General features: G+C 39.5%; 4 protein-coding genes and 1 pseudogene across 13 annotated transcripts in view; 2 read left to right on the top strand and 3 right to left on the bottom strand.

Annotated features, from left to right (window-relative positions):
- The first annotated feature begins 33,487 nt into the window (after window positions 1-33,487).
- On the top strand, window positions 33,488-165,775 carry DENND4A (DENN domain containing 4A). 8 transcript variants are annotated; one of them, XM_032417413.1, is made up of 34 exons: window positions 33,488-33,763; window positions 66,491-66,569; window positions 73,604-73,936; window positions 80,779-81,028; window positions 89,283-89,352; window positions 89,921-90,090; window positions 91,355-91,596; window positions 94,002-94,068; window positions 95,710-95,768; window positions 97,719-97,863; window positions 98,149-98,324; window positions 102,374-102,474; window positions 105,069-105,287; window positions 106,600-106,745; window positions 125,012-125,145; window positions 127,590-127,725; window positions 128,076-128,282; window positions 128,374-128,502; window positions 128,981-129,122; window positions 129,524-129,652; window positions 131,987-132,103; window positions 133,164-133,295; window positions 138,443-139,542; window positions 144,397-144,586; window positions 150,537-150,631; window positions 151,911-152,086; window positions 152,181-152,327; window positions 153,635-153,833; window positions 154,068-154,322; window positions 155,488-155,605; window positions 155,729-155,755; window positions 156,226-156,388; window positions 156,552-156,616; window positions 163,018-165,772. In XM_032417413.1, the coding sequence occupies exons 3-34, from the start codon at window positions 73,626-73,628 to the stop codon at window positions 163,152-163,154; spliced, it is 5,754 nt and encodes a 1,917-aa protein (XP_032273304.1). In that variant the 5' UTR covers window positions 33,488-33,763; window positions 66,491-66,569; window positions 73,604-73,625; the 3' UTR covers window positions 163,155-165,772. The 8 variants fall into 8 exon arrangements, with proteins under 8 accessions (XP_032273304.1, XP_032273303.1, XP_032273307.1 ...); XM_032417412.1 differs by having other exon boundaries at window positions 129,521-129,652; XM_032417416.1 differs by lacking the exon at window positions 129,524-129,652.
- Window positions 165,776-166,914: 1,139 nt separating this feature from the next.
- SLC24A1 (solute carrier family 24 member 1) lies at window positions 166,915-196,839 on the bottom strand. Its single transcript, XM_032417996.1, has 11 exons — window positions 194,836-196,839; window positions 183,397-183,450; window positions 181,955-182,075; window positions 178,142-178,222; window positions 176,939-177,033; window positions 173,564-173,708; window positions 173,435-173,491; window positions 172,689-173,041; window positions 171,868-171,957; window positions 170,857-171,023; window positions 166,915-169,846 (listed from the first exon to the last, which is right to left on the bottom strand). The coding sequence occupies exons 1-11, from the start codon at window positions 196,738-196,740 to the stop codon at window positions 169,597-169,599; spliced, it is 3,318 nt and encodes a 1,105-aa protein (XP_032273887.1). The 5' UTR covers window positions 196,741-196,839; the 3' UTR covers window positions 166,915-169,596.
- An 11,117-nt stretch (window positions 196,840-207,956) lies between these two features.
- On the top strand, window positions 207,957-239,394 carry INTS14 (integrator complex subunit 14). Of its 3 annotated transcripts, none has more exons than XM_032418131.1 (12): window positions 207,957-208,043; window positions 212,673-212,956; window positions 214,501-214,608; window positions 218,238-218,393; window positions 219,183-219,301; window positions 219,749-219,891; window positions 222,042-222,134; window positions 222,634-222,778; window positions 224,100-224,233; window positions 233,899-234,017; window positions 236,032-236,097; window positions 237,806-239,394. In XM_032418131.1, exons 2-12 carry the CDS (start codon window positions 212,735-212,737, stop codon window positions 238,055-238,057), a joined length of 1,557 nt encoding a protein of 518 aa, XP_032274022.1. In that variant the 5' UTR covers window positions 207,957-208,043; window positions 212,673-212,734; the 3' UTR covers window positions 238,058-239,394. The 3 variants fall into 3 exon arrangements, with proteins under 3 accessions (XP_032274022.1, XP_032274024.1, XP_032274023.1); XM_032418133.1 differs by having other exon boundaries at window positions 207,965-208,043; window positions 212,690-212,956; window positions 237,806-238,137; XM_032418132.1 differs by lacking the exon at window positions 207,957-208,043 and adding an exon at window positions 208,087-208,333 and having other exon boundaries at window positions 237,806-238,137.
- LOC116640845 lies at window positions 228,680-229,081 on the bottom strand (annotated as a pseudogene).
- HACD3 (3-hydroxyacyl-CoA dehydratase 3) overlaps window positions 239,158-273,936 on the bottom strand; it is a 41,105-nt gene continuing 6,326 nt past the window's right edge. Inside the window, exons 2-11 of the mRNA XM_032418134.1 lie at window positions 262,215-262,257; window positions 259,804-259,877; window positions 258,389-258,553; window positions 256,451-256,502; window positions 253,128-253,238; window positions 247,995-248,122; window positions 246,293-246,405; window positions 244,588-244,694; window positions 243,868-243,999; window positions 239,158-240,785 (exon numbers count right to left, since the gene is read on the bottom strand). Of these exons, the coding sequence (XP_032274025.1) occupies window positions 240,709-240,785; window positions 243,868-243,999; window positions 244,588-244,694; window positions 246,293-246,405; window positions 247,995-248,122; window positions 253,128-253,238; window positions 256,451-256,502; window positions 258,389-258,553; window positions 259,804-259,877; window positions 262,215-262,257 (1,002 nt within the window). The 3' untranslated portion in view covers window positions 239,158-240,708. The remainder of the gene's footprint in view (window positions 240,786-243,867; window positions 244,000-244,587; window positions 244,695-246,292; window positions 246,406-247,994; window positions 248,123-253,127; window positions 253,239-256,450; window positions 256,503-258,388; window positions 258,554-259,803; window positions 259,878-262,214; window positions 262,258-273,936) is intronic.

The raw sequence follows: 273,936 nt of genomic DNA, 5'->3' as shown, positions 1-273,936 counted from the left end.
TTTTCTTTCTTTCTTTCTTTCTTTCTTTCTTTCTTTCTTTCTTTCTTTCTTTCCTTTTTTTCCTTTCTTTCTTTCTTTCTTTTTCTTCCTTCCTTCCTTCCTTCCTACCTTCCTTCCTTTTTCTTTCTTCCTTTCTTTCTTTTTCTCTCTCTCTGTTTTCTCATCTGCAAAACTGAATAGTCTTTGCCTTACCTGCTGTTCAGAATAAAAGTGTAAGATCCCAATGAAAACATCAAAAAAGTGAAAGGAGCTGTGAATGTGAGCTCTTAATGCCACTGCCACAATTTGGCAACACAGTTGGTAATCTAGGGGTCTCTGGTTTGTGAAAAGGTTACACAACCTCACCTCTCCCAGATACTTGTGGCCTGTTTTGTTGATTGAGTATACCAGTCAATGATTCCTTCCTTCTACCCAAGGCCCCATCCACCTTATCTATCATAACAACACCATAAGGTAGACATTACTGGCCTCATCTTACAGGTGTACAAAGAGGTACAGAGAGCTTAAATATTTTTCCTTGGGTTACAAACTAGTAACACAGAGGAGGTGGGATTAGAACCTAGCACTCAAACACCAATGCCTAATCTCCTACTTCTCTCTGCTATTTTTAAAAACGCTAGTGTCTCCCGTATAGCAGTCACTAGTCACATGTGGCTATTTAAATTTAAGTCAGTCAAAATGAAACGAAATAAAAATTTCAATTTCTCACTAGCCACCTTTCAACTGCTCGATAGCCATGTGTCGTTACCGTATTGGATGGCGCAGATGTAGAACATTTCCATCATCACAGAAAGTTCTAATGGGGAGTGCTGCTGACATCTTACTGTCATGCATCAGGAAGATACTGCTAGACAAATGAAATACTTTTACCTGATTCTGCTCCTCTTTCACCTTTATCGTCTAATTCTGAATATTCTCTCTAATCCCCCTTGAGCGTTCCACCTGAGTACCCGCAGGGTATGCCTAGAGCTGGCCCACTGGCCCTGAAGGGCACCCAGCCCACAGGGCAGACACCGGGATTGTGCTGACAAAGACTGATGCCGACACTCTGCCCGAGCCCAGGAGGTGGCAGCTCAGAAGCAACAGCACCAGGGTGCGAAGTGAACAGCCTGGTTCTCCAAGTCTGCTGTATTTTTGCCAGATCTGTCAGAAGTAGACAGAAGCAGAAAAGATAAAGGGACAAAGCAAGAAGTGAAGTGACGGGATGAGAGTAGTAAGGCTAAAGACGCTAAAAACTCGGTGATCGAATTGTCTTCTAGCTCTTCCGGGCCCAAGTTGATCCTGCAAATCCACGAAGGAGAGAGACTTCATGTGCCATTCCCACAGTGGGAGGAATTTCGGAGTCGCTCTCTTCAAACACCCACCAGGCATGAATTTATAATCCTGGATCGGATTATGTGTTAAAACGACATCCTCCTGATGACGAACATTCTAGAATAAGTGGTGGAATCAGGTGTTGCTTTAAAGAAGAAAAGGAGAAGAAAAAGAAATGAGAAAAAAAGAAAAAGGCCCTCTCCTCACCTAGTCCTATGAATACCTCCTCCTTTGTCCTCATGCTGGATATTTAGAAGCCCCCACTCTGGTACTTACCCTTCCCCAGGAGTCCTATATGCCCATAAGAATTCTGTGAGGACCCATACAACTTTTGGCATTCATTCTGACATCACACCCATCAAGGCCGCCAACTTTCCACACCATCTAAATGTCACAAGTTTGACCTGCACAGCTTTTCTGCCCATGTTTCTCCAGCTCTTCACATAATTTAGGAAGTAGAATCTTCAGAACATTATAAAACACTCCTTAAGTAATTTGGAGGTACTCTTTTGCAAGCCTGGCCTCACTCCTATGAGCATTATATGAAAATACTGCCTCTGAACTCTTGGTCTTTAATTTGAAACTTTTGTAGCTGCTTCAGCACTTCCTTCACAGAAAGAACCAGTGGCCTTGCTCCAAACAACACTACATGTCTTCTTCTAAGTACTTCTTCTAAGTATCCAGGGTTGTTTTGGTTTCCTACAACTGAGCTGTCACCCTGTGAACTGCTGTTGGCAAAGCGTGCTGTGAGGAAAACAGGATTCAGCCTCTGTGGTACCACACACAGGGCCAAGGAGCTTGGAAGCCACTCGGTGAAAAGTGGCAGGGCTCCCTGAGATTCCTGGTCCTCCCCTATTGGGACACAAATGACACTGGAAGCCTGTGCTTAGAGTTTCTCAGGGGCCTGGCACTTTGCTCTGTTGTCCCAGTGACTCACATGGTAATTTCCCAGGCCTTCAAACTGGGTCAACAAGCTTTGTTTGTCTAGAGAGCTCCCCTGGGAGGCCACACTAAGAAAAGCAGGCTGAATGGGGATGTTTGGCCAGGTGATTCTTTTTGCTGGCTTTTAGCCTGAGGAAATATTTCCAGTATTCAGTCCAGGAGTTGGGAGAATTAAAAGCTGCCCAGCATCTGGGTTGGATCAACATACACCAGTGTTATTAGTTAAGTGTTAACCACACTGCTAATGATGGCTCTTGCCGTGAGAGAACCTTAGGACGGCCCTCAACGAAGATGTCTACTTCTTACAGATAAAAAAGACAGCAAGCTTGCACTATGAAGCTAGTCACAGAAGCTTTCATTAACTCTGTGAATGTCACCTGATCAATTTCTTTCTTTAGTCAACAATGGAGTCAGCCTGGGTCAGTACTTCTCAAATTTGAGAGTCACAGACCCCAACAATGTATCTGAAGACTTAACAGACCTGAATTTTTGTAACTTAGAATTAAAAGTTTCTCATAGCAGCATTATTCATAATGGCTAGAAAGTGGGAACAAAACCAAATGTCCATCACCTGATGAATGGATAAGCAATGGGATACAATGAAAAAATGTTCTGCCCCGAAAAGGAATGAAGTGCTGATATATGCCACAACAGATGAATCTTGAAAACGTGCTAAATGAAAGAATGGAGATGCAAGAGGCTACATATTATATGATTCCATTTATATGCAATGTCCAGAAGAGACAAATCCAAAGAGATAGAAAGTAAATTAGTAATTGCCAGGGGCTGGGGGGAGAGGGAAATAGGTAATGACTGCTAATAGGGATGGGGATTTTTTGGGGGGGGGGGTAATGAAAATATTCTGGAATTATATAGTGATGGTCATTGTACAATCTGTGAATATACTAAAAGCCAGTGAATCGCACAGTTTAAAAGGATGAATTTTATGGTATGGCAATTATATCTCAATAAATTTATATATTTAGTTGACTACTGGGTACCAAGATAAATACTTTGTGTGAGACAGTGAATCCTTGTGTCCAGATTCACTTATGAGGTAGCTAGCCAGATGGTCCAGAGAGCACTTATGTTAACTTCGAATGGTCATAGAAGGACATCTAAAATTGAAAATATTCACAGATAACTTCTAGACCCTGATAATTCATCGGTGGAAACTCCAACGGTCCATGAACCCGGGTTTTAGAAACATTGACCTAGATAATCTCACAGGATTTGTTACCCTTTTACATGATGTGTGATGAGGACTTTTCAGTAAGGTGCTTTCCAAAGACAAAGCCCAACCAGGGAAACCTTGGGATTTGCTTGTGTCAAATTACTCCGTCTACACTCCAGGTAGTTGATCAAACATGGGATCTATGAGGATGGAAATGCATAAGCCCCAGGATGAGATGAAAATGGAGTTCAATACCAGGTAATCTAACATGGAAAATCCTCTGAGGAAGGCCTCCCGCTGGCTTCTCACTTGGGGTACAGATTGACCACCCCTGATTTACACACTATGACCTTCCATTAAGGGTCCCTAGCAATGAAATAAAGACAAATGCTGCTAACTCATACGAGAGGGGAAGGCCAGTGGGCATTTATGAGAGCAAGGGGGCTTTCCTACATACTATGGGCATGGGCAAAGTGAAGGATTATAGGATGTGGTTCGTGATTGGCTCTTCTACCTATTCAGCTAGAAGGCAATTATCTTGACTCATTGACCTTTTGTTTCCTCAGAAAAAAATCAAACTATCCCACCGCTTGCAGCAGTTGTTCAGATGAGTTCAGTTCATCAAACTTTTACCGAGCACCTCTTTTCTACATATTAGACAGTGAGCTGGTTCTGGAAAGAAACCCATATGACCCCTGCCCTCGGGGAGCCAATAACCTAGTAGGGGAGACCATTATGCTGAGCGTCATGGGAAGAAACTGTGTTTAAAGGACTTTGATAACTATTGAGTGCTAGACAAATATATGGTAATAATGCATCTTGATTATCCAATATGCATGAATAGTTGGTCTGATTCCTGGCTCTGGGTATTTCTCTAATAAGAACATTTTTGTAGATTTAAGCAGTAAGGCACTTATTGGATATCATTTACCTGGGTATTGACTGAACTCACCATCTCCCATAAGGACATTTTCATGTTGTGCCCACTAGGTGTCTCATTATTTTGCAAGAAAACGGAAAAGCACAATGTTTCCACCTGTGTCAGGAGTCAGCTATAGTATAAACATCCAGCTCACTTGGCTAAAATCTCAGCCCCATGCTAGCAAGCATTGTATAAAATACCCATAGTGTAGTTGCTTCTCATTTGAGAGGAAGTAATGGAAGAAGATGTCTTTGTAGATTCTCTTTCTCATAAGCCATGTACCTGCAAACTGCTCTCCTAAAAAGGCCAGAACTAGTTAGATGAAGTAGGAATTCTTCCACAAAGTGGATACTAAGACCTACAGGCTGCAGCACTGCATCCCCACTGGTTTCCTGGGCTAGAATTTAGCCGTCATCTGCAGGTGAGTTGACACCCCCAAACCACACCATACTGTGTGCCCAGGCAGGTGTGTTCTTCCCTATTCATTGGTGTCAAAGAAGTCGTTTTCACAATAAAATCCAGGGTCTCTTCTTTCACTGGGAATCTCAAGTTTGTAAATAATAGACAAGTGTTTATCCCCATATTTTCGCCTTTGCGTGCATGACTTTTCTTTCAGTGGCCTATGGCAGAATGCTTTGCCTCTGAGTGACATCAGAAAGAGAAAGGCACCAGATAACAAACAGGAGACTGAATGCCTTCAAAAATCTTCAAAACTGCAACTTAAAGAGCTCATCTCTTCAGGCTTTCATACTCTACTAATGGGAGCACAAATGGATATAATCTTTCTGCAATGCAATTTGGCAATATCTACCAAGAATGCATTTCAGAAGCTTATATTCTTTTACCCTGTGTCTGTCAGGATCCCAAAGGAAAGGGGTTTCTCCAGGATGGTTCAAATGAAGAGACTTTAATAAAAAGACTACTTACAGATGGGCAGGCCAGGTTAAAGGAGTAAACAAAGGATGTTGAGGGACCGAAAAAAGAGCAATAGTGGGAAGCTGTTACCATTCCTAGAGCTAAAGGACCGAGGGAGGAAATAATCTTGGACTAGAATCCAGTAATAAGAGCTAGAACAGTGGAGGGGGGACCACCAAGAAAGGGGGCTGGGCTGAAGGTGGGGAGGGGCATGCAGCCACTGCCCCAAAGCAGGGAGAGAGTGAGGAGGAGATATCCCTACTTTTCTCTCTTCTCGCCCTCTGGTCTCCTCTTGGTGCTACCCACTAACTGAATCCCAAGGAAGCCAAAGGCGAGGAATCCTGGAGATGCTATCTATAAAGACAGAGAGAAGAATAAAGAAAGGCAGAGAAGGGAGTGGGGGCTAGGAATGGAAAACAACCAGCACAATCCTATAATTCCATTTCCAGGCATGTATTCTAGGGACATAATCAAAGATGGGAGGAAAAAATTATATGCAAGGATGTTCTTCATAGAATTAAGTATAATACTGACAACAAGCTAAATTTCCTATAATGGAGAAGAGATATATAAATTATAGTGTACCCATAATTTGGAATATCACTGTGCCCTTGTAAACATGTTTGAAGAATCTGTGATGGGATGCAGAAATGCTTATCATAAAATGTTAATTGAAAAAAAAGGGGACACAAAACTGTATGCATAATTAGTATTAACTCAAATCCTTGAATACCTATATGCAAAGGGAAAGACGCTTTATTTATTTATTTTTTTGGTTGTCAAATCATCCTTTATTGAAATATTTTCCTTTGTAGTTAGCTAGCTGGGCATTCCACTCCACCACTATTGATGTCATCTATGATGTCATGAGGGTGGTGGCCATCAACACTGCAGCCCACAGACTGAGCAGTCCCCAGGATCTCTTTAATGGTCCCAGAGAGTTCTCTGGCTAAAGATTGTTGCCGCATCTGTCAGGCAATATTGACAATCTCATCAAAAGTGATATTTCCACTGTGCTTCATGTTTTTCTGCTTCTTTCTGTCTCTTGGTGGTTCCTTGAGGGCTTCAATAATCAGGGCAGAGGCAGAAAGTACCACTTCAATCTGGGCCTGTCTGTTCTGAATGGTCAGTTTCACTATAATCCTCAGACCCTCCTTCCAATCACAGGTTGCCCTGGCGATGTCATCACCAACCTTTTCTGGAGACGGACTCAGCGGGCCAATCTTTGATCTTCAGGGACGTGGCACCAACTTCGCCAACAGTGCACCTCAGGTACACGACTTGGATCTCATTGGGGTCAAACGGACGGCATGGTGGAGGTGGCTGGTGTTGGATGACCGAAGACAGTTAATATCTTTGCCTCCTTTAGCCAAAAGCCAAAAGCAGAAAAAACACTTTATTTAAAAAATTTTTTTAAAGATTTTACTTACTTATTTGACAGAGAGAGAATACAAGCAGGGGGAGCAGGAGAAGCAGGCTCCCGCTGAGCAGAGAGCCCGATGAGGGGCTGGGGCTCGATCCCAGGACTCCAGGATCATGACCCGAGCCAAAGGCAGACGCTCAACCGACTGAGCCACCCAGGCGCCCCGGAAAAAACACTTAAAAAAAAATTTCTTTTTGATGATGGGGTTACATTATCTTTTCTTCAAAACTTCCAACCTTTTTTTTCCTGTTCACAATAAGCATATGATACTTTTGCGATCAGAGAAAAAAAAATCAATGCCGAAAAGGAGAGTTGACCTCATTGAAATGGACTCTGCTCAATTTAAAATATTGATGATGGACACAGCAATTATTGAAGTAAATTAAAACTAATGGCATGAAGGGTGAACCTCAATCTGTATCTATTTGCTATCTGGACAAAAAGTGAAAAAAAAATCAGTCGATTTCTACATGATATCAAATATCCAGGTGGATGATTTTGATTTTTGACTACACTTTTTATTCTTGACCTGAATGGCAGATATCATATTAATTCAGCTTTAGTTTAGGACTCTTCTTACCTTACAACTCTGGAAAATCCAAGAAATACCTATAACCTAAAAGTTGTCCCTTATACTGAAATAATAATGTTATCTCTTAAATTTTATTGTTTAGTGTTCTGTATCATTTTAAAACTATATTTTTTATCAATTGGCCAATTAATACAAAAATACATTCTTGTTTTAAAGAATTAAACAATACAAAGAATATGGAAGTTTCCCTTGGCCACCTGCTCACTTGGTCTCCTTCCCCTAGGTAACCTGTTTTCAGTTTGTTACATAACTCTTAAGACATTTGCTTATCGTTTACATGCATATATATGCATATAGAAATACATGGTTTTATTTTCATTTTCTAAGTAAATGGTGTTTATATTGTACATCTTATTCTGCAACTTGCTTTTTTTCTCATGTTCTCTACTTCATTCATTTCCAATGGTTACACAGTGTTCCATGGTTTGGGTAGTCTATAGTTTATCTGACCACTTCACCTATTGATGGTTACTTAGGTTATTTTTAGTTATTTGTTATTTTATTTATTTATTTATTTATTTTTAAAGATTTTATTTATTTTTTTGAGAGAGAGAGAGTGAGAGAGAGCATGAGAGGGGAGAGGGTCAGAGGGAGAAGCAGACTCCCCACTGAGTGGGGAGCCCGATGTGGGATTCGATCCTGGGACTCCAGGATCATGACCTGAGCTGAAGGCAGTTGCTTAACCAACTGAGCCACCCAGGCGCCCCTATTTGTTATTTTAGACACTGCTGTGGTGAAACACTTTGTGCATGCCTCTATTTGCATACATCTGAGCATTATTTCTCTAAGGGAGCAATTGAAAAATGCTATTTCTGATTTGAAAGGAATATGCACTTAAATTTTTACTCGGTACTATCCAACCGCCTTCCATCAAGCTTTATCAATTTACACTTCCAATAAGATGAAAAGATGCCAAGCCTTGCTAATAATCAGGAAAATGAAAATTAAAATAACAATAGGACATCATTTTTACCATCTTAGGTTCACAAACTGAAAAAGGTAATACAAAGTATAAAGGAAGATAGAGACATGAATCCTCACAGAAGGGTTCTTTTTACAACCAGCATCTACACATTAGGGAAGGGTCCTTGGAGACCTACAAAAAGTGATTATGCTAGACTCTTGTGATAAATAAACAAAGGACATTTCCTGTTACAGGGCCATTGACTTTTATAAGAATGCTGTTAACAGTGCATCCGCCCAGGGCATTCTTATCAGTTACTATTGTTTTGTAATTACTAATTCCTTAATTTACTCAGTAGATAAGAACTTCTCCATTTTAATAACCACGTTGCACTTTCTCATAGGTTGCTTCAATTGTCCTCTGTCTCAGTGACAGGGTGAGGTGCTACTTTAGATGAGGAAGTTGAAGCTCGAAGAAGTTCAATGATTTCCCAAGCCAGCTAATAGGTAGAAGGGCTAGAGTCTTCTGACTCCCAGTTCTATCAGCTTCCCATTTACTCCGTGGAAGTCCTCCCTGCTTCTTCTTTAGAGTTCAAGTCATCCAAAAGGAACCACAGGGGGCAGCCTGGTGCAGCAGAAGATGATACAACAGGCCGGCTGTGCTCCTCCCTCTGCGTGACCTTCGGCAAGTCCATTAGCTTCCCTGGGCCTCTGTTGCCTCTTAAGAAAAACTCACTTACTAGTACTGTAAGCAGAGATGATGCCTTGCAGTTCCTCCTGGTTGTGAGATTTTATTTAAGCCAAACTTAGACAGTGCTCCTTCTCTGCTCATATATTTTATGGAATACCATTTTCTGCAATGGATTTTATTTTTCTCTGCAAATATGAACCCACAAAGGAAAAACTTACCATAGAACATTTTCTTTGATGGAAGTCTGAAAATGTTCTCTTGTCTCTCTCTCTTTCTCTTTCCTTCTCTCTTTCTCTTTTTCTTTCTTTCTTTTAGCATTATTATGTTAAACCCCTTGCCAAAGGCTACGGAAATCCCCAGGGAACAACAGCAAATGGTTTCAGGTAGCTGGCTGCATCTGAAAAGATGTTTTCTGCCTGGATCTCTTACTGCTTGGCAGGACTCCATTTCCACCTACATTTTTTGTTGCCTCTTATTACAGATTTTTAAAGAGACTTACTTTCCCATCCTATTTCTAATAGTGTGAAAGCTTTACTCAGAGTTGTTCTTTATAGTTCCAACTTCCATAAACCGAAGATTTTGAGAGGGGAACGAGTCTTAAGAGATCAATTGATCCTGTCCTCTGTCTTTGAATAGATAAAATATTTTTCCATTTAATAGAAGAAGCATCTGATTCCCAGAAAGCCTGTGACTTATTCAAGGTTTCACACAGCTAGCAAGTGTCCTCCTACAGTACTTACTCCATTCTTACTGAAGGACAATTTATTGGTGATCCTGGCTTTCCCAGAAAATCACAATGAAAGTCAAAATGAGTAAACCATATGATCATTGGTTGTTTTCATTTTATCACACATCACGAATTCTTATAGTTCTAACCATATTTTGATGCATTATTTATGAGAGCCATCTGGTCGCAGGTTTGTGGAGAAAACTCTGTAATTTTAAAAGTGTGCTTCATTCTTCCAGGAAACACACTGCATAGCTTGGATCTATCCTTCACCTGCCCATCAGTTATATGTGGTACAATCACAATTGTTAACTGCATCCTTTTTTTTTTTTTAATTGGGTTATAACTTACATACAATCAAGTACACACACACATCTTAAGTATAGAACTCAAAACACTTTTACCTGTGCATATAAAACATAACCATAACCCAGATCAAGATATAGAGCACCAGCAGTACATCTGAACATACCCTGTGCCCTGAACTAGTCACCACCCTCCAAGGTTAGCCACTGTTTTAACTTCTATCACCAGAAATCAGTTTTAAAGTTCAAAAACAAATGTTTTTGGACTTCATACTAATGGAATCATACAGTATAGACTGTCTTGTGTCTCCTTTCTTTCATTCAACATTATGTCTTTGAAATTGTTAACTACATTCTAAAACTGCAATTCACTTTCTGGCTCAAGTCCTCAGGGAATCTCTCAAAATTGGGCATATAATATGCCAGCTGTACACAGGTATGTGTAATCTTTAAAAAAAAAAAAAAAGGCAGTGGAGAAAAGAACTTTTTAAAAATGACTAGAATAATCTATACGGCTCTTGTCACTTTCTACTCTTGCACCATAATTTCTCTGTTCATCTCAGCTTTTAAATGGACTCTGATCCACCCAAGTATTCTCTTTTCTTCTCCTCATAATGGATAAATACTTATCTATATCCGGCCTTCCTCATCAGTGTTCCTTAATCATTGGTCTAAAAGCTGGAAATGGCCTGAAGCTACCATCTAACACAGACCTCTCTCATTGATAAGAAAAGCATTATTATTCCCTATTTTCAGATTCAGCAGATATTTATTGAGCACATATAATCTTCAGTATATTTTTCTAGATATTATGAGGGGAGTACAAAAATATAGCAGGCATGGGCCCTACCCTTATGAGCTTGCACCCTCGAAGAGAAGCAGAGTAGTACAGATATCTACATAAGAAATAATATAAGCTATAAAACATTAAATGACATCATTGAGTTTAAAGAAAAAAGTGCTGTGTGAGATCAGGGGAAAGGTAACTTCTAGCTGGGGTGGTGTCAAGGAAGCTTGGCAGGGGAATATTGGTCCTAGGAGGATTATTAAGAAGTAGGATGCCATGGCTAGGTAGACTTAGTCATGCAGTGATGGAGGAAAGCATTTTAGATAGATAACTATAAGAACAAAGACACTGAATTGGGAAATCACGTAGCATGTATAGGAGTGGTAATGCAGTTTGACCCAAGACTAGAGCAAGTGATGAAGAAACTTGGGGCCCAAGGTGGTTGAGGATTACCCAAAGCCATAGCACTAAGGAGAACCAGAATGGGTACTGAATCCCAGGGATCTTCCTTCTTTAATGTTCTTTCCGTACCTTGATCAAGTCAACATTTATCTACTGCACATTTTCCTTACAACAGCCCATTATAAATTGTCCATTAATTAATTGGTTCAACAAACACTGAATATCTACAACATGCCAGGCACAAACGGACATTGTCATCTCCAAGGCTGATTTGGTATGTGTTATAAAATAATGTTTTCCAACTGCGGAGCAGGGCTAATATTGGGCTAAGACAGATTTCCTTTCTCTTAATTTTTTTTAATTTATTTTTTTATTCTGTTCAGTTAGCTAACATATAGTACATCATTAGTTGTTTTTTGTTTTTTTTTTTTTTTAAAGATTTTTTTTTATTTATTTGACAGAGAGAGACACAGCGAGAGAGGGAACACAAGCAGGGGGAGTGGGAGAGGGAGAAGCAGGCTTCCCACAGAGCAGGGAGCCCGATGTGGGGCTCGATCCCAGGACCCTGGGATCATGACCGGAGCTGAAGGCAGACGCTTAACGACTGAGCCACCCAGGTGCCCCAGTACATCATTAGTTTTTGATGTAGTGTTTAACTTCCTTTCTCTATAATTGCTAGAATTTTTCGAGTTATACCTCAGAGAAAATACCATAAATAACAGAGAGAATTAAATAAACCACGGAAAATGATCTCTGTATCATGTTTTTACATGATATCCCTACACCAACTCTTAGCATTGACTCTACATGTGGTTTTTCCATAACTACTTTTACTTATTTTTGAGCAAGGGGTAATACAGGAGAATCTGAAACCTTCCATTCTTGAACTAAAGTTTAAAAACATTCCTAATATTGTAGTACAACAAGACTCACTTCCTTTTAGCTTATCAACCACCAAAAGACATTTCCCCTTTGTACTTGTTATGTTTAATGTAACTATGGAGATGCAATACTTTCTATGCACTGAACACACATGATTCTGGTTTAATGTACTCATTTTCTGAGAAACATTAAAAAAAAAATTGTGGTTACTATTAAACCTTTGTGCTACTTTGGTATTTCAATGTAAATCCAGTACATATGTGAGTAAAATTCATGGGGGAATATAGTTAAGAACAAGTGACTACGGATTCTCTCTGATTACATTGAACTGTTCCTAATGAAAGCATTGGTGCCAGAAAAAAAGAAAAGGGTAATTTTTATTTGTACAAATGAGGCTATCAGATATTTTTATGAATTATAGGGTATGTAAAGTTGAATTTTGAGAATTCTGTTTCTAGGCATATGACAGGCTAGACATTCAGACTGCCCTTCCCACTGAAAATGTTTAAATTTAAAAAAAATCCTAAACCTCTTCAAAGCACTGAAGCATAAACTAGAAAGCAAAAAATCATCAGCTCAAAGGAAAGTAAAGTAGGAACCCAGACAGGTAACTGACAATATGGTTCAGGTATATAACACCAGGAGGTACCATTTATATTCTATTCACCTTAATGATGTCACTGGAATTGCTCAATTCGATGGCCCTGAAGTTGTTTTTGCCCAAACTTGTATTTGCTTAAGCTGGTGAACTTCAGCTTTGGTTTGGGTAGGGGGAGCTAGGACAGAAGATAAAGCTTAAGACTTGGAGAATCCTATAAATAAGTCATCCTATAATAAAATAATCCTAGGGGAGCCTGGATGGCTCAGTCGGTTGAGCGTCTGACTCCATTTCAGCTCAGGTCTTGATCTCAGAGTTGTGAATTCAAGCCCCGCATTAGGCTCCACGCTGGGTGTGGAGCCTACTTAAAAAAATTTTTTAATAAAATAAAATAATCCTATAATAAAGCTTGGACCCTTTAGGTGGTGGTGAAAAACCTACATACCCATTCATCCTCTGATGACTGCAAGAAAAATTCCTGTGGTACTAAGAAGAACTGAGGACCGAAAAATTCTGTCGCTGAAAGACTGTCATCTCATGATAATCTACAACCAAGATAGATCTCAAAATCCTCAGTCCATTATTATAAGTTGAGTAGGCCCCACATGCATGGAACAACAAATGCAAACCGTTTCTGGAAGAATGTATCTCAGTAAACCACAAATTATTTTCTAAGGAAAATGAACAGCTCACAGTAACAACATTAAGAACCCAAATAAGTTATATGGGTGAGAACCAGCAGAAACAACATAAAACTCCCACAAAGACTTCAGATATTTGATTATCAGCCACAGAAAGTGAAATAACTATGTTTTATTTCTTTAAAAAAATAAAATACAAAATGGAAAACACCTATTCAAAACAAGAAACAACAAAAAATAGTCTAGCAGATTAAAAAAAATTCTAGAAATGAGAAACATAGTAACTGAAATCAATAACTCAGTGGACAGGTTTAACAGCAATTAGACACAAATGCAGAGAAAATTAAGAACAGAAAGACATGACAACAGAAATTATTCAGCATACACTAAAAAGAGACAAGAAGGGGTACCTGGGTGGCTCAGTTGGTTAAGCATGGGCCTTCAGCTCAGGTCATGATCTCAGGGTCCTAGGATCGAGCCTCATGTTGGGCTTCATGCGCAGGGGGGAGTCTCTCCCTCTTCCCACTTCTCTCCCTCTGCCCTTCCCCTTGCTCATGCTCGCTCTCTTGCGTGCTCTCTCTCAAATAATAAGTAAAATCTTTTAAAAAAGAGAGAGAGAGAAGAAAAAAGGAAACATGAGAACAGTTAATAGATATGGAAAATAAAGTAAGATATTCTTTAACATACATCAATCTGATTGGAGTTCTGGAAGGAGAGGAACAAGAAAATGGTACAGAGGCAATATTTGAAGAGGCAGCAGCAAAGAATTTTCTAGGACCAATCTGTTTCAAAACACAGATTTAAATGCAAATTTGTTGTTAAGAGAATGAAAAGACACTGTTGAGAGAATGAAAAGACTAGGCATACACAGGGAGAAAGTATTTGCAAATGATATTTGACAACTGACTTGTGTCCAGAATATATATATACATATATATTTATACATATAAAATTTTATATATATATATAAAATATACATATGTTATATATATATAAATATATATTAAAATATATATAATTTTATATATATATATATATATATATAAAATTCTCAAAATTCAACAATAAGAAAACAACCAACCTGATAAAATAATGGGCAAAGATTTAAATATATATCTCATCAAAGAAGAGGCATGGATGGCAAATAAGCAATGAAAAGTTCCTCAACATTAGTCATTACAGAAATATAAATTAAAACCACAATGAGATCCTACTACACCTGTTAGAATAGCTAAAATAAAACAACCTGAGAATACCAAGAGCTGGTAAGGACAGGAAGCGACTGCATTCTCTCAAACATTCTTGCATTGCTGGTGACCAATACCTAATGGTACAGACACTCTAGAAAACAGCTCGGCAGTTTTTTACCCAGTTAAACATAGAATTGCCATAGATGCAGCAATCTCAGTCTTACACATTAACCAGAGTGAAATTAAAACTTATGTTCATTCAAAAACCTGAGCATAAATATTAATAATAGCTTTATTTGTAATAACCCAAAATTGGAAACAGCCCAGATTTCTATTGACTGGGCAATGAATAAACTGCAGTATATCCATAAAATGGAATATTACCTAGCAATAAAAAGGAATAAACTCTTGATACACATAAGAACATGGATGAATCTCAAAAGCATTTTGCTAAGTGGAAGAAGCCAGACTCAAAAGACTACATACAAATGATTCCATTTACATGACATTCTAGAAAAGACAAACTATAGGAACAGATTAGTGGTTGCCTGAGTTTAAGTGTGGGGTGAGGGTCGGATCACAAGGAAGTAGCATAGAGGAATTTTGGGGGGTTGTGTTCCATATTTTGATTGTAGTGGTAGTTTTACCACTCTACACCTTTGCCAAAACTTATTCTTACTGTGTGTTATATAATTTTTTTTTAAGGCAAAGATGGCCTAACTGGGTAAAAATACAGTAGGGTCTCTGACGGTCTCTGTTGGCCAGTGGCAAATGATGCTCAAGAAAAAGTGAGTTCGATTCTCATTCTGAAATGAGATTATGAACCAAACCTCATTTAAAAGTGAACAGTATTTCTAATTTTGGATTGCTAACATATAGCAGGAAATAAAATCCAATACACATCAGACTTAAATAAATACAGTTTATTTTATTTATTTATTTATTTTTAAGATTTTATTTATTTATTTATTTGAGAGAGAGAGAGAGAAACAGCATGAGAGGGGATAGGGTCAGAGGGAGAAGCAGGCTCCCCGCCGAGCCGGGAGCCCGATGCGGGACTCGATCCCAGGACTCCGGGATCGCGACCTGAGCCGAAGGCAGTCGCTTAACCAACTGAGCCACCCAGGCGCCCTTAAATAAATACAGTTTAATGTACCATAGTTTTGTGTACCTTATAAAACTGCAAAACATATGGAGACTAAGAATTAAAGAGGTTGTTGAAATTGTATGTTTGAAGAAACAAGATGAGTCCTTGAATTTTTCACATTTCAGCCAGCTGTTTTGCCATTAGAAAGCTAATTTTAGAGGGAGTAATCTTCTTATAAAATACAGTGTAATTAAGATAAGTAGGGTTTTGGGTTTTTTTGTGGGGTTTTTTTTTTTTTTTTTTGAGACTTCTAATTCAGAGTTGTACAGAGTGCTTGGTTTTCTGAACTAAGCCAGCAACCTGAGAATATTCTGAACCATAAACTAAGGCTAAGCCAAGAAACTTTAGGCTAAAGAATCATAATTAGCTTCTATAAGAATTGAGTTCCAGCTCCTTTATACCAATGGGCTTGAAAATGAAAATAAAATTACAAATAATTTTTTCCTCAATCTGTGAAAAACAACACGGAAATCATTGTGTGTGACAGATTATCCTTCCCTGCAAGCCGAATGACTGTATTTGCTTTTAATGCATGTAAGAGAAACATGCTTGCCTACTCTTGCTGACGACAGTAATAGCTGCTTCCCTTGCTTTCTTTTTCTGAAAGGAATCATCAGCAACTTGGAGACATTGCCACATTTTTTGAACAATGGTATTAAAAAAAAAAAAAAAATGTAAGGCGTCGAATCCAAAGAGTCAAACCTAAACCAAATAACTTAGACCACAAAGTCCAAACTAGTTTTCCCCATTTCTCAAAATTACTGAAACTGGGTGCACACCAAATCTCCAGTTTTCATTGTACCATGTAGACACTGCTACAAATGCAGACATTCTTCACTTTTCAGGCCAAAATTAGGGCATCCTTTTCACTCTGTTACAAAGATGAACAATGACTTTTCACCGTTAACTATCAAAACAAACTAGATTAAGAGAAAACAATTTCATGAAACTCCTCAGAATTTCAAGGGCTATATGAGGAAGGATTTAAGTGTGTTGATAACAGCTTATTCAGTGCATGAGTTTCTGTTAGACTATGTAATAAAAATCTTAAGTTATAAATAATTCAACCAACTCCAGTCCCTAGATAAGTTATTCCAACCAGCCAAGAACCTAAGAAACTTCTACAGAAAGAAAAAAAAAGACCTAAGGAAACTGGCATCTTCTATTGCCCTGGAATCATGCTTTTTCTGAGGCTTTAGTGTCACCTAATTATCATAAAATAGTGCACCCGGTCACACGATTAAAGCCGCTAGATAGATCATGAGACTGCTGACCGGCTGAATATACTGTTGTGTGGTTAGGAAAACCATATTACTGAACTCTTGGCCGCTGGCTTGTGACATTTATAAGAACGCTGGCAATTTACCCACAACTACTACTGAAAAAAAAGTGTTTTAAACCTTTCTTTACATTTCCACATTAAAAATGATCATAGGTGTGTAGGAATGGAGAAAAACTGTGGACAAGTTTTTCCCATCAGGCTGGTTTTTGAGCGGATACATGTTTACAAAATGTTGTGAGATGGTCAGATAAGCAGTTCTAATGACAGCATAAGACACAGTTATCATGAGTCATGTGCTGCCTGAGAATTTTCAGTCTATCAGGGTGGCCCATATGTTGCTTTTTATCAATTCAATTTCATTTCAGAATCAAAACTGGAAAAAAAAAAAAAAAAGAAAGAAAACTTTGAAACCCAAGCAAGTCATCTGTGGCCAGAGTGGGGCCTCTTGCAAACAAACAAACAAACAAACAAACAAAAAAACCCCATACAGACTAACACATTTTTGAGAAATAGGCTTTGGTTTCAGAGCATTACTGCAGCGTTTGATTCATGGGCTGAAGCCCCTAAAGTACTTTTATAGTCCATTTTTAAAGAGTTTATGTGCCCTCAGCGATTTTGCCACTTTTTTTTTTTTAAGATTTTTAAAGTAATCTCCATAGCCAACATGGGGCTCGAACTCACAACCCCGCACGCTCCACCTACTGAGCCAGCCAGGCACCCCGTGATTTTAGCACTTTTAAGAGAAACACTATAGTTGTTTCCAAGCCGTAGCACTTAACATAGTTTCAGACACTGCATTTTAGTGACTAAAGCAGCACTTGTAGATAATAGGGGTATGTCTTAGTTGCATTGCTATGGCTGATACGGAGAGGGTATAGGGTCACCTAAAGAATAACATTCTCCTAAAAAGGTGATAGCTTTCCTTATAAGAAATGACATGTGAAGTCTAGCAGGCACGATTTCATTTATTCCATTTTGATTGCCTAAGTTTTCAGCTGGGCAGTATTCTATTTCAAGGCCATTCTGTTGCAAAACTTTGCTTTGTGGCTGTAACATAGCTGTGTCTGTTGTAAACCAGAGAAGATAGCAAAAAAAAAAAAAAAGGGAAGAAGAGATCAGGGTAAAGAGTACTCCATATAATTTTTCACATGAAGGTCTTGCAGTAGGCGACAGATTTTTAAAACCAAAATTTCTAAATTTTCTGAGCTTCTACCCTAAGTGAGCTCTGTTTTTATTAAAGATTATGGTGATTCCTGTGGAGATGCTAATGTTTAGGACAAAAATGAATTGAGGACAATTGTCTAAACAAATGATTGCCGTCTTTATAATATTAGAATTATGAAGACCAGTGCAGTAACAACAGTCACTCATCCTTTATTGAGGACCGATAAGGTATGTAGACTTTTGTGATTCCTTTTGAGGTTTCAGGGTTTGAGATGGGGTTTAGGGATAAAAATGGGAGACCAAAAATTTATCACTTAAAATAACTGTCTTGGGTTGAGTTTATTTTCGGCTGATGGAAAAAAAATAAAGGGAATATGTCTGTGGAATTTCTTTTGTAAATGCCTATTTGTGTGGGTATATAAAGGCACCTGAATGTTTTTTCTAATGGCGATAGTTAATGATCATTCTATCCAAATACAGAGGTTGTATTAAGAACTGGGACAACATATTTTCACAAAACGAATGATAGGCAATGTGATGAAAGATCTGAGAACTACCTCAAAAAATTGTAGCCTTGATCATAAAATACTCAAAAGTAGAGAGTGGTTGAGATGCAGTTGGGGTTGCACTTGCAGTGAAAGGGAGGTATCTAAGTGAAGATAAAAGGTCAGGGCTTTTCCCCCAGTATCTCCAAATCTGGACTGTGATTTGCGATTTTAATAGTTTCTCAGTTGTGAACGAGCCCAAACAAACAAAACTAACAACAACAACAACAACAACAACAAAAACACAACAGTCTTTCTGTGAGCTGCTTCATGTCTGGGCCTTTGACTCTAGTCTTGTTCTGTATAAAAATTCCCTTTCCTGTTCCCTCTAAAGTCATGGACTTTTTTTTAAAGGACCTTACAGGTTTCTCAGAGGTATCTGCACAGTTCTTGAAAATATTAGTGTCATAACTTCCCATTCCAAGGACTTTAAGTAGGCCAAAAAGGAAAAAAATTGAGTGAGGTTTCTTATGTCCTGAATATGAAGATTTCCCTGGAACTAGAAGCTAATAATCATGGTCCAAAGATACAGTTTTTTCACCAACAAAACATATGTCACAGACATCTTTCTTGTTCTAGTTCCAGAAATTGACAGATCTCACTCTTAACATCTGGAACAAAACCTTGTTTCACAGACAGTGCACTCACTTAAGCCATAAATCTTTTTCTGACAATTCAAAGCAGTGATAGTGACAAGAACAAATTATTTTGGAAGATATTTTCTGACCTACTCTAGTTAGCAGCATTGATGTGTCTAGTCCAGATGATATTCCTATTTATCCAAATCAGCTTCTGGTCCAGTTACTCAAATTCTCTGAATTTCTTAGTTCTGAGGACTGAGGTTAGCAAATTTCATTAGCAATTCTTCCCCAAACTTTCATCTGCCACGATTTCTAATAGACTCTAACCTCCAAATGTCCTTGTTTCATCTTTCCTGTTGCTTTGGAAACCCCTATGTATCATCATTTAGAGTCTATTTTGCATTATTATAGTTCTTTATAAATAGACTCACTGTGTTCTCATCTTTAGGTATGAAGATTTGTTTTATAGTGATTGCTTTTATACATAGGACTTACTAATATTCTAAAATTTTGCTTTTCCTTAAATATATGCATTAGTCAAAGTATTAATAAAGCTTCTATATTAGATCTTATAGATCATACTAAATCTATACAGGCAAAGTGTTTCGCTTTGCACATGTTCTGTAGCAAAATAAAACCAAACCTAAGTAAGTAAAATAGAGGGTCAAGTAAACAATCTAGCAGGGACTCTCCCAAAGCCACAACCACTTTTTACCCTAATTTATAGTTTCATTACTGGCCACACTTTTATTCTCCTTACTTTTTTTAGTTTCTTCCTTAGATCTATCCCTTACATATGCTTTTGGATAATAACACTAACCTCTACTGAATTCCTCCTTCCAACGCAGCTTGGCCAGTTTCACTTGAACTCTAAATGGCCCATATGATACAAAAGGCTATGTCGTGAAGACCCAGGAATGTAATAGTATGATATTTCTATTGCCTTTTCTCTCCTCTATTCTTTTACCTATCACCACTAATATGAAGCTACTATTAAACTAAAATGACCATATCTACATAGTCAGCTAAATACCTCTCTCTGCTTGTTTTGCTTTAATATGCCCCCCCCTTTTTTTTTTACTTCATAGAGTACAACTGTTTCAGAGCTGAGAAGTTGAGAGAATCTTTCCTCTATCATTTTCAGGGTAGGAAAAATGATTTAGTAATACTCTCATCTTCAACAAATTTTCCTGTTTAAAATGTTATGAAAGAGGGGAGTCTGTGTGGCTCAATCAGTTAAGCGTCTGCCTTCAGCTCAGGTCATGACCCCAGGATCCTGGGATAGAGTCAGGGTTGGGGGTCCCCGCTCAGCGGGGAGCCTGCTTCTCCCTCTCCCTCTGTGGCTCCCCCCGCTTGTGCTCTCTCTCTCTGTCAAATAAATAAATAAAATCTTTTTAAAAATGTTATGAAGGCTTACTTAACAGCATCAATCATTAGGGCAATGCAAACTAAATCTACAATTAGATACCATCATACCCTTTTATGCCGATTAGAATAGATTAAGAAAAAAACAAAACTGAACAACCAAATAAATCAAAACTTGACAATACCAAGCGGAGCAACTGGAACTCTCATACTGCATCACTGGTGGAAATGCAATGTGGTACGGCCACATTGAGAAACAGTGTGAGAGTTTCTGATAAACAAAGTCTAAGGCCCAGCAAGCCCCCTCTCCTAGGTATTTACCTAGGGAAAATGAAGACATAGGTCGACACAAAAATCTGTGTACAAACAGTTATAGAGGCTTTATTTGTAACCACCAAAAACCGGAAATATCCCAAATGTCCCTCAACTGAAGAATGGATAAACAAACTGTGGTTGGACTGCTACTCAGCAATGGAAAGAAACAAACCACTGATGTATGCAACATGGCAAATTTTAAATGCATTATGCTAAGTAAAAAAATCAAAAACAAAACAAAAGTTACATATTGTATGATTCTATTTATTTGCCATCCTGGAAAAGGCAATATTATGGGAATAAAAACCCAATCAGTGGTTGCCAAGGGCTATGATGGAGAAATTGATTGTGTCAGTAGAACTCAATGAACTCGTAGAAGATTCTAGTATCGTTCTCATTACATGAAACTTAGTAGTAATGAAAATGAAGAAAAAAAATAATGTGCAATAAATCAGCCAAACAGTTATAACTAGAATGTCTGTATTCCATGAGTCATGACATTTGGACCAAATTTAAGAGGAAGTGACCTTGTTAGCTGTCCTTTCACTATTTCTTGATAGTAAGATAAAGTTAAAAATGCCTTGCTTTTGCATGTAGATTTTCTGCCATAATAATTCATTAAACAAAATTTAATTTTAAAATGTTAAACACAGAATAGTTTAAAAAGCCTGTGCCCATATAAATTTAATAAATGCTATAATTTTGTCATATTTGTTTAGATACTTCTTAAAAAAGCAGTACAATGCTACAGTTGAGGTCCCAACTTTATCCCATTTCCCACATTCCTTCGCTAGAGGTAGCCACTATCCTGGAAACTGGTATATATCCTTATATTTCAGAGATTTATCCATGTTGATAGATGTCAGGATATTTCACTAATTTTATTTTCTTTTATTCCAAATTTTTATTTAAATTCGAGTTGGTTAACATAGAGTGCAATATTGGTTTCAGGAGTAGAATTTAGTGATTCATTACTTACATATAACACCCGGTGCTCATCCCAACAAGTGCCCTCCTTAAAATCAACCAATCACCCACTTAGCCCATCCCCCACCCACCTTCCTCTATCAACCTCAGTTTGTTCTTATGTTAAGAGTCTCTATGGTTTGCTTCTCTCTCTCTCTCTTTTTTCCCTCCTTCCCCTTATGTTTATCTGGTTTATTTCCTATATTCCACATATGAGTGAAATTATATGGTATGTCTTTCTCTGACTGACTTATTTCCTTAGCATAATACACTCTAGTTCCATCCACGTTGTTGCAAATGGCAAGAGTTCATTCTTTTTGATGGCTGAGTGATATTCCATTGTATACATATACCGCATCTTCTTTATCCATTTATCAGTCTGTGGATACTTGGGCTCTTTCCATAGTTTGGCTATGTTGATAATGCTGCTATAAACATCAGGGTGAATGTACCCCTTCAAATCTCTATTTTTGTATCCTTTGGGTAAATACCTAGTAGCACAATTGCTAGATCATAGGATAGTTCAATTTTAACTTTCTGAGGAACCTCCAACTGTTTTCCAGAGTGACTGCACCAGTTTGCATTCCCACCAACAGTTAGAGGGTTCCCCTTCCTCTGCATCCTCACCAACATCTGTTGTTTCCTGTGTTGTTAATTTTAACCATTCTGACAGGTGTGAGGTGGTATCTCATTGTGGTTTTGATTTGATTTCCCTGATGATGAGTGATGTTGAGCATCCATGTGTCTGTTAGTCATCTGGATGTCTTCTTTGGAAAAATGTCTATGCATGCCTTCTGCCCATTTCTTAGATTATTTGTTTTTTGGGTGTCGAATTTGATCAGTTCTTTATAGATTTTGGTTACTAACCCCTTATCAGATGTGTCACTTGCAAATATCTTCTCCCATTCTGTAGGCTGCCTTTTAGTTTTGTTGATTTTTCCTTCACTAACTTTAATTATTGTATAGTACTCCATTGCATGATTATAGACATTTATAATCACTACTAGTCATCATTACTGCAAACAATACCCCAGTGAACATCTTCATAGCATCTCCTAGGGCATATGTGTAAAAGTTTCTCTAGGTGCAGGATTTTCAAACTTTTATGGCCAATATGTATGGTGAAAAATAATTTTACATTCTATCCCATATACACCTATGTGCATAGTATATCATCACAGGCCAACTTGCCTAGAAGTAGATCTATGACAGAAATCTGCATGCAGGGCATTTATTGGGGAGTGTCCTTGGATCAGCACTTGTGGCAGAGTGAAAGAAGCAGGAATGAGCAGAGAAAGTTTTGGGGTCTAATGAAGTGGCATCAAAAACCTCGGCTGATCCCACATTGGCTGCAGTGATCTTTCATCAGAGTAATTTTCAAGTGGGACAATGGAATCAAGCCTTTATATGCCTGCATTGACCAGTTACTGGATACAGCTGTACCCAGGAAGAGGGCGTGACCTTGGGCAAGTAACTCTCTTTCTGGAAAGAGTCCTGGAGAGGGACTCAGCTAAAGCGGTTGACTGCCAACCCTCCCAGCAGCTGCGTGAACTAACGCTTCAGTCTTGGAGAGGGAGAATCAAGGCAGCACACAAAAATTCACAAAGCCATCCCTACTCTAATATTTTCTGATCTATTTCATTTATAAGAAATGTTTATTATAACCCTTAAATCAATTTCACAATCCACTAATGGATCATGAATCACAGTTTGAAAAAAAAACTGCTTTAGAGTATATACCCAGAAATGGAATTGCTGGATTGTAGGGCATATGCATTTTCGATCTTACTAAATATTGCCAAATGGCTTTCCAAAAGGATTGGGCCATTTAACATTCCCAGCAACAGAACATGAGAGTTCCAGTTTTCCTATAGCCTCAATAACCCTTCCTATCGTCAGATTTTTAAATGTTTGCCCATCTGATAGATGTATTACTGGGATAATACAGTAGAGAATCTGAAACCCATCCTTTGATGAAAGTGAAAACATTCCCAATATTGTAGGACACCGAAGATTGACTTCCTGCTGGCTTATCAACCACCAAAAGACATGTGCACTTCCCTGATAATTGGGTAACGTTCAATTTTTAGTCTTGCAAAATCAATCTTTTAGTCTTTTTTTAAAAAAAGATTTTATTTATTTATTATTTATTTATTTATTTATTTATCTCAGAGAGAGAGAGAAAGAGAGAGAGAGTGCACAAGCATGAGCAGGGGGAGGGGCAGACACCTGCTGAACAAGGAGCCTAATGCAGGGCTAGATCCCAGGACTCCGGGATCATGAACCTGAGCCAAAGGCAGGCGCGTAACCGACTGAGCCACCCAGTGCCCCAAATCTTTTAGTCTTATAATCTGTTCTATGGCACCTGGCAAAGAGCATAGCATATAACAGCACAAAGCAAAATACCTGTAGATCAAAGGAGAAAATTCTATGCCTTGAAACATGGCATTGAAGCTTTCACTTTTTTTTAATCCCCTAGGCAGTGTGGTTTGGTAGAAGCCTATTGGCTCAGGAATTGCGAGGCCTGGGCTCTGACCTAGTCCGGCCATGTGATTTGGTAAATTTACTCCACCTTTTTGATCCTCAGTTTCTTCATCTCCACAATAAGGATTTTCCTATGTATCCATGGAGAGTTTGGAATACTGAGTTCTCACAACTGATTGATATTATGTAACAGAGAAATCAAAGAATTGGGAATCTGGAGATCTGGATTCTAGTCCTAGCTCTCCTCCCAGGACTGGATGTGTATGACCTTGGACAAATCGCAACTTTGCAAATGGTCACTTTGGGGAAAATAAAATGGTTACAAGATGACCTCTAAGGTTCCTTCCTGCTCAAAAATCCTATGTTCTGGGTCAGAGAAACATGAAGTCAATTTATGAAAGCTGACATTCTCATAGAGCCATCATGATGTGGGTCAGTGATACATTTTAAATCCATCTCTAATAGCCTGTCCCACCTCAACTGCACTATAACCAATCCATTTAGCCCTACCCTCATCCAGTTGCCCTACACGTTACTGGACCTCTGCCCTTGAGATTTTCCCTTGCAAGCAACAACCATTTTTATTACCTTTAGTATTTCTTTTTTTTTTAAAAAGATTTTATTTATTTATTTGAAGAGAGAGACACAGCAAGAGAGGGAACACAAGCAGGGGGAGTGGCAGAGGGGAGAAGCAGGCTTCCCGCAGAGCAGGGAGCCCGATGCGGGGCTCAATCCCAGGACCCTGGGATCATGACCTGAGCCGAAGGCAGACGCTTAACGACTGAGCCACCCAGGCGCCCCTACCTTTAGTATTTCAATCCTTGCTTCTAACCTTGTGGCAAACAGAGCCTCATGCTATGTGATCATCAGAAGAATATGAAACGGAAAATAGTTTTCTTGTCTCTTCACAACTCCACTAACTCCCTATCCCTTTTTCACATAGAGTTTGCTAAAAATGAGCTGTATCATTATCTGCTCTCTTCAGCCTGAATCAAGGATTCTATGGCTCTCCTTCCTTCACTGTGCCATCCACAACCTTCCAGGCAGTACTGCACAGGCCGGCAGGGTTCACCAGCACCGCCCTATTGCGCCATCTCTAAAAGCATTTCTTCCATTTCAGTTCTAATACATCCAAATAAAAGCCTCATACCAACTTCTTTCTGTTTCCCTTTCGGTAGAATTTAAAACTCTGTAAGTTACTATTACAACATCTAAATTCTATTACATCAATAAGGTGATTTTATTAAATTCAAAATGCTGTTAAAATAATTACAACCAATTATGAAAACACACAGGGTTATAAGCAGAGAATGTAGAAGAAGGATATACATTTCTAGGAGATAGGGCAGCAATGGGGACTGTAGAGAGCCTAAAATAGCCTTAGGAGCAGCTTTGGAGATCTTTTTGTTTTTAACTAAAATCTTTATTATTAAAAGGCTATTTTTCTCCAAATTCCGAGTAAGGTAATTGTTAGAGTTCTTCCCTTCTGGATTAACTTTGCCCTTAATATAAGTAGTTTGATATAACTAACCAATCCATCTGTCTGTACACATTTGTAGGGGAACCCAATCCTTATGGACTGCAGAGGCTTAAGTTCTTTCTTTCAATTAAGAACCTCGTGCCCTGAATCTGAAAGTGATCTGAATGAGAGGCTATCTCCACCGTATTGGAGAGAGGCAAGGGAGAACAACACATAGGCCTTAATGCTCTGCTCCTCTTAGATAACATCAACACTGGACAGTAACTTTTCCACCAAGAATAGAAAGAAAGGAGAGGAGGAAGCTAGCAACCTCAAACTATGTCTGGAACAACTGATCATATTTCTTCTTTAGAAAGATTAGCCTGGCAACAAAGAGAAGGAAGGGTTGAAGAGGAAAAGACAGGATATAGGGAATCCAATGAGTTGATTCCTACAATATTTCAGGTAAAACAATAACAAACAAACAAAAAAACAGAAGTACAGTTTGAACCAGGTCAGTGGGAATGGAAATTGCAATGAGGAACAACAGGAACAATACAACTGGATGTTAAAAAGGTTATATGGATTGGCTTTAATGATTAAACGTTTAAGGAGAAGGGTGGGGAGAAGTGCCTGGGTGGCTCAGTCGGTTAAACATCTGCCTTCGGCTCAGGTCATGATCTCAGGGTCCTGGGATTGAGCCCCACATCGTTGGGCTCCCTGCTCAGTGGGGAGCCTGCTTCTCCCGCTCCCTCTGCTTGCCTCTCCCTCTGCTTGCCACTCCCCCTCTTGTGTGTGTGCGTGCGCAAGGGCTCTCTCTCTCAAATAAATAAATAAGATCTTAAAAAAAAAAGAATGAGGGTGGGGAAGAGGAGTTGATTACTCACAGGTTTTGACTTTTGTGATTGGTGCATGGTGGGTACTATTTAAGAAATTAAAGAATATAGGAGAAACAGGTTTGGGATAAAGATGAGTTTACCTTCAAAAACATTGCGTTTCAGGTGCGCTTGGGACTGAGCTGTCTGGAGGCAACTGAATATACATTCCTGAAGCACAGAAGAGAGGTATGTGTCTGTCTCCTAGTCTGAGGGATTATACGGGAAACAGAAGTATTTTATGTTTAAGATTACTTTTTTCAATTGCAGGTCTTTCCCCTCACCAATAAAAAGGGCATCCCTGTTGTCCACCCTTGCAGAATGCATGTCTGGGCCAATCAAGAAAAAGAAAAGACTTATGTTGTCTGATTTGTTGAGCTTCATGTTTCCCAAATATCCTAGCTATAACAACAGTGCTGAGTCCATGAGAAAAGCTGACTCATATTTCCTGCAAGTCAGCACAGATATCCATCCTTCCAAATTATTTGAACCTTTGGCCACTCCCAAAGAGAATCAAAGTGTTGGAACAATTTATGAGCATCTCTTTCATTTGTTGAGAACAATTCTAGTACATCTGTTATTTTTTTCAGAGTAAAAAAAAAAAAAAAAGCTTTTCCTCACTTGTGCCCACCCCTATCCCTACACTCCAAATAGGGATACCATCACCTTTCATAGAAAGTCTAGGCTTTCTCAGGATTCATTCAAGTGTTCTCTATTTGTCACCTTCCATTCCCACAATCAGAATTAATCACTCCCCTCCCCCAGTCTCCACAGCAATAGTCCTACCATTTAGTGCAGGACTTCTCATAGTGTGATTTTTATTAAAGTGACATGCCTGGGGATATACCTTGTGCCTTAGAGGCATAAGGTGCTTATCTATCTTTGTTTTCCTTCTGTGCCCAGCATAGCACTTTGTGTATAAAATCTGATTGACATGAATTTGTCAAAAGTTGTAAAAATACTGTCTTACCCTTTAAAGAAAGTCAGGAGGCATAACTGTCTATGGACAATGACGGTTAAAAAGACACACTACACAAACAATGAATCATGGAACACTATATCTAAAACTAATGATGTAATGTATGGGGATTAACATAACAATAAAAAATTTAAATAAAAAAAAGACACACTACATATAAATGACTTTCTTTTGCAGATCATTTATTTTTAAAGATTTTTTTTTTATTTATTTATCTGAGAGAGAGAATGGGAGACAGAGAGCATGAGAGGGGGAGGGTCAGAGGGAGAAGCAGACTCCCCGCTGAGCAGGGAGCCCAATGCGGGACTCGATCCCGGGACTCCAGGATCATGACCTGAGCTGAAGGCAGTCGCTTAACCAACTGAGCCACCCAGGCGCCCTTTTGCAGATCATTTAAAAACTAAAAATTGGAAATTAGAAGGACTTGTTGAGAAAGGTGAAAGCATTGAGGAGGGTGTTGAGGGTAAAAGCATTGAGGAGGGTGTTGAGAGGTGATAATTTTCAAATTTGTGAAAAAGTGCTAAGTCACAGATATGACTCCTCAGCTGGCCACCAACAGGCTAGAGACAGCAGTGGCGCGGACTGCTACAGCCCTCCTGTCCCTGGGCACTGCTCTCAAGTATTGCGTTTAAAATTTGTCATTGACAACATGACATTTCTCGCTATTATTCTTGTGAGTTGTTCAGATAATTTGTCTTTCAAAAGTATTTCATCCGATTTGTTTTTTTTTAAAGATTTTATTTATTTATTAGAGAGAGAGAGAGAGAGAGCATGAGAGCGGGGAGGGTCAGAGGGAGAAGCAGACTCCCCGCCGAGCAGGGAGCCCGATGTGGGACTTGATCCCGAGACTCCAGGATCATGACCTGAGCTAAAGGCAGTCGCTTAACCAACTGAGCCACCCAGACGCCTCCCGATTTGTGTTTTTAAGAAATAAATTGATAATTTGACCATATTTCTAATAAATTTCAGTTTATGGATTAAATACACTAGAGTGTCATTCTAACACCGTTGCACAATGAAGAGAATTTGGCAACATGTGCCGCTTTGGGACACATCCAAAGAGTTTCTTTTTTTTTTTTTTTTAAGACTTTATTTATTTATTTGACAGAGAGGGACACAGCGAGGGAGGGAACACAAGCAGGGGGAGTGGGAGAGGGAGAAGCAGGCTTCCCGCTGAGCAGGGAGCCCGATGTGGGTCTCGATCCCAGGACCCTGGGATCATGACCTGAGCCGAAGGCAGATGCTTAACGACTGAGCCACTCAGGCGCCCCATCCAAAGAGTTTCTAAAGAATGATAAACCCCTGGTGGTAGGCTTTCTCACCCATAAGGAAGCCCTGTGGCATAGATATCAACACCACTTTACAGAAGGCTCCAGGTTTTCATTTAAAGATGTGGGAAACTTCTGGTATAGCAATTAAAGGTGAATAGATTTAACAGGTGGAGAGAATTAGGCTGTGCAACAGCTTGAGCTTCCAGTGCTTTAAACTGTTACTGGTTTCAAAGTTTTCCTTCATGCACCATTCAAACCATAGTATTTAAAAATAACTTTTAAGAAATAACCAGATACAGTTCCAGGTGTAAAAAATGGCATAATTTCAGAAATGGCATGAGGTCCAAACGTCTGAGCCACATTTTTCTATGTGGCCCATGTCTGCATTGTTACTCCCTTGCCCAAATCACATTTAGGGTTTAAGTTTGTTTAACTGTGACTACAGTGACCTATGCGTGGGATGTTAAGAGAACTTCAGATAGGACTGTTAAGGGCTCTGAGGTATTTAAAGGCACTTCCTAAGAATACAGTCAAATATTACTTATTGTTTTTCTACTGCTTTTTTTTTTAAGATTTTATTTATTTATTTGACAGAGAGAGACACAGCCAGAGTGGGAACACAAGCAGGGAGAGTGGGAGAGGGAGAAGTAGGCTTCCTGCCGAGCAGGGAGCCCGATGCAGGGCTTGATCCCAGGACCCTGGGATCATGACCCGAGCCAAAGGCAGACGCTTAACGACTGAGCCACCCAGGTACCCCTTTACTGCTTTTTTTTTTTTAAAGATTTTATTTATTTGACAGAGAGAGACACAGTGAGAGAGGGAACACAAGCAAGGGGAGTGAGAGAGGGAGAAGCAGGCTTCCCGCCGAGCAGGGAGCCCGATGCGGGGCTCGATCCCAGGACTCCGGGATCATGACCTGAGCCGAAGGCAGACGCTTAACGACTGAGCCACCCAGGCACCCCCCCTTTACTGCTTTTTAATATGTTCTTTCAGAAACTGTGTTCTTTGAAAAAAAAAAAGTGTTCTTTGATTAAAAAAAACCCCAAAACTTCAAACTTTTTCAACTTTTGAAACTTTTTAGTATCCCAGTCTATAAACCATGCTTGTAACTATATGTCCATAATATTTTATTTTTTTAAAGATACATTTTTTTGAGAGAGAGTTTGCGCACAGGAGTGGGGCGGGAAGAGGGAGAGAATCTGGAGTTGACTCCCTGCTGAGCAGGGAGGGAGCCCTACCACATGGGGCTCAATCCTGCCATCCATGAGATCACGACCTGAGCTGAAACCAAGAGTCCAACGCTTAACCTACTGAGCCACCCAGGCGCCCCTATATGCCCATAATATTTTAATTGGCAAATGTAGATAAAATATTTGTATCTTTTTTTGCCAATTAAAAGAGTGCTTTTTGTTGTTCCTCAAAGAAGAATTGACTAGATAGGCCTCACGGGGATTAAACCCGATGAAAGGCTAAATCTGCATCCACTGGGGAAAGAATGGGAAGTGTGCAATTGGACTTTAATTTTTTTTACAGTTTTATTGAAATATAATTGACATACAGGGGACTACACATACTTAAAGTGTGCAACTTGGTAAGTATGACATAGGTATACACCTATGAAACCATCACCACAGTCTAGATAGTGGACATATCCATCATCCCCCCAAATTCTCTTGTGGCCCCATATACCATAATCTCTCCCTTGCAATCACTGACTGGCCTATAGCCAGGCCCTCATGTTGGGAATAAAAACACTGTGGATGACATGGGCAGCAGGAAGAAGGGTCCAGTCTGGCAAAGATATTTAGCTTTTGGCTTAATGGAGTTAAAACACTGCATGTAGGATGTGCTTAAAAATAAAGTTATTGACTCACAGTATTTTCAAGCCAAAAACGATCTTGATCTTTTGATCTTCGTAACTTTATCGAATATTTAATTATTTGAAGTGTGGCAAAAACTTGCTTCCTTCTTTCTTGCCCTTTTTCTAAACCATTCCTCACACCAGAGTGATTTTTAAAATTAAATTTATCCAGAGCTGTAATCACTTATTTTTTAATGAAAATTAATAGTATCAAGTAGACATGCTTTTAGAGTAGTTGTATGTAAATGGAGGGGCATGTTGTCTGGGCCATTTTGGAGTAAACATTTATAAGACCATAGAGCACATTTTATGGTCAAAGAACACAATTTTTCAGTGCTAAAAATTAATTGGTCCTATATTAGTACTTCTCATTATTATGTGTTAACCATCTGAGCTAAAAACTTATACTAATTCTTATTTCTTGGGTGGTAGTTTCTAAACTTACATGGAATGGTCCATTGAACCCTTCAATGGGAGCAAACAATCCTACTGATCACCAAACTCATTTACCATTTTGTGGGGGGAGGGGGAAACTCACCTGATACCTTTAAAAAAAATACATGTTTTATAAAGTAGAATAGGAGTTATTGTTTACTGGGTAGAGTTTCAGTTTGGGATGATGAAAAAGTCCTGGTGATGGTTGCATAGCAATGTGAATATACTTAATGCCACTGAACTATACACTTAAAAATAGTTAAAATAGTACATTTTATGTTATGTATATTTTATCCAAATAAAAAGATAAAAATTCATGTCTTCATAGCAAATTTCACTAGAAAATGCACAGCTAAGCACTTAAAAAAATATATTTGGAACTGAAAGATCAAGAAACTACACACTTATGGGGCACCTGGCTGGCTCAGCTGGTAGAGCATTCCACTCTTGATCTCAGGGTTGTAAGTTTGAGCCCCATGTTGGGGGTAGGGGTTACTTAAAAATAAAATTAAAAAAAACCTACATGCTTATAAGAGTACATATTATTTTTCTTAGTAGCACATTGTACAAAAATGGTTAAGAATGACTGATTTGGATTACCACTTGCAATAAAAAAAAACCCACACCACTAAATGTACTTATCAAATAGCACCGATTAGGCAACTATAAATGACACTAACATGACATTCAAAACACTTAGAAACAACTTATATTATTTAACAATTTTCAGTGAAAGTAGTATTTTTCTGTATACAGTCTTATGTGACTGATGCTCATACATTTTTAACAAGGAAACTGAAGATCAGAACATACAATTTGACCAACTTAGTGCTGAACAGGCTCAACCTCAGGTTCTTTTTGTTTTTACTTGAAATCCAGTTCTTTGGCCCATATGTTGCCCAAAATATAGACATAGATGTCATACTGAAAACATCACTGTTCCCAACTTCCTTGCTCTAATGCCTTTCAGTTGCTATTACCATAAAATCTGATCTTGTTTCTATATTTTCCTAGGCCCTGGGGGAATGGGCCCTCACTCACCTCTCCAGACTCATTCCAGGCTCCCCTTTATACCTTGGATTTCTCAGCACCAGACTCCACCCAGTTCTAATAGCCAAGGTCCTTATTACCACAGATCCTTTGCACAGCCATTCCCTCTGCCTTAAACAATTCCCCAGAGCATTTCTCACATTACTGACTCCTCATCCTTCAGATGAGCCTTTCCTAACCACTGTTTTTTTTTTTTTAACCTATCCTATTATCTGCTCTCCCAGAATTCTGTTCAGAACCTTTATACACGTTTTCCTCCAAAATGTGTGAAGTATTTATTGTCCCTCTTTTCCCAAGTCAGTTCCATGAAAGCAGACCTTTTTCTGTTTCCCTCAAGGCTGTGTCCCCTCAGCATTTGCGTTTCAATGAATGTTTGTTGACTGACTGAATGAATACAATGGAAGAAATGGAGATAGGAAATAGAGCTGTAAACTTGGTTAGTAAAAGGGATTAATGCCTATTCCGCACAATTGAGAAAGTGGATTTCAAACCACAGGGACTTTTAGGGTCCTATTTCTTCCTTCATCTGACCATGGAATAATATCCAACATTCACTGAGTACTTTCAGGAACTACGCTAAGCACTTCACATGTATTATACAATTTAACCTCAGAACAACCCTGTTGCTGTAATCAACGTTTATTACTCTCATTTCTCAGAGGCAATTTGCCAACAGCCACTAATGGTGGAGCCATAGCCAGGTTTAAGTAGGCCATATCCCATTAATCCAATGTAATCGACACCCCTTCAGTCAACAATAGGAGTTTAATCAACGTACTTTTCAGAGAACCCCCCTGAATTCCCCATTTTACCTGACCTTCAGTATCTTGGGACCGAAACCTACTAGCGGGTTGCTAACCCCTCAGGGGGTTTCCTGGGGGATTCTGAGCGCCCCTGGTGTAGGAGCTGCCGCTCAAACTGACGCGTGGTGCTCTGGCTTGGCAATGTCAGGACTGTCAGGGCTGCTGGGGAGGAAGGAGGAAGCAGGTCAGTTGGCCCAAGACGATCCTTGACCCTCGGGGTGGTGAAAGGGGAAGGGAAGGTGTTTCTCACCCACGCCCGCCTCAGGCTCGGGATCTCCCGACCGCAGGGGGAACCAGCGCGCGTTTCCCCAACTACTGCTTGCGTCACGGGCCTGGTCGGCTCAGCCCCGCCCACCTTCTCCGCCCAGCTCAGGTTCAGGCGCTAGGACCCCACAACCCTCAAGCCGGCACCGCCCCGCCCCCTGGGGCTGGGCCTGGCTCGCGATTGGCGCTTGTGGGCAGCGATCCCCGCCCCCGCCCCCTCCGTCACTGCCAAGATGGCACCAGTCGCAGTGGCGGCGGCCGCAGCGGCTGGAGCCAGAGAAGGAGGCGGAGGCAGCGCCTGCTGCGAGGGGAGGGGGAGTCCCGTCTGACTGAGACGGCAGGCCTGGGCGGGCGGGGGTGCCGCGCAGGGCGGAGCGCCGGGCTGGGGATGAGCTAAGCGGGTTCAGAGCGCCGCGGCATTCAGCCCCTCGTGTCCCGCCGCCGTCGGGAGGGGACTGGGCACCACTCTCCAAGCTCGACCCACTGCTCGCGCTGGAGCCAGCGGTGAGGTGAGTGCGGGGGTGGCGGCGCGGACAGCGGTGGCATGTGGAGCTGTCACGGCCCGGAGCGGTGACAGCCGTGGTCGCGGGAGCGGGGTCGGCAGGGCTCGGAGAGGTGGCGTGGATGGCCGCGACCTCCGCCCGGGGGCTTCTCAGAGCCGGGCGGTCCTCCGCGGGCTGGGTCCGCTCTGGGCTGGCGCGGCGGTGCTGAGAGTAGCGCCCGCACCTCTGTGTCGGACGCGTGGGGGGCTCCGGTGTTTTCTTTCCAGATTTTCTATTCCGGGCTGGTTTGGGGCTCTTGTTGTTGGGAGGTGGGGGTGGGGTGGGGGTGGGGGCGGGGGCGGTGAGAGGGGAGGTCCTGAGCTGGGATTTTGACAAGCCCGTTACGTAAGACGGAGGTGGCCTTCCGGAATCCCACCTGCTCGATATTTTAAACAGGCAGCAGCGGGAGCCTGGCGGGCCCCCAGAGGCCCGATTTTCCTCCCGGGGGTCTGCTTAGCCAACCCCGGCCAGCATGGGTCGGGTTAGCGTTCAAGTTGGTCAGTTGCATTTTGTGTGTGTGTGTGTGTGTCTCTATTTTTGCGGGGGGGGGGGGGGGGGACGTTCCTGGTCGCCACCATTCCCTTTGAAGTTTATCGCTTTGAGGGAGGGAGGAGAAAAAAGAAAAAAGCTTGTGACCCAAAACTGGGTCGCAGCGACAGCTTTTCATTATCGTGCTTTTAAATGACAGATGTGCTGGAAGATTTTTGTTATTGTTCCAGAGTGCTTTTAATTCAAACGTATGGTTACGCCTGGAGGCTTAGAGAAGGGTTTTTGTCTTACAGGACAGTTATTTGTTGTTTGCAACAGCAGGAGAGGCATCAGTCAACAGGCATGTATTTATTTGAGGAGAAAACGCGTGTCAGCCAGCTAGAGACTCGTGAGGACAGAAATTGTATTACTCCGTGAATATGTTATTCTTTCAAATGCATTGTACGTTAATTAAAATAATAGCCCAAGTGTGTAAGAAGCAATTTTACAAGATTGCAAGCTGTTGTTTGGTGTATATAGTCTCTGTTTTCTGCTTGCCCTAATCTACCTCTTCTCTCCTCTTGGGGGAAGGAGGTGGAGACACCTGTAAACAGCGTAGCCCAGGTTACACTAATCTATTGTAGTACATTTGAGATTATTGTAAAAAGTAGTCTCTGGGGGACCTAAGATTAGGTAATAAGTAAGGACTCTTGGGCAAGTTACTCAGTTTATGTTTAGAGTAGATAGTTCTGGGAATCCAGCTTTTGAAAACTTAAGTACGCAGAATTTCTGAGCTATTTGAACCCTGTTTGAATTTATAATGAAACGAAAGCTTGTATTTGGCTTCTTTTATTGGAACTTTGTTTTATTTTGGCCAGAATTAAACATTTTGGGCAACTTTTACTTCATTTTCACAATTTCCCTTTGAACTGCAGCTCTCAGTAGGAGTCCAGACTAGTATATACCATGCCATCATCATCATTATATATATTATATGTTATATAATTTTCTTTTTCTAAATGATCAAATATAGACTTCACTGTGGAATTTTTAAAGAATGTACTTTTTAGGAAAATTAATTGATCTTGACACCGGCCCAATAGAAATAAGAGTAAATTTTGGTCTGAGTTTTAAATTTATGTACACAAATTTACACTTTTGAAAATCGGTGAAGCGATGTAAATTTTTTGTTTGTGCAAGAGAGCCAGAAGCTGATGCTGATTTGTTCTGAACTTTTCCACATGAATTACCACTGGCTTAAATAGTTATTGATTCTTAAGCTCCTGGAGCTGTTGGCCTATTTATGGCAGCTTGAATAATATTTGGAATAATTGGAAAGCTATAAGAAGGAAAGAGTATATGACATTTATTAATTCATTCAAAAATAATAAAAATCATGGCAGAATTGTAAAAAAAAAAAAACGCTTATTTTTTCATTTGAGTGATATTATTTACACTACCTTTTTGTTTCCAGAATTCTTCTAAACAGTCTACCTACTATGGAAACCTAGATTTAAGCACTGATTCAGATAGAGATGTATATTACAAATCTTGTATCATTCCTATTTAAATTGATGGCTCATTATTCCAAGTGGAAAACAAAAGTGGCTCTAGCAGGAAAATTGACTTGTTATTCTTGTCCTCTCTGATGTCAGAGACTTATCTTGGGGCTTTCCTCTTTCTTACCAGATGTGGAAGATGAGACTGACTGAAGGAAAGTTGATTAAAAAAACTTCCTCTTTGTTTGTTTAATACCCCAGATTAATGATCATTGCTCAGTATAATTTGTGAGTTGGGGAAAAGTGAAGTGCTCCACGCTTTATTACTGTATATACTAGTTATCACTTTGAATTCTAAAACAGCAGTGTAGAACTTTATACATAAAAAGGATTAATTTATATAGTTTGTTACTATAGTAGGGAAAAATTTATAATAGTCAAAATGCCATATAATAGAGGAATAGTGAAACGAATGATAATCCAGTGGTAGATGCAGTTTTTAAGGGTCACATTTTCAGAAATATTTACTGAAATGAGAAAGTACAAAATAGTGTTGAGAGAAAAGTCAGAATATAAAGAATATACTTTGTCATTATTTATAACATATCACATATACATGGCAAAATGATTGGCAGGAAATAAATTTTTTTAAAGGTTTTATTTATTTATTTGAGAGAGAGTGAGAGAAAGCATGAGCCGGGGGAGAGGCAGATGGAGAGGAAGAGGCAGACTCCCTGCTGAGCAGGGAGCCCAACACGGGGCTCCATCCCAGGACCCTGAGATCATGACCTGAGCTGAAGACAGACGTTCAACCGACTGAGCCAGCCACCCAGGCACCTTGGAAATAAATATTTTAATAAGATATTAAAAGGTGTCTGTATGATGGGATTAGAGGTCATTTTTATTTTAGTATTTATACTTTGTTCTATCTTCTGAATAGTATTACTGTAATAATGACAAGAGTGACATTAAAATGTTTTCAAGGGTCATAGGAGAAAATCCTTAAAATCCCACAAAACCACTGCTCCAATAGGGAGACTATTTTATGATTATTAGAAAACTAACTCAAAGTATGGTACTTATGCAGTACACAGTAATGGAAGGAGCTAATAATTTAGGTGAAGGCACTCTTCTGGTTACCAGCACCAACCTGGTAGTGGTTTTACATATGTAGATGATTCTATTAATGCACATTGTTGGGGTGCCTGGGTGGCTCAGTTGGTTAAGCGACTGCCTTGGGCTCAGGTCATGATCTCAGGGTCCTGGGATCGAGCCCCACATCGGGCTCCCTGCTTGGCGGGAAGCCTGCTTCTCTCTCTCCAACTCCCCCTGCTTGTGTTCCCTCCCTCTCTCTCTGTCTTCTCTGTCAGATAAATAAATAAATAAATAAATAAATAAATAAATAAATAAATAATCTAATGCACACTGTTACTCTCAACCTCTTTTCTATTTGGATCTCACACCCAAACTGTTTTATATTGATAGTGCCACCTATTGATGGACTGCTTGACTCAGTCTTTTCCTCTTTACCCCATCAGTCAGTAGATAGCAGTTTTTGAATGTTTATGAGGTGCCAGGTATTTTGCTAGTCACTGAAGATACAGAGGTAAATGAAACATGATTTCTGTCCTCAAACTCTGGTTGAGAACCCTTTCTTTTTTTCTTGGGCCATCAGTGCATACTGTGTACTTTGCTTTTCCTGTTTCACTGCTCGGGGCCTGGCACCTCAGCCAGTATCTTTTTTGCTGGTGCTTATATCCTCGTTTAACTTTCTTTATGGGAAAATATGTTTTGAGGTCCAAACAACCAATTTACAAATAAAGTTTTAGAACATTACTTGATTGTATGTTGGAGAATCTTATATTCGGAAGAGCTGCTGTTATTGTTATTTTTCAAGTGTGTGATAATTTCTTGGTGCCTCCTTGTTTCCTTCTTTTAAAAGCACAAACAAGTAGAAACCAATAGGGAGAAGAGACAAACTATCAAGAAAAAAGGTGGAGAGATATCAAGGGAGTTTTCCTGCTGGTGCTGTACTTTATTTTCACCAAGAATAGTGAGTCATCAAAATGTATAGTAAGAGATACTGTTTCTACTATACTTTTAGTATCTCTTTGGACCCATGTAAAAATGCATTTTCCATGTACATACACACATAAACTCACAGTTTAGCTATTTTCATTTCCAAATAAAAGCTGAAATAGGGAGATTGGAAATTTCTTAAATTTATTTTTATTTTTACTTTTATATTTTATAGATGATACATTTTTTGAAAAGCTTTAAAAATACAGAAAATTACAAAAAAGTAGTAAGCACACGTATACTCATACAAATGTTAACATTTTTTCACTTTTGTTTCAGATACAATTTTAATTTAAAAAACTATGTATATCATGGTTATCACACTGAATGCTAAAAGAGCAGGTAGAACTTTATACTGTACTTGAACATTGCTGATCAAGTTAAAGTCCTTTTTGTTCTCCTCAGTTTCATCTTCCCTCCCAGGGGCAATTGTTATGATAAATGTGATGTGTATCCTTCCATTTTACCTTTTAATAAACTTTACATATGAACAGTACATGGCCTTGCTTTCGATGCTTTTGGAGAGCTGTGGGCTTTGGAGCCATATTCCCTTGGTTTAAATCTGGACTCTGCTACTTAATAGTTTTGTGACCTTAGGCAAATTTTTAAATCTTTCCATGCCTCTATGTCCTCATCTATCAGATAGGGATAATAGATCTGCCTACCTTATAAGGTTGTTGTAGAAAGCAAGTGAGTCTATATAAGGTGCTTAAAACTGTTCCTGCCCGCCCCCCCTTGTTTTTTAATGTGCTGGCTAATTTAAGCAGCTGTTAATATGATTTTATCATGGTATACATATTTTGACACTTTCTAAATTTTTGCCCTCCTCCCCCATCTTTGTTGGCCCTTGTAGGACTGGCTCATTTGTGTTGACTGGTGTGTAATGTTCCATTAAATAGATATACTGCAATTTAGCATTTACTCTATTAATGAATGTTGATTGTTTTTATTTTTTATGTATTATAACAGTGCCTTGTGAACATCCTTGTATTTCCTGAAGCACATACCAGTGTTTCTCCAGATCATAAACCTGATGGTCAAATTGCAGGGTCTTAGGATATATAAGCATCTTTCTATATACAGGATATTTATTGGATATTGACAAACATTTTCTGTTCCTCCATACCAACAGCTAATGTTGTCAGACTTTTGATTTTTTCCAATCTGATTGGTATGAAATGGCATTTCATTTCCCATTTTTATTTCCTTTCATCTTTTCTTATATATGAGCATTTTTGGTTGTCTCTTCAGTGATTTGCCTGTACCTGTCCTTTACTCATTTTCTATTGGGCTGTCTTTTTTTTTACTGCTCTTTAGGAGGTTTTTGGTTTGTTTGTTTTTAAATATATTCAAGATAGTTACAAATGTTAGTGAAGTTTATTTGTTTGTTGGTAAAGTTTGTTTTTATTTGTTTTTTGGTTTCCAAATTTCTTGAACAATGACCATTATGGACCTAAGTTATTGTGAATTTTACACTCTAGTATATTGTTATTAGTGAACTTTCCAATGTACTTTCTTAAAATATGTATCTACATTCTCCTTCTGAAACTATGAGGCGATGTAATGTACTGTAAATATATTTTACCTAAAACTATTTAAACTTTTTCGACTTCAAGAGGCAGGCGGAATTTTTGTTAATATAATTAGTACCACAGTTTTTCTTTAGTCCAAAATACGAGTCCTGCTTGAGGAGAGTTTTCTGCTTCTAAAGTGCTTACCAACTAAGGAGTAAAAATGTACACATATTAAATGACCATAGGCACTTACATGTACCATATTGTAAACTATTCATCAGTGTTGAGATTGTTTTGTACAGTACTAACTGTATTTCTATTTTTGTCCAACCTACTATACGTGACTTACAGGACTAAAAGTCTGATTGAGACAATAACTTTCCTATTATTATCATTTTAAATAAACTTAATTTAGAGTAGTTTTATATTTACAGAAAAATTGCGGGAAGTTACCGTGTACCCTGCACCCAATTTTCCCTGTTGTTAATATTTGACATTTCTTTGTTACAACCAAGGAACCAACATTGGAACATTACTATTAACTAAAGTCCATATTTTACTTGGAATCATTAGTTTTAACTAATGTCCTTTCTGGATTCTAGAATCCCATCCAGAATACCATAGTACGTTTAGTCATCATGTTTCCTTTGGCTCCTCTGGGCTGTACTGGCTTCTAGATTTTCCTTGTTTTAGATAGCCTTGACTGTTTTGAGGAGTTTGGGTCAGATATTTTGTAAAGTGTCCCCCAGTTTGGGTTTGTCTGATATTTTTCTCAGAGTTAGACTGGAGTTTAGGTTTGGGGCAGGACGACCACAGAGGTAAAATTCTATTCTAATTATATCATCTCAAGGGTGCATACTATCAATATGACTTATCAGTGATATTTTTAACCTCAGTCACCTGGTTGAAGCAATGTTTGCCAGGTTTCTCTACTGTAAAGTTTTCCCATATTCTACTTTTTGGAAACAAATCACTAAGTGGAGACTGTACTCAGTGGGTGGGGAATTAAGTTCCAACTCCTTGATGGGGAAGTGTCGGCAAAATTATTTGGAATTCTTTTGTAAGGGAGATTTTTCTCTTTCCCTCCATTTATTCATTCATTCAATCCATATGGACTCAGGGATATTCATTTTATAACTTTGGGTTATTATCCTATACTATTTTATTTTGTTCCTGAAATTGTTATATCTCTTTCAGGTTAGTTCCCGTGACCAATAGGACATACGCTATTGTTTTGTGTTTTTTAACACTTCTTTATTTCTGGTACTACAAGGTACTCCAAACTCATCTATGTATTCCCTGCCTCAGTCCTCCAATCAATCATTTCTCCAAGGATCCCTGGTTACTTCTATTAGAGAATGATATTAGAAACCAAGATCTGGGCACTAGGTGTGCTCATTGCTGCCGGGATATCATTGCTTCTAGGCCTTCTCAGTGTACAGACCTAGGAAATGTATGCATGCATATTAATCTACATATACAAACATACAACTATTTTTGTATCTATCTGTGTGTATCTATATGAAGCTAAACATGAGTTTATACTGTTAATCTTTGACTCTACTTCAGTACCATCTGGTTCATTCTAGCTATACCCCCTTGCTTATGTGTAACCTCCCTCTCCAAAAGTAAGAAACCTGACTCTTACCATCTGCCATCCATTTATTTGGTCAGTCCTGTCATAAATGTACAACAGAAACAACTGTACCAACTAGAGCATTTTTATATACAGTTCTTTTGTCTTTAGTCTTAGCATTTCCAGTCAAAGCACCGTTTTCCACAGTCACTTAGGTCAGAACTTTTTAGAACCTTTTTTCCCTTGTCCTCCATATTTAAATTTTACTTTTTATAAATTAGTCTAAGTTACATAGTAATTACATCTTATCAAAAATTTATCCAAATTTATCAAAAAGTTATCAAAACTTCCCTTGCTTAATTATGGAGCCTTAGTTCTATGTGGCCTTTTTTCCCCACTTTTGTGGCAAAAAAATAACAATTAAAAAATAAAATAAAATCCAGTCTGTGAAAGTAGTATTTCTTGAGGTTTAGCCAGAGCACTACTCCTTCATTTGGTTGTTAGTTTACATCTTTATGATTTGGACTGAGAGTTTTTATAGCTTCAAATATTTTTAATAGTACATGTTGAGATGTGCCATTTAGTGGAGCTTTAAAGATCATTGCAAGTAAACAAATATATACTTGAGTGCTCAGAATTACCTGTATTCTTACAATAATTTTATATGGATTAATTCATTTAATTCCCTCAAGAAACCTGGGGGGGGGGGTAAGTACTTTATTATTTTGCCTCTTTTAAAGTTGAGGAAATTAAGACACTGAGAGATGAAGCATCTTGTTCAAGGTCACATGGCTAGTCAGTGGCAGAGCTGGAATTTGAATGCAGCCAGTCTGACTGTGGAGCCTGCATTCTCAATCACTTTGCTATATTACCTCTAATTAAAGAAGAGAGGTTCAAAGAATGGTAGGAGTTATGAAGGAAGTAAAACAGGATGATATGAGAAAATGACTAGAAGAGGGTACTTCCTCGGGAAGTCTTTTCTCAAGAGATGATATTTGACAGATGAGAAAGAGTCAGTTATGTGAAGAGCTGAGGAAAGAGGGATCCTTGCGGGACAGCATCAGGTGCAAAGCCTTGCAGTCCAAAGGAGTTTAGGATGAGAACAAAAAGGCACCTGGCACAGAAGGCCAAGTGTAGTGAGCAAGGGCAAAAATAGTCCATGACAGGCTCTAGCGCTTATTATATGTGAGGTTCCATGCATTAAGTCATTCAGTAATCAAAATAACCCATTATCTCAATTTTATAGATGAAAATATTGATGGACTACTCTGCATTGGCTGAAATTAACTCTTTTTTCTCCCATTTTTTTCTTTATCCCACTGCAGTCTAATTTCTCCTTCCTGAAATAAACAATAACAATAATGCTTTGGGCCCCTTTCTCATGAAACTCTGCCCCTTGACTTCCACTTTGCTGCCCTCTTGTTTATCCTGCCTGTCCCAGTAGAAGTGTCGCTGGAGGCATTGGCTGATTGCGCTTCTCAGCCTTCACATTTTCCCTAGTAAGTCATAGTACCTTTGTGGTTTAGTTACCAATTACTCACCAAGCTGTTTTCCCAGCATTAGTATCTTTCCAAAGCATCAGATTATCTTAACCAACTGCTTACTTATCTTCTCCTCAAACTCCACTGTCCAAACTGAACTTATGTACCTGCCTGAAGTTTTGCTTTGATCTGTTGTCTTCTAAAGATATCATAATCTACTATGGACTTCATCATAGCAGGAATTTAGGAGTCATTCATGATTCCTCCCCCTCTTTCTCTCTCATTCCCATCCATTCATTTATTGAATTCTGCTGCCTTTACCTCCTAAATATATTCTGAATCATTTCCTCCCCTAGCATCCCTATTCGAACCACTGTCTTGTTAGGAACTACTTCCTTACTTTGTGGCTGGTTTTCCTATCTTCACTTTCATCTCCCTGAGAGTCACCTTCTCAGAATTGCCAGACGGGTGTGTCTAAAATGCAGTTTGAAGATTTTTCATTGACTCCCCATTATCAGCTGGATAAAGTTGAACTCCTTACCATGTCATTAAGACAACATGATTTGGCCTCTGACTGGTTCTCTAATCTTAACTCTTACAATTTCTGCTTTCCATTTTCCACTCTAGTCATATGGAACTACTTTTTGAAGATTCCCTGAATGTATAGCTATTTCTGAATTGTTGACCATTGCTTATGTAGTCCTTCTGCTTGGAATAACTTCATTTTTTCCTTCCCTTTTCCTTTTGCCTACCTAACTCTTTTCCATCTTTTTTAAGACTCAGCCTATGGGCACCTGGGTGGCTCAGTTGGCTAAGTGTCTGCCTTCAGCTCAGGTCATGATCTTGGTCCTGGGATCAAGCCCCATGTAGGTCTCCCTACTCAGTGGGGAATCTGCTTCTCCCTCTCCCTCTGTACAAGCTGTCTCTCTCGCTCTCTCAAATAAATAAATGAAATCTTAAAAAAAAAAAAAAGACAGCCTAAGCATTACTTCCTCCAGAAAGCATTCTCAGACTCAGATTCTTGGCTAGATTATCAAGTCCCTTGTGAAATAATCTATTAGTAACTATGTTATATCTCAGGCACCTAGAAACAGTGCCTGGCACAGCGAAGATACTCAGTAAGAATTTGTTGAGAGAATTATTATAGTGTTGGAAAGGCAGTATAAGGTGTTTGGCTCTGGATCCAGAATGTCTGGGAATGAAACCTGGCTTTGCTATTTAACTACCTGTGTTATCTCTCTGTACCTCCGTTTCTTCCCCTTTAAAATGGGAATAGTGAAGTCTTCATAAGATTGTTGTGAAACTTTGTTAATGCAAGTAAGCACTCAGAACAGGGTCTGGCACTTAGTAAATATTCCATAAATACCTGTTTTGCTCTTAGAATGTTTTAATTTATGTATCTGTGTCCCCTCACCAACCTGAAATTAGCAAATGAATGAACAAACCAACTAATCCTGGGTTTTAAAATGAAAGATATATTCCAGCCTTTGAGAATGTAATGGCAGGTTGACCATGAGTCTTTGTAGTAGCTCCAACATTTGGTGTTTTGTTACAAATTGAAATTGGCATTAATGATGGTTAGCATATCTTAATTCTATTTAATTATTTAAATTTCAGCACACTTAAAATTTTTTTTTGAGTTTAGTTGACACATAATGTTACAATAGTTTTGGGTGTACAACAGTGATTTGACTTAACTATATGTTATGCTATGCTCACCACAAGTGTGGCTACCATCTGTTACCATACAATGCTATTATAATATCATTGACTGTATTCCCTGTGCTGTGCCTTATTCCCGTGACTTGTTCATTCTATAACTGGAAGCCTGTGTCTCCCTCTCCCCTTCACCCATTTTGGCGATCCCCCCACCCTCTCCCCTCTGGCAACCGTAAGTTTGTTCTGTTTATAGGTCTGATTCTGCTTTTTGTTTATTCATTTATGTTTTTTTAGGCTCCACATATGAGTGAGATCATACGGTATTTGTTTTTCTCAGTCTGACTTATGTCACTTAGCAAAATACCCTGTAGGTCCATCCATGTTGTCCCAAATGGCACAATCTCATCCCTTTTTTTTTTTTTTTTAATTTTGATTCAATTCAGTTAACATATAGTGTATTATTAGTTTCAAGGGTAGAATTTAGTGTGATTTATCAGTTGCATGTCACACCCAGTGTTCATTATATCAAGTGCCCTCCTTAATGCCAATCACCCAGTTACCCCATCCCCCCCCATCTCCCCTCCAGCAACCCTCAGTTTGTTCTCTATAGTTAAGAGTCTCCAGGGTGCCTGGGTGGCTCAGTCGGTTCAGCGTCTGCCTTCAGCTCAGGTCATGATCCCAGGGTCCTGGGATCAAGTCCCGCATCGGGCTCCCTGCTCTGTGGGGAGCCTGCTTCTCCCTCTCCTCCCCACTTGTGCTCTATAGCTCACTATCTCTGTCTCTCTCTCTCAAATAAATAAAATCTAAATAAATAAATAAATAAATAAATAAATAAATAAATAAAAAGAGTCTCCTATGGTTTGCCTCCCTCTCTGTTTTTATCTTATTTTTCCTTCCCTTCCCCTATGTTATCTCTTTTGTTTCTTAAATTCCACATATGAGTGAAATCATATGATATTTGTCTTTCTCTGACTTATTTCACTTAGTATAATATCCTCTAGTTCCATCCACATCATTGCCAATCTCATCCTTTTTTATGGCTGCATGATACTCATATATATGTATACCTACACACATATGCCCCATATCTTTCCTTTTCCATTCTTCTATAGATGGACACTTAGGTTTAGCATACTTTTCTTATTAATCATACTGTTTAAACTCTAGCAATGCCCTTTAATGTCTCTTAATTTTCACATAGCCTACACTGTAGCATTTAACCAGCTTTTCCTATTATGAATTAAGGTGTGAGGGTGGTAGCTCTGCTAAGGTTGGGCTTTTTATTAATTTGGGAGAGAAACTGAAGCATGTTGGAGAGAAAGATTGAACAAGGGGGCACAATGGGAAAATTAGAAAGCTTCTCAACTATTTAGCCAAACCTGCACAGTGTCCCTTCTGTATTTGGTTTAAAATAAATTTATAGATGAAGTACTCATAATCAAATGTAATTTCAGTAAACATTCTAGAAGCAATAAAAGTCATTAAAAATTACGAATGCCTCTGCCTTCTTCCATTATTATAAACAATTGAGACTTGTTTACTTCAAATCTTTTTTATGGCAATCACTGTTCAGTTTTTCACAAACTTTCCCTTTTACCCTAAGTTTGTCTCTCATTTTTTTCTGAATGCCACAACTGTCTATATAATCTTGGCAAATTTGATAGAAGTACTGTTTGTTTTGTTTTGTTTGTTTTTATCTCTGAACTTGCTGTTACATTTGTAGATTTTCCCAGTCTTGCTCAATTTTGATTATGTGCAACTGGTCAGTTTTTCTTACAAAAGTATGTTTTGAACCTAGGAATAGTACAAGGTACTGATATTCATTGTTCTTCACTATCCATATGAAATTGTTACTAAAGAAACTAGTTGTGTGGTGGTGTTTTTTTTTTAAGTCTGAGTTGCCAAAGGAAACTTTATACTAACAAGCTAATGTCAAAGAAACAAGGAAAACCTAATATAACAGTCTTATTTTAAAAGCCAGTGTGCCATGTAATGGTGGTGCTATTGGGAAATGCTTCCTTTTTTTTTTAAAGGGCACTATCTTCTACCACTAAGTATTTTAGTTGAGGACTCTGAAGTGGTATGTTTTTAAAAGAAATAGGTATACATGGATGGGGAAAACCATATAATGATACTTAGGCTAATTAGGTAGGACTGGCTATTATTACCAGAAAAGATACAACTCTCATCCACTTTGTGGTCACAATTGTAGTAAGCAGTATTATTTTTTCTTTTAAAAACACGTTTTGGGGGCACCTGGGTGGCTCAGTCGTTAAGCGTCTGCCTTCGGCTCAGGTCATGATCCCAGAATCCTGGGATCGAGCCCCGCATCGGGCTCCCTGCTCGGCTGGAAGCCTGCTTCTCCCTCTCCCACTCCCCCTGCTTGTGTTCCCTCTCTTGCTATGTCTCTCTCTCTGTGTCAAATAAATAAAATCTTTAAAAAAAAAAATAAAAAAAAAAAAAAACAAACACGTTTTGGTCTAATAATCTCTAAAATACTCCCTATTCCTCAATCTCTGGGTTTTGTCCTATACTTTGAAATAGAATTTTATTCATACTGACCCACAACTATGCTGAAGTTGGATATATAGGCCGTTGTTTGAACCTCTTATGGTTGGTGAATAGTTTTCATTTTCTTAAGCTGAGGAATGCCTGAAGATACCAATGTAACAGCCAGCCATTTTTTAACAAGGCTTTTTTCCCCTCCTATGATTGACATTTTTATATTCCTACTTGACCTCTTCTTTTTTGAGGTTTTTAAAATCTTTAAAATCATTTCTTTTTTTGTAACAAATTTGTTTGTTTGTAGCAAATCAGATTCAAACTAATGTTAAAAAAAAAAAAAGAATTAATGTTAATGGCAAGGATCCTGGGGATTTCACAGTACCTGGAAATAGAAGTGCAGACAGGCTTCATGAGGGGAGGGAAACCGGGGGTTGGAAACTCATCAGTGACTCAGGTGGCTGGTTTCTCACCACCCTGGAACAGCATGATCTCTCTGCTTCTCTCTACTTGTCCACTTCATTTTTCTGTAGCTACATTTTGTTTTTTACCATTGTGCATAACTGAACGAGTCTTCCAACTCCTGAATTCATACATTCACTCATGGTTCTATGACCTTGGATTTTAGGCAGTTTGAGGCAAGTGTTTATGTATGGTCTAATCAGCTATGGCAGATGCAACCAAGGTTTCAGGCCCCATTTTTATGGTGGGGGAGATCCTGGGTATACAACTCTCAGAAGAGAAGTATGTAAGCTAAGTAGATATCTTAAAGGTGGTGATTACAAAGGAATACTAAATAATGTGAAATAAAATTAGCATTTTTTAAATAAAAAGAGCACTCACTCGTTGGCTTTATATAGTAGTTAATGTAACAAAATTATTTCATCCCCAGTCCATAGGTGATTATTTTGAAAGCTGTAAAAATATCTCCCTTTTTCAAATAAAAACCAGTGAGATCTGATTTTTTAGCTTCCGCATACAGAATTTGAAGTTTGAGTCATGCTATTTCATGAACACAAATAACCTTATATTAATATCATTATGAATACATCATGCCATTCTCTCTTCAGCAAGCACTTGCTGACTGCCTGTTCTCTGCTAGAGACTGCTAAAACAGATATTTACGGAGATAGAGATGTAACATTGCCTACTCTCAAAGAATTTCTAATCTAGTTGTGAAGAGTACATGTTCAAAGAAACGATTATAGTATTAATGTGATAATCATAATAGAGATATGTACAGGATTCTCCTGAGAATAACAGTCTCTCCTGGAGAAAGGGCTTGGGGAAGACTTCAAAAAGCAGGTCTCAAATATTATGCAGAGCCAGGCCATTTTAACAAGGGCATTCTGGCAGAAAGAAATGAATTTGCAAAGGTGGCGTGGAGTTTGATATGACTGAAGTGAATTGTTAGACCAATGAATTTATGAAACTGAAATGAAACTTATTTTTTCATATCTATCCTTCACATGGTAGTGAATACCAGTTTCTTCAAAGGAGGATTACAGATTTTAGAATATTCAAATCATTTTGTTCTATAACTTTGATGTCACTTTTGAGAATGACATGTCACTGATCATTGTTTTCAGCCTCCTTTATCAGATTTTTCTTATAGTGGTTTTGGTTAGTTTGTTAGTTTACTTTTATGGTGATTTTTTTTCCTATTCAAGCATAGGTGTCCATACAGTAGATGACTGAAAATACTAGAGCTTATAAAACTAATGAAGATCATAGTTCTTATAAGAAGTAAACAGTGAAAATAATATATATATGTATATGCCTAATATAATTTTAAAAGGTAAATCTCTAAAAATGACCTATATCAATACTGAAATTTTATAATTTCTGAAGGAGCATACACAACATGCATACACACACACACATATGTCCTGTTATGTAAAATATTTTACATCAGTTTTTTTCTCTTTAGAGTTGTACCTACCATTAAGCAAAACTAGTGTAAGCAGTTGGCAGAATGCCCCGTGTGCTTCACTACTCTCATCCGTTGGTTAACACCTTTACTTCTCTTTTCAATTCCTTTATCCACTCATTCATGATTCCTACACCTCCCCCCACCACAACCAACCAAAAACCCCCCCAAAACCCCAGAACTCCCTAGTTGACTGTTCTGAGAAGTGACTGAGGTAGGTGAGAAGGATAGAGCAAAGGAAGGTAGTTGTGGCCAGCTTTGCGGTGGAGACAGTAGCGATGCTGGTGGGTGGGTGTGTCTTTTAGGCATGAGGTTCATTTTCAGATTAGCAAGCTCAGTAGTGCCACCATCGTCACAATGACTGTTTCTGATCCCCTTCCACAAACCCTTCAGTCTGCTTTTGTCATTTTTGTCCTTCAAATACGCTTTTGATACTGTGTTAGAAGGAGGTGATGAGCAGAGAAAAGGTTATATGCCTTTTATTTGTTGCTCCTTCTCTTTGGAATGACCTTCCGTCTCTCCTTTATTACCCTGGTCATATTTCTGGATTTAAATGACATCCCTTACTTTTCTGACTCCTCAAGCCTAAACTGTGTGTCTTTCTTGTGCTTTCTGTGATTACTTCTGTTATAGACTTATCACTTATTGTAATTGCTTCTTTATTTGCCTGCTCTATTCACTCCTGGAAAGTGGGGCCATAGCATTTGTCTTTGTGTTCCCAGTGCCCTGCTACAGAGCCTGGCACGTGGTAACGTTACCATTCTTGGTTGCAAACAACAGAAATCAGCTCTGGTTTGCTGAAGCAAAAGAAGAGGTATTTATTGAAAGTAATATCCTTTAGCTTACAGAAATGACTTGGAAGACTGGAGAACCAGACTCTGAGAACAAATAGGAAACCAATCAACCAACCTCAGAATTAGACCAAAGTCATAGTCATGCTATAGAATTACCCTTTTCCTGTTTAAGACACCATCGACTACCCCGCAGGACACTGGATGCCATTGCTAACACATCACCACTGTGTGCTACATGTTACTGCCCTAAAAATGAATTTTAAACTGTCTTAGCAACTTTAGGTCTAGATTAAAATTCTGCATGAAAGCATCTAATTGACCAGTCTATGTGCCTTGTCCCTAAGTAGAAAGCAACTCTGTGACCTCTTTGGCTTATGTGGTTGATTTTAGGCCCCAGCTTCCTTTGAAGACATATATAGTGGCAGAGTCTGTAAGCATAGGAGGGGAGTTCAGATGCTAGACTATCAAAAGTAAAACAGACACATGTCTTTTTCAATAAGTATTCAATAAATATTTATTAGATGAATGAATGAGAGAATCGGAGTCATGATTTCCTGTCTCTAAACATTTACATCATCAAGCATTGAAGTGATTATGGTACCACTTACGTGATTCACAAGAAAATCAATTCCAAGCCATCAAATAAGGAAAAGATAAGCAAAATCAGCAAAGTTCTGTTTTTTAAAAAGATACCACATTGTTAAATTATTTAAATAAAATTATTTGAATTAAATTTAAAGTGTCTTGTGGTTTCCCCTTTTTGTAATACCTGAAGCACCTATTTGTTTGCTTATCTTATCATTTACCACTGGATACAGCTGGGGTTTGAACTTGGCCAAACTAATTCCAGAGCACTTAACTACTGTTTTTATAGTCTTCGTATAGTTATGTTCAGCAATGACTTAATTAAAGCAAAAACAACAGCAAACTGTTATTTTAGAGAGCTCAGTGAGAGGAATGTTTCTGCTTGTGAAAAAGAAGTCTTTATTTCTTTTTTTTTTTTAAGATTTTATTTATTTATTTAACAGCGAGAGAGGGAATACAAGCAGGAGGAGTGGGAGAGGGAGAAGCAGGCTTCCTGCGGAGCAGGGAGCCTGATGCGGGGCTCTATCCTAGGACCCACGCCCCAAGAAGTCTTTATTTCTAAACCATCTTACCCATCAAATATAAGGTCTTCTTACAGTCATTTTGGAACACTGTCTGGCATTATGTACCAAAGTTGAATATACTCATACGCTACATCCTAGCAATTTTTTTAATGCCTGCATTTGTGCCTCAGAAATGTAGAAAACTCTGTGTGGCTTTGTAATTATTTATAATAGCCTAACATTGGAAACAAGCCAAGTGTCTATTAATAATAGAGTGGATAAATAAAATTGTGATATATTCTTAAAATGAAAAACTCTACAGAAATGAAAACTAACAAATTACTGCTATGCGTATGAGTAAGACTGTCTCAAACACACATTGGAGAGTGAGAAAAGCTAGACCAAGAATACATTCTATATGAATCCTTCTGCCTTCCGTTTATGTAAAAGTGCAGAAACAGACAAAACTCATCTCGCATTAAAAGTCAAGATAGTAGTTCTTTTTTGGGAAGATTCAAGGGGGACGGAGGGCTTCCTGTTACTGGTAGTGTTCTATTTCTTGACCTGGGAGATATTTATAATAGGTAGTATGTTCACTCTGGAAATTCACGGAGTTGTACCGTTTCTATACATATGTGATACTTTAATTAAAAACTAAAAACAGGGGCGCCTGGGTGGCTCAGTCGTTAAGCGTCTGCCTTAGGCTCAGGTCATGATCCCGGGGTCCTGGGATCGAGCCCCGCATCAGGCTCTCTGCTCCGCGGGAAGCCTGCTTCTCTCTCTCCCACTCCCCTTGCTTGTGTTCCCTCTCTGGCTGTGTCTCTCTCTGTCAAATAAATAAATAAAATCTTAAAAAAAAAAAAAAGTAGAAACAAGGGGCGCCTGGATGGCTCAGTCGTTAAGCATCTGCCTTCGGCTCAGGTCATGATCCCAGGGTCCTGGGATCGAGCCTCTGCATCGGGCTCCCTGCTCCTCGGGAAGCCTACTTCTCCCTCTCCCACTCCCCCTGCTTGTGTTCCCTCTCTCGCTGTGTCTCTCTCTCTCAAATAAATAAATAAAATCTTTAAAAAAATAAAATTTAAAAAAGACAAAAAACAGACTTGTGTATGGACTACTTTGGGGAGCATGGCTCAGTGAACCCCCTGAAGTTGTATGTAAAGTTTTATCTGAATATGTACATGTTTGTGTATTTTAAGGGAGAGAAGATCCTTAGCACTAATCAGATTCTCAGGGAGGTTCATGACTTTAAAAAGGTTAAGAACCTACCTCACCAAAGCCTGAATATTCAGAAAAATTATCATTAAATACATTATGATGGAAAGCTTGTTTTTACAATGAGGTAAATCCTTGCCTCTGTAATCAGACCCTATGTTTTACATCCCATCTTCTCACACTTTCTTAAGGTTTTGCTTTTATAGTCATCATCTTTTTCTCCTTCATCCTCATTTTCTTTCTCTCTGGATGATTGCCATTGGCAAATCCCCATTAATTAATTTCATTCTTCTTTTTTTTTTTTTTCCTTAAGGCCTCTGTTGATTCCATGTCTTCTACCAGTTGCCACTCTGTTTCTCAACTCCCCTTCACATCAAAATGCCTACAAAGGGTTATGGATACTTCCTCACCTCCTGTGTTCTCCTCAGCTCGTTCCAGTTGGGCTTTCCTTCTTATAACACTCTACTGAAATCGGTCTTCTCAAGGTCATGATGATTTGAGTTTTGTAAAATATCTCTATTTGAGAGAAAGTGGGGTGAGAGCACCTTAGGTACAGGGAATTGATTTAATCGTTATTTCTCATTTCATGGTATGCTTTCGTCATTGGCCTATGCTAAGGCAGGGGCCCTGCTTTAATTTCATCTTTCTTTATGCTCCATTTTCACTCTCATTCTCTTTCCCCTGTAGATACCCACTTTAGATATTTAGCATATCATCCTGAATGTATCTTTGAAAACTATAGTGATGTTTTTTAATGTATATAAGTGAAAGCTTTCTTGTTATACATTCCTTTCTGTTTCTTCCTATTTTCATTCAGTAAATTTAAAAAATTTATCGGGGGACGCCTGGGTGGCTCAGTCGTTAAGCGTCTGCCTTCGGCTCGGGTCATGATCCCAGGGTCCTGGGATCGAGCCTTGCATCGGGCTCCCTGCTCCACGGGTGGCCTGCTTCTCCCTCTCCCACTCCCCCTGCTTGTGTTCCCTCTCTCGCTGTCTCTCTCGCTCTCTGTCAAATAAATAAATAAAATCTTTAAAAAAATAAAAATAAATAAAAAATTTATCAGTGTTGCTGTGTGCATCCATTTAATTGCTTCTAACTTCTACATGGCATTCAAATCATCGTATCTGCCACATTTTAAAATGATTCCTTTACTTTCGGATACCTCAACTTGTTCATTCATTCATTCAACAAATATTGACCACACACTATTCTCTAGGCACTGTACTAGTTATTGGTTATATAGCAGTGACTGAAACAGAAAAATTCCTACCCTCATTGAACTTATAATCTTGTGGATAGACAAAGAAAGAGATAATAAAATGAGTAAGTATAGTATGTACTATGTTAGGTGGTGAAAAGTAATAAGGTGAGAAAATCAGAACAAGGAAAGAGAATATGAAGTGTTGGATGTGGAAGGCTGTTGACCTTTTAAATAGGGTGGCCAGGGAAAGCTTCACTGAGATGGTGACCGAGAAGGGAGCGCCTGAGGATGGGCTGGCTTGGCTGGCATCCGGGAAGGCTAGTCCGGGTACTGAGAGCAGCAGGTAGAAAAGCCCCAGAGACTGGAACATGCCTGGTTTGTTCAAGGATCAGTCAGAACACTGACATGTTACCTCCAAGAAGCTCTCTAAGAGTTTTTTGGTTTTGTTTTTTTTTTTTAAGATTTTATTTGACAGAGAAACAGCGGGAGAGGGAACACAAGCAGGGGGAGTAGGAGAGGGAGAAGCAGGCTTCCCGCTGAGCAGGGAGCCCGATGTGGGGCTCGATCCCAGGACCCTGGGATCATGACCTGAGCCGAAGGCAGACGCTTAACGACTGAGCCACCCAGGTGCCCCTGAAAGTCCTATTATTTAGATGTTGACTCTAATTTTTCTAGCCTCTGTGTTTGGTGGGGGTTCAGAACTAATTCTTTAATTTTTCTCCTTTCAAATGCACTTTATTTTTTATAGCAGTTTTAGATTCACAGCAAAATTGAAGAGAAAGTACAGAGTTCCCATATACTCCTGTCCCCAGCACAGGCACAGCCTCCCCCATGATAAACATCCCACACCAGAGTAGGACGTTTGTTACAATCTGTGAACCTACGTTGACACATGATTATCACCCAAAGTCCATAGTTTGCATTACGGTTCCCTTTTGTGTTGTACATTCTGTGGGTTTTGACAAATGTATAATGACATATATATAATGACAGATACAGAATAGTTTCACTGCCCTAAAAATCCTCTGTGCTTAGCCTATTTATCCCTCCTCTCTAACCATTGGCAATCCCGATCTTTTTACTGTCTCCAAGTTTTGCCTTTTCCAGAATGTCCTATAGTTGGAATCATACAGTATGTAGTCTTTTCAGGTTGACTTTTTTCACTTAGTAATATGCATGTAAGGTTCTTCTGTGTCCTTTTGTGGCTTAATAGCTCATTTCTTTTTAGAACTGAGTAATATTCCATTGTCTGGATGTATCACAGTTTATCTGTTCACCTACTGAAGAACACCTTAGTTCTTTCCAAGGTGTGGCAATTATGAATAAAGCTGCTGTGAACATCCACATACAGTTTTTTTATGGACATGTTTTCAGCTCATATATGTAAATGCCTAGAAGTGTGATTGCTGGATTATATGGTAAGAGTATGCCTAGTTTTGTCAGAAACTACCAAACTGTCTTCCAGACTGACTGTATGTGCCATCTTGCATTCCTACCAGCAGTGAATGAGAGTTTCTGTTGCCCCACATCCTTGCCATCATTAGGTGTCAGGGTCCTGGATTTTGGCTCTTCTAATAGGGGTATGGTGGTATCTCATTGTTACTTTACTTTGCATTTCCCTAGTGATATATGATGTGGAACGTCTTTTCATATGCTTCCTCGTCTTCTGTTTATCTTCTTTGGTGAGCATCTGTTCAGGTCTTTTGCCCATTTTTTAATCAGGTGGTTTGTTTTATTGTTGAATTTCAGGTGTTCTTTATATACTTTGGATAACAGTCCTATATCAGATACATCTTTTGCAAGTATTTCTCCCAGTCAGTGGGTTGTCTTCTCATTCTGTTAAGCCTCCATATTTTCAAACTTTTATAATATATATCTTCCATTTATTTATACCTTCCTAACATCTCATCCTGATCATCTCCTTACTGATTTTATTTTTTACTGTATGCATTTTGTTATTTAACCTACTTTAAATTTTTCGGTTATTACATTTTTAACACCCAATATCTCTAGTTGGTTCTTTATTTTTCCTTATTATTTTCCTAATATCCTACTTTAGTTTCCTGAGGATGTTTGTTATGCTTATCTAAGAAATGTGTTTGGTCTGGACCATAAATTCTGTTTCCTCTGGGATAGGTTGTTCTGGTTTTGGCCTTTTTTCCCTACCCCTCCCTTGTACTCCTGCAATGTTTGTTTGTTTATTTATTTATTTATTTATTTATTTATTTATTTATTTATTTCCTGGAGCTCACATTCCCTTGAGAATATCAACTCCTTTGATAATATGAATAGGCAAAATCCCATGTTCAAATTTATCCCCTTCCTGGTGAATTTATAGAGTATAAGTATATGCACGTGTGAGAGAAGTGTGTTTAGGTTAAAGCTAGTGCAGCTTTACCAAAGAAATAGTTTGGTTTTGGCTATTAGATAAACAGGTAGAGTTGTCAAGTAGGCATTTTGGGTCTCGATGGCAAGTCATAGGTGGTGATATGATTTTGAAAGTGAGCAGCAGTTAGTGTAACTAATACGTTTTCATGAGAATAAGAAGAAAGGGAAAATCCTGGAGGTTGGTTTGATTGCTGAAAATTTGTTAAGGGATTTTAAAGAATAGAAGATATACTTTGTCTAGGACTGGTTCTGACCATCGGGTTGTTTAGAAAGAACAATACATCATCTAACCAAGCTGATTTGCTTACCCTTGTCAATTATGGGTCATTGTTTCAGGCTTCTGTGGAATAGTCTACATAGTATATCTACAGTTGACCCTTGAACAACACCAGTTGGAACTGAGTGGGTCTATTTATATGTAGATTTTTAAAGTACAGTAGTGTAAATGCATTTTCCCTTATGATTTTCTTAATAACATTTTCTTTTCTTCAGCTTCTCTTCTTCAGTATGCAATACATATAACATACAAAGTATGTGTTAATCGACTATGTTATTGGTAAAGCTTCTGGTCAGCAGTAGGCAAGTAATAGTTAAGTTTTGGGGGGTCAAAAGTTATATGCATATTTTCGACTGCACCGAGGGCTGATACCCCCACACTGTTCAAGGGTCAACTGTCGTAGCAAAAGATCTGGGATAAGGAGTTTCGGGCCCTGCTCTGTTACTGATGAGCTTTTGGGCAAATCAAATTTACCTTTCTACATTTTAATTTCCTCATCAACAAAATGTTGAGACTGAACCAAAAGACTTCTAAGGCCTTTTTTAAAAAATTCTATTAGTTTTGGGGCACCTGGGTGGCTCAGTCAGTTAAGCATCTGACTCTTGATTTCAGCTCAGGTCATGGTCTTGGGATCGTGAGATGGAGCCCTGCATTGGGCTCTGCACTTGGCGCAGAGTCTGCTTGAGATTTTTCTCTCTCCCTCTGCCCCTCCCCTCCTTGCTCTTTAAATAAATAAATAAATAAAATTTAAAAAAATGTTATGAGTCTCTAAAGACATACAGTTGTAAATCTAGACCAGAAGATTGATTTTTAAAAAATATTTTCTTGAGATGATTTCACCAGAATTGAATTAGTTGATAAGAGTACAATTAGTTTTGGGGCACCTGGGTGGCTCCGTCGGTTAAGCGTCTGCCTTCGGCTCAGGTCATGGTCCCAGGGTCCTGGGATTGAGCCCTGTATCGGGCTCCCTGCTCAGCGGGAAGCCTGCTTCTCCCTCTCCCACTCCCCCTGCTTGTGTTCCCTCTCTCGCTGTCTCTCTCTCTGTCAAATAAATAAAATCTTAAAACAAAACAAAAAAAGAGTACAATTAGTTTTAAGTACTTGCTGGATTACTTTTTAGAAAAATTATAATGTAGTACCTCAAAGTTTAATTTCTTTAATTATTTGCAAGGCCAGCAATTCTTCCAAGCATTTTAGTATTTGGGCATGAATTGTATGAATTGTTTGTTTATAGTCATTGATCATCTAGTAAATCCTAGTAAATCCTACAGATTAAAAAATTATATTAATCATTATTAACTGGAAGAATAACAGAATTCTCAAAGTTGTTTTCAGGTATTCTCAACAATCCTTTTCAGGTGCTTCTTAACAAATAAATGTATTACTTATTATAGTTCGTGGGGAAAAGTAAAAAAGGATTTTTAAAAAGGCTTTTAAAATATATTTAAATAGGTGGTAAGATGAAATAAGAAATCAAAATGCTTGGGGTACCTGGGTGGCTCAGTCAGTTGATCACAGGGTCCTGGAATGTAGCCCTGAGTTGGGCTCCATGCTCAGCAGGAAGTCTGCTTGAGGATTCTGTCTCTCCCTCTCCTTCTGCCACTCCCCCTGCTATGCATACGCACTCTCTCTCTCTCAAATAAATAAATCTTAAAAAAAATGAAAATGCTCAACATTAATCCAATGACAAAACTGTAAATCCTATCTGTCTACTTTTCAAAAACAGTGATATTTTAAATCAGTGGATCTTATTTTTTATTATATATTTATGTAGCTGAATTTGAGATTGCTTGTCTTATGTAATGTATTTTTAATCACCCCAATGAGTACTATTTCTTTTTTTTTAAGTTCTTATTTAATCAGTGAGTACTATTCCAAATAGCTTGTATATGGCTAAGACATAGAGAAGAAAAACCAGATATTATATACTTGAGAGAAACTTTTGGGAAGATTCCAATGGAAGCAACAATTCATTTCAGATACTAGCTAACAAATGCTTATGATAATTTAAAGAGGAAGTAAGAACTTTGAGATGTGGGAGTGGTATGCATATGGGAAATTAAGTAAAAAAAGATGGTGCAAGAGACAAAATTTAAAACAAGACTTCTCTTTCACTCTAGACTGGTATGTACCATATATTTGCATTTCATATGCAGTGCTGAATATGAACAGATTTTCATTACAGGATTGGTAGTTGATATTTGTTGTTACCATTAATTTATATGCAATCTAATTTCACTATAGGAGTGGTAAATTTCATAGGTTCCTTATGTTTAAAGAATATAAATAGCATTAAAAATTCTCCAGATACCAGGGTGCCTGGGTGGCTCAGTCAGTTAGGCGTCTGCCTTCTGCTCAGGTCATGATCCTGGAGTCCCAGGATTGAGCCCCATGTTGGGCTCCCTGCTCAGCGGGGAGTCTGCTTCTCCCTCTCCCTCTGCTGCTCCCCCTGCTCCTTCTCTCTCTCTCTCTCTCTCTCACTCACTCTCTCTCAAATAAATAAATAAAATCTTTAAAAAAAAATTCTCCAGATACTATTTCCTCATTCCCCCCACTTCTTTTTTAAGGTTTTATTTTTAAGTAATCTCTACACCCAGCATGGGGCTCGAACTTACAACCCCGAAACCAAAAGTCGTGCTCCACCGGCTGAACCAGCCAAGCTTCCCTCCTCATCTCTCTTAACCATTTCCTACTTTTCTCCCTCCATTTCTGCACTTTTTAACTTTTATTCCTTTTATGCCTTTCCCCCCTCATCTTTTTTATTCCTTTTCTTGCCATATCTCTTTGTTCATCTTTCTTCCTTTTCTGTTTTACTCTTTTCTCTTATTTTGGTCATCTGTTCTTTTTATTACCTGCTAATTGCCTCATACTCATCAACTAGTTTAACTTCTCCCACTTACCTATTAACTTTTTTGTTCATCAAAGCCTATGTTCACTAGCTAACACTTAGATCTCCCCAGGGAATTGCTTTCTTCTCTTCCATTCTTGAAGTATGGTGTAGTAGAACTCCAAGTTAAAAGCCATGAGAGGTGAGTCATAAACTGATGTATTTGGTCTTGGATAAGCTGTTTAACTTTTATGTCTCAACTTCTTCAATTATAAAAAGAAGAATTGAAACTAAATCTCCAAGGACCTTTCCTGGCTCCAAAATCCTGTGATTCTGTGGTGTCGTAACTTTCCCATTTTTTTCCTACTGTGCTGACCTCATTAATCTAAAAAATATTTACAAACCTATCATGTGTTTGTAACTGCTATAATTTATATGAGGGAATCAAAAGAAATAAAGGACAGGGTTCCTGACTTTGAATTGTTTTATAGTCTGTCTGGAGAGGAGGTATCTGTACGTTAACACTCAATAATTTCCAGTCTGTTCCTCTTCTTTCCAGACTAGATCCATATTCCCAAGGGAATACCAGCTACTTTAGTTCCAACCTAATTTCTGGATGAGGGGTGGGGTTGCCCCTGAACACAGTAGAAGACTCCTTTTTATGTTCTTATATATCTAGGAATTCCTGTTGTAGCTGTCTTGTAGCACTATTTTACATTGTCCACTTGATTCTAGTCTAGAATTTATCCATGATAGACAAATTTATCTTGGAAGTAAGGAGATTAGTCTTCGTTGTGCTTTAGTAGATGACCACTCTGTCCTTCTTATACTTTTTTGTGCATTCATATGTCTGTGCATTTATATGTTTGTATAATTATATTCAAATATAATGTTCCAGATGGCTAAGTAAATGTGACCAGCAAGTCTTTTCACACCATATATATTTACACTTTTTCCTTTGGTTTGTTTCTGCACCTACTTTGTATGGGGGTATTGCTTTTGGAGACATTATCTTTTCCTTTCTCAGGCTATATGCACTCTCTGGTAAAAACATACCACTCCATAGGGATTTAGGGACGGTGGTTGGGGGGAGCAGGAGGGAAGTGGGCATATTTATTAAAGGTCAGCTTAGGAACCCTTGTGATAGAATTATTCTGTATCTTGACCTTGGTGATGAATACATGAAGCTGCGTATGTGATAAAAATGCATAGAACTAAATATACCCACATGCACACAAACACACACACACACGAATACAAGTCAAACTGGGGAAATCAAAACAAGATAGGTAAATTCATCAATGCAGTATTCTGACTGTGATATTGTATTATAGTTTTGTAAGATGTTGTCATTGGGGGAAACTGGGTAAAAGGTGTGCCAGATCTTTATTATTTCTTTCAACTGAATGTGAATCTATAATTATCTGAAAATAAAAGGTTTGACTAAAAATAATAGCAATTTATAGGAGTCTGTGCTGAAAGATAATATATGTAGTTGCAGGAAGTACATTGACATACCACACTGGGCATGAATTCCGTAAAGTTGCAGGATGCAAAATCAGTATAACAAATCTGTTGTGTTTCCATACACTAATAATGAACTATCAGAGAAATTAAGAAAACAAATCCATTTACAATTACATTGAAAAGAATAAAATATCTAGGAATAAATTTAACCAAGGAGGTGAAAGACCTGTACCCTAAAAACTGTAAGACAATGATCAAAGAAATTGAAGAAGACACAAATAAATGGAAAGATATTCCATGGATTGAAAGAATTAATATTGTTAAAATGTCCATAGTGCCCAAATCTTATTCTTCAAATAAGATTTCTGCCTCTTTCTGTCTTCTTCTGAGAGTCCTATAGTGCAAATGGTAGTTCATTTGATGTCCCATAAGTCCCAGTGTCTCTTTGCTATCTTCTAGCAATAAGATTTTAGAAATATTTGAAAAATATATACGCCAAATATATATGCCCCTCCATATTTACTGACTGAAATTTTTCAGTGAGTCTGGAGTGATGTCTTAGTTTTGGAAACACATATACCCATCCTGACCATTTTTAGCAGTTCAAAACATAAAATGAGCCATCTACCGATTGCATGCAATTTCTATTAAAGTTCCAATGGCATTTTTCATAGAAATCCTAAATTTGTGTGGAACTGCAAAAGATTCTGAGTAGCCAAAGCAATCTTGAGAAAGAAGAACAAAGCTGGAGGAATCCCACTTCCTGATTTCAAACTATATTACAAAGGTAGAGTAATCAAAACAGTATGATATTGGCATAAAAACGGACCCATAGATCAATAGAACAGAATAGAGAGCCCAGAAATAAACCTATGCTTACATAGCTAATTAATCGATGGCAAAGGAGGTAAGACTATACAGTGGGGATGGACAGTCTCTTTAATAAATGGTGATGGGCAAGCTGGACAGCCACATGTAAAAGAATGAAGCTGGATCACTATCTTTCACCATACACAAAAATTAACCCAAAATAGATTAAAGACTCAAGCATAAGACCTGAAACCATAAAACTTCTTGAAGAAAACTTAGTAACCTCCTAGACATTGATCTTGGTGATGATTTTTTGGAATTTGACACCAGAAATGAAGGCAACAAGAGCAAAAATAAACAAGTTGGGACTACATCAAACTAAAAAGCTATGCAGAGCAAAGGAAACCATTAACAAAATGAAAGGGCAACCTACCAAATGGGAGGAAATATTTGTAAATTATATATCTGACAAGGGGTTAATATCCAAAATACATATAGGATTTGTATAACTCAATAACAAAAAAAAAAACAAGCAATCCAGTGAAAAAATGGGCAGAGGATCTGAATAGACATTTTTTTCCAAAGAAGACATACAAATGGCAAACAGGTACATGAAGAGATACTCAACATCGCTAAATCATCAGGGAAATGCAAATCAAAAACACAATGAGATCACCTCACACCTGTTAGAAGTGCTGTTATCAAATAACAATAAATAATATGTGTTGGCAATGATGTGGAGAAAAGGGAACCCTCCTTATGCACTATTGATGGGAATGTAAATTGGCACAGCTAATGTGGAAAACTGTGGAATTTCCCCCAAAAATTAAAAATAGAACTACCATACATTCTAGCAATTCCACTTCTGAGTGTTTATCCACAGAAAATAAAACCACCAGTTCAAAAAGATATATGCACCCACCCCTGTGTTCATTACAGCATTGTTTACAGTAGCCAAGATATGGAAGCAACCTAACTAATCCATCAATAGATGAATGGATAAAGAAGATGTGGTATGTGTGTGTACACATATATACAGTGGAATATTACTCACCCATAAAAAGAATGAAATCTTCCCATTTGTGACAACATGGATGGACCTTGAGGGCATCTAAGTTAAAGAAGTCAGAGAAAAATATCATATGATTTCACTTATATGTAGAATTAAAGTACAAAACAAAACAGAATTTTCTAGTTTTCCTAATTTCATTAATTTCTGGTTTCATACCATTGTGGTTGGAAAAGATGCTTGATATAATTTTAATCCTCTTAAATTTATTAATTTGTAGCTTAGCCTATGATCTATCTTGGAAAATGTCGGATGTGCACTTGAGAAGAATGTGTATTCTGGGGCACCTGGGTGGCTCAGTCGGCTAAGCATCTGACTCTTGATGTCGGCTCAGTCCTGTATCCCTATAATCCCCGCATCAGGCTCTGCACTCAGCAAGGAGTCTGCTTGTTCCTCTACTCTTCCCCCTACTCATGCTCGCTCTCTCTCTCTCAAATAAATAAATAAAATCTTTAAAATAATGTTATATCCTCTTGTTGGATTGACCCCTTTATCATTATGTAACACCCTTCTTTGTTCCCATTATAGTCTTTGTTTTGAAGTCTGTTTTGTCTAATATAGATGTAGCTATTCCAGCTTTCTTTGGTTTCCATTTTCATGGAATATCTTTTTCCCTCTCTTCACCTTTTTTTTCCATCCCTTCACTTTCTTTTTTTTTTTTTTTTAAGTTTTTATTTATTCCAGAGAGGGAGTGGGGGTGGGGGGAAGAGCAGAGGGAGAGGAACAGGCAGGCTCTGTGCTTGGGGCTTGATCTCAGGACCCTGAGATCATAACCTGAGCCTAAGCCAAGAGTCAGACTCTCAACTGACTGAGCCACCCAGGTGCCCCGATCCCTTCACTTTCAATTTGTGTGTGCCCTTACATCTAAAATGTGTCTCTTGTAGGCAGCATATAGATGGGTCTTTGTTTAATCCATTTAGCTACTCTGTGTTTTGATTGGAAAATTTAGTCCATTTACATTTAAAATAATTATTGATGGGTATGTGCTTACTGACATTTTGTTGTTTTCTGTTTTTGTAGTTTCTCTCTTTTCCTTCTTTGCTCTCTTTTGTGGTTTGATGACTTTTTTAAGAGATTTATTTATTTGAGAGAAAGAGAGACAGTGCCTGAGTGGGAGTTGGGGGTGGGGAGGAAGGGGCAGAGGGAGGAGAGAGAATCTCAAGCAGACTCCCCAATGAGTGAGGAGCCTGACACAGGACTGGATCTCACGATCCTGAGATCACGCCCTGAGCCAAAAGCAAGAGTCGGGTGCTTAACCGACTGAGCCACCTGAGTGCCTCTGATGCCCTTCTTTAGTGGATGGTTATATTCCTTTCTCCGTATCTTTTGTGTATTTACTATAGGTTTTTGCTTTGTGGTTACCATGAGGCTTACATATAACCGCCTGTATCTCTAGCAGTCTATTTTAAGTCGATAACAACTAAAGTTTGATCCCATTCTAAAGCTCAATATTTATACTCTCCTTCTCCACATTTTATGTTTTTGATGTCACATTTCACATCTTTTTATTTTGTGTATCCTTTAACTAATATCTTAATCATAATTATTTTTACCACTTTTGTCTTTTAACCTTCATATTAGCTTTATAAGTAATTAATCTACTACCTTTGCTATATATTTAATTTCCCAGTGAGACTTATTCTTTCATATGTGTTTTTGTTACTAATGAAAGAAGTTCCCTTAACTTTTCTTGTAAGGCCAGTTTAGTGGTGATAAACTCCTTTAGCTTTTTCTTGTCTGGAAAACTTTATCTGTCTTTCAATTCTGAATGATAATTTTTCTGGGTAGAGTATCCTTGGTTGTAAGTATTTTTCTTTCAGCACTTTGAATATCATGCCACTCCCTTCTGGCCTGCAAAGTTGGTGCTGAGAAATCCACTGATAGTCTAATGGGGGATTCCTTTGTACATAACAAGCTGTTTTCCTCTTGCTTTTAATATGTTGTCCTTGGATTTTTCACATTTTAATTATAATGTGTCTTGATGTGGGTTTCTTTGGCTTTCTCTTGTTTGGAGCTGGTTAGGTTTCCTGAATCTGAGTGTTTTTTCCTTCCCCAGATTAGGGAAGTTTTTTGCCATTATTTCTTCAAATAAGATTTCTGCCTCTTTCTCTCTTTCTTCTTCTGAGAGTCCTATAATGCGAATGGTAGTTCATTTGATGTCCCATAAGTCCCATTGTCTCTTTGCTATCTTCTAGCAATAAGATTTTAGAAATATTTGAAAAATATATATGCCAAATATATATGCCACTCCATATTTACTGACTGAAATTTTTCAGTGAGTCTGAAGTGGAATGGTATCTTAGTTTTAGAAACACATATATCCATCCTGACCATTTTTAGCAGTTCAAAGCGTAATAGGGTTGTTGTTCTTTCTTATTCACTTTCATCCTTCATTCCATTCTAAGACATTTTATCAAATTTTGACTCAAATAATTTTGGTCCTTTCCTCCTTTCTCTTCTACTTCCCACAAACACACCCATATCAAGTATCACCAGCTTAGGTAAATCTGATGTCTGTTGCTATTATTTCCCTCTTATCAGTAGATACTCCATGTTGGTTAGAGCTGTGGTTTCTTCCTCTTGATGTGCTTGTGATTACCGTGTTTCAGTTTGCTTTCCTGCAAAAGCTTTTGACCCTTACTGAAACTTGTGTGTGTGAGCGTGTGTTCAGTATTATAAAGATAACATAAAATAAGTTAATGTGATACAGTTGGATTCACTATACTCTAAGACTTCATCAGTGGCATCATCTTTTCATTTGGTGTTTAAAATTACTCGTAACTACAACTTACTAAACTACTCAATTTTAAGAAAATATGGTGATGGCATATTGAATTCCATAATACAAATTGCTTATCTTGGTCAGAAGACCTGGGTTCCTTAATGATATCCCAACCATGTCTTGTTAAGGAGTTGATATAACTGATGCTATTTAAATGGTATTTTAAAATCTGTAATAATCTAGAGGAGAACACAGGCAGAAACCTCTTTGACCTCAGCCATAACAACTTGTTACTAGACACATCACCACAGACAAGGTAAACAAAAGCAAAAAATGAACTATTGGGACTTCATCAAGATAAAAAGCTTCTGCACAGCAAAGGAAACAATTAACAAAAAAAAACTAAAAGGCAGCCTACGGAATGGGAGAAGTTATTTGCAAGTGACATATCTGATAAAGGGTTAGTATCTGAAATCTATAAAGAACTGATCAAACTCAACACCCAGAAAACAATCCAGTTAAGAAAGGGCAGAAGACATCAATAGACACTTTTCCAAAGAAGACATACAAATGGCTAACAGACACATGAAAAGGTGCTCAATATCACTCACCATCAGGGAAATACAAATCAAAACCACAACAGATACCATCTCACACCTGTCAGGATGGCTAAAATTAAGAACATAAGAAACAACAGGTGTTGGTGAGGATGCAGAGTAAGGGGAACCCCCCTTGCACTGTTGGTGAGAATGCAAACTGGTGCAGCCACTCTGGAAAACAGTATAGAGGTTCCTCTAAATGTTAAAGATAGAACTACCCTATGATCCAGCTATTGCACTACTAGATATTTACCCAAAGAATATAAAACTACAGATTCAAAGGGATACATGCACCCTGATGTTTATAGCAACATTATCAATAGAAGCCAAACTATGGAAAGAGCCCAAATGTTCATCAACTGAGAATGGATAAAGAAGATGTGGTATATGTATACAATGGAATATTACTCAGCCATCAAAAAGAATGAAATCTTGCCATTTGCAATGACATGGATGGAGCTAAAGTATATTATGCTAAATGAAATAAGTCAGAGAAAGACAAGTACCACATGATCTCACTCATATGTGGAATTTAAGAAAGAAAATAGATGAACATAGGCGAAAGGGGAAAAGAAAAAAAGAACAGAGAGAAACAAGCCATAAAAGACTCTTTTTTTTTTTTTTTTTAAAGATTTTATTTATTTATTTGAGATAGAAAGAATGAGAGATACAGAGCATGAGAGGGAGGAGGATCTCAGAGGGAGAAGCAGACTCCCCGCTGAGCAGGGAGCCTGATGCGGGACTCGATCCTGGGACTCCAGGATCATGACCTGAGCTGAAGGCAGTCGCTTAACCAACTGAGCCACTCAGGCGCCCCAAGCCATAAAAGACTCTTAACGATAGAGAACAAACTGAGGGTTGATGAAGGGACGTGGGTGGGGGATGGTCCAGATGGGTGATGGGTATTAAGGAAGGCACTTGTTATGATGAGCATTAGGGGGTTGTATGTAAGTGATGAATCACTAAATTCTACTACAGAATCCAAAATTGTACTGTATCTTAACTACCTAAAATTTAAATTAAAAAAATAATAAAATCTGTAATAAAGGGAAAATACTTTCAAGTATTGACTTCTTTGAAACTTGTTATGTAAATGGAAGTTGCTTGAGTCTGTATTTGAATTGTCTTAAATGTGTGTATTTTTCTGTAGGAATGAGATATATCATGCCCCAGAAATAGGCATTTTTTTTTTCATACTCCTTGCTCCTTTACACATTTGCTCTTTTGTTCCATTATTTATTATTTTATTTTCTCTCTGTCATTGTCCCCATTATCTGCTTTTGTGTGTGTGTGTGTGTGTGTGTGTGTGTGTGTGTGTGTGTGTGTATCGCTATTCTTAACTGAAGGGTGTTTAAGGAAGAGCTGATGTTTGAAAATGACTTATTGGGTCTTAAGCATATGAAAACAATATATGCAATCATTTTCTTTGAAAATTATCATTGTTAACAGAACTTAAGTATCCACAGGCATCTTAGGGGGAAATATTTCATTGGAATTAATTTTGAGTTCAATTTTTATTCTTTCCATTACAGTATTTCTCAAACTCTGAGGCTTGCAGAATTCACAAATTGAGATCTGGCATTATTTTCAGAGAAAGACCTTCAGTAATGCGTAAGTAGTTTTTTTCATTTTGACTTGTTTTTATTAGTTGTTTTCTGTATTAAACACTGAAAAGTTAATTTACCAATCTCTAAACAGAATTTGGCATATATTCACCACATAATGATTATGAATAACAAGTAACACAATATAGCTTATTGAAAGATGTCTTAAAATATGCCCGGGTCACTATTATTGACCATTAGTAGAGGCAACATCCTCAAGTGTAAAGAATACTGGATTAAAGGACTTGAGTCCTTGCCTTGTCTGCCACTAACTAGCTACATATCCTAAGTGAGCCACCTTCTGTGTTTTGGTTTCTTTGGCTATAAAATGAGGGATTAGACTAGGATTAGTAATAAAATCCTTTCCCCTGGAAATGTCTGTTAGTCCCAGCTTAACTTTTTTTCTTTTTACGATAAATCAAAGGTTAGTAATCATCCAAAAGGGAGCTCTCAAATTACATAGTTTCGTTTTGATTTTTTGTGTTGGTTTTTGCTTGGAAATAGATACTGAGAGAGGAGGTGGCTGTTCTATTAGTCTATTAGACTAGGAGACAAGTAAGCCCCCCCCCCCCCCCGCCCAAGAAATTTGCCCCACATAGTCCACTAATTTGGGTTAATCAAGCTTGTTTTTAAAAAGTCACATTTGCCTTGGGTGGGTTGAACCTTTTTAAAAGGAGGTCACCCTACTGTTAAGTATAATATACAAATAAGATTTCTTTCCTTTCAAAATTTCCATAGAATGCTGATCCTGAAGGAGTGCCAGTCTTCAAGGAGATGGGAGAAAGGGACAATAAAATAGGGGTCACATCTATGCACGGGGCTTTTGGAGGGAGAATGATAAGGAAACTAGGCAGGTTGAAGGCCAGCACTTGGTATCTGGAAGGGCTTGAGGTGGAATAAAGGTATAGACAGAGATGTGGAAAAGTAGAACTAGACAGGAAACTCCTTGAAGGCAGAAGCTATGGCTTTCATCAATATTGTCTATCACCAGCTCCTAGAATAGTGTCAGATCTTAGTAAGTATTTATGAAAAATGCATTGGATGAATGAATCACTCAATAAATTTCTAATTTTGCCTAAGACTGTGATGGTTTCGGTTATTGGTTACTAGACTCAAATCATCTAGGTTATTATCTCTGTCTCTTCTACATTCAACAACTCCAGATAGTATTAAGGTAATTGAGGTTCAGAAAATTGATTCTGAATTACAGAAAAAAAGTCCGTACGCTTGAGGGTTATAAAGTGAACTATTAATTCGTTTAACAAATATTATTTTAAGCACCCACCTACCATACTTTGGGTACTAGCTGGGAATGAAAAAAATGGGTTAGTGGTTATAGTGTATAGTTCTACTTCATGGAATATTATGTAGCCATTAGTATAATTATGAAGATTATAGCAGTTTAGGAAAATGCTTACTAAATAAATATACAAATATTTATATTCTATCTTGTAATTGTGCATGAGGATGAGAAGGATGTTTTCTGTTCTCAAAGAAGACTAGGAAACATTGTTAAATATAAACCAGATTTATTATTGGGAATGGAATTGAATTTGTCTTCCTTTTTATTATTTTGTACAATTCATAAAGTTTAAATGAAAATGCAAATAAACTTAAGTTTTAAAACAAATATGATGAATGTGTATTGACCAGAAAGAGAAAATAGTGTTTTGTCAAAGAGGAAGAGAACAAAAACTAAATTTGTAGGATAGTAGATAGGTTACCTTGGTTGGAAGAAAAATGAAAGATGAAGTTTAGAAAAGATGAGAAATGAGGATCTCTGGTTTAGTTTTAGTAATGTAAGAAAGGATGGCTAGATTACATTCTTAACTGTGGAATTACTTTTTAAAAAAAGAAAATTTCTTCTAGCCTATTTATTTAAGTGAACTGGAGTGAAGGATAGTTGAATTAGTCCATTGTGTTATTGACACATATCGACCATTTTATCGATTATAACATATTTTAACATATCGACCATTTTATCGATTATAAACTTAATATCTTGAGTTTGTGACTATTATCATTCTCTATTTGAAAGACTTTTTATCCTTTTACCATTTCAATAATAGTTTATAATTTTGCAAAACTTCTATGCTCAGATTTTTTGTTTTTCATATATCTTTAAAATGTTACCTTTCCACTCTTGTCTTTTCTTGTCCTTAGAGTTAGCCTAGGTAGAAAATGCTTAACTACTTTGACCTAATGGAGTGATAGAAGAAATACAAAAGAATCTGAATTGATTGGGTAGATATTGAAAGGGAGAAAAACAAACCAGCCTCCATTAGTTCGTGAATGGGCAAGAGCTTTCTTACAACGATTTCTTAATTTAGTTCTCATAAACCTTTTAGGACTACAGAGCATATCCTTCTTGTTTTCTATTCTCAAAGAAAATAGATGTAATTTGAAGTGAAATACTAGCTAAGGAGGTATCTGAAATTTTAAGAAGATGCCTAAAAACATTTTATAAGCTAACTCCTTAAGTTATCTAAATCATATTGAACAAAGAAGAATTAAAAAACAGTGGTTGGTTAATGATGCAGTATTATCGTTACACCAGCTTGAGTAAAGTTGTTTCAGGGTTTTATATTACTGTGATTATTTACAGAACTGTTGGATTGACTGCTTGTTTTGTACGGCCCCCAGTTTAAATGAAGTCAAAGAAATTTACGTCCAAAAAGAAAAAAAAAAGGAAATTTACCTATGTACCTCCTAATTGTTTAGGGGTTTTTGCTCTCATGTACTACACTAAAAGTCCAAGTTTTGTGTGTGACGAGGAATGCTTTCCTCAAATGCTCTTTCCAAGGAATCGTTGGTGGTTCTTGCCAACACAAGGCATTTTGTCTTAATATACATGTAGTATTTCTCACGAGGATTATAATTTTCACACTCCAGTATAAGTCTCTTGGCTAAATGGAATTGTTAGAAAATACTGTTGTTCTTTTCTATAGTAAAGATTTTCAGTATTTTCTTTGCCTTGTAATTTTTAACAATGTCTCCCCCCTAGCTTCTAAACCTCAAACTTATTTTAAAAACAGTTGAATTAAAATAAAAAGTAGAGGTGCATTTTCAGTATTTTCTGAGTGAATTAAAGGCCATTTAGATATTGCAAGAAGTCACCTGGAATGTTGCCAACTATGTTCTTGGCATTACATATTTGGTCAGCAGTGCCTTAAAACATTTTGTTTATCTTCCTAACCACTCTCCGCCCTGAAATGAGTAAATGGAAAACAACACCAAGGCAAGAGAACTGGAGTGATATGTAATTTATTTTTTTTGTCAGTAAATGTAAGAAGATTTTATCACCACTTTAAAATTGATTATTTTCTTCTATGTATTGATGAGGAATAATAATTTGTTCTCCTTTATTAGTTATTTACTGTAGTCAGTTGTGAATGAGATCAAATCATTAAAATCTGTGAATCAGGAAGATGTAACAAAATGAATTTTTCATACAAATTTCTCCCAAATATCTGCTTATGAGTATAATAGCTGTTTATTTCCAACTAGCTGGCTAAGGTAGTAACTTTCAAAAGAATTTATTAAATATATGTATGTTTTCATGATAGTACTGTTCTCATTCTCTTTCCCTTCTTTCTGCATAGCAATACGTAAAACTACATAGTATGTGATAGTGACTATATGCTGTAGTTTAAATAACATGAAGTTAGTGGGGCACTTGACTAGCTCAGTTGGAAGAGTATGCGACTCTTGATCTGGGAGTTGTGAGTTCAAGCCCCACATTGGCTGTAATTATTTAATAATTATTACTTAAAAAATAAATAAATAAACCTAAATAACATGAAGTTAGGGTCTAGGAAAAAGGAGAATATTTAAATGTCTTTATTGTAATGAAAGGAAAGTGTTTTACCAAGGTATTTTTAAGATTTGTATCTATCAAGAGCTTATAGCTTCAAATTCATGCACACATAAAAGCAAATAAACATGTGTAGAAGCTTGATTAACTTTTGACTTAGCAATTCTACTTTAATAAATTATTTCTGAAGAAATAATAGCCATAGGTTTATGTTCAAGATTATTCATCATGGCATTTAAAAATATTAGCAAAGTAGAAGTAAAAATGATCAACAATAAGGAAATAGATCAATAATGTTATGTCCATAAAATAAAATACTATGGAGCCATTAAGAAATATTTTCAAAGACTATGTAATGAAATGAAGAAAAAAAGTTAAATACAAAAGTGCTTTTAAAAAAGGTGCTTTAGGGGCGCCTGGGTGGCTCAGATGGTTGGGCGTCTGCCTTCAGCTCAGGTCATGATCCCAGGGTCCTGGGATCAAGTCCCACCTCCGGCTCCTGGCTCGGCGGGGAGCCTGCTTCTCCCTCTCCCTCTGCCTCTCCGCCTGCTCATGCTCTCGCTCTCTCTGTATCTCTGTGTCTCGAATGAATAAATAAAATCTTTAAAAAAAAAAAAAGGTGCTTTAAAAAATAATAAAAAATAAATAAAAAAGGTGCTTTTGTTCTCCTGCTTTTTAGAAATGGATAGGGTGAAACTACTTATTTTTTGTGGAGTACCTACCTGTTACATGTAGTCAGCTGAGAGAGACGACTATTTAACAGTCTTCTCAAGAGACAGCTTATTACTTTCTCTTTACTGTCAGGCTAGGGGCCATTTCTGAAAAGTTTAAGCCCTTTATTTTGTGCAGAAATCTTATGTGTAAGGCAGTTGCTAATTGGAGTCATATACATATAAAAGAAGTCATATACATATAAAAGAAGTAGGAACATTTGATCCTTCTTTAGGTTTGTTTTCTAAGCAAACAGTGGGAATATTTAGAGTATATTTAAGCAATGGATACAGATTGCACAAAATGTGGCTTGAATTCTGAAAACTTACTATGTTAGCAATAAAGAAAATTCGATAACTTTGGGATTATGATGAAAATGGTGATAATTGTATTATAAACAAGTATACTCCATAAAAATTTGTTTGCCCTCAGTTACTTTATAGTCTACAAAGTTTATTTACTTTATTTTTTTTTAAAGATTTTTTTATTTATTAGAGAGAGAGAAAGCACAAGCAGGGGGCGCTGCAGGCAGAGGGGGAAGCAGGCTCCCTGCTGAGCAAGGAGCCCGATGCGGGACTCCATCCCAGGACCCCAGGATCATGACCCGAGCCGAAGGCAGACGCATAACTGACTGAGCCACCTAGGCGTCCCAAAGGTTATTTACTTTATTTTTTTTTTTTTTTTTTTTTTTTAAAGATTTTATTTATTTATTTGAGAGAGAGAGAATGAGAGACAGAGAGCATGAGAGGGAGGAGGGTCAGAGGGAGAAGCAGACTCCCTGACGAGCAGGGAGCCCGATGTGGGACTCGATCCCGGGACTCCAGGATCATGACCTGAGCCGAAGGCAGTCGCTTAACCAACTGAGCCACCCAGGCGCCCCCAAAGGTTATTTACTTTAAACTGGCGTTTTCTAAAGCTCGTTTTGAGGTTTTTTTTTCTAGTTTTTAAGTGGGAAAATAGGGTTCATTGTTCAAATAGACTTCGGAAATCCTGGGCTAACAAGCAAAGTTAACAGGTACCTTTATCAAAGGACTGCTGAGGCTTTCATATTTTTATATATTTTATTATAAATATTCGAAAAAGGCATGTAGTATATATACCTAAGTTGTCCTTTTTTGCATTTATTGGAAATAAATTTAACGAGACATGTTGGAAAATACCTGTTTTAATATTAAACTTTTTTCCTATAACTGTTATATAAGCAATGACAGTACTGTGGAGGGTGTATTCTCCTCGTTAAACAAATAAGGTTGAAATGACACCTGAAGGAGGTTTTGCTATTAAAGTGTTTGCAGATACATAATGGGATTCTACTTTGTGTATTTTTTCTTTGAATTTGTTATAAGCATGCATTACTGTTCTAATCTCTGCCCTACTTTTGTTATTTGAAGTTCGTCTGTTTGTTGTATCTGCTGAGGCTCACTCAGGGTGGGTTTTTCTTTGTATGTTTTTATAGGAGGTCATCTTCAGCTGGGCTTTATCTGTGGAGAACCTGGGTTGAGGGTGTTCCCTTCTAGAACTGTTCTCTATTTGCTTCCCCCAGGATATCACTAGCCTGGGAACACAGTTATTGTTAATACCTGTTTGGAGCTTCTTGGGACTATGCAGATGGCTTAAGGTCAAACTTCATATCCAAGTGTGAGTAGGCCTGTTGTTATACATTCACAGGGGAGACTTTTTACCCCACCAAAGCTGGGCCCAGATTGAGGCAAACTATTATCTCCCTGTACCAGCGGATGGATTTTTAAAATCCGCTCTTTAACTGGGGCTATAGTCCTTTGCGGCTCTTGGTTCTATACAGATGTCTCAGTTCTAATTCCCTCTTATGTGGTCCCAAAGCCTTGTCTCCTGTCCCTGTAATGCCTTTTAAAACACAAACCCCAGAGCGCCTGGGTGGCTGAGTCTGTGAAACGTCTGCCTTCAGCTCAGGTCATGATCCAGGGTCCTGGGATCAAGTCCTGCATCGGCTCCCTGCTCAGCGCAGAGCCTGCTTCTCCCTCTGCCTTTGCCCCTCCCCCTGCTTGTGCTCTCTTGCTCTATTAAATAAATAAATAAAATCTTAAAAAAAAAACCCACACACAAACCCCTTGATTACTGAGGAAATCAGCAAACTTCCCCAACCCATTATCAGCTTATACACTGCACTCTGGTCTTTGGTTTCCTCGGTGTTTTGGGACCCTGGGAATTTCATTTTCACAGGTTAGTCTGTGCATTTACAAGGATGTGTTTTGTTGTTGTTTTTGTCATGTACTTAGGTAATCCAGGCTTCCCTGTTGTAAAAAATTGAAATTCATGCATTACTTTTATATTCAGAAAATGATGCTAAATATATTCCCATTTAAAAAAAAAGCCATACATTTTACATATTAAAATGAAATGTGTAATAGTACTGTTTATCAGAGAAGTAGTGTTCTTTCTATAGTTTTTCATTCTTATTTATGCACAAACCACTTCTATTTATTTGACTTATCTATTTATTTGACTTATTATACTACTAGTCTTTCACTTTCTTTTAGATGTAACCTTCTGTAATGGAAGATGATTGAAGATAAGGGGCCTCGTGTTGCTGACTACTTTGTTGTAGCAGGATTAACTGATGTTTCAAAGCCTCTTGAAGAAGAAATTCACTTCAATGATGCCTGTCATAAAGTAGCTAAACCAAAAGAACCTATAACAGATGTTTCAGTGATTATTAAATCTCTTGGGGAGGAAGTGCCACGGGATTATATATGTATTGATGTTACCCCAACTGGATTGTCGGCTGATCTCAATAATGGAAGTCTTGTGGGGCCGCAGATTTACCTTTGCTACAGAAGAGGAAGAGATAAGCCTCCACTTACAGATCTAGGGTAAGTTGTTTTTTTTTTTTTAATTGTCGCTATTGATCAAAATAATATGCCTTATAGATTTTGAAGTTCACTGTTCAATTTGTTCATTAATAAATACATGTCAGCTTTAGAAAAATAGACACATGTTTAGAATCCTGTGTTCTCTTTCTGTGTTCCTTATACCATTTGATTATCCCTTTGTCCTACAGGTGCCCAGCACTTTCTTCTTGTCAGAGTTTCTTTCTGTTAAGGGGAGAGACTTTGAAAACTTCTACAGGAAAGTACCAGAAAACTAGGGTATTGTCCTGACCACAAGAATTTTTATCATTTTAAAATTAAGTGCTAGAAAAGGATGACTTTTGAGCATCAGTCTTATATCATTGTAGATAGATGCTTAAGGCTGTATGCATCAAACAAGGATCTTGGGGTAAAATCCTTTACTTAGGATATTATAGTGAACTTAGGGCTCCTTTTTTCTATAACAGCTTTGTTGAGATAGAATTCACATACCATACAGTTCACCTATTTAAAGTGTACAATCTGGGGGCGCCTGGGTGGCTCAGATGGTTAAGCATCTGCCTTCAGCTCAGGTCATGATCCCAGCGTCCTGGGATAGAGCCCCGCATCGGGCTCCCTGCTCAGCGGGGAGCCTGCTTCTCCCTCTCCCTCTGCTTCTCTCCCTGCTCATGCTCTCTCTCTCTCTCTGTATCTCTGTGTCTCAAATGAATAAATAAAATCTTTAAATAAATAAATAAATAAATAAAGTGTACAATCTGGTGGTTTTTAGTGTCCTTATAGAGTTGTGCAACCATAACCACAATAAATTTTAGAACGTTTTTATTATGCCAGAAAGAAACCTCATACTCATTTTAGTTTCTTTCCAATTCTGCCTAACCCCCTTAGCTCTAGGCAGTGCTTATTCTATTTTCTGTCTCTATGGATTTGCCTATTCTGGACATTTTATATAAATAGAATCATACTCTAAGGCAAAAAAAGAATACTTTTTGTACCCGGCTTCTTTCACTTAGCATTATGTTTTCCAGGTTTATTCATGTTGTAGTATGTGTCAGTACTTTATTCCTTTACATGGCTGAATAATATTCCATTTTATGGATGTACCCCTATTTATTTATTTATTTTCACAATTTATTTATTGATTCATCAGTTTGATGGACATGTAGGTTGTTTCCACTTTTTGGCCACTATGAATAACACTGCTGGAAATAATGATATATAAATTTTTTTTATGGACATATGTTTTCAATTCTCTTGTATATATACTTAGGAGTACAATTGCTGGGTCATATGATAACTCTGTGTTTAATCTTTTGAGGAACTGCCAGACTGTCTTCCAAAGTAGCCACACTACTTTGCATTCCTGCCGGCAGTGTATGAAGGTTCCAATTTCTCCACATCCTAGCCAACATTTTGTATTGTCATTTTGATTATAGTTTTCCTAGTGGTAACTCATTGTGATCCTAATTTGCATTCACTTGATGGTTAATGATGTTGAACATCTTTTGATGTACTTGTGGGCCATCTGTAAATCTTTTGAGAAATGTCTATACAGAATCCTTTACCCATTTTTTAATTGGCTTGTCTTTTTATTGTTGAACTTTGATAGTTCTTTACATATTTTAGATGCAAGTCCCTTATCAGATATATGATTCACAAATGTTTTCTCCCATTCTGTGGGTTGTCTTTTCACTTTCTTTATGGTATCCTTCGAAGCTAAAAAGTTTTTAATTTTGATGAAGTCTGATCTATTTTTTTCTTTTGTTGCTTGTGTTTTGGCATCAGATCTAAGAAGGCTTTTACTAATCCAAGGTCATGGGGATTTACACCTAAGTTTTTGTGTAAGAGTTTTATAGATTCAGCCTTTGTATTTAGGTCTTTGATCTATTTTGAATTCATTTTTGTATATGGTTGAGGAAGGGGTCCAGCCTCACTGTTTTGCTTATGGATATCCAGTTGTCCTAGCACCATCTGTTGAGGAGAATATTCTTTCCCCATTTTCAAATATTAATAGGCCATAAATGTATGGGTTTATTTCTGGACTCTGAATTCTGTTTTATTTGTCTACATGTCTTATCTTTGTGCCAGTACTACACAGTTTTTTTTTTTAATTTTTTTTTTAAAGATTTTATTTATTTATTTGTCAGAGAGAGAGTGAGCACAAGCAGAGGGAGCAGCAGGCAGAGCCAGAGGGAGAAGCAGGCTTCCCACTGAGCAGGGAGCCCGATGTGGGACTCCATCCCAGGACCCTGGGATCATGACCTGAGCCTAAGGCAGATGCTTAACCAACTGAGCCACCCAGGTGTCCCCACAGTTTTGATTACTATAGTTTTGTAGTAAGTTTTTACACTGGAAGTGTCAGTCTTCCAGCTTTGATCATTTTGACGATCATTTTGACTAGTCTGTCTGGGTCCCTTGAATTTCTGTATAAATTTTAGGATCAGCTCGTCAATATTTTTTTTGATTGCCTATCAGATTTTTTTTGTAATTTAAATTCAATTAACATATAGTATATTATTAGTTTCAGAGGTAGAGTTTAGTGATTCATCAGTTGCATGTCACACCCAGTGCTCATTAGATCAAGTGTCTTCCTTAATGCCCATCACCCAGTTACCCCGTCCTCCCACCCACCTCTCCTCCAGCAACCCTCAGTTTGTTTCATAGCTATAGTTAAGAGTCTCTTATGGTTTGTCTCCCTCTCTGATTTTGTCTTATTTTATTTTTCCCTCCCTTCCCGTATGATCCTCTGTTTTGTTTCTTAAATTCCACATATGAGTGAAATCATATAATTGTCTTTCTCTGATTGACTTATTTCTCTTAGCATAATACCCTCTAGTTCTATCCACATCATTGCAAATGGTAAGATTTCAGTTTTTTGATGGCTGAATAATATTCCATTTTGTGTGTGTGTGTGTGTGTGTGTGTATCACATCTTCTTTATCTATTCATCTGTCAATAGACAACTGGCTCTTTCCATATTTTGGCTATTGTGGAAACTGCTGCTATAAACATTGGGGTGCAGGTGCCCCTTCGGATCACTATGTTTGTATCCTTTGGGTAAAACCTAGTAGTGCAATTGCTGGGTCATAGGGTAGTTCTATTTTTAACTTTCTGAGGAACCTCCATACCATTTTCCAGACTGGCTGTACCAGCTTGCATTCCCACCAGCAGTATAAGAGGGTTCCCCTTTCTCCATAAGCTTACCAACATCTGTTGTTTCCTGACTTGTTAATTCTAGCCATTCTGACTGGTGTGAGGTGGTATCTCATTGTGGTTTTGATTTGTATTTTTCTGATGCCGAGTGATGTTGAGCATCTTTTCATGTGTCTGTTGGCCATCTGGATGTCTTCTTTGGAAAAGTGTCTATTCATGTCTTCTGTCCATTTCTTGACTGGATTATTTGTTTTTTGGGTGTTGAGTTTGATAAGTTCTTTATAGATTTTGGATACTCAGCTTGTCAATTTTTGCAAAGATCGGGGTTCTTTTTAATATGGATATGTATATGTATATGTATTTATCTTTACATTTATATATTTCTCCTTTACATATATGTATCTTTACATTCATATATTTCTCTCTTACATATATATAAAATATATATTCATCTTTTAAAAAGAACCCCAATCTTTGCAGAAATTGACATTATATATACATTATATAATATATATTATATATGTAAAAGGAGAATATATAGATGTAAATATATATATATATATATGGAGCAAAAGAGGAACAATATTTTAAAGGTAGAAAAATAAGATTCCCACTGAAAAACAAAGAAGAAGGCCTAAGGAAAGCTACAAGTAGTTCTAATATTAATGTCTTCAAAATAGATAAAGAGTTTATAAGAAATAAAGATTAGTCTTCTTGTTTTCATTGCTCAGTTGCAAAAGAGCATGCACTTAACTTGGAATGTTTGAGTTAAAAATAAAGAAGATATCAATATCCCTACTGATGATACCAGAAGGGGCTTTAAATTTCCATCTCCTATTATATTAAGTCTGAAAGTGGACAGTCATGTTTACTAATGCCTAAGGGGAGATAGAATGAATTGGAAAAGTTCCTCAAATCTCTTCTACTTTAAAAATTCTATCATCTAATGTTTGGTATCAAAAATCAATTTTTATTCTCTTCATGAAGGAATTCTAGTAATTTTAAGTTGGTTTCGGAACAGCTACTATATTACTTCTTTTTTTTTTTTTTTTTAGATTTTTATTTATTTACTTGTCAGAGAGAGAGAGCACAAGCAGGGAGAGCGGCAGGCAGAAGGAGAAGTAGGCTCCCCACTGAGCAAGGACCCCAATGCGGGACTCGATCCCAGGATCCTGGGATCATGACCTGAGCCGAAGGCAGACACTTAATGACTGAGCCACCCAGGCGCCCTCTTATACTGCTTCTTATAAAGCTTAATGTATTTAGTAAATGGCTTGGGAAAATAAGCCAACTGTTAGGTCTTTTGTTTGTTTGTTTCAAGTTTTTATTTCTTTATTAAAGATTTATTTATTTATTTGAAAGAGAGAGACACAGAGAGAGAGAGCAGAGAGAGGAGACAAGCAGACTCCCCCCTGAATGGGGAGCCTGACATGGGGCTTGAACCCAGGACCCTGAGATCATGACCTGAGCCAAAGTCAAGAGTTGGATGCTTAACTGACTGAGCCCCCCAGGCAACCCTCAAGTTTTTATTTAAATTCTAGTTAGTTGACTGTAGTGTAATATTGGTTTCAGGAGTAGAATTTAATGATTCATCACTTATATATAACACCCAGTGCTCATCCCAACAAGTGCCCTCCTTAATACCCATCATCCGCCTTGCCCATCCCGTGCTCACCCACCCTCCAGCAATCCTTAGTTTGTCGTCTATAGTTAAGTGTCTCTTATAGATCTTCTTTTCAAAAGATTAGGTAATTTGCTCCTGTGACCACTGATCATCCTCAGAATTGTAGATTGTGGATGAAATGAAGGGAATGTTGCAGATTTTTGTTAGGATGTTGGAATTTCCTAATTTAGAGATGAGGAATTTTCCAAGTATAGGAAGGATTCTCCAATAGTTAAGGGCTTAAACTGGAATAAATAAATTCACCACTCTTATAAATATCCCCCTTTTCTGTCATTGTGGAGGATAGGGCAACATTTTTAAGAGCCTTTGAAAAGCTTAGTTTAGTTAGACAAGAAAAGTTCCTAACAATATAAAAATAAAAAATAATAACACAAGTAATATATGTAACAGCATAATACCTGATTAAAGAAAACAGGTATCTTATGTTTCAAATGTATTTATATTCCATATCTTTAAGAAATTCAAGGTAATAAATGGTGGTTTGTTGTTGTTTTGTGTTGTATTTTTGTTTTCTTGTTTTCAATTGAGTGTCTGTTTTCCAGGCACTATTTTGGAGGCCTTATTTATACTCTCATCTAATTCTCTCAAGATCCTGTGGGTTAGATTTTTAAATTTGTTTTTAAGATTTTATTTATTTATTTGACAGAGAGAGAGCACACGAGAGAGCACAAGCAGGAGAAGGGGTGGAGGGAGAGGGGGGAAGCAGACTCCCTGCTGAGTAGGGAGCCTGACATGGAGCTTGATCCCAGGACCCTGCAATCATGACCTGAGGACACTTAACCGGCTGAGCTACCCAGGCACCCCTAGATTTTTAAATGTTATAGCTGATTAGTACAAGGCTCAGAGAGATTAAATATTTGCCTAAGAGAATACAGCTAGTAACAGGTAGTAGAAATTTGAATTGAGATGTGTCTAACTTCTCTCTGTTACAATGCCTTTTTTTAAAGATTAAAAAAAAAAAAAACCGAAAGCAAGATCAAAAAGAGGAGGAGGAGTAAGCATTTAAGTTAACATTAGGATAAATATAGTTGCTATGATCAAGCATAAAATTTAGCCCTAAATTTTCAAAATAAAATGTTGAAAGAAAAATTTAAGTTTGCTGACAGCCATGACAAAAAGGGAAATTAAAAATTATATTAGAAAAAATAATTTGACCAATTTTTGGCACTTAATTTTATTTGAATAATGGGATTTTATAAAAGGAAATACTGATATTGAGGATATTGCCTGTTATAACAATTTTTATAGCAAATGCAGAAACACACTTAATATAGTAGAGCTTTAAAGTTTTTTTTTTTTCCTCATGCCAGGGAGTTAGCAGTAAAATACAAATCAGTGAATTCTCTGAGGGAATAGACTAATATTATTCCAGTATGATGTTTTCCTTGTATGTGAATGTACTTCTTAGAGGATTTAGTGAATGGATGGCTGGACTGACCATTAATAAAAGCCTACCATTTTACCACAATAAAGAAAAAGAAGAAGAAAAAAAAGCCTGTGTCTTTCACCCATCCTTTTGCTTACAGATGGATTTGAGGTTATTTTCTCTTTTGAAAACCTATAGCTGTCTCTTAAATTTGAGAGAGCATTGGAGGTAAAAGTGTGCAGGCAGGTTCTATAATATTTGGCAAGGAGGCTTTTGTAAAATTTTAACTTTGGCTAAATTATAAAATTGCTTTTTCTAAAGAAGATGCTTGGTTTTAGAGACAAAAATAAATAAATGAATCTATTAAATGGAATGCTAAAGCAAGTGCCTCTGCACTTACTCGTTGCCAGTATGTGGTTTATGCCAACAAACACAAAAGATAATCTGAATTTTCCTTACATTATTTTAGTTTTTGGTGGGGAAGCCACTCTCCTTTAGTTTTATATGGGACTGTGCAATTCAAACTTGCAGTAAGATTGGAATATCTGCTACATTTAAGGATCAATTTATGATACCTGACAGTATTACCTATCCTGTTTGAAGATGTTTTGCATTTGTGTAGTTATTTATGTATTTTTCTTTTAGGGTTTTGTATGACTGGAAAGAAAGATTGAAACAGGGATGTGAAATTATTCAGAGTACTCCCTACGGACGCCCTGCAAATATTAGTGGTAGTACCTCATCACAAAAAATTTATATCACTTTCCGAAGAGCCTCTGAAAACATGACTCAGAATACATTGGCTGTCACAGACATATGTATTATTGTACCCAGTAAAGGAGAAAGTCCACCACACACATTTTGCAAAGTCGACAAGAATCTCAATAACAGTATGGTAAGTGACTCTTTTATACTGATAAAATTAGCCACTGATGAGAAGAGCATAATTTAAAATCTCTGAAAAACAGTGTAACATAATAACTGAATTAAAAAATATGTTGTCGGGGTTTTTTTCATATTTTATTTATTTGAGAGAGAGCATGGGAGGGGGGGCGGGGCAGAGGGAGAGGGAGAAGGAGACTCCCCACTGAGCAAGGAGCCAGACGCAGGGCTTGATCCCAGGACCCTGAGATCATGACCTGAGCCGAAGGCAGATGCTTAACCGACTGCGCCAGCCAGGCGCCCCCTAAAAATATGTTTTTAAAGATGTTGGATATTTTATTTTTGGGAAAGTACTTTAGTTGTACTTTCAATTGTACTTTCAAAAGGAGCTGTACAAAAAGTTTGCTTGCTTGCTTGCTTTTTAAGTAAAAGCATATTTTTTTCCTTACTGGAAAAGTAACACACTAGCCAAGGGTAATCCCTTTTACTTGTGCACTAGATGCTGTATACTTACCTATTTGAGGACGTGGCTTCAGCAATTCTTCCTACTTTTTTGGGAACCATCAGTCTTTCTCTATCGGATTATTTCCTCCAGCATGCAAAGCATGTTGCAATATTGCCCATCTTTACAAAACTTCTTGACCCCTATGTCTACGTCCATTCTTTACCTCATTTCATTGCTCTCCTTTACAATAAAACATCTCAGAAGAGGGGACTATATTCTGTCCTCTTCCTCATTTTGACTCTCTAGTTAGGCTTTTGTCTCTATCATGCCACCAAGATTGTTCTTGTTGGATCCAGTGGTTTTAATTTGTAAATTGTCAGTAGGTTTTGACACAACTATCACTTCTTCCTTCTTGAAACCATGGCGGGAAGATAAGATGTATTCTCTTACTTTTTCCTCCTACGTTACCCCATTCCCCTTCTGCCTTTGCTAATCCCTAACCACTACACAATGCAGTGCCCCAGGGCTCGGTCCTCAGACCATTTATCTTTATCATCTAAACTCAATCCCTTGATGATTTAATCATTTAAATACAGGTTATCTGTGGTTGGCTTCTAAATTTGTGTGTCTAGCTTGGACCTCTGTAATTCATCGCTTCTTGGACATCTTATCGAATAAATCATCTCAAAATTTAACATGTCTAAAGCTCAACTCCTTGTGTGCCTCTCCCAACCTGTTTAGCCCATAGTCCTGCTCATCTAGCAAATGGAAATTCCACTCTTCTAGTTACTCAGACTAAAAACCTTGCAGTAATCCTTCACCTTTCTCTTCTCCTTTTCTTTTGTAAATTCTGTTGACTCTAATTTCAAAATATATCTTAAACTTGACCACTACTCACCCTCTCCATTGCCACAACCCTGGTCCTGTTTATTATTGTGGAGGTTGAGCATCTTCTAATATATAACAACAGTATCGAATGACTGAATACTACTGAATTAAATGGATGTTGCCACAATTTATTTATTCCAACTTTTATTGTAAGACATTTAGATATAATTTTTTATATTATAAGCGAAACTGTTATGAACATAGTCACAGTTAAATTTTCTATAGAATAATTTACATTTATTGAGCTCTTATGTGCTATACGCTATTCTGAGTATTTCATATCCATTAACCCAGTTAATACAACCACCCTGAATGGTGTTTCCCACCCTACCCCCCAACCCCCCACCTCCATTTTACAGAGAAGGAAATTTGAGAGTTAAAAAGGCTGTTACTTGCCCAAGGTCATACCTTCAATAAGCAGTTGAACCAAGATTCAAACCCAAACTAAGAACTCTAGAACCAAACTCCAAAACACTATACCGAATTGCTAGATTATTTCTTTATATCCTGGAATTTGTAGATCAAAGCTTTACTTTTAACATTTTTATCCCCAAAAGTTTAACCAATTTATATCCTACCAACAAAATATAAAGGTTTTAGTTTTTTTTTTTAAATAACTGTCAATAGTTGGATTTTTAATCACAAATTTTCAAACTTAATTTCTTAAAGATCCTAGAGCAGACATGTACGTTGTCCTGTTATAACTATATAAATGAATACTTTGCTAAGATTTAAAAGATTTTATACACATCTCATTTATTAAATTTTTATGGGAAGCTGATTTTTTAAATTATTATTTATTTTCTCTTCTGTTAAGCTAGCAACATGAGAAACACTGAAGGTTTAGATAAAGCAAGAAGAGGAAGAACTGAAGTGTATTGATATGTGACTGGATACAGTGCAGATTTTGAGACCATGAAAAAGTTTTGAACTCCCTCAGTAAGATAGTAAAATAGATTTGTGTTGTAGTGGTTAAGGTCAGTGTAGCCCAGTGGGTCAGAGTACAGACTCTGGAGCCAGAGTGTCTGGATATGAATCCTAATTCTGACACTTACTGGCTCTGTGACCTGTGACCTTGGGCAAGTGACTTAGTCTCTCTATGCATCAATTTTACGATTGTAAAATGAGGATGATAATAGCATCTAACTCATAAGGTATCATGATGATTAAATGAATTTAGAACTGTGTTCCAGTACACATATGAAAGTACTGTATGTGTGTTAGCTTGTTACCTGTAAGCATCTTCCAATCCCAGATTTTCTTTAAGAAAAATCTGCAACTTTAAGTAGTAGCAGTATTTGTTTAAAATCTTCAAATAGGGGGGCGCCTGGGTGGCTCAGTCGGTTAAGTGTCTGCCTTCTGCTCAGGTCATGATCCCAGAGTCCTGGGATTGAGCCCCACATTGGACTCCCTGCTCAGCAGGGAGTCTGCTTCTCTCTCTGCCCATCACCCCACTTGAGCACTCGCTCTCGCTCTCTCTCAAATAAATAAATAAAATCTTAAAAAAAAAAATAAAATTTTTAACTAGGTAGTTCAAAAAATGGATATTTGACAGTATCTAACTTGTATCCTAAACAAATTATCTGCAGCAATGCGACACCTAATTAGATGACCATTTTTTTGTCAACAGCCATTCATATATAAAATGCCCCATCCTTTCATGCCATCCTTACATATTATTTTGGCTTGGTGATGACAGGTGATAGTTGCAGAGATTATGCTGGAAAAAAAAGATCATGGTAGCAAACAAGAGTTTACAGGCCTTATGTGGTACTGAGAGTGATGGCAAGAAAGGTTTTTGAACTTCCATGATGTGATGTCCAGCTTAATATCATTTTAGATTTGGTTTGGTATTTTAGCAAGATTGTGCAGGCTCACAGGTACTTCCCATTTTCCCATTAGTGAATTTTCTATTTATTTTGTGGATGTGTTGGTTTTTGATTCAAAGTAAATTGACAGTGTCATCAGAACCATTTCTAGGTTTTATTAGTTAATCAAGGTGTTCAAGGTAGAGTTACTGCATTGAAACTGAAACCAGAGATACGAGTTTCTGTTTTTCCTTATCCTGAAACATTGGTCCCAGTATTGTCAGAGAGCATTTATTCTCTCCTAAAAGAAGAAAGAAGAATGTAACATAATGTGAACAGAAATGGACTCCATCTATGGGGCGCCTGGGTGGCTCAGTCGTTAAGCGTCTGCCTTCGGCTCAGGTCATGACCCCAGGGTCCTGGGGTCGAGCCCCACATTGGGCTCCCTGCTCCGCGGGAAGCCTGCTTCTCCCTCTCCCACTCCCCCTGCTTGTGTTCCCTCTCTCGCTGTGTCTCTCTCTGTCAAATAAATGGATAAAATCTTTAAAAAAAAAAAAAAAAAGAAATGGACTCCATCTAAACTACTGGATTTGAACTCCAGATTATGTGTCTTAGACAAGTTCCTTGACTCTTTGTGCCTCAGTTTCCTCATTCATGAATAGGGATAAAGTAGTACTTTATTTCATAGGCTTTTTGTGAAGATTCAATGAATTTTTTTTTTTTTTAATTTGACAGAGAGGGGGAGAGAGAGAGAGAGTACAAGCAGGGGGGGCAGCAGGCAGAGGGAGAGGGAGAAGCAGGCTCCCCGCTCAGCAGGGAGCCCGATGTGGGGCTCGACCCCAGGACCCTGGGGTCATGACCTGAGCCAAGGGCAGGCGCTTAACAGTCTGCGCCACCCAGGCACCCCCGTTGAATTAATATTTTTAAATAACTTAGGATAGAGTCTGGTACACAGTAAGTGCTTTATAAATGTTAGCTATACATTTGGTTAACTGTGCTTCATCAGTCCTTTTTATGTGTATTTAATGTCTGGGGAAGAACTTTTCTTTTTTTCAGTTGTATTGAAATATAATTGACATTCAGCAAGGAAGAACTTCTTTATTTTTATTTTTGCCCAGTGTTTAAGCTCCTCCTAAATTCTTCTAAGAAATATTAAGCAGTGGGTTGTGGTTTGTATCTATTTACAATCTTTGTTTCCATCAACTATAAGGTAGTAAAAGCAAATTTAGTTCTTTGGAGCAGATGTACAATGACTTCTTACTCTTTCAGAAAATTTAAAATAGACATGCAATATAGGAAACTTATGTTCATGTCTGTCTAATGTATATATAAAGAATCAGGAAGTGGTTAGGATTAAATTATTGATGTGTTGATAATACCCAGCAGTAGTTATGTAGCTGACTCTTGTTTTTGAAGATTAGGTAGCTTGAATGAAAGTCTTCTACTAGGTTTCTAAGCCAGGGAAACAGAAAAACCAGTCTAATGGACATGAGATGTGTGTTGAATCTTTCCTCAAATTCCTACATGATTTTCGTACCAGGCTTATAGCTTTGGCCTCAAAAGGAATCTCCCCCACCCTCCCATTAAGCTTATAGAAAGAGTTTTCAAGAATTATTAGTTTTTAAACTTTGGACTGTAAGCCTTAAATGATTTGAACTTTGATTTAAAGGAGAAGCATATTTTAGAGCCAAAAGAGAACTTAAAAGTACTCAGGTGGTTCAAAAATGCTAGTAAGGGTGCTCTGATTCACACAGCTAATTTTTTGGCAAATTTGGGACCATCTCTTCAGTTTTTGACTCATTGAGAGTATTTTTTTTATACTCTATCCAAATGGTTCTTGTTTTACAACTTTTAAGAATGTCAGTATTTGATCTAGCAAGGTTATTTAGAAAAATAGAGTTATAGGGATGCCTGGGTGGCTCAGTCAGCTAACCGTGTGCCTTCAGCTCAGGTCATGATCCCAAGGTCTTGCGATCAAGTCCTGCATCGGGGTCCTTGCTCACCAGGGAGCCTGCTTCTCCCTCTGCCTGCCGCTCCCCCTGCTTGTGCGCTCTCTCTCTCTCTCTCTCTACCTGACAAATAAATAAATAAAACCTTTTTTTAAAAAAGTAGAGTTACTAACTAAGCAAGTAATTAAATCATGTACCTAATTCCCCCCGCCCAAAAAAGGTATCTGAAAGTATGTTTCTGTCATGTAAACCACAATATGGGTACTTTATTTATAAGTTAAACATTTAAAGTATTTCCAGAACAATGGTTCCTCCTACTTTCTTTTTCAGTGGACCTTGTATGTAAAAAACTTCAGAAAACCCTCTTTTAGTTTTGATATCCATGGTTCTTTTCCTTCAGAGCTCCATAACTTTTACTGTTATCTCTAAGTCCCTATTTTTTATTTTAGGATATTTGTTTTGGTTTCTACCATATCCAGTGGTCCTGTAGTTCCCTTCTTATCATCACAAAGGTTATCACTGAGGGTTTTTTGTTATCTTTACAAATTGGTTATTAGGAACTGCAGTTGGGGCCTATCAGTAGAAGGTCTTTTATTTATATATTTGTACACACCTCAGAAACTAAACATCTAGTTTGTCTACATTCATAATATCCACTTGACTTTTATATACATCCATTCCTTTTTTTTTTTTTAAGATTTATTTATTTGAGAGAGAGTGTGCACAAGAGGGGTAAGGGGAGAGGGAGAGAGAATCTCAAGCAGACTCTGTGCTGAGCGCGGAGCCTGACATGGGGCTTGATTCCATGACCCTGAGATCATGACCTGAGCCAAAACCAAGAGTCAGTTACTCAACTGACTTAGCCACCCAGGCACCCCTATACATCCATTCTTTTGATGCAAAAGTATTAAAACATTTATAAAAATAAAATGCCAACACAGCAGTGAGCATAATTGAATGTCCTAAGCACAATTTAACATACTACTTTGCTGGAGACACATTAAGAAAGCAAGAAAAATTTCTAGATGAGGAGTCAACATACTGCATCATTGTTCATAATAACCCCTCCCCCAAAAAAGGAAATAATCCAAGTGTCTATATCAGTAGAGGAATGATTAAAATAAACTGTGCTGGTTCATTTATTAATGAAATAATACCCAGTAGTTCAGATGAAGAAATTAGATCTGTATCAACTTTACTAATTATCAAAAACATATTAATGAGTTAAAAAAAGCAAGCCATAAAAGCATATATTCAGCATCTCACCATTTATGTTAAATTAAAAAGTGCACAAAAGAATAATATTTACTTATAGATGTAGTAGAAAGTTTTTAAATGCATGTGAATGAAATGCACTAACTTCAGTCTAGTAGTTAACTCTGGAGGACAGAAAGGGATGGAAGATGAGGCTTTAGCTAAACCTGTAATTTTTTTGTTTCTTTATGAATTAAAACATTTGAAGCAAATATGTTAAATTATTAAACCTTTGTTAAATCTAAGGGATGAGTATATAGGTGTTTGTTATAGTAGTCTCTTAATAATTAAAAATATTTCTTGGGGCTCCTGGGTGGCTCAGGTAGTTAAGCATCCAACTCTTGATTTCTGCTCAGGTTTGTGATCTCAGTGTCATGGGATCCAGCCCTGCATCCGGCTCTGTGCTCAGCATGGAGTCTGCTTCAGATTTCCTCTGTCCTTCTCCCTCTGCCCCTCCCTGTGTGCACTCATGCGCGCTCTCTCAAGTAAATAAATAGATAAAATCTTTTTAAAATATTTCTTAAAGTAAATTAATTTTCTCTATATATTTGTCTTCAGTGCTGTGAATCGGTCCCCACACACTGGCTTGTGTGGGCACTCCATCATGTGTGTACAGATACATCCTCTCACATTCATTCAACAAATACTTTTTAAGCATTTCTACATAAAGGCGCTGTTTTCGGTGCTACAGATACAGCAGTGAACAAAACAAAGCCCTTACCATCATAAAACCTATATTCTAGTGGTGGGAAGCAGATAATAAGTAAGAAAATATACAATATGCCACATAGTAGTAAGTGCTATGGAGGAGAAGAAAGCAAGATGGGATGATCAGGGGGACTGGGTAGGGTAGAGGGAAGATTGCTATTGCATAAGATGATGAAGGAAGCGCTCTCTAATGAAGTGACCTTTGAGTTGAGACCTAAAAGAGGTGAGGGAGTGTGCTGTGTGCATGTATCTGTCACCATCTAATGTCAAGTAGTGAATCTCCCAAGTTACATCTCCATTTCAAACCTCTCGCCTTATTTCCATTCGATTCTTCACTTTGGATGTCTAATAGATGTTTCAAACCTATCATATCTAAAAGTGAACTCATTTTCTTCACCCCCCCAGTCTGCTTTACCCACAGTTTCCCCATCTCAGTTGCGCTGGGACTAGAAATTTGAGACTCCTTTGGGAGAAGCTGTTATAGAAAACAATGGGATTGAATGAATGAGATCATTTACAGAAAGAAAAGGAGAGATCACATTCAATGATCAGGAAAAGAGAGAGGAGGAGACTGAGGAGTGGCCAGAGATTTGGTGGGGAGGTGCCAGGAGAATGTGATGCCTCAAAAGATGAGAACATGTTTCAGGGAGTCATTAGTAGTATCCAAATCTGCTGAGGTTAAATGAGATGAAGACTAGGAAACAACTGTTAGACTTGGCATCATTAAAGTTGTTAAAGTGTTCTTCTAAGGAATGGTGGGATTAACACCTGATTGGGAATGGATTCGGGAGAGAATGGGAAACAAGGAAATGGATATAGCAAATTCTAACTCTTCAGTTTTGTTATAAAGAGCTGCAGAAAGATCTGGCAATATTGGAAAGAGGTTGTGGAATCTAAAGGCAGGTATACCCATGAGTAGATATTTCTTGATCATTTCTGCCCAAAGTTTGGAGTTAGAATAAAATCTAAATTGTTATGGCTTAGTTATTTTAAAGGGTCATATTATTGCTCTTACAAGGGGAAAGCAACATTAAATATCACTTCTGAGAGAAAAGTAGGCAAAAACTGCAATAAAATACTGGTAAAATAACCAACTAAAAATACCTAACAGAAATCTGTTACTACATCTTAGATAATATATACTGGAGATATCAAAGAGATGCCAGTTACTACCTTTTAAAATTAAATTATATTTCCTTTTTTTTTTTAATTCAGTGGGGATCTGCAGTATACTTATGTTATAAAAAATCAGTGGCAAAGACTAACACTATATCCTACAAAGCTGGTAAGTATAATTTTTCATGGGATACTTAATATAGATATGTATTATGAGGGCCAGTAAAATTTAAGGAAAAAACCCATGTCTTAAGATGTTTTAGTGTCAGGACTGGGACCACAACCCATGTCTTTTTTTTTTTTTTTCTGTTTTATCTTATCTTTACATTTATTGGATACTTAATGGAAGATTGATTTTAAAAGGAGCTGCCGTAACCATGATAAGTATTCCAAAAAATTAGTATATTCATGTGCTTCAAGGTAGTGTGACCACAAACTGAAGTTTTAGGATTGTGTTTGTATTTGTGTATGTTTCTTCAGAATAATCTTTTCTTGTTTGTCTTACTTAGCCTTCATGGATGAAGCTTGATAAATATTAATTAGTTATTATGAATAGTTATAATGTTTGAGGATTAAAATCTAGATGTATCCTACTGAAGCATTCAGTTATTTGATGAACATATATGTAATGTAATGTTACTAAATATGTTAAATAATAAGGCATTTTAGCATCATTCATATTATGAGCACCTAAGTTCAAGAGCTGATGACCTAATATTTATTATTGTTTTTTATAGGTCTAATTTGTAGATATCCTCAAGAAGATTATGAATCTTTCTCACTCCCAGAATCTGTTCCCCTATTTTGTTTACCAATGGGTGCAACTATTGAATGCTGGCCACCAAATAGCAAATACCCTCTCCCTGTATTTTCTACATTTGTGTTAACTGGAGCCTCAGCTGAAAAGGTACTGTGTGTTTTAACTAGTATCAACAAATTTCTTGTATATTATCAAGTCTTAAGTTTTATATAATGTAAGCAACAGTAGAAATAACTGGTTAAATTGAATCTATTATACATACTTCTTCCACTTGATTAAAATAACTATATACAGAGATAAAGGAAAAGAGAATTTTCATTCTGTCCCATATACCCAATGCTTTTTTGTGAATATGGTGAAAGATTTTTTTATCATCAAATGATGATCCCTTTACTGCTTCACTTTCTGTGATACAGAAGCTTTGAGAGTAATATAAAAGACATTATTAAATATGCAAAGCTATTTGGAATTATAGACTATTATAGTTGGAAAGGACCTTGGAAATCATCTAGTCTAACATCCTCATTTTATAGATTGGGAAATTGAGGTCCAGAGAAATTTAGTGAATTGCCTGAAGCTGGAATATATATTTCCTTATCTAAAATTCTGTCCCACTCTCTACTAAATAATTATTTTCAGTTACTTTCTTTTTTTTCTTTTTTAAAGATTTTATTTATTTATTTGACAGAGAGAGAGCACAAGCAGGGGGAGCTGCAGGCAGAGGGAGAAGCAGGCTCCCCACTGAGCAGAGAGCCCTATGCGGAGCTCGATCCCAGGACCCTGGGATCATGACCCAAGCCGAAGGCAGACGCTTAACGACTGAGCCACCCAGGCGCCTTTTCAGTAACTTTTTTGTAGAGAATATTGATACAGTTGCTTTCAGTCTTCAGAAAACAAATTCAGTTTAATTAAAACACGTTTTTTGGGGGGAGGGGCACCTGGGTGACTCAGTCTTTAAGCATCTGCCTTCATCTCAGGTCATGATCCCAGAGTCCTGGGATCGAGCCCCGCATTGGGCTTCCTGCTACGCTGGAAGCCTGCTTCTCCCTCTCCCACTCCCTCTGCTTGTGTTCCCTCTCTCGCTGTCTCTCTCTCTCTCTGTCAAAATAAATAAATAAAATCTTTAAAAAAATTTTTTTTAAAAACACCTTTTTTTTTCAATAATGAGATGTGAGAGTAGCACTGTGTAGTTTTGTGTGTGTGTGTGTGTGTGTTTTAATGTACTTGAAGAAAGCAACAGTGATGTTTGCTTACTGCTGTGTTCCTGGTACCTGGCACCTTGCCTGGCTCATAGGCATGTAAATGGCTCATAATGGTCTAGCTCGTAATGGCTCATCCATTAAATATTTAATTATGTGATTTGAATAAATGATATAAGGTGTATTTATTAAATATATTACTTGTTTTCCAGGTCTATGGTGCTGCTATTCAGTTTTATGAACCATACTCTGAGGAGAATCTCACAGAAAAACAGAGACTTCTTTTGGGTTTAACATCATCAGCAGATGGGAAATCTGATAATTCCAAAACAATTCACACTAATAAATGCATCTGTCTTCTTTCTCACTGGCCTTTTTTTGATGCATTCAGGAAGTTTTTGACTTTTCTGTATCGTTACTCTATCTCTGGACCTCATGTCCTTCCAATTGAGAAGTAAGTTAGAGAAGCCTTCTTCACTCAAAATTTGGTAGATCTTTCCATTATGTGTGGTATGTTTGTAATTATATGGAAACTAGGTTTTTTAAGAGTTATTTGAAAAAAAAGTTTAGTTATTTCAATCAGGTAGTATTTCTCTATTATACTTTTATAGTCGTTACTTTAATTTTGTTTTAAAGTTTATTTATGTATTTAGTGATTTCTGCACCCAACATGGGTCTCAAACTCATGACTCCGAGATCCAGAGTTGTGTGCTCTTCTGACTGAGCCAGCCAGGCGCCCCACAGTCATGTTATTTTAAATGATTTTATCTCTTAACAAAATGAAATGAATGTCTCATTTTTGAAGCTCTTGTGAAGTTTGGAGATCCTATTTGGCAATTTTTAATTAGTTTTATAATTCTTATTTTTCAAATAATTTGGGTTTATTATGAACTTTTAAAAATATTCCCTATTTTTAGATATCATGAATTTAAAGAAAAATTAGATAAACACATTCTTTATTCTTTTTAAAATTTCAGTGATTTACCTTTTTTTTAAAAGATTTTATTTATTTATTTGACAGAGAGTGAGAGAGCACAAGCAGGGGAAGCAGCAGGCAGAGGGAGAGGGAGAAGCAGGCTCCCCGCTGAACAGAGAGCCCGATACGGTGCTCGATCCCAGGACCCTGGGATCCTGACTTGAGCTGAAGGCAGCCGCTTAACCGACTGAGCCACCCAGGCGCCCCTCAGTGATTTACTTTAAAATCTCTAAAACTGAGTAACGTTTTATGCAGTAAAATTTGTTGCAAGTGAGATCTAAATATCTTCGTTGTCTATTTGACTATTGTTTATTTTATACCATCTGTTACGCAAACTCTTTTGTATTCTTAAGCAGAATTCTCTGACCCCCGTGACATTTCGGAAGTGATAGAATTATCATGTAAGAACATTCAGTGTACAATATTACTCTAATTTTTTCTTGTATTTTTTTTTGCTCTCCTCTCAGTATTCTACTCTAGCAGTTAGCAGATTTTTTGGTCTCAGAACCCTTTTATACTCTTAAAAAATGAGGACCCCCCAAAGAGCTTTTCTTCATGTGTTTTATCTGCCAATATTTACTACAATAGAAATTAAAATGGAGAAAATATTTAATAATATACTAAAATAATTACATGTTAACAAGTATCTTTTTTTGAAAAATAACTTTTCAAAAAAAATTAGTGAGAAGAGTGACATTGTCTGACATTTTTGCAAATCTCTAGTGTCTGGCCTGACTGAACACATCAAGGTTCTCATACACACTTCTGCATTCAGTCTATCGCAATATGTTGTTTGGGTGAAAGTATATGAAAAAAACCTGGCTTCACACAAGTATTTAGGTAGAAAAGGGAAAGCATTTGAAAAGCCTTTTCAGATTATTGTGTGGATTTTCTGTTTTGATACTGCACCAAAACTTGACAAAAGGTTTTTCACAGTGTGCAATCTAAAACCTTAGTAATGAACTTTCTCTGTTACATTAAAATCTGTTGGTTTTCCTCACTCTAGGTGGAACTTTTACACACACATGATTTTTGTAGCATCATACACTGGTCGTTTGGAAAATACTGGTTCATGGAGTTAACGTAGATAAATTTTACTATCAATGTAAAAAAATCACATTTGTTAATATCGCCACCTATTTCATCAGAAAAATTTTTTTAGTATTGAGAAGTTATCAAGTACATGGTGACAAAATTCTAATTTTCACTTAAAATTTAATTTGTTTATTGAATTAAAATTGAAGTTAATTATTGGCAATAATACTATGAGTTAGTTTTCTTTTTCTTTTTTTCTTTAAAGATTTTATTTTTGAGTAATCTCTACACCCAACGTGGGGGTCAAACTCACAACCCCGAGATCAAGAGTCACACTCTCCACCAACTGAGCCAGCCGGACACCCCTATGAGTTATTTTTCTTGAAGCAATAGGGTCACCTTATTCATTTTTATATAGAAGATACTTGCTGGCTACCCAACATTGGATAGCCTTAATTTGTCAATTGTTCTTCCAAGGAAAAATGACATTCTGTGAGAAGAACAAAACAAAAATTAGGTTCTTTGGTACTGTCCCTATAACATGTTATATATTATCTCCTTAGGGAGAGGTAAAAGTTAAAATGGCTTTTGAGACATTGATAGCATAAACATTGTTGAATGTGAGGAACTGTTAATATGAAAAGTTATTGGATTTAGGTAGAAGCAACTTTAATGTGACAAATGATTTCTGGTGTTATTTGTTCACTTGTTTTTGTAGTAGCAGGGATTTCGAAATTATAAGTACACAGAGCATTTGACTCAACTCGGACTTGTGGTGACATGTTGACCTTTATAGTATATGGCATTCACTTTGGAATCAATTGGGTTCTTGTCTGTTTGTTTTTAAGGCATATTTCTCATTTTATGCATAAAGTTCCTTTTCCATCTCCTCAGAGACCACGGATTTTAGTTCAGGTATGATTTTCTTGATATAAGTGCCCTATTAAATCATTATCAGCTCTGTCAAAATGTACCATAAGAATAACAATTTTAAATGGAGGGAAAGAACAAATGTGGTCAAAAGAATCAGATAGTAGTTCATGTTGGAGTTTGGGCCCTTAGTGTTTTATTAACTGCCTCCCAGGCAGACATCTAATGTTTCCCCTTAGGTAAAAGGTTGAAGAGTTAAAGTAGTTGGCAGGAGACATTTTGAACATACAAAAAGGGACTTCTTTCCCCTAAATTTGTTCTAAGTATTTGAAAGTTTGGTCTTTGCCTTTGGCATTTATTCCCGAAGTTAAATGTATTAGAATAGATATAAGGAAAAGTTATGTGTTTTTTCATATATTATGCAGGAAGGGAAGGTTCATATCTTTGTGATGGGAAAGTTCAAAATGAACATAAATTATTTTCCCTATATCTTGTCCCAATTGACTGTATCTTTTCTCTTTTGTTTACATTTCTTTTTTGTTTGTGCTCTTGATCTGTAAGATGTCTGCCTATTTAATCACCATTTACAAAGTGATTTATATAAAGAAAATATTTTTATGTATTATCACTATATGTGCCTTACTGTATTTATCACAGCCCTTAATGGGGGTGGGGTATCATTCAAAATTTAGAAGTATTTGGCAAATAGGTATTTACAAATTTGTGGAAATACGCACAAATATGCATAAATTTAAGTATGTAGATAAAACAATTGCACTATAATATTGATACAGATAAAAAAATCTAGAAAAAATATCATTTTTATAATCTTTATAATCAGTCTGTATTATCCACATGTCTTCTTGGTATTTGGTGCCAGAATATCTATATATATAGCAGATTCAGTTTGAATACACATAAACGATTTCTTTTGTGACAGAAGTTGGCAATTATTTTTCTGCTGAGGACCAAACAGTAAATATTTTAGTCTTTATAGGCCATGCCATCTCTGTCAAAACTACTCAGCTCTTATTGTGCCAAAACAGCTATAGATCATACCCAAATGAATGAGCATGGCTAGTGTTCTAATAAAACTTTATTTATAAAAACAGGTGGCCTGTGGATTTGCCCTGGAGGCCATAGGTTTGCTAACCCTGATTTTGTGGTATTAAATGAATAATTTAGTCTTTCAATAAAATTTTATTAAAGTGGCATCAGGGGAAAGAGAATTCAGAGTAGGAAGTTAGTAGTTAGAAGAGGTCAGTGGTTAGGACATGCTTTTCAGGATCTTACTAAGTGATATAAACAGTTCCTATACTGGTTTTTTGTTTTTTTGTTTTTTTGTTTTTTAAAGATTTTATTTATTTATTTGACAGAGAGAGACACAGCGAGAGAGGGAACACAAGCAAGGGGGAGTGGGAGAGGGAGAAGCAGGCTTCCCGCTGAGCAGGGAGCCCAATACAGGGCTCAATCCCAGGACCCTGGGACCATGACCTGAGCCGAAGGCAGTCGCTCAACAACTGAGCCACCCAGGCGCCCTCCTATACTGATTAATGCATATATTGAAACTTCATGGACATCATAATTAGCCTATATATATATATATATTTTTTTTTTTTTACCAGAAAGTAGTGTTTTAAAGCTCGTCTTTATATTTCAAACACTTTATTGTAAATTTTCTTCCAGTTATCACCGCATGATAATCTGATTCTCAGTCAACCTGTTTCTTCACCTCTTCCACTAAGGCAAGTAAAAGTTCATTTCTACTTATGTTTCTCCAAATCTAGTGTGAGCTAAAGTGACATTCAAATACTTTCTCTTTCCTAGGTAGAATTTCAAATATTGATGGAAATACTTCTCATTTAACTGTTTCTTACCTAAATTCCTTTTACTTAAAGGAAAAAGAAAAACCTTTACAATAGTTTGGTATTTTGTGTATCAAGTACTTACTATTACATAAGTAGGTATATATATATAGAGTTTGAGTATGAAAACAATTATTTTTAGCTTTAAATACTCTCTGAACAGCATTCAAATGCAATTAATTTTAAATTTAACCCACAAATAAAAAGATACTCCTAAATACTAACCATGAATAAAACAAGGTAGTTCATCACTTAGAAGTTAAGAGAAATTATGAAATATGTTTTTTCTAAAGTATCACTTCTTGAGATGTAATTAGCTATGTAATTTTCTAGCAGAGAAATAGTTACAATATAATTATTTTGTAGCACATAACTAAGGGAGACCAGCTGCCATCTTTGACATTAATTTTGTAAGAATTGCAGATTATTTCATCACTAGGTCTTGGTCCAGAGTGACCAGTGTTTTCTTAACCTTTGTTTGAGCTGAAAATAAACTAGAAATACTGACTGAGACTATGTATAAAATGATCGTAAACTACCCAAAAGGCTTTTTTTTTTTTGGTAACAACTTTATTGATATAATTCACATGCTGTGCAATTCACCCAGTTAAATTGTACAATTCAGTGGTTATATTCACTCTGTGAATATAGAGATATAGAGAGATCATTGTAATCAATTTTAGACCATTTATGTCACTCTAAAAGAGAAACCCTGTGCCCTTTAGCAGTTACCCCACCCCTCCCCATTTCTCCCATTTCTACGCACACAAACACACACACGCACACACGCTCCCCAGCCCAGGGCAACCATGAATCTACTTTCTCTCTCTACAGATTTGCCCAGATTTGCCTATTCTGGATATTTCATATAAATAGAATCATATAATATGTGACCTTTTGGGTTTGGCTTCTTTCACTTATAATAGTGTGTCCAAAGTTCATCCGTGTTGTATCATCATTACTTTATTCCTTTCTGTTTCCAGCAAATATTCCATTATATGGATAGACCACATTTTATTTATTCATTTATCAGTTGATGGACATTTGGCTTGTTTCTAATTTTTGGCTACAATAAATAATGTTGCTCTGAACATGCACAAGTTTTTTGTGGACATGTTTCCATTTCTCCAAAAAACTTGTTAATAGTTTTGCTTTATTTAAAAAAAGTTAATTCGGTGAAGCCAGTTATTTAGCATTATAAAGACAATATACTGATTGGCTTACTGCATTATTTACTTTATCAGTTCAGTATTTTGTTACCACACAGAATGTCTCAGTTTGGGTTATTAATTTGCTTTGTATGTATATACCATCACTTGACTTGGTAGCTCTTGATTTCATATTACTATTATCATTACATTACTAAAGATAATCTATTTGTAAATCCAAATTTTAATATGTATATTTACCTTAAGGGAAGACCAAAAGTCATGTATTTTTTTCTGATAATTACCATGAAAGATGAGAAATTAAAAAACAAACTTCCATTGAACAAATTTGCTTTCAACCAAAGCATCCCTCTTATAGATTGAATTCTTTATTTGGACATTATCTACATAGCAGATCTTTTTCTGAAAAGAAAAACGACTTTTCATTTTCCATATTGGATACAATGCAGAAAAATCGAATAATTTTGAAACTTCAGAAAACTTCGTTGTTTTCATAACATGTTTCTGATGAGTGTTTTCCACACATAAGGGCAGCAGTCACATTTAAAGTTGAATAAATAATATAATCCTACTCTAATCATGACCTTTTTTCATTATTTTGGATAATGAGGCATTTGAATTTTTTTAATTGTATTTTTTTCTTTTTTTTTTGGATTGACAGTGGTGGCAAGTTTTCAACACTACTTCAAAATTTAGGCCCTGAAAATGCTGTCACACTACTGGTGTTTGCAGTAACAGAACATAAGATTCTCATCCATTCCTTACGGCCTTCTGTGCTTACTAGTGTGACAGAAGCATTAGTGTCTGTGAGTATCGGAGTTCTTATTGGCAATCAATTTTGTTTTAAACCTAATTTATTCATTTAATTTAAAGCTACTTTAAGACTTAGCTAAAATTCAGAGAGTAATGAATTTTTATGTTGTGAAAAAATACTAATTTTCTGACCATTAATATTAGTTATAAATATTTAATTTGTTATCAAATGTTAGACTTTAGGTATGAATATTTAAAAGACAGTTTTGTGTGTATGCTGATAAATCATGCTTCAATGTCAAACACCTGAATACTTTCCTATCTTTTGTTTATCCAAGATGATTTTCCCTTTCCACTGGCCATGCCCGTATGTTCCTCTGTGCCCACTGGCTTTAGCAGATGTCTTGAGTGCACCATGTCCATTCATAGTAGGAATCGATTCAAGATATTTTGATCTCTATGACCCTCCACCAGATGTTAGTTGTGTTGACCTAGATACCAACACCATTTCTCAGTAAGTACATTTTAATGATTCTATACCTAATAATTTACAACTTCATAGTGTATGTATGTAATTGTATATTTTATGAATGCTAATTAGAAATTCCTTTGAGCTGTATTATTTTTATATTTGGGGTTATGACCATTTTGAATCAACTCGTACTATTTTTTTTTTTAAGATTTTATTTATTTTAGAGAGAGAAAGAGAATGAGAGTGCGAGAGCTGGGGAAGGGGCAGAAGGAGAGGGAGAGAAGCTCAGGCAGACTCCATGCTGAGCGCAGAGCCCAACATGGAGCTCGATCTCACCACCCTGAGATCGTGACCTGAACCAAAATCAGGAGTCAGATGCTTAACCAACTGAGCCACCCAGACACCCCCAACTCATACTGTTCAGTGGGATAAATTTAGGGTATTAGAGAGGTTTTACTGTAAAGAAAATATATATTTAATCCTCAGATCTTTAAATATTTAAGAAACATAATTATAATCTTAGAAATTTAGCAGAAGGGAAATTGAGGTTAGAAATAGAAAAGTTTATTTTCCATTTTCCAGATGAGTGGGAGTGAAATCACAAATTGAATTGGAATGCTTAGTATTTCAATTCTATTTCTAGTCTTGTATAATACTATTAGAATGCTAATACTTCAAGAAAAATTTATATACTGCTTTAAAATTTCTAAATAACTTTTAAATTATACATGATTTTATCACTTTTATACTTTAGGAATATTAGGACTTTATAAGTTTCCCTCTCTTTTTACTGGAATAATATTTAAGTTGTAGCTATTGGAGCTATAAAAAACTTACAGTTTTTTTGTAATTCAGTTCTCTTGTACTGTTTATTTTCAAGTTAATCATACTTAAGCTATTCAGGGAAGAAGAAAAATTGATCCAATGACCACATTGCATTCACAGGACATACTTAAAATAAAATAAGTCTATCAGTAAAGCCCAAAAGCTGGTACACCTTTTACAACTTAAATATGTGTATATGCAATAGATTTTTCTCCATTTTTAATAAGGATATTTCATATTAAAGCCTTTTGATTTAATACTATAATCTTATATTAATTCTCATCTTGTCATATGTCAAAACCTCAAGTGCCTAAACCACTAGAAAAAATGGTTTTCTATTACAGAAAAAATAATATATAATATAGAAAATATATAAAATGATAAATAATATATTATAGCAAAAGAATACTTTTCTATTATAAAGCATATACGCTGTCAAAAAGCTTTTTTTCAGACAACACTTAACCAAGAAAATATGGGATATACTTTGGGCATAAAAGCCATTTTACATATGGGGTTTACAGAATCAAAGATTTTTTACCAGGAACATGTCATTCATTACCAGGAATATTTAATTCTTTAAATGTTAAAGTAATATCTCTTTTCTTTGCCAGTTGTTACATGACACAATGCTTTTAAAAATTGAAATTAAGGGCGGTGAATTAGTATATACTGTATTTATTATGGTAATAAATTACGTTACCCTCTTTTTATACTTTCCAGTTTGTTAAAAGAATTTTTTTAATTTTATGTTTTTGTTTTGATCACTAATGAGTTAATCAAAGAAAACATGAGTCATTTGCACTCCTCAGTAGTCTTCCTTCTTGTTATTATCGCCCATAGAAGGACTAAACTAGTGAACTAACAGCTTTCTGCTTTCCTTCATCCAGAATTTCTGGAACCTCAATCTGAAATTTGAAAGAAAAACAAGTTCTGAATATGCAATTTTGGTTTCTTTTTCCCTCTCTTAGATACATAGATACAGAGTATGTTATGCATGTCAATAAATTTTTGAAGAAAGGGAAATTAATATCTGGTATGTACTAGGCATAAAGCTGTATGCATCGCCTGTGTTGTCTCATCTTATTCTTTGTATTTTGTGAGGTAGTTTTTATTAACCCCTCTGACAGGTAAGGAAACCAGAGCTTAGATTTTTAAGTAATTTATCAGAAGGCACATACTGCCAGCTGGATTTTGAAACCATCACTGTCTGGCTCCAAACCCACTACCTCTGCCACTAATTACTGGCTATTTATGTAATAGTAATCTTGTAAATGGAAATCACCATGAATAAAAATGCAGAAGGCTATCATAGATGCAAACTCAGGTACTAAATAAGACTCTCCTACCCAGCCAAGTTTTAGAGTGAAGACATCAAGGGCAAGAGGAGGAAGTTATGTGAATAAATTACAGAAATTAGATGTAATGCACAGATACCAAGATTCTGTTCATTTATGCTGCAGACATATCTTGAACTCCCTTTTTTGCTAGGCACTGGGAATAAAAAGGCAAACCAAGCACACTCCTTTCTCCTGTTGCTCATAATCTGGTTTTACAAGGCAAGCATGCACAAAGTGAATGATAAGGTACAGCGGGAGTGTGTGTTGCTAAGTTTTACCAAGAAAAAATAATGTAAAAAGTGTTCTACATTGTCTTCTCACTGTAATGCAGTATTCTATACTCCTGGTCACATTATAAATGAAATATAACCTTCGCTGTAGGACATCTGCAACTGACCCTGTCCTCTCTGTATTTTTTCCTCATTTGTGGAAAGATAGGGTAGATTCCAAGACAGTGGTTCTTGGTCAGCCTAAGCTTTCCCATCCATTCTTTTTTCTTTGTTTAGTTTCCAAGGTGATAATTTTGCCCTTTTTGTTCTGTGGGAAGTACAAGGAACATAAAAAAAAAATTCAACTTCCACTGCACACCTGGACTTTATTATTGTCTTTAGAACATGAGTGATTTACTTTTCTTCTTTTTCTCTCCATTTTTCAAGTTTTCTAAAAAGAAAAAAGTACAAAATTTTGTACTTTTAAAGTACAAAAAAATATTTACTAAATAAAGAATGGAGGGGCACCTGGGTGGCTCAGTCATTAAGCGTCTGCCTTCGGCTCAGGTCATGATCCCAGGGTCCTGGGATTGAGCCCCGCATCGGGCTCCCTGCTCGGCGGGAAGCCTGCTTCTCCCTCTCCTAGTCCCCCTGCTTGTGTACCCTCTCTCGCTGTCTCTCTCTCTGTCAAATAAATAAAATCTTAAAAAAAAAAAAAAAAAAAAAGAATGTAATCAACAAAGCTGTAGTTAAGTCCAAAAGCTTTATGGTGTTTTATCACTGTGTTCTTTTCTTCTCTTACCCCATGTATAGTTTGAAGAACGGCCATGTTACAATAATTGTAATAAAGGAGAGTATAGGAGTTTGTCTTAGAAACAAAGCTACCACTTTCAAGCAGATACCCTCTTTTGTAGTTATAAAAGTATTTTGGAATGTTATCCTTTATCCAAATAATTTAATATTATAGATTAGTTCTTTTCTGAAACAAAAACAAATTTTACTTTTACTTGTAGGAAACTAAGAAACTCAATATTTAAATATACCCAAGAATTCTGATAAGCTTTCTGGATCATCAGTTCATTTTTTCTATATGAGTTCAAGTTTTCCATAGTGCTTTTTCTTAAAGTCTATAAGAGAGAAACCTCCAGTTGGTAAGATTGTCCCAGTATTTAGGTATTTAAAGTCTTTTAAATGAGGTTTTGAGTAATGACCACCATATTGTTTGTAGTGATTAGTATGATTCCAATGCAAGTGGAATTTACTCAGTACCAACATAATTATAAATTTTTAAAAAAATTTTTTAAAGTATTTTATTTATTCATTTGACAGAGAGAGAGCATGAGCAGGGGGGAGGCAGGCAGAGGGAGAGGGAGAAGCAGACTCCCCACTGACCAGAGAGCCCGACATGGGGCTCGATCTCAGGACCCTGAGATCATGACCTGAGCTGAAGAAGGCAGACACTTAACCAACTGAGCCACCCAGGTGCCCCCATAATTATAAACTTTTGAGCTGTATTTAATACAAGGTTCTTCCCTCGTGTAAATTAATTTTTAAATATTCTGCATTCTAACTTACCCCTGTGGTATTTTTCTCCTATTAATTAGAATGTTTTGTATGTGTTTTATTTTTTGTTCAATGAATTTCTCTTTTCCCTTTTTTATATATAGCAAAAAAAAGTCCATCTAACAAATATATTATTGTTGTCATTTAATCTCAGAACTGGTGACAAGAAAAATGTAGCCTGGAAGATACTTCCAAAGAAACCATGTAAAAATCTGATGAACACACTGAATAATTTGCACCAGCAGTTGGCAAAATGTAAGTATATAACTTAATTAAAGGAAGTAATTTAATCTGAAAAAGGACTCCAATTACTTTGCCTTACTTGTAAAAGGATACTGTTTATTTTATCTGAGGGAAATGTTTTTATAATCTTAAGGGTACGTGAACATTAAAGCAAAATTTGTTAGAAGCTGAATAGGAAATTTATAAAATTTACATTTTATATCTACTACATTTTCATAGAACCATTTTAGAATAATAAAATTCAAAAAGAGGTTAGGGTGATTGTTTTCTTTAATTTTACCATTATTGAAATACCAGGGAAAAAATAAGGGTTTCCTCTTGTATATTTTCTTCATACATAGAAGTTTCGTTTTGAAAATTTAAGACAGATGGTTTAAATTAGAAAATGCTGATGATTTTAGTGGGGTGAGAGCTGGGTCATATGCTTTTCACTTTCCATGGATCTTAATGCTATGCTTACCTCAAATAATTTGAAAATAGAAGCTTGCCAAATGCATTAGGAAATTAATCAAAATGAAAATTGATTAAGATATGGAATACTTTAGTAAAAAGCTTATATAAGAATACCTTGTCAGTGATCCAGAGATATATATAAGAAGAATTAAACCTTCATTTATTTAATCCTCTTGGTACTTATAACAATGGCTCATTCAGGGCCCATAAATTAATACTTATTGTATGAAAAATGGCCAGTGATAGTGTGGCAATATTTGAGGTTCTCAATTATGTATTTATCATTTATCTAATCTTCTTGGTATTTTATAACAATGGCTCATTCAGGGCCCATAATTTAATACTTACTAAATTATTGTGTGAAAAAATGGTCAGTAATGGTACAGCAATATTTGAGGTTCTTGTTTATGTCTTAGGTGAAATGTAAACATAGCATGGGGCCTACATCCTTGAGGGTTCAAAGTGCCTGTAGAGTTGGAAATAGCATGGAAGAAGACAGTGTTTCCAAAGTAAACCTTACAACAAGCAGATAATTTGGAAGCAGCTCGTAAGGACTGGGATATGAAAACAGTGATGTCAAATAGAACCACATTTTATCTTATGGAACAAATAAATTATGTATAGAATTTTACTTAAGCTAACTACTTAATTGCTTTCTAACAAGGCATGTACTTCTTTTAAATGGCTGAGAAGTCCAGCAGCTTTTGTAGCAATATTTAAAATATTATTAAAATCAATGAAATAGCCCATCCAGCTCAACTGAAGGGCAGAAACTTAAAACTATAAACTTTTAAACAGTACTGATAGTTAAGGATTGTGTGATACTTTACAGCTTCAGAACACTTTCACATACATAAGTTGAGGGAGGTAAAATAGCTTGTCAGAGATCATACAGTTAACAAGGATGAAGTTAGGATTAAAATCTAGGCCTTCTATATCAATGCCCACATTCTTCCTAGCACTGTTACTTTTTTAGACAATAAGAACTCCAGAAAAAAAACTAAGATGATTTATTGTTCCTCATATTTAAAAAAATTTTTTTAATTTTGAAACAATCACATTTTCCCTGACCTTTGAGAATAGATGCCCATCACCTCCAAATGGAATATATTTCCTACCAAAAAAATATATTCTCCTGCATCACTACAATATAACCATGAAAATCAGGAAATTAACACTGAGCATTACTGCCATCTTTACCCACAGACCAGATTCTAGTTTTGTCAGTTATCATAATAATATTCTTTATAGCAAAATAATCCATTTCCAAATCAGATGTTATAATTTAGTTTCAAGTCTCTTTAATCTCCTTTTCTCCAAGCAATTTCTTGATTTTTTCCTTCTTTTTCTTGATACTTTTGAAGATGATACTTACTGTCATAGAATGGTCCATGATGTGGGTTTGTCTGAGTGTCCTCATGATAAATACAGGTCATACATCTTTGGCAAGAATATCACAGAAGTGACACTATGTTCCTTTCCTAGCATCCTTACCAGATCAGGCACTACTTCAGTTTGTCCCATAATTGATGAAGATGTTCACTTTGTGCACTTGATTAAGGTGGCGTCTACCAGGCCTCTCTATTGTGAATTTATTATTTTACTACCTAAGGGCTTTAGCATTGAATTGTTCAGGAAGAGGAAGAGCTGTTTTTCACATTCTAAGCCTTGCGTGTTTTTCCTGTAGGCACTTATATTTTTTAAAAGGGAGGGTGGGTGGGCAGAGATAGGGCTAATGAATTTAACCCTATATCCTGCTGATATGGTTGCTATGATTTTCATTTATTAGTTTATATATAGTTACTTCAGAACATGAATTTTTTTGATGGTAGTCAGATAAACAGGAATAATTTTATATTTACTTTGGTTGAAATACATGCAGCAGAGCCTAAAAAACGATGTAGCAAGCTTTGCTAGGGTTTACCTATTATGAAGTTGTATAAACACAGAGTTGAGGTAGCTTGAGCCCTTTTGAAAACAACACATTTATTTCTTTCAAATTTATTGAGATATAATTGACATACAGGACTGTGTAAGTTTAAGGTATACAGCGTAATGACTTGACTTACATATATAACAAATTTATATTGATATCTTTATGAACATTGGTTTTAAGAGTTTGGAGAAAACACTAACACTGATTTTCTTCACAGTGCAGCAGAGACCAAGAGATGATGGACTAATGGACTTAGCAATGAATGACTATGATTTTAATTCTGGAAAGAGGTTGCACATGATAGATTTGGAAATCCAAGAGGCGTTTTTGTGTTTCATGGCCTCTATTTTAAAAGGTTATAGATCATACTTAAGACCAATAACACAAGCCCCGTCTGAGACAGCCACAGATGCATCCTCTCTTTTTGCCCTACAAGGTGAGTGATTGTATAGTTTTATAGTTTTCATATTATTGAGTTTAACCTTATGATGATTCAGTTGTTTTCTGTGTTAATTAATAGCTCATGTTTATCAAAATACATACCTATTTTGGAAGTATGTGAAGATCAACTTTGTTGGTAATCCATCTCCACAAAACTAGTTATTTCTCGGGCACATTAGTTATAATCCCATTAGCTAAATACTTGAAAAGCACAGAGCTTCCTAACCATGTAGGAATGTTGTATCACAGATGTGTTGAGATATTGATATTTTTAGCTTTCAGAGCAGCTAAGCAATGTTGGACACTCAGAGGAGCCCCTGGGATGGTCACCTCCAGGCATGAGCAGCCTCATTCATTTTACTTCAGTGTGCTTTATAAATACTACTTTCTGTTTGTGCCCCAAAGCAAAAGAAGTAGGAGAGCCCCAGAGTGCAGTTTCTGTCATAATACATATTTATTTTTCTCTGGTGGTATATAACATTTGCAAGAGAAATTCATTTAATATACATATATTGAGTTCCTCTAACTACTAGGTATATAGTGGTATGCAAAAGGTACATGGTCACAAAAAAAAGAGAGAGAGAAAGACATGGTCACTTCTCCCATTGAGCTTATAGTCAAGAAGATAAGCAATTTGAAAATAATATGAATGAACACTTTATTTTACAACTTTAGATCACAGAAAGCCCTTCTGAGGAATTTATATCTGAGCCATGATCTCAGGGATGAGTAGAAATTAGCCAGGCAAAAGAAAAGTAGAAGACAGTTTTAAGCAGAGAGAACAGTTGGAAATAATTTGAGCATATGGGCCCAAAAGAAGGCCCAAATGTAGTGTAACTGACCATAGCGAGCAATGTGGAGCATGAAATCAGGAAATAAATTTTTACTCTGTTTCAGTAAGACACAGACATAAACAAATACTAGAAGAGATGTAACTGCTGTTTTGAGAAAAGCCAAATACATGGACAGAGAGTATGCCATGAGCATAGAACATGCAACACATTGGGAGGGAAAAAGCAATTTTAAAAATGCTTTCAAATTTACTACTTTATGTGTAATCTTCAAGGTAGTGGGGGACCACAGAGACAATTCTGGGTGAGGATTTGAAAGATCTAGGTTCAAGTTCCTTTCCTGTTGCTATCTTTGTCAGGTCATATCCCTTTTCAGGGGTCTTAGTTTCTTTTTCTTCAAAGTGGTGGGTTGAGGGGGTATAGATGATGTGGTTAATCAGGTTTCTTCTGGCTTAAAATGTAATGAATCTTTGAATGATGCTATATTTTGTGACATTATGAATTTATGTTGAACAGCTTTCTTAAGAAGCCGGGACCGGTCACATCAAAAATTCTATAGCATGATGACCAAAACACAAATGTTCATTCGCTTCATTGAGGAATGTTCTTTTGTCAGTGATAAAGATGCAAGCCTGGCATTTTTTGATGATTGTGTAGATAAAGTAAGTAATAGTATGTCTACAGTGCCCTGACTTATTTTGCGTGATTGTTTTAAATGTTATGAGTTACAGTTTCTATTTAACTTTTATCAGCTTTTAACAAAATCTAAGTTCATTCCATTTCATCATTGACTCTTTATTATGAAAGTTCTGTTTGGGCTACTAGATGTTATAGAGCACCTCTTAGGAGTACCTTGCAGGATCTTGCCAAATCATCAGTTTTATTTTAGCACTCAGGATCTGTAACCTTGCCTGCCCACTTACAGACTATGGGAGTTCTGTCCAAGTGTGTGGACCTCTAACCTGAACATCCTTAATTTTCACCTCTCCTTTTTGAGGATTGCCACGTGCTGAGAGTAGGTGTAGAGCATAATGAATATTTCACTTGAATATTTTTACAATGTGGAAGTGAATTTGTAGCTGAAATTAAGTGCATTAATTGTGCTATTTTAAATTGATGTGTGAAACCTTCCCTTCCCCTTCAGTCCTAATATCATTAGGTGGGGTGGAGCAAGGTGGGTATCCCTACGGAACAGAGAGGAGGTTGGGGAACAGTGGCCTAGAGTGGGGTGTCAAAAGCTGAATGGGGTGAGGAGGGAGGAGCAGCCTAGCATTGGGTGTTGGAGCCCAAGCCAGGTGAAGACAGCATCCGTGCAAGGGGCAGCCTAGCATGGAGAATCAGAGGATGAGAGGATAAAAAGAGTGTCCATGCTAGGGGACAGACAGCTGCAGGGGGTCAAAATAAATAGGATGAGGAGAATATCCATGCAGAAACAACGTGAATATCAGAGTCTGAGCAAGGTAAAGAGAGTGTCTCTACTGGGTAGGGGCAGCAAATGGGGTATCAGAGTTTGATCTGGATGAGGAAGATGCCAGCTTGGTGGGGGTAGAGGTTTGGTCTGGAAGTAGTTGTTGAAGCCAAATTAGGGTGAAGAAGTCATATGTGTGGGGAAGGGTGATGGTAGAGATGGGAGAATATAGCATATGGGGGAATGGATCAAATAAATAAATATATTAAAGATAATGAAGTTAGTCACTGTCAGAGAAGGGACTTACAAATACAGAAAAGGAGAAAACCTGAATGAACTCTGTGGTATTAGAATGGAAATGAAGGTTTGATATATCATTGGTATTCAATATGTATAGACAAATATAGAAATAAATATAGATACAAGTATGTGTGTCTTTGTGTGTACAAACATATATTCCCTAGCTCTGTACACAGTGAGGACCTAGGAGCAGCCATCCCCAATAGCAATGAGTACACCTAATGCACAGATTCTGACTTCTAAATACCGTTCTCCACTAAAAGGAATTAGGACTCCTTGGAGAAATTACTGGGTCTAGGGCAAGGAAAGTACAAAACGAGCCCTGAAGTAGCTTGTGCTAGAAAACAAGGAATTGCTCCAAGAATAATGGAGACATGTTTTTTAAAACAACACCACACACATACAGGCAGATGCACGTGCCCGTGTGTGTATATACACACGCACACACATACAAAGACAAGCCAGCTTGAAGGGACTCCCACTGGTTACATCTGGGACAACTTGAACATCAAATGTTAGTAACAGATTATAACCCATTGAAAAAAAATAGGAAACTATGAGTTTACACAGATATCAATCAAGAGTCTGATGAGAAACAGGATTTTAGTTTCAAAATACCTCTGCACAAAATACATATTAATTACAAAAGGGGAAAGAATAACTTTATGGTGGAACAGAATGCCTGGCAGACCCCATTTTTATCTAATCATCACAGACCCCATTTTTGTCTAATCATCAAAGTAAACATCATCAATAGTGGAACAAATCAACATATGCGTATAATAGGCCACAGTGAAAATACAACATCAACTCTATATTTCTGCTAAAGATGCATATAACCTGCATATCTCAAGGAAATATCATACAAACTCAAATTAAGTGACATTCTACAAAATACCTGTTCTGTAATCCATGAACTGTCAGGGTTAAGAAAATAAAGGAAAAATTGAGAAACTGTTCAAAAGTGAAGGAAACTGAAGAGACTTGACATGCAAATACAACGTATTGTTCTGAACTGGATGCTTTTGGCATAACATTATTAATATAATCATTAAAACTTGTATGTAGTTTGAGTATTAGACATTAGTAGTGTAACATGTTAATTTCCATTTTCATGTTGTGTTATGGTTAGATAAGAGAATGTCATTGTTTGTAGGAAGTACACACTAAAGTATTCAGGGGTGGTGGGTCATCAGGCCAGCAATTTACTCTGAAAAGATTAAGGGGGAAAAGTTGTTTGTACATGAAAAGTTAACTATACTTGAAACTCTTGTATAAATTTGTGACTATATATACATAATGTTCATGATTTTATGCCCATGACAAGAGAAGAAAGGGAGAAAGCAAAGCTTTGTCATATATTTACTCAACAGGTTATACTTGTAAGGCTGTTTAAAGAAGTCCATCACGTTCAAATTTATGTGACTAAAAGAAAATCAGTGATTTTTGAGGGCAGGGGGCATAACAGCCAAAGTATAGTTCATCCCTCAGTATTCAGAAATCCGCTCAGTTCTGAGTTGGACTCGAAAGTGTCCTTTACTAACTAAAAAATCAGTACCAAATATGTCTTACAAAATGAGAAATGATTCTAACTATGCCAGATGTAATAGGAAAAACACTGCATTGGGAATCAGGACAACTTGAGTCCCAGCTCTTATACTTGTGATTTGAGTCAAGTCATCTAGTCTTTCTGTGTTGTTTTCTTACCTATGTTTAAAATATATTGTGAGGGGGGAGGAGCAAGATGGCAGAGGAGTAGGAGACCCAAATTTCGTCTGGTCCCAGGAATTCAGCTAGTTATCAAACCATTCAGAACACCTAGAAACTCAACAGGAGATCGAAGAAAAGAATAGCAGCAACGCTCTGAACAGAAAAGTACCCACTTTCTGGAAGGTAGGACGTGCGGAGAAGTGAATCCGAGGCAATATTCGGGAAGACAGACTGCGGGGGGAGGGGGCCTCCGTCAGCTGGCTACCGGCAAGTAATAGAGCAACAGAGCACAAAATTGGAACTTTTAGAAGTCAGCTCCGCTGAGGAATGTTGCTCCAGTGGCTAAGCGGGGGGTGGAACCTTGGCTGGGACAGTGTGGTCTCAGGACCCTCGGGGTCACAGAAAGACCGGGGGTGCCTGAGTGTGGCAGAGCTCCCAGGTATTGGAGCAGGGAAGCTGGCTGCAAAGATGGAGCCAAGGAGTGGGCTCTCAGATCGGGGTTGCCATAAACTGTGACCCACTCTTCGAGCAGGGACCCAACAAGTGGCAGATCCGGGGAGACTCCCCTTCCTCCCCCCACCCCCCAGAGGAGCAGCGGAGCGCACCGCAGGAATCTGCTGGGTTTGGAGACTCCAAACAGGGTCATGTGCCAGAGGTAGAAATACTCGGTCACAGGCCAGGTGAGCACAGAGTGTGGCCAGAGACTGGGGAGACAGGAGTGATTGACTGCTTTTCTCTGGGGGCGCACTGAGGAGTGGGGCTCTGAGCTCTCAGCTCCTCCGGGACCAGAGATTGGGAGGCTGCCATTTTCATTCTTGTCTTCCAAAACTGGACAGAAAGCTTTCAGGGAACAAAAGCTCCCGAGAGCAAACCCAAGCAGATTACTTAGCCCGGCCCCAGCAAGGGCGGGGCAATTCCTCCTCCAGCAAAGACATTTGAGAACCACTGCAACAGGCCCCTCCCCCAGAAGATCAGCAAGAACAGCCAGCCAAGACCAAGTTTACCGATCAATGAGAACGGCAAAACTCCAGTGCTAGGGGAATACAACACATAAAATTCATGGGGTTTTCCCCATGATTCTTTAGTCTTTCAAAGTTAATTTTTTTAATTTTCTTTATTTTTCTCCTTTTCTATTTTTTTAGTTGAATTTTTCTTCTTTCCTTTTTCAACCAACATCTTATCAATTCTTTTTTTTAATCTTTTTTAATTTTTCATTTTTACAGTCATATTCTATCTCTTCATTGTATTTACCCTTATTTTTTGTATATATATAAGTTTTCCTTTCTTTAAAATTTTGGGATACAGTTTCTTCTAACAGACCAAAATATACCCTAAATCTAGTGTATGACGTTGTCCTAGTCTCCTGCCTGATCACATTCTCTCTTTCTTCTTTTAAATTTTTTTTCATTCTTTTTTCAACCAACTTCTTATCAATTCCTTTTTTAAAATCCTTTTTAATTTTCATCTTTACAGTCATATTCCATCCCTTCATCGTATTTACCCTTATTTTTGTATATATATAAGTTTTTCTTTCTTTAAAATTTTGGGAGGCAATTTCTTCTAACAGACCAAAATACACCCAAAATCGAGTGTGTGGCTCTGTTATATTCACCAGCCTGATCATATTCTTTTTTTTTTTCCCCTTTCTTTTCCCCCCCCAGTTTCAGGTTTCTTCTGATATGTTTAGTGTATATTTTTCTGGGGTCATTGCTGCCCTTTTAGCATTTTTTTAAACATTTTGTTCTCTCATTCATCTATTTTCCTCTGGACAAAATGACAAGATGGAAAAACTCACCTCAAAAAGAAGAACAAGAGGCAGTACTGACTGCCAGGGACCTAATCAATACAGACGTTAGTAAGATGTCGGAACTAGAGTTCAGAATGACAATTACAAAGATAATAGCTGGGCTTGAAAAAAGTATAGAAGATACTAGAGAACCCCTTTCTGGAGAAATAAAAGAACTAAAATCTAACCAAGTCAAAATAAAAAAGGCTATTAATGAGGTACAATCAAAAATGCAGGCTCTAACTGCTAGGATAAATGAGGCAGAAGAGAGAATTAGTGATATAGAAGACCAAATGATGGAGAATAAAGAAGCTGAGAAAAAGAGAGATAAACAACTACTGGATCACAAGGGGAGAATTTGAGAGATAAGTGATACCATAAAGCGAAACAACATTAGAATAATTGGGATCCCAGAAGAAGAAAGAGAGAGAGGGGCAGAAGGTATATTGGAGCAAATTATAGCAGAGAACTTCCCTATTTTGGGGAAGGAAACAGGCATCAAAATCCAGGAGGCACAGAGAATCCCCCCTTAAAATCAATAAAAATAGGTCAATACCCCAACATCTAATAGTAAAACTTACAAGTCTCAGAGACAAAGAGAAAATCCTGAAAGGAGCTCGGGACAAGAGGTCTGTAACCTACAATGGTAGAAACATTAGATTGGCAGCAGACCTATCCACAGAGACCTGGCAGGCCAGAAAGGACTGGCATGATATATTCAGAGCACTAAATGAGAAAAATATGCAGCCAAGAATACTATATCCAGCTAGGCTGTCATTGAAAATAGAAGGAGAGATAAAAAGCTTCCAGGACAAACAAAATTTAAAAGAATTTACGAACACCAAACCAGCCCTACAAGAAATAGTGAAAGCAGTCCTCTAAGCAAAGAAAGAGCCTAAAAGTAACATAGACCAAAAAGGAACAGAGACAATATACAGTAACAGTCACCTTACAGGCAATACGATGGCACTAAATTCATATCTTTCAATAGTTACCCTGAATGTAAAGGGGCTAAATGCCCCAATCAAAAGACACAGGGTATCAGACTGGATAAAAAAACAAGACCCTTCGATATGCTGTCTGCAAGAAACTCATTTTAGATGCAAAGACACCTCCAGATTTAAAGTGAGGGAGTGGAAAACCATTTACCGTGCTAATGGACATCAAAAGAAAGCTGGGGTGGCAATCCTTATATCAGACAAATTAAGATTTTAAACCAAAGACTATAATAAGATGAGGAAGGACACTACATCATACTTAAAGGGTCTATCCAACAAGAAGATCTAACAATTTTAAATATTTATGCCCCTAACATGGGAACAGCCAATTATATAAGCCAGTTAATAACAAAATCAAAGAAACACATCGACAACAATACAATAACAGTAGGGGACTTTAACACACCCCTCACTCAAATGGAAGATCATCTAAGCAAAAGATCAACAAGGAAATAAAGGCTTTAAATGACACACTGGACCAGATGGACTTCACAGATATACTCAGAACATTCCATCCCAAAGAAACAGAATATACATTCTTCTCTAGTGCACATGGAACATTCTCCAGAATAGATCACATCCTGGGTCACAAATCGGGTCTCAACCGGTACCAAAAGATTGGGATCATTCCCTGCATATTTTCGGACCACAATGCTTTGAAACTAGAACTCAATCACAAGAGGAAAGTCGGAAAGAACTCAAATACATGGAGGCTAAAAACATCCTACTAAAGAATGAATGGGTCAACCAGGAAATTAAAGAAGAATTTAAAAAATTCATGGAAACAAATGAAAATGAAAACACAACTGTTCAAAATCTTTGGGATGCAGCAAAGGCGGTCCTAAGAAGAAAGTATATAGCAATACAAGCCTTTCTCAAGAGACAAGAAAAGTCTCAAATACACAGCCTAACCCTACACCTAAAGGAGCTGGAGACAGAACAGCAAATAAAGCCTAAACCCAGCAGGAGAAGAGAAATAATAAAGATCAGAGCAGAAATCAATGAAATAGAAACCAAAAGAACAGTAGAACAGATCAACAAAACTAGGAGCTTGTTCTCTGAAAGAATTAATAAGATTGATAAACCCCTGGCCAGACTTACCAAAAAGAAAAGAGAAAGGACCCAAATAAATAAAATCATGAATGAAAGAGGAGAGATCACAACCAACATCAAAGAAATACAAACAATTATAAGAACATATTATGGGGGCGCCTGGGTGGCTCAGTCGTTAAGCGTCTGCCTTCGGCTCAGGTCATGATCTCAGGTTCCTGGGATCGAGCCCCGCATCGGGCTCCCTGCTCTGTGGGAAGCCTGCTTCTCCCTCTCGCACTCCCCCTGCTTGTGTTCCCTCTCTCGCTGTGTCTCTCTGTCAAATACATAAAATAAAATCTTTAAAAAAAAAAAAAAAAAAAAGAACATATTATGAGCAACTATATGCTAGCAAATTAGATAGTCGGGAAGAAATGGATGCATTCCTAGAGACTATCAACTACCAAAACTGAACCAGGAAGAAATGGAAAATCTGAACAGACCCATAACCATGAAGGAAATTGAAGCAGTAATCAAAAATCTCCCAACAAACAAGAGCCGAGGGCCAGATAGCTTCCCAGGGGAATTCTACCAAACATTCAAAAAAGAATTAATACCTATTCTTCTGAAACTGTTCCAAAAAATAGAAATGGAAGGAAAACTTCCAAACTCATTTTATGAGGCCAGCATTCACTTGATCCCAAAACCAAACAAAGACCCCCATCAAAAAGGAGAACTACAGACCAATATCCCTGATGAACATGGATGCAAAAATTCTCACCAAAATACTAGCCAATAGGATCCAACAGTACATTAAAAGGATTATTCACCATGACCAAGTGGATTTATTCCTGGGCTGCAAGGTTAGTTCAACATCTGCGAATCAATCAGTGTGATACAATACATTAATAAAAGGAAGAACAAGAACCATATGATCCTCTCAATAGATGCAGAAAAAGCATTTGACAAAGTACAGCATCCTTTCTTGATTAAAACTCTTCACAGTGTAGGGATAGAGGGCACATACCTCAATATCATAAAAGCCATCTTTGAAAAACCCACAGCGAATATCATACTCAATGGAGAAAAAACTGAAAGCTTTTCCCCTAAGGTCAGGAACATGGCAGGGATGTCCACTCTCACCACTACTGTTCAACATAGTACTAGAAGTCCTAGCCTCAGCAATCAGACAACAAAAAGAAATAAAAGGCATCCAAATCGGCAAAGAAGAAGTGAAACTCTCACTTTTTGCAGATGATATGATACTTTATGTGGAAAACCCAAAAGACTCCACCCCAAAACTGCTAGAACTCATACAGGAATTCAGTAAAGTGGCAGGATATAAAATCAATGCACAGAAATCAGTTGCATTTCTATACACCAACAAGACAGAAGAAAGAGAAATTAGAGAGTCAGTCCCATTTACAATTGCACCCAAAACCATAAGATACCTAGGAATAAATCTAACCAAAGAGGCAAAGGATTTATACTCAGAAAACTATAGAATACTCATGAAAGAAATTGAGGAAGACACAAAGAAATGGAAAAATGTTCCATGCTCGTGGATTGGAAGAACAAATATTGTGAAAATGTCTATGCTACCTAGAGCAATCTATATATTTAATGCAATCCTATCAAAATACCATCAACTTTTTTCAAAGAAGTGGAACAAATAATCCTAAAATTTGTATGGAACCAGAAAAGACCCTGAATGGCCAGAGGAATGTTGAAAAAGAAAAGCAAAGCTGGTGGCATCACAATTCCGGACTTCAAGCTCTGTAACAAAGCTGTAATCATCAAGACAGTATGGTACTGGCACAAAAACAGACACATAGATCAATGGAACAGAATAGAGAGCCCAGAAATGGACCCTCAACTTTATGGTCAACTAATCTTTGACAAAGCCAGAAAGAATGTCCAGTGGAAAAAAGACAGTCTCTTCAACAAATGGTGTTGGGAAAATTGGACAGCCACATGGAAAGAATGAAACTGGACCATTTCCTTACACCACACACAAAAATAGACTCAAAATGGATGAAAGACCTAAATGTGAGACAGGAATCCATCAAAATCCTTGAGGAGAACACAGGTAGCAACCTCTTTGACCTCATCTGCGGCAACTTCTTCCTAGAAACATCACCAAAAGCAAGGGAAGCAAGGGCAAAAATGAACTATTGGGACTTCATCAAGATAAAAAGCTTTTGCACAGCAAAAGAAACAGTCAACAAAACCAAAAGACAACTGACAGAATGGGAGAAGATATTTGCAAATGACATATCAGATAAAGGGCTAGGATCCAAAATCTATAAAGAATTTATCAAACTCAACACCCAAAGAACAAATAATACAATCAAGAAATAGGCAGAAGACATGAACAGACATTTCTGCAAAGAAGACATCCAAATGGCCAACAGACACACGAAAAGGTGCTCCACATCACTCAGTATCAGGGAAATCCAAATCAAAACCTCAATGAGATACCACCTCACACCAGTCAGAATGGCTAAAATTAACAAGTCAGGAAATGACGGATGTTGGCAAGGATATGGAGGAAGGGGAGCCCTCCTACACTGTTGGTGGGAATGCAAGCTGGTGCAACCACTCTAGAAAACAGTATGGAGGTTCCTCAAAAAGTTGAAAATAGAGCTACTCTACAACCAGCAATTGCACTACTGGGTATTCACCCCAAAGATACAAATGTAGTGATCCGAAGAGGCACATGCATCCCAATGTTTATAGCAGCAATGTCCACAATAGCAAACTATGGAAAGAGCCTAGATGTTCATCAAGAGATGAGTGGATAAAGAAGATGTGTGCGCGCGCACACACACACACACACACACACACACACACACACACACTGGAATATTATGCAGCCATCAAAAAAATGAAATCTTGCCATTTGCAATGACGTGGTTGGAACTAGAGGGTATTATGCTAAGCGAAATAAGTCAATCAGAGAAAGACAAGTATCATATGATCTCACTGATACGAGGAATTTGAGAAACAAGACAGAAGATCATAGGGGAAGGGAGGGAAAAATGAAACGACGAAACCGGAGAGGGAGATAAACCATAAGAGACTCTTAATCTCAGGAAACAAGCAGGGTTGCTGGAGTGGAGGGGGGTGGGAAGGATGGGGTGGCTGGGTGATGGACATTGGGGAGGGTAGGTACTATGGTGAGTGCTGTGATTTATGTAAGACTGATGAATCACAGACCTGTACCCCTGAAACAAATAATACATTATATGTTTAAAAAAAAAGTAAAAAAAAATATATATATGTATATATTGTGAGGAGAGATCATTATGCACATCTCCCAGTGTTCAGAGTAGTGTTGTATGAACCAAAAAGTAGAAAACATGACTATTTTTTATATTTTGCTGATTTTTATTTGACTTTATAGAGTGGTAGTTCATTTGGTTTTATCATTTCATGACATAGAAATGTTTGACTTTTGAATGACTTATACATATGAACAACAAGTTCAGATCCTTCAATTTAGAACACTTGATGGTTGGTTGATGTAGAGAAATACTGTTCTGGTGCTGATAGAGAATTAACAGGTTAAGGTGCCTAGAAATAATCACCCTAGTCCTTGAAATGCTTTGGAGTAGGGGAAAAAATGGATATATGCCATTATCTACTTAGAACTCATAATTCATTTTTCCATAGAAACATGGGTATAAATAGTGATTAGCTATGGTTCAAATGGTGCAGGGCTTCAGTGTTCTGCTAGAAAGATATCTATTAAATTTCTCTCTGGTAGATTGGTACTGTAACCACCTTTTAGGACATTTTTTAAAAACCAAAGTTTATTGAGATATAATATACAAATAGTAAATGCACCTCTGAAATGTACAGTTTGATGAGTTTTGGCAAATACAGATTTCCATGTGACCATGACTCCAAAACATAGAACATTTCTATCAACCTAATTTTGAATACTCTATTTAGAAGTGGACTTTTAGAACCCTGCCTTTTTGGTAAGTTGAACTCTGCCTATATAGAGCTTGAAAATCCTGTTTATTTTGAGTGGTAATGCCATAGCTCCTTGACAGTTTTGTTTTCATTGCAGCATTGTGCCAAGAACTTGGTTTTCACTATTTTAATCAAATCTGTAGGTTTGCCTTATTTGGTGCTTAATGGAAAGAATAAATAAATAGAAAGGTGTGTGGTAAATAGAAAAGTGTGCTTTAAATCCTTTTTTATAGGAATACTTGTTTTGTTTTATATAAAAAATGATGTTTCTGGGGGTACCTGGCTGGCTCAGGGGTAGAGCATGTGACTCTTGATCTGAGGGTCATGAGTTCAAGCCCCACGTTGGGCGTAGAGCCTTTTTTTTTTTTTTTTTTTTTTTTTTTAATGATGTTTCTTACAGCATTATGCACTTTTAAAGTTTTTCCCCTCTGGTGCTGGACTTCCACTGGTCATCCATATATGCTCATTGAGCTTACCTTGTGAACAGTGGCATACATTTGTGTAACACTTTGTTCCTGTGCCAAGCTAACTGAATGGTAAGGGACTGAACTAGTGACCAGAGTTTTGCTAATAGCATACTTTAGCCAATACATTAATTAATCCACATGGGAACACTAAATTTGTTGTAGGAATCCACTTAACTGTGCAAACGACAGAAATCTTGTATTGTTCCCTTTTTCTACTTACTTTATGTATCTTGTTCACAAGTTTGTGTTTCAACTAAGAATTCATACAGTAATGTCAGTATCATATGGTTTTTAAAATACTCATTAGTATTGTAAGACATATAACACTTTTGCTAGGTACCTAGGGCATCATGTTCTAAGAACGATATTTTATCACTGATAATTACTACATTATATTGTCTAGGAATTTCTGAAAGTAGGTCACCTGCTATTTACTTGGAGTCAGTACAGGACATGAGAATAATTGCTTAAAGAATATACATTCTGTCAAAAAAAGCCAGTCCCATTAAATGTGTAACCATTGTTTCTAGACAGATTATTTTCCTGAAATGCTATTCACCTACTCAAAATCTAGATCCAACAAAAGATCACTTACATATAATGGAATCATGTTGCACTTAAAGATTTTAGTGACTAAGAAAATTAAAACTCAAAATTAACTCACTAAAACATAGTTACTTGTATTTGCTTTATTATAATTCAAGGAAGTTTTTATTAGAGAAAATAACAAAATGTCACAAGATCCAAAATACATCTTAATAACCTTCATATGCAGTTAGAGGTTAATTGTATTCCTAGTATTATTAAGCAGAACTCTCTGAAATAGTAAATAATTATACAGTACTGTTACTACCTTTCATATTATAGTACCACAATTTAAGTACACTTAGTACAAGTAAGTACTTGCTTTTAATCTGCAAATGTTTTATGAATATCAGTAATACTTTTAAAATAATCATTTATGTAGGGTTATTTCTTAGTTGGGTGACTTTTAACTTAATTTTTTAAGTGAACAGATCCTTTTACCTCTGGCAATTTAGCTATGGGAAATAAGTAGTATTTATATATAAATTACATATTATATATTTATATATAAGTTTTTATATAAGTTATATATAAATAATAATATATATAAATTAACTACCTAAGTCAATCCATGATTAAGATTGAATAGGAATTAGACATATTCCTATTTTTTAAATTTTTTTTTTAAGATTATTTATTTATTTGACAGAAAGGGACACAGCGAGAAGGGAACACAAGCAGGGGGAGTGGGAGAGGGAGAAGCAGGCTTCCCGCCGATGTGGGGCTCGATCCCAGGACCCTGGGATCATGACCTGAGCCGAAGGCAGATGCTTAACAACTGAGCCACCCAGGCGCCCTGACATATTCCTCTTTTGATCTTAGCATATTCAAACAGAAAACACTTGCCCAACTTTAAAAAGCTAGAGTGGGTAATGCTGAATAGGAATAAGAAAAACAATGTATGAGAATTATTTGAGTTTCATTTATGACTAATTTAAGAACCATGTGTTCTTGTTCTTCGTATGATTATGTTTTAAATCCTTACAATCTGTTCCTATAGGAGGGTTCTTAACTAAGGGCAGGTTTGTGTAACAAATAGTCTGGTAAGATTTTTCTTAGTCTCCCAAGCATCCCTCTGCAGTGTTCTCTAAGTATATTAATGTCTTGTGGAAAAAATATGAAGAGAATATGAAAATTACTTTAATTTTATCCTGTCGTGGGTGTTGGATTTCTTTTTCTCCCAATGGGCAGATGTCACTGTGCTTTCCAAAAGACAGAAATGGCCAACTGATACATGTAGGATGTATATAGCATGGCTGTTTCTATAATGTTGAAATGCGATTTTATTGGTATACAAGTTAAGGAAAATATCTTTTCCCAGGGTACTGAATCTACAGTGCAAAATTTTAATATTTTAATAGACTTTACAGTACTGAGAATTAGAGCAGTTGTCCTCATACACAGGTTTTTTTCTATGTGAACAAAATGGCTGGAAATTTAGGAGCGCCTGGGTGGCTTAGTTGGTTAAGGATCCTGGGACCAGCTCCCCCTCCCCCTAGTCGGGCTCCCTGTTCATCAGACTCCCTGCTTCTCCTGGTTCTCCCCTGCCCCTCCCCCACACGTACATTCTCTCTGGCTCACTCTGCTCTCTCTCTCTCTGACAAATAAATTTTAAAAAAATAAATAATAAATAAAAATTTAAAAACATCTGTTGTTCACAGACAAGCAGTTCACTCTTGTAATAGTCCATCATGGAGACAGGAGTAATTTCCAACTTTCTTTCCAATGACCTTGGGTATTTGTTTTAACCATCTCTTCTTTTTCATTATCACTGCTGCCCTTATAATTAGATTAACCACACTTCATCGGCATAAAAGGTTTGTGTGTAGAGCTTCTCATTTTTCTTGGGTTACCCATGGACACTGTATCCTATTGGGATACCTATGATTTTGAGTTATCACTGACATATTCCTAATGCTGTTGTTTTAAAAATATTGCTCGGTTTGCTAATAATGGCTCAGGTGTTCTCTGTTTTTATTGAAAGTTTAATTTTTAACAATATTATTAAATGACTAATGAAACAGGAAGTGTGGAAAATAAGAGAGAGAAAAAACTCTGTAAAGCCCAGTGCCCTAACTAATATCCATTTGACGTTCACTTTCAGTGTTGTTTTCATAATTATAATGTAGTTTCCCAATTTTTTATACAACCAGATCTTATAAGCATTTTTAATATCACAGCCAAATCTCATAAAAGGAAATTTTCATTTTTACTGCAGTAAAACATAATAATCTAGAAAGTCAAATAATTTTCCAAGGCTTTGGTTCCATTCCTTCCTGCCCCTAGTTTCTACTCCCCAAAGGCAACCACTTTTCTCTTTCATCCATTTCTTCAGCTATTTACCTTCAGATTTCCAAATAACATGTTTTTATTGCTGCTGATTGTTTTTTATCCATTAATGTCATTCCTACCACATCACCTGAATTCTCCCAGTGTCATTATAAGGAATTTTGCTCAAATGGTTGTTCAGTGTTAATATTATTATCACTTTGTATATAATCCCAGCTAGGCCACATATATATTGTAATTAGATTTCCTTTCATGCATGGATTTTGGTTTCTCCCAAGTTAATAATTACTGTATTTCTTGTTTTGTGTCTACTATTAATTCATCTCCAAACTCTTCTACAAAAGTGAAAAATCTAAAATCTCAATTTTTCCAACATATCAGGTAATCTATCCATTTGATTTTTTTTTTTTTTTTTTGCTGGAAATTTCCTTTTGTATTCTAATCTGAACTGATTGCTTGCTAGTCTCTCATCCTGGTTTTTTCCTTCACCATCATCTTGGGACTTATACTGACTTCTCTCCAGAGTTGGATCCGCTGCTTTCTGGCTTCAGTAACTTCTTTCATAGTGTATTTCCTTTTTATGATGGAGCACATCTTCCAGTAGCTTAGTGAGAGAGAGTATGTGAGAGATAAACATTTTTTGATGCCCTGTCTGTAAATATCTTTATTCTCTCCTAATACTTGATTGCTAATTTGGTTGGATGTAAAATTTTAAAATCTTCTAGCTTTGAATGTTATTGTTGAGAGTAACATCTGGTCTAATGCTATGTTGATTTCTGACCTTTTGTGCCTGATCTCTTTTTCTCTCTGAAAGCATTTAAGATGCTTGATGTTCTAAAGTTTCATAAGGATATGCCTGGTGGAGGCCTTCTTTTCTTCATTGAGTTGAGTACGTGCAGGCCCTTTTACTCTGTGGACTCATTTTCTTCAGATTCTGGGCCATTTTCCTGCATCCCATTTCTTTCTTTACTCCATTTCTTTGGTTCTCTTTTTCTGAAGTATGTATTGTTTGGATATTGGCCTTCCTATCCTGATCCTCTTAACTTTTTCATCCCATTTTCTGTTTTTCATCTCCACTTTCTGGGAGATTTCTTCAAGTTTATTTTCCAACTTCTGTAGTATAATTTTTACTTCTGTCACATTTATAATTTCCCTAAGTCTCTTTTTTATAGCATCTTCTTTTCATGGATGTAGGCTTATTCGTTTTAGTTATTTTGAGCAGTTTTTTCCCCTTGCATTGTCTCTGCTTCTTCTTAGTCAAATGTTGCTTTTAATACTTGTTTTATTTTCCTTCAAGTTATTAGTTTTCCTTGTGTAATCTTTGGTCAGTATTTCAAGAATGAGGCACAAAGAACTCATTGGAGCTTTAATGGAAAGGTGAGGCTTGGAGCTTCCTTAGGTATGAGATTGATGATCATAAAGGAACTCAGCTATATCGTTAGAGTCCCTGATTGATCGATGTCTATAATTATTTTCTTTTAGGCTGCTTAGTTTCCCCAAGAGGTTATCTCCAGTCTTTAGCCTGAGGAGTGTAAGCCTGATTGCCAATATTCTCACAGCAGAGTGGGGAAGGTAACTGAGGTTTTCCCTTGTTGTAACATGTAGGCTTTTACTCCCTTCACCTGTTTTTATTAGCCTCCTTCATCTCCCACAGCTCTGTCTGGTGTCCTCAAGTCTAGAGTCCTTCTGGTTCACACAGAAAGACCCAACCTAGTCTATGGCCACGGTGGGGAGAGGTAGTGGCCTAATACTGGGTTGTGTCAGGGATCTGGGAGTCCTTAAACGTAGGCTTTTAACTAATTCTCCTGCTTCAGCTCCATGTGCACTCCCATCTTCAAGGTCATCGAGCACTTTTCATTCCTGACCTTTCTGGGACTCTACACAGCAAAATGGCTAGATTTTTGGCTTTTTCTCCTTTATCCCCTCCCCAGTGCCGGATCTGTGGCTTTCAGCTTTCACAGGTCACATCGATCTACTTTGCAGCTTCTAAAATGTTTTGAACTCCAGCTGTGCTATTGTCCTCTCTCCAGTTCATTTTGCCTTTGCTGGGTTTTTTTTTTTTTTTCAATCCCCTTACTTCTCAGTTTGGTGAGATTTCAAGAGGGAGTGAAGGTAAATCGTTGTGTTTAATTTGTCTTGTTCAACCAGAAGTCTGCGTGATCTTTGCTATTTTAATTTTTAATGGTTGTATATTTCATCTATTTATCATACTTCATTCATTTACCTGTTTTTTGAAATATAGGTGACTTCCAATGTATTGCTATTGCAATCCTGGAAAAAAAAAATCTTTCATGCTGATAGGTTTTTTTTTTTTCATGTTAGGTTATTTCCTTAGAATAAGAATAAGGCAGATGTGTTTAAACATATCTTTACCAGGGCGCCTGGGTGGCTCAGTCGTTGGGCGTCTGCCTTTGGCTCTGGTCATGGTTCCAGGGTCCTGGGATCGAGCCCTGCATCGGGCTCCCTGCTCTGCGGGGAGCCTGCTTCTCCCTCTCCCACTCCCCCGCTTGTGTTCCCTCTCACGCTGTCTCTCTCTGTCAAAATAAATAAATAAAATCTTAAAAAAATAAAAATAAATAAACATATCTTTACCAATTTTCAGTACCATCAGGGTATGTGATTATCCAGTTTACTGTATCCTTGCTTATTTCACCATATAAAAGTTCTTTTTTGACAGGCTAGAAAGAAAGGTACCTTTTATATACTGATTTTTAACTATCCTTCAACAGAATTGAAATAAGTGCTTATTCTAGGGGTGCCTGGGTGGCTCAGTTGTTAAGCATCTGCCTTTGGGTCCTGGGATCGAGCCCCACATCGGGCTCCCTGCTCAGTGGGAAGCCTGCTTCTCCCTCTCCCATTCCCCCTGCTTGTGTTCCCTCTCTCACTGTGTCTCTCTCTGTGAAAAAAAGAAATAAAATCGTAAAAAAAGAAAAAGAAATAAGTGCTTGTTCTAAAGCAATATATTCTACTTTGCTTAAATTTTTATTTTGAGCATTTATTCTTTTGTAATTTTTGAAAAAACCAATAAAACTAATACATATTATTTTTTAATTGGAAAATAACAATATAAGGAAGAAGACAATTCATTGCAGTAATACCATTACCCAAAGGTAACATTTTGATAAGAGTATACATGTGTGAGAGAAAAACATGAATATATATATATATATACACATATGTCTATATGGCATACATATTCACTCTCTTTTAAAAAATTAGAATCAAAATATATGTAGTATGGGTTTTCTTCATTTATCATTACTTTGTGAACATTTTTCATGTCTTTAATTATTCTGAAACATCTTTATTGTTTTCTAGCATACTATATGGATATATCATTAAGAACATTCTTTAATCTTGGAGATTATAGCATGTAATACTGTGAAATTATAACTGACAATTTATGTAAGAACACTCTGAATGTTCAGCTTTTTTTAGTAAGGATTAGAAAAATTTAAAAGCTATACCTGTCCTTTTGTGGTATATTGTGCCTTAAATCCTTATCTTAAAGAGTTAACTTGGTAATAATTCTTGTTCTCCCATTTATTTCTGACTGATAATATGATATTCTCTCTAACGTAATAAAGTGCCGTGGGTTATATTTTGTCTTATGTATGACATCTTGGTGGATTTTTTTGTTTGTTTGTTTTTAATTTTTTTTTTAATGCCAGTGTTGTGCTTTTTAGTTTATGAGCTCCTTTTAGGCAGTTTAGAGTCTGTTAAGTTTTCATTTTTTATGAATATTACCTTGCCATAGAGTATCTAGGGGAGATTGTACTATTATTAAAGTGCTTTCAATACTGATGTGACTGGAATTTTAACTCAAATCTGCTTCTACATAAACTGGAAAAACTTAGAGAAATATGTTATACTTAGTATAAATGAGATCTAGAACTCGGTATTCTCAACACATACACACACGTGTTTGTGCATTTTTAAAAAATATTACTTCTTGAGTACATTCTCATGATTCAAAATGCAAAATAATGTAAAAAGGTATACATTGGGAAATCTGGGTCCTATCTCATCCTTGTCCATTCCATTCATCACCCCTTCCCCATATGGGAAATTACTTTTCATAGTATTCTTTAGTATATCCTTATGTGAATACAAGCAAAAAAAATGTATGTGTGTTTTTATTTTTCCCCTCTTTCTTACTCAAAAGATAATATATACAGTGTTCTACACCTTGTTATGTTTACTTAATTATCTTGGAAATCTTTTTTAGTGGTACATAGAGAACTTGCTCATTTTTTTTTTCCCTAATAGTTCTTTAATATCCAGTTGTGTAAGTGGTTTATTTAACCATTCCCCATAGACAAACTCTTGGCTAACCAATGTATTTTTTTAATGTATGTTTTTTAAACTTTTTCAGGTGGATATGGACAAGAGTGGTGAAATGCGACTTATAGAACTGGATGAATCTTTCAAAAGTGAACATACTGTTTTTGTAACACCACCTGAGATCCCCCATCTACCCAATGGTGAAGAACCCCCTTTACAGTACAGGTATTCAAGAGGCAGAATGTTTGAGATTGAAAGAGAGAAGCAATCCATCATCTGTGACGTAGCTTTCTAAGGACTGTGGTATTTTCAAAAATCCAAACTTTACAGATTCCTAATTTTTAGGTGGTAAGCAAGCTTATCCCACATCCATTATTAAGTTTTGAGGTATAAAGAGAAAAGAATTATAATTTTGCATAATATAGCCTTGGGAAGCTCTCTATATCTACATAAGTATCTGTTCTTATAAATGTTGGTTAAACGCAGTTAGGACCTCACCCCACCAAAATGCAGCACTTTTATTATAGATTTTGATTTTTGTTTCTCACTAAAGCTAATCCTCTCACTTTCATCCCCTTTCCCACGCACATACTGATTAATGTAACCTTGGTTTACAACAGGATTAAATCTAATTTAGAGTAAATATTTGTGGCCTTAATTTTGATAATATAATTTTTTAGGCTATTAATTTTTCTGTGAGTTTTTATTTAAGTCATGGAAATTCAGAACTATTGGGAATCAATCAGTTAACTTAGGAAATTTGGTCAGATGCTATGCTAAGTGCTTGGTATATAGACTTGAGTGATACGTTGTTCCTGCTTTCAAGTCTAATGGGAAAAAGAGAAAGTTCTGAGCATAGTAAAATAAGGTTATCATAGAAGTAGACTTATTATACATCTATGTATCTATCTAGATGTATATTATACACATACATTTGTTATCTACTAGAGGTAGTTTCCAGTATGCATTTATTTTTACTTAAAATGGCACTTCCTTTTAGATTTTAAATAATTTCTTTCTCCAGTAATACTTTCTTTCTTTAAAGATTTTAAAACCATTTCACATCTGTCATTCATTAGGTTGCAGTTTATTTTCATTGAAAAAGGATTTTTCAGGACACCCTCATTTATAACTCAGGTTAAATTCTTCCTTTTACAGATGGAAAAGTGGTGCAACAGGTGTTTGTGAATGTTGTTGATTAATTCATAGGCCACTTGGTTCCTGCCCTTAGTCTTCATCTATTAATGATGTTGCGCAGATCACTTTTTAAAATTCTGGCTTTTGTCAAAGGTGTTTAAAATCTCCTAATTTCTCTCTTTCTCGCTTCTTTTTCTTTCTAAACAAGATCTCATTTCTTTGATCTCTTTTGTACATTATACTTCTAAGATTTGTTTAGGAGCAGGTTTCACTAATACAGTTTTGTTTTTCTTTTTATGCTTTGGTTTTAACTTTTTTTTTAAATTTAAACTTTACTTTTAGATTTAGTCCTCTAATAAAAAAAATTACTTAGCTTAGAAAGTTCCCATTTTTAAAAGAATCTAAGTCACTTTTTAAGTTGAGACTAACAATATAATTTTGGTGTAATCATACCCGTCATTGGAGACACAGCTTAAATGTCTTCAGTGTGCACAGTGGGTCCTCTTAGTGAGAGGTGACTCATATTCTTACATTGTCTGTGTGAAATGATAGGGTAGTAAGTTTCCATAAGGCACACAGAATGGTCTTATTATCACACCGTGTACATACAGTGAAATTTTTATGGGACGTAGTTTTCCTGAACTTCTTTGCTATTTTATTCCTACTTAACATTTAATATTTATTTTTTACCCTACTGAATTTGCCTGTAGTAATGTATAATAGATATCGTTTACCATCTTTTATCATAGCTGGTTTTCTTCTCAGTTAATTGAAACTATTGCTATGCCTTTAGGAAGATTATAAAGTAGGTTCTGTTTGATGCTCAGGGGCTTCTTCTGTTCTTTTCAGCATGTCTTTTTCCTAGCTGCAGCTACCTTTTACATTCCCAAACACCTTGCTCTAGCACCCCAATTAGACCCACTTCCTCATAGGGCCACTCATTCTAATCTTTTCTTCTTCTTCTCCAACCTCTTCAGTTTTCTTTCTCACAAATGAGAGCCAGAACCTGCTTAGCTAACCTGATAAACCAATTCATGATAATATCAGAGTTTGTCTTGGAATGTGCTAATACATTATTTGTATCTTTTGAAGAGGACTGTTCTATAGTAATACCTTAACCTAAAGCAATAATACTAATGACTGTCCTGTCTGAAAGAGTATTGATTTGGGGGCCCTTTACCAGCTGTCATATTATCTGATATGTTTGCTGTGTATTTACGTGAATACTAACTTACAAAGTTCACTTGATTTACTTTAGGGTTTGATGTCAAGTTCAGCAAAATTTAAATCTTTCACTTTTCTACCTCTAAAATATATATTTGAGTTTGTATTTGGCTATTAGATGTCTAAATATGATAGCAAGAAAGGCAACGTTAGCACGAATATTTGTTGAGTATGTATCATAGTCTGATGGAGAAAGATAATGAAAATAGACTCTAAGTTAAGACGTTATTGGTCAGAATTTTTTTTAGATTATGACCAGTATGATCATCTATGTGTGCTTGAGATTTTTTTTTTCTTTTCAAAAACAGCTATAATGGATTTCCAGTTCTTAGAAACAATTTATTTGAGAGACCTGAAGGATTTCTACAAACACGAAAGAACAAATTGCCTTCAAAATCAAGTAGTCCTAGCAGCCCTTCTCCCATGTTCAGAAGAACAAAACAGGTGCTTTGACAATTTTGCGTTTTTCATGTAATCAAGTATTAGAACAAAAATAAATATGACATTCATCCAACCTTAATATATTTTACTATCCCATATGTATGACTAGATTATTATGCGAACATCCCAAAAATAATTTAGAGTAATGTGACTTCAAAAAATTAACTAGTTTTCTTATCTTAGAACTTTATTTCACATATTTATAAGCCTCTGCTTGAATCTGTATTAATTATAGACAGATTTTGTTACGGAAGTACTATAAAAACATATGACTTATACTTGTTCAGCGTTCAGTTAAATAAGGATGCTTAAGTGTGTCAGTTTATTAATGAGACCCTTGCATTTTTTTCTAGGAAATTAAATCAGCCCATAAAATTGCCAAGAGGTATTCTTCCATTCCTCAAATGTGGTCTAGGTGTCTCCTGCGCCACTGTTACGGACTGTGGTTTATTTGTCTGCCAGCTTATGTGAAAGTATGTCATTCAAAAGTCAGGGCACTGAAAACAGCATATGATGTGCTTAAAAAAATGCAGTCCAAAAAGATGGATCCACCTGATGAGGTAACAATTCTTTTTAAAAGTGCACTATTTTATTCTAGATCTATGTTCGTAGATACTTTGTTTCCGAACACTTCTGAACTGTGTGTTTCAGGTGTGCTACCGCATTCTTATGCAGCTCTGTGGGCAGTATGATCAGCCGGTGCTTGCGGTTCGAGTGCTTTTTGAAATGCAGAAAGCTGGTATTGACCCCAATGCCATCACTTATGGTTATTATAATAAGGTAATGACTTTGATTTAATGGGAGAACGAGTATAACTTTTGTGACTATACAACCTTAATATAATGGCAGAAATAATTGATTTGGGCTTTATTTGGCATTGGTTTTGGAGTATTAAAATATATTCTGGGGGCGCCTGGGTGGCTCAGTCGTTAAGCATCTGCCTTGGGCTCAGGTCATGGTCCCAGGGTCCTGGGACGGAGCCCTGCATCTCATCGGGCTCCCTGCTCGGCGGGAAGCCTGCTTCTCCCTTTCCCACTCCCTCTGCTTGTGTTCCCTTTCTCGCTATATCTCTCTCTGTCAAATAAATAAATAAAATCTTTAAAAATATGTATATATATTCTGTAAATCAAGTAAGTTTCTTTGTTCTATTTTGCTGTTATACAATGTATTTAGATATTCTTTAGCTTTACTATAAAGCCAACGTGCATTCACCGATATATTTTATTTTACTAATTATTTTATTTTGTTGAATGAATAGGCTGTTTTGGAAAGTACCTGGCCTTCAAGAAGTCGTAGTGGCTATTTTCTTTGGACAAAAGTAAGAAACGTTGTTTTAGGAGTCGCACAGTTCAAAAGAGCTTTAAAGAAACACGCACACTTATCACAAACAACTCTCTCAGGTAATTAAAAGTTCTTAGGGGATGTATTTGTTTTACTTTGTAAAAAAAAAAAAAAATTAATTGACTAGTTATAATTTACATTTTTTAGAAATTTTAGTTTCAAAATATTTAATAATTTCTAGTTTTTACTGCCATTAAGCAAATTCTAATACTATTTTCCCATTTAAAAAATACCTTCAATCACTTTTTTTCTTTAACTGTTAAATTATCACCCTTTGGTGATCTTGTTTTAGTATCCATTAATAATTCACAATCATTACAGTTGTTATGGTTGTATTTTGCTAATTATGTGGCATGTTCGTGTTCAGTATGAGTGGATTATTAGCTTGAGCAACAAACTAATGTGTATTTTTGGTATCTGCCTGAGTAGTAAAATGCTGTCAAATTGTGTTCTTAAGCAGATGGCAGTGACCTGGATGCTGTTAGTCATGGCAGCATGGATAGTGGTCATGGGACACACACTGTGGAGCAGGCACCTTTTAATACGGGTTTAATCAAAGTGTATGCTACTGATGATAGATCTAGTACAGGTTTGTGTGTGCTTATGTATACATTTATTACAGTACATTTTAAAAATTAGATTTGCTAGCCTGTCTTTTTTAGATTTTAATTCTCAGTGGTGTATTTAGGTTAACTGTCACTTTTTAATTATATATGTTAGGCACTTGGTTTGATATTGTGTCTAATAACTATATGCCATTTTATTCTTTATTGGAATAGAAATAAAAGTTTAAGAGAGTTTATTCAAGTATTTAGTCCATGGTAACCCAGTTAACTCTGGATAGCACACAGATCTCATGTCACTTTCTTAGGGTAAATTCTTGTTTGTAATTATGAAAATGTTATTAGAGTTTTTTTAAAAAAAGAAACTTATAGCCCTTATTGGAGTTAATAGTACGTATAAACATCAACTTCCTGGTTTTAACAGAGTATTATGTTTCATGTAAGATAGTATCATTGAGGGAAGCTGGGTGAACAGTACACAGGAACTCTCTGTACTATATTATTTTTGCAACTTCTTGTGAGTTTTAAACTATATTAAAATAAAAAGGTATAATAAACTTGCAAATACATATAAAACTTGCAGCATTCTAGCACTGAAGATGCTATTAATTTCATTAAAATATCAGATTTGAACAAAAGTTTTCTCTAAGAATTAAAACTGACACACTTAATTTGTTGAATAATTCTGTCCTTTTCATTAGTACATTAAAAAAAGACACATGACCTTTTTTTTTTTTTTTTTTTAGAGAGAGCGCTTAAGCGGTGGGGGGAGGGTGGGAGCAAAGGGAGAGGGAGAAGCCAACTCCCTGCTGAGCAGGGAGCCTGCCTCAGGGCTCAATCCCAGGACCCAGAGATTATGACCTGAGCCGAAGGCAGACGCTTAAGTGACTGAGCCACCCAGGCATCCCATGACTTTTGAACAGAGTTTAAGAGCCACCTCTTAACAGACAGAAATTTTAAATTTAAAAATCCAAGCATTACTAATGAAATATGAAGGCTTCTGTCTCTGCAAATGGTAACATTATTTTGGTCTGTCTCCTCTTTTGCCTACTTTTAAGAGTAATAAGTGTAAACAAATTGTGTTGAAATGTAATTTTCATAGTTCTTTCTTGGCTCATTTTATTTTTTGATCATGCAATGTGCATTTAATCCGAGTTATAGTAGTCATCCTCAGGCATTCTCTCTTAAAAATGAAGAAATCAATTTTTTAGTCTCATTTTTGTTTGTTATCTCTACACCCCATGTGGGGCTCGAACTCACAACCCCAAGATCAGGATTCACACACTCTTCGAACTGAGCCAGCCAGGTGCCCCTCTATCTTTTGTTTTAAACTATGGCCTTTTAAAAGTCTATTTTAAAGCATGCAGAATCTAATAAAAGCATGAATTTCATCAAGATTATCTTCATATTTTTAAATTTATATTTTCTGTGGAAACAGAGCCAAAAGTTTGATTAGAAAAAATACAAACTCAAAATTATAAGAGATATTAAATACCTAGTGATACTTAATACAGTTTCTTTACATAGTTCTTTACCAGTTTATAAAATCATTCCATATATAGTCTCTCTCATATAATCGTAACCATACTTTGTGTGTTATAAATCTGGGGACTTGAAATCCAAACCAAAAGATTAAATGGTTTGCTTAAAATCATGTCTCCTAAGATGAAGAACTAGGATTTAAAACCTTATGTTTTGATGCTAATCTAGTGAAAACAATTTGCAGAAAATTACAGAAGGCCTCTTGAACAGAATTAGAAGTTTCCTTGTATCAGTGCAATGCTTGCCTTTCTTAACAGTAACACTAATTTTTTCTCACTCCCATGTATTTATACTCAAGTGCAATTCAATAATTATTCAATTAAATTTTCAGAGAAAGCAATTACCTATCAGTAAATTTAAATAAACCCATTTTCTTCAGTGGAATCATTTAGACATTTGGCTCCAGTGATCTATGTGTGTGTTCTGTTCTGAATTCCCTGCAGATTTTTCTTCTGCATTGCTTAGTTGGAACTCTGACTTTCACCTAGAAAAGTCATAGGCTGGAAGAATGTCTGGTTTGTCTGTATCTTTAGGAGCCCAGACAGTAGTGTGAATGTACATAGTCAAAAGACTTTTGATTGCAGTGTGGAGCCAAAGACAAATTATTTTGAGATCATCCCTTTCTTGCATTAATAGAGATGGGGGAGGAGGGCTAACAAAGTAATGCTTTCAATTGGATATTAACCAGAAAATTTCTCATAAGTAAACCTGGACACTAATAATGTTGCTCATAATTCCAGTTGTTCTCAGTAAAGAAGTTTATGATAAACAGCATAGGGGTTTTGTTCCTTTGTTTTTTTTTTTTCTCTTTTCCATAGGTGGCCAGTCTGATCTTGGATATAATTCATTATCTAAGGATGAAGTTAGAAGAGGGGATATATCTACTGAGGAAATTCAAGAAGAAAAAGATAAGAAAGGGAGTGATTCTAGTTCCCGTAGGTATTACTTAAGTTGATAGTGTATAAATTTGTGAGCCTTTTTTGTCTTAAAGATTTATTTATTGGGGCACCTGCGTGGCTCAGTTGGTTAGGCGACTGCCTTTGGCTCAGGTCATGATCAAGTCCTGGGATCAAGTCTCGCATCGGGCTCCCGGCTCAGCGGGGAGCCTGCTTCTCCCTCTGACCCTCTCCCCTCTCATGTTGTTTCTCTCTCTCTCAAATAAATAAATAAATAAAATATTTTTTAAAAAATTTATTTATTTATTTTGGAGAAAGAGAGAGAGCATGGGGAGGAAGGGTAGGGCAGAGGGAGAGGGAGAGAGAATCTTAAGCAGACTCCACGCTGAGCGTGGAGCCTGACACAGGACTCCCAGCTCACAACCCTGAGATGAGCTGAAACCAAGAGCCAGTCACTCAACCGACTGTACCACCCAGGGGCCCTGTGAACTTCTATTAACAGAAAATACGAGTGGCTTTAAGTATAAAAGTACTAATTTTATTTTCCACTTTCCCATTATAACTTGTCTTTCCTCCCATTACAGGCCCTCTTCACCACCTAATGCTCCAACACACCAAAATTTTATGTGTGAAGTGTATAGCCTCAGTGGCACAACACTCTCCGATCAATTACTCCTCTTCTTGTAGTAGAAATATGTGTATTTCTTCAAACAGTGACTCTTTTCTAAGGTTTAACAGTATTTTTATTTAATGTTTTTGTTAATGGTCTGTGACTCTATTCCCTCCCTTGCCTACCTCCATCAAAAGCAGTGTTTCACAACCAAAGAAGAAATATAAAATGTATGTATGGACCTCACGCATGACTTAGTAATTTGATACACACCTTAAAGCCTCAAATAAGTGGAATCATTTACTTGTGATCAGCAAATAGATATAGAGGTGTTTGGTATTTTCTTATCACCTATTATCAGTTAGAAATATTTATAACTAAAAGCTACTTCTCTTTATGCCTTCTATAATAGCTTAATAGCTGAGTAAATAAAAGCTAAATAGTTTCTATGTAGCTTTTATCTTAACAATTTCATTTTAATCTTTACAGTGTCAGAGAGTGAGAGTGCAAAAGGAAGTGCTGATTGTCTTCCTAAGCTCAATTATCAAAGTTCTTCCAGTATAGTTCGCCCCAGTGGTACAAATAACAACGGTGCTGATAAAATATCAGGAGAAAGCACAGGTGAGTTGAATAGTGTACCTCTTTTATGTGCAGAATATCTTGTAGCTGTATTTCTTTTTTTTTTTTTTTTAAAGATTTTATTTATTTATTTGACAGAGACACAGCGAGAGAGGGAACACAAGCAGGGGGAGTGGGAGAGGGAGAAGCAGGCTTCCCGCCGAGCAGGAAACCTGATGCTGCGGGACTCGATCCCAGGACCCTGGGATCATGACCCGAGCTGAAGGCAGACGCTTAATGACTGAGCCACCCAGGCGCCCCTTGTAGCTGTATTTCTAATGAATTTTTTAAAGTCTGTTCTCCAGGATTATTTTTTTATATATTTGTGTAGCCTCTCATTGTATAGTTTAGTAACTTGAATTCTATATTTTATAATATACTTTGTTCAAGCTTTTGTTATAACAAAGTACAAGGACAAACCTACAAGCCACATACCATCTCTTGAGTTCAGACTGTTGGGACTTTCTGAAGGGGGAAATGAGAGCAGGTGAGATGATCCATCTGAGGGTACCTTACACCCTCAATTTTTAAATGAAGCATAGAGTTCTTTAATCTTCATTATTGTTCCTATTTTCTCAGAGCTAAAAGGCTATTTCTCAAGATAGTTTAGATAACAATACCTAATATTTTTTCTTTTCAAAGTGCTTTTTGGGGCATCTGGGAGGCTCAGTCAGTTGGGCGTCCAGTTCTTGATATCAGCTCAGGTCGTGATCTCAGGGTTGTGGGATCATCAGCAGGGAGTCTGCTTGAGATTCTCTCTCCCTCTCCCTCTGCCTGTCCCCTCCACTTCATGCTCTGTATCTCTCTCTAAAATGAATAAATACAATCTTTTTTTAAAGTGCTTTTTATATATTATTTTATGTTTACAAATGCAGCAACGCTTATATTCATGAGGGGATATTAGCACTATTTTAATGAGAAAACTAAGGCATAATCTGGCTGTTGGCAGGTCATGTAAGTTATCAACTACTTAATGGAAAAGTCAGTTTAGGATTTGAGATAATACTTGGTCTCACTAATTTTTCATCAGATCATTTTTTGGGGGGTTAAATAGACATAAGGTTCAAAGTTTCTAGTGTTACTAGTCTGCTTATATGATATTTTATGTTGGCATTAGCTCAATTCGGTATCACATATAATCTAAACACATCTTGAAGGATTGAGCTGTCAAGGCTGCAATCTCTCTGTTTACACATGGCCTTGCTAAGTGACATTTGTTCTTCTGCAGCACAGTTAGCTCTGCCTCCCGCTCAGGGGTAGGCAAGCTATGGCCTGTGGGCCACGAAGGGCCTGCCACCTGTGTTCGTACAAGCCCATGAGCTAGGAACGGTTTTTACATATTTAAACGATCGAAGAAATTAGAAGAAGAATAGTATTTTGTAACACATGAAAATTACGTGAAAGGCAAACTTCAGGGTTCACAAACAAAGGTTTATTGAAGCACAACGACACTCATTTGTTTTCATACTGTCTGGCTGCCTTTTCAGTCCATCAGCAGGGCTGAGTAGTTGCCAAAGAGACTGCATGGCCTGCAAAGTAAACCATTTACTGTGTGGCTCTCGATAGAAAAAGTGTACAGACTCCCCTGCTCTGGCTCTCAAAAAAAAAAAAAAAGTTAAATGAGTTGTAACTATCTGACTTTGCATTTCTTTCTTGGGTCATTGTTATAACTTAAATATTAAAATTTGTTTTCTTGGGATCATGGAATTACTTCACAACCTAGTCATTGTCTAATTATAACCTGTAATAACTTGCCTTTGGTAGCCTTTGCCTTATTGTTCTTTCATTACTGTCTATTAATGCCAGCCTTTTTCTGAAGATCTGCTTTTATGACCTCTCTGTTTTAATATGATTGTAAACCATCCTTTGATCCTGACATTTTGCCGTAGTAATCAGTATCTGACTCATCATCTGGCTTTGGTTACCCTTTATGCTTAACAAGTCAGGTTTTAAAGGCCTATAATAGAGGTTTCCTGGGTGTGAATTAGAGTTACTAGTTCATCTTTAAGATTTTGGGCTTGAAAGCATTCCCATCTGTTAAATTCTATGGGCTTATCACTTCTGCCCAAGACTGTATATGGGATTTATAGGAATACTTATTTTTCAATAACTTTTTTCTTATATACTAGTACATGTGAGGATTCAAAGCATTTTTTAGATTTATGTTTTACAGTACAATGTACAGATACTTTATATGACTGTATATTCATATATATGTGTATGTGTGTGTACCTATACATGTATCTAGCTAGCTAGCTATGTATCTGATAGCTTCTAAAAGATATTGGAGTGGTTTAACCAAAGAGATGTTTTCATGTTTAACTGAATATTGAAATAAAATCATTACCCTTTGGTTACTTAATGATTATGTTGAGAATTTGACATTTTGATAAATGTATATTGAATCACTGAGAGTTGAACCACAAGAAAATGTACTCTGAAATAAAACCTACTCGGAGATGTTTTTCTAAGCCGAATTCTGGTTTCTGTTTAACTTTTTATCTTTAGCTGCCATATTTAGCTATGATATATCATATTATAATACACTCTCCTGTGTCATATTCTGGGTTGGTCTATTGGTGGCAGTTGTTTCCCGGCAGACAGTGTTCACTCAGTAATTATTTCTTGAGCTCCTGCTATATGTAACCAGATGTCAGGTGTTTCTGGGGATATGATAAGGAACAACAAAACAAAAAAACAGAAACACGATCCAGTCCCTACCTTCATAGAGAAAGCAGGAAGGAGAGATGGGAAAACATTAATCAAATACTCAGGTAAATGTAAAAATGCTCTGAGATTAAATACTGTGAAGAAGGGCTGTAAGTTTCTACAAGAGCATATAATAAATAGATGTGTCCTGGGTTTGGGGGACGTTGGTCCGGGAAGACTTCCTTGGTGAATATGGTTCTTGAGCTTAGATCTAAAGTCTGCGTCAAAAACAAAAAAGAACAGGGGTTGCAAAGGAGGAATTGAGAGAGAGCATTCCAGGAAAAGGGAGGCAATCTCTGAAAGGCTATGTGGTAGGAAGGGATTATAGAATGTTCTAAATCTGAAAAGGGGCTAGTATTTCAGCTAGGAATTCTTTCAGCTGTAAGACTCAGAAAATATGATTAGCAGTCACTTACACACGTCAAGGGTTTTTTCCTCAAATAAGAAATCAAAGGTAAACAGTTGCTCAAGATGTTAATTCAAGGGTTTTGCCATCAGTTCTCTGGACCTAACCATATTAATAATAGGACCACTGGCAACCTCATGCATCACCTGTCTGTGCGAGGCAGAAAAGATGGGGAAGGGGACCACCAGCCACATCTATCCCCTTTTATCAGGAAAGGAAAATTTTTCCAGAAACCTTCAGAAACTACCACTTTAACACTACTGGCCAGAATCATGTCATAGAACCGCCTGTCTCAAGGAATTTAAATAGCTTGTGGCTCTGTGTTAGAGGCATGCAGCATCCAGCATAGTCCGTTGGACTTAGCATGTATATGAACCTAGGATTGGACTGACTTCACTGTAAATGGCCAGGTAGTATTTTAGGCCATGCAGACCACATACCATTCTGTCACCTGTTCTTCTTTGTGGGTATGTGATTGTAAACGTAAAAACCATGTGAGTCTGTACAAAAACAGTCCACAGGCCAGATTTGGCTCAGAAGCATAGTTTGCCAACCCCTGGTATAGTATGATAACCAGCTTTATTTGTCTTCAGGCTGTAACATGGTTTTGACTTTGCAAGGGGACCCCCTGCACAGCTATTTAAACTCAATCCCAGAGTACTGTTTTAGGATTATAAGATTCCTCCAAGTCTTTGATGATATTTAATCTGTCAAGCAGAAGGTTTCCCAGAATGTTAGAAGAAAGTATACTTTTGGCTTTTTATGCCCTTAGTCATAAGGTGATAAAGGAACAAAGAATAGACTTTACCTTTCTGCTATGCTATTTTCCTTGTTAATGGTGTATGCTTATTACATTATTAGTTTGTAGGCTTTTATGGTCTCCAATATTCCCTTTTATGTCCTATCCTGTCCCTAAATGCATCACATGGCAGGAAAAAGGCACATTTTTAGTAATTACCTTGTTATAGCACACTAGTTCTGTTGGATAAGGATATAAAAAGAATAGTTGACAATACCATACCTAGACTAATGCTTTAGAAGACTCCCCCATAATAAGGACAATTAAAGTGATCAGGAATCTAGCTTTCTGCTTTCAGCATTGGTACCTGAGTAATTTGGCAAAAAGCAGTGACAGTTTTCTGAGTAGAAAATAGCCATTCACATTTAACTGGTATAAACTTGCAAACCATATGTAAAATAAGGGTAAGATTATTTAGCCACATCTATAGTCATAGGATTTGGAGTTTTTAAAAATAATGTTTATATGTGGATAAAGCTAACATAGCTGCCTTTTATTTGGCTTGGTTTAGGGTTTTGGGTTTTGTTTTTCATTTTTATAGGTAGAAGACTCATAGTCACAAGGTCATCTAGTTCAACCACAATTGTATAACCATTGTCTAATCAACTTAGTGTAATTAATATAAATTTATTATTAAATATAAGAAAGGTACATTTTTTAAAAAAATTTTGAGTACACACGGTGTTGCATTAGTTTGAGCGTACAGCATAGTGATTCAGCTTCTGTACGTGTACCGTGCTTGCCACGTCTGTCCCCATACACTGCTAGTACAGCATCACTGACCGTATTCCCTGTGCTATGCCTTTTAGTCCCGTGACTTATTTGTTCTCTGGCTGAAAGCCTGTATCTCCCACTCCAAGAAAGGTAAATATTAATCTTAATTTATAAGCTTTGAAAAGCAGTACAGTACAGCCAGCTTCTGTCTCAGAGCATACCCTTTATAGTTAGTCATGTCTGTTTTTGAATCCCACTTGCATCACTTAAGGACTGGGTGGGTAACTTTGGGCTAGCTAATTGATCCCCCTGAACGTCAGTTTCTTCTCAGCCCATAAGGATGTTGGCATGATTACAGTAGATAATGTGAGTGAAATGCCTAGTTTTAGTGTCTGTCAAATAGCAGGCACTCAGCGAGTACTTGCTCTTATCATTTTCGTTACTAGTATTTTAAATATTTAAGACATCTTATATCTGCGCATTACATTTTTCATGGCTAAAAACACCTCTCTTGTTTTTCAGAAAGCACCTCTGAGCTGCTCTTACTATCATCTTTTGAAGGTACAAATGAAACAGGAAACAGTCAAAGTAGGTGCTTCAGGAAAAGACATAAAAGTGAAAACGAACCTAATTTGCAGCAGCGACTCTCCTGGGGAAGCAGAAACCGCAATCTTAGTGGCGGAGTACTGATGGGACTTATGCTCAATAGAATCAACCAGGAAGCAAGCCCTGGAGATATGGTTGAAAAACTAGGAGCTGATGCAAAAATTCTTTCAAACGTTATCTCAAAAAGCACAAGACCGACTAGTCTTGATATCGGAAAGCCACCTTTAAGATCAAAAAGAGACAGTCTAGAAAAGGAATCTAGTGATGACGATACACCTTTCGATGGTCCTAATTGTTTGGCAGATAAAGTGGATTCTCCAGTTATTTTTGATTTGGAAGACTTAGACAGTGAGACAGATGGATCAAAAGTGGGATACACTGCTTCACAGAACCCCCAGAGGATTCAGCGTATGAGCAGCAGCTTTTCAGTAAAACCTTCTGCAAAAACGGACGTTGCCACAGGATTTGATCCCCTCTCTCTTTTGGTTGCTGAGACTGAACAGCAGCAAAAAGAGGAGGAGGAAGAGGATGATGAAGATAGCAAAAGCGTTTCAACACCATCCGCCAGGCGTGACTTAGCGGAAGAGATTGTGATGTATATGAATAACATGAGCAGTCCTTTGACAAGCCGCACGCCAAGCATCGATTTACAACGGGCATGTGATGACAAATCAACCAGTAAGAAAAGTCCAACATTGGTCAAGGCGTGCAGAAGATCTAGCCTGCCTCCCCATTCTCCGAGGCTAATGAGACTTACCAAATCTAAAAGTTATACAAAAACTGAGGAGAGACCACGGGACAGACTCTGGTCTTCTCCAGCCTTCTCACCTTCTTGCCCATTTAGGGAAGAATCTCAAGCTGCATTAACCCATTCATCACCTTCATTTAATTTAGATACACTGCTGGTACCTAAACTAGATGTTCTAAGAAACAGTATGTTCACTGCTGGGAAAGGAGTTGCAGAGAAAGCCAGCAAATGGTATTCAAGATTCACCATGTATACCACATCATCTAAAGTAAGTTCTCTTCGAGTTTTCTACTTTCCCTTTTACCGTCCTCCACCACCAAAATTCCTTCCTTGCAAAAATGTGTTTTTACTTTGCTCCTTAAACACAGCTTTACCAAAAAGGACTCTTTGGATGCATAAGGTCTGTAAATATCAGAATTTGAACTTGAATAATAAGTAATGAAAATTCACTAAGGTTATGTTTATAGTACAGTTTTGAAAGAAAATGATCTGTAGCTGGAGTAAAAATCAGTGTTATATGAAAATGCTTACTGAGCTTTATTATTTCCTTCAAAGTGCAGATTTTTTTTTTCAGATAGTGTTCAGCATGCCTTCGAAAATTGCTGGCTGATGTAGGACCTTTCCTCCTAGTTAGGATGGAGTAGCTTGTGATAGACCTATATACATATCTCCCAAGAGCAAAAAGCTAAATGAAATACAAAGTATCTGTTTAAAGTAATCAGAGAGTTGCTAAAGCACCTAGAAAGCAGAGGTGCAAGATTCTAGCAGTGAATCGCAGAGAGGAGCCCAAAGTGCTACAGCTGCTTTCCCCTGAGGGCGTTTGTTGATTCTGAGCACAGAGCAAAGGGCTGCAAATCCAGGTTTTGCCTTAGAGGACTGAGGAGAGGTGAGGGGGACACAGAGTTTTAGGATCTGGTGGAGCTGGAGAGACAAAAATCAGAGACTCTTGAGGGTCCTCAGATACACCAGTTTTTTTCCTTCAGGACATTTTCCCTATACTGATACTGCATAAGACAGGAGGCTAAAAAGGTAAGCAGAAAGTCTCTGACAAATTAGAGTTTTCAGCAGTTCCATGGTGCTGGGAATAGAGTCACAAAGAGTTCATAAATTCCAGGGTGGGGGGTGGGGGTAGAAGCCGGGGGAGCTTTGGTAAGCACACCAAGCCCTTTGTTGGAAGTCCCGCAGAGCCATGCCTTGGGAGCGTTGGCAAACCAGAGTTGGACTGCACCTGACCAAAATAGCAACCTAGGCTTGACTCAGCTCAGCCTGTGATTAGATGAAGATAATCAGCCTTTATCTAACACATGAAAGACTGTGTCCTTTCTGGAGGAACAGAATATCATCTGGAGTCCTTATAATTTTTTATATATAATCTTTTATATTATTTAGTTAAAAATAGCTATACCAAGAGACAGGACCGTAACTAAAAAACAGAAGAAAAGTTCAGGTGATCCAAGTATTTAAATTAGCAAGAGACTTTGAAATAATTTTAATATGTTCAAGAAAATCAAGGGAAAGCTGAAGAAAAACAGCTGCAAAGGTAGAAAATTTCACCAGATAATTATCTATTAAAAAGAATCAAGTATAAATTCTAGAACTGAAAAAGATATGAAATTAAGAATGCAGTAGTTGGATTTAACAGCAGACAAAACACAGAAAAAGAACGTTTGTAAACTAGATGGAAACTCAGTAAAAAATATCCACTTTGAAGCAGATTGGAAATCAAATGGAAAATAAAAAAACGAATGTGGGAATTAGTGAAAATGTCTAACACTGATGTAATTGAGTTCCAGAAGACAGAATGAGATAGAAAGAACATTTAAAAAGTGAATTGCCAAAAATTTTCCCAAAGTGATAAAAGATGGCAACTTACATATTTAGAAGATCTACAAATGTCAAGCAGAATAAATGCAAAGAAAACCATACTTATTATGCATCTAATTTTAAAATAGATGGAAATGGAATACAAAGAGGAAATCTTAAAAGGAGCCAGAGAAAAGAGCTTATCTTACCTTCGAATGGAACAACAGTAAGAAACTGCCATTTGTCTTCTGAACAGAAACTTTGATGTCAGGAGACCCTGGAAAGATACCTTTAGAGCACTGAAAGACAATAACTGCCACCCTATTTTCCTACACCCAGCAAATATCATCTTTAAAAATGAGGGTGAGGGGGCACCTGGGTGGTTTAGTCAGTTGAGCATCGTCGGACTCTTGGTTTCAGCTCAGGTCATGATCTCAGGGTTGTGGGGTCAGGCTCCGAGCTCAGCGGGGAGTCTGCTTTAAGATTCTCTCCATCTGCCCCTCGCACGTGAGTGTGTGTGTGTGTGTGTGTGTGTGTTGTGTGCGCTTGCTCTCTCGAATAAATAAATAAATCTTTAAAAAAAATAAAAATGAGGGTGAGCATCCTAGCTCCACTGTGGGAACATAAAGCCACTAAAGCACATCCCTCCTGCTGATTATAACTAATAACCCCAGACAAAATGCCAAAAAACAACTATCTAAGGATTCTGAAGAAGCAGGCAGATTGTGGGGAGGGACCCAGACAGAGGTGAATTCCCCATTTTCTTGTCTCATGCATCTTTGCCCCAAGAGCAGGTCCCCGTCACAGTGTGGTGTGGCAGCCCTGGCAGCTGAAACTTCAAGAGAAACCCTAGTTCCTGGACAGAGGAGCCAGAGAAGGGGGCATCTGTGGGCTGGAGAGTTTGAGGGGCATCTGAGAGAAGGGGATTCCCAGATTCTGTGAATGGCCCGCACGAGTGTCAGCCTAGTCTTGAACTACACATAACATGGGATAAAGGTGAACCGGCAAACACGAGTCTTACCGGACTAAACTAAGAATTAAGTCATTGCCTACAAAAATTGAAATACAAATTACAGTCCGAACATAACTTGGTCAGTAACAAAGCCTGCTATAACAAAAGCATCAGTGTTCTCCAAGAGATTATAACAGGACCCAGACCACACAACATAACATTCAGAGTGCCAAAATAAAATCCAGAATGACTTGATAAAGAACCAGGAAAATGTGACCCCGTTCTCAAGGGAAAGACAACCCTGAGACAACCCAGATGTTGGAATTATCCTGACAGAAACTCTGAAGCAGCTATTATAACTAGATTCCCTGAAGTTAAAGAAAAACACATTTGAAATAAGTGAAAAGGAAGGAATTATCAGCAAGAAATAGGAACTATTTTAAAAAACACGTTTCATAGCTAAAAAATACCCTCTGAAATAAAGTCATTGGATGGGTTCAGTAGCAGAATGGAGAAGATAGAGGAAAGAATCCATGAACTTGAAGACTTGAGTAACAGAAATTATCCAATTAGAAGAACAGAGAGAGAAAAGACTTTTTACAAAAATGAACAGAGCCTCAGAGATTTCTGGGACAGTATCAAAAGGAATAACATATAATTGGAGTTCCAGAAGTATTAGAGAAAAAGATTGTGGTAGAAAAGATACCTGAAGAAATAAAAAATGGAGAAATAAACAAATAAGAAATAACTTCCCAAATTTGGTGAAGGATATAGATTTACAGATACAAGAGGCTCAGTAAACTATAGACAGGATAAACTCACAGAAAACCACATCTACACACACATAAGCAAACTACTAAAAAGCGAAGATATCCATCTGCTAATAAAATAGCTGCTGGGAGGAAAAAATAAAAAAAATCTTGAAAATTGTTAAAAGAAAAATGACACATTACCTACAGAGGAATAAGGATTTGAATAACCATATATTTTTTCCACAACCCATGGAGGAAAGAATACACTGGAACAACACCGTGCAATTGTTAAAAGACCTGTCAACCCAGAATTTGATATCCAGTGAAAATATTCTTCAGGGGAAAAGGTGCAATGAAAGCATTTTCAGATAAAAGAAGAGAATCCTGGCAAGCAGACCTGTTATATGAGATATGCTAAAGGAAGTTCTTCAGGCTGAAGAAAAATAATACCACAAAGAAAACTGGACCTGCAGGAATGAAGGAAGAACAGAATTTTTTTTTTCTTTAAACAGAAAACATGGTAAATAGTTAATATAAAAGACTGCTTTCTGACCTCTTAAATAATTGCCCAAAACAAAAATTATGACATTATCTTATGGAACATTCAATATATGTACATATTTTACAGTGATAAAGAGATCCATTCTGCCAATACTCATTATAGTTATGTTATTACATACCAAGAGGTACAATACTAACTTTAAGTAGACTGTAAATGACCGGGTGTGTATGATTCCTAGAGCACCCACTTTTAAAAATACAATGAGGTATAGCAGAAAAGCCAGTACAAATATCCAAATAATCCTAAAAATAACACACACACACAACATGACTAGAAAAAAATAAGTTGTATTATCTGGGCAGTAGAATTATAGATACTTAAATTTTTTTTTCTTTTTTTTTTTTTAAAGATTTTATTGATTTATTTGACAGAGAGAGACACAGTGAGAGGGAACACAAGCAGGGGGAAGTGGGAGAGGGAGAAGGAGAAGCAGGCTTCCCACCGAACAGGGAGCCCGATGCGGGACTCGATCCCAGGACTCTGGGATCATGACCTGAGCCGAAGGCAGACGCTTAACCGACTGAGCCACCCAGCGCCCTTAAATTTTTTTTTCTTTATACAAAAATTCATATTGACCAGATTTTTTTACTGTATTGTTGGTATAACCAGAAAAACATTTAACTTACACTTTGGTGTTCTCAAAAATGAAAACTGGAAATACATGTCTTTGAAACCTAGATTATTATGGAAAATAATAAAATGTAAACATACATGAAATTTTAAAAGAATAAAATGCAGTTCTAATGGTATCATCCTGGGCTGGGATTCACAGAGAGGAAAATGAACAGTAAATGAAGCTTCAAAGTCAGCAAGGGTATCTTACCAACAGGTATCTCTACTTTGATCCAACTAAAAATGCTATCTAAATGATTTCCCACCCATGTTTGTCCAAATTAGTAGCCCATGTAAAATTGGTTGTTTTCTTTCTGTAGATGTTATAATGTTGATTAACTGATCATCTGGGTGATTAAGCATTTCCTCTGCCTTAGGAGTGACATTTTAAATAATTAAATTTAAATATGAAGGAAATTAAGCTTATAATTATGTCCTTAGGATCAAAGTTCTGATCGTACCAGTCTTTCTTCAGTGGGAGCCCAGGATTCTGAATCTACCTCTTTAACAGATGAAGATGTTTGCCATGAGTTGGAAGGAGCCACTTCCTCCCAAGAGAGCAGTGCCACTTCAGGAACTAAGGGAATTGATTTCAGCAGAACAAGTCTGGAAAGTTCTGCCTCCTTAGAAGGTTTGTCCAGTTCGGTCATACTGCAGTTGTATGTGGTACCTTTACTTTTTTTCCTTTGTTTTAATTTTGTAAAAGATTCTCATGGCTCCAAAGTCAAAACAGTAAGAACCAAGGCACTTTTAGAGAGGTCTGCCTTCCATCCCCACCCCTTCATCTTGTTTTCTCCCTGTGCCTAGAGGTAACCATTTTTATTTTGGTTTATCCTTCCGTTGTTGTTTCTTTAAAAATATAGGGATATGTGAGTGAGTGTTCTTACTACCTCCTTGTCTTCTAACTCAGAAAGTAACGTACTTTCCCGCTCCTTGTGTTTTTCACTTAACAATATATCCGAAAGATCATTCCATATCATCACATTGCATTGTCCCTTACTCATTTTTACGGTTGCATAGTTAATCATCTGTGGATGTATCAGAGTTTATTTTAATCACTTCCCTATTGATGGGCATTAAGTGTCTAGTCTTTGACTATTATAAATAATGTTATGATGCATATATGTCATTATATTTTTGCCAGGGTTTCTTTGGAAGATACAAATTCTTCCTTGAAGTGATATTGCCAAGTTGCCTTCCTCGGGGATGTACTAGTTAGAATTACCACTGGCAGTATATAAGAATACCTATTTCCCCACAGCCTTGTCAACAAAATATTTCTGCAGACTTTAGGGTTTTTGCCACCTGATCAATGAGGACTGTATTTCAGTTTAGTTTTTATTTATATTCCTCTTGTAAATTGAGTAACTGTTTATATGTTTAAGGACTATTTGTATTTCTTTTTCTATGGACTGTCCTTTGCCTACATTTTACTTGTTGGTCCTTTTTTTTTTTAAGGTTTATTAGCTCTTTTTATATATAAATATATGCAAATATATATATACACACACATTGTCTCTTAGGTAATTGCCAGCTACTTTCTCCAATTTTGTCAAGTTTTTGTACATGGGTTTTTTTTTTCCCCCACACAGAAGTTCTTAATTTTATGTCATCAAATTTATTAGTGCGTCCCTACTGCTTCTGGATTTGGAGGTATTAGGAAAGATGTTCCCTTCCCTAGGTTCACCAGTGTTTTCTTCTGACACTTCTTTGATTTTCTTTTTAACATTTTCTGTAAAATTCTCTGTAAAGGACCGTATCTTAAATATTTTAGGTTTTGTGGGCCACACACCTCTCTGTCACATATTCTTTTTTATCGTTTTCTTTTTCTAACACTTTAAAATGTAAAAACCATTCTTAGCTTGTGGCCATACACAAGTGGATTTGACCCCCGATTTAGATATTTAATCCATTTGAAATTTATCCTAGGATATGGTGTGAGGAATGGATGCATTATAATACTTTTTTTAAATTTTATTTTATTATGTTGTGTTAATCACCATACATTACATCTTAGTTTTTGATGTAGTGTTCCATGATTCATTGCATATAACACCCAGTGCTCCATTCAATTCCTGCCCTCTTTAATACCCATCACCAGGTTAGCCCCTCCCTCCACCCCCCTCCCCTCTAGAACCCTCAGTTTGTTTCTCAGAGTCCATAGTCTCTCATGGTTCGTCTCCCCCTCCAATGTCCCCCCCTTCATTTTTCCCTTCCTACTATCTTCTTCTTTTTTTTTTTTTTTTAAACACATAATGTATTATTTGTTTCAGAGGTACAGGTCTGTGATTCAGCAGTCTTACACAATTCACAGCGCTCACCTTAGCACATACCCTCCCCAATATCCATCACCCAGCTACCCGATCCCTCCCACCCCCCACCACTCCAGCAACCCTCAGTTTGTTTCCTGAGATTAAGAATTCCTCATATCAGTGAGATCATATGATACATGTCCTTCTCTGACTTATTTTGCTTAGCATAATACCCTCCAGTTCCATCCACATCATTGCAAATGGCAAGATTTCGGGTTTTTTGATGGCTGCATAATATTCCATTGTATATGTACACCACATCTTCTTTATCCATTCATCTGTTGATGGACCTCTTGGCTCTTTCCATAGTTTTGCTACTGTGGACATTGCTGCTATAAACATTGGGGTGCCCGTAGCCCTTCGGATCACTACATTTGTATCTTTGGGGTAAATACCCAGTAGTGCAATTGCTGGATCATAGGGTAGCTCTATTTTCAACTTTTTGAGGAATCTCCATACTGTTTTCCAGAGTGGCTGCACCAGCTTGCATTCCCACCAACAGTGTAGGAGGGTTCCCCTTTCTCCACATCCTCACCAACATCTATTGTTTCCTGACTTGTTAATTTTAGCCATTCTGACTGGTGTGGGGTAGTTATCTCATTGAGGTTTTGATTTGGATTTCCCTGATGCCAAGCTATGTTGAGCACTTTTTCATGTGTCTGTTGGCCATTTGGATGTCTTCTTTGGAGAAATGTCTGTTCATGTCTTCTGCCCATTTCTTGATTGTATTATTTGTTCTTTGGGTGTTGAGTTTGATAAGTAAGGCAAGGGAAGCAAGGGCATTATAATACTTTTTGATGTGCACTTCTGATCTTTTAAAAAGCTTTTATTGTAGGGACTTTCAAATGTACACAGAAGTAGAAAGAATAGCCCAATGGACACCCATTTACCCTTTACCCAATTGCAATAGTTATCAAAAAATGGCCAATCTTGTTTTATCTTTCCCCCTCCTGTAGTCCCACTATTTTTTCCTTGCCCACTGGATTATTTTAAAGTAAATACCAGACAGCATATAATTTTATTCATCAATACTTCCATATGTAGCTCTAAAATATAAGGACTTTAATGTTTTATATTGTTAAAAAAATGGAATTCAACCAAGTAAATCTGAAGATCTAACTGGCTTTACTAAACAATTCATGAATCAGGCAGCATCCCATCTAGCAAGTAGAGGGGAGCTCCAAGAACTGTACAAAATGGAAGGTTTTTATAGAAGAAGGGTGAGGCAAGAGAGTTAATAGCAAAAGAGAAAGATAGTCCAGGCAAAGTCACTTTCCCTTAGGGGGAAGTGCAGGGGATGTATCATGCAGATTACTTCATCTTCCTTTGCGAGATGGAGAGGGCCCATGTTGCAAACTCCCAGGCATTGGTCAGAAAATTCCTGACTGATTGGTTAAGACTACACTCTGAGGCAGTTGAAACTGCAATTAGATTAGGTGTTAAGCCCCTGTTGGGAACTCAGCCTACGTGATGCCATTTTAGGCCAGTGGTTTTTCTTTTCAAAAAAATTTTTTAAACATTTTTTTAATTATGTATTTGATAAACATTTTTAATTTTATTAATGTTATGCATGTAATCTGTACACTTTTATGTATGTAAATACATTTCAGAAATTGAGGACACATGAGTAACCAGCACTTAGATCAAAACACAGAACGTTAACAATATCCAGAACCTCTCTCATGCACACATGTGGTCACTGCCCCCTTCACAGATAAACATTCTCTTCTTTTTTTTTTTTTTTTTAAAGATTTTATTTATTTATTTTGAGAGAGAATGAGATAGAGAGAGAGCATGAGAGGGGGGAGGGTCAGAGGGAGAAGCAGACTCCCTGCTGAGCAAGGAGCCTGATGCGGGACTCGATCCTGGGACTCCAGGATCATGACCTGAGCCGAAGGCAGTCACTTAACCAACTGAGCCACCCAGGCGCCCTAAACATTCTCTTCTAACACTGTGTTAGCATGGTCTGTTTGGAACACGTACACTATGTATCTTTTGTGAAGCATTCATTTTTTGAAAACATAATTGTAATGCTATTACATTTTTTAATGTTTTGATCGATATAATACTTTATATCAAATATTTAGTTTAAATTTTCACAGTTATCTCATAAAGCTCCTTTTATAGGTGGTTTGTTCAAGTTGGATCCGGATAAGGTCCCCTTGTTGCATTTGGCTGATATGTCTGTTAACTTCCTCTTTGTTCCCTCTCTTTTTCTCCCCCTTGTCATCCATTCATGAAGAAATCAGGTGATTAGCTCGCCCCCCCCTTTTTTTAACATACAAGAGCAATTTGTTATGCTAAGAAATAAACCTCACAACCTGATTCATATTTATTAAAGTGAATATTCTGTGCTCTAGATTAATTAGATGTAAAAGGGAGGCTGCCCACATAAATGATTTCATTAGTCAAGCCTGATAGAAGGTACAAGAAAGCAGTTCTGAACTAGCTTTAGCAGAGATGGATTACAGAGGGTTGTGGGAAACCGTCCAGGGAAAGTACTGCAATTACCACCAGCTGTAAGCAGCTTACAGGTTGATGGAGGCTTCAGCCCTCTCTGTCCCTCTCAACCCATCTGTGAAACGGGCCTAGGACCTGTGGTGGTAGTTCTAGAGCTATCTTTTTTTACCATTGTCATTTATTTACTGAAGCAATCAGGCCATTAGTCTGGATTATGCTGATTGCATCCCTGTGATTGTGAAGAGAGAGAGGTTCTTTTCTCACAGAGTTGAAGAATGAATCTTGTGGACAAAGGAGAGTGAGTAAAGTGATAAAAAGTTTTATTAAGCAAGGATACAACAAAAGCTCTCAGGAGTGAGAGGGGTCCCACCAGGGTTGCCACCATGGGCCTCCACTGACAGTCTTTTATTTAGAACTGACCAGGGAGCTTGTGGCCTTAACATTCTTGTGACATCTTGGTTTGAGTAAGGGCTGGTGATAACATCTTTAATGGCTTACTTCTTCTTTAGGGTCTCCTTATTCTTTGTTGGTCACAATGTGACTGCCATTAAAGACCCCACCTCTGACGCCCAGGGCAGGGTGGTCTGGTTTGTTCTCTTATCTCTGGTTTTGTTATGCCTCAGCATTTCTGGGATTTCTGTGAGCCCCCTACCTATCTCTCCCTACCTAACCCCGCCTCTCCCTTACTCAGTGAGACCCTTCAGATGTATACTTGGGGGATAATTGCCAACATGTATGGGGTGGGGGGCAGGTAGAGATAAAGGAAGTTTCCAAAGGAATTTTTATATGTTAAAGTAGACTTACAGGAATGGTGGGGGGGGGGGTGCGGGGGGGGTCAGGTTAGGATTACCTTTTGCCCTTAGCAAAGTGTCACCATCCAAGCAGTTGAGTCCCTAAAGGAATGTCACTCTGCCCACCTCAAGGACTTGTCAATGGGCTGCAAGTAATAAGGAAATTTAATAACTTTTCTTCTGCCTTTTGGTGTTTAACATGTTTTTTCCTGTCTTCTCTATTTCTTGTGAACTGGTAGTTTATCCCATTACTTATTTTTTTACCCTTACTTTATAAAAATATGTGTTTATTCGTAACATTTAGTAACTACTGAGAAAAAAGAAAAAGAAAGGTAGATTACCTCTAGTTTTATTAACAAGATGTAGCCATTGTCAACAATTGATTTGACCACAGAACTCCCCTTCCTTTTTGTTGTTTTTGTTGTTGTTTTAATACCTACTAATATCCATAACTCTTAAGAATATATTTGGAAATTCTCTCCTCATGTTTAAGAACAAGATTACTGTACCAGATCTTAAAAGATCCTGAGAAGACGGAGAATTGCCAGTAAATCTTTTTATGATTGGAAATAAAATTAGCTATTTTATATGTTTTAGACCTTAGAACTAAACACATTCTTGTATTTTAAACATGGAAAAAGAGAAACAGCAAATTAGTAATTAAAATAACTGGAATGCCTTGTAGCCTGTACCCACAAAGTACGTCATAAGTGAGTGATGAGCCCATACCCACAAAGTACTTCGTAAGTGAGTAGCCCGTACCCACAAAGTACTTCGTGAGTAATGAAGCTAGGGCTTCCCACCCCTAGCATGTGGGAAGCTGTAGAATCAGAGCACACTTCCTTAAGTTTGTACTCAAAACAAAAATGTGTGCCTTTTTTGGTTTTTTCTTAAATTACCTTTGCTATTTTGAATAAAACAGTTGGACATTTTATCAGAATTTATGGAGGTAAAAGATTTTCATATCCTTTCTCATTAATTGTAATGGTTTTGCTCTTTGTTTTTTAATAATGAACAGGATCCCTGTCAAAGTTTGCCTTACCTGGGAAATCAGAAGTGGCATCTTCCTGCAACACAAGTAATACAAATATCTTCCAGAACTATGCAATGGAGGTACAGTTTTAATCTGAAGAGCGTCTTCCTGTACTACTTACACTACTTCTAGAACTTATGTTCCTTACGTATTCATGGTCAGGGGTAGAGTAATAAAAAGTTAAATATGTAACTTCTGAAAATTTCAGAATGTATATTGCAGCTGAATAAACGTAAAATAGCCAGTATTTCAGAATACCGAAGTCATACTACTTCATCTCTGTTTAGGAAAGTCCCACGCCTCCTCCGGGATTTATCAACATACAAAAGCATTTCCATTTTCAGTATTTCTAGTTTCCCTGATTATCTCTATGTTCTTTTTGAACTTTTATTTCACATTTGAACCTCTTAAAAACCAATTCTGCTATGCAAGCACACTTTTAGGATGAGGGGACATGGAGCTGTTTTGGCATTTGTGTCCCCTTTGCCCATCATGTTTTTCATTTTTTGTATCAGTTTGACGTGGGTATCTGCTGGAGATGTTGCTGTGTGTCTCTTTTTTTCACAATGCAAGAGTTATGCTTTTACACTTTAAAAGTTTTCCCAAACTTTTGTATAAAAATTGCTTCCAAATACATCTGTGAGTGTTGTTGCTTTTTCAGGCCAGTTTGTATAAATTTGGAAAATAGATTTGCTTGTAGCTGGAAAATAAATGATGAGCACAGATATTACAATTGATGAAGTTTCTCATGGTTTCAGGAATTTCTATATTTTATTCATGTAGTGACAGCATTTACATTCATCTACAGCAACACTTCTTAAACTGTCTTTAGTGACAGACCAGGGTTTTGTTGGGGTTTTTAATTTCCAGTCTGTCCTGGCTGATGCTCTTGTGAAAATGTGTATTGATTACAAACTTAGATATTGCAGCAATGACCAATTGCTTTAAAGGTTTCTAAGTCCTCTTCTCAATTTCTTTACTTATCACAAATCGAAGAGTTTGTGGACCCACACTTGTCTGGTGACCACACTATGAGTAGCACACAGACCCATAATATGTAATTATGAATACCTATTTTGGGTATTAGCAAATTAATGCTTGGGTTTACTTTTTCACTGATAAAACCATGGCAGGTTCTGTAGTAATTTTAATGGTAAGGTTTCCTTTCTTAAATGCAAGGTTCCCTTTCAGGGAAAAATTTTGAAATCGATTTAGCTGAATGTAATCTATTTTTTGTTTGTTTGTAACGTCTGAATCCTTCTGACTTTTAGTTTTCTAATAGATTTATGGATTGAAGTGGTTTTTAATTCATAATATCTCCAACAGGCTCACTTTATAAAGTGCTGTTTTTTCCCATAGGTTCTTATCTCAAGTTGTTCTCGGTGTAGAACATGTGATTGTCTCGTCCATGATGAGGAAATCATGGCTGGCTGGACAGCAGATGATTCAAATCTCAATACTACATGCCCATTTTGTGGCAATCTTTTCTTGCCCTTTCTGAATATTGAAATAAGAGATTTAAGACGGCCTGGAAGGTAATGATTTGTGCTTTCTTTTTCCTTCATGTTTAAGGATCATATTTCCTAGAATATCTCTTTTCTCAAAAAGTTCCTTTAATTCACATTGCAGATACTTTCTGAAGTCAAGCCCATCTACAGAAAATATGCATTTTCCATCCTCCATTTCAACTCAGACAAGGCAGTCTTGTATCTCAACATCAGCCTCTGGTCTTGACACATCTGTTATCTCTGTTCAAGGGAATTTTGATCTCAATAGGTAATTATAATTATGTGGAACTATATTTTAACATGTATTACACATGTTTCTGAAAATGACAGAAAAATCAGCTGACCATTTAAAATTTCTAGGGGCGCCTGGGTGGCTCAGTCAGTTAAGCATCCAATTCTTGATTTCAACTGAAGTCATGATCTCAGGATCATGGGGTCGAGCCCCATGTCGGGCTCTGCGCTGGGCCATGGAGTCTGCTTGAAATTCTCTTTCTCCCTTTCCCTCTGCCTTGCTCGCACGTGTGCGTGCTCTCTCTCTCAAATTTCCATGTATAATAGATTCATAATCTTAAATTCTTTCCCCTAATTAAAAGTTTTAAAATTCTCTAATAACCTAAATGTTTAAACAGTTATATTTTATGCTTTATGAATCCCCAGAGTTTAAGCTGTAGAATTCTTATATGATAATGTTTACTAGTGTTTTAAAAGTAAAACTAACACCTGGAACACCTGGACTGGCTCAGTGGGTAGAGCATGCGACCCTTGATCTCAGGGTCATTAGTTCGAGCCCCTCATGTTGAGCGTGGAGCCTACTTTAAAAAAAAAAAAAAAAGTAAAAATTCTGTAGAACACCTGTTTACAGTGAACATCTTTCTCTTATCCCTGTCTCTTTAGGAATTAAATCAGTCCTAACTTACTTCTGCTTTAGAATATTTAATAACCTGAGAAAACATTTAGAACTGATAGAGGAACTATAAAATCAAAGGAAGACTTTACAGTAAGCCTAATATAAGTGAATTTACACTTAAAACAAATGCAGAAATTGACTCCATTTTGGAGAAGTGCCAGGTACATCATACACATAACAGGGCAGGTGAAGTCATATTGTTAACGGCATGTGCAGGAAAAAAATGCCTGTGGGGTACCGGCTGGCGTGACCTGTTTGATCCTGCGTGCCTGGGCAGCACAGCCGCAAACCTATGTGCTCGTAGGATTAGTGGAGCTCTTTCTCTGACCGGGTCCCCCTAGCTTGTGACTCCTGAAGGCATAGGCGCCTATTTTTTCTGCTTTGTATCCTCTGGGCCTACTGGGCTTCCTGATGCGTAACAGTTGTCCACTAAATGTTTTAATAAATGAATGACTTTTGAATATTCAAAGTTCACTGGATAAAAAGGAAATTTAACATGATTAGACTACTTAAAAATATATCCTATTCCCCAGCCGACTTCTGACTAACATCTTTATTTGATTTACTTTGCTGTGTATCCAGCTCTGATTCTAAAGATCTGGTTGTTCCGGATGAAATAAAGTAAATCTAGACAATGATACGCTTTTTTTCTTTTTTCAATGCCCAAGCAAATCTAAACTGCTGGAAAATACGTATGCCCGAAGTATTCAGATCCCTGCTGATAGATCAAAAACGGCTGTGTCAAAATGTCCAATATTTCCAATGGCCAGGAGTGTTAGTACTTACGGCCCCTTGGATAAGGAAGACACTGGAGGCCAGAAGCTCATTCCTACAGGCAGCCTGCCAACTACTTTACAAGGAGCTACCGTATGTATTTTGGTGTTTTTTTAAATTTGGACATTGATGATTTACATATGATTTTGTTCCCCTTGTCCTATGTAGCCTTATTAGCTTCAATTTTATATCAAGAAGAGTTTCTAGTCCCATGATACAATTCTAGTATTTCCTACTTATATGGAAATCATTGATAGGAATTTTTTAAATTGATTTAGTATCATCAATCTTGTATTTTCCATTTATGCTTTTTTATTTATTCAACAGGATTCTTTAGGATTAGAGTGGCACCTCCCTAGTCCAGATCCTATCACTGTTCCATATCTTAGTCCTTTAGTGGTATGGAAGGAGCTTGAAAGCTTACTGGAAAATGAAGGTGACCATGCAATAACAGTGGCAGACTTCGTGGACCATCATCCAATCGTGTTTTGGAACCTTGTATGGTATTTTAGACGTCTTGACTTACCCAGTAACTTACCTGGATTGATTCTTTCTTCTGAGCATTGTAACAAGTATTCAAAGGTATGAAAATAAAAATTAACTAAAAGGCAATGCTACCGTCACTATTATAATATTTGCATATTCTCAATGACAAAAAAGTAATTTTTATGCGAAGTTTTTTAAATAACCATCTGAATCATTAGATCAATAAAATTGTTTTCATTGCATTTACAGATAGTTTTTCTTCTTACAGCCTAGCAGTAAGACAAAATCATGTTTTGTAGCCTTCTTATAAAATTGATACAAAATGGGCTGTGTTTTTGTTATAACCTCAAGAAGAAACTGTCAATGACTCTTATCAGAAGAGTTTGTGATTTGGCCCCACTCATGTCTCAAACCTCCTTCAAAAACAAGCCTTACACATGTTTAGGAGGATGTTTGTAATTCCTAGTTCAGGCATGTACTACCATTCTCTTCAGTCCTTTACTCTGAGTTTTTGCTTGACTAGTAAACAACTATGTGTTTACTTGTATTTTTGATCCATTGTTATATAAAAGTGTTTTATTTCTTCATATGCATCACCACCACTAAATCGCAACATCTCTAAGTTCAGGAACTTTTTCTGCCTACTTGTACTCATGTCTATGATTGTGCATGTGGTTTGGATTTTCAGCACATGACAAATGAATGACCAAGAGGTTAACTCAGTGACTTATCTAGGGTAGGGTCTTGGACTGATGTAGAATGAGGCTCCTGGATTCATTTTTCTGGGGACCCTCAGTCATAAGCTGGTTAAGGTTAGCCTTTTGTGGTACCCTTTCTTACTGATCTAAGTATTTGGTTAAATCTGCTACTTCAGAGGGATACCTGGGTGGCTCAGTCAGTTAAGCATCTGCCTTCAGCTTGGGTCATGATCCCAGGGTCCTGGGATCGAGCCCCGCATCAAGGCTCCCTGCTCCGCAGGGAGTCTGCTTCTCCCTCTCCCTCTGCCACTCATCCTGCTTGTGCGCGCTCTCTCTCTCTCTCTCTTTCTCAAATAAATAAATAAAATCTTAAAAAAAAAAATCTACTTCAGAGATCATTAGCTTTTCAATTCAGCCCATCTTCCTTCAGTCGAGATAAAATGCATACAAACCAGTGATTTTCTGTTCTCTTTTCTCTCTCACACACATATAAGGATCTTTATATTTACAAAACCTTATCAGGTAAGGATCATTAATGAATATCTGTTTGTTCTTCAACACAGATTCCTCGCCACTGTATGTCTGAGGATAGTAAATATGTTTTAATACAAATGTTATGGGACAATATGAAATTACATCAGGATCCGGGACAGCCCTTATACATCCTCTGGAATGCCCACAGTAAGTGCTATCATAGAATGCTGACTTCGTCTGTGTAAGAGTAATCTCTGCTTGCTTTAAATAGCAATAGTAAACTAATGTATAACTAACTTTTATTTTACTTTACTACTTTTTGTCTTACAGGTCAAAATCGTACTCTTTTGTTTGAGAGTGAGTGTTAAGTTTGATGTTTTTAGTGCTATCTTCCATGGAGGCCAAGGGTTTTTTTGTTTTGTTTTGTTTTGTTTTGAGTGGTGCTATGTATGTGCTGGAGGGGTTATGTTTTGTGGAGTTCGCTTTTAGCCCATTGCTTGTCCCTGTTTCTTCTTTTTACATATTTGTTTGTTTCCATCCCAGGCTGCTGATTGAGAATTTCCTCCAGGGGCTGTATTAAGGAAAACTGCATTTTTAGTTTTTGTCTATTTGAGGCCACAGAAAGCTTTAAGCCTGTTTTCATCATTATATGTCTTATTTTTTTCCTTTTTTTCTTTCTCATCCTTAGATTTCTATTCCTTTATCTATTGCCCTTAATTTGTTTTTAGTGCTTTGTAGCTTCTTGATTAACTATCAGTTGCTGCTTAATTATATTGTCCTTTACACGTAGAACATTTTCCTTCATCTGCTCTTTTGTTCTTTTACAGCCCAAAAGTATCCAATGGTCCATTTATTGCAAAAAGGTGATAATTCATTTAACCAGGAACTATTGAAAAATATGGTAAAAAGCATTAAAATGAATGATGTCTATGGACCAATGAGTCAAATTTTAGAGACACTGAATAAATGTCCTCATTTTAAAAGACAGAGGTAAGTCTGTCTTAAATAAATATATTGTTCCTCTAAGCGGATTCGTATTATTGGCTTAGTAATTTGTTTGATCACTTCATGCTTATATTAGCATAAATATTTTTGTATAGAATGTAGAGATTATATGAATAGTAATATCTTCTCCACTCCTTCCCCCCCTTAGGAGTTTGTATAGAGAAATACTATTTCTCTCACTTGTGGCCCTGGGAAGAGAAAACATTGATATAGGTAATCCAGCATAATATCTAACATGTAATGTTTATCTATCTTGGTATCATTTTTGAAGTATTTTTATATTGGTAGTCTTTATTATTATTTTAATATTTATTATTTTAATATTAAATTATATTAATATATTAGAAGAATTCTTCCTTTGATTTTTTTCATTTAATGTCCTAGATACTTTGGTCATATTATATCAACGATAAACGATAAAAGCTAACAGTTTTTGAGGCCTACTGTGTACCTGACATTGTACAAGTACTTCCCGTGTATTATCTCCTGTCATTCTCCCAAAAGCCCTATGAGATAGGGACTGCTGTCATTTCAGAAGGATGTAAGGTAGCTAAATATCTATTTCAGGAGGGCCCAAACTTTTTTGATTGATCATCTCCTTCTCCCAGTGATTGTGCTTGGGCTCCCTTTAAGTTGCCATTTCTAAGTCTCAGGAAAGGGCGGAAATAGCCCCTGGTAGAAAAAAGGAAGAAAGGGGTGGCTGTTAGGCATTGAGAACCTGGAGCAGAGTTTTGGCATCTTGTCTGAAAAGTTATAATGTGAATAAGTTGATGAAAGTGATAATGATACACATAAGTCCTCTGACTTGACTGGTATCTAACGTGGGTGCCCTGCTTAAGTAAACCCACTCCCGGTTAAAGAGAGAATATGTAATCAGCCATGCTTTTTAGGTGACTGTATATTGTCTTAACAAAAACATATCTGGTTATTTAGCGCTAGTCAACACTTTGGTTGACTTTTTTTCTTTAAGATTTATTTACTTGTTTGAAAGAGAGAGAGAGAGAGATCATGTGGAGGGGCAGAGAGAGAGAAGCAGACTCCCCACTCAGCACAGAGCAGGACACGGGGCTTGATCCCAGGACCCTGAGATCATAACCTGAGCTGAAACCAAGGGAGTCAGACCCTCAACCGACTGAGCCACCCAGGCGCCCCTCAAAATGATGACAATATATAATAAGCTTATGCCCTATTACAGGTTGCTCAGCCAGACCGTATGGAACATGAACAGAGAACAGGAGCACTGCCTGCAGTGCTGGCTCCCCAGCAAGTTCACTAGAGGGTGGGAAAGAGTAGGAGTTAGTGAATGAAGTAGAGGGCTTGGAGCAGCCATCCCTAACTGGGTGTCTCAAGGGGCTATCAGGTGCCTTCTGACCAAAGGTGACCTGTGTCACTGGGAATTGTCAGTCTTGGTGCCAAGAGAGGACCTGTAGAATCCAGAAGCAATGATGCGTATGGGTGAGATGGCAAGCATCTTACAGAACGGAACTACTAGATAAGGGGTAGTATTTTTTATGTACTCATTATCTAAAAGGGTTAACCTTTTCTGAGCACATTCTACAGAAAAGTCAAATTTAGTTAAACTTTAAAATAAATTTCCTGGCCCCCTAAAGTAATGGTGAGAGAGGGACAGTACGAAAGGCTTGTCTTTATCTCAGCAATCCGTCATTCACTTTGCTGTCACCAAAGCAAGCATTACACGCCCCCTGCAGTGGTGCTGTTAAGCACCCCTTCCCCAACCAGAGCCGAATTTACAAACACACTTCTTTTCTGACCCTAACCCCCACGCAAAATTTTACTCCTCCTCTATGAGAGCTGCTTGGAGATTATTACATAGGTACTTTTACTGGTACCTTAAAGGAGTTTACCATTTCATGAGTCCAAGAGCCCTTTTCCTCTGACTCTCTGCTTGATGACAGACCTGATAGTAACTTCCTTTGCCAATTCTTTGAAGGTTTCTGGAAGCATCTGAGTTCTTATGGCCTGTCCTTTATGGTCCTCTCTGGGTGCAAAGCTCTTCACTGTCTATATATGTTGGGTGTCCCTCAAAAAACTATCACTTTCTGTGTAGACCCAGAGTTGATGCCCGAGGAGAATTTAGAAACCCAAGGGGAAGGATTGGAGACTAGAACAATAATGGGAAGGGGGAAAAAAGATTTTATTTATTTATTTGACAGAGAGAGAGATAGCGAGAGAGGGAACACAAGCAGGGGGAGTGGCAGAGGGAGAAGCAGGCTTCCCGCAGAGCAGGGAGCCCGATGCCAGGACCCTGGGATCATGACCCGGGCCGAAGGCAGTCGCCCAACCAACTGAGCCACCCAGGCGCCCATTTTTTTTTTTTTTTTAAGATTTTATTTATTTATTTGACAGAGACATAGAGAGAGAGGGAACACAAGCAGGGGGAGTGGGAGAAGGAGAAGCAGGCTTCCTGCGGAGCAGGGAGCCCGATGCGGGGCTCGATCCCAGGACCCTGGGATCATGACCTGAGCCGAAGGCAGACACTTAACGACTGAGCCACCCAGGCGCCCCAATAAATAAAATCTTTAAAAAAAACTGTAATGGTTATGAAACACTGGAAACTATTAAAAATAAGAAACTTGACAAATGATTCTAATATTCAACTGGAAAATTAATCATGTAGGAACTTATATGTAAATACCTACATAACCTATGAAACAGAAAAAGAAGAGCAAACTGAACCCAAAGCAAGCAGAAGAAAGGAAATAATAAATATTACAGCAGAAATAATGAAATAAAGAAAAAATCGGGAAAAACTATTTTTAAAAGAGAAACTCATCAGAATCAAAGTTGGTTCTTTGAAAAGATCAATAAAGTTGATCTTTAGTTAGACTAGGAGAAAAAGAGAGGAGACTCAAATTAATGAAATCAGGAATAAAAGAGGGGATATTCCTACTGCCCTTCCAGAAATAAAAAGAATTATAAGGGAGTACAATAAATAATTACATGCCAACAAATTCAATACCCCAGAAGAGATAGGCAAATTCCTACAAAGACATAAACTACAAAACTGACTCTAGAATAGAAAACCTTAATAGAGCTGTAACAAGTAAATAGTTTGAGTTGATAATCAAAAAGCTTCCCAGAAAGAAAAACCCAGGACCAGATGGTGAGTTCTATCAAATGTTTAAAAAATGATTAACACTAATTGTGATGGACTTCATGTTTGTGTCGTATCTATCTCGTATGTAGCCCTAACGTGATGGTATTTGGAAGTAGGGCCCTTGGGAAGCAATAACATCATTTGGTTGGAGCCCCCCAAAATGGGATTAATATCCTTAAAAGAAGAAGAGAGCTGTCTCTCTCTCTGCCATGTTAAGGATACAGGGAGAAGACAGCCGTAGACAAACCAGGAAGAGCGCTCTCACCAGACACCAGATAATGCTACCGTAGCCTTGATCTTAGTTGTTCCAGCCTCCAGAGCTGTGAGAAATAAATGTTCATCACTTAAGCCACCCAGTCTCTGGTATTCTGTTGTAGCAGCCTGAATTTAAGACATTAATCCTTCACAAATTCTTACAAAAGTAGAAGAAAAAGGAGTGCTTCCTAACTCATTCTGTGAAGCCAATATTACCAAAGACATCACAAGAAAGGAATACTACAGAGCAATATCCCATATTAATAATTCTCAACAAAATCCTGGCAAACCAAATCTGGCAACATTTAGAAAGGTTTCTGTTCCACAACCAACTGGGATTTATCCCAGGAATGCAATGTTGGTTCAATATACAAAACTCGATCAACGTAATATACCATATTAATAGAATAAAAGACACACATCTCTCTGGGGAACCTGGCTGGCTCAGTCAGTAGAGCATGCGATTCTTGATTTCAGGGTTGTGAGTTCAAGCCCCACATTGGGTGTAAAGATTGCTTAAAAATAGAATCTTAAAAAAAAGAAAAAGACACACATATCTCAGTAGATGCAGAAAAAGCATTTGGCAAAATCAACAAACTAGGAGTAGAAGGGAACGTCCTCAATTTGATAAAAAGCATTTATGAAAAACCCCAAATTAACACCATACTCAATGGTGAAAAATGGAAAGGCTTCCCCTTAAGATCAGGAACAAGGCAACACTGTATTAGAAGTTCTAGCCAGAGCAGCTAGGAAAGAAAAAAAAATAAAAGGCATCCAAATTGGAAAGGATGAAGTTAAACTATCTCTATTCATAGATGACATGATTATATATATAGAAAACCCTCAATGTTCCACTCCAAAAACAAAACCAAACCACCTGGACTATTAGAATTAATAAATGATTTCCGCAAGGTTGCATGATAGAAGATCAAGATACAAAAATCAATCATTATTTCTGCTGCTAGCAATGAATAACCTAAAAATAAAATTGAGAGCCATTCCATTTACAGTAGCATCAAAAAGAATAAAATAATTAGGAATTTGTTCAACCAAGGAGGCAAAAGACTTATACAATGAAAACTGCAAAACATTGCTGAAAGAAATTAGACGTTAATAAATGGAAACACATCCCATTTTCATATAGTTGGAAGACTAATATTTTTAAGATATCAGTACTACCCAAAGCAGTCTCTAGATTCAATGCAGTCCCTATCAAAATCTCAATGATGCTTTTTACAAAAATAGAAAAACCTATCCTAGAATTTATATGAAATCTCAAGGGACCCCAAGTAGCCAAAATCTTAAAAGAGAACAGACCTGGAGGACTCACAATACTGATTTCAAAACTTAATACAAAACTACAGTAATCCAAATAGTGTGGTACTGTCATAAAGACAGACACATAGACCAATGGAAGTGAATAGAGAGCCCAGAAATAAAACATCACATATATGGTCAAATGATTTTTGACAGTGGTGCCAAGAGCACCACTGGGGAAAGGACAGTCATGTCAACGAATGATGCTGGGAAAACTGGATATCCACATGCAAAAGAATGAAGTTGGGCCCCCTTATAAAACAAATTCACTCAAAATGGATTGAAGACCTATATATGAGATCTGAAACTATAAAACTCTCAGGAGAAAACAGGACAAAAATCCTTCATGATATTAGATTTGGCATTGATTTCTTGGATGTGACACCATAGGCACAAGCAACAAAAGAAAAAATACAAAAATTGGACTTCATGAAGATTTAAAATTTTGTGCATCAGAAGGTGGTATCTGCAGTGTAAAAAGGCAACCCACAGAATGGAAGAAAATATTTACAAATTGTATATCTGATAAAGGATTAATATCCAGAATAGATTTTTTAAATTTCTAAAACTCAACAAAAAAACCCAAGCCAATTCAAAATGGGCAAAGGACTTGAATAGACATTTCTCCAAAGAAGATATACAAATGACCAGTAAGCACATGAAAAGATGCTCAACATCACTAACTATTAAGGAAATGCAAATCTAAACTTCAGTGGGGTTCTACCTCAACTGTTAGGCTGGCTACTATCAAACAAAACAAAACAAAAATAACAAGTGTTGGTGAGGATCTAGAAAACTGGAATCCTTGTACATTATTGTTGGGAATGTAAATTGGTACAGCTGCTTAGAAAACAGTATGGCAATTCCCTTAAAAAATTAAAAATAGAATTTTCATATGATCCAGCAATTATATTTCTGGATCATATGAATTAAAAGCAGGATCTGGAAAAGATATTTGTACATCCATGTTCATAGCAGCATTATTCATAATAGCTAAAATGTGGAAACAATCCATGTGTTCATTGAAGGATGAATGAGTAAGCAAAATGTGGTCTATACATACAATGGAATATTATACAGCCTTTAAAAAAGAAGGAACTTCTGGCACATTCTACAACATGGATGAACCTTGAGGACATTATGTTAAATGAAATAAGCCAGTCACAAAAAGACAATCATACAGTTATTAGAGTAGTCAAAATCATAGACAGAAGTAGAATGGTAGTTGACAGGGTGGGGGAGGGGAGAACAGAGAATTATTGTTTAATGGGTATAGGGTTTCAGTTTTACAGGAGGAAAAGAGTTACGGAGATGGATGGTGGTGATGGTTGTGCATTATGAAGGTTTGTAATACCAACAAACTATAAAAATGGTTAAGATGGTAAATTTTATCTGTATTTTACCACAATTTTTAAATTTGGAAAAAAAGAATCTTAAAAAGAAGGCATCTTAAAACTTTAAATTTCATTGGTCTGTGTAATCTAGCTCTAAAATGCTAAGGACTGGGGCGCCTGGGTGGCTCAGTTGGTTAAGCATCTGCCTTCAGCTCAGGTCATGATCCCAGGATCTTGGGATAGAGCCCCACATCGGGCTCCCTCCCTGTTCAGCAGGTAGTCTGCCTCTCCCTCTGTCTCTCCCCTCCGCTTGTGCTGTCTCTGTCTCTGTGTCAAATAAATAAATAAAATCTTAAAAAATAAAAACTAAAAATGTTCTTTCTAAAAAAATAAAAAATAATAAAATGCTAAGGACTTTAAGGTCCCCGTTTGGGCTCTGAAATTCTGTAGTCCTTTAGTTGGCAGAAGTGACCTAGAGTATTCCTTCTTGGCCTCTAATTTTCTAGTTCTGTAATATTACAAAAATTTGATTGTTGTTAATATCGAGTATAAATTGCTGAATGCCCTTATTTCCTTGTGAATTTTTGCAGATGCATTTGATAAAGAATACAAGATGGCATATGATCGCCTCACACCTAGTCAAGTCAAGAGTACACACAACTGTGATAGACCACCAAGTACAGGGGTGATGGAATGTCGAAAAACCTTTGGAGAACCTTATCTTTAAGATATGCACGTGTGTGTATACTTTCAATATGTATTGTATAGTCCATGTATAAAAATAACACTTGAAGACTCTAAACTCTTTTTCTTCAGTTTTTGGAAATGCATTTGTAAATGGGTTCTGAAAGTCCAGATAGCTTATGTACAGAATGTTTTCAAAAGAGAAGAGTGACAAGTGAGGAGAAAGCCATTTTGTTTCCCATTTCCTTTTTTTTTCTTTACTTCTCCTGTAACAAGTAATTAAGTATTTTTGTGACGAGGAAATCCCTAAACAAAATTACTTCTCAAAATAAGACAACCGTTTCATGGTTTCTCTTGGAAGAGACACATTGAAAAATCATGTATGGAACTTAAACAAATGTAAGATCAAAGTATTTCCTGTTTTCATAGACTATTCAAATGTTTTGACCATGAAGTTGTATTATACATATTTTAAATTGTTTATAGTAAGTTGATATTTTTTTAATTTTTAAACTTAATATAGCAAACAAAATGAACTTAAACTTATGAAGCAAGTGATTAAGTGCTTATTTTCCTTGTCTGCTGCTATTTGAAGTAATTAGTACAGCTGCAGATCTCTATATGTATATCTATCTATCTATATATATATTTTTATTACCTGGGGGAATGATTCAGAAACGTCAGTGCTAGTGTCCGTGTTATGCTAGGATTGCATGTTAGTACCATTAAGCCTGACCGCAGTGAGTGAATGAAAGCAAAGGTGTGCACTGCCCAGACTGACTCACTGAGCCTTGTGGAAGGAGAGCCGGAGAGGTTCCAAGTCTGCTTCTGCAAAATCAGGTTCAATATACCGTGATTTGAAAATCTTCTCTATCACTAACAGATGCATACAGTACACAGGGATAGCTTACAAAACCAAATATCAACTTAAATTTTATATGCTACATGAACACTTATGCTGGGAAATATGTCAGACAACTTACTCCAAATTTTACCCTTATTTTAATATCTAAAATATTGGGGATGATGCAGATTGTGTCATATTTATCTGGAATATGACCCCCTGAAGTATTCTGTTAATATTATATATATATATATATAAAATATTCAAAATATTTTTTCAAAAGTAGAAAAATAATAACTCTCAAAGTACAGCCGATAGAATTTCCCATATTGAGGAACTTGGCTTTTTCAATAAGCCTTCAGAATCTGAAGTTTATGGAATCTAAAATCCAGAAATATCCAGAAATCAGACAGTAAATTGAATGTTTAAGCACCAAGGGTATTAAAGAGACTCTAAAAAAATATTTTTAGTCCCATTATTTCAAAAATCACTTTCTTTGGGTAATTTCTGATAAAAAGTATCCTTTGGCTATTAGAATTATTTATGGATTATCAGTATGTGTGTGTGCATGGTTGCACACATTGTCACGAATGAAGGAATTCTCTAGACACTTTCAAAGAAGGAAAAAATGGATGGTTCCAGATTTGGTCTATAAAGCCAGTAGAGCGCAGCACACTTGTACTGGGGATATCTGAGACTTCGAATCCGTTTAGCTGCAGAAAAACTACCTTTTGAGTTCACACCATTAGTGAATAGCATCAAGCTGACACATTCCACAGCTTTCCACTGGGGAAGTAAGGGGGAGAGTTTACAAATGTGAAATTTTGGTTCGGATTAGTTTGACGCTGAACTTGCTTACTTGAAAAATCTGGTGCTATGCACATACATATATATATATGCCTTTCCTTTGTAAATACAACTCCAATCTTCTCCTTTACTGTTCATATCCAGGTTTCACATTCTAACGGAGTCTTCTGTTCCCTAAATCACTTGAAAATTGTCAAATGAGGGAAGCATTTGATAGGGGAGGCTATGGGCATTGGCAACAAACCTCCCTCCAAATAGGGTTCTGGGGTTCTATTCTGGTTTTTGGTGCATGTTTTTCTTTCCCTTAGAGGAACAGCTTTTACTGTTTGTGGAAGTTGTTTAACTTTTCTTTAACACACACTATATGTAAGAATTATAGCTGATGGATTTCAAATAGCGGACCAAAAAAAGTGAGGTAAAGCCCATCCTTTCTGGTTCAAACTCAGATGGAAAAGTGAGTATAATTTTTATCTCCTCCCCCCCACCCCATACACAAAGTTTTGTTTCTGCTTTTGGTTGGGGTTTTTTTTCCCCCCTACTTTTAATCCCCAGGGACTATTATTTGTACAAATTTAATCTTTAAAACCCAGAACATGAATAGAAAGTGGTAAACACTGCTCAAAAGAAACTTAAAATCTAGATCATCCTTTAAAATAACTCTAAACTTTTCTTTGATTTTCTCTCTGTTGAGGATACATTTTGAAGAATCGTGGCCAATCGTGTTGGAGAGAAATACATTTTTGCTACATTATCTGTCTCTTGTTTTCTTACTCTTAGTTTTGTTTATACGTTTAATAGTGGAAAATAAACCAAGCTGTGTCCTGGTATAACTTGTTTACTACTTCCTCCCATGGTGTTTTGGATGTCATACATTTGTATTTTGTATCTTATTTTGATATTCAACTTTTTCCTCCTACTGCCAGATAAGGAATTATGCAGCCTGTTCATATTCTGATTTTTGTCTTTTTTTCCCCCTGATTTTTTTGGAGGATGGGGGGAGGGAGGGCATGCTTTAAAACTCTAAAACTACCAGCTTATTTTGTTTTAAGTTTTTTTAATATGTTTTTACATTTTTGTATATAGAGAAACGGCCGCCGAAGATGTTGGTTCAGCATTTTAGGTGATAAATACTTATTTTACTTCATGCTGCTAATTACTATGATACTTTAGTGCAACTAGCAAGTGTTAGCCTGGTGTAGAGAGAGGGCTATGATGTTTTATTTCTGTAAGTATACGGTTAGAAGAGACCCGTTCGTATGGTAATGTGAGATGGCCCAGTTTTATTTTTATTTCTCCCACTAGAACTTGAAAGCTGCTATTAGGCACTTTATTTCTGAGCAGCAAGGGAAAGGGCAGGCTGCTTCTTTAAGAGAGCCCTGGGCCCCCTCCTCTGCTAGAGTTAGCCTGCTCTGCCCTTCCCGTTTGGATACCAGACTGTTTTCTTTCAGAATTGCCTTCACTTCTGCACACCAGAACACCAGTCAGTTTACCTTAATATTCTCAGACTTACTCTCTTCTTATCCCTTTATACTGGCCTCTTCCTCTGGCCTCAAAGCAAGTACACTTGCTGGCTGAATTATTTTTGTTTACAAAAATTAGCTGTGCACAAATGACTACAGGAATTTGTCTCTTACACGAAAAGTCTGTGTCCCTGTGCTTATTCTCGGAGATGGTGACAGACTCTACTGATGAAGTCTCTGTGGCCTTTCCCCGGTTGCTGTCATTTGTATGCTCCCTCCTTTTGTCTGTATAGATGTTTTTCAGACATTGTCCTGTGATGAAACCACTGGAGCAACTGACAGAATTTTCTGTAAATGAAATTCTTCAGGTTTTGCCTGCTCATCACAGTGAACAGGGCCTGAAGACCCAAAGCGTGCCTTTAGCTGTGAAGGCAGCCTTAGGCCAGGGTACTGCTCGGCTCTAGTGACCCCTCTGATCGTGAGCCCTCGCTGCACCTTCCATGGCGACCAGTCCCAAAACACATTGCAAGTGGCACCTGGGGGTGGGGGCGGGGAGGGACCCTCCTACAAAAAAGGAATCCGACCCCAAGGGTATTCTTTGGCAAGGAAGGCCAGCCAGTTCTTCAAATATATCTACCAGGCTGTGCCCTAAATACTAAATCCGGTTCCTGCCCCCTTTGGTACTCAATCTTTAAATAAATGATAATTAAGATATAAACAATGTCATCAAAGTCCAAGCCTATAAATTTGATAAAAACATTTTTAGATCGATTGACGGAAGCAACCATTTTACCATGTAAACATTTAAACAGAACACCATTTTTCAAAAGTTTGGAAGGAATCTTTTTTTTTTTTTCTTGTAGTACTGTATAGAACTTTAACCCATTAAATCAGGGAAAGGTTCACATTTTTAGAAATTGGGCCCAAATCTGTCACTAGGGTCATCAAGGAAATGCAACCTCCAGAGGGATGAAACCATCATCTGGGCAGCCACTGTCCTCCAACTGAGATGCCCCAGTGGGACAGTTCATGCATCCTAAGGCTGAACGAGTGACCTGGGATTTGTCCCATGTGACTAGATAGGTCACTTTGCCTATCAAGTGAGAGGACCATCTCACCATTACCTTGACATTTTAAGATGATCCTTCACCCTACAACAGCATAATTTTAATAAATTATAGACTTATAACAAAAAATTTCATTTCCAAGCGTAACAAATGGATCTTTTAAAAATTACATAAGGTTTCCATCTCCCTGAAGTCTCCTTTCTCCTCCCACCCCAGTGACTTCTTATTCATCCATCAAGACCCAGCTTTCATTTCACTTGATCCTTTCTGTCATAGTGTGATGTGATCAGACCTTCCTCTCTAAGCAAAGCAAAATGCCAGACATCCAGCGAACTGATCGGGAATGGGATGTTAGATCATTAGAGTTGACTTTAATCATGAAATGTCTGTCCAGCACTTCCTCATAACAAAATGTTTCACTGCCCAGTACTCCTCATCAGTCATTCTGGGAGACAGCATCGGATCCCAGGCTATGAGGTGGTATCCCTGAGGCTAGCTGGAATTGGCTGCAGATGCGCAGTTTGGCATTGGGATTGCCCTTCTGTCTCATTCTCTCCTCCTGTCCTTGGGTCATGCCACATGGAGAGCGGGCAATGCAGCAGCCGCAGTGAGGATAACTAAGAATATGGATTGACTATGTTTCCGTAGTCGTCTTCTCGAGCATTCTGACCAAGTGACCTAGATATAGATGAACTCATCCATGTTTGCAAAATAAAATACCACTGGGACTCACAATTTATTGAAATTTAATAGAAATCATTTCCAAAGAATGTGAATCCTGGGACAGGTAGGCCATTAATTAATCAGCCCATCTTAAGAGATGGATTATGGACTGAAGTATTTTGAATATAGCCCCTCAACACCAAAAAAAAATTTTTTTTTACATCGCATCTGTCCTGCTATCTTCTAGTCTTCAATGAGTCCTCTCATAATTAAAGCTGTATTTACCATCATAATCTAATCACCTGAGCTCCTTCTGCTCTGAAACCAGGGACATAGCACTGTTTCATTTCGAATGTGTCCCTTAACTCAATGCTAGTAAAAGCAGCAAGCAGTGGTGTTTAATATACAAGCACTTCAGATTCCACATGCAATGTTTAAATAGCCACACAATTTTTAAAAACACAAAAGTCCTTTACACTAACTATTGAAAGCAGTAATATTCTCTATCTCACCATGTTGTCATCATGTTAAGCATTTTTGGAATTTCTCCGCTGTAACTGCCTGGAGATCCACTTGTAAGCCACACAGGAAATCAGTCGTCTTGCTTTATAATCCTAACTCTAGGTTGACACACAAAAATAATATTACCCCACTGGATCTCTTACTTTATAAACCAGACTTGGCTCTGCTGATTTTGGACTCTTTTTAAAATTACTCCTTTTCTTACTCACTAGTAGCGGCTGTCACTGTTAGGCGAGAAAATGCTGGAAGAGCAAAGACAGGAGAGCTTTGTATGAGTGTCTAATCCCTCAAGGTGACCACTTGGCAGAGACAATACTAACTTGGATTTTCTAGTAAGTACATATGTTTAAATAGCCCTTAGAGTAGTTTTCCTTCCCTAATATCTCCCCTACTTCCAATTCAAGGGTGATGTATAAATTTTAATTTCTTGGGCTACTTATTTTAATTTCAGTTTTCAGAAATGCAGCTCTAAGAGCTAAGGTAGTCCTTTTAAGCTATAAAATACTGGTACACATTTTACTGGACTATGATGTGTAATGATAATTGATTCCTGTTATACTTTTTTTTTTCCTATAGTCTTAGTTCCGTAAACCCACCAATAACTGGACCTGTAATGTTTACAAACCTGATAAAAAACAAAAACAAAAACAAAAAAACCTCTTGTTTTAAACAGGAAAAGAGGGGACAGCAAATTGCAGCGTGTGCCTGGGCCAGGGGCCAGGGGTGCAGTGCAGACCACATCTGCATCTTTGGATCAGCAGCCCTTCAGGAATGATCAGGGACTGTGAGCATGGGTGACTGCACCTGCCCTCACCCCCAAGTTATCTCTCAGAAAACCCTCTAGCTCCAGAGGTCCTTCTACTGGCCTCCACATGATAGCTGCCAACATCAGTCAGGGGTAGGAACTCTATCCCTCCAGAGGTGAAATTCTTAATCCACAACGAGCTGCTGATGTTTCCAAAGATAATGTTCAGTCCCAGATGACATTCCCGTTAGAGGTTGTTGGCCACTCCGGTCACTCTCCTGGACCATGTTCATTCTTTCATTAATGTAACAACAAGTGCAGTAGCTTCTGGCATGGTTTTCTGATCCATGTCCATTGTGAGCAACAGTGACTCTGACTCAGACAGATACAGGACAGGAAATGATTCGATCTTCTAACATCACGCTGATTATCAGGAATACAAAGTAAAGGAGGAACATTGTGAAGCCCAGGATCTTGTTCATTCTCCATTTGCACGATGCAATTGAAGAGATCACAAACAAGAGCATGAGAAAAAGCAAAACAATTGCACAAAACAAGCCGTTGCTGCTGACTGGAACAGGCTGTAATCCATTGATGAAAGAGAAGAGCAACCAAGGGACAGGCAGGCTGCAAGATTGAAGAAACAATGTGAATATTCTTAATTTATAATATAATAATCCTACATACATATAATAATCCCACATACGTAAACACTATTTTACAATATATAAAGCACTTATTTTTCCACACACACACACACAAAAAGCCTATGAAATAGAACAGAAAATATTAGCCCCATTTCACAGATGAGGAAACTTAAGTTCAGGGAAATTGAAATTACGTGCCCAAGGACTCACAGCTAATAACTAGAAGACCCTAGATTAAAACTGAAATTTTCTGGATCCAAGTGCGGTTTTTTTCTCCGTAATTCATGATGTGCCTATGAGGAACCCAGATGGATTGATGTTTGACTCTCTAATCTCACAATTTTTATGGTAAGTCCTATCTCAGGCTAACATGTCTTTAAATTCTTTAATGATCAGGGCTCTCCTGTGCTCCACCCCCCCCCCCCCCCCCCCCCACACACACAAATTCAAATTAAAGAAACCAAAGCCACTACCCAAATCTGGGATATGCCTGCGGAAATGAAAATAGCCCAGAGGGTCTGCTCTGACAAGTTGGGAGGAGGGGGTAAGAGCAGGGGCACAGGAGGATGCTGCATTTGCTTGTTTAGACAAAATGCTTTTAGAGCCTCAGAGCTGGCAGGAGGCCAAATGCAAAGGAGCAGAAATATCAGGAAGTGAGACTGAGTCACCGCTCCTTCCAACCCCACTTCCACCACCTTAGAGGTCAGTGAGCAGAGCATTTGACTGTATTTGGTAATGAATTTGATGGACTTTGTTTTTCAATTCATCTATAAATTCTATTCGGTTACATTTCAGGCAGCAGTTTTGCCCTATTATCCCATCTGGCTGTGATGAATGAAGGGAGGACACTTTGCTGCCTTGTAGACACTAATAATATAAATGCCCTTTTAGTCCATGTATAAATAATGAAGCAGAAAACCAGCGAACAGAGCCAACCCAGTGTTTTCCAGTCATACTTGATATGCCTTGGAAAGCAACTTTGCCACTCACCCCATGGTGATATCAAATATATTACTGCCCACAGAGCTTGACACAGCCATGTCTCCCAGGCCTTTCCGAGCAACAATCACACTGGTGATGAGGTCAGGAATGGACGTGCCTGCCGCTAGGATCGTCAAACCCATTATCTCTTCAGAAATCCCTACTGTTTCACCAACCTGGTAAAAAGTTACAGTGATAAGAAACCATGGCAACAGCAAGGGGAAAATCTGAGGCTCTTCAAACACCAACCACATGCTATTTTGTGCAAACCCAGCCCCTTTCCACAGAGCTCAGCACACTACTTTAGCCTGGGAGAGATGAGCCACACAGAGGAAGAGCAGGGCCCCTACTCCAGGCTTCGGGGAATGACGCAGCTCTCGTCTAAATTGGACTACAAGTCTATCTTTAATACCAACTCTCACTGTCATTCCAACTACACCTCCACCTTCCCAAAAGAACTGCCCCTCCAAAGATTTGTTCATGTCATGTTTCCATTTCCAGAACCACGGACACCTGCTATGTGCCAGGAACTAAGTTAGAGGCCGGAGATAGAAGTATGAGCACCACAACACTGACCCTACTCCCAGCCTAGTGAAAGAGAAAAGCTTGTAACCAGCAATCCCAGGTAGAACAGAAAAGCCATGGGCACTCAGAGGAAGACTGACTAAATGCCCAAGAGAAGGCAAAACTGAGCTTGCTCTCACGAGTGTGCACACCGTCACCAGGTGGAGGGGAGCGGGGCATGCGTGACAGAGAAAGCTCGGAATAAGGCTAGTCAGCAATGGTCAGCTGGGTCAGACTGTGAAGGGCCTTCTATGTCAGACTGCAGCATGACTGTAAGACAAGACCCACAGCTGAAAATACTACACTCACTGAAATGAAGTCAACTTTTGAGCCTTTACAAACAATGTAGAAACTACAAATTCACTTGAGCCTCACCATTGCCTGGGTACTGGACATTCACCCTGAAGGAAAAAAAGTGTCCTTGGGACCCGCTGATGCAGGATTTAGTTCACTCACCTGGTGAGCCCACCATACCATGAGGTATGAGAACATGGCTATCCACATGATGGATCCCAGGAAGGTGAGAACAAAAAACTTCTTAGACTCCTGTTTGCAAGTTTGAAAAGGAAGAGAAATAAGTTGCAGAGGCTAAAGGTCTTTGACCCTTCCGAGGGAGCCCCAGAATCAGTGACAGGACCTGCTAGGGGAGTGATGGAGATGGGTCAGCTGAGATTTGGATCTCCAGTGAGGACCCGGAGGTGGCTGGGGAAGGAAGGAGTTGGCGGCCCACAGGGAGTCCGGCCAGCAGGGCATTCAGCAGTCACCAAACTGAAGAGAACTATTTGCTTGCCCTAGAACCAGACTGGTCTAGGTGTTTGGTGTGGTATCTACAACCTCCTGCTGCTCTATGCACCTCTGGACCTTGAGGTAGAGTATGGATGGTCTTTGGGTAGAGCATGTTAGTCAGAGCTTTCCCTATAAATGAGAATGCTGGGTAGAAATAATACTTTCCCCCTATGTTTTCAGAATATCCCTGTGACATATGGAGGGGCAGGGGGGAGCTTGGCATTATTCCCATATTAAAATCAAGAAACTGACAATAGGAGTTGAGGTGCTGGTTCACACGCTTATAGTGATGGAAATAAGCACATTTTAGGGCCTCCCAAGCCTACCGGTATGTCCCCCTAGGCACGTGGTCCCTTCTGGAGCTGCAAGGTGCATCCCGGATACTCTCTGGTTCGAGCCCTGCCAAGCCAGTTTGCCCCGTCCTCTCACCTCTTGTGTGAGAGTGCCTAGAGACTCCACAGACTCCCTGGGGTACAGCTGGGCACACTCACCAGCCTCCGGACGTCGGGCACGGTCAGCCACAGTGGGAACACAATGGGCAGGAGGAACAGGTAAATGGCCTGCTTCTGCCTGGTCTCGGGCCACTCCAGGGACAAAGGCTCCTCATTTGCCTCCTCGTCTTCCTCCTCCTCATCCTCCGCCTCATCTTCCTCCTCTTCTTCCTCCTCTTCTTCCTCCTCTTCTTCCTCCTCTTCATCTTCACTTCCACCTCCTTCACCTCCCCCTTCACCATCTCTACCTTTCTCATCACTTTCGGCTTCACCTTGACTTTCAGCATTGAGTTCCTGCTCTTCATTTTCACCCTCATCAGCTTTCATTTCACCATCTTCTGCTTGGAGTTCACCTCCACCTTCATCAGTTACTTTTCTTTCTGCTAGTTCACCTTCACTATCATATTCATCGGCGTCTTTTCCTTCTTTGATTTCACCTTCAGGTTCACCTTCTCCTTCTCCTTCCACTTTGATTTCACTTTCATGTTCACCTTCTCCTTCTGCTTCAATTTCACCTTCATGTTCACTTTCTCCTCCTTCTGCTTCGATTTCACCTTCATCTTCACCTCCTTCTCCTTCTGCTTCAATTTCACCCTCATGTTCACCTTCTCCTCCTTCTGCTTCGATTTCACCTTCATGTTCACCTTCTCCACCTTCTGCTTCGATTTCACCTTCATCTTCACCTCCTTCTCCTGCTTCAATTTCACCTTCATGTTCACCTTCTCCTCCTTCTGCTTCAATTTCACCTTCATCTTCACCTCCTTCTCCTTCTGCTTCGATTTCACCTTCATCTTCACCTCCTTCTCCTTGTGCTTCGATTTCACCTTCATGTTCATCTTCTCCTCCTTGTGCTTTGATTTCACCTTCATCTTCACCTCCTTCTCCTTCTGCTTCAATTTCACCTTCACCTTCCAGTTGAGTTTCACCTCCACCTTGTTGTCCATTTTCACCTCTATCAGGAGTTTCAGCCTCTTCACCTATCACGTCACCTGTGCTCTCAGCTCCAGGCACATCTCCTTCCTGCAATCCAAAGGCAACAGATAGTGTGTAATAACTGCTCTGCTTGTTTTCCTTCCCAGTTCCTCCCCATTTTTGTTGTTGTTCTCAGAATGGATCTAAAAACTTGAATATGAGGAGAAAACTAGTACAGTCATTCAGCAAAATTCCCTTCCCAACATTCCCACCTGGTGGTTGTCCTGTCTTTATCTGATCATTTTCAGGGATGGAAAACTCACCACCTCAGGTGGCTTCTGCATCTTGACAACTCTGATTAAAGTCCAGATTTATAACAAGGTTCTACCCTCTGTGTATAGGTTGGCTCTTTGGAGCCACACAGAACAAAGCTAATCACTCTTCCACAAAACAGCTTTTTTCCCTGAGTTAGAGATCCCCAGGTCCTTCCATCTTTCCATGCTATGGCCTGGAGCCTCCTCCCCATGTTGGTGAACTCACTCTAGTTAAGTTTATACCCCATGAGGAAGCTTCGAAAACTGAACACAGAACACCACACAGAGTGGAATAGGACTATCACCTCCCTTTCTTAGATACCTGCTCCCATTAATGTTGCCTAATATGGCATATCTTTTGGTGGCTACATTGCTGAGTCTACTAAAACTCCTAAATTGTCATATTACCTTATATGTATAAAATGATGATGATAATACCTACTTTCTGGGGGGTTTTTATGTGCCAGGCACTATGCTAAGTGGCTTAAATAATAATAGCACTTAGTGTGTTTCATGAGTCAATTAATTTATGATATAGACAGAATTAAGCCCATCTAACAGATGGAGAAACTAGGGTACAGAGTAGTTAAATAACTTGCCCATGGTTCACACACTTAGTAAGGGATAAAGTTGGGCTTTGTAATATGGATAGTCCAACTCTCAGCCTCTTAACCACCAAGCCACCCTGCTTTGCAACTGCCAAGGCTGAATGAGATCTTTGGTTCTCAAAGCTGTGTAGCTTGGGGAGCTTAGTAGAAATACTGTTTGCAAAATAAATTAATAAAATGAAAGAAATACAGATGTCTGAGCCCCACCTGGACCAATTGAACTAGAATCTCTGTGATGAGAAGCCAGGAATCTATTCTAACGTGCTCACAAGGGCTCCTAATACATCTGCTTGCAGACCAGTGTTTGGGCACCAGGGACTGACTCCATATGTAGTCTAAAAGCCACTGATTCTGAGTGTCCACAGATTAGGCACCCAACTACCCTATAACAACATGCCTGGCCAGTCCCTTGAGCAAATGACCTGGGCTGTGTGCCCATGGAGTATGTCATCTATAACAAATTTCATGACACAGGCAACCTCCAAGGGATGCTCAGTGAGTCTCAACTCCGCTGCATATTAAAATCACCCAGAGGCTTTAAAAACATTCATGCCCAAGGATCCACCCCAGATACTCTAACTTAATTGGTTGAGGGTGAGGTCTGGGCATTGATTAAAGTTCCTCAAATTATTCTAATATGCAACCCAAGTTGTAAACCCCTGATGTAGTAGTCAAAAATTAATATTCATGAGGCCTGTGCTTTGAATGGGAAACAAACAATGAGAAGATTTTAGTCTGAAATAATTCCTGCCCTCCCTCCCCCAAACCCGTTGGGAGAGAAGGCTTCCTGGAGGAGACGAAAAGTCACTTAAATCCATAGGTATGGGAGTGTCTGCCCAGCCTGCACCCTTTTCTCTGAGAACTGTCACACCTAACAGCCTCTGAATGGGTGGCTCTTTTTTTCCATGGTGGAGTCAAAGCAGCCCACCACTCCCTGCCATAGCTGATTGGACACAGGCTGGACCCCTGACCTGGGACCTAGTTTGAAGAGATTCTCTTCTGAGACTGGGAGCCAGTCATTGGTTGATCCCCCTGTGGGCTGGAGGCCCCGTGTCGGGGTCTAGGGTTGTGTGTGCCCATAAGAAAGCAAATGAAGCCAGGCTGCCAGACGAAGCTGAGTGATAAAGCCTGCACACAGAGAAAGGGACCTAAGGGAGAGCAAGACAGAGAGTGAGAAGCCACTAGGGTGACAGATAACTGCTCAGGCCTAGGTGCAGCTCTTTGTGAGACTGCTCTTGCCCTGGGATTCCAGGAGATACCGCTGTATCCTCTTAATCCCTTTCACCTGAGCTGGGTGTAATGGGTCTACTCAGGACATTCACGATACCATCAAGATGTCTTAGACACTAAACCCAAAGTTGCTGGCTTAAGGATGAGATATAATTGACTGTGTCAAACAGAAAAAAACAGGGATGGAACTTGTAAACTAAATGCTTATTTACTGTCATTACTCAACCCTTACTGAGCACAGTTGTGCACGCAGGCATTGCATCTCTCTCTGGGGGAGAGACAGACAACTCAGACGTGCATCCTGCCCTCAGGAACCTCACCACCTAGCAGGAGAACTAAGAGAGATTCCTAAATAGAGTATGGGGAAGGCAGTGATAGGAGCCCTGAGACAGGGACCAAGTACAATGGGCATTCATTCATTAGAGGGGGGTGGAGGGGTCAGGGAAACTTGATGGGCACGGGGGCATGAAGAGTGGCCTGGAGAGGTGGGTGAGAGGAACATGAAGGCAGAGGGGAAAGGGTATCCTGAAGGGGAGGAAACCAAGGCCTGGAGGGAGAAAAACATAGAGACAAGGAGCCCAGTTTGGCCGGAGCGTGGCGGAAGAAGAGGCTGTGTGGCCATAAAGACAGCGGCGGCAGGACTCTGGAAGCCCTGTAGACAAACCTCAGGGGTTCCAAGGCATGTATCCAGCAACCCTCCCCTCTGCATGTCTTACTGCCCCCTAGTTTCTGACAGACCCCCCTGACAGTTACTCCTTTTTTTAAAAAAAATATTTTATTTATTTATTTGAGAGAGAGAGAGAGCACAAGTGGGGTGAGGGTCAGAGGGAGAAGCAGACTCCCGGCTGAGCAGGGAGCCCGATGCGGGACTTGACCCCGGGACTCCAGGATCATGACGCTTAACGACTGAGCCACCCAGGCGCCCCCTGACAGTTACTCCTTATGTTTTTACAGCATGTGACAGTTGACAACACAGTCTCATATATAGTATGTCACTCATACTGAGGTGTTAATGTGAATTAACTGGCCCCATGAGGTACGTGACCTTCACAGAAAGGGCCATGCTTACCTCAGAGGAATGAACCTCAAAGAGCATTTCAGACCTTCAAGAAGGAAGGATTTGGGGCCAGCAAGTCCTTCCCTGGGCCTCTTAAATTTCCCCACCTAGGAAGAGGTTGGTGCCTACCTGACCGCCGGGATCCTCCTCCTCCTGATCTCCCTTGACATCTGGATCGGGGGCTGGCGTGACTGTGACCGCAGGAAGCTGGGCTGGCTCCTCCTCTTTAAAGGATAAACATGGAATAGGTCAGAAAAGTGTGCCAGGTTCCAGGGGCGGTTGCCAGAGGCTAGTGTGAGGGGCTCTGGGGCTATGGCCCTTTTCCACCTTGGCTTCTCAGAAAGTTTGGGGAATTTCTTGTCGAAAGGAAAAGTAACGTGATGTGATTGATATGAGCTGTTATTGCCCCGTCCACAGAGACAGCTGCGGATAAGAGGACAACTGGGAGTGGCCATCCTTGCTCCCCCTGTATTCACAAGCATTTCATCCTATGAGCAGCTTGGGCGACAGAGACCAGAAAGACAGCAAAGCCCCCACCCTCAAGGTCTGACCCTTCCCCCTACCACCTACAGGGAAAGGGTCCCGGTGACTTCAAAGGCAGCAGCTTGGACGCCTTGAAATAGTATTGCAGGGAAGGGAGACTCGGAAAGCCTGGAACGCTGGGTTTAGGAAGAGGCCCTCTCACTTCTTGGCTCTGCGGCTTTAGGTAAGTCACTCAACCTCTCAGCTGGGGTTTCCTTGTCTGTAGAATGGGGAGAATGGCTACTGCTCTCCCTCCCTCCAGGGGTTGCTGAGTGCATTAGGCAGGCCTGGTTTGCTGTGCAGTGCTCACAGGCCAGTAGCTCTCTCACTCCCTCCATCCCAGCTGCCAGAGGGATGCTGCACTTCTGTATCACTGGACCCCTGCTGTCCTTCCCTCCTGGTGTTGCTGGTCTCAGACCAATCCCTAACAGCACTGTCCTTGTGTCGAAGTGAAAGGAAGAAGAAATAGAGGCCAATGGAGTCTGCTCTGGGATGAGATTTAGTGAAAAAGAAGCGGGACTTCAACCACACACACACACACACACACACACACACACACACACACACACACACCCGGGTTGGCCGGCCTGCCCCATCAGAGCAGAGTGTGCAGGGAGCTGTCCAGGGCCTCCCTCGGGTCAGCAGCCCCGGCAAAAAGGGAAGACGCTGGAAGGAGGAGGCCGGCATGCGGCACCAGATCATCGCTCCAGCTGACTGGCTCCGAGAGGCCAGGAGGCAGGCCTCAGCCCCTGACCAACAGGAGGGAGGAAGGTGGCAGGAGGAAACCCAGCGGTCTCATCATCCTCTCACCTTCTGGTTTGTTCTCTGCGTTAGCGTGAAGCTTGGCTTTGGCCTCCTGACTCAAGCTCTCCTTGTCTTTGGAGGCGTGGGCTGCAAATGAGAAAGGGAACACATCTTACCTGGGACCCTGCAGTTAGGCTGGTCAGCGCAGCAACCAGAACAGCTGAAGTGGGTGGGAGGAGGCTGGCCTGGGAGTTGTGGTCTGGATGCTGGTCCTACTAGGCTTGTTCATGCTGCCCATTTCCCAAACTTTCACCTTAAATCCCCTGCATCATTACTAACTGGCTGTGACCTTAGGCAAGTCACTTCCTCTCTCTAAACCTACTTCCTTTCTGGTAAGACATGGTTGGACTCGGAGGCAACAAATAGGATTTATTTCCTTCATGAGTTCAGGTGATGGCTGTTGGAGTGCTAGATTGAGGAGGATTCTGATCCAAGGTTGGTAGGAGGAGGTGCCGTGACCGATCAGTGATGTCTGCAATGAGCAGGGAATGGACAAAAAACGGCAGGGAGACATTTTTGCCATCCGTGAACTAGATTATCTGTTTGGTCCTTAGCAGCTCACTTTCTATGAATCTACCAGAAGCTCTGCTGTATAGATAGCTCCGGGAGCACTCCCGGTGGCCGTGTTCGTGAGACCTCCTCTGGCCAGAAAGGGGAAATAGCTGACCGCCAAGCTCCCTGCCCCACCCTTTCTGACCCCAGGTACCTGGAGCCCAAGCAGGGCCTCCTTCCACGGCGCCATGTACACACTTTGCCAGAAGCCTACAGAGCACTGTGTGCACAATCGAGCTGCTCTGACAGCGAAGCAAGAAAAATGAGGAGGGCAATCTCTTTCAAAACGTGCTTTACGTGGTAATTCAAGGTAGAGGCACAGAGACTGAGGTGCAGGGGCTCATCAGGGTCCTCCTCACGGCTGTGTGGCCCCGGAGGGTGAGGAAAATGGCACAAGTGATAAAACGTGGGCCGTGGAATGTATTCTGGAGCCCAGGCTGGCTCTCCCCTGTGAGCACTGGGTGACCTTGGGAAGCCTGCATACCCTCTCTAAGCCTTCATGTCCCCCTCTAAAAAGGCAACGTCATGATACACACAGAGCACTGATGTGGGGGTCCATGAGACAAAATAAATAAGAATGCTTTAACTGGTACAATTAAATCTTGCAAGGTTAGCTGGGATTCTGGAGCCAGAATAGTGGGTTTGAATCCTAGTGCTGCCACTTGCTAGCCAAGGACCTAGCCCACTGATTTCCTTAACCTCTCTGTACCTCAGATTCTTCATCTGTAAAATCTTACAGGGTTGTTAAAGGAATAAATAAATATATCCATGAATGTGCTTAAAACAGGGCCTGGCACCTAGAAAGCATTACATAAGCATGCGCTACAACAAGGATGAAGTGAGTAGTTGAGAGCAGTTGTCCCACCCAGGAAGCAACTCTGTAGGGGCCCAGCACTCCAGAGGGTTCGAGTTAAAAGGGACCCTGGAGATCCTCTGGTTTATGACACAGACAGACTGAGAAGGTGCAACGCAGAAAACTGCGGGGACCAAACGTTGCCTGGGTCCAGGACGGGCAAGAAATATAAACAGGTCTGGAATTTCCTCCTTTCAGCCTGTCTCCTAAACTCTCAGAGTTGGTTCAGCTGCAGCCGCTTCTGGCAAGAGGCTCCATCCTGCAGAGCCACCCCTCGGGCACGTGAGGCCCTTCGAGGTGTCCCGGTGGGCCAGCCCCACAGGTCCGAGTCAGGGCCCAGAGCCGAGAGGTCAGAAAGCGGGCCCTCCACTGCCTCCTTCATCCACACAACTTCAGTGCCCCCTTGGCACAGATGGAGCATTGCAGTCTTCTGTGGGGCAACACGAGTTGCTGTTATCACAGGAGAGTCCCGCGGCTTCCAGGGCTGGCACTGAGACCATCGGCTGACTGTGGGCCGGAGGGGCTGGCAAGGAAAACCAAGTCCCCCTGTTTCCTTTGGACCCCTCCTCGCACACCCTAACCTCTCATTTCCCACGACACGGAGGAAAGCAGGTCAGCTGCAGGGCCTCTTTCTGGTCCCCTCTCCCTCTCTCTCATGCATACACACACATCCAAGTGAAATCACCGTAAAAGGCATAGGGTCCTGGAGAAGAGAAGCCCTTTCACAGGGCAGGGGAGAGTTCAGACCACACATAGGCTCTGTGGAAAGAGCCAGAACACCTGGAAAGGGTGGAAACATCTGGAGAGCCATTTGGAACCAGCAGATGGAAACACAAATATGTATCTGGAAAGTCTTGGGAACAAAGGCCTTTGTCACTGCTCGGCAAGGTCCCAGTGCCTCCTGGATGGGGCCTCGGGGTGTAGAATCAGAGTTGCCTCTCCGAGCAGGACTTCATCTCAGAGCCCAGAGCGTATCAGCAGTCACCGGCCACGGGGCCCTTTCCGTGGCCACATGTGCCCACGATGTATGAAGCCCGCTTGTCCTCCTGGGGCTGTGACTGTCGCTGGCTCACCCAGCGTTCATTTCCTCTCATGGCCTCTCTGCTCTCAGTGCAGCTGGATCATCTCCTACTTAGTATCAATCTCCTCTGACCTGGGCCTGGCCTGGCCATCACATAATCCTGTTAGGACAAGTAGGTCAGCTGCTGGTCACAGAATTGGCCCAGGCAGGGGGGCCTGCGGTCCTATACAGGAGAAGATCTTTATCTTCAGGACTTTGCCAACCCAGGGACGGAGCTCCCTTCAGTGCCCCAGGCCAGGCATGCCCCCAGCACCAATCACCCACAGGCTGCCGGGTGCAGCAAACTCCACTCTCAAAACTCCAGGGGCACCGATACTTGGGGGTGGCCTCTCTCAATGTCTGCCGAGGCTCAACTGAGGATTTTCGGAGGAAGATTAGATCATCTCGTCTTTATCTCGGCTTTTCCCAGCCCAATACCCTTTTAAATACCCAAAAACCCAATACTGTATCTGCAGGGCCTGAGGAAATTCTGAGTCCCCCCACCCCAAGATTTGTCCCTGAACCAGAAATGTAAGTCCAGGTGCTTCCTGATGCTCACGAGTCAGTCTCCGGTGTCATATTCAGCTCAGCCCTCTGGGGAAAGGGGCCAGAAGGCAGGACTTGGTAAGATGGATGGTGAGAAGCTCAGCTACTCCCATCACTTGTCAAGTTAGACATCAGGCCCCACTTTACTTTGGCCCCCTACCACCCCCAGAAGTGGTCCTGGCAGCTCCTTCGCAGTTCCTGGCTGGAGAGGGGGTTAGCAGTTTTCGTAGGACTCCAGAGCTCAACACAGAGCACAGGGAGGTACCACTCAGAGCTTCTGGGCCGTGGGGCCCTATAGGAGGTACCCCCAGCAGTGGCCCTGGCCAGTCAGCCTGTGCCAAGCTGCCTGGCTGGAGATGCTGTGGGATACTGGAGCCAACCTGTGGGTGGTGGGCTTCGTAGGGAAGTCACTGAGGGCAACCCCAACATAGACCAGAGCAGGGCACACAGCACTCACAGCCTCGCTAACTACAGGTGAACTCTTTTACAGGAGGGGACCCGGAGACAGGGAAGTCGTGGGATGTGGATACCTAAGGACCTTAGCTCCTGTTGAGTCCTATGCCTTCTCTCTGCCCTGTCTCCCAGACTGTTGGCCTCACACCCCAGCTCTCCTCTGCTCTCGATTCCCCGCTCTGCCCTCATCCTCCCCTTTGCAGGCCCCTGTTCTTGTGCAGCTGCAGGAGGGAAGGAGTAGACAGGGGAGCGCGCAGGTCTGGGGAGGCCTTGCTTACCTTGTCCCAGGGGGCCCAGGCTGGGGAAGCCTTGCTCCCTTGTCCCAGGGGGCCCAGGCTGGGGAGGCCTTGCTTACCTTGTCCCAGGGGGTCCAGGCTGTGGAGCATGAGCTGGTAGATGGTGCTGCGGATGGTGCTGTTGTGTAGAGAGGCCGAGCTGCTCCCTCGGGTCAGCACCGCGGGGAGCACTGCTGGGAGCTGAGCGGGGGAGAGCCGCACAGGCTTCAGTGGGCCCCGGCCCAGGCCAGGGGAAGAGCCACACGAGGGCCTCACTAACCCTGCTCCTCTCCCTTGGAAGGCAGAACAAAGCACAGGAGCCTGACCCTGGCCTCCCCTCTCCCTTCACCTCCATCAGGAGCATTACACTGCTTTCTTTCTCAGCCTCCCCCCACTCTTCCATGACTGGCTAATTCTACATACGGAATAATCCCCCCAAGGTCTCAACAGGGAGCAGACAATGTGTACAAAGCATAACACATTACCTAGGGCTTGTCCTTCCCTGAAAATACACTCTCACAGAAACACGCACTCACCCACACACCACACGCACAGACCCACTGTGCACGGGTACGCTTTATGGTCCACAAAGCATCGTGATGCTTTATCATTGCCCCAGCCCCAAATAAGCGAGGCTGTGATCCCCTTCTACAGAAAAGGAAATGAAAACTGAGTGAGGCTAGGTGCCTTATCCAAGGTAAGTAAAAGACTCAAAACTAGCGCTCAGGACCTTGGATTCCCAGTTCCCTTCCTTTTTTTCCTACACACAGATGCTTCAAGAGAGCTTCATAGGCACACACATACTCACATCTATATGTGCAGATACCCAGATGTGACACACATAGAAATATCATCTGATTTACAAAGGAACATCCAAGACCAACACTCGCTCAGTCCCTCCCTCCCTCCCCCCAACCCCCATCCCCCATCCCTCTGGAGTTGAACTCTTCTGCCATCTAGTGCTGTGGTAACACAGTACTTCACAACATGCCTAGGGATTTTCTTTGGATGAGGAAGATGTCATTCAGGCCCCAGCCTCTCCTCTCTAACGTTCCCATAATTCTTCCCAAATATCCCACCGGCAAAAGGCAGCTAAGATACAATTTTTCAGAAACCTCAGTCTCCCCTGCTCCCAGTGCCCCTCCTGTGTTTCTCTTATTTCTGGAGCATTCCAAAGCCACAGGTAATTAGGCTTTTAGATCAATTCTAAGAGTTGGGGCTTGAGTTCGGCTAGTGCACAGTCATTTTACAGATGCAAAACTCACACAGCAAGCTAGTGGCAGGGCAAGCAGTGGATTTAGCTCCCAAAGAAGCACCTCCTCCAAGGCCACCTTGGAGGTGACAGTCCCTCTGGCAAAGGAGCTGGCTCCTTCACTGGTTCATCCTGGGAGCACTCCCAGGAGTTTCCCAAGCCTGAACCCGGCCCAGGATCCCCAGCATCAGGGCCGCAGTGCCTCAGGTCTATGGCTGTCCTCCGAGACCCTGCAGTGTCCCTGCTGGGCAGACTCCACATGGCACCCACCTTTAGCTTCGTGTTTTCCTGTGGCTCATCCACCGCAGCTGCCCCACTGCCTGGCTGCAAACAGGGACAGGAATCACGAGATGTTTGGAGAGACCCTTACTCTCCCTCTCTACTTCCCTTTCTCTCCGGGGAACCCTCAGGTGGGAACACAGAAACACACCCAAAGATAACCTGCTCTCAGAAGATGTTTTACCATGTCCAAACCCCAGCCTGGCCTTTCACGGTCTGGCTTCCCTCTGCACACCGTAGGCCCAGTCAAATGTGTCCACTGTCTACAGTCCAGTAACACCAACTGTCTTTCAGTCCCTCTTTACCCACTTCGAAAACCTCATCACGGGGCCCCTCCTCCCATGCTTGGCACCCTCCTTCCCTCACTCCCAATATTTCAGGTCTCCATTTACACGTCACCTTCCTCTGGGGAGATAAGGTGTTGTCTCATTCTCTTTTATAGATTCCTGTTCTTTTCCTCCATAGCGCTTTCCTCAATTTATTTGTGTGTTAACAAACAGTGCTAACATTGTTAACAAACATACAAATAAATTAACTGCCCCCTAGCGTCTTGAAGGCAGATTGCCTACTTCACTTGCCACTGTGTGTCTAGCACAAAAACACTCTTGGGCACTTCACAAGATTCAATAAATATTTGTTGAATGAGGCATGAATGAACTGTCCTCTAACTGTCCCCAATCCATTCCAACTGCTGGACCCTTGTTCATGACTCTTCTCTCGGCTTAAAATGCCTTCTCCATTCCTCTATGTCTACCAGTTTTTCAGAAAATTCAGGGTGAATTCTTCTACAAAGCTTTCCTGAATGACCCCTTCTACTCCCACCCTCACTCCAGCTCCCTATGATACCTCTCTCCTCAAAAGCTGTATAACAACAGTGAGCACACTTTTTTGTTACCAAAATCTGGCTCTATGATCGAGTAAGCACTCAGGTCCTGGGGAAAGCTGCAGGGCAGCCAGCTGGGAAATGAGACAGCCCTAGAAGAATCTAAGATGAAGAATCATTAAACCCACAGTACTTATTGTCTGGGCCACTAGCCTTCTACCTTGCATTTACTGCTTTATAGTGCCATTTGAACTTTTAAAAGAATCATTTTTTAACTTTTGACCTATATCAGTTGTTTACCCAGCTAGACGCAATTTTTTTTTGAACTTCCGATACAGTCATCTCTGTTCCCCTAGCCTGCAGCACATTTCTTGTACATAGTAGGTGCTCACTAAAGGCGAGCTGAACGAGTAGCTATTCCTAAGTAGCTTCTAGTGCTATCTTCAGGCAACATGGTCACCAATAGTTGCCCCCCCAAAACTGTCTTCACCTCCCCACTCTGGCCTCTGTGGCCAGAACTAGAACTGTACGTTCTATACTCTGTCTCTGTTTCAACTCAGAAAATAAAGAAAATAGTGCCTGAGCCAGGGCTCCTCACCCTCCCATCCACCCAATTTGTTCATTCATTCAGTTCTTATTTCCCCGAGCACCTGCTGTTTATAGGTCAGTGTGCTAGTGCTGTTGGGATACAAAGATGTTGCGGACACGTGTTCTATGTCCAGAAAGGAACTGGAACCAATGCTGACAAAGCAGAACGTGGTTCAAGAAATGAAAAGCATAGATGAAGGTGTAGTGGAGGGAGAGACAAGAAGGCTTCCTGAAGTAGGTAGAATTTGAGTAAGCTTTGAAGGATGGGGGAGGTTTGAATGCTGGACGTAGATTGCTGAATGAATTAAATAAACAGATGGATGAACCAATGAATATGCAAATGAATTAAATAGAGCAGAAATAACCCATCTGCATATGAAGGGAACACTGCTGATTTTGTGAACAAATCCCCCGACTCTTTCATGACACACGGGTGAGTTTACTGGCGTACTGGGGGCTACGGCACTAACCCCTGCTGGCCCAGCCATCTCACGTTTATCATGTCCAACCCTAACCCGTTGAGTTTCTGGAGGCAAAAAACTGTGAGGAGCCAGGCTGCCCTTTGGGGTAGCTAGTTCTGTCCACAGAGGGGCAGGAGAGATTGACTTTTGCCCCGTGATGCACATGCCTAATGATTTTTCTGCTATCAGATGTACTCAAGCCAAAATATTTCTCTATGAGTTCATCATTCTTTGCACCCATCAATATCTTCTGAGTTCAGCATGTACTTCTAATTTTCTGAAGCCCTTCACATTCGCTTTCTCATCCAAGACTACTAACTCCATGAAGCAGATAAGGTTAGTATTATTACCGCTCTTTGATAGATGAGAAAACAGAGATACAGAAAGAGTGTGTCACTTGCCCACACTCACAAAGACAGTGTCAGAACTCTGATCTCCTGATCCCCATTAGATGTTGTTGTTGTTGTTGTTGTTGTTGTTGTTTACTAACTCACATTTCTTTTCCCAAGCATAAATGAGGTAATGAGGTAAAATCTCTATTCCCTAGTGGCTCTGTTTTAAATTATTGACATTTTAGGTAAATGGACATGAATGTTCATCTCCATTTAGATGTGGATGATGGGTCTATTATGGGTAGCAGTCCTGGCAAGTAGGTGCTTTCAGAATATGCCCTTAGTACAAACACATTTCACATCCACCTCTGACCCCAATCCATTGCCCCTCCTCTTTCTTCAGCCTCATCACCCCACCTTCTCCTTCTCCTCATGAAAATTAGCAAAGGGGCTGAGGAAACCAAAGAGGATGTTTTCCTGCCAGCCAAAGCCCTCAGCACCTGTGATGTATCTTGCTGAGGCTGAGCAGTGGGATCCCGTGTAGCCATTCATGCGAACCTGTGATGGCAAATACGGCAGTCCCTCAGGGGGCTCCTCCTCCTGACTTCCAGTTTCTATCTCCCATTGATGTAGCAGTTAATCACTGACCTCTCCCCTTCTAGACCATCCATGACACATTTCCTGAACCACGTATTTTAGTGTGTGTTTTTTTTAGCATTCATTTAACAAATATTTACTGAATCCCTGGTCTGAGTCCTGCCTTCACCCAGGTTATACTCTAGTAGGGGGCTCTTCACACTAGCCCTTTCCTGAGTACAGTCTTGCACTCTGATCCACTCATTCGTCTAAGCTGGAAACCCAGAAGTCTACCTGAATTCCTCCCTCTCCTTCACAGCCCACATCCAATTAGCTGTCAGACCTAGTTTCTTTCTTTCTTTTTTTTTTTTTTAGATTTTTATTTATTTATTTGACAGAAAGAGAGACAGTGAGAGCAGGAACACAAGCAGGGGGAGTGGGAGAGGGAGGGAGAAGCAGGCTTCCCACCGAGCAGGGAGCCTGACGCGGGGCTCGATCCCAGGACCCTGGGATCATGACCTGAGCCGAAGGCAGACGCCCAACGACTGAGCCACCCAGGCGCCCCAGACCTAGTTTCTAAAAGTCCTCAAATTTCACCTCATCTCTCCATTCTCCCGCCTACAGTCCTGCAAAACCCCCCTGACTCCTGATTATTCCTCTTCTAGTTCATTCTCTATCCCTCAGCCAGAGTGATTTTCTAAACAAAACACAAATCATGTCCCTCCCCCACACCCTAGGGGCTTACTATCCTCACAAGGGAGTCCAGACTCCTTACCTGAGCACCTATCAGCCTCCTCTTACCTCTAGTCCAGCACTGTCCAAGAGAAATAGAATGCAAGTCACACACGTAATTTTAACTATTTTAGTAGCCACATTTTTTAACGTAAAAGAAACACGTGAAATTAATTTGAATAATATACTTTAACCCAATATACTAAAAATATTATAATTCAACATATAATTAATATAAAAATATCAATGAGCTATTTTGCCCTTTTTTTTTTCATACTAAGCCTTTGAAACCCACTGTATATTTTATACTTACAGCACATCTCAGTTCAGATTAGCCCCATTTCAAGAGCTGAGTGGCCCCATGTAGGTAGTGGTCACCATACCGGACAGTGCAGCTATGATCTCATGGTGTCTCATTTCCTTGGCCTCTGCACAAGCCCAGGAGAGTTCTTACCCCTTCTTCAGTCAGCCACCCCCTGCTTGTTCTTCAAGATTCTGCTAAACATCGCCTCCCGGAGGAAGCCTTCCCTGACTCTCTGGTCTGCTGAGATGTCCACTCTCTGCAGTACTAAATCCCTTAGCGCTTTCCTATACCATTACACATCAATTTTATTTAGCTGTCTTCCCCACTGAGGAGGATTTACCATGGAGCCGGTGAAGCTTAATTTCCAAGGCCCATGTCTCCCCTACATAAACACTTTACAAGACCTCGTATTTGATTTTTGTACCAATAGTTTTATATTCTTCTTCTTAAAGAGTGTCAGGCCCCACGAAATCTGGATCAACTCCCACTCTGCTGAGACTGAGCTCATCAAGGACTTAGGACTGTGCCTTTTTTCTCATTGTAACCCCAGACCCTACACAGGCCTCATATAAAGGGATTCAATAAATGTTTGCTGAATGAATCAACACTGGAGTTCTTTAGGGCACAAACCTAGGGCCTCCCCCTCCCACCCCCACTCTCTCTCTCAACTGGTCATTGATTTTAATTATCACACATTGTCAGTGATTCACAAATTTCTATTTCTAGCCCAGACCTTGATTCTGAGCTTTAGGCCCATGTAGGCAACTGCTTCCTAGACATACCCACCTGGAGGTGACATAGGCACACACACTCATCATTCCTGAGTGGAAAGTCTTGAGTGTCCCTAAACCTGTTCTTCCTTGGGTCTTCCCTTTTGCACTGGGTGGGACCACCATCTACCCTGCTGCTCAAGCCGAAAACCTGGCAGCATCCTTGACTTCTCCTGCTGTCTCACCCTCACATCCACTTCATCACCAGTCCAGATGACTCTGCCTTCAAAACGTCTCTTAAAGATATACCAGCTGGATGCCCACAACAGCCTCGTAACTGGACTCCCTTGCACACCTACAGTTCCTTCTCTACACAGCAGTTAGGAGCGACCTTTTAAATATGGCTCCTCATCATTTCCTTCCCTGCTGAGCTTCAGTTAAAATCCAAACTCTGTATTTGACCCACAGGGCCCCACAGGGAGCCACCTCTCCAGCGTTATCTTGTTCCACTGTCCCCTTACTCACTGACCATATTGGCCTCCAATTCTTTATTCTAATGCACTGAGCTCCTTCCGGGCTCGGAGCCTTTGCAAATGCTGTTTCCTCTTCCAGAATTCTTCCCCATGGAGCATGGGGTGGTTTCTCTTCTCATTCTGCAGATCTCTATTTGGACCCTTCTCCCTCCAAGAGGCTTCTCCTGCTCTCCCTCAATAAAGGGGGCCCACCACCTCCAGTCCTTCTCCACCATATGCATGCTTATTTCCTTCACAGCACTTGTCACTCTCTGAAATTATCTTGTTTTTACTTATTTAGCATCCATATGCCCACTCCTCCACACTAAATAAGGTTAGTTTTATATTTCCAATTTATTCAGGGGGCAGAGCATCTAGAAATCATGCTGTTATTTGTAGAACACCATCAATATTTAATTTCATATTTAATCCCATCATACACACTATGAGAAAATATTACTGTGTGGCATAAATGCATGTAAAATCTCAATTACAGGTACACATGCATCCATGGAAACAACAAGCTATCGGACCAGGCATGATCAGGTGTTTGAGTTTTTCTGTTCATATTCGTTTGTTTCTTATTCATTCATTTTGTCATCTGCTAGCACCAACTAGCAGGTGAACCCTAAAAAAATGTTATGAGGAAAAGAAGCCCTAAAATTGAGAATTCTACTCTTATCATCTTTTTCTGACAACTGGGAGGAAGCTAACTATCCAAGGGGTTAAAGGAGGGAACCCTGGGGCACCTGGCTGGCTCAGTCATTAGAGCATGCAACTCTTGATCTCAGGGTTGTTAGTTCAAGCCCCACGATGGGTGAGGAGCCTACTTAAAAAAATAAAAATAAAATAAAAATGTGTGAATATTACCTAGAAAGAAAGAAAGAAAGAAAGAAAGAAAGAAAGAAAGAAAGAAAGAAAGAAAGAAAGAAAGAAAGAAAGAAAGAAAGAAAAGGAAGGAAGGAAGGAAGGAAGGAAGGAAGGAAGAAAGGAAGGAAGGAAGAAAGAAAGAAAGAAAAAGGTGGGAAGCCCTCAGCCCAGGCTAGGAGGGGCTCTTTGGGAGCTTAGTGGATTCCCTGCAGCCTAGCATGAGTGGGGTCCACAGATGCTGGAGAGCCCTTCCTGTTCACAGGGCTTCCTGTCCACAGCCCTGCTGAATACAGGCCACTGATAGAAGCCCTTGGAATAAATGTCAACCCTGACTAGAAAGGGGAGGACTGGCCCCCTTAGGAGGCACCTGGTTTGTCTGCTTGGAGGGTCACATTGGTTGGTTTAATTAAAAAAAACCTTGCCAGGGAAAAACAAAACAAAAAACAGCCCCCAATGCATTTGAGGAAAGAATGGCAGACTTTTCTCCAGAGTTTCACATTCTGAAGTATTCTTGAGGGCATGATGTGGATAGGGACCCAAAAGGATCCAAAATAGGCTTGTTCCCCTCCCCCCTTGGATCCCTTTTTACCACTGGTGCCCCTCTGACCATATTGCCAATCAGCATCTCATGCAGATGGCTGGTTTTTCTAGCTAAGCTGGGAGCTCTCTCTATAAAGAAAGGCCTGTGGTGCTTCAACCACAGATAGATAAAGCTTTTTAAGCCAGGCCAGTGCATCAGCTTTGCTGTTTGTTGGCTTTCTGTGATTATGCATGGTCAAGGCAAGTCAGATATTTATCATTTGGGGCTAGAATAAATACACTGAGAGGTGTATAGTTTATATTCAGGTATACTTTATACACAGGTATAAAGTTTCAGAGCAAGTCAATAGGGGTCATAGAAGGCATCCAGTGCATGCCAGTTTGACCAATGTCATCTAAAATAGCTTAGCTTTGATTTTTTTTCAGCCAGTGTCAAAAGAGAGACTCTAAAATTGTTACTATGTGTCCATGTCTGATGCTACACCATTTTATTTTTTCTAGAAATGCTCTTAAGTGAATTCTGATTAGAATCATTCCCTCCCCCCCAAAAAAAACCTTTATCTCAATTCTAGGTTGTCAGAGCAGAATAAAAAGTAAAGTGAAAGGCCCTCCAGCTCAGAAACTCTACAGATATCAGTTGGGTAAATATTCAGGAAGAAAATGAATCATTCTCTGCTGCTCTCATCCCCAAGTTGTTCAGCTGGAACACCTACAAGGATGTTGTACTTGGGAAAACAGCATGTGGCCGCTCCTGTCTGTTGGTGTATTGTCTGTGGCGGCTTTCATGCTACAACAACAGAGCTGGGTTGTGACAGAGACTGCATGGCCCTTTACCGTAGAAGTCTGCCAACCCCTACGTGAGATCATCATCCCACTCACTTTATAGATAAGCAATCTAAGGTAGGAAAGCAAAGTGACTTCGTAGCACTTTGTATAGGGTTCGTTCTATTGCAGTTACTCTTTTCTGTGCTTGTCCTTTCTACTGGAAGGGACACAATCTTTTCCCCACGCTGTTTTTCATTTAAGCACTTACTGATAAAGGTTTGTTGAATTGCACTGACTTGCCCAGAGCAACAGGGGCAGTTTGCAGTGGAGCCTGGGTTAAAACCCAGATATACAGTTTCACGCGCCAGTGGTGAGAACCACCAACAAGCTATGGAACTGGATGAGTTAATGATCCTCTCTGAGCCTCAGTTTCCTCATCTGCAAAATGGAGGTTACAATCCATCCTTGTAGGGCTTTTGTGAGAAATTGTTGAGATCAGATATGTATGGAATAGGCCCTCCATAAGTAAGGATTCCCTCCCCACTCCTTTCTCTCTCTACACTGGAGCCCCTGAACTGTTAGGGTTTCCTGAGGAAACTGAACCACATACTTGTGCGCCTCCTGCTAGAGACGAGAGCCCGTGCTCACCTCTTTGGGAGATACAAAGAGTGTTTCCCCATGCAGTGGCAATGATGAGCCTGATGCTGTAGCTACCCCTCCACACCTCACCCCAGGCTGGCAACAGAGGAAGGGAGAGGCCCAGATGTCTTTCCTGTTCCTGTTTCTCTCCAGAGGGAGCTGGCTCACACTGCCCTCCATCTCTCTTCCTGCTGCTTAGACTTCTCGAACACCTGTGGCTCTGACCTCGCCTCCCCAGCCTCCCTCCCTGGTTCCTACCACTCTGTCTGGTTATGCCCCACTTCTCTCTGACTTCTTCACTTCGGAGCATGGCTGATTGAATAAGCCGCTTCCTAGGCCCCCTGCTTTCCTGGGGTGATGCTCAAAGAGGGGAACCATTAGTCAAGGAGAGGTGTGAGTCAGTACATCAACAGGAGTGAGAGAGTAAGGCACGTTTATTTTCATGTTAAAGTGAAACAGTTTACAGGGGTGAGGACACACTCTTGCATAAACTGCAAAAATGAATGCCAACACAGTTTACTAGATCAACAATTGGATTTCCAGAGAATTGTTTCATGAATTCAAAACTGAATGGCTTGCTCTCAGTCTATCAGTGAAGTGCAGGACAATCTATCTCCCTCTGACCAGATCATAGGTAGTGGCCAGGAAACACAGACATAAAGATACAAGCAAAGACAGTTCTCTCTCTCTCTCTCTCTCCATCTCTCCCTTGCTCTCTCTCTCTCTCTGGCTTTTAGACACTGGAGGTGAAATCCAAATCCAGATATTTTAAAAACCATTTCAAAATAGCCACAGTTCTTATTATTTGGACTAATTTTTAGTGAGGAGTTGTTAATGCTGGAAAGTACTAACTATAGGTTTTTTATTTTATTTTATTAAAGATTTTATTTATTTATTTGTAAGAGAGAGAGAGCATGCACAAGCAGGGGGAGTGGCAGGCAGAGACAGAAGCAGGCTCCCCACTGAGCAGAGAGCCCGATGCAGGGCTCGATCCCAGGACCCTGAGACCATGACCTGAGCCGAAGGCAGACGCTTAACCAACTGAGCCACCCCGGTGTCCTTCAAAGATTTTATTTTTAAGCAATCTCTACACCAAATGTGGGGCTCAAACTGACAACCCCAAGATCAAGAGTCGCATGCTCCACTGACTGAGCCAGCCAGGCACCCCTAGATTTTTAATTTTAAATAAATACAGATTGACTTTCAAGTATAGCCAGTAATTCAACGTGTTTCGTTTTTTCTTTTTCAATAACGCTGTTAATTAAAATTCATATTGGATTTGTTTCAGCAAATAAGAACAGAACTGTGATCGGCACCACTCTCACTGGTTGGCCAAGAGCTGCTACTAATGCCCTAGAAGAGTCTCTTAAGTAGGTTACAATTCTCCTTTGAAATCATGATTATGCTTCACTTGTTTCACAACCTCTGCTTTGATGATCTAGTTCTCGCAAAATGGAAAATTCAGAATTTGTAGAGTTTAAATAAAAACAGAATCACTGATAATGACCGGGAGGCAAGTCAGAGGCATTTTGAAAATTGCTGGCCTGATGTACACGAAGGCATTAGATGCACTTCTCAGAGGAGAGTGCCAGGCTTCATGGCCACCCTCAGCAAGGCCCTGAGGACTTCATTTGGGGGGAGGCCCTTGTCTCTTCATATTAAATGATGTAATGCTCTGAGCCTCCCTTTCTTTTTGAAGTTTCTGGCTTCAAGGAGCAGTAGACTGACAGGAAATAGCACTGAATGGGGAGTTCGGATACTGGGTTCCCATTCTGGTTCTGATACCTGCTGGTTATATAACCTTGCGTAGGACATTTCTTCTTTGGGGGCCATCTGCAAATATGGCAGGTGGAGCTCAGTTGACCAAACCAGACAAATAACCACTGTGTAGGGCCAGCTAGAACGAAACTCGCTTGGATGATGATCGTTAAACAGGACCTTTTGGTGACTAGTTGGACTCTGTCATTTCTGCCAGAGAAGGGAAGGGAGGGACTCGTCCAAGGTCACACTGTTAGTTAGAGGCAGAATCAGATTAGAACCCAGATTTCCTGACTCCTACTTCTGTGCTCCGGCCAGAATACCACATCATCTCAAAAATCCTAAAGGAAGTACATTTCATCTCTCTTGCATCATATATCTCCCAGACACGCTGCTGAATTTGGTCCCCATCCTGCCCACTCATCAAAACCGCTCTGGATTAAGTAGCTAAGTCCTTCCATTCTTTGCGTGCAAAATTCTGCCCACACCAGTGGCTTCTCTGAGACATGAAAGAGGCAGGCTGAGAGCCAACATTTGCCCGAACCCACCCTTTAGGAGCAGGAAAGAAACAGGGTCTGTGTTCCCTAGGGTACCTCACCTTGGAGTCAAGGAACGAAAACTTTGAGATGAATTTTCAGAGATCACTTCCCCACTTTAATCTTATCTTGCAGGTTATTGAGCCATGCAATGAACTTAGAAGGAAGGTCCCTCACAGGGGCACAGATATTCTTAAAAAACAACTCTGGAGCCAAGAGAAAGCCTCAGGGTTGGAGTTCTGGTATCTGGCCTCCACTCGACAAGAGAGAGGGCCCTGCACCCAAGGCTAGCTTGTCAGTGGATGAGTGGAGCTCTCATCTCCAATATATCAAAAACAAAACAAAAACAAAAACAAAAAACTTCCACCTTGTCAGACCCCATCCAAGCCACTAACTCCAAATCTGGAATGTGAACAAACAGGATTAAATGAGAGAGAAGGTGCTAGATGAACCCTAAACACCATGCACATGGAAGAGATTATCATTTTTCCCTGCCTGATAACTCCTTGGATATTCTCCAAAGCCCAGCTCAAATGTCACTTCCAAACACCCAGTCAGACCAACCCAAGTTCAAATCTTAGCTCCACTGCCTATTTGCTGTGTGACCTTGAACAGTGCTTTAAATTCATTAGGCCTCCGTTTCTTCCCCTGCCAATGGTGGATCGTAATAATAACCATCGGATGATTGGGAGCTGAGCCAAGGTCACTCTTGCCAAGCACCTGGCAAAGAATAGGACTTTAAATGTTGAATGAATACACTGGGGAGGGTATGTGTTCTGGTAAGCGCTGTGAATTGTGCAAGACTGTTGAATCTCAGATCTGTACCTCTGAAACAAATAATGCAATATATGTTAAGAAAGAAAAAAAGAAGAAGAAGAATGTAGCAGGAGGGGAAGAATGAAGGGGGGGAAATCAGAGGGGGAGAAGAACCATGAGAGACAATGGACTCTGAAAAACAAACTGAGGGTTTTAGAGGGGAGGGGGTTGGGAGGATGGGTTAGCCTGGTGATGGGTATTGAGGAGGGCACGTTCTGCATGGAGCACTGGGTGTTATGCACAAACAATGAATCATGGAACACTATATCTAAAACTAATGATGTAATGTATGGGGATTAACATAACAATAAAAAAATTTTAAAAAAAATGTTGAATGAATAGCAAAGGGAAGCAGAGCACCCATCTCTTGAGGTCTGACCCAGCAATTTCTACTCTACAGTCACTGGTCTCTCCCCTCATCTTTTTACCCCAAAGGGGCTACAGAAATTTGAGCCAGCCTGTCCTTACCTTGCTGAGGTCCCCTAGGGCCATGACCTTGGCCACTGGCCTCCTGCTGAGCTGCTCCTTCACCCAGACCTCGAGCTGCTTATTCCATTTCATGGTGAACACATATAAAGCATAGGCCAGCAGTAGCAGCAGGCTTTCCCACCAGGTAATGAGGCTGTCCAGGAAGAAGAGAATGAGCATTATCAGGTCAAGGATGTAGAAAGAGACATCACGGAATAAGGGCCACCATGTGAGATTGAGGATCTCCCGGGAGAAGAGGGCACAGGTGCCGATGACAAAGAGGATGTTGAACACAGCAGAGCCCACGATGGTACCAATGCCCACATTGCTGTGAGAGATGAAGACACCAATGAGGGAGGTGAAGAGCTCAGGGGCAGAGCCTCCAGCAGCCATGAAGGTGGCACCTGCCACATCATCTGAGATCTGCAGTTTATCTGTGATGACACCCAGGGCTGGGACAAAGTACTCGTCACACACGATGGCCAAGGCCACAAACACATACATCATGCCACAGATGTGCAGGACCACCCAGCCCTGTCGCCGCTCCTCTATGCTGAACAAGTCTGGGGGGTACTCTGCCTTGGAGTGAAGGTCTGGCCACCCAGGAGGCAGCGCTGAGGGATTGGAACTGGGTGCCTCTGGGATCATAGCTGTTGTCAGGCTGGGGGAGGGAGCAGGGGGCACCGCTGGGGCTGGCTCCACAACCACACAGTGACGGACCCGGATGGTTGGATTTGCCCTGACCTCGGAGGGTGATGAGGGCCTGGGTGCCATGGAAGATTTCTTTGCCAGCCCCCGGAAGGTGGCGGAGGATATTCCACGGGTCGACACGCTCGTTCCAGATAAGGGATTACTAATACTCCAGGTAGCGGTAGAGGCTTTGGTTTCTGTTGGGCCACCGCCTGTTGTGGTGGTGCGTATTGTCACTTGCCCCTCCGAGATGGCTGTGGTGTGCTCCAGGCCCATTCCCAGGGGCGCCGTCAGCTTGTTCTTTCCCACTAACCCCCGGGGCTTGGTCGATCTGTTATTGTCCACTCTTCTGGGGGCAGTCAGGGTGTTCTCTTCCATCATACTCCTTGGAGAAGTCAAGATGTTTGTTTCTATGTCATTTATCAGGGAAGTTGGCGTTTTATTAATTATTCCCTTGAGAGTAGTTGGGGTGGTTTCCTCTACTAATCTCTTAGAGGGGTTGGTCTCCAATATTTTGGTGGTTGTCATAGTTTCACTGTCTTTCACTGTTGTTCTGGGGGCGATCCCATGGCTCTCTGTCATTGTCATGAGTGTGGATGGGGCATAAGTGCTTACTAGTCTACCAAGTGGAGATGGGGTGTATCTCATCACCTTTCTCCCAGCCTGAGTTGGGTGATAGCTCTGCATTTCTACCCTGGGTGATGTTGTTGGGGTATGATTCTTTACTGTTGGCCTTTTTGAAGTTGGGGTGTAGTGATTCAGTACTCTACTGGGTGTGATTGTGGTGTCTTCCTTCTTTCTTTCTGTGTCTGCAGCTGTTAGGCTGTAGTTATTCTTGGGCATTGTTGGAGTGATGTTGGCTGTCCTTCTGGGTGGATTGGGGGTATTCTCCATTGTTATGCCACGTGTTGCCTCACCCCTGCCCACTGTAGTTTGGGGCACCCGTGTGTCACCCACCATTTCAGAGCTAGCTCTTGGAGGGTCACTGCTCACCATCATCATATCGTTGTTAGGGAGGTCACGGCTGGCCAGTTTTACAGGGTGTTGGGAGGAGACTGCTGCCCACAATGAGGGGAGGCCCCGGGGGCTCCTCAGGTGGTGGTAGGCGGAACCGATGATCAACATTCCCAACAGGAAGAAGAGTCGACTCCAAAGAAGCCGCTTTGGCCAGAGTAACCGCCTCTTCCGTGTTCCCATTCTGATCAATTTCCCCATGATGGCCAGTTATGCCTGGTTACACAAGACCTCTCATTCTGTCCATGGAAAGATGGGGTCTGTTCTGGGATTCAGGTTGGTGATCAGTGAAGATTTCTCCATGAAGCCCAGCCAGGGGGTATCCACAAACCTGAGGGAGGGTAAAAAAAAAAAAAAAAAAAAAAAAGAGGTTATTTGCCCCTAAGAGGAGAGCTGGGAGCCATCAAACCATCACCTAGAAAAGAGTGATGACAATTCATATAGAGGTCTTTGTGTTAGGAAGCAGTTGTTTCTGCTGGAACAAAACTACCCCTACTGCCTGTTCCAGAGAAAAATGCCCGCTCTTAGGAAAAAGCATTAGAGGTCCTCTGTGCTGTGTAGGCAGGCCAACAGCCCAGGTTCCTGAGCTGGGTCTACCTCACCCTCTTTGGGATCCCTGCGAGAGGTCTGCCAGCACCCCTCAAGTCCAAGCCTGAGTTGCTGGGAGCCAGTCATCCACAGTTGGTGCCCCAGGCCACAGATCTCACCTTGTCAAAGGCAGGAGGAAGATAAGGAGACAAGATTTTAAGCTTTAGACAAAAATAGGCAGCAGAAGAAGGCAGTGCTAGAAACATCAAGACTCCGTGTGGGGGTTTTTTGGTTTTTTGGTTTTGGACCCATTTAAAACAATTCCATGGTATCACCCAGAGAGGACAAAGCTAATGTCATGATGCTTCCCAGACAGTGTGGTGTGGTGGGAAGAACATGGAGAATGGAGTCAAAGGCCTGGATTTCCAGCCCTGCTGCTTTCCAGCTGTGCCACCCTGGACAGGTGAACCTCATTGCCTCATCTGTGAAATAAACGTGTTAACATATGGGTTGATTATGCAAAGATGATCCTTGGAAGGACATCTGGAGAAGGGAAACAGAGATCGGGGTCTGAGGAAGACTTACTTTTCAGTAAATCCTGATGTTCAGTTTAACTGTTTAACCTTTTTATCCTGTGCCGTTTCATGATATTTTAAATTTAAATTTAATTTATTTTAATAGAAATAACAATACGGGGCGCCTGGGTGGCTGTTGGTTAAGCGGCTGCCTTCAGCTCAGGTCACGATCCCAGGGTCCTGAAATCAAGCCCCACATTGGGCTCCCTGTTCAGCGGGAAACCTGCTTCTCCCTCTCCCTCTGCCTGCCGCTCTGCCTACTTGTGCTCTCTCTCTATCTCTCTGTCAAATAAAGAAATACAATCTTTAAAAAAAAAAAAAAAAGAAATAACAATAGTAACAACACATACCTATGTCACAGGAATGTTGAGAGAGTAAAAACACATAAGGTCTATGAAAAGCATTGTACAGAATCAAGTGCTACATAAGGGTTAATTTTATATAAAATGTTAATTTTATAGTTTTATATAAAGGTTTAATTTTATATTCTTCAGGAGGGGAAGAAGAACATGAAGGGCTCTGAAAAAATCCTCAATTTATAAAGAAGGGCACTGAGGTCCAGCCCAAGTAAATATTTATTAAATCTCTAGTGTCTGCAGATTATTATAAAACAATAACTAGAAATGGTTGGTTTTGCATTTAAAGGAATATATTAGAAGTGAGATGAGTGACTCATAGAGTCACAGGTCATTAAAGGTAGGAGGACTTACAGACACTAGTTAGCGTAACTCCCCATTTGGGACATGAAGAAGCTGAGACCCAGAGAGGAGCTGGACTTGCTCAACCTGACACAGCCTGTGAGTGGCTGTGCAGGTGAGCCTTCTAATGCCCCAATCTTCCCAGCAGGCCACACTAATTAGAGACGCAAATGCATTTGTCTTAAAGCAAAAAAGGAACAAGCAAAAGGAGAAGTACAGAATAAGTACATTTCCTTCTCTGTCCTTGATTCCTGTAACCGTCTTCCCAGTGGCCCTGCCCCTTGCCATAAACTCAACTCCACAGCAAGCTGCTTGACTCTCCTAAAGAAACTTTGGAGGGTCTCTTTCTTTCTGGTCTGCCTGTGTTGTCTAACGGAGCTGAGCCGGCACCCCGGCTGACCCCTCCTACCTAATCACATCATTTACCTTCAAACCTGGACATCTGAGTGTCTTCTTAGTTCTGGAAACTTGTCAGAATCCAGGGTCTCAAAGAGTGAGTCTGAAGCTGGACAGCAGGAAACACCCCATTCTCCTGTACCCAGCTCCCCTGTGGAATCCTAATTCAAGGCAGGGTCGGGTGTGAAGGGCATCTCAGGGGAAGAATATCCGATCCCTGCTAATACCTGCCTCTAAGAAGCTTATCAGGGCATTGTACAAGTTCTGGGTCCCAGTGCCTCTGCCAGGGTGGGCCTTCCACTGGGGAAACAGATGGGCTCTCCGTGGTCCCCTGCAGTCAACAAGGAAACTGGGGACACTTCTCAAACTTGGTTCTAAGCTCTAGGAAGGAGGGATGGTGCAGGGTTACCATGCTTAGGGGGAGGAAAGATCTGGAAAGATTCAGAAGGCACTCTGAGGGAACCAAGAGAAAGTGTCTGGGGCTTAAGAGATCAGAAGACCTCAGTTAACACCAGGCTCTGTTTGCTAGTGTGTGATTCTAAATGTAATCTAAGTGTCCATGTGGAGATAGTAATACCAGTCCTGCCTCTTTGTAGGGCTGATGTGAGAATCAAAATTAAAAATGAGGGAATATCTGCTCAGTATCACTGTGAACCTAAAACTGCTCTAAGAAATAAAGTTTATTTTAAAAGATGAGGGAATGTGGGGAAAATACTTTAAACTTTGAAACATTTGGCACGCAAAAAATATTTTATTAGGCCTAAGGGAAATCCTTGGTAGGGAGGACAGAGATCTCCCGAGAGCAAGAGGGGACATCCCAGGATACCCAAGGAATTATGCAGCCAGCTCAGGGCTGGAGGTATTGAAATGAGGGTGGGGTGAGGCAATGGGAACTTATGACCCTACCCATTGACGTGGAAGCCATTTTAATCACCTAGCTCTGCCTGATCCTTACTGACTGCTCCTTTCTCCCCTCCCTGTTTCCCCCAGGGACACAGATCACATACAGTTTTGATTGTTCTCCTCTGAAATAGCAGGTAATCCCCCACAGCTTCACCCCTGCCCTACTTTATCCAGAGTGGCCTATAAGGGTAAGAAGGTGTCCAGATCCCCCTGCTGAGGTACACAGGGGTGTCCACCCCTTATGGAAGCATGGAGAGAAGAGCTGACCTCTGCTAGTCACCACATCCTTGCCTTGCCAGATCTAGTCACGTCCCGTCTCAGTGACCCAGCTGTCTAACAGCCTCAACCTGGCCCAGAAAGATGAAAGAAGAAGGGTACCTGAGTGGTTCAGTTGGTGAAGCATCTGATTCTTGAACTTGGGGTCATGAGTTCAAGACTCACACTGGGCTATAAAAAAAAAAAAAAAAAAAAGATGGAAAAAGGAACCCAATTCACAAGGAAGAATTATGAGAGATCTTTTTTTTTTTCCTAGAATAATTCCTCTATTTTTTACAATGCTATTTGTGCCGTACAGGAAATTCAGGGGAGAAGCAAATTCCCAGAAAAGGCATTCCTTTTCTCGTATACTTATAACTGTTGCCAAGGATCTTTCTAGTGTCTAACCTAAATCTCACCTGCTGGGGTTGAGCCTGGTTCCCCCTGTCTTGTTCTCAGGGGACTGGGGCACACTTTGAAATTCACCAGGCTGTAGACAAATCTGCTGCTCAACCAAGAGCAGAAGCATCGCCTGGACTGGCAGGGTGAGTTCGGGCAAGTTATTTCACTTCTCAGTGGCTGTAAATCTCCCCTGTGGTGGGTAATGACACTACCTGCTTGGTAGGCCCATTGTGAAGATAAAGTAAATTAATATGTAAAACCTACCAACAGGGTCTGGTACTGTTGTTATTTTACTTATGTAGACCATAGACCGCTAGGGGGCAACAGGTCCCCAAGCATTCCATTGTGACAGCACCGTCCTATGTACTTATTCGTGTGATCACCTGACTTGTGTCTGCATCTCTTAGTAGCAAGTGAGCTCCAAGAGGACAAGGACCTTGCCTGTGTATTCAACACTGAATCCCCAGACCCCAGAACAGTGTCTGGCACCCAGTAAATACCTTTGTGGATGAAATGAAAAGGGACATCCCAGTGAGGAGATGGTCAGAGATGGGGTGCCTGAGCTACACACCGGGGTGAGAAAGGGGGAGGAAATGCCCACTCACAGAGGTTCATGGCCATTCAGAAACAAAGTGCTGGAGAAAGACCAGTACCACCAGGAGGGAAAGATGATCTACTTTGTTCCACCAATTTGTCTCATTTTATACTCTCCATCAAACAGGGTGGCAGGGCAAGTGGGGCAGTTTTGGCTCTGACCCTCCCAGTAATATCAGGGTCTGAGGAAGGCAGGGTTTAGAGGCTACGCAGGTCAGCAGGGAGGCCTTTCCTTCCCCTCCGCAGCTCAAGGCCTTTCCCATGGTTCTATTAGAACAGGAGAAAGAAGGAATGAGATTTTTTTTGCCTAATGGCAAAGGGTTTGTGGCTGAGGCTGGTTTATTTCTGGGCCCACATCAGGAGTTGATGTTGACCCTATAGTTGCAGAGTGGAAAGTAGACAAGATTTGGCAGGCGTTGCAAAATCAAATGCCTTCAGGACCTGGGTGAATAAAATTAAGTTAAATTAGCTCTATTCAAAGTCAGCAGAAGAGTAACGAGGGCTGTGTCTGGACAGAGAAAGAATGACCCATCAGTAGTCATTCCAATGTAAAACAATTTAAAAATATTAAAAGGTAGACAAAATGTGCTGAATTAGACCCACAGGTACTACTTTGCAACATCTAATAAAGTAATAAGCCTGACCAGGAGCAAGTCTCCTAAGGTCTCTCAAAGTCTGGTTCCTCATTTATACAACCAGAAAAGCAGAGCTTCTACGTGGGGGAGATGGAAGCGGTACAGTGAGAACCTGTGGAAAAGCATTTGGATCTGTCAGGCACGGAACTGCCACAGCCCAAGACCTTTTGTTGATATTGTTTTAATTGTTTATATTATATTGTTTATAGGATACTTTTTAAAAAGATTGATTGATTGATTTTAGAGAGACAGCACCAGTTGGGGGAGGGGCAGAGGGACAGACGCTGACTCCCCACTGAGGGTGGAGCCCAAGGCCGGAGATTTCAGGCCCAGAGATCATGACCTGAGCCAAAATCAAGAGTTGGATGCTGAACCGACTGAGCCACCCACACTGCCCTGTAGGGTGCTGGCTACACTGCTGTCACTGGTGGGAGTAAGCAAAATAAGCCCCCAAACATCCCACAACACTTCATCTCTCTAAGCCAGTGAGGGAGCCATACCTGAGGCAGGGAGCTGCAGGGGGGTGACACTTCAGGTCAGTAGCGGTTCAGAGTCAGGGTTTTGGCCTTCTTAGTCAGGTACCCATCCGGAGGGGCCTGGGGCCTGGAAAAGAGGTCAAACAGGCCCTATCAGAGGGCTTCAGTGTGGCCACACAGGAATCCACACAGTACCAGTAAAATTAACAACTCCGCACTAAGTAAATGAGAAACAGCACACTAAGTAAAACTCGCTGTGTCGATCTGATTTTAAAAGGAATACCAACTGAAGCAACAGATTTTTTTTTTTTCTCATCAGTTGACAAAGACTAAAAAATGTAATATCCTGTGCTGATGAAGATACTGTGAGTTATCAATCTGGTACAGTAGCACAAGAGAGCTTGTTAAACTGTAAGTCACGTCATGTCCCTCCTCTACTCCAAACTTTCCAGCACTTTCCCACTTCAGTCAGAGGAAAGGCCTCCACCATATCTACAAGGCCTATTCCTACATTGCTTGTAAGAGTGAAAATTGAAATCTATCTAAATGTCAATGGAGGGGCACTTGGGTGATGCAGTGGGTTAAGCCTCTGACTCTTGATCTCAGCTCAGGTTTTGATCTCAGGGTCATGTGTTCAAGTTCTGCCTTGAACTAAAAAAAATAAATGTCAGTGGAAAACTGGTACATAAATGGTGTCATAACTTTCCAGTAATCAATTATATAGCAGTTCAAAGCAATGAAGATGATGCCCAAGGTATATTAATACACTAGTAATAATAAAAACAAGATATAAAGGAGGCCCAAACCACCAAGGTTTTTATACACCTTGCAGTCTCCTATTCTTCTAATACTCCCTGATTTTAGTGTCAGCCTCATCCCAGGTCTCACTTCCATCCAAAGGGGACAGTGTTCCTCCTCTCCAACTCTCCACCTCCAACTCAGGCTCAGTCTTTGGCCCAGGCTTCGAGCGTGGGCCTCTCTTGGAGGGAATGAGTGGGGAGGATAAAGGGTGGAGTCCCACTCCCACATGCCAACTCCCTATTTAGGCCACTGCATTGTTTACACACACACACACACACAAGCACGCTGGCATGCCCACTCACTTCGAGTAGAGTCCTTTGGGGAGGAGGAGACTTAAAGCCAGTTTGTGGTGTGGGGAAGTAAGAGTTAAAACCATTTTAACCCCCAGGAAGGTGAGGAGTGGTGATTCTCCCATTCCCTACTTTCCCCCTTTCCAACGCCCCCAACCCAGCCCCCCCCCACACACACCCCACCCCGCTTTTGGGTAATTATGCTCTGGGGGGCTCCTTCCAACCCACAGACTCTTGATTTCACTCAGGTCACAATCTCAGGGTTGTGAGATAGAGCCCAGGGTCTAGCTCCGCACTCAGCGGGAAGTCTGCCTGAGATTCTGTCTCTCCCTCTGCTTCTGCCCCTCCCTCTATACATGTGTTCTCTCTAAAATAATAAAGAAATCTAAGGCAGGAAGGCAGGAAGGCAGGAGAAAGAAAAAAAGAAAAGAAAGAAAGAAAGAAAGGAGGAAGAAAGAAAGAAAAACTAGTTTTGTTTTGCTTTATCTGCTTTTTCACTGAAAGATGCTAGGGTGAGGGGTGAGCCTGGGAAGATAGATGTAGGCCCAGATCATGAGGAACCTTTAAAAATTTAGAGTTTGTAATGCTTTTTTTTTTTTAAGATTTTATTTATTTACTTGACAGAGAGAGACACAGCAAGAGAGGGAACGCAAGCAGGAGGAGTGGGAGAGGGAGAAGCAGGCTTCCCACGGAGCAGGGAGCCCGACGCGGGGCTCGATCCCAGTTCTCTGGGATCATTCATGACCTGAGCCGAAGGCTGACGCTTAACAAGTGAGTCACAGGCGCCCCTGTAATGCTTTTCAAAGAAGGGGGTGTCCTAAATAAAGAAGTTCAGTTCTGGGGCGCCTGGGTGGCTCAGTCGGTTAAGCGGCTGCCTTCGGCTCAGATCATGATCTCAGGATCCTGGGATCGAGCCCTACATCGGGCTCCTTGCTTGGCAGAGAGCCTGCTTTTCCCTCTCCCTCTGTCTGCCACTCTGCCTACTTGTGCTCTCTCTCTGTTAAATAAATAAATAAAAATCTTTAAAAAAAAAAAAAAGTTCAGTTCTACTTTCTTAGGCAAATGTAATATCAAATTTTCTCTTCTTTCCCCTTTGACTTTTTTTTTTTTCAAATAATCTCTTAACTTCCTTCCTATCTTCTTTTCACAAATGCATACCCAGTGTTACATGCCAGACCCTTGGGAACCATTGGTGGGTAAGCCTCACCCGTATTTATAGAGCAGAGATGAAATGAATTGGAATTGGAATTGTATAAAATCCCTACTTTGTTCAGTGAGTCTTTCTATTATTTTAGAATAGAGAGAAGCTTTGTGATTTTCTCAAATGCTGTGGACAGACTGAGGAGGATCGAGAGCAATTAAAAGAGAGGGGGGTCACAGTTTCTTCATCAAATACACTGCAAGGGAAAAAAGACATGGAGGGAGAACTTAGGGATGACAAGATACTTCAGAGACTGCAATGTCTGGATCTTACTTGGTTCCTGACTCACACAATCAAAGTAAAAAAAAGTAAAATTTAGGGACCCCTGAGTGGCTCAGTCAGTTAAATGTCCAAATCTTGGTTTCGGCTCAGGTCAAGAACTCAGGGTCATGGGATCCAGCTCCACAGCGGGCTCCACACTCCACACGGAGTCTGCTTGAGATCCTCTCCCTCTGCCCTGCCCCCCCTCATGCTCACACTCTCTTTCTCTCTCTGAAAAAAAATAAATTTTTAATTTAAAAAATTTTTAAATTTTTTTAAAAAGTAAAATTTATAATATTTTATAGTCCCCTGGATATTTGAAAACTGGGTATTTAATGATGTTAGGGACTTATTGTTAATTATTTTAAATTTGATAATGGTATTGTAGTATTGGTTTTGTTTTTTTTTTTTTAAAGATTTTATTTATTTATTTGAGACAGAGAGAATGAGAGAGAGAGAGCACATGAGAGGGGGGAGGGTCAGAGGGAGAAGCAGGCTCCCTGCTGAGCAGGGAGCCCGATGCGGGACTCAATCCAGGGACTCCAGGATCATGACCTGAGCCGAAGGCAGTCGCTTATCCAACTGAGCCACCCAGGCGCCCTGTAGTATTGGTTTTTTGTTTTAATTTTTTTTAAGTCCCTCACTGTCAAGAGAATGCAAAGACACAGACTGGAAGAAAATACTTGCAAAACACATATCCAATAAATGAATGTTATCCAAAATATACATACAAACAACACTTAAAACTCAAAAGTAAAAAAAAAGAACTCATTCTGATTTTAAAATGTGCAAAAGATTTGAACAGAACAGACCCTTCACCAAAGAAGATATACAGATGGAAAGTAAGCACATGAAAAGATGTTCAACATCATATGTCATTAGGGAATTGCAAATTAAAACAACAATGAGACACCACCACCCACCTATCAGAATAGCCAAAATCAAGAACACTGACAACATCAATGTTGCTGAGGAGCAGCAGGAACTCTCATTTATTGCTGCTGGGAATGCAAAATGGTACGGTCACTTCAAAAGACAACTTTTTCACAAAAGTTTAGTTTTTCACAAAACTAAAAGGTTCTTACCATATGACCCAGCAATCTCTTTCCTTGGTATTTATTCAAATGAATTGAAAACATATGTCCACACGAAACCTGCACAATGGTGTTTATAGCAGCCTTATTCATAATTGCCAAAACTTGGAAGCAACCAAGATGTCCTTCAGCAAACGGAGGTACATCCAGACAGTGGAATATTTATTATTTAGCACTAAAAAGAAATGAGCTATTAAGCCATAAACAAACATGACAAAAACTGAAATGGGTATCACTAAGCAAAAGAAGCCAATCTGAAAAGGCTACATACTGTATGATTCCAACTCTATAACATTCAGGGAAAGGCAAAACTATGGAGACAATAAAAAGATTAGTGGTCGCTGGGAGTCAGGGGAGAGGGAGGGATAAAAGGGCAGAACACAGAGGATTTTTAGAGCAGTGAAAATATTCTGAATGATCGACAAGTGTGGCTATCTGAACCCCCCCTCTGAGCCCCAGTACTTAGCACCTATGAGTGGCTTAGAATTTCTGTCACTAACCTTTACTTTGCCAGACTAGAAACCAAACCACTCTGCCTTTCAAAGCCTCTGTTGACAGTGGTCCACTGTTTCAAAGCAAAAATAAATAAATAAATAAATAATGAAAGGATGATAGATTATGCAAAGGAAGTTGTTCATTGATTCTCTTTAATGTATGTGTGGAAACATGCAAATGAGGGTCTCTGGAGTGAGAAAAAGAAATTCATTAGCCAGCTATGACTTGAAAAACATCTCCTGCAAGAATTTCTAACTCTTTGTGCTGATGTTCTCTGATTTTATATTCACTGCACAACCTTCTGATTTTTCATGGGATTCTACTAAGAATTTACAAATAAAAACAAAAGACTTAACCAGTTGCCCTAAGTGACTCAGTCCCCTTGGTAGTTACCTTTTCCCGTTCAATTTTAGTAAATCGCTCTTTTGCTTCCCTAATCTCCTGAAAGCCTGTATTCAGAACAAGTTTACCAAAATCTGATCACCCATCAGCAAACTAATAAACTTAAGCTTTAGGACTGGGGAAGGTAAGGAATCAGTCCATGGAGCTGAGCTGGAACTACCAGGAGAACTGCGACCCTATGGCTGAGTCATCACTTTAGGGGTAACTAGACAACTCCCCTGCCCACACATTCTTGGCCACATCCCTCCCACTAGGGAAAGAGTTAGAAACTGTAACCAAATAATCAAGAAGCAGCCTTACTTACCTAGATCCCATTATGCTCAAGCATAATAAGGGTTTGAGACAGTGAGCCTAGCCACGTTGGGGAAAGGAGTCCTGAAGCAAAAAGGACAGTCTGTAGGTCCCTGGGCCCTGATGCTGGCCGAGACATTCCCAGGGACTGACTCTCTTCTTCAGCCACCTTGGATTTAAGGAGGAGATGGGAAAGAACTACAATAATTGGAACCTGCACTCTCCCACAGAACAAGCTGTGAAAAGTCAGACAGACTAGGTTGTTCAGTTCAAAGCACCCTCCCTCCTTAACCCACCCCCTACCTCCCTCCATCCCACCAACTAAAAGAAAAAGAGGCAGAGGCCTTTTTCTATTCTCACTTGTAATCTATATGGTACAACATGATTCTTTGAACCACGACTACCCAGGCCTGCATGGTTAGAAAACTACTTCTTGCCCCCTCAGGAACCTGGCCGGGGCGCAGGCTGCTGCGGGACACCGGGTGGCCAGAGGCGAGGCGGGGAGGGCCCGTGGTGCGTCCCAGGGAAGTGGGAGTGCGGATCCTTCAGCAAGGCACCTCGCACTGTAGGGAGAACCAATGAACCTCCCCTCAGAGAAGGGTGGGGGGGGGAGAAAGTGAGCCTCGCGCCGAGGAGACCCAGAGGGGAAGTCTTGGCTTGTCACCTAAGAAAAATATACGGTGCGCTTAGCATGAGCACTCCCCAGGCAGGAAGTGTAGCTAAAGAAGAGTTTGGAGAAGATTCTGTCACCTGGTTCGGAGGGGGCTCAAGAGTGCGGGCAGAGAGGGGCACGTGTCAGTGAGCGTGAGGCGGGTGCGCCAAGAGGCGCAGGTGAGCGAGGAGGCTGGAGTGTGAAGGGCTCACAGAGGTCTCTCTTCAGAGAGGAGGAGGTGGGCAGAGGGAAAGAGGGAAGAGCCCGAAAAGGGAGAGGGAGGGAGGAAGGGGAGACAGAGGCCGGGCTCCGCAAGGTTGGGGATGTTGGAGCAGAGGTCAACGCGGACCCAGGACTGCGGAGGGACGCCGAGGAGGGTGCGCCCCCTAGCGGCCTCGCCGCGCCATGGCCCTGCCGCTCAGGCCTTAAAGCCCCGCCCCCGTCCCGCGCGCACTTTGGCGCCGGCTTCCCTTTCGTCGCGCGGCCCCATCGTTCCGGCCGTGGTGCGCGGGCGGGAAGTTTACGCGGACGGACCGTGCCGGCGATGGGCGCGGGGTGAGTGGGGTTGGCCGGGGGCCTCGGGCAGCCCTTCGTTGCTTGTTGGAGCTGCAGGGGAAGGGGTCAGGGGTGGGGAACGACGCGGAGCCGGCGCCCGGCCTTCCCGCCGCCCCGCGCCGTCCGTGCGGCGCCAGTTCCGGGCCCTGCTCCCGGCCTCCCCTCGCTCTGTAGCTCGGGGTCGTGGGCCCCGCGTGAACACCGCGATTTCGGCCCCTGCGCGGGCCCTCTTCGTTCCCTCTTCCCATAAGACTTCCAGATCTCAGTTTTTGTTTTGGACTGATCTTAAGGTAAAAATCCACCCCACCCCACCCCCCCCCGTTGCGATTCAAATGCAGGAGTGCTGTATTTCCAGGCTGGCGGTTTCGAGATGAAGTTGTACCAGAGAACTCAGGAGGCACTCACAGGGCTAGGGAAGTCAGGCTGGCAGAAACCTAAGGGTAGGTAAGGACCCTAGCGTGAATGGCCGGGCCCCCAGAAACCCTAGAAGTTCGAGTGGAATCATGCTCCGAGAGCGAAACTGCTGAGAAGACATTCTTGACGACTGAACTAATTGTCACCTGCAGGGAAGCATTGTAAACGTGTACTTAGGTGACTTAGCATTAAGGCCAAGACCGGTGGCTGGGTTCCATTCTCAGGAGCAGACTGTTGTTGAGAAAGATGGCCCGTAATTGTCTTAAGCATTATATGTAACCAGTACTTTAAATAGTACTTATGGGAAAAGGGGGAGAATTAGCCCAAGTGAGAGATACTTCATGTTCTCAAAAAATTGCTGGACTGTGGTGGGCACGGATTTTTTTTTTTTTTTTAAATCCGGCCTAGAGTGCTTGAGTAAATCATCCTTCAAGAACATGCAGATTCCTCTTTTAATTCTGTACTTAGAACTGAAGTAATGGTTTCCCATGATTTTACCACTGTTACGAGGGTGGATGGACACAAATGCATCAGCCAGCCCTAGAGGTGTTTGCAGAGAAGGCGAGACTGCCAGCTATGGGCACCCATTCACAGCGGATTTCAGGGGCCAGAAATGCTTTCTTGTACGAGATCTAAATCTGTGTATACTCTTTCCCAGTCTCCTTGAAAAGTTGAGGAAGTACTTCCCATGATCCCCAACTTTTTTTTTGAGAGAGAGGGAGAGAGAGCCAGTGCATGCAGTGGGGAGAGGCAGAGGGAGAGAACTCAGGAGGCACTCACAGGGCTAGGGAAGTCAGGCTGCCAGAAACCTAAGGGTAGGTAAGGACCCAACATGAATGGGTGGGCCCCTAGAAATTTGAATGGAATCCCGCTCAGAGAGTGAAACTGCTGAGAATGGTGTGCAGGCTCCATGCATGGAGCCTCCTGCAGGGCTGTCTCACAACCCTGAGATCATGACCTGAGGCAAAATCAATAGCCCCCCCCCCCCAACCTACTGAGCCACCCAGGTGCTCCTCCCCAGCTTTCTTTTCTTTTTTTTTTTCCTAAAGATTTGTTTAGTAGAGCGCAGGTGTGCACACACATGCACATGGGGGGCAAGAGGAGAGGGAGTCTTAAGCAGACTCTCTACTGAGCATGAAGCCCAATGTGGGGCTTGATCTCACGACCCCAGAACACAAACTGAGCCAAAACCAAGAGTCTGAGGCTTAACCGACTGCACCACCCAGGTGTCCCTTCCTGTGCAGAAATGGGACTGCCATGTGAGCTGGATAAACTCTATATGTGGGCAGAGACATAGGAGTTCCTAGTTATCTGCTTGAATGAGGAGGAGAGAAGGAAATGTGTTTCTGGTGTCCAGAGTTAAAATTCATCCTGTGTTTTGCCAAAGAATTAATGTTCTGTCTGGTGACTAGGGGTAATTAGTCATTATCAAATATTTGTCAAGCACACACCCTGTGCCAGTTACTGTGATAGGTTCTGGGGAGACATTGCTGGGCACAATCTGACACAGTCCCTGCCCTTAGTGAGCTTATGGTCTAATGTAGTATGGTTGGACCAATGTTATACAGGGCCTCACTTCTTGAACAGCACAGCTAAGACCCAGAAAGAAAATAAAAAAGACTGAGAAGATGAAGTAGTACCAAGCTGATACACTTAAGCCCATACATTTGACACTAGAAGAAACCCACAGGCTCTGAGAACCTGTTGAGTTTGACTTTGGACACAGTTTTAACAAGCTCGGTTACCTGGCTTTCTAGCCCACAGTAGCCAAGAAGAAGCAAATTAGAAAGAGGGAGGATGATTATAGGGAATTACTGAGTTAAGTAGGATGCAAGCTGATGGGCTAAAAATTAATCATAAAAAGGAGGCACCAAAACAGAGCACAACAGCCTGGATCCCTTGAATACAAGGCATTGTTTCTGTGTATATTCTACATAATCCCTGTTTTATGGGACCTTAATGGTAATTATGTAGAAAAGGGTTAAAGGGGAAACAGAGTTAGCAAATTAAACTGGATTTTTTTTTTTGTTCTAGACCTTTTCTAGTCTTTATTAATGCCTGAACTCATTTTCTTGGAGCATCTCTCCAGAACAGTGTTCTGCAGCACACAATGCTGGTGTGAAAAAAAAAAAAAACCCATGAGAGTAGCAAGGTGCTAGGCAGTATTGGTGTTTAGAGTGGTGATACCAGGTCATCATAAGAGTAGATTATGTTTCGCACGGTGTTTAATGAGGCAGAAAAGAGAGAGATACACATTTTAATTTTGTCTATCAAAATGGCTAAACATCTTAGAATTTTAAAGAGTCTGGAAAAGTAATTTATATCCCTCATTTAATCTTTATTGATGTTAGATACATGAGGCATTACTGTATTTAAAATGTATCTCAGGCCACTATGTGGTAAAAAGGCTTTTCCTACTTTACTTGAGTCCCTGACCTCGGTTTATAACCTTGCTTCCATGAACCATTATGTTCTGAGTTCCCAACAGCCTGTTTACAAATGGAATTTTAGAATATCATACATTTGCAGTTGGATACTTCCCTGAAACAAGCAGTCTGGCCACTGTTAGGTGTTTTTGAAGTTCCAGAGAAGAAATTAGCAAGCATTTAATTTCTAACCAGTTTTGTCCATCCAGAGTCTTCCCTAATTGTATATATGCAATATGAGTTTTATGAAGGTGTAATTAGTATATACATACAATGCTGTGACCTCCTTTTCTCGGTTACTGGCACTTTATAAATATATTTCTCATATTTACGTACGTGTCTTTTATTTATAGCTGTTATATCAATAGACCGTAGTTTGCTTATTAACAGAGTAGCAGCAAGCTGTGTCCCCATGAGCAGGTCTGTGTATCTGAACTTTTTTCTTTATTTTTAAGAACAGAAATGTTTTCTTCATGCTAATTCTCAATCCGTAATTTTAAAGAACTCTGTTTTCTCCATTCTGCATATTGACTTTTCAAAAAGGATTTTATTTATTTACTTATTTACTTATTTATTTATTTATTTTTTTTTTTTTTTTTAAAGATTTTATTTATCTGACAGAGAGATACAGCGAGAGAGGGAACACAAGCAGGGGGAGTGGGAGAGGGAGAAGCAGGCTTCCCGCGGTGCAGGGAGCCCGATGTGGGGCTCGATCCCGGGACCCTGGGATCATGACCTGAGCCGAAGGCAGACGTTTAACGACTGAGCCACCCAGGCGCCCTACTTATTTATTTATTTAGAGAGAGCCTGAGCTGGGGGAGGGAGAGGGAGAGGATCTCAAGCCGACTCTGTGCTAAGCATGGAGCCCGATGTGGGGCTAGATCCCAGGATCCTGAGATCATGACCTGAGCCAAAACCAAGTCAGATGCTTAACCAACTGAGCCACCCAGGCGCCCCTCTGCATATTGACTTTTATACACAATTTCATGAGATAACGTCACCTGTCCTACATACTGTTTAATTTTGTTCATGAGATAATGTCAGCTGTCCTACATACTGTTTAATTTTGTTCTTTTCCCTCACAATGAAAGCATTGTTGCCCAATTTACGTACAGTATTACCGAGGCTAGCAGTAGTTTACTGCTTTTGTCATGCATAATGATTTCCAGTTTTGTCTAATTTGGATTATGACTCTACTAGCCCTTTCATTTTTACATTTTACATTCATTTTAATAATAAAAAAGGGCACCAAGCAACAAGATAATTAAATAAACACACAACTACTGCTGTATTGATTAAGAGAGTGATGGTGCCCAAAAAGAATGGATTGCTTGTCAAAAAGCACCATTACAGGAGGTCACAGCATTGTATGTATATACTAATTACACCTTCATAAAACTCATATTGCATATATACAATTAGGGAAGACTCTGGATGGACAAAACTGGTTAGAAATTAAATATGACAGCTAGAAATGTTCGTTCATAAATTGTTGGAGAGGTGATGTAGGAATGTTTGTTATATTAAGTTGTATAAACTTTGAAATTATGAAAGTCAAGAGTTATCTGAATTTAATATCTTTTTTAATAGAAATACGTGGTCCTTGGAGCATGTGGGTCGTTGCTTGCTTCCCTCCTTCTGAATTCTCTGCAGTTTTGCCTTTACCTCAACTTAAATGAGGTTTGCCTTCACTCATTTCTGCAAAGTTTGGTTAAAATTAGGGTGGGGAAAAAAACCTTTTTTCTCTCTGTAACATGTAAGAAGACCTAATCATATTTATTTTCTACAGCATTTCTCTCTTTCTAGCTGTCTTTTTGCGCTCTGATTGGGAACATTGGGATCATTTTCATCATGCCAACAGTGGTGGTAATGGACGTATCCCTTTCCATGACCCGACCTGTGTCGATCGAGGGGTCTGAGGAATATCAGCGTAAGCACCTGGCAGCCCATGGTTTGACGATGCTGTTTGAGCACATGGCCACAAATTACAAGCTTGAGTTTACAGCCCTCGTGGTTTTTTCATCACTCTGGGAGCTGATGGTTCCCTTCACAAGAGATTACAACACCCTCCAGGTACAAAAAGGAATGAGTTATTGTATGTACAGGGCCCAGATTTTTAGGAAGGAAAACAGTGTTATCATATCGCACTGAATATTTAGAACTTGGACTTTTTTTTTCTTTTTTAAGATTTATCCATTTATTTGGGGGAGGAGGGGAAGAGCAGAGGGAGAGAGAAAGTCAAAGACTTCTTGCTGAGCACTGAGCCCAGTGATCTCACAACCCTGAGATCACGACCTGAGCCAAAACCAAGAGTCAGATGGTCAGCCGACTCTGCCCCCCCAGCGCCCAGTAGAACTTGAGCTTATTTAATGTGCAGTCTGTGGGTATAATATCTGAGTATAGCTATAAAACAAAGTTTCACAACCAGTAGGCCTTACACCTTTGGTAGAGCTTTGAGTTCAAGCTCTGAGTTGTTACCTTATTTTATTCTCTCGGTTTTCTGGAATTTTCTGTGGAAAGGAGAGCATGTCAGGATATAGTTCCCCATTCCCTAAAATTCAAGGTCTTTAAGTTCAATACTTTATTCTTTTCTATTTTCTTACAAAACTTGAGATGAAAAACAGCCCTTCCTTACCAAAACCTTCATTCTAGAGTAATTCAAAATTATATTTCCTCTCCAATAAATAGCCTTTGATTGATTTACAGATGCCAAGAAATTATAATTTTTAAACCTCAGTTGATAGGTATTAGTTCAAAAGGTGTTATCTGTGATATGCCAGAGAATTTACTTCCTGACAACATCTCTAAATCAGTATTTCCAGCACTACCTTGTAATAGTAAGTGTGGAATTAAAACAGTTTAATACTTGCTGGGCAGGTTAGAGATCCAGGATCAGTGTAGTTTGATTTTTTAAATGTACATAATAAAATTTTGTTAAATCATTTCTTTTACTGTCTCACCTTTTTTTTCTGCTACAAGCTTTTTTTAAAAATTGCACTGGATTTCTTGTAAATGAATAGTAAACTAAGGATTTTGGATGTTCAGCAGTTCTGAAATTTAGAGAATTGCTATCTGAGTCGTTCAGAGTAGTGGTTAAGACCAAGTGTCCTGGAGTCCGATTGACTGGGGTTAAATCTAGATTGTGACACCTCTAGGCCTGTGACCTGGGAAAGTTACCTCATCATTCTGTACCTTTGTTTCCTTGTTTTAAAAATAGTTTAATAATCTATACCTTACAGAGTGTTGAGATAACTAAATTCATGTTAAGTGCCTAGGTTGGTATTTAGAATATAGTTAGTACTCAATAATTTTTGTCATTTTTTTTTTTTTATGTGTTTAAAAGTTCTTCATTTTAGTTACTTTCTTCAGGGTTCCCTTACAAAGCTAGGAACTTGGTGGACCATTCACTCTCACTTGATAAGAGAATGGAATAAAGGACGCTCCTAATTGTCCTTTGTGGTTGAGGAAGCTGGTTTTACCATTTTTCTTTGAGAAAATATGCTTTTGGGCTCTCAGAAGCACAATGTCCCCTGTGTAACATTCATGCTTTGAACAGTTTATGTTGTTTTCTAATAACAGTAAAAAATAATGAGCAATTTTATCTTTTATTCAATCAGGAAGCACTAAGTAATATGGATGATTATGATAAAACCTGCTTGGAATCTGCATTAGTTGGTGTTTGCAATATTGTTCAGCAAGAATGGGGTGGTGCGATTCCTTGCCAGGTAATGATCAATTCCTTTTCATTGCCCTAAGTTAAAACCATTAACCACTGAGGTGATTTGATTTTCTTTAGGCTCTGACACAGCACGCATTGTAATTTCTATAAACTACATTATACATTATTGGTATCTTTTTAAAAGAAGGCACTAAGTCAACACTAATATGCTCAGAAAACAGCACAATTATGCCTTAAGGAAAGCATTCTCCTAGCAAATTGGCTTATTGCAAACTAATATTGTTTGTATAAAACACAAAGGGCTCACAGTAGAATTTTAGAACACTCCCTGGAAGGGGTAATTATAATTTTGAGTGATAGAATTATAAACATCAGTATATGATAGTCTGTCTTCATTATCTTAATGTAGCATTTATTTAGCAAACATTTAACCATCTCAACTGAGTTTTCTAAAAAGTGATGCGTATGAATGTCATATATTCTGTTGCCCTTTACTTTGGGTCCACAATAGGTCCACATTAGCAAATCAGAACAGAGTATTAGAATAAAAAGAGAATTGGAAGTTTACTATAAGCAGGCATACCTTGGAGATATTGTAGGTTCGGTTCAGACTATCAGAATAAAGCTAACATTGCATAAAGTGAGTCCGTTGAAGTTTTTGGTTTCCCAGTATGTAAAAAATTGTTTACACTATACTGTAGTCTAGTAAGTGTATGATAGCGTTATGTGTAAAAGAAAATGTCCGTGCCTTAATTAAAAAATACTTCATTGCTAAAATGCTAACCAACATCTGAACTTTCAGCAAGTCATAATCACTGGTCACAGAGCCCCATAACAAAGATAATAATAATGAAAAAGTTCAAAATATTGCAAGAATTACCCCAATGTGAAAGAGACACAAAGTGAGCAAATACTGTTAGAAAGATAGTACCGATAAACTTGCTCAGGGCAGGGCTGCCATAGATCTTCAATTTGTAAAAACTGCAATATCTGTGAATATATTGCAACAAAGCACAAAAGCAAATATGCTTGTGCTTTGAGAAGTGGTAGTACATTTTAAAGGAGAAAACAGAAAAATCGCTAAAAGGAAAATTAGAGTAATCTACAATAGGAGTCAGCAAGCTTTTTCTGTATTTTAGGTTTTGCAGATGTTTGTAACAACTTCTCAATTCCACTATCATAGCATGAAAGCAGCCATAGATAATAAGTAAATAAATGACATGGCTGTGTTTTCATAAAACTTTATTTACAAAAACAGACGTGGGCCACAGTGTATGATTTTTTGTTACATGGTCCAACACAGGTTCTTCAGTAGCGCCAGTGGCATCACTGGTATTTATTTTTTAACTAAAAATAAGATTGTGGCTGCCTGGGGGTGAGGGAAGGGTAGGGAATTGACTGAAATGAAGCACAAGGGAAACTGGGACAGGACTGGTCTTTATCTTGATTGTAGAAGTGGTTGCTCACTGAATGTAGTTGTTGGAACTCCTAGAACTGTATACTAAGAAGGATGAATTTTATTGCATGTAAATTATATCTCAGTAAACCCAACTTTCAGGTTTGTTTTTTTCTGACTACAAAACCACCTGTTTTACAGAGTATGAACTCATGGGTTAATGAAGACCCTGAGCTGCTACTAAAAGGTGAAATCATTTTAATAAATGCCATAAATGCCTTTTGATCACTTTCTTTTCAGAAATAAAAATGTTTGGCACCTTCATTAAACATTATTTATTTGGTAAATCTGTGCATACAGAATATCTAATGTCCTAAGAATATATTGAATAAATGAAATTTTGTTGTCAGTGTCTTCTGAACTGGAAGCTAGCGGGTAGCAGTTTCCTTTGCTGCTGCTTCAGTCGTTTTAGAGACGAAATTCAGAAAATATGTAACAAGCAAGATCTTGTGCACCACACAGCCTTCTGCCTTTTAATATTTTTTCTTCCTTTACTAAAGGAAGAATCTGAATTTGAGATGTCCTATACCCTGAGGGCCCAGGGCTGGGCCTGGATCCACTTAGGTTTGCTTGATGAGTTTTGGAGTGAACCAGGTCCAAACACTGTACTAAAGGTAGAAGTTATTAGTGATTGTTTTTATATTCAGTTACTATCAAATAGATTTGTTTTAATGTGGAATTTTGTTAATCAAGGTTTCAGACAGCTGGACTATGTCTTCATTATCTGAGTAAAGTCTGTCTCATTTTGACATTACGTGAAATATTTCATCACACAGTATCTGAAAAAAGTAGAGGCAGAAGTAAATCATTATATAGCAGTTGTTCGTGTAAGAGGAAATTGCCTTATATAGTCAATTGATTATCTTCCCAAAAAATGACATCTCTCCAGGGGACTGCCATTGAGCATTCTTGGGCTTTAGAAATAAGTGCCAATCTTGGTACTTCACATGGTTCTGTCACCTAACACTGCCTTATGGCCTATTATTATCAAATTACAAGGCTAGGGTAGGAAGAGCAAAAATACTACTACTCTGGAATGCTTGGAATATCTACCACCCCATAGGATCACTGAGGCAATGAGGAAGAAAAATAATTTGTAACTACCATCCATTGTTGGTATATTTTGAAGGCTTTTTCAGATTACAGGTTGATTAAGAATGTATTTTAAAGGTCTTTTATTTTTTTAAGTTTTTGGTTGTTTTTTTTTTTGAGAGAGAGAGAGACAGAGATAGTGACACAGAGCATGAGCGGGGAGGAGAGGGAGAAGCAGGCTCCTCGCTGAAGGAGCCCAACGTGGGGCTTGATCCCAGGACCCTGGGACTATGACCCAAGCCGAAGGCAGACACTTATCCAACAGAGCCACCCAGGCACCTCTAAAGGTCTTACACATGTACATTTTTTAGAGTGGGGGAGGGACAGAGGGAGAGAGAGAATCTTAAGCAGGCTTCATGCCCAGTATGGAGCCAGACACAGGGCTGTTTCACGACCCTGAGATCATGACCTGAGCTGAAATCAAGAGTCAGATACTTAACTGACTGAGCCACCCAGGCACCCCTACAAATACATTTTTAAAGCAGTTGTCATTTTAATTGACCAGGGATAGAGTTTGTCATCTTTGAAAATAGTGTTAAGGTTTGGACTTCTGTGCTGATACTTCCTAGGGTCACATGTAAAATAGATCCACATGTCATTCTTGACATCCAGTGCCTTAGGTGCCAACTCTATCTAAAAGAGTCAGGGTTCTAGTTTTAATACAATTAAATAAGAATTGGTTATGATTTTAAGTGTTCATAGGCAGGTACTATTTTTTAGGTTTAATTAGATAAAATACAGAAAAGTGCATAGATCTTAAGTACATAGTTCACTGAGTTTTGACAGATGCATACACCTATGTAGCCACTACTCCAGTTAAGATCTAGCACATTTCCATTACCCAACAGTTTTCTCACCTTTCCCTTTCTAGTCTATATCCCCCTACACCCCACAGCTCTGGTCTGATTTATCTTAGCTTTGTTGTACCTGTTGTAGAACTTGATATAAATAGAATCATGCAGTGTGTGTCATCTTTCACTTGACGGAATGTTTTTGAGATTTATTCACCTTATTGCTTGTCTCCCTGCAGAGGTGGGTTTTTCAGGGTAAATGCCATTAGGGAGAAATGAGACCACTTTAAATAAATATGTGATTTCATGTACAAATCTCTCACTCTGTGCAAACAGGTTGTTCTGGTGACAGATGGCTGTCTTGGCATTGGTAGAGGTTCACTGCGGCATTCGCTAGCTACTCACAGTCAACGAAGCGAGAGCAACAGGTTTCCGCTCCCTTTTCCTTTCCCATCTAAGTTATACATCATGTGCATGGCAAATTTGGAGGAGGTAATACTGAGTTCTCTTTAGTTCGATTAGATACATTTTAGGACTTTATTTTTAGTATATTCCATTAGTGTTGTATTGTATATACTATAACATTGAACTCCACTGGTTTCAGCTGAGGCTAATCACTAAATTTGGAAGGACTCTAGGTCTCAAATGCTCTTTGAAGATTCAGAGTGTTGTCCATCTCTGGAGACCTAGCTGGCTGGAGTTATTATCCATCCTGCTTCCCACAAAGACTTTTCAGATGCATAAGAGTTAAAATGTTCTTTTTGGTGTTAGGCATTTACCTCATTTAGGAATTCTTATGTCCATTGCACCAGAAATATTGACAGAGATGTGCTTGAACTTTTTTGGTAAAGTAACACTATTCTGATGTATGTTTTATTAAACTCTACTTCCTGGTTTTCCCATTTATTTGGGAAAGTTACTGAACCTTTCTTCACCTCAGGTTTCCTATCTGTGAAATGTAGATAATGATGGTTCTCACCTAAAAGATGTTAGCAACACTTTGGAGGGAAGATAGTGTGTAAATACCAACTGTGGTCACCTCTGAGAATCTTTGCAAAACTACTTCTAAGTAAAATAGCTCTACTGGTATCATTTTATATAGCATTCCTCTTGGTAACGTTGAATCAAAATTGTTATAGTTATTTTCCCCTCAGGTTGTTAAAAAAAAAATCATCTCTGTTATTTATTGCCTGTATTATTTTGACGGGTGTGACCTCGGTGTGCTGATAATAATCTGGCATTGTGTGCCACTTTAAAAGGGTCATCTGTTGTGCTTTGTAGCTTCAGAGCACTGACTCCTTGGATTGCCTTGAACGTCTCATAGATTTAAACAATGGTGAAGGGCAGATTTTTACTATTGATGGCCCCCTGTGCTTGAAAAATGTACAGTCTATGTTTGGGTGAGTATAGACTTAGAGCTTTTTTGCCTTCTTACAATCTGTTATTATAATTTGATATTCAGCTATAAGATCTATTTCACTATTTCTAATTGTTGTCATTTCATTTTCCCCGAGTTGCACAATTTTCAGGTAAAATGATTGGTAGTAGTGATTTTTAAAAGTTCATTCCCTTTTAAATTAAGCATGACTAAATCAATAATGCCTGTAGATACTGACTTCCTACAATGACTCAGCAGTTTCAAAAGATTAACTTGCTTTTGGGCTTTTCAGAATTGAAATTTCCTCACCAAAAATGTCAGATTTTGTTCTATTTCACAAATGGTCAGATGATAGTTTTAGAGTTGACTTGAAGGGAAAATAAACTTAGCATCTTGAAGAAATTACTTGAAAAAGATGGTATGTATCATATAAATACTCTTCTTATAACAATTAATCATCATATTCTAGAAAACTGATAGATCTGGCGTATACACCTTTCCATGCTGTTCTCAAGTGCGGCCACCTAACCGCTGATGTGCAGGTCTTCCCCAGACCAGAGCCCTTTGTTGTAGATGAGGAAATCGATCCCATCCCTAAAGTCATCAACACAGGTAATGTGTTTTTTAATTTTCTTCTTAGTTCTTTTGTTATCTTTACTTTCTTGTAACTTCTGGCTTTTTCACTATCTAGGAGGGTTGAAAAGAAAGGTAAATTCTGATACTAGGGTGTATACATTTTGGATGGGAGGAGGCATTGCCAGAAGGGTGGCAGGCTTGTGGTCTTCCATGGTGAGGTCATGAGTTAATCTCTAATCCTAGATGACTATAGCCACAAATTACTAGAGTTGGAAATCATGACCAGATTCACTAGCCATGAAATCCCTGAAGTAATTCTTAATAGAGATTGGTTAGCGTGATAATTAAGATCATCTGTGAAGAGCTAGCTTCTAGACTTGGCTGTGTGATTCTTCCTGTGTGATCCTGGACAAGTCCCTTCCTCTCATTCTGATTGGCTAGGTGAGTGGAATCTCTAGATGAGTCATGGTCTCTCTGAGGTCTCCGCTCTGATATACCATACCCCTCGAGCGCTGCTGCTTGTGTTTTGACTAAAAGAAAGAGACGTGCTACTGCTTTTCCCTGGTTCATGCTGGAGGTGTTGTGCTTAGCTGAGATTGGCAAAGTGAGTCAGAAGTCACAAGGAAGAGTGGAGAGGAGAGTTGTCTCCAGTTGGTGGGTGGACCCCTTGAGTGGTGGGCACACATTCAGCCGTCACTGTTTCAGTCATCGTTGCATCTTCAGGGCCTAGCACAGCGTCTGATGCTTAGTAGGTGTTTAGTAGGTAAATGTCTAGTCAACCAATGATTAGAATTAAGTGCACGGTAAATGTTCATTTCACTCACGGGTGCACAGATTTGTAAGAGTCTGAGAGTGAAGGGCTGTGCAAAGGCTTTTTATTTTTTGTGCCTTTAGACCCTGGCTGTCTGGAAGTCGGACACCCATCTCTTTCATGGTAACTGCTGCAGTGTGTTAAGCTGTGCCAAATGTTTTGTTGCCTTCAGACCAACTAGATTCTACTTCCCAACCTTTTTTGATGAGTAACTTTGAATAGGTCCTTTCTTTTCCATATAAACTTTTAGTCCAAGATCATTGTCATAGCTTATACTTACACCACTTTGAAATGCAGGCCTTTTGTTACTCAAATGAAAAATACATAACTGCTTATGCTGACTCATTTGTTATTCAGCTAAAGAAGGTAATGGCAGTAAATCTCCAGAGAAGCAGATTTCCTGACGTATCAGAAGTACAGTGTACTCACCATGACCCTGATATTTTTAAAAATAGCTTTGAGAAGGGCGCCTGGGTGGCTCAGTCGGTTAAGCATCTGCCTTTGGTTCAGGTCATGATCCCAGGGTCCTGGGATCAAGCCCCACAGGCTCCCTGTTCAGCGGGGAGCCTGCTTCTCTCTCTCTCCCTCAGCATGCCACTCCCCTGCTTGTACTCTCTCTCTGTCAAATGAATAAATAAAATCTTTTTTAAAAAATTACTTTGAGAATATGAGGATGTCTGTGCCTGGAAGAAAGACTGAAAAGCAATTCAATAAAATATTAATAGATGTTTCTTTTGATGGTGAATAATGAGTGACTTTATTTCTCTTCTTTACAATATTTAGTGTTTTCCAAGTTTTTCTATTTAATCAGAAAATAAACTTCTAAAAAGTACTTTGGGATAAAACTTTTATTTTTTACCTATTAGGTTTCCAACAAGTACTCTGGGTCTTTAATGCAGCTTCTATAAAGCAGAGAAATCATTGTCATATTTAGACTGCTACCTTGGGCTTATAGAGAATGTATTTCTTTCTCACGGAAATAATTTGCTTTACGGGTCCAAGGACGGCTGCTCCCCCTGCAAGGATGGAGTGGTGGAAGTGCTTGACTCTGACGCCCCCTGCTGACCTGAACATCCCTGACTAAACAGAGGGATTGGATCTTTAAGCTTTTGCCTTGGCTGGGGACCTAGCCTCATAAAAATAAAGTCTAACTGATTTGTTTTATTATAACTTAAATCATTAAATGAAAGGCAGTTATTCTTGTTTCCTGAGCTGTTTAAAATGGAGATTATGAGTCATCCAGAGAAACTTCTAATAACCTTCCTTGTCACATCTGAAATGCTCACCTAAACACTGTATTTGTGAAACTTAGTATGTAGAAAATAATGTACTTCCCTATCCATTAATTAATTCTGTGTTGATTCATTCTTTTCAGATTTGGAAATAGTGGGATTTATTGATATAGCTGATATTTCAAGTCCCCCGGTTCTGTCCAGACATCTGGTCCTGCCAATAGCACTTAACAAAGGTGAGTTCTCGTCCTATTCCAGTGATACAGATGAAGCATCTTATGAGCTGAAGTTTTTCTTAAATGTATATAGTTGATAGTAGGATAGCACATTTTGCAGAATTAGGGGAAAGGAATAGTTATTGGATTTGCTTTTTTAAAAATGGAATGTTGTCTAATATACTAGAAGACCATTTCTGCTATTATAATTTCACCACCATAAAAGAAACCCTTTAGTTGTCAATCCCTAGCTTCCCATCTCCCTTAGCCCCAGGTAACCACTAAATGTCTTTTCTGTTTCTATAGGTTTGCCTCTTCTGGATGTTTCATATAAATGAAATTCATATAAAATGTGAAAACTGATTTTTATATGGACATAGGAAAACCAGAATAGGAGTTTTTCTTACTTATTATAATATTCCTTTATAACCGAATACTCTCCTTCCAAGGCTAGAAACAAAAAGGAGTATAACTGTGGTTTGGGACTTTAGTAGCTAATCTTAGTCTGATCTTTTCACAGAAGGTGATGAGGTGGGTACTGGCATAACTGATGACAACGAAGATGAAAATTCAGCCAATCAAATTGCAGGCAAAATACCCAACTTTTGTGTCCTGCTCCACGGCAGCCTGAAAGTGGAAGGAATGGTGGCAATAGTTCAGTTAGGGTAAGGAACTTTGTTTACCTTTCGTTGAATGAGGGAGAATCAATGTACAAAGTGAAGTATTTCCCAGACTTTTCCTTATCACCTTTTTCCTCCCCCTACCATACCCTTCCCACTTACCATCACCTAAACTGCTCTTTAAATCATCCCCTAGAATAAGTACAGAGTGAGCCTTTTAATTATATTGCTCTTATATCCTTTCTCTGTTTTCCTCTTTTCTGTTTTATCTAGGAAATCGATTCAGTTATAAAGTTCTAGTACTTGCAGTGGGATCTTATGCAGTATTCACAGGCTCCTCAGCTATGAGATGAGGAGTTGGAACTAAATGAAAAAGGATACCAAGAACATTGATTGAACATTTTACCATGTGCCAGGCACTCCTCTAGTCATTTTACATTTATTAATTCATGTAATCCTTCACAACAACGCAATACAGGGGGTATCAGTGTTTATCCCTGTTGTATAGATGAGAAACTGAGGCTTAGGGAGGTCAAGGAACTCGCTCAGGGTCACACAGCTCATAAACGAAAGAGCCAGGGTTCTTACCCTTGCATTCTGACTCCAGAGCCCATGTTCATAACCACTGCGCTGTAACCCTTCCCTGTGGGGAACACCTTTCTAGCTTTTACATTTGCTACAGTCTTGAAATTTGCAAAACCATCTGCTTCCCTTTCTATAATACCTGTTGTTAGGAAAGAAGAGGTGACTGATCATCTTCTGGCCATCACCTGGGGTTGACGGGTATAGAAGATGAAGAGGTTAGGAGTACTCAGATGAAGCTCCATTTCTACTTGAGTTAAAATTACCTGGTCCAAAAAGAAGAATGCAATTCTTATTAGGTATTAGTTTGCTGTATTTCTTGGTACCCAAGCTACTTGTACTGGCTCCGAATATGGGAATCCTCTAGGGCCCTTTGAGAAGAAGGAACAGAGCTGGGCGATGGCTTTGTGCCCTTTGTTAGAAATGCTGCCCTGTGTCGGTGCTGCTGTGAATGAGTCAGGGAGGCTTCTGAAACATGGGTTGCAACCCTTGCTCCTCTCAACCTCTGTAGCTCTTTGCTGCCCTTGTGATTTTTTTTCTTTTTTTAAGATTGCTTTTGATTTCCATTTCTATCTAATTGAATAATAATACACTTCCCAGAGGAATGGCAATATTGGGGGGCAGCAGTATGCATTTTCAGTTTTAGGATTTGGCTTTAGTAAAAATGCACCTGACTTCAAAGCTGAAGCCCATGTCTCTCAAGAGAAAAACACTGGCTAGACTTATTTAACTTTACAGTCCCAGGCTTGACGTTCTTCTGATCTTCCATCTTCTCTCCGTCTAGTCCTGAATGGCATGGAATGCTCTACTCCCAAGCTGACAGCAAGAAGAAATCAAACCTCATGATGTCTCTCTTTGAGCCTGGTCCAGAACCTCTCCCATGGCTAGGGAAAATGGCACAGTTGGGTCCTATTTCAGGTATAACCCAGATCAGATTTTACTTATCTTGACTTTGTTTTCTCTCTGCTATTCTGAATGGCTCTGACTGCAATCAGAGAGCTGTGTGATCTCCCTTATGGGTGTGCTGTGGTCTCTAATGCTGGATATGTGCATGGAGAACCCCAGCAGAGTGTGATGTTTGAACTTTTAACTTTACATCAAGTAAATGACATTTAGGTTGCTTTAAGTAAATGTAAATGCTCTGACTGCTTAGAGTGAAAAGCTACTATCCATAAACATTTTTTTCTTCAGTGCACTATTTTCAACTCCACTCACCCGTCATTTCTACCCGTCATTTCTAGATAATTTAATCCCCTTCCTTCTTGAAACTGTTTTCCCTTAGCTTTCCTAACATTGCATTCTTCTGATATTTACTTTTTCCTTTGGCAGCTTTGCTTTTTCTTGTCATTTTGTCTTGTCTTCCTCTTGCCTCATGATTTTCAAGATGTTATTCTTTGCCTTTTTCTCTTGGATTATTATTCTGTCTTGATTATTTCATCAGCCATTATAGCTTCAGACTCCCCCAGATGTATAACTCTAGTCCTACTTGATCTCTCCCTAGAACTCGCATATCATATTTCCAGTTCCCAGTTAGATCTGTCCACCTGGATATTCTGCCATAGTACCAATCAGCTCAGCATGTTTCTTACAGAAACCATCATCTCTTAACCCTTCCCTCCTAAACTGTTCCTTTTTCTGATTTTCCCACTCCTTCTGATTGAGGCCTAAGTACTCCTGGGTACTCAGGCTCCAACTATAGAGTCATCCTGGACTCATTTGGGCCCATTTCAATTTCAGGAACATCTACCAAGCTAACTTTTAGGGGATAAAAGCAGGAGTTGCTCAAAGTCTAGTGGAAAGTGGAATAATAAACACAGACTGGTACAAGATCAGAGTTGGCCTGGATGATCAGCTCTGCCTAGAGGACTCAGGAAGATCTTCATAGAGGAGGGACACCCTTACTGGGGTTTGAAGAAGAAGATTTGCTGAGCTAATGAAGGAAGAAGGGGCATTCTGGACAAATGGATCACCTATAGAAAAGCAAAGCTAGAACAAAAGTATGAGAGTAGGGGTGGGAGGGCCAGATGGTAGGTTATTGGCAGTGGTTGGAATAGGGCAGGCCTGATTTGAAATGTGAAGAGCTGAGACTATTTTGCAGATACTGGGAAGCCACTGAAGGGGATGCATATGAGAACAGTAGAGATACCAGTTAGGAGACTTTGTATTCTGGGTACTAGGGCCCCGTGGAATTGTGTAGTATGGCTGAAATTCAAGTGAGAGCTAATAAATTTGCAGTTAGATAATTCTGGGGATGCCCGGGTGGCTCAGTCAGTAAAGCATCCGACTCGGTTTCGGCTCAGGTCATGATCTCAGGGTTGTGAGATCAAGCCCTGCATTGGGCTCCGTGCTCAGTGTGGACTCTGCTTGAGTCCCTCTTCCTCTCCCTCTGCTCCTCCCCTGCTCGTGTGCATGAGCACTGTCTCTCTCTCAAATAAGTAAACAAATAAAATCTTTAAAAAAAAAAAAGAGAAAGAGATAGGTAGGTAGGTAGATAGATAGATAGGTAGATAATTCTGTGGAGTGTGGATTTGGAAAGTTAGAAGTCTACTGTGACAGTCCTGGAGATGTAAGGATGAGAGCCAGAACAGGGGCAGTGGCTGGGAATAGGGATGATGGGGATCCATGCAAAAGATATTCAGGAGGCAGAATCAACAGTGTTTGGATATGAGAATAAAGGAAATGGAGGTGTTGAGAATGATCCCAGGTTTCTGATTTGGGCTGCAGGGTGAAAGGTGATACTGTTGATTGGAACAGAGAACAGAGGAGGAAGAGTAGATTTGGAAAGACATCTTTTGTGCATGTTGAATTTATGCCTGTGAGATTTAGGTGGAAGTGGCTAGAGACAATTCCTGTAAGAGTTTCCAAAAGAGGGCAGAGTTGTATATATAATTTTTAGTTATAAGCATACCACTGATAGGTAAAATGGTGAGAATGAGGGCAATTGCTTAGGGCAGTGGTTCAAACATTTGAGTTTTTGTGTATAAAACAAAGAAAAAAAAAAACCAGAAGAACTTGTTTAAAAATTGTTTCCTGGGCCCCCCTTAAAGAGATTCTGATTCAGTAGGTCTGGATTCCAGTCCAGAACTTGCAGGTTTAATATTATCCAAATGATTACAATCCAGGGGATCCATAACCACACGTTAAGAAGCCCTAGCCTCAGGAAAGTATGTAATTAAGGCAAAAAGAGAGCCAAGGACCAAACCCCCTAGAAAAGACTAACTATGGGGACAGTGGAAAGGGCACTAATAAAGGAAAAGTAGAAGAAATGATGTCACAGAAACCAAGAGAATAGAGATACTCAAGAAGAAAGTACAGTGTCTCATACACATGTACGATACATGGCCTGCATACCCTGTCTTATACACATGTGCATGCATGTCAGTTAGGCCTGAAGGATGCCTCTGCCACTGAAGCTTAGAAAAGAGTTTTGACTGAATATAGACCCTAGAAGCTAGGTGGTAAGCTTTTTCAGTAAACGGCCAGATAGTAAATATTTTAGACTTTGCAGGCCATATGATCTCTGTCGTAACTGCTAAACTCTGCCATTGTAGCCCAATACATAAATGAATGGGAGTGACATATTCCAATAAAATATTCTTTATGGACACCAGATTTTGAATTTCATATAATTTTCACGTGTCATGAATATTCTTTTGATTTTCCCCCCAACTATTTAGAAAATATAAAAACCTGGGCGCCTGGGTGGCTCAGTTGCTTAAGTGGCTGCCTTCGGCTCAGTTCATGATTCCGTGGTCCTGGAATCGAGCCCTGCATTGGGCTCCCTGCTCAGCGAAGAGCCTGCTTCTCCCTCTCCCTCTGCCTGCCTCTCTGCCTACTTGTGCTCTCTCTGTCTCTCTGTCAAATAAATAAATAAAATCTTTAAAAAATAAAAACTATAAAAACCATTTTTAACTCAAAAACAGGCAGCAGGCCAGCTCTTGAGCTAGGATGCAGGGGCTGGGGTCTTAAAGTTCACACAGGAAAAGAGATATGACTTTGGTTCCAAATAAAACAAAGAACTGAAACCTTTGAGTAAAGCTAGGAATGTAGAAGGTCTATCCCCTCAGTGAGAGGATAACAAGAAAAATTCTACCCATTGTCTCTACCTGCTTTTCCAGATTAAAAAAAAAAAAATGGAAGTCTCCTATGAGAAATTGAAGCCCAACTTCTGCACCTGCAGACTGACACTACCTGTTCTGAAGTGGGGCTCTGCAAAATCAAATAATGCACCAAAAACTGTTTCTGAAGCAATGAAACCCAGGGTATATCCTCCAGAGTTAATATAATGTCAACCCAGGGCAAAAGGACTTCTGTCAAAAAAAACATCCCCACTGAAGATGAGTTCCTGATTTGAAGAAGAGTCTTTAAATTTCGCAAGGATTCCTTTGAAGGGAGGTCAACAGGAGGATTAGCACCTTGAGAACTTAATCTGAAAGAGACTGCAGAATGAGTGTTGTAAATGACTCAAGAGTTTTAGGAAGGAATAGAAACCAAGAGGAAAGAAGAGGACACTATGAATCAAGAGTCATTTGATCTCTACAGGAGATTTTTTGGTGGCTTTGTAAGAGGAGCTTCAGTCCATGGTTAGCCAGGAGGCTAGTGGAGGAATGAGTTAGAGATGAGGAAACGAACGTGACAAGTTTGCCACAAGAGGCAAGAAATAAGGCAGTAATTAGAAAGCACAGGGCAGAGGAAGCTGTGTGTGTGTGTGTGTTAGGATGGAGAGATTCCTCACCTCCTAGTCTCCCTCTGTAGCATTCCTAAATTCATTCAGCCTTTTCATTCATTTGCACTGCTCTTGACTTGTTCTGGTTTTTTTGTTTGTTTGTTTGTTTTTTACCTTTCATTTAGATCAAAGGTCAGCTAACCAATGCCTGTTGGCCAAACTAGCCTACTGCTTATTTTGTAAATAATGTTTTACTGTAAAGTTTCATTACACAGTCATATTCATTTATGTGATCTATGTGTTATGTAGGGCTGCTTTCCTGCTTCAGTGGCAGAGTTGGGTAGTTACAACAGACCATATAACCCACAAACTCTAAAATATTTACTGTCTGGGCCTTTTGCAGGATAAGTTTGTCGACCCCTGACCTAGACTGTTGTTACATTTTTCCCACAGATACCTATCCATAATCTTAAGATGTAGCATTCAAATACCTTTCTATTCTAGCTTCCAATCCAGCAGTGCTTGGTTTGTTACACATATTCTTCATTCAGATTGAACTGCTTTTTACCCTGCCCCTTATTCATTTATTCCTCCCTCGGGGTTCTGTTCTTTTTTTCAAATTAAGATAATAAAGCTAACATTTTATTGAACTTTGTACGAGGCACTGTGCTAGACATGACGAAATATATAATCTCATTTGATTCTCAAGACAGTCTTGTGAGGTTAGGATTAAAAAGGCTTTATTACATATAGAGGGGAGGGGGTTCAGTCCTTCTTGACTTTCACTTTCCTCATGGCCACCAGGACGTGGCTCAACTCTTCTCTCTTCCTTTTGGCACAGATGTCCCCACCCTGTTCTTGATGAACTCGAGGGCATGCTTGTCCTTGGAGACTTGGAGCAGCTCCATGGCATACTGTTTGTATGGGGCTTGAATCATGTCCCAAAGGAACTTGGAGTACTTGGTGAGGTGCCCGCAGTATCGGCTGTGCCTGGCCTTGCTGATACTCTTAGTCATCTTGTCGCCCTTGTAGAGGCCCGTGGCCATAGGGTAGCGCAAAGTCATGGCCGCTGCTCAGCTGGGGTTTTTCTTTTTTTTTTAATTGAAGTGTAATTAGCATACAGTGTTTCAGGTGTACAATATAATGATTCAACAATTCTATGCATGACTCAGTGCTCATCGTGGTAAGTGTACTCATAATCCCCTCTATCTGTTTCACCCATCCCCCGTACACCTCTCATCTGGCAACCACTAGTTTGTTTTGTGTTTAAAAGTCTGGTTTTTTTTGTTTGTCTCTTTGTTTTGTGTCTGAAATTACACATATGAGTGAAATCATGTGGTATTTGTCTTTCTCTGACTTATCTCACTTAGCATTATACAGGTTAGATCCATCCACATTGTTACAAATGGCAAAATCTCATTCTTTTTTAAAAAGAATAATATTCTGAATAATATTCCAGTGCATGTATGTGTGTGTGCGCTCATGTATCTATCTATCTATCTATCCATCTATCCAGCACATCTTCTTTATCCATCTATCTATAGATGGACACTTAGGTTGCTTTCATATCTTGGCTATTTTATTAATATTGCAGTAAACATAGGGGTGCATATATCTTTTCATTTTCTTTGGGTAAATACCCAGTACTGGAATTAATGAATCATGGTAATTCTATTTTTAATTTTTTGAGGAACCTCCATACTGTTTTCCACAGTGACTGCACTAATTTGTATTCCCACCAACATTGCCCAAGGGTTTCTTTTTCTCCACATCCTGACCAACAGTTGTTATTTTTTGTTTTTGTTTGTTTTTAAAGATTTATTTATTTATTTGAGAGAGAGAGAGTGTACCTGTGGGGGTAGGGACAGAGGGAGAGAATCTTTCAAGCAGACTCCTCTCTGAGCGGGGAACCCGACGCAGGGCTCGGAACCATGACCCATGAGATCATGTCCTGAGCCGAAACCAAGAGTCAGATGCTTAACTGAGCCATCCAGGAACCCCTATTTTCTGTGTTTTTTATTTTAGTCATTCTGATGATATCTCATTATGGTTTGATTTGCATTTCCCTGATGAACACTGATGTTGAGCATTTTTTCATGTGTCGGCCATTTGTATGTCTTCTTTGGAAAAATATCTGTTCAGGTCCTCTGCCTATTTTTTAATTGTATTATTTGTTTTTCTGGTATTGAATTGTATAAGTTCTTGATATATTTTGGATATTAACCCCTTATCGGATATAATCAGTTACAAATATTTTCTTCCATTCAGTAAGTTGCCTTTTTGTTGTGTTGATGGTTTTCTTTGCTGCACAAAAAGCTTTTTATTTTGGTGTACTCCCAATAGCTTTATTTTGCTTTCATTTCCCTTGCCTGAGGAGACGTACCTAGAAAAATGTTTCCACGGCTGATGTCAAAGAACTTGTTTTATTTATTTATTTATTTATTTATTTATTTATTTATTTATTGTCAAAGCAAGGCATGCAAAACAGTACGCTTGTTTATACTTATCCCTCCTCCTTCTCATTCTGTTCCTAGAAACAGCCACTTAAAACTTCTAATTGTGGGAGGAGTTTTTTTTTTGGTATTTACATTTCTAAATATTGTAAGTATATAACTATTTCTTGGCTTTTTTTTTTTTTAATGTCATTTTGACTTTTTAAGGTTGACTGCTTAGCTCTCTTACCACCACCATCCCCACCCACCCAAGAAGCACATTTTTCCCTTCCTCTATGCTTCCAATGTGGTTATAGTGTTCTTTTTGGGTAAAGCAGTATTCTGTCCTTGTTAGATGATGTGAACGTTATTTATGACTAAGCCATGTGGTACACCAAGTTACACTTTGTTTTGAAACTCTTTGTTCTCTGCACAGTTGTTTTTTTTTAAAAGATATTTTCTTTTTTCTAGCAGGCAAGATAAATGTGCAGTTGACCCTTGAATACTGTGGGGGTTGTGACTTTTAACTCCCCCAGAACTTAACTAGTACGAGCCTACTGTTGACCAGAAGCCTTACCAATAACATAAACAGTTGATGAACACATGTTTTGTACATTATATGTATTATGTACTGCTTTCTTACAATAAAGAAAGGTAGAGAAAAGAAACTTATTTTAAAAACCCTAAGGAAGAGAAAATACATTTAGAGTACTTGTAATTATAGGGAAAATCCTGTGTGTAAGTGGACCTGTACACTTCACACCCATGTTGTTCAAAGGTCGGCTGTCTTCTAATTCTAACTTCCGTTAAAAGGCAGGCTGTGTTGGAAAGACACTGAGGTTCCTCGGAGACTCTGGGAAAGAGCTGGGCAGGCAGGCTGTGGGGGCGGCCAGCACAGATGAGGGCAGCGCAGCCCTCCCTCTGGGCTCTCTCACGGCCTTTCCCTCTACTGCTTTACTTACTTCACTTTTCTTTGCTCTTTTCTGTGTACTTACTGCCAATTCCTAAGTAAAATACATTGTTCAGGTATTTTTGTCAGTGTTCTTTTTTTCCCCTTAGAGTCCTTTCCCTTCCTCTTACTTCATAAATGAACGGTTCGTTCTCTGTGCCTGCTGCGTAGCTGTCAGCCTTCCCTTCCCATCTCTCCTGTGGCTCCCGTATTTTCCTGACTCCTCCTGAGAAAGGGGTACATGGGAAGTAGATGTTTGAAATCTTGGCGTATTCAGAAATGTCTGTGTTTCATCCCTTACACTCAGTTGATGGTTCCGTTGGATATTGAGTGCTGGTTGGGGATCACTTTACCTTAGAGTTTTGATGCATAGCTGTTTTTCTTTTCTGGCCTCATGTGTTGCTACTGAGAGTCTAGTGCATGCTGTCAGGGCTTTGACCCATATCTATTTCCTCTGCACTCCCGGAAGCGCTTCTTTGTGTCCCTCGTGTTCTGGATTTTCAGAATGATGTACTTAGTTGTTGGTCTCTTCATTCATTGTGCTGGGCATTCAGTGGGCCCTTCCATCTGGCAATTCATGTTCTTCAGTCCTGGGAACATGAATCATGTGTTTGATTTCCCTCTCTCTGTATTCTCTGTTCTCCCTTTCTAGAACATTGGTTTATGATTTTTATATAATTTTCTTATCTTCCACCCATTTTTCTATTTTTTTCTTTTCTGATTTCTCATCTTTGGCTTTATCTTGCAACTGCTTTTTTTATTTCTGCTACCATATTTCTTATGTCTGTCTCCTGTTATTTTTTCATAGATGCAGTTTTTTTTGTCTGTCAAACCAGTTACCACATAGAGGCTTCAAACAATTAGAGACAGTACAAGATAGACTGTGGTTAGATGTTGCAATGTTTGGTACTGATACTGAGTGCTGTAGTAGAAAAGGGTCTAGAGAAAGTACTGTGTGCCAGGAACACTTGGGACAACTTTGTGGAGAAGGTGGGATAAGATCTGGACCTGGCATATAAGTGAGTTTGGGTATGTGAGGAACGGCAAGGTTGAGTGGTAGAAAAAGTGTTGCTTTTGCAGGCAGGCCCAGCTGAGTGACTGTGAAGCCTGTGAGGGCCCAACCTCTCTGAGCCTCAGTTCCCTCATCTTCCATGTGACCAATAATATATACACCCCTAGGGTTGCTGTAAGGAAAGAAGTGTATGTGTAAAGTGTTTGAAACTTAATAAATACTCTTTATTCTGTAAGTTCCTTGAGTCCAGAAAAAAATCTTCTCCAGCCACACTTCCTAGCGGAGTGCTTGCTACGTAGGGGGGGCTTAGTATAGCTGATGAGTGAGCAAGTGAGTAAGGGAGTAAATGGATGAGCGAAGGGGAGCACTCCAGTCAAGGGAAGTGACAGAAATAGTGGCAGGGAAGTGAGAAGTAAACGTGCTACATGGAAAAAGACTCCTGGGATCTTGGCCTGGCTAAAAGGGTTTATATATGTGCAAGTATTTGCGGAAATATGTCAGGAAAGCTGGACCGATAATTTTTGGAGGTGCTGGGAGGCGGGGGCACTGACATGTATTGTGGGGCCAGTATAAAATACTTAAATTAATGACCAAATTGGTGTTAGAGAGCTTCTGGCTCAGAGAAACTGGGTTCATTCCAGTTGCCAATATGAACATTTGGGCAAGGGATGTAAGCTCCCTGAACTTGGTGGGGAAATGATCCCAGCTCTCTTGACCCCAGAAGGTGATAGTAATCAGGATAAAATGAGCCAGTAGATATAAGTAGGCTTTATGAGTTTGTGGCAAAGTTTCATTGGCTCAGGAAGCAGGTAGAAAAACAGAAACCTTTATTTATTCACATGGCTAAAAAACCAACCTGACTTTAAATCTTTGAAAGCAATAATTAATAAGCCGTCACGACATGGGGTATATTTCACCAAAAAAAGTATTTCTTCTCTTGCCCTTTTCCTTATTGTGGTTACATACAATTTTCCTCTGGAATTTTCTCAGTGCTTAGACCTATGCTGTCCAGTCCAGTAGCCACTAGATACCTGAGGCTATTTAAATTAAAATAAGTAAAATTTAAAATTCAGTTCCTCAGTCACTCTAGCCACCAGTCAGTGTTCAGTAGCCGCAAGGGCCAGTGGCTACCATCCGATCATTGGGCCAGACTATATAGAATTGCATATGTGTGTTTATATATTTCTTTAAATATGTACTTTAGAATTGTTGCATGTATTAGTTTTATTCTCTCTGACCTCAATTGATAAAGCAAATAAGTGAGGCTTGTCTCTTTAAAAACATGAAGCTGTTCTTTTTTTTTTTTTTACCTACATGGGCCTCAGTTAATGGTTTAGTCTCCTACATCAGTGGCTTTCTTTGGAGAACAGGTTCCCTAACCTGAAGGAAGTGAATGGATTTTCTTAATTAGGGAAGTAACAGGATGTAGAAGATTGAATGATTCAGAGAGCTTCTAGCCTAATTGGAAATGTAATTGATTATGTTTTGCCAGATGTCATTTCAAGAATGTGTTTTTCTTTTAAGATGCTAAAGAAAACCCGTATGGAGAAGATGACAATAAGAGCCCATTCCCCCTGCAGCCCAGAAACAAACGCAGTTATGCCCAGAATGTGACTGTCTGGATCAAACCCAGTGGCCTGCAGGTAACATTACCATTCAAGTTGCTTTCCATTGGGGACAGGGGAGGGATTCTGGCAGGCAGGCGGACATCTGATTTGATTTTCCTTTCCTTTGATACTTAGTAATTCATTTACCTCTAATGTTTGTCATTATTTCCAAAAAGCATTTGAGGTGGCCTACAGTAAAACACATCTGCAGCAAAATCACTTCTTACAAAATTTAGAGCAGTACAAAACCTAGAAGAGGGGAGACCGTTGCGCCAGGGACCCAAGGCGAAATGATAATTTTATGAGCAATTTGGCTCCGAGCTTCCTGCTACCAAGGTCAGAAAAGCAACATGTAGGGTTATATGGTTTTTCTTGTCTGACAGAAGGAAGCATGTCAGTTCTAGAGAGACATATTCTCCTGGCATTGAATTTCAGTGTAAAATTTTTGACATGGTGAGGCATTGACGTAATGGGTTTTATCTTTGACAGCAGTTTTTTGAGAAGGATGTGAAAATCTTCATGGGGTTATTTCTTCTGTCCCCACAGTAGAACCCAAGCAATGGCATTACACCTTAATTCCACCAAAACACTACTTTTATGGGAAGCTAAGATTACACTATTCTCAAGGTATGCTGTTTTCAGGCAAGGTCCTCAGTGATATTTCTCCTACTGACGTATGGTCATTTCTGCCTATTTTTTAAAATCACTTTTTTAGCCTTTTTTCTCATTTGAGCACCATCTTTTTTTCTTTGTTCCTCTAATGAGTCCAACCTAAGCCAGATGAGAAGGGGGGGTTAGGCCAGCTGACAAGGGAAATAGCTTCTGTTGATGGCACAGTTTCTTCTTTCCACAGAGACTGGACACATCCTGCCATGGCTAAGGGGGGTAGGGGCTTTGTTGGAAAATAAGGTTCTCTCCTGCCATCCCTGACCCCAGTACTTTCCTGTCAGAAGGAAAGCTGAATTTTTCTTAAATTATTTTTTAAATTTTGTTTTGGTCTGGGTGTATTTTTTTTATTGTGAAAAACGTAACATAAAACTTACCATTTCATCCACTTTAAAGTATACTGAAAATTCAGTGGCATTTAGTATGATCATAATGTTATACAACCATCATCACTGTGTAGTTCTAGAACATTTTCATCACCCCAAGAGGAAACCCTGTACCCATTAAGCAAGTCACTCTACATTCCTGACTTCCCCTAGTCCTTGGCAACCACTAATCTGCTTTTTGACTCTGTGGATTTGCCCTATTCTAGATATTTCATATAAATAGCATCATACAATGTATGACTTTTTTTGTTTGGCTTCCTTCACTTAGCATAATGTTTTCAGTGTTTGGCCATTTTGTAACAAAGATCAGTACTTTATTTCTTTTGATGGCCACCTCTGTTTACCCATTCATTCAGTTGATGAACATTTGGATTGTTTCCACCTTTTGGCTATTGTGAATAATGCTGCTAAGAACAATTGTCAAAATTTTTTTTCTTTTGTTGCTATGCTGTTGTCATAACTAAGAAATCATTACCAATCCAAGGTCATGAAGATTTATGCCTGTGTTTTCTTCTAAGAGTTTTGTAGTTTTAGCTCTTGCATTTAGGTCTCTGAACCATTTTAAGTTTTTTTGTTTTTTGTTTTTTGGGGTTTTTTTGTATATGGTGTGAAGTAAGAGTCCAGCTTCATTCCTTTGCATGAGGATATCCAGTTGTCCTGGCACCATTTGTTCAAGAGACTATTCCTTCCCCCATTGAATGGTCTTGGCTCCCTGGCCAGAAAGCAGCTGGCTATAGATGTATGGGTTTATTGGGTGTATTTTTGTGAGACGAGTTCACTTCTGTCACTAAGGGATTTATTATCATCAAACATTTTAAAGGAGGGAGGTGCTTTACTAATGTTGAACAGAACAGTGACATTAACTCAGAAGGGAAGCTCATCTTGACACTGCACCTCTGTTCCCATTTTCATTTCTCTAAACATTTAGAGCCATCCTTTTGTATTCTTTCCCCTTTTACCACAGAATCCTAATGCTGAAATCTTTTTACCCTTGATAGACAGATGTACAGAAGATTTTAAGAAATGCAAGGAAATTACCTGAAAAAACACAGACATTCTATAAGGTGAGACTATCAGAATTATAGTGGAAGAGAGTGGGCCCTGGGACGTGTGCCAAAAGTAAATCATTCACAACAGTGAAGAGTATGAACATGGACAGGAATTAGAAATGTTTGGCTTGTGCCTCAGTGTTTTCATTGTTAAAGTCAATAGCAATGATAGGTCCACTGCTGCCCTAAAATCCAAGAATCAGAAGTGCTTAAGTGGCCTGGTTCTGTGCACAAGGCTCCTCTGTCTTGGTGCTGCTGTGAATGGCTGAGGGAAGGAGTCAAAAGAACCTATGGGTCAAAGCCCTGAACTCTCCTCACCACTCTCGTAGGCATATCCAGTCTAACCCCAGACAACCAGGGGGACTTCCTGGGATGATGATTTCCCAAAACATTCTTACTCTACCAGAGAAGCTGCTTCCAGGAATGACTACTAAAATTGTACTTTTATGAATTGCAAAAGGATGGCCCTCCGGAATCCTTTCTAGCTAATCCAGAACTATTGGTGGAGGGAATAAAGTTATAACTAGTGGATGGAGTTGGGGGTGCCTTTAAGTAAACACCTTGTTTCTTCCCTTTCCATCTGGTGTTTGGCTGAAATGAAGCAGCAGTGTGAGGCGTGCCGTGTTGTCCGTTGTAGCCCAGCTACTAATATTTTGTGGTGCACACAGCCTACCCCAGGCTAGCATCTCTTCTGGAGAACATATGTGCCACTTTGTCTGGGTGTTATCTCATTACCTTTATGTCACTGTTGTCTTCAAACCTAATTATGTGGCAAGCTGGCGAAATCAAGCAAGAGCAATCTTAATCAGAGTTCAGAGAGCTGCTCAGCCAGCCATGCCCTCCCTCCCCATGAAGCCCATAGCTCACACAGGCCCTTGATGACCACTCCCGGCTGTAATCCCTTTCTCCCCTACAGTCGTCACCTGTCTATTCAAGAAGGCACACTTGTACTTTGGCCTTCCTCTGAACTTTTCACTTGTTAACAGATGATAGTAGAGAGGTGGTCAGAAAACCCACTTCTCTTTTCTGGCTTTATAGAATCCCACCTATCAGCTGTGGAAGGGCCTCTGCCAGGCACCTGCGTCAGCCCCTGCAGTGGGCAAACAAGAGGTCATCCTTGCTTTATAAATGAGACCACTGAGACCCAGAGAGGCTACACAACTGGCCTAGATTGCACTGCTAAGTGGTTGATGGGGCTCTTTGTATTTCTCCGCTTCCATCCACGGCCCGATCCTCCTTTTCATGGCCGTCTTTCAGGTCAGACTGCTTGAATCCCCCAGAGCCTCCAAGCATGTTCACTGTTGTTCGGTCTGAGGCCCAGCCAGAGAGAAGGCCCCAGAGGGTTCAGAGCCCTCTGAGGTTTGGGACTAGCCTTTTCCATGCCTGAGTATTGGGAAAAGTCATCCTCCCGAGAGTTGGGAGTGAATGAAATGTGTGCGAAGCGTCTCACCGTGTTTGGTGTAAGCGCTCATCGGCTGTGGTGGTGACCACCTGTGTTTCGGTCAGCCAGCTTTCTGATCACCTGTAGAGGAACTCTCATGTCATCACACCCTCTTATTACTGGTGTCTCTGTACAAGCACTTGTTCTCCTGTGAAAATGCTCACTTAAGTTTGGGGATCAAGAAAAACGTAGTTTAAGTTGAGGACTTAGAAAGTATGTGACAAGGAAAATGCATTTCAGGAACATTGGTGGGTTTTTTGTTTTTTTTTAATCTTGTTTCAGGAGCTAAACCGTTTACGAAAGGCTGCCCTGGCATTTGGTTTCCTGGACCTGCTCAAAGGGGTGGCCGACATGCTGGAAAGGGAGTGCACGCTGCTGCCCGACACAGCGCACCCGGACGCCGCCTTCCAGCTGACGCACGCCGCGCAGCAGCTCAAGCTGGCCGGCACCGGCAGCTCCGAGTACGCCGGCTACGAGCACAACATCACGCCTTTGCACACAGACTTCTCCGGCAGCAGCACTGAAAGAATGTGAAGCGGACTTTGGGAGCCTTCCTGCTTTTTTCATTTCAGGTGAAAATGATTTAGGGTAAAAACTTTCCAATTTATTCACCTCTGCAAGAGCCCCCCGAAAACCTCCCTGAGGCTGCCTCAGAAGCACCACTTGCTGGTTTCAGTACTCTGCTAGAATCTGAGGAGGGTTCTGAAGGCTGGTCGGCTGCTTCGGCTTTGACCTTAGCTTTCTGGGGCTGAGTCTTTAAGCCCAAAAAACCACTGTTCCTCCCACGGTGGGCACATCTTCTGAGAATCTTAAAGGACTGATGAGCACAGAGCTCTCCCCACTTCCTCAGGAAACCCAATCAGCAAGGGTTCTCTGGCTTCCTGAAAGGCACCTTCTCTCCTCTCCTCTCCCAACTGTAAGGACATTTTCCAGCTTCCGTCCTTGGAATGAGCAGCCCAAACTGTCTGGGATTTGCTAAATACAAGCTCAATACCATTAAGTTTCAGAACTGTCCTTAGAACTTGGGCAAAAACTTGATGGTAACCCTTTGGTGCTTTTAGTATGTCTTGAGATACAGACTTTTAAACAGCAACCATAAATGTATAAAATGATTCCCACTTCTTCAAGTTTTGTTTTTTTTAATGAAAATAAAATACTTGGTTTTCTATAAAATAGATTCACTGGGAAAGTAATGGGTCTTTGCCTTTCAGTCTGTCCTATCACCTGAATGTAATCAACTTCCTAAGTGACACAGATTCATAAATCCTGAGAGGTCCTTGGGTTCCATGTGAACTTCCTTGTTTCTGACACTGGTTAAGTCTCTGCCTAAGCCAGGTTCCACCCAAGTGGTTTCTGACTGATCACTGTAGTCAGTTACGGTACCAGTTCATCATGACATTAGGCCCGTCAGGTAACTTCTCCGAGCTTTCTGTCATCAATGCTTTTCAGATTGCTCTGTGGACTTCCTGGGGTTATCCCTCCCGCAGGCTTCACCCCCAAGCAACCATTTTCACATGCGGAATTTAACATTTTACCATGCTATATATTTTTTCTGAACAAAGGACTTTATCATTAACAACTTGAAAACCTATCAGACTAAATGATCTTTGAACACAAGTTGTTAGGATTTTGATTGTAAATGTTTAATAGAAATACACAATGTTTTGCTTTCTCAGCAATAGTTGATAACAATTACTAAGAATACAGGATTCTGCCACAAAGATGCAACATATACTGCAAAGCTGATCTGTCCAAATAAACAGAAAGTCAGGTGAAAGAACATCAGAAGTTAACACAAACAAGTGTTGACAGAAGTTACAGACATGCAAGATACCCTTCAGTGCAATGAACTTGTAAAAAAAAAAAAAAAATCAGCCAGCCTATGCTAATCCGATGTTTTTAGGTCAAACCAAGTTTCCGTGTCGGGCTCAGAGAAACAGCGTAGCTCATGGTGTCTCCTCTCCCCCAAGAACAATAGGAATGGCAGAACAGAACTACCATGCTCTTAAATTCTTTTATACAAGCATTACTTCTAACACATATTTTACTGTCTTAACTTGGAATGTTTTAGAGGAAACAATATTTTTGACAATAGCCAAACTTCACAATGTCTACATTTTTCTCAGTTCCTCTGTGGGTGGGTTTCCTGCCAGGAAGCTTTTATTAAGCTTCTCCCGCCAAAGTTCTCACTGTTTTCCCTCTCCGAGAGCAGACCAGTGAAACAACAGGAGAACAAAGGCAGGCGTTTCTGAGGTCAGTTCCGCCAGTCACTGACAGGTTTACAAGGAAATGGACTCGGCCAGCGCAGAGGAAGAGAGCCGTTTGATGTATGTGCACAGCCCAGGCCTGGTCTGCAGGCGTGTTCCATCCGCTTGTGGTTGCCGCAGGCCACACTCCAGCAGCTGTCTTACTGCCGGTTTGACCCTTCTGGCACCTGTAGCCATCTGGGGTTGGAACTCTTACAATCTCACGGTTTTCTAAACTAATGTTTCATCTTTCGTTAGTGTTGAAGGTCGTTCTGATTTAGCTAGAAATGAAGTAAGTGACCATGGTGTTCCAAGGTTCTGACTGGTTTCTCCCAGGTCATTCTGTGCCTCCTCAGTGTGCACACAGGTAAGCACTGTCGTGACAGGTGGTGGTAGAAGCCAAAAGACGCTCAGAGGTACTAGGTGTTCTCTAGCCCCACTCAGACTCAGAAGTGTTTTATCAATGCCACCCCACTTAACAGACAACCCCTTGGGTACAGAAGGTATAAGGTCCTGCCTAAATCACTTTCACAGCCTCCTGCAGAGGCAACAGTGCTTTTTTTTCCCCGAGCAACAGCTGAAATAAACAGTGCCAACTGTAAGAATGGCCGGTACCTGGTAGGGTTAGGGCACTGAAGCAGGACCTCTGGCCCGTGTGAGAGCAACTGGACAAGGAGTGCATGGGGGTAGGGCTGAGTCTCTTGCTGTTGTTAATGGAACACACGAGAACAAACCTGTCATCAGATATCAGGAATCCATGTCATGCAAGTACTACGCTAAGATAATTCTGTAAATTCAGGAATGTTACTGGGGGGAAAGGGAATATAGCCTGAGAATTTAATCATTTAACTTTAAAAAAACTTTTACATCAGTACAAGAAGGTAAAACTGTAAGAATTATAGATTAGGCTCAAACTGGCAAGATGTCATCTAAATCTTTTTAGTGGACCTTTTTCTTTTTTTGTCCATAGCGCCGCCTGCGCTGTTTATAAAGGTGACGGAAATTTACGTACAACCCTGAAAAAGAAAAAGGCAATGAGAAAAGGCAATCTTTGTCTTTGTTCCTAACCAGAAGCTCTTGGGGCAGGGACAGTCTCTAGCTGGCTGCTTATCCTCGCCCACGGCACTCTGCTTCCTGCAGGGCGCTGGGGAATCACAACTCTGACCAAATTCTCATCGATGCACGAGACACCACTTGCTTTTTTCCCAGTGGGTTTACTGTTTGATTTTCTCCCATATTCTAATGTGAAAATTTTCAAACATACAAAAAGAGTAAAATACTGTACAGTGAACCAACACTTAAGATCTAAACTTTAACTTTTTATTATATTCACTTTGTCACCTGCTCATTCCCATCTCATTTTTGATGCATTTCACCGTAAGTTGCAGACATCAGTATACTTCACCCCTAAACATTTCATTAATTAGAGTTCAGTTTTCCTTTGTTCTTTCAAGGGAAGATTTACATAAAATGAAATCTATAAATCTGAAGTATAAAAACAACCCAATTTTTAATTCAAGGCTACACAGTAACATGTATTAAGCAATAGTCTAAAAGGTATGAAACACTTTTCTAGGAAGTAAATTAGAAAATGCAGGATTTTCAGCGTCAGAAAAAACGTTCAATCCTACTTGACCACTAACTAGTTCTATGGCTTAGCCTCACCTCAGTTTCCTCATTGTACAAGGTTAAAAACACCTATTTTCATTGAGAGAATGTATGTTTACAAAAGCACTTTGATCTATATGCAAACGTAACTGGGTGTAGTACTGCTTCTAAATTACACAAATTTAAGATTTCATTCTAAAGAATTAGAACAACTACATTATAGGCAAATTAAATATGAGTATAAAACTTCGTAAATTAGAGTGTACAACAACATAACACAAGGAAAAGCCAGTAGGGTTAATGCACATTAAAATACTTCTACCCTTCTAACTTTTCTAGCAAGGGTCTTTCCAATACTTATTCCTCTTTAACACATTCAGTATGCACACCTCATGGAGCCTGGTTGCAGTAACACTAGGTTTATCCAGTAACAGGTAAAGAACTCGTACTGAGTTCTTAATGAGTGCATTTTCCAAATTGAAGCATATTCCCTTCAAGGGCCAAACATTTTAACATATTTTGGTTAGAAAGCTATCTGAAAGAAATTATAGCCTTTCTGAAATAGGAAAGAAGGAGAAACTGGATAAAACCTTTGACCAAAAAAAAAAAAAAACCTTTGGCAAATGATCTATGCCCATGATGTGTAATATTTAACTGTGCTTCTGCCATGCACTGCTACCCTGAGTGGCTCCTAAGGGTGCAGGGCTCTTGTCCCCCAGTGCTACATGAACTGAGCTTTCTGGCTTCTTGCATTTACTTTTTGTGGTCTTCCTCTCACTGGGTAGCTAGCCTCCCAGATGGCCCCCAATGATCCTACCTCCTGGTATCTCATACCCTTGTGTATCCCCTCCCATACTGTATCAGGTTGGTCTGTGTAACCATCAATACAGCAAAAGTGATGGTATGTCACTTCTGAGATTAGGTGATAAAAGGCAGTGGGGACATGATAAAGGTGTGAGTCGTATCTACAATGGTACTCATATTACAATATATAAATGAGTCAAATCAACATGGTGTATACGTTAAATGTACACAATGTTATATGTCAAATATATTTCTATAAAAAATAGATACTTTTTTAAAAGATGTTATTTATTTGTCAGAGAGAGGAAAAGCATATGCAGGGGGGCGCTCCAGGCAGAGGGAGAAGCAGGCTCCCCGCTGAGCAAGGAGCCCAACCTGGGGCTCGATCGCAGGACCCCAGGATCATGACCTGAGCCAAAGGCAGACGCTTAACCGACGGAGCCACCCAGGCGTCCCTGTAGATACATTTTTTTAAAGGCAAAAAAACAGTGTGGCTTCTGGCTCTCACACCACTTGCTCTGGGGGAAGCCGTGTCCCGAGCAGCCACATGGAAAAGTACTGTGGCAAGAAACTGAAGCCTCCTGTTCACAGTTACGTGAGCTTGGAGCAGATCCTCCAGCCTCAGTCAAGACTGCAGAAACTGCAGCCCCCACCGGGCTGACAGCCTGACTGAAACCTCAGCAGGCACTCTGAGCCCCCCTAGGCTGCTTTCTGACCCTCAGAAGCCATGTGAGGTACTAAACATTTGTTGTCTTAAGCTACTAATACACTATCTGCTGTCATATCCTGTTGCTAGAAGACCAGACAGCCATACTTACTTAGGGCTACCTGAAGATCATTGTGAACTAAAACAGAGAAATATATAAATTATATTAAAATGCATTAGAACTAAGGACGCCTGGGTGGCTCAGTTGGTGAAGCATCTGCCTTCAGCTCAGGTCATGATCCCAGGGGCCTGGGACCGAGCCCCACGTCGGACTCTGCTCAGCGGGCAAGCCTGCTTCTCCCTCTCCCTCTGCTGCTCCCCCTGCTTGTGCTTGCTCACTCTCTCTCTCTCTGCCAAATAAATAAAATCTTTTTTAAAAAATGCATTAGAACTTTATCTAAACAGTCCTTATGATTAGGGAGGCTTTATTTGCAATAATTAGGTTTACTTCTTCTAGTTCTTAGTTTTTATGAATTAAGGCAAAGATTTGTGATTTTTATATAAACTAATATATAAGCTGGTTTTACAGTAGTGGGGCGGGGGGGGCTTTCCTTTTATTAGGTAGAAGCTTTATGACATCTCTTGGCTGCTCAGAGGCCTTCACTGCCTTCTTCCTTCCTTGCTGCCAGTGGTATTACCACCTCTGTAAACTTTGGATAAGGAATGTATCAATGAAATTAGTGAAATTAAAATGTGCTTCTTATTCTACTTTAAAAGAGCTTCTTCTATATTGTTTTAAACATGAAATATGGTGAATTCCAACTGACCCAAGAGCATACCAAGAAGACAACCACTGGTGATTTGGAAGAAATACATAGCATTTTCTCCTCATGGGCCTGTTGTATAAAATAATGTTTCTCTAACTCTATACTACTCTTCTGGAAATAAAAATCCTAATAAAGGCTTTGAAAGCTTTGAATCATTTAACTCTACCCTCTAAGAAGTGACAGGAAAAAGTCTATTACAGAGCCAATACTTACCTAAAAATAATATTATAAGATAAATCTGAAGAAAAAAGGAAAATCTAACTTTGATTTTCACTGGATATGGCAACGTGAAACTGAATCTTCCTGTTTCGTTGAATACTGGAATGGACTGGATCACTGAGACAGCTAAAAGCAGAAACAAGAACCTGTCAGAAGCATATGAAATACAGTGCCAACCAGTGAGAGAAGCTTCTACCCGCCACAGTGTCAGTTCTGGGTGTGCAGAAAATGGTTCCTTCCCCTTAGTACAGAGGGCTCATGCCTATTCTAGTTCTCCCCCTAGTTTTCATAAGCGATGAGCCTCCAAGCTGACAACAAGATGAATGAGGAACATTCATCTTGACAGCACTGAGCTTTAGTTCTCTATTCTATAAAATGGAGAGAAAACTCCCTACCTGACCCACTCACTAGGTGTCTGTCAAAATTAAATGAAGTCATTAATATGAACCTGCTTTGGAAAAATTCTAAATACCATATAAATAGGAAGCATGCAATACATGAACGCACAGCTTCCAAACCTCACAAAAACGAGCTACTTCCCTGGAATAGTCTGGGTACCAGGAGTATTATGGAAGGAAGCCACTAGAAAGAAAGTCTTAAGTCTAACACCTGTGTATCAGACTAAGGCTGGCAGAGGAAGGAAGAAAGCTTTGGCCTATCAGCTTAGCTATCCTTTGGAACTAAGCTTATAAAACCTAGTGTTCTTGAAAGTACCTTCTGCCAAACATCCCAGAGGATACAAGGGAATCCACACAGTGTAACGAAGCCATGTGAGCACCTTCCAATCCATGTCAATGCAGGAAAGCATGTAGAAGGGGTACCTATTGGAAATAAGGAATTCGGATGTGAAAAGCCACTTCAGGTCCTGAATGCAGCCCTAGAACATCATTCAAGAAATAGAATTTCACAATTGGCCACACATGGCTTCTTCAGAACAGAATGATAATCCTGGGCTATCTACCCACAAACTCCCATCACATTCTTCCCCCAATTTTCTTTTTTTTTTTTTTTTTAGATTTTTTTTTATTTATTTGCGAGAGAGAGAATGAGAGACAGAGAGCATGAGAGGGAGGAGGGTCAGAGGGAGAAGCAGACTCCCCGCCGAGCAGGGAGCCCGATGCGGGACTCGATCCTGGGTCTCCAGGATCATGACCTGAGCCGAAGGCAGTCGCTTAACCAACTGAGCCACCCAGGCGCCCCTTCCCCCAATTTTCAATGGATGTGAACTCTCTTTGATGGTAGACTAAGTTTAGGTCCTATAGGAACCCTCTTTGGAATAGTTCAGTTTATGGAATGAATGCTCAAAAGCTTTTTGCCTTTATTACTAGTTCTGATCTATGTTCTAAGTAGGTAAGGATGACAGACACCTTGACAATTTATCTCCAGATAAGTGAATGTTATCAAAGTAAACAGGGCGCCTGGGTGGCTCAGTTAAGTGTCTGACTCTTGATTTCAGCTCAGGTCATGATCTCAGGGTCATGAGATCAAGCCCTGCGTTGGGCTCCATGCTGGGCGTGGAGCCTGCTTAAGATTCTCTCTCTGTGCACTTCCCCTGCTCTCTCTCCCTCTCTCTCAAAAACAAAACAAATTCCAAAATTAAAGTATACAAAAGACCCCTAATCTAGACTCATATACTCTATTTAAATAAAGAGGTAACACAAAAAAGAATTTTTTCTTCCCAGAGTTAACATTAAGTACTTATAATCTCTTTCACCTTTGTATTAGTATACTATGGGATTCAGACCAGTTCAGACACAACCTAGGGCTGCTACTGTCTCTTCTCCCTTTCAGCTATTAACTTTGCCAAAATATCCCCAGACCTAGAGCTGAGGAGTCAATCTGCAAAACCCCTGCTCCACCTGACCAAAAAAGAAATGGAATATGTTAGGTCTGGTAGAGAAGAGTACCTCTACTTTAATTGGATCTTTTTTTTTTTTTAAGGTATTTCTTCTACTGACAACTGAGAATGGCAGAATCAGATAAGAGGTTGATTCAAACTTGAGTAATCTTGTAGAAGATTTATTTCTATCATTCCTTCTATAAGGTTGGTCTTCACAAGTTCCATCCAGCCTGACTACTCCTTCAATCCCATGTTTCTTCTCCTTTCAAAATTTTTCCATGCAGATGAGTCCTCTTTCCGACAAGACAGCAAAATCCTGAAGGGTAAGATGGGTCTTTTCACTTCTCTGCACCTCTCGACTCCCTCTGCTCCCCAGTGCCCAGGCTGATACTATGATCCAATGACTGCTTTAAAAAAACATGCCTCACCTTTGCAGAGCACACAGATGCAGCTAGAGCTCTCCACACAGGGAACCTTAATCTCAAACCAAATGAGACTTTGAATAAAACTCCCTCCAGAAGAGAGCTGCTCCAGAGAAAGGAGAAGCGTTCAAACCACCATGCTGGCATTTCTACCCACCTGAAAATTTCAATTGCGCTCCATGAATAAAACACAAAGAAAACCACAGCTTTGTTTTGCATTTCTTCCATGGTGCCAAAGATGATAAACAAAATGAAATTTCTTCCACAAAGCTATTAAAAGAACCCAAAAGAGAGGGAAAAGTTTAAAAATATATTCTACAAAAACTATATAAATGTGTTACCTGAAACCTAGCCCCACTAAATTCAGGGTAAATAGAAAAATACTGAGGGGCACCTGGCTGCCTCAGTCAGTGGAGCCTGCGAGTCTTGATGTCGGGGTCGTGAGTTCAAGCCCCACATTGTGGGTGGAGGTTACTTTAAAAAATTAAAAAATAATAAAATCTTAAAAAAAAAAAAAGACTGAGCTCAGCAAGTTTAAACCTCTGTTCCAGTTTTGGAACAAGTTAAGGTTACCCAAACCAGTCTTTCTGAATAGACTGTGTATATGTGTGTAAACAGATCATCACGAATAGTGTATTTTCAAAAACACACACATTCAAACACAGCGTGAAGAGTACTGCCGAATGAACACTTGTGTCTGCATAACCCAAGTTAAGAACCAGACCATTACCAGTGTGGCAGCCGCCCACAAGTAACTATCTTGCGTTAACCATGCCATTGCTTCTCTTTATAGGCTTCCTGCTTATGTACCTATTTCTAAATAGTATACTGTTGCACTTTGCCTGTTTTTAAACTTTCTGAAATACAACTTATTTTTATTCTGTGACTTGTTTCTTACTCCATGTTATGCTTCCGAGCTGCAGTCGCATGCCCGACTCCAGGAGGCTCCGCTCACACTGCATTCTCCATGAATGGCACTCCCTGGAGCCGAGCAATGTGAGAATACTGAACCCCTCCTTTCCATCATACCCTAGAAATTCTAGTCTCATGCTTATCTGCACTAGTCCTTGACATACAAAAAGTATTATTCCACATTAGTGGGCCCCTCACTATCCTCTTATTTTTTAGACTGAACAAAACAGCCTCTCTCCAAGAACAGAAAACCCAGGAGTAACAAGGCTATTGTATTAACACTCTTTACCATACAATTGATACTATCAGAATGCCAGGGCTGGTATACCAGAAAAGGGTAGAACTATCAAAACAGAACTCCAGAAGAGACTCACCTGTTGCCCCCTGAGTGTGGGGGGGGGGGGGGGGGCATTTAATAGTATATAATCACACAGTTAGAAAATAGGGCAAGGAAGTTAAAAGACTTTGATGACCCGTTCCTGATAGCAATCTTCCAAATATTAGGAAACAACATAGATGTATCAAGGGAGGGGGGTATCCCCACACCAGTCAAAAGAGTCCCCTTCATATATGGAAGAAAGTCCGAAGTGAAAAAAGCTCCTAGGATTGCATCGCCTTCACCTACCCAAGTTGGGAGGAGACCAAGCACATCTTTACATAAGAAGATTGTCGGTAAGTTTTTCTGCTCCTGCTTGAGAATCAAGTTTCCCTGGTTTTAAAGCCCTTTTTATAACTTTGTGATTTCATGAAGATACTATACACAAACAAACCAGACCTGAAATGGCAAAAGTCTACTTTGGAAAATATCCCTGGGCTTCAAGTTTTCCTCCTTTTTCAGATAAAACGATGCTATTCCCATGCAAAGAGAGATTCTTACTCATTGTGACTTCCCAGCAAATTGTGGCGTACCTACTAACTACTGAGATCTGAGGTCAACTGTTCAGTACCTGGATAAGAGAAGGCGTCACTGGTGACTTAATGACACCAATTGCCGCGTTGATAGTTTCCACAACTGACAGCATCTGGCAGAAATACATCATGTCGGCCAGGGTGTGGAATGTGTCATGGAAGGACTCTATGGGACAAATACACATTAAGGGTAAATCGAATGGCAAATTCCAAGAGAATTACTTCTCAAACTATGTACCTACTTGCATGAAAGGAATTTAAGGAAAAGTATAATCAGCCACCCAGATTCAAATTTACTATCCAAACTAAGCTGGAGGGGAACAGGCCTGTGAGGTCTTGAATAGGAAACTCTACTGGTTATGTATGTCCTCATTTTAAAAGGCAAAGTAAAGGGACGCCTGGGTGGCTCAGTCGGTTAAGCATCTGCCTTCGGCTCAGGCCATGATCCCAGGGTCCTGGGATCGAGCCCTGAATCGGGCTTCTTGCTCAGCAGGGAGCCTGCTTCTCCCTCTGCCTCTGCTGCTCCCCCTACTTATGCTCGCTCTCTCTCTCAAATAAATAAAAATCTTTAAAAAAAATAAAAAATAAACATCAGTTGAATAAGAGGCCCTTGCAATAAAAACTTAAAGAAACCCTCTAATATTTTTGCAGAAATAATCCACTTTACAATCCTGCTACAAAGTCAAATGTGAAATGAAGAATGGTATATAGTATTATTATGTAATTTTGCCAGAAAAATTCCACCAGTAATTTAGTTCAAAATTGGACTAATTCTTTTCTCAGAAGAATTAATGCAAACTTACATTTACAATTTAAATTTTGCTACATATAAGTTAAAAAAACTTATTCTCATAACTTTAAATCTCCCTTTTCAAGACAAAATCCCAACCAAATCTTTTTGTCACCACTTACAATGAAATTCTGATGTCCGTTTTAAGGGGATTCACTTTAAGGTGGCGTTTCTCCTGGATAAATCTTTGAAAAATGAGGACCTCCCATTTGGAAAACACAAAGCTGTGACTTAAGATTTGGCACGTGGTGAACAAAAATTAGATCTTGTGGCTTTGCTCTGATTTTACATCCTTGTTTCAATTCAGGAATAGAAATCTGATTTCTAATATGACAGTTACAAAGAATTTTAGTAACACTAAAATTCTTTTGTTTTTAAAACAAGACAGAAAATGGTGTACACAGTAGGATTACAATGTTTAACTGTAGGAGAAAAACTAAAAGGAAATGTACAGCTATATATTTTTTTTTATTTTTTATTTTTTTACAGATTTTATTTATTTGTGAGAGACAGAGATAGCAAGAGTGAACATGAGCAGGGAGGAGAGGGAGAGATAGGCTCCCGGCTGAGCAGGTAGCCCAACATCAGGCTCGATCCCAGAGTCCTGGGATCACGACCCAAGCCAAAGGTAGATACTTAACCGACTGAGCCGCCCAGGTGCCCCAATGTACAGCTATATTAATAGTGATGGACAATGACTTATTCACCTCCCCTTCTCTCCCCCTACACCTCCACCACCCTGGTTTCCCCCACTTTCCAAACTGGCTTAAATCAGCACATTTACTTTTATGATTTGAAAACAAAGAACTATTTTAAGTAATAAAAGGCACCCATATGTTAATGGGATGTGGGATACTACTAATAGTGGTAGTATAATACAGTATACCCTTTTGGGCAGGATACATGAAAATCCTTAAAAAGAGGGCGCCTGGGTGGCTCAGTTGGTTAAGCGACTGCCTTTGGCTCAGGTCATGATCCCGGAGTCCCAGGATCAAGTCCCATGTCGGGCTCCCTGCTTGGCGGGGAGTCTTCTTCTCCCTCTGACCCTCCCCCCTCTCATGCTCTCTCTCTCTCTCATTCTCTCTCTCTAATAAATAAATAAAATCTTAAAAAAAAAAAAAAAGAAAATCCTTAAAAACAATTTGCCATTAATCTCACAATTCCGTATCAGTAATTGTCCGTTGTTCCTAAGGAAGTTTAGTCAATTGGAAGGATATACATACACCAAGGTGGCGAGGATCTGTTGCTCATAGATGGGATTACAGTAGAGTCTTTGTTTTATTTAAGTCTTTATTTTCTGATTTTTCTGTGATTAACGTGTTTTTATAATTAGAAAAAAATTTTTAATTTTATTTTTTAAAAAGAGTATTCCTTAATAGAGAGCTAGGTAAGCTCAAACAAGAATTTCTCCATAAGCCCAAGAGTTTGCTAGTGTTTCCTTAGCATAAGAAGTTTAGCAAGTACACGTTTACATGAAAAACCAAGCACAGGTGGGGATTTGCCATTTACCAACACCCTTCATTCAAAAGGAGAAAATTGCAAAGGGCAAACTGGGTGCCGGGCACCAGGTCCTTAGCCCGTTTCTGACGCCTGATAAGGGAAGAATTAAGCCAGCAGCTCCATTCCAGAAGGTGGTTAGTAAGAGGTTGAGAGCCAAAATAGAAATGACAAACCCAAGCAGCTTAAACACATGACCCAGATAACTTAGGAGCTTTTGGACTAGATCACCTAATGGCTTGCAGGCTTGCACAGGAACACGGAGAATCCAACGATGTTAAATTAAATGATTAGGTACTTGCGTGTCCCTATTCATTCCATGGGACTTGTGATCAATCCACAGTAAGAAAAACCCAGGTCTGAGACTTGCCTTCTTTTTTCAAGTAACTCATCTGTAAGACCTTTGGTCACATGAGACTCTAAGACACTAGGCATTTGGAAAGTTCTTTACTAGCCTGCTGCTGTGCTTTGCAGAATTCTAAGGTGTTAAGAAGGCTGGAAAAACAGCATGCACTTCTTTGAAATGACTTTAGAGCTAAAGACAATTCACCTACTACAAACCTCAGATGGGAAAATTTAGGACTAAAAAATAAAATAGACTATAGAATTTTTTTCCTTTTTCAAAATAGAGCTTATATTTTCCATTATACTTATATTTTTCCTATTTCTTGTACAAAATAAGGACAAATTTTTAAATTATCCACATCCAAACCATTTTCAAATGGTGCATTCCTTCCTATCTTTTGCATGTATTGGCTCAGTTTTTTCCCCATTTTATATGATGTGATGAAACTGGAAGAACAAATTTATCTTACTTTTTTAGCCTATCATAAGTATTTCTCCATGTTACTATAAACTCTTTAAATACTTGATATCTGCTTCACAACATTCCACTGAACGAATATTCTAAAGTAAGCCCTCGTTGATGGGCATCTAGGTAGCTTCTAACTTGTCACTAATATAAGTGATGCCACAATGTGTACCTTTTGAAAAAGCTTTTTTGGTAGTTTCAGTGATTTCTTTAGAACATACTTCCAGAAGTTAAATAACCAGGTTCAAGGATATGAACAGTTAGGTGTCTTGATGAGCTTTGCCAAATGATTTTCCAAGAGTTATTGTGCTCATACACCCTCCCAGTAGCCACTGGTGTGTCTACTTTAGCATATGTCCTCTTAAAATAGCTATCTTTTTTTAACTTTGCAAAACTGACAGACAAAAACCATATTTTTATTTTCTTCATCATTATTGAGTTAAACATTTTTTCTGTATATAATTGGTTTTACTACCTCTTAGGAACTGCCTGCACATGACTTCTGTTTATTTATCTATTCCATGGAGTCTCTATGTTTTTAGATCAATTTGTAACCAATTCTTTATGTGTAATCAACCCCTGCTAGTATTGGTTGCAATTTTCCACCAATCCTCCATCCCCATGCTACTAACCTCAATATACTTTTAATCTTGAGTGTTGTCTTAGCTGGGATATTTTTAAATACACAGGAATTTAGATACTTTATGTGGTCAAATATATTGACCTTATTCTTTATGATTTCTTCTCTTTTAAGCTTAGAAAGTCCTAACCTTCCACATGAGATTTTTATAAACATTTACTTGTATCTTGTTATGTTTTAAATTTCTGATATAGGATCTTAAATCCTTTGGGGGAATTTATTTTTGTACACAGTGTGAGGAAAAGAGTCAAAGAGATTCCTTGCCTTCCTCATGCACCCAAACCTAACCAATTTTCCCTGGAAACATTGTTAGAATTCCCATCCAATAAAAAAGTATTGAATATTTCCCGTTCCACTGATTCATGATTCCTTTTATATCATATATATAATTGGGAGATAGATAGATTTATATATTATATATATGTTATATATAATATATATAATGTAAGAGCTATTTCTGGACCACCTAATCTGCTCTATTGATATTCTCTTCTTATACTAATGATATATTATTTAATTATCATTCTTTAAATATCATTCTTTCATATCAGTCAGAGAAAGTGCTCTCCCATTACCCTTTCTTCCCCCAAATTTTATTACCTATTTATTGTTCATAATACAATTATGTACGTGTTATGTATGTATGTATTATGTTCAGAATACTTCAGCACACATTCTCAAAAATTTTCCATTGTCATTTACTTTTTGCCAGAATTCTGTTAAATATACAAATTAATTTAAAAAAACACACAAATTAATTTATCAAGAACGAGTATCTTTATGATAGTCTTTTCATTCAGTTTTGGAATAGTCCATTTGAGAACCTACTTAGGCTCCCAAAGGGCGCGATCCCTTTTGGATCTGCATTAACTCTGGCACTGGAAGTACCACGCAAGTTTATCTGGTTACAAATGAACTCCATGTAGTGAGCAGAGAAAGGAATGCAAGCCCACGGTGGGCCTCTGGCCAGCTGTGTGAATGTGGACCAGTTCTAAGCCTGTCTCCTCACCTGTTAAATGGACACACTCTCCAGCCTGCTTGTTTCACAAGGCCCAGGGAACTCAGAGACACGGACGTACAATGAAAGGCGTGACTGCTACACAAACGTGGGGGGTTATTATTAATACCAAAGGCAGGGTACTACTGACACCTTTGGTGGGTAGTAGGCCAAACTACTGACAAAAGAACATTAGTGTTGGGGCACCTGGGTGGCTCAGTCAGTTAAGCATCTGCCTTAGGCTCAGGTCATGGTCCCAGGGGCCTGGGATTGAGCCCTGCTTCATGCTCTCTGTTCAGCAGGGAACCTGCTTTTCCCTCTCCCTCTGCTGCTCCCCCTGCTTGTGCTCTCCTGCTCTGTCAAATAAAAAAAAAATCTTTAAAAAAAAAAAAAAGAAAGAAAGAAAGAAATGTTAGTGTTGAAATTTTGTGCTTGCCTTTTCCCAAAATAAAGAACCGCACAGTCATGTTGACAAAGATCCAGGAGAATCCCAAGAACTGCACGAGATTATACATGAACAGGTATCCTTTCTTCAAGCTTGTAAGAGCTGAAAAGCAAAACGAGACAGGAAACTGTTACAAGCAGAGCTGCAACAGAGGGGTGGGGGACAGACCTGGTTGACTTCAACCCCTCTCTCCCGTTGGGTGCCCTGAGCTCCCAAACAGATATCTGGCCCAAATCTGCATCAGCCTGGGCTCCTAGGCCCAAAGAGAAAGGGGTAAGGTGAAGTTATGGACACTGCACTCCAAGGTATTTCTTTAGCAGTCTTTCCCCTCACAGCCTTGAAGGATAAGTGTACAGACATAATAAATCCAAGGAGAAAAATTACTTCTGGCAAAGAATGACTGACCATCTTAGGAGGCATTAAAGAAGGGAAATAAAGCTACACTCCACTCCTGCTCTTGTCATTTTCATATAATCTACAGTTTCTTCTTTCCCACAATTTTTTAAGGTCATGTAGGTCAAACTAGCTCAAAGAAATAGAAACACACACAAAAAAAGAATTTTGATATTTGATCATATATGCATCTAACCAAGGATCAACTTAACACCCACAAGTGCGAGGTACCGAGGGGCACTAGTGGGATTCCAAGATGTCAAGACTTGACGTCACCCTCAAAGAATTTACAATCTGAAAGCCGTAATACGAGAGAGAGTAACAGGTAGCATCTTGGGAAACCCTCAAGGTGAGAAAACGACACTCGGCTGGGGAAGTGGGAAGCAGGCAAGTCTGCAGAGATGACATGGTGCCTGCCCTGTACTTTGGAAGGGATGGGCAGAATGAGGACACAACTGAAGAAGGAAAAGTACAGCGTGAGAGGCAGGAGGATAAGGAATTGTTAATTTTGTCTGCAGCCTAAGGCTTGTGAAGACACAGCCAATTACAGAGTTAAGGAAGGAGTAAGGAGCTTAGAGTCATGGTTGAGTCAAAGGAGTGGGGCAAAGGAAAGGATAATTCTCAAGAGAAGAGCTATGGAGCTCAGATCTTGCTGCTCCATATTTATTCCAAGGCAACAGATATTCTGCATGTAACCCTCGGCGGATGCTCAAATAATCAAGCTAAATAGGGTGGTCAATCAAAAGCAACCTAGTCCTAAGGAGTCAAAAGAGTCAGACTTTTCACAACACTGAACTAAAATTTTTTCTTCAAAACCACAAAAATGTATTAGACTTCGCCATCCTCAAGAACTTATTTCATTAGGAAACTTCATGAACTGAGATAAAACAGTAAAAGCATTATCTAATGTCCTAAAAATCCATATATAAGAATTTTTACGTTTTTGAAGTTTATCCCTCTAAACCCCCCTCCAAAATTAACTTAAATTTCAAATAATTTTCAAGCTCAAAATTAATCTTAATCTCAAATCTTTATTCTTTGCCTCCACTAACTTCTCCCCTTCTTTGTTTTTCTAAAGGAGTATTCCTCTACATTAGTGGTTATTCAAATCTTTTTCTAAAGCAATGAAACCTCCTCCTCAAAACGAACTTTGTTCAAGTCAGGAAATGACAGATGTTGGCGGGGATGCGGAGAAAGGGGAACCCTCCTACACTGTTGGTGGGAATGCAAGCTGGTGCAGCCACTCTGGAAAACAGTATGGAGGTTCCTCAAAAAGTTGAAAATAGAGCTACCATATGATCCAGCAATTGCACTACTGGGTATTTACCCCAAAGATACAAAAGTAGGGACCCGAAAGGCTACGTGCACTCCGATGTTTATAGCAGCAATGTCCACAATAGCCAAACTGTGGAAAAAGCCAAGATGTCCATCGACAGATGAATGGATAAAGAAGATGTGGTATATATACACAATGGAATATTATGCAGCCATCAAAAGGAATAAGATCTTGCCATTTGCAATGACGTGGATGGAACTGGAGGGTATTATGCTGAGCGAAATAAGTCAAACAGAGAAAGACATGTATCATATGACCTCACTGATATGAGGAATTCTTAATCTCAGGAAACAAACTGAGGGTTGCTGGAGTGGGGGGTGGGGTGGGAGGGATGGGGTGACTGGGTGATAGACACGGGGGAGGGTATGTGCTCTGGTAAGCGCTGTGAATTGTGCAAGACTGTTGAATCTCAGATCTGTACCTCTGAAACAAATAATGCAATATATGTTAAGAAAGAAAAAAAGAAGAAGAAGAATGTAGCAGGAGGGGAAGAATGAAGGGGGGGAAATCGGAGGGGGAGAAGAACCATGAGAGACTATGGACTCTGAAAAACAAACTGAGGGTTCTAGAGGGGAGGGGGTTGGGAGGATGGGTTAGCCTGGTGATGGGTATTGAGGAGGGCACGTTCTGCATGGAGCACTGGGTGTTATGCACAAACAATGAATCATGGAACACTATATCTAAAACTAATGATGTAATGTATGGGGATTAACATAACAATAAAAAATTAAAAAAAAAAACAAACGAACTTTGTTCAGAACCTAACACATAAAACACAAGCAGAACTTCTCTGGTTGAAGTGGACCCGCTTGCTTGGCCTGTCCCTCCAAAGCATCCCTGGGAACCCCTGGGGACCACGGGACGTAGTTTGAAAACAGCCACTCTAAAACTTTCCCCTTCCTTACTTACAGCATGCCACATAAGTGTCCCTAAAACTTGAAAATACATGGACACACGAGAAACCTTGATTTTATTTTGCTTTTCCACATGCATTTTATACAGTCTTTCGTGGTCCGCCCCCTGGAACGGATGCTCTGAGAGAGCAGGTGCTCTGATGAAGTCACAGGCTCTACCCCTCCAGGGCCTGCTACGATGCTTCCCCCCAGCAGGAAGTGAACGGCTGCTTCATCTCATCTGCGTCGCCCAAAACACAATACACTCACAGAACTTCTTGCTTCTGAGCAGTTGGACAGAGAGAAACAGGAATAGAGTTTCTGAGGTTGAGAGCCATGCTTATCTGGGAGAAAAACACCAGGCTGGAGGAAGTGTAGCCTTGGACCGACGTGGTGTTTCCACGTGTCTAGGCAGGGCCTGTGGCCACTGACATTGGGCCAGTCCAGGAAACTATGGTTCTTCCCTTCTGCTAGACCGGCTTTGGTGCCCTCAGGTGAGGCTCCAAACAGAAGGGAAACATTAAAAGGAAGGCTTCTGATGTGGGTGTGCACAGAGTAAGCCGTGCGCATGAAGGGGTCCGCATCACCTCACACACACCACATGAGCTCTCCTACCGCATCGCACCCCTCCATACCCCCATCTCTATCGTCAGTTAACTGGTAGCTACCACAGAAGCAGCAGGGCAACTTACTTTCAGGGGAGCCTTGGCTTTCAATTCTTAGTTTATTTAGGCGTTCTTCTTCCTAGAATTTGGACAGAAGTTTTCCAAGAACACAGGTTAGAATTCCCAGATGCTTGCAAAAGACCACATGCTGAATAAGTGATCTGAATCCCTCAAAGCCACCTCTTCCAACTGTGTTCACGCTTCACCGGAGCAAATGTCCTAGCTCGGGCCTGACATCCTCAGCCTGACTCCTCCTTACTGGGTAGCACCAGCACCACAGGATGCTCATCCGGTGCTCACAGAATTCAACCAATCAGCTGGCTTCCAAACTACAAAGTGGAGAGTCTTAGAATCTTGGAGCTGGAAAAGACCCCCAGAAGATGTGTCACAGTCATAGAAACAAAACAGAATTTTAGGGCAGGAAATACATCGCTGTTTTATTTATTTTTTTAAGACTTGTAGATTTTTAGTATAGTTCTTCCAGAAGCTAAAATCATGTCTCCAACATCAGTAAGAACTCACATTAGGTCAACATAGATACAGATGGTTACAGACAGAAATATTTATAGGTATGGGTAGTATATGAATGGGCTAGTCTGCACACATATAGTTCCTCATTGTGTCACCTGAGAGGATCTAGAAGCAATATCTAGAGCCCAGATCTCGGTTTCCATTACTATTCCCCAATAAAAAGAACAGAGCTCCTTGAAGAATGGCTGACTCTAGGGCTGGAGCAGGGAATACATAAGATAAGCCTGGAGCAGCTTATAATGCCAGAAATTAAGGATGTCCAAAAGAAAAAAAAAAAAAAAGCCCCACAATGACAGCGCTTTGTCAAAAGGACACAAGAGCCAACTGAAAGAGCTTCCGATGGCCAAAGCTGGGACAACATGAACAACAAAATAAATAACATACAAATCACATAGTATTGGGTTATAAACCAAACTATAAAACAAACATTCATCAGTCCATACGGATATAAATAAATGACTGAATAAATACATGGAAGAGAACAGACAAATCTCCCATACAGAAGAATCCCAAATAAAGTACGTAGATACTCCGCAGTAAGGATGGGAAGCGTAACTCCCCACTCCTTAAGCATGAGCTAGACATAGTGACTTCTGTCCAAAAAGTACACAGTTAAGAAAGGGGATGGAGTGGGGCGCCTGGGTGGCTCAGACGGTTAAGCGTCTGCCTTCGGCTCAGGTCATGATCCCAGGGTCCTGGGATCGAGTCCCGCATCGGGCTCCCTGCTCCTTGGGAGCCTGCTTCTCCCTCTGCTTCTCTCTCTCTCTGTCTCTCATGAATAAATAAATAAAATCTTTAAAAAAAAAAAAAAAAAAGAAAGGGGACGGAGTAACATTACAATGGAGAAACCAGATAAATACTGCCTCAGCCAGATGATCAAGATTAGTATCAACAGTGATAAGTCATGCTGACAGTATATACCCTTGAGGTGACACAGCAAGAATGAAACCTCAGTGGTCCTCCTCCCCGAAATCCCATCACCCTCTCTAAATCATGAGAAAAACATCCAACAAACCCCAGTTGAGGGACAGTCTACAAAACATATGACCAGTACTTCTGTAAAATCATGTTTCCAGGGATGCCTGGGTGGCTCAAACGGTTAAGCGTCTGCCTTCGGCTCAGGTCATGATCCCAGGGTCCTGGGGTCAAGTCCCACATCAGGCTCTCTGCTCAGTGGGGAGTCCGCTTCTCCCTCTATCTCCCTCTGCCCCTCCCCCTGCATGTGCCCTCTCGCTCACGCACACACTCTCTATCAAATAAGTAAATAAAATCTTAAAAACAAACAAATAAAAAAACATGTTTCCAGGTCTTTAACTGAATTTGCAATTTTGTCCTCATTTTATCAGACCCAGATAGGTATCTGAGGTGGCCCAAATAACTTCCAAATAAGTTGTGTTCCTTACGATTTGTCTCGATCCTATGGTCCTTACTAACCTTGGCTCTGAGCTCCATTTCTGCATCAGACTCGTCCAGCCAGCGATCAAAGTCAGGGGCCAAAAACAGTGGGCGCTTCTCCTGCTTAGTGAGTCTCTCCCACCACTGACTCACCTTCTTCTGTACTGTAATGTTTACCTGCCTCTGGGTCAGTTTGTAAACCGGCTAGAAGAGAAAGTGAGAATGTGAGAACGCCCTCTCCTTCCCGTCCCTGACTCCTTCCCCTGCTCCAAGCCAGTGTGACTACGCACGGAAGCCACACAGCATGGTCATTCCCCTTCCTTCTCGGGTCCTACAAGGAGTGATGCAAAGAGAACCTCCAGACCAAGGGCTGGTAGAGCAAAGCACTGGTAAGAATGGCACTGTCTTTCTCTGATAGTCCAGTGAAGGACACAGGAGGAAATCGGGGTAAGAAAGGCATATAGTTCTGGTTCTAGATGAACCTCCTGCCAGATCTCTACCACGCATGGCACGACATCCAGTCACTCTCTCAGTACATCCTCACCTTCCAAATCTCCTTCCCATGAAGATGACTGAATTAGAATGGTCAACAGTCCCTGGATAACAAGCCCTTGTTTCAGAAAGGTCTATTCAAGGCTGGAACTTACTGGATCAGTTACAGCTCTATCACAAGGGTCAGCCTAGAACAACCTCCCAGCTAAACTCAAATTCTCAAGAGGCTGTTCCAGTTCATTCTTCCTCTACACGGCCTCTTCCTTTGCCTCTAAAGCAAGACCCATGACAGGTTCTCTACCCCTTAAACCACTGCTGACTATTAAACCAACCAAAACAACTGAGCCCTCTTGCACAGAGAGATCAATATGCTCAAGCCCCGGGAGATAAGAGTGTAATTCCAGAACCCAAAATACACCTTCTGTTAGATTCTCTCTTCCTGTCAGAAAAGCTTCCCTCAAGTTCTGAGAGAAAGGAAACTTCAAGGATATTTCCCCATTCTTTCTAAAGGTTGGCAGTCTCCACCTTTTCTGATTTCTACTGCCCCTATAGCCAAGTCACATGAAAGCAAGTGCTCGGCGTGGCCTTCACCTCCCGTATGTAACTCTGCCCCCTGCCAGTGCCATCTTGCTCTGTCTTCCCTAACACCAGACAGTGTCAGAGCTAGAAAGGCCCCTAAGGATTTCTTAGTCCAACCCTTCATTTCACACATGAGGAAACTCACTCACGGAAGTGAAGAGACTTGTTTGCACCGCTAGTAAATGGCGGAGCCCAGATTCACCTCAGGCTCTCTGTCTTTCCCACTCCTCTGCAGCTAAAATCGGGACTCAGTTCCCAACAAAAGAACTATATTCTTTGGTTTTTATCTTTTTTTTCCTCACAACCCCTACCCCCCTATTTCACTAAACTACTCGTATTTATTTCCTGAAATGGAAAGGGAAGTGAGAAAAGAAAGGACATACCTCTGGTTTCACAAGGTCTAAGAACTCCAAGTGAAATTCATAGACGTTGTCTCCTTTGGCACCATGTCCCTGAGCTATAAAGAAAGAAATGTGGATTAAAGTGAACTGGCAGAGCAAGGCCATCCAAAAGCTTGGTGCAGTTCTTTTGGAAGTATACAAACAGTAATGGGTCCTGCCCAAATCGGTGGGGGCTTGTGAGCAGAGCTACTCAGACAGCTAGATAAGCTGAATCCCGGACAAAAGCTTATCTCCATATGTCCTTCTGATGATCAGTTCCAGAATATTTACTTCATCTTCCAATGTGGCCTCGATAATAACCAAGTACAAATAATAGGCAGGAAAAAGAATACCGAAAGCAAAGCCAAAGGTATCACAGAGTTATAAATGTAACTTTCAACGTTTACTTTGGCACTGAATCCAGGGCAGAGAAATATCAGGTAGGTATGTTATCTTGACTGCAGCTAAGGAAAGTTGCAGGGTATATGGAAATGCTGGACTGTCTCAAAGAAAGCTCTGAATCTAGAACCTCCCAACCAGGGACATAAAATGAAGAAGCTGACTTCTCCTTTAACACATCCCAAATGGAACGAAAAAGAGAAATATAATCTCCTCCGCTCGTTCCTAAGAGAGGAAAAATGACCTGGGAGGAAAGTCCCTGGGTTGACCATTCCGCCATTCCTGTGCCTTGACATGGCTCCCTTCCCCAAAACAAACAGGTGCCGTGCCTAAGTGCCAAGGTCTGCTGCACATCCCTTCCCCTCTAACTCTCTGACTTGCCCGTCATTTGGTTCCCTCCTGGGATTCTCTTTCCTCATCTGGCCACATGTGGTATAATTTGCCTAATATTTGCTACAGGTGGCTATTGTTCTCTAAGACCATAAATTCCTTAAGGTCGAGCAGTCCATAATCTCCGAGTGGCAAAGCATACTTCCATCACTTAACTTCCTTTCAAATGTATTAACACCCAAAAAATCTGAGCTGCTACCACAACAGCTCTCATCTTGAAAAGCAGACACAAAAGCCAGGCTGCATGTTCATGCAAGCATATGGAGGTAGATGGAATCTCCAGTAAAGCAGAAACTCGTCAATATCCCATATTCCCCAGCCACTTACTAACGACACTCCAAGGAACTAGAACAAAGAGATCGGAGGGAGAATCCCACCCCTTGGGTGACAAGGAAGCCAGACCTACCCTCTCAGGCACAGCAGCGTAGCTGCTGACAAACCGAGAAGACGGAGGCAGATTCACAGAATCAAAGACTGTCAGGGCTGCAAAGGCTTTAGGTATCATCTAGAATGCCGTGTTTCTTAAACTGGTCTGTGAGTATAGCATCAGAGAGCTGTAAAGTCTCATTAAGAAAATTTCTATTTTTTGTTTCGATTTTAATCTTAAAAAAAAAAAAAAGAAGTGTATTCTGGATCATCTAGATGGCTACCTTATAATTAAATACTGACATGCAAGAATACAGGCTGTGTTCCCAGGGGCAAGGGAGCCAAATATCATTTAAAGTGACCATATTTGGGGGCGCCTGGGTGGCTCAGTCGTTAAGCATCTGCCTTCAGCTCAGCTCATGGTCCCAGGGTCCTGGAATCGAGCCGCGCATCAGGCTCCCTGCTTAGCGGGAAGCCTGCTTCTCCCTCTCCCGCTCCCCCTGCTTGTGTTCCCTCTCTCGCTGTGTCTCTGTCAAATAAATAAATAAAATCTTTAATAAATAAATAAATAAATAAATAAAATGACCATATTTTGGGCGCCTGGGTGGCTCAGATGGTTAAGCGTCTGCCTTCAGCTCAGGTCATGATCCCAGGGTTCTGGGATCGAGCCCCACATCAGGCTCCCTGCTCAGTGCAGAGCCTGCTTCTCCCTCTCCCTCTGCCATTCCCTCTGCTTGTGCTCTCTGGCTCTATCTCTCTGTCAAATGAATAAATAAAATCTTAAAAATAATAATAATAATAAAGTGAACATATTTAATTCTTCACATGTTTTCTCAAACTGGGGTCCATGGCCCAGGAGGATCCTTAGGACATTTTCTCAGGTGTCCATAGGTCCTAAAATTTGAGAAATACAGATTATAACCAAATACCTTCATTTTATTAGCCCAGAGAAGTCAGTAAGTTGTCCAAGGATAGCAGAATTAGATAGAGCTAGAAGACAGATGTCCTGATTTCCAGCCCGGGATTCTTTCTCACTCTATCTACTGCCTCTCTAAGAGGAAAGCAGGACTTCTAAGTCCTAATAAGTTCTTTGACTTTTCTAATCATACATTTCAAAACAATCTAGTTTACCCCAAGAGCAGCAGAGAGGTGAACATCAATAGAAAGTGAATAAAACAAATCGATAAAAAGGAAAAAGAAACCACCATCATGCCTCTTTAGCTGTGTAGAGAGCTGGGAGCATTTGCCCGGATACTGACCTTTGAAATGCAGCACATTTTCAGTGATGCTGATGCCGGGATTCTGTGAAAAGAGACCAAGGATGCGAGAAGGGCATTTTAATAGGAGAAAAATGAAATTAAAACCGGGGCTTTCTTCCCTCCATCCTTCCCCCTTAGGGACTCGGCCTCCTACCTGGGCCTCCCCCAGAAAATATATTTAGTTGTTTATGCACAGCTCTGTGCAGGATTTCTCTATGTCTACCTGTACCCGTCTGGGATTGTAGGCATCTGCAAGAATAACCCTAAGCTGCTCCAACTGTGCAGAACAATCAGATACTGAATCAGTCCCTTCTAATGATGGCAAATGGTACAAAGGTGCTATGGGAGGTGTTTCCGGGGAGAAGCCGGATCTCTAAGACTCAGTCCCTGAGCTGCGGAGGCAGAGAATCCTAGTGGAACAGACGATGAGTCACTTTCTATCAGAAGATCTCAAACAGTATCAAGTAACATATGTTCAAGACCAAAAGAGTAGTAAAAAAGCAGTTAAGTGTTTTAAGTGTTAAGAGAGCAAGCACAACAAGAATAGGATGGCTGAGGAAAGGTTCGCCAGAAGTGAGACCTACAAGGCAACATGAAGAATAAATTCATTCCAGTAGGTAGAGAGAAGGGCTGATGATTACAAGGGATTTCACTCAAAATGAAACCGAAAGTGCCCTGGCCTCAGGTTCTGAGCTCTTAACCCCCACCCAAACCAACACTAAAGAGCTCAAAACTCTCCAGATTGTTCACTTATTCCCAGAAGTTGCTACATGACTTTAATAGCATAACTTAAAGTGATACTACTCAGCTCTTTTTTCAATGGATGAGAAATGACTCACCTTCTACCCCAGCCCAAAGTTAATAAGCAAGGAGCAGCATGTTTCTAGTGCTGGAACTAAGTCATTTGTTTTTCTCCTGCAGGCTCAGCTCTCTGTGCTCCATCATGCATGGAAGGAAACCAACAAATGATACAGAGAGAAGATTGGAGAGGGGGTGGGGAGAGGGAGCCTACTGCTCTATTCACAGCCAAGAGTGTTAGGAAAAGGGAAAGAATGAAGGCTGGGGGGGACGGTGGGGGGACAGGGAGGGAGCATCTGAGCCAAGCTTTATGGTGAGAACCTCCCTAGCAGGAGTACAGACTTAAGGCTGAGATGCTCACCCAAAGGAGCTAAAATTCTAGATGATCTCTGTGGCAGGAACAGGGAGTTAGGGAACCTCAGCAAGAGAGGCTACACTTTCAGGGGCATGATTCCTCGGTAAGGGAAACAGGGTTTTGATATAGATATTTTCATTAAAGCTAAAGTTCTAGAATGTCTTGGAGGTAAGGTTCCCACCCAGGTCACTTCTTGCCCAACTCAGTGTGTTCCCCATACTCTAAATCACTTGGAAGGAAAAAGGAATGAAATTGAATCAGTAGTCGAAAAACTTCTGACAGACAAAAGTCTAGGACCAGATGGCTTCACCGGTAAATTCTACTAAACATTTAAAGAAGAGTTAATACCTAACTTCTCAAACTATTCCAAAAAATTGAAGAGGAAGGAATACTTCCAAACCTATTCTATGAGGCCAGCATTACCCTGATACCAAAACCAGACACTACAAACAGAAACAGACCGATATCTCTGATGAACACAGAAGCAAAAATCTTCAACAAAATATTAGTGAACTGAGGGGCGCCAGGGTGACTCAGTCAGTTAAACATCATGGTCCTGAGGTCCTAGGATCAAGCCCCATATCACATCGGGCTCCCTGTTCAGCAGGGACAAAAAAGAAACAAAAGGCACCCAAAGTGGTAAAAAAAAAGAAGTAAAATTGTCACTATTTGCAGATGACATGAAACTATATACAGAAAGCTATAAAGATTCCACCAAAAAACTACTAGAATTAATAAATGAATTCCATAAAGTTGCAGGATACAAAATCAATATACAGAAATCTGCTTCACTTCTATACACTAATAATGAATTATCAGAAAGAGAAATTAAGAAAACAACCTCATTTACAACTGCATCAGAAAGAATAAAATAACCTAGGAATAAATTTAACCAAGGAGGTGAAAGACCTGTACTCTGAAAACTATAAGACACTGATGAAAGAAATTGAAGAGGATGCAAATAAATGGAAAGATATATTCCATGCTCATGGATTGGAAGAATATTGTTATAACGTCCATACTACCCAAAGCAATCTACAGACTAAATGCTATCCCTATCAAAATACCAACGGCATTTTTCACAGAACTAGAATAAATAACCCTAAAATTTATACAGAGCCACAAAAAGACCCCAATAGCTAAACCGATTTTGAGAAAGAACAAAGCTGGAGACATCATGCTCCCTGATTTCAAAGCTAGAGTAACTACAAAGCTATAGTATCCATATAGTATACTACAAAGCTATAGTAACCAAAACAGTATAGTACTTGCACAAAGACACACATCAATGAAACAGAACAGAGAGCCCAGAAATAAAGCCATGCTTTCATGGTCAATTAACCTATGGCAAAGGAGGCAAGAATATGCAGTGAGGAAAGGACAGTCTCTTCAATTAATAGTGTTGGGAAAACTGGACAGCTACATGCAAAAGAATGAAACTGGACCACTTTCTTACACCATATACAAAAAGAAACTCAAAATGCATTAAAGACTTAAATGTAAGACCTGAAACAATAAAACTCCTAAAAGAAAACATAGTAAATTCCCAGACATTGGTCTTTGAAATATCTTTCGGGGGGTGCCCGGGGGACACAGTCAGTTGAGTGTCCAACTCTTGGTTTCAGCTCAGGTCATGATCTCAGGGTCATGAGATCGAGCCCTGCATTGGGCTCTGTGCTCAGCGCAATCTGCTTCAGACTCTCCCTCTCTCTCTGCCACTTCCCATTGCTTGCATGCACTCTCTCTCTCTCTAAAATAAATAAATAAATATTTTTTAAAAAAAGAAAAGGAAATATTTTTTTGGATCCTACTCTTCAGGCAAGGACAACAAAAGTAAAAGCTAACAAACAGGACCACCTCAAACTAAAAAGCTTTTTGCACAGTGAAGGGAATCATTAACAAAACAAAAAGGCAACTCACTGAATGAGAGAAGACATTTGTAAGGGATAGATACCATAAGGGATTAATATCCAAAATATATCAAGAACTCATCTACAACTCAACATCAAAAAAAAAAAATCCAATTAAAAAATGGGCCCAGGATCTGAATAGACATTTTTCCAAAGAAGACATCCAGATGGCCAACAAACACATGAAAAGTTGCTCAACATCACTCATCATCAGGGAAATGCAAATCAAAACCACAGTCTCACCTCACACCTGTCAGAATGGCTATTGTCGAAAAAAAACAAGCTTGGTGAGGATATGGAGGAAAGGGAGCCCTCGTGCACTGCTGGTGGGAATGTAAATTAGTACAGCCACTATGGAAAACAGGATGGAGGTTCCTCAAAAAATTAAAAATAGAATTACCATACAATCTAGCGATTCTACTTCTGGGGATTTATCCGAAAGAAAATGAAAACACCAATTTGAAAAGATACATGCATCCCTATGTTCACAGCAGCATTATTTATAACAGCCAAGAAATGTAAGCAACATAACTGTCCATCCACAGATGAATGGATAAAGAAGATGTATACACAATGGAATATCAGCCATCAAAAAGAATGAAATCCTGCCATTGGTGACAACATGACTGGACCTAGAGGCTACTGTGCTAAGTGAAATGAGTCAGACAGAAAAAGACAAATACTGTATGACTTCACTTCTATGTGGAATCTGAAAAACAACAAAAACAGACTCAAAAGTACAGAGAACAAACTGGTGGTTGCCAGAGAGGAGAGGGGCAAGGGGGTGAGTGAAATAGGTGAAGGGGATTAAGAGGTACACACTTCCAGTTATAAAATAAATAAGTCACGGGAACATAAAGTACAGTAAAGGGAATCTAGTCAATAATATTATAGTAACTTTATATGGTGACTGATGGTAACTAGACTCGGCAGTGATCATTTCATAATGTATACAGATGTCAAATCACTATGCTGTACACTTGACACTAATATGTCAGCTATAATTTTTTTTAAAAAGAATATATATTTCCTGCCAACCCCTACTTTGGTTGCATCTCTCAAGCTTTGAATATAGCATTTTCATTATTATTCAGTCTAACATATTTCCTAATATTATAGTTTCTTTCTTGACACATTGGGTTACTGAGAAGTATTTAATTTCCAAACACATGAGATTTTCTCGTTATCTTATTATTAACTTCCATCTGAACTGTACTGTGACCAGGGGGCATTCTCTGTATGATTTTAATCCTTTCAGACTTGTGGAGACTTGCATTTTGGAAGCAGTATAGAGTTAAATTGTGTAAATGTTCTGAGTGAACCTGAATGTGTATTCTGTAATTTAGATGCAGAGTTCTATACATGTCTACTGGATTTCCTGTTAACTATTTGTTCATGTAATCTACTATTATCTTTACTGATTTTTATCTTGTTATTCTATCAGTTACTGAGAAATCACACTATTGTCAACTTGTCTGTTTCTCCTACTTCTGTTACTTTAGGTAGTACTGAGGCCGTGTTGGTTACATATAACTTTAATACTGTTTTACCTTCCTGATGAATTCAAACCTCTATCATTGTGAACTGACCTTTCTATCTCTAAAAATACATTTTTGTCTAAAACTCTTATCTGAATCAGCTTAGCTAGATCACAGGGATCTGTGTTTGCTTCTGCCAGGCACCTAGGAGCTGGCCCTACCAGTTGAGACCCCTTTAAACTAAATTCATGACCCTGAGGATTTTTAGATCTTCAAAATTGTGTACATTTGAGCTATATAATCTTTTAAGAGCCAACTCATGATTGTAACTGCTCAAGGACCTCTTTTCCTCTACTTTTCTCTGTGCTAAGGCCTCTGGGGATGGGAAGCTGGGATGCATTTACTTTTAGTTCACCCTTACCCTAAGAGTATAATCCTCTGAAGTAGTTTATGGGGAGAAGGGTTTCCTATTATATATTGTATCTTTGGTGGGCTTTGGTCTTATTCTGTCCCCTGCACTCTGTTGGGCTGTTAAAGCCAAAGTTCAAGTTCATTCAGCTGAGCTAATGTTTTCAAGGCAAAAGCAGTTTCAGCACTCAGCTTTACCAGAGTTCCCACTATAATTTCTAACGTGTTCACTCTTTGATGATTTTAAGATTTTTATTGAACATCTTTAGTTGTTTTTAGGATCTGCACAACCTGGCCCATCTTTAACTAGTAGAGGAATTGTGCCTTTGCTTACAAAAAGAGGAGTGGATAGGGAAGAGGGGAAAAGGTGACTTTGAAGTTAGATGGACCTGGGTTCAAATCCTAGTTATATCACTTTTTATTTCTATCATTCACTTTCAAATCCACAGCAACTGTCATTACTTTTAAAACAACAGTAACACTGTTTATTTCACAAGATTGTTGTGAGAACTGAATTATAATAACATGTAAAGAATCTGGTAACTAGTAAGCACTCAGAATCTGGTTGCTTTTCTCCCTCTGCCTACGATGCCCTTCTAAGTTTCCCTATCTGTTGAATACTATTTATCTTTCAAAGTCCAGGCCAAATATCAATTCCTCTTCCCTCCTACTCACTTCCAACATTAAAATTAATAGTTTCCTGGGTGCCTGAGTGGGTCAGTCCGTCAAGCGTCTGCCTTCCACTCAGGTCATGATCCTGGGGTCCTGGGACCAAGCCCCTCATTGGGATCCTTGCTCAGCGGGGAGTTTGCTTCTCCCTCCGCCTGCCGCTCACCCTGCTTGTGCTCTCTCTCTCTCTCTCTCAAATAAATAAATAAATAAATCTTTAAAATAAAATTAAATTGTTTCCTTACTACTTTGTCTTCACCTTTATTATAATACTTACCACACTGTTCTGCAATTATTGTTTATTGGTTTATCTGCCCCTCTAGACTTGAGTTCCTTGATGGCAGGGACTATGTCTTATTCATCTCTGAATCCCTACTGTCTCATTAACTACTGAGTGAATTGCAATTAAATCAATTCATTCCATTTTCATAATTTCTGACAGAACTACAGAGTTCAGTGAACTACCTGCTACCACAGCCTTTAGACATTTAGATCTCATTTAAATCATTAGTATTTAGTTTTGCGCATGTGTGTGATTAATATATGCACACAAAAAAAGTTATACGGCAAGCATGAGGCTGCTATCTTTATAAGGGACTGTTTCCAAGATCAGCCCTTGGCTGGCATCGAGAAACCTGCCTTTCCTCCGTCCCCTAACAGTTCGTTCACTGGGCCTAGACTGTGCCTACAAACAAGGTGACTAGTGGTAAACACCAACTTTCCTTCTGGGAGTCTAGAATTTGGGTACATAGGTGCTGACTTTCTAATAGGCTTCCCTGGGCAGAAACATTATACATGATCTACTGCAGTTTTCATTGCTGGAAAAAAAAGAGCAACTCAAGTGTATACCCTCACAGGAAGGACAGAGGATGAGGAGCCCTGTACATGGAATTTCTCCACACTCCACCTGTGGTTTTTTGTTTTGTTTTTTTTTAAAGATTTTATTTATTTATTTGACAGAGAGAGAGACAGCGAGAGAGGGAACACAAGCAGGGGGAGTGGGAGAGGGAGAAACAGGCTTTCCGCCGAGCAGGGAGCCCGATGCGGGGCTCGATCCCAGGACCCTGGGATCATGACCTGAGCCGAAGGCAGACGCTTAACGACTGAGCCACCCAGGCGCCCCTCCACCTGTGTTTTTAATCCTTTGCTGATCCTGTCATATATCCTTTCACTGTAATAAACCTTAGCCAGGAGTACAACTATATGCTGAATCCCATCAATTCTTCTAGTGAATCATCAAACACATAGGTGGGTATTGGGCATCTCCCCCGAAAAAGTGTCTCAACCCAATATTTTATTTTGAAAATTTTTAATTCACTTAAAAAAAATTTTTTTTAAAGATTTTATTTATTGGGGCGCCTGGGTGGCTCAGTCGTTAAGCGTCTGCTTCGGCTGGGGTCGTGATCCCAGGGTCCTGGGATCGAGCCCCGCATCGGGCTCCCTGCTCCGCGGGAAGCCTACTTCTCCTTCTCCCATTCCCCCTGCTTGTATTCCCTCTCTCGCTGGGTCTCTCTCTGTCAAATAAATAAATAAAATTTTTCAAATAAAAATTTTAAAAAAAAGAATATTTCATAGGTGATGTGGGTACTTTTTTTTTTTTTCTTGATATGAGTACTTCTTAAGGCATCCTAAGAGGAGGCCACACCTTGATCATTTAATTAAGAGATGGGGATTGCCTTGGGGCGCCTGGGTGGCTCAGTCGTTAAGCGTCTGCCTTCGGCTCAGGTCATGATCCCAGAGTTCTGGGATCGAGCCCCGCATCAGGCTCCCTGCTCTGCGGGAAGCCTGCTTCTCCCTCTCCCATTCCCCCTGCTTGTATTCCCTCTCTCGCTGTGTCTCTCTCTGTCAAATAAATAAAATCTTTAAAAAAAAAAAAAAAAAAGAGATGGGGATTGCCAGAACCCTCTACTTTAAAGGTACTCTTTTTCTTTTGTAATTAGTAAGTAATCTAACAGTGTAATCTCCTATTCTCTAACTATACTTTTTCCTCCAATGGAACTGTCATCCACTGATAATCCTTGCCTGATCTGGAGGTTGCACAGAGATGATTTTCTAATTCAATCATTCCTTCTTCATTTTTTAGCTGGCATTCTTCTGTAAGGATGAGTTTTCCCTTTCTCTCTCTGTTCCCTCTTTATATTTTAAATTGAAATTTTTATTGAAATAATTATAAATCCACATGCAGTTATAAGAAATAACACCAAGAGATCCCTTGTACTCTTTGCCCAGTTTCTCCCAAAGATAGTACTTTAACATAACTATAGTATAATATTACAGTCAGGATATTGACATTGATAGGACCGACTTATCTTATTCATAGTTTCCCAGTTTGACTTGTATTCATTTGTGTGTATGTGTGTAAGTACTATACGATTTTATTACAAGCGTAGGTTTGTCCATCACAGTCAAGATACTGAACAGTTCCAGATCCCTGGTGCTGCCCTTTTGTAACCACACCCACCTCCTGCCCCCTCCTCTTGCCTCCCCGCCCCCTGCCCCAGCACCTCCATCTTCCTTTCCTTTTGAGTATCACTATGGACTGATGGATCTTCTTTTTTAGTTCCCTCTGTCAAAATCCACTACTATTCTTATTCTTTTTGCTGTTCAAATGATCACAAATTTGGCTGGTGGAAATCCCTTCAAACCAGCTCCTATGCTATTCTGACATGACTTTGTGGCCTTTGACCATGTACTTTCTCTAGCACAGACTTGGAATAATCAGCCATTTCTTCAAGGAGCCTTAGTTCCTTCAGCGAGGAATGGTAATTTAGAAAACATGATCTGGGGGCACCTGGCTGGCTCAGTCAGTAGAGCATCTGACTCCCGATCTGAGTTTAAGCCCCATGTTGGGCGTGGAGCCTACTTAAAAAAAAAAAAAAAAAGAGAGAGAGAAAAGAAAACATGATCTGGCACATTGAGGTATACTCAATGCTCATTTTTAGTGTCTAGCTAGGAATTTTTAAAGTCATGCTGTCATATTTAAATTTCCAATTCAAATTTACTATTATAGAGTTTCTCATCTTGTTACTTATTATTTTTATCGCTTTTCTTACAGTGAAAACCTTGGTTCCTAATAGCATTAACACATTTATTTATTTGATCCTCAAAAAGTTTCAGAATTATATCAGTATTTTTACTGACAATAAACCTACTGAGTGAAGTACAACGTTTCTTTTTGTTCTTAGAATGCATTCTACTAGGGCGCCTGGGTGGCTCAGTTGGTTAAGCGACTGCCTTCGGCTCAGGTCATGATCCTGGAGTCCCGGGATCGAGTCCCGCATCGGGCTCCCTGCTCGGCGGGGAGTCTGCTTCTCCCTCTGACCCTCCCCCCTCTCATGCTCTATCTCATTCTCTCTCTCAGATAAATAAATAAAATCTTAAAAAAAAAAATAAATAAAATAAAATAAAGTCTTAAAAAAAAAAAAAAGAATGCATTCTACTAAAGAACCAGAGTACTGTGCAAAGTTACTTGTATTAACTTATTCATCTGGATGGTTATGTTATCAATTTTACATACACAGGTCCTTTTGATTCTGTTTGTATTGAATTTCAAGATTTGCCACTGTATTCTTTTTTATTAAGTTCTATTTTTGAATATGTAAAATAGTCACATCGGTCAAAAGTCAAACTGTAGAAACGTATCTCCAGAAGTCCTACCTCAAACCTATCTCCCTCCACCACATTCCTACTCACCACCCACAGGTAAGCATTTCAGGAGTTTCCGGTTTATCCTCCTCCGTATGTGTGCACACACATTTTCCAAAAACTAAGTAAATATACCCAGATATTCTTATATCCCTTATATGCTACGTTAACGGTAGCATGTAATATACATTCTCACACACCTTGCTTTTTTCACCTAGATCAATCCTCATCAGTTCATAGAGGTCTCACTCCTTTTTACAGCTGCATATACTCAACAGGGTATAGATACTAGTACACATCCCCTGCAATCCCCCTTGTTTGGATCCAAATTCTACTTACACTTAAAAATGCACTTCAAGGGGCACCTGGGTGGCTCAGTTGGTTGAGCGACCCACTTGCGATTTCAGCTCAGGTCGTGATCTCAGGGTCGTGAGATTGAGCCCTGAGTGGGGCTCTGCACTCAGCAGGGAGTGTGCTTGGGATTCTCTTTCTCCCTCTCCCTTTGCCCCTCCCCCACCCCCACTCCTCTCTCTCTCTCTCTCTCAAAAATAAATATGTAAATAAATCTTAAAAAAAAAAAAAGCTCAAGGCCCACATGCTTTAGGAAGAAAACCTTCCTCTCTTCCCGGAACTCCAAGAACACTGTACCACTGATTACTCTGCTCATCCTCTCCCCCCACCAAGAGGAAGCTTCTTTAAAAGTTATCTATAGGGGCGCCTGGGTGGCTCAGTCGTTGAGCGTCTGCCTTCGGCTCAGGTCATGATCCCAGGGTCCGGGGATCAAGCCCCGCATCGGGCTCCCTGCTCGGCGGGAGGCCTGCTTCTCCCTCTCCCATTCCCCCTGCTTGTGTTCCCTCTCTCTCTGTGTCTCTGTCAAATAAATAAAATCTTTAAAAAAAAATAAAATAAAATAAAAGTTATCTATAATCATTACTTCTTCCTCACCATAAATTTACTCTTAAATCCACTCTGGTCTAGCCTCTATCCCCACCACTCCACTGAAACTGTTATTATCAAGACCAATAACCTCCATACTGGCAAATCCAACAGACATATAGTCTCATCATACTCCAAGCAGCACTGGACACAGCTGACTGCATCCCATGGAAATGCTCCTGTCCCCTGGGTTCTAGGACACCACAGGGCACCGTCTGGATTTTGCCGTGTAGGCTACTCCTTTTCTATCCTTTGCTGTCCTTTCTCCTCTGCTCAACTTCTCAATGGCTGAGTAGCTCAGGACTCAACCCTTCCTATCTCCACCAGTTTTTATTTATTTATTTATTTTTAAAGATTTTATTTATTTGAGAGAGGGAGAAAGCGCACACATGGGGGGGAGGGGAAGGAAGAAGCAGAGAACCCAACAACGACGGGACTCTATCCCCAAACCCTGAGATCATGACCTGAGCCAAAAGCAGCCACTTAACCAAATGAGCCACCCAGGAGGCCCCACCACCAGTTTTTAATATCTATCAGTTTTCTGTCATAAATTGGCATGTGAAAGGGCCAAATTAAAGCCACAGTATTTTATACGGCCTGCAGAGAATTGCTTTTGTTTTATGTGTGTATTAATTTTTAGTTTGACTTCACCAGCAAGTGCTTTCCACCTAGGGACTCTGCAGGAGCTGTCCCTTCTCTCTGCCACATTCGTCCTCGTACTTCCGCACAGCTTCTTCGCAGTTAGGTCTCTGCTCACTTCCTCAGAGAGACCTTCCCTGACAACCCAATCTGTGGCAGTTCTCGTGATGCCTGCTCAGATTGGTCTTCTTATGCCTTCTCCAAAATGTTATTAATCTGAAACTGTTCGATGAATTTGTTCACTTTTACTGTCACTCTTTCACCACCAGCGGTTTCAGCACATGAACTTCATAAGAGGAGGGACCTCCGTCTGCTCCTCCTGCCCAAGTCTCAGAGTCTGAAAGACTCCCACACACACAGTAAGCCTTTACATGTATTTGTTGAATAAGTCAAGTGTAAAACTATAAGGACTTTTTTTTTAACATTTAAAAAAAATCTGGATTTCTAGCTTCTCTTTCACAAATTAGAAAAATCAGATGCCAACCTCAATCTGCCTTCTTGCATGACAATAGCTCTCCCTTTAGGATGAACCCTATCCTCTCCAATTAACCACATTCCCCACCCAGCTCACTTCACAAACATTTACTGGGCACTCACTAGATGCCAGGTATCGTTCAAAGTGTTCCACATTACTAGCTCATACACACACACACACACACACACACACACACACAAAGCCCTATAAAATAGGTACTATTATTATGAGGATTTTACAAATGGGCAGCTGAGGCTTACAGAGGTTATATAACAGGCCCGAGATTACAAAATCAGCAAGGGGCAAGACCCAGATTCAAATCAAGGCAAAAAGACACCTGGGCTCCTCATCACTATTTTGGGCATTTGAGTTGGTAACCTCTGATCTATTCTCTTTACCTGGGTGAGCT

This window comes from Phoca vitulina, unplaced genomic scaffold (assembly GCF_004348235.1).
Source record: "Phoca vitulina isolate PV1807 unplaced genomic scaffold, GSC_HSeal_1.0 scaffold20, whole genome shotgun sequence".
Classification (NCBI taxonomy): Eukaryota; Metazoa; Chordata; class Mammalia; order Carnivora; family Phocidae; genus Phoca; species Phoca vitulina.
This window is presented reverse-complemented; position numbering and strand designations above follow the sequence as displayed.

Excerpts from the sequence above, each read along its gene's own strand:
- DENND4A (XM_032417412.1), top strand. The coding sequence starts at position 73,626 with ATGATTGAAGATAAGGGGCCTCGTGTTGCTGACTACTTTGTTGTAGCA. Across the intron at positions 128,283-128,373 it reads AGATGGATCCACCTGATGAG|GTGTGCTACCGCATTCTTAT; the intron begins GTAACAATTCTT and ends TGTGTGTTTCAG. Across the intron at positions 156,389-156,551 it reads CCTCATTTTAAAAGACAGAG|GAGTTTGTATAGAGAAATAC; the intron begins GTAAGTCTGTCT and ends TCCCCCCCTTAG.
- SLC24A1 (XM_032417996.1), bottom strand. The coding sequence starts at position 196,740 with ATGGGGAAATTGATCAGAATGGGAACACGGAAGAGGCGGTTACTCTGG. Across the intron at positions 182,076-183,396 it reads AGGAAAACACGAAGCTAAAG|CTCCCAGCAGTGCTCCCCGC; the intron begins GTGGGTGCCATG and ends TCCCCCGCTCAG. Across the intron at positions 169,847-170,856 it reads ATATTTGATATCACCATGGG|CCTGCCTGTCCCTTGGTTGC; the intron begins GTGAGTGGCAAA and ends TCAATCTTGCAG.
- INTS14 (XM_032418131.1), top strand. The coding sequence starts at position 212,735 with ATGCCAACAGTGGTGGTAATGGACGTATCCCTTTCCATGACCCGACCT. Across the intron at positions 219,302-219,748 it reads AATGTACAGTCTATGTTTGG|AAAACTGATAGATCTGGCGT; the intron begins GTGAGTATAGAC and ends ATCATATTCTAG. Across the intron at positions 236,098-237,805 it reads AAACACAGACATTCTATAAG|GAGCTAAACCGTTTACGAAA; the intron begins GTGAGACTATCA and ends ATCTTGTTTCAG.